Source organism: Haemorhous mexicanus, chromosome 2 (assembly GCF_027477595.1).
Source record: "Haemorhous mexicanus isolate bHaeMex1 chromosome 2, bHaeMex1.pri, whole genome shotgun sequence".
NCBI classification, from domain to species: Eukaryota; Metazoa; Chordata; class Aves; order Passeriformes; family Fringillidae; genus Haemorhous; species Haemorhous mexicanus.
Window position 1 is genome coordinate 58,539,768 of NC_082342.1, and position 286,192 is coordinate 58,825,959.

At 42.4% G+C, this 286,192-nt stretch overlaps 9 protein-coding genes and 1 long non-coding RNA gene across 19 annotated transcripts; 5 read left to right on the top strand and 5 right to left on the bottom strand.

The window, feature by feature from the left end:
- Window positions 1–472: 472 nt before the first annotated feature.
- Window positions 473–3,859, bottom strand: KCNRG (potassium channel regulator). The gene is made up of 2 exons (XM_059838995.1): window positions 3,218–3,859; window positions 473–1,372 (listed from the first exon to the last, which is right to left on the bottom strand). Exons 1-2 carry the CDS (start codon window positions 3,793–3,795, stop codon window positions 1,120–1,122), a joined length of 831 nt encoding a protein of 276 aa, XP_059694978.1. The 5' UTR covers window positions 3,796–3,859; the 3' UTR covers window positions 473–1,119.
- Window positions 3,860–4,010: 151 nt separating this feature from the next.
- Window positions 4,011–11,865, bottom strand: TRIM13 (tripartite motif containing 13). 2 transcript variants are annotated; one of them, XM_059838994.1, is made up of 2 exons: window positions 11,694–11,865; window positions 4,011–6,633 (listed from the first exon to the last, which is right to left on the bottom strand). In XM_059838994.1, the coding sequence occupies exon 2, from the start codon at window positions 6,628–6,630 to the stop codon at window positions 5,401–5,403; it is 1,230 nt and encodes a 409-aa protein (XP_059694977.1). In that variant the 5' UTR covers window positions 6,631–6,633; window positions 11,694–11,865; the 3' UTR covers window positions 4,011–5,400. The 2 variants fall into 2 exon arrangements, with proteins under 2 accessions (XP_059694977.1, XP_059694976.1); XM_059838993.1 differs by lacking the exon at window positions 11,694–11,865 and adding an exon at window positions 11,502–11,652.
- A 7,274-nt stretch (window positions 11,866–19,139) lies between these two features.
- On the top strand, window positions 19,140–29,108 carry SPRYD7 (SPRY domain containing 7). Its single transcript, XM_059838996.1, has 5 exons — window positions 19,140–19,278; window positions 20,529–20,645; window positions 23,553–23,719; window positions 25,357–25,459; window positions 27,940–29,108. The coding sequence occupies exons 1-5, from the start codon at window positions 19,173–19,175 to the stop codon at window positions 28,035–28,037; spliced, it is 591 nt and encodes a 196-aa protein (XP_059694979.1). The 5' UTR covers window positions 19,140–19,172; the 3' UTR covers window positions 28,038–29,108.
- A 31,177-nt stretch (window positions 29,109–60,285) lies between these two features.
- Window positions 60,286–108,691, top strand: KPNA3 (karyopherin subunit alpha 3). The gene is made up of 17 exons (XM_059838997.1): window positions 60,286–60,472; window positions 80,839–80,883; window positions 88,935–89,024; window positions 89,220–89,249; window positions 89,337–89,389; window positions 89,474–89,569; window positions 91,617–91,702; window positions 94,683–94,769; window positions 95,174–95,343; window positions 96,475–96,519; window positions 99,016–99,147; window positions 100,264–100,392; window positions 102,050–102,154; window positions 102,287–102,358; window positions 102,465–102,627; window positions 103,532–103,626; window positions 105,956–108,691. Exons 1-17 carry the CDS (start codon window positions 60,395–60,397, stop codon window positions 106,052–106,054), a joined length of 1,575 nt encoding a protein of 524 aa, XP_059694980.1. The 5' UTR covers window positions 60,286–60,394; the 3' UTR covers window positions 106,055–108,691.
- Window positions 108,692–115,279: 6,588 nt separating this feature from the next.
- LOC132323597 (uncharacterized) lies at window positions 115,280–121,588 on the top strand. The gene is made up of 2 exons (XR_009485380.1): window positions 115,280–115,515; window positions 119,944–121,588. It is a non-coding gene; the product is annotated as an uncharacterized LOC132323597 (long non-coding RNA).
- On the bottom strand, window positions 117,800–119,859 carry ARL11 (ADP ribosylation factor like GTPase 11). Its single transcript, XM_059839004.1, has one exon. The coding sequence runs from the start codon at window positions 119,616–119,618 to the stop codon at window positions 118,917–118,919; it is 702 nt and encodes a 233-aa protein (XP_059694987.1). The 5' UTR covers window positions 119,619–119,859; the 3' UTR covers window positions 117,800–118,916.
- A 6,191-nt stretch (window positions 121,589–127,779) lies between the features above and the next one.
- On the top strand, window positions 127,780–152,250 carry RCBTB1 (RCC1 and BTB domain containing protein 1). 5 transcript variants are annotated; one of them, XM_059839000.1, is made up of 12 exons: window positions 127,780–127,907; window positions 134,069–134,239; window positions 135,071–135,221; window positions 135,676–135,842; window positions 138,456–138,614; window positions 139,718–139,825; window positions 140,717–140,859; window positions 143,656–143,846; window positions 146,834–146,960; window positions 147,426–147,577; window positions 148,207–148,337; window positions 151,294–152,250. In XM_059839000.1, exons 2-12 carry the CDS (start codon window positions 134,096–134,098, stop codon window positions 151,432–151,434), a joined length of 1,614 nt encoding a protein of 537 aa, XP_059694983.1. In that variant the 5' UTR covers window positions 127,780–127,907; window positions 134,069–134,095; the 3' UTR covers window positions 151,435–152,250. The 5 variants fall into 5 exon arrangements, with proteins under 5 accessions (XP_059694983.1, XP_059694986.1, XP_059694984.1 ...); XM_059839003.1 differs by lacking the exon at window positions 127,780–127,907 and adding an exon at window positions 128,151–128,172; XM_059839001.1 differs by lacking the exon at window positions 127,780–127,907 and adding an exon at window positions 128,623–132,326.
- A 788-nt stretch (window positions 152,251–153,038) lies between these two features.
- SETDB2 (SET domain bifurcated histone lysine methyltransferase 2) lies at window positions 153,039–201,388 on the bottom strand. The gene is made up of 25 exons (XM_059840307.1): window positions 201,002–201,388; window positions 199,965–200,021; window positions 197,546–197,668; window positions 196,053–196,118; window positions 195,360–195,462; window positions 194,170–194,736; window positions 192,568–192,687; window positions 191,394–191,563; window positions 190,425–190,647; window positions 189,454–189,538; window positions 188,406–188,499; window positions 187,413–187,741; window positions 186,687–186,775; window positions 184,558–184,672; window positions 177,533–177,722; window positions 177,024–177,348; window positions 171,955–172,090; window positions 170,178–170,285; window positions 169,296–169,429; window positions 166,303–166,349; window positions 162,065–162,123; window positions 161,609–161,675; window positions 159,058–159,180; window positions 157,763–157,834; window positions 153,039–153,969 (listed from the first exon to the last, which is right to left on the bottom strand). Exons 1-25 carry the CDS (start codon window positions 201,015–201,017, stop codon window positions 153,830–153,832), a joined length of 3,558 nt encoding a protein of 1,185 aa, XP_059696290.1. The 5' UTR covers window positions 201,018–201,388; the 3' UTR covers window positions 153,039–153,829.
- Window positions 201,389–218,799: 17,411 nt separating this feature from the next.
- CAB39L (calcium binding protein 39 like) lies at window positions 218,800–262,707 on the top strand. 5 transcript variants are annotated; one of them, XM_059839007.1, is made up of 10 exons: window positions 218,800–218,959; window positions 219,173–219,397; window positions 228,310–228,458; window positions 238,726–238,890; window positions 243,144–243,262; window positions 247,661–247,829; window positions 251,339–251,398; window positions 252,959–253,024; window positions 253,513–253,656; window positions 260,859–262,707. In XM_059839007.1, the coding sequence occupies exons 3-10, from the start codon at window positions 228,357–228,359 to the stop codon at window positions 261,036–261,038; spliced, it is 1,005 nt and encodes a 334-aa protein (XP_059694990.1). In that variant the 5' UTR covers window positions 218,800–218,959; window positions 219,173–219,397; window positions 228,310–228,356; the 3' UTR covers window positions 261,039–262,707. The 5 variants fall into 5 exon arrangements, with proteins under 5 accessions (XP_059694990.1, XP_059694991.1, XP_059694989.1 ...); XM_059839008.1 differs by lacking the exon at window positions 218,800–218,959 and having other exon boundaries at window positions 219,021–219,397; window positions 228,314–228,458; XM_059839006.1 differs by lacking the exon at window positions 218,800–218,959 and having other exon boundaries at window positions 219,022–219,397.
- Window positions 262,708–270,253: 7,546 nt separating this feature from the next.
- On the bottom strand, window positions 270,254–285,588 carry CDADC1 (cytidine and dCMP deaminase domain containing 1). The gene is made up of 9 exons (XM_059839005.1): window positions 285,456–285,588; window positions 281,974–282,068; window positions 280,296–280,473; window positions 278,885–279,463; window positions 276,896–276,945; window positions 275,716–275,885; window positions 274,471–274,660; window positions 273,774–273,834; window positions 270,254–272,590 (listed from the first exon to the last, which is right to left on the bottom strand). The coding sequence occupies exons 1-9, from the start codon at window positions 285,526–285,528 to the stop codon at window positions 272,517–272,519; spliced, it is 1,470 nt and encodes a 489-aa protein (XP_059694988.1). The 5' UTR covers window positions 285,529–285,588; the 3' UTR covers window positions 270,254–272,516.
- Between the last annotated feature and the right edge of the window lie 604 nt (window positions 285,589–286,192).

The window sequence follows — 286,192 nt, forward strand, 5'->3', positions numbered from 1 at the left end:
TGGAGTCACCATCCCTGGATGTGTTTAAAAACAGACTGGATATGGCACTCAGTGCCATGGTTTAGTTGAGGTGTTGGAGCATGGGTTGGACTCGATGATCTTTAAGGTCTCTTCCAACCTAGTTATTCTGTGAATTCTGTGTTTTACCAACAACAAAACCGAGATGCAGCTAATGAATCCCTGAAGTTATTGCTATCTTCTTTTCCTGCCTTGATGGAAGGACAAAAGATTCTTAATTTATAAAGCTTCATTAACGTACCTCTCTCAGTACCTGAGCTAATTTTGACATCTTTACAAAGCTTTGTACAGGACTAACATTCCCAAGGCTCTTGAAGCCACTTCTGCTAAGCCTTCCAATTGTGTTGTACTTAACAAGTACTAAAAAATCCTTTGCACTATTTTGTTTGAGACTGTGTTCATCACATTTTCATCCTTTTTGTGGTGAAAGCACTAAAAATTAACTGACCCTCTGTTCACAAAGATCTTTATAATTTAATTCTCAGAACCAAAGAGCATCTCAATGCCACCAGAGTGTGAGGAGAGGACAAGAGACAGTCATACATTATTTCACAGACCTCAGCGATGGCTTTCACAAAGCCACAGAGCAGCACAGCTTGGGATGTTCCCCTTACACTGCTCCCAGCCAACTGCAAGAGTCAGTGAGTGGAAGCACTAATCAGTCATTGGGGTTTGCATTCCTCCCCCAGCCACTTCTCCTAACTGTTGGGATGACAGTTGCAGCATCTTCATGTATTACCGTGTTTTTAAAACCTACTTGCAGATTAGCACAGAACATAAAAACAATTTTCTGGAAGGGATAGCTGATGTTTTGTGACTCCTCGTGTAAATTTTAGCCACAGAGAAAAAACAAAAACAACTCTTGGAATTGCTGAAATCTGGTCCACAAACCCAGTATTGAATCTGGGCTTCTCTTACTTAAAGAGGGTAGAGCAGTAAAAGGCAAGAAAGTAATTTTTTCCCCTAAATACTTGAAAGAAAATGTGTTTGTTACTTCCCTCAATAGCTGCAGTTTCAAACAAGACAAAACAACAACAACAAAAAAGGCCAGTAGTGCTGACACATTCCTCTTCTACATTCAAAAGATGGAAGGAAAAGCCCTTATTTCCCTTTCTGTACTTGGCCTCTCCTTGCCTGAGCTACGCCAGAGCTCCCTGGGGTTTGGTTCAGCATGATGGCAAGGCCTGCTGCCCTCTTCATCCTTTCAAAAGTGTAGCATTCAACCTTCTCTTCACTGGCGACTGTCCTGGTGCTTATGAGGCGAAATCCATCTTTGAGTAAAGAGTCAAGCAGCAGGCCTAGCACATTAGTACCATTAATCAGCTTTCTCTTATCAGGCTTTATGGAAACATACCTAAAATCAGAGGGGGAAAAAAAAAGAAAAAAGCAGTTACAATACACTTTAACTACTTCTTTACAGCACACATCAGCACAGCTGCACTGTGTTTACAGCAACCAAGGCTCCAGATATCTTTTTCTTCCTTTAAGATGACTGGACTCTTTTCCTTCATGAAGAGTAATTCTCAGTTCATCCAGTTATGTGCTGGAGAAGAAGCACTTCCCTTTCACACCCTCCTCCACCACAAAACTTACTTTCTTAAGAAATATCTGTGAACACCCCCATCTTGTCTCAACAGAGGAGAAGTAAGCAGCAGGCTCTGCAATGCTGAGTTTTTCAGGTAAGAGTAAACAGTGGACAGCAGAGCCACATTCACCCCAAGAGCATCACTCTCCAACACACAGGATCTCTCTCTACAAACAGTGACATTTATTGCAAAGTTACCTTGTACAGTAGGTTGTGTGGTAACAAATATGAAAATCATTTTCACATGGCCTCCAGTGATTTTATTTGATATAAAGTACAGTGTAAGAATCTATCCAGACATTCTGAGGAGCAGAAGTCAGGTAAAAATACTATTACAAAATGTATAAACTGACAGGTGAAACTGTTCCACAGTTCACAGGCAAGTACACCAAACATTCATGGAAAGCACAAGAAAGGCAAAAAAGTCCATGTCACCACAAAGACTAAGGAAATAGAAATTCAGCAAGGCAACATAATCAAATTATACTTATTTCATTACTCAAGATCAGCTTTTCTATTGATCTGCAAAGGGAAATTTTTACCAATTCTGAAGAAATAAATGAAAAAATCAGAAATATTTTCCCCACTACTTAAGTTGCCATAACCTACTCAACCAATTGCTAGTCCATTAAAATTAGTAATATGTTACAAAGTTAAGGTTTGGCACACAAACATATATATTGCTTCACAAATGCAAAGTCGTTTTTATTCTAATTGCTTAGCCAAAGAAAGCTGGAAGAAAGATAAACTTTATTTTCTTTAAAAAATAATCAAAAGACTGCTGTGTTGGTTCATATATTCAAATAGAATATTTTTTGAAATATTTCAATGAAATTTCCATAGAATTCCAGATGTTCTAACAGCTACAGAGGACAAATTAGGTTAACATTTTCTTATACAGTAAGAACATGTCTCCATACAATAGAGACATCCAGCAAAAGATAGTTTAAAAAACCTAAGAAGTCATTAGAATACGATACTGCTATCACAAAAATTACTGATACACAGTTGTCTTAATAAAAACAGAACCTGGCTCTGAATTCAAAGAAAACCCACTGTGAAGCATATAGTTAATTATTTGTCTTTTCTCCCTCCCCCTAATAAAAAGCTCTACAAAAGCTTTCCAGTCCCTGAAATGTTGTCTCAGTTCCAATGGAGTTTTTAACCCTTCTTGCCATTCTCTGTTTCCTGTTTTTCATCTGAAAGCCTTTTGCACCATAAGCTAGTGGAGATTTTAGGTTTCCACCCAGTAATTTACTTTACTTTGTTTCCTTTGCTTCATTTTACTGTGTTTTTCATTTTCTGTGGAAGGCGATGCTGTGAAATTCTAAAGTGAGTGAGGAGGAAATTGCAGAAAGAGAGAAAAACCCAAGAGCACTCATAAACAAACACTAAGAACAGTACTTTAGGAAGCTGAAGAACAGGCAAATCAGTGTAACAAATTAAACTGGGTGTTTCAGAACTAGAAAAAGATAACATTGAACAGAAAGAAGGAAACATATTTATTTTCTTTCAGTTTCTTTAAAATGAGGTTTGCTAGCACGCAGTATGCACTTCATAAACTGCAAGTCTCAAAGACACGTCCATAATGAGAAGTCATTCTAGGGACAGTACCTGGCCACGAACTGGTCACCAGCAGAATACTCAGTGCCACACAGAAAAACAATATCGTGATGAGAGGGTCTTTCCAAAGGAAGTGGAACAAGTGGTTTCTGGGAAGGAAAAGGGCTGTTCCAGCCCTGTCCTGACTGCTGCCCTGTAAACACAGTGATCTGCTCAGCTAGTGCCTCAATGGTGGTACTGCAGGAACCAAAGATCCGGAAAAAGGCCTGCATTTCTTGGAGAGAAAAACGCACTTCCAAGATCTCCAGCCTCGGCTTCAGCAAATGTTCTTGGCTCAGGAGGTTGGCCAGGGGGTAGAGACCATAGAATTCTGCTTCTCTCTGCAGCTTCTGATAGTCTGAGAAATCAGGTGGTAAGGACACCTGGAGAGTCCTCAAGAAGTCCATGATGTAACTAAACAAAGCTCCATCTCTGTCCACAAAAAACTCTCCATTCACCAGTTTAAATTCCCGGTCATCGTCATTCACCATCCGTGCCAGCCTGGACTCAGGGAACTGCTGCAAGGTGGAAGCCCGGGTTACAAACCTCACACCTCCCACACTCAGAACGACCACCTCTCGACTACTCATGGCTGCCTCAGCCACTCAGGAATCGCAGCTCTCTGATCTACACCTATGTGGCTTGATCTTTCCTAAGCTGCAAGGCAGCTGCAAAAACCATTGCATGCTTTTAGCAAGTGTTTGGAGTGAGGTGTGGAGCAGCAACAGGATTCCCAGGCAACAAAGATGTAAATATCATGTACAATAGTTTTGTTTGCTGGGTTTGGTTGCTTGGAGACTGTGAATTCTTGGAATTTAATGTTTTATTTTTGAAATGAACAGCTTGCAAGGACTACCAGAATACAGTGAATTGACTGTCACAATTTATGAAACCTTGAGAGAGGCCAACGAATATTCCTGAAGGATGGCACACATTATGTTTGTTTTCTAGAAATGTCAATTCAACGTTTTCATTCCATACACTGCTGTTCGCACGACCACTGCAAAGAGGTTAAATGTGCTTCAGGCAAGACATTTCAGTACCGTATGCTGCGGAAGAATGGCACTTCAGAGAGCTCAAGCTTAAGGCTCCCTTTAAATCACTGTATCTAAGGCCAAGTCAATACAACCAGAAAATTCAATTAGCTCCTGAAACAAGAGACACAAAAATACAGCAACAGCAGAAGAACCTCTACAAGGTTCTTCAAACACCACCAACATCCACACACCTGCTGCATCACACAACCTGTTCCAGGAATCATCCAGTAATTTTTCCTGGCTTTTGGAACTGCAGTCTGGAGAGGCAGAGAGGGACAGGAGAGCAGCTGTTTTATCTGCCACCTCTGCAGGGCTAGAGCCCAGGCTGCCTTCCCGTGGCATACCCCTGCATGCCTTTCACTGCACTAAGTTCTTTATGTTAAGGCCAGCTTTTAGGAAATTGTGGCTTCAGAGAAACATGGATCAAACAAAACAGCCCAGCTACCCCAACAGTTTGATGCTGGAAAAGTAAACTGCAAAGTATGAACTATCTGCAAAGCACATACCATCCTGCAGCTTGTTCTTATCGTTACCTCTAGAATTTATGCTTGCCCCGAAGATACATTTTTGTATAGAACGTGTAATCTGAATGCACAGGGTAATTACAATATTTGGTTATACAAAAAGATACCCCACCAAACCAAACCAAAACATATAGCTATTTCAGAGAGAAGTAACATTGTCAGATAGAGGCTGGTTCCAGAACGTGAATGATGCACGCTGCATTTTGCAGTGGAAGGGCAGTCCTCAGCAAACCTGTCAGCACAGTGCTCACCTCAGTCACAACTCTTCTTTCTCTTTCCAAACAATCTCCCAGTTAGAATTTCTTTTTAAACTACAATCTTTTACCCTATTCTACAATTACATTAACATCAAACTAAAGATACAGTTTGGCCCTGTATTTTGGTAAGGAAAATGATTTCCAGTGAGCAGTATTCCCATAATCACCACTGAAAGAAGAATCCACAAAGTGTTTTTCAAAGCTCCATTTCATTTTCTGGTTTAGCAGCGCTCAAACTATGTGAACATTACGAATGTTTTGGAATCATTTTGAATTTTTGAATGCTTTCACTGGGAGTCTGAAAAGACCAATTAATTTAAGAAGTTCCATGTTTTCTTCCCCAGATCCCTCTTAGTTCTTATATTCCAGAAGACACTTCACAACAGTTTATATTTGCACACAAACTGTGCGACGTTATCCAGTACAACCAACGTATAGTTTTTACACTTTTCTCTTAACAGTGAAGCTCCATCTGTCATCTGTTCCCAGTAAAAGACTGCATGATCTGCTATCTCCACGGTATCTGCCAAATAGGACAAGCAAATTGTAAGGAACTGAGATTTCCAGCACTGGAGATTGTCAATGACTGACTCCACAAAGGACATTCTGGTGACAGCAAGAATGAGCAAGAAAATAAGAGAGTTCACTATAAATCTGCGTGAAAAGACCGAGGGAATCTTGAATTTGAAACTGTTGCTTTCCTGAGGCAAGGAAAGTTTGTCCACATCAACAAGCTTTATTCCATTCCACTGGCTGGTATCAAAGCTCTTCATTGTGGGACTGATGTCCACAGTGGAACAAGGTAAAGGGGTTTCTTTGAGCACCTTGATTTTTTCCCTGAACTCCTGCATCTGTTGCAGAAATATAATGGGCTCGGACACATCTTTGAAGGCCTCTGCAATGTTAAAAGCCATCCGCTGCTCTTGCAGAATCGTGTTCAGTTTATTGATTTCTGGATCGTAGGCCTGCATCACCGCAAGCTTCATGGTCTCAAAGTCAGACAGAATCTCATTTCGCTTCTGCTCCAGCGTGTGCTGCAGCTTCTCAAAGAACTCCTTCACTTTGTCAGAATCTTTCGTCAGCATCTGCAGAGCTTTCCTCTTGCTGGTCTCTAAGGTATCCAGCCGTGAGAGGGCATCTCCACAACGCCAAGTTTCAAAGCCCTGAAACAAGGTTTCAAAAGCCCGCTTCTCCTGGGAATAAGCTTCTTCAATGGAACAGAAAACATGCTTTGTGTGGTCACCACGGGTGGCACAAACTCCACAGATCAGCTGCATGTCTGTCCTGCAAAAAATGTTAAGGGGTTGCCCGCTGTGCACTTTGCACACAGGCATTTTTGGAGTTACTTTGATTTTGTTGTACTTCTCCACGATACCTTTCAGGGAATAGTTGACCTGCAAGCTGTTGACTCCAGTGACAGGAGTCTCCTTTCTGCATGTGGGGCACTTGAAAGGGGATGGCCTCCAAAGCACATTCCGCACATTTCCCTCAAGAATTCCTTCCAGACACTTTCTGCAGAAATTGTGTGAACAGGGAAGGACACGAGGATCGTCAAACAGGCTACAGCAAATGGGACAGGTCAGATCTTCCTCTAGGAGCTCCATCATGTCCTAGGAAAGAGAAAAAAGATGGTAACAGAACTTACAAAACTTAGTTCTCCCTCAAGGAGACCATACAAGAACCTATCTGAGACACGTCTCAGTGAGAAAAGGATGTATTTTTTCCTCCAGAATCTTTAAGACAGAGCCTCAGCTGGGTTTTTGCAGCCAGTCCCCCTTAGGTGTGGTGCCTGGCCAGCAAATGGCAGGCACAAGAATGGTGCAATGCCCAGGCAGAACCATTTTGTTGGACTCTCAACTAGAAATGCTGGAAAAGAACACTTGCCAATCCCAGCAAGGATTCTTAAAGAAAATAACTTGTGTACTCACAATAACAGTGCAAGACTTAGATCTTTCCTTGCTGATTCAATACACAGATATGGGATTTGCACAGAAGATACACAGTCAATACAGTTTGCTAAGATCTGATTACTTTCTACTTGCTCCACTCATCCAAAGCTTCCAGCTTCAACCCCACGCACTGGCACTGTAGACAATACTAAAAGTGACGGAAAAAGCCCAATTGCAGTGTTTCTGCTGCTACAGAATACATAATGTGTCTTTTTGCTCTACTTGCAAGGCCAAAGGAGAGTCACCAATCACTTTAAGAATTAGCTTTTCTCTTGCTCCTGCAGTATTTTTAAGTAAACAACTGCATGTGTTACTATTGGGCCATTCAGCACAAAGTTAAAATACTTCAAATAACTTCAAATAACAGCCACCCATAATCCTTGATAATTCATCACAAAACAAAACTGTTGAACATTTTTACTCATCTGCAAACTTTATTTCCAATTCCATTCTCACAGCATTCACACCCCAGTAATTTCTTTCAGTGGAGAGAACCTGCAGGAAGAATATTTATCATGTAATCCTTCCTACTGGAAAGTCTCAGTGAAGGGACCCAGCACACTGTCCTTCCCCTGCCTCTAACTAAAGCCAAATTCTCAGATGCAGACACCTTGTAATTTACAGCATGCTCCGAGAAAACAAATAACTAATAAAGACCAAAGAAGGTGACAGTCTGTATCCTCCAAAGCTCTCAAACACTTTGTTTTGAGCTATAATTAGAAAGATGCTTCCCTTGCATAAATTCCTTCCGTATTATACAACATATATTCATACATATGTAATAAAATTCCTTTTATAAATTGAAAGACATCACAGAAAAGTGCATCAAAGTACTTCTGTGACATCAAGGCATGTGAATGAGCTCTTAAGTAGTTTTGATGTAATTTCTAAGGTTTCTGTCCCCTCAAAGAAATATGAAGTGGAAAACATGGGAGCCAAGAATAGAGCTGCAAGGGAAGATCCACACTGCACAGGACAAGAAGAGCAATAAAAACAATACCACTGATCCAAGGAAAGTTAAGTTCACTATCAGGAAGAAAAGTGAGGTCACTCCCGACTTTCCTTCCTCAAAGTCCTTACAAAAGGATCAACAGTCCCAGTAAGACTTCACAGTAAAAGCTATTCTTGGGAAGTGTAAGCAAGCCTCCCATCCTTTCCAGGTAAGGAGGAGGGATTGTCATAACCCAAAAACTCAGTAGAATTTCTCAGTGGGCTGAACAAAGACAGCAATTCAGTGTCAGGGAACTCTTATCCTTCATTATATAGCCACCTTAACTCTGACAGCCATCCCACTATTTCGTTGTAGAAGTGTTGGCTAACAAGCTCTTGACTTTTACAATGAACTTTAACCAAGCTCCCGACTCTCCCAGCAAACTTCAGCACACGGTAAGGGGTAAAATCCGATTGCTGCACTTGCTGGGATGAACAAGAGAGGAGAGAGTAAAGATGGAAAATAGAGAAAGTCAAGGACAAAGACCACCAGTCCTTAGATCCCACATTGGTCCTGTCACTGTGTATGGTCCAGATCCAGGATCAACAAAAGCCTGGGTCCAATCCCCTCCCTTTTACAGTTTCCCTAGGGCACATCCCCTCATTTTTTGTGCCATTTGCTGCTGCTGGCACACACACAGTGAGCCCTTAGAGCCCTTCAGGAAATGAGTGGGGCGGCTGGGGGCCTGTGGTGGTCCAGGAGCCTGCTTTAGTGATGTGCCCAGGACTTGACCCTTCTCTTGCTGCAGGCACACTAAACATGAGCCTCCAGGCTGACTAACAAGCCCAGCAATGAAAGGAAAGCTGGCTCACAACAGCGCTTCCCTGCCACAGCGGGACCCTCCCTCCCGATCCCAACTTTCCTGTCACAGCACAACAGTCAGAATGCTTGAGACAACTATGCTTATGTGCTTATGCCCCTCCACATATTTTCTGTGCTTGCTGGAAAAAAGAGACTTTGGAAAAGTTGCTAGCTTTTCTACTCAGAACTAAAGTCAGGAGGCAGAAGAAGCCACCACTACAACTGGGGAAAAACTCCCAGAGAAAAGGTCTTATAACTCTAACTAATGGGTTTCCTGTAAGCCCACAGATCCCATTCAGAAACCTCACTTTCTGTGAGCAGAATGTAGTTTTGAAACACCTCTCATGCTCTCAAAGCACCGTTTCTCTTCCATCCTTTTCTTAGTGCTAAAAATGATGGGATGACAGGAAGGTGGTAATTTCATCCCTCCACTCTTGAATCTTCCTTTTTGTGAGCAGGTTTCTCTTTCCAACTTGTACTCATAGCTTTTAGCTACAGTAGCAGCACAAAGATCAGTTCTGCTCATGTGTTAAGAGGAAAATAACTACAAAACTAAAATGACAGTTTTCCATCTCTTAGTAAACGGAAATGCACAGAGCAGAATATTTGGTCTGGTCCATCACCTTTGCCAGGGAGGATTTTACTTCCCAGTTAGGGAGCTGGAAAAGCAGCTTTGCATGCCTGACAGCAAGAACTGCAAACCAATGCAGAAAATGCTTACTGTAACACTTTCCATCAAAATTGCAGGACAAACACTGAAGATTTTCACATTCCTAAAAATACAAAAAACATACACAAAAAGTCTTCATGATCCAACTAAAACTGTCCTGTTGCATTTCAACCCCACTTACCGAATTACATAATTATGCTTCATAAATATAACTGAATTTCAAAACCTTTACGCAACATCACTAAAAACACTGGATTTTTAAAAAATAAATGGGCAGGTCTACAAACTTCCCCCCTCCCCCTCTTACAACACCAGAAATGCCAAACCAAAAATACTGAAGACCTGTATAACTGGTTGGACAGATTAACTTCTGTCTTCTTTAGTTTCAGAAAGTACACTGTCTGTGGATTGAAACATCCCATAGCAACCTGGTATTTGTGTGATGATTTCAACTTTTCCACTGGGAATTTCTCTCTGTAACCTCTGACCCAGGTTTGGGTGGCCCTGGAATTCCCCACTTGGAGCACACAAACCAAAAGCATCTCTGGGTACAAACCCAATAGATGTCACCCATCAGAAATAGGAACTTGCATAGTTTTATCATTAGGAAGAAGAATGACAAGCAACATCAAACCATAAAAGCAAAAACAACCACAGTAGCTTTTTCCCACACTCCAGACAAAAATTCATTTTGCATGCTTCTCAGCACAGAAGTTGGGTTTATCAGCCAGCAGCATGCTGAAAGTGAAACTAGAATTTCACCAGGCTTCAAAAAAACCAAAAAGATAACAAATTACAAGTTTCCTGCAATGGCGTGTAACTGTTCTAAATGAGACTTGACCAAGTGAAGCTACATTTCTACAAACAGTTGAGCTAGTCAGGAGAGGTCACATCTCCCTTCCTTGGCAAGGACCCTGGTCTGTGTCAGGACCTCCTATGAGCAATTTCACCAGCCTTCTGACAGACCGGTGTGTTGAATCAGCTCTGAAAAGAGTCCCACATAGAGGGGAGAGGAGATGGAAGATCCTCCTGCCAGCAGCTATGATCTTAACCCTGTTCACTCCACTGAGAGAAACTGCAATCTAACAGAGGGTCACTGTATGCATTTTATTGGGGAACACCTGACCTCCATGAGCAGTAGGTAACATCGGATCATAGAATGTTAAGGGACTGAAAAGGACTTTGAAGATTATCTAGTCCCAAGTCTCTCTGCCATTGGCAGGGACACGAACCACTAGACCAGGTTGCCAAAGGCCTTACCCAACCTGGCCTTGAACACTGCCAGGACTGGGGCATTCACAACCTCCCTGGGCAATCTGTTCCAGCGTCACTGCCCCCACAGTAAATAATTTCTTCCCAATATCTAAACAAAATTTCCCCTCTTTCAGTTGCTACACATCACGCCTTGTTCTGTCACTATAGTTCCTGATGAAGAGCCCCTCTCCGGCTTCCCCGCAGACCCCTTTCAGCTACTGGAAGGTTGCTATCCAGACAGCCAAAAAGACCTGGGTAAATTGCCCATGCTTCAAACACGGTATTTCATGGCCAAAGGTTTTTCCAGGAGCACCAGGCAGATCCAACATGTCCAGACTCTCCAACGGCAGGAAGGCCGGAAGAAATAAGCGATCTGTGCTCAGTGCATTCACAAGCCCCATGAACACCGTTTCACCCTCAGGGCTGGACGGTCTGTCGAGCGCAGGGGCTGCCCCAACGCGGGCCCCATTGTCCCTCGACCTGGCACAGGTTCCCTTGCTGCTCCTGGCTACAACCCCCCTCCAATTCCAGCGGGGAATCGCCCCTAAACGACGGCACTGCAGCCAGCCGCCGGCCCTGGTCTCGGCGGAGGTCTCGGCGCTCCGCCGGGCTCCGCAGCCCGGGGCAGGGAGGCCCTGCTGGTCCTCCCGCGCCCCGCGAAGCGCAGCGGGGCTCAGGGGGGATGGCGGCTGCCAGCGCTACCGGCGGCTCCGGCCGCGGCCGCAGCGTCCCCCGCCGCCTCTCACAAAGCCGCGGCCTGCGCTCGCCCGGCCGCGACCGCCCGTCCTGCCGCCCCCGGGCCCCGCTACTCACCATGGCAGGCCGGGGCCGCGGGGCTCCGGGGCAGGCGGGGGTCCGGCCGCCTCAGTCACTCGCACGGCTCGCCGCGCTCCCGCCCCGGCCGCCGCCCGCCTTCCGGGCCCGCCGCTCCCGCCCCGCCGCTCGGCGCGGCCCCGGCCCGCCGGAGCGATCGGCCGGGAGCTCCTGCCCCGCCGTCCCACCCACCTTGGCCCGCGGCCGCCGATCCAGCCCCAGGGCAGGACCTGCTGCGGCTCTTCCCTTCCTCCGCTTGCCTGCGAGCGGCCGGGAAGGCCTCCGGAGCTGTCGGGAGAGGGCCGGCGGTGGATGCTGATTGCCTGAGGCGGCGGCCGAGGCTGCAGCCTGTGCCTCCGCCGAGATATATACGGGTTTCTGTTGTTTGTTAACTCTGTTAAATTACACTTGAGCCTGCAGCTCACAGGCGCACTTTGCACAGCCTAAGGAGGGGCGCTGCTGGGTGACAATCCTGCTGGGCATCTGCCACCTTACGAAAGCACTTATTAAAAGAAAACATAATTTGAGACAGATAGCCTTATGTGCTTCATAAAAGGAGAGCGACTCATTCTTATTTGTTCGAACACACTGGTTATACCGTTTCCAGCAGGTGAATCTCTTGGAGATTTAATGTGGCCTGTAAAACCAGCGCAGGTTTTCCACAAAACACTGACTAGTCCCAGGGAGATGGAGCAGAAGAGATCCCGTGTCCACTTGAAAGAACATTCTAGTTACAAGACTATGATACTGAGTCTGGAAGTGCTGAAATGTCAGAGGACCGTTGTGTTGGGTACGTCTTTTGCAGTTCTCTTAGTTCTCAGTCAACAGGATAGGTCTCACATCAAAGTCAAACTGAACTTATTTTCAGGTTAGACTCTGCGAAATACTACATCAAAAGCTGTTCTCAAATGTACATACTCTGCCTCCTGCATCTCTTCACTCCCGTACTCTGCACCCACTGCAGTCCTGTCACTCATCAGCACAGGGAAGACTCTTCACCTCCAGGACTACCCACATAAAGAACATCACAAATCAGACTGTATTTCTATCAAATGAAGCTCCCTTGCACATCTGACATATTTCTTCTCATTATTTAGGAATCTGGAGCTTAAAAGCCATTCAATAACGTGCCAAGGTTACCTTTTCCCAGTTCACTGCAGTTACTCCTCACCTTCTGTCCTTGCTGGCCTGCCTGCTCAGCTGAACTCAATGGGAACAGTTTGACCAAGGACAAGCATTTTTGAAAATCCGTTTCAGTGTGCCTACACACTGAGGCATTTCTTCCACTATCCACTACAGAACAGCCCCAGCAGGTAGAGTTGCTGCACAAAAGCAACAGAGACCTTCAGATGTATTTCAACATCCTGCTTGTTCTTCTTAATTGTCCAGCATCTTGTTTGCTGTTCACTAAAAACAAGTAATTCCAGGTAGTTTCCCTCAGCCACCTAAGCTGCTTTCAACTGATATCCCAATGCTTGTGCATTTACATTTGCTGAGTACTCCTTGTCTCCACTTTCCCAACAGTCACTTTTAGATCAATAATTTCTGTGTCCTATTAATCTTCTCTGTAATTTTATGGTTAAAGATTAACAATAACATGGCATTTTAGATTTCTTGCTCGTTATTTCCATCTATTTCTCGTATAACATTTTAATGTATTTTTAGAGTACATTTTATTCTCTATTAATTCTTTGGGCTGGTCCAACGCTGTCTCCTTATAAATAAAGAAGGAGCTGAATGGGTGGAAGAGTGGTTGCCTGCCCACCTGGGATAATGCCTCTTCATTAGGTCCACTTGAAAACGTTTTTGTTCCTCCTAGCCTTTGATTTCTTCTGTCAAAGAAGAAAGCTTAAACTTCTGGGCAAACACACAGTAGGATTTCTGTGCTTGGTGCATAGAAACACTGCCTAGCCAGCACCCTACTTAAGTGTCCCATGGCTGTCCTGAGCATAATCAAATAGAATCTGGTCACTCTTTCTACTTCTTATCTGACTGAGTGACACACAACCATTTTGCACACTTACAAGTCCATCTTTCTATACTTTTTAACCCTGCTTCAACAGCAGCACTTTCAGAAGCAGTTTGTTTATGAGCTTGCATTCCTGCATCCAAGAGCACAGCGTCTTCCCAAGGCAGCATCAAAGGCTGGTTGTGGAAGCTTCAGAGAAAAGCTCTGGCTGATGGAAAAGAACATTTGTAGATCTGTGGATATAAACAAAGCCAAGGGAAATCTAGGCTCAAAGGAGAGGCCCAGCTTGAAAGGAGATGTTAGTATAAAGGCCACTTAGTTATGGGAGGGTTGAAAATACAGGGGTAGAAATTTGGAAGGAATTATACGATAGTGGTAATTTCCAGATTTTCAAGATAAGCACAATTTTTTTTGTAAGACAAAGGGCATTCATCTACTGTCATCTTTAAACTACAAAGAGAACTCAGATCATGGCTCTTCTAATAAGCACTATACCAGATTTCTGAGACTGAAGCTCTGAGTTGTGGTTCAGTCAGTAATCTCAGAGCTGACAGCTACTACTCCCCTTGCCTGTCCCAGCTCTGCCAGCCTCTGCAGATGCTCTACTGAGCTGATTCCACCCACTCAGTAAGCAGAACACTCTTCCCTTTTCTTTGTTGAGCTGAGTTTTGTACTGATTCAACAAGTTAAATCAGTCCAATGCAAGATTAGACAATCACCGGATCCAACGTCAGAAGAGCAAGGAAAAGAGGAGTAAGATTTTCCTCATCCAGTGGAAGCAAGCCATTAACGTGACTCAAGTGGTAACAGGTAACTCTACCCTGACAGACAGATTCTCGGGGGGTTAAGCCAAGACAAGACTGTGCTACTGGCAAAAGTCATCACTCCATCCTTTCCCCTTTCCTTAGTCATGCTTTCCTGATGCCTCCTCTCTGCTGGCTATGACACTCATGCAGCCACATGTTAAGCCAGACCGGCTTGCCAACAGAGCTGAAAGCTAATCCAGTTTACCAAAAAAAGAAAAAAATAAAAAAAAGGGAAAAAAAAAAAAGAAAAACAAGAAGAAGAAGGAAAAAAAAGAAGTTTCCAGCAGGATCAATTTTGGCAGTCAGCTGATCCTGCAGCCGAACAAACACCAGTGCCAGGATGAGCCAGTGAGAGGGCCTGTTTTGGTGGCAGCCTGCATACACGTCAGCATAAACCAGAAGTGCCCCTACAGGCCATAATTTCACAAATGCTTCCAGCCAGCTATTGCCAACACTGCTGCCAAAAGTAACACAGCCTTGCCCTCGGCCACACCAGCTGCTCATTCCAGGCTCCAGGCACCCGCTGTGCTTTGCTGGAGGAGAAGTGATTGATAAATATAACTGGAGTTAAAAGCAGCATTTTTTGTCCTCCCAAATTTGTATTCCACATCAGTAAAGCATCTCTGAACCAAAGACCTGTTGGATTTTAATTGTCTCCTGGGGTAAAGCTCCAGAAAAAGAGGTGAGTTGAGGGCATTTTACAGTCTTATCCTTGGCTGCCAACCTGCCTTCCCACTAAGGCTAAGGCTTCACATCCCGTTACAGAGGTGTCAGAGAACACACAGAATACACTCCAGCTTCAGGACAGAGACTGGAGTCTTGAAGGACTCTGCTTTATTCAGCTGGGCTGGGGTGAGCGTACTCTCAATCTGAGGTGGCTAATGTAGTCACTGTGGCTACCAAAATATGGACATAAATCTGCAAGAGCTTAGAGCAGCTTGATAAGAAGATACCGTAAGATAACACAAATAAATAAATTATTCAAAACAGCTCCGTGTATCAAACACCTTACTGATGTATAAATGTTTCACAACTATATTGTATCTGACTACATTTCTTTTCAACAGATACATCTGGACTATATTAAACATTCCAAACAAGGGATCAGAGAAAGCAGTTTCTTGTTATTGTTCCATAAAAGCTACTTTTAATATAAATTGTAGAAATACCAGGCATTAAAAATCCATGAAGGATCATCAGCAACTGAAATGATCAACTGCTGTTCTGAGGTCTGAATTTCAGACACTGATTTGGTATCTGCAGGGTTTCTGCTGACTATTTTAGCAGTACTGAAAAACTCTGTAGCTTTGCATACAGAACTTTGACCTACAGAGTTAACTAATATCCAGCACTTTGCCAGATTTTTCTGCAGAGGGATGTGGGGGGGAAATCGATGATGAATTCAGTCAGCTCCTTAGCGAAATCCTATTTATTTACAAAGAATGTACAGCCACGTCCCATTTCCTTGCATGAAGGGGAAGCAAATGGGAGGGAGAACTGTGCATCAGTCCAAGTTTGCTGCTCCAGCCAGGATGCTTGCCCAGAAGAAGCTGTCCCTTGGCTTTTTCTCAGGGCCATACACCACTGCTTCTCCCACTGTCTGCTGGCTCTTGCGTGGTGTTTCCGGTCCTGGACATGCACACAGGCAAACACAGCTGCAACCAATCTGTGCTCTTGCTGCTGCACTCACAAGCAGTTCCTAGAAAAGTCTCCCTGACTTTCCCCAAATTAGTGCTTGCTCATTCAAGTTAGCTCATCTTAGCACTTGGCCACGCACCCCTGTGCCATGGGCAGCAGTTTCTCATTTTTAGCTATCTTATGCCATAAAAGAACTCAATTGCTCCTTCCTAAACCAAGCATGGCCAGTGTCCCTGTCAGTTTTAATGAGGTTTGGGATTGCCTATAGATCAAAGCTCTGCTCCAGTGGGTTTTGCTTGTATTGCATAAAGAGGAAAGGAGAAATTACCTCCAAAGCAAAGAGAACAACAAAGAATAAAATTAATTTCCATATGTAATTTCTTCTATGATTTGGCAAGCATCAGATTAACTGTGTAAAACAGAGGAGTTCCTACAGAATGTTAATCCTCACAAGAACTACATTATGGTGAAGATTTCAAAAGTACAAGCACAACCTGTTTTTCATCTGAGACCTTCCAAACCACAGGCCTGACCCTGGGAGTGGAAGGACTGCTTTCAATAAACAAACCTTGATTTTCCAGTCCTGCACCATCATTTACTTCTGTGCAAGCTGCATGGAGACATTACGAAATCCATTCCAACATACATAATAACTACTTTTTTACATTGGTTTTCACAGGTGTAAATGCCTCCACAAAGCAGGCGGCAGCAGAGAAGCAAGTCCGATTGGTTTTTACTTGCAGGACAAAGAGGAATTATTCCTCTGAGAACGGATTAGTCATGTATTACACTGTTGTAATGTGTGCTGCCACAATGGGAGAGAGCTGCCCTCTCCTGCAAATTTGGCATACCAGGGAACCTTTCTGAAACATATTTGTCTGAAGCCAGTAGATGTACTTTTCAGGGCTAATGAGAGACAGTTGTATTTTGTGAATGAAGCTCTAAGCCAGAGAATGAAGCAAATCAATGACCATCATTTTCCTGCAGCAGGTCCTCCAAATAAGTCTGCATTTGTGAAATGGATGGGAGTGGTTGTGTTCTACTAGCATGGTTCCCAGACAAAATGTTTCTGCTGCTACTGTTCAAGGAAAGAAAGTTAAAACACTGCAAGCAGCAAACATGTCTAGGCATGCTGAGCATAATTTTGCATCCAGTGTGGGAGGGCCCAAAATACTTGGCCACCCCAAGTGAAAGAAATGAACATTCAAGTAAGGCAGAAGCTGAATTAACCCTTAATTACCAAGCACAATTATACTTCTAAATATTGAAGGCAAGATCTTAATTTCTTTGGGGCAGTTCTTTGTGCACTGTAAAGCTTTTGGTGCTCACACACTCTATAAACAGCCTGACAAGCACATTTACAAAGACAGTGCTATCCTGCTGCAACTGTTCACCTCACCCTTCAAGAAAGTCATTTAAAGCTTAAATCTCTAGCTAAGTTTTCTTTTTCTTTTCTTTTTGTTTTCTTTTAAAAACTATATTAACATTTATCTTTTAGCATTTACTGTAACAAACCCACAGGCAATAAAAATCCCACAGTGACTTAAATGAGACTAAATTTGTGAACGACAAGCTACCAGTAAGAATCCCGATGCCCTCCATATGAAATAAATAAACATCAGTTTCCACCTAATATTTACTTATTGGAAGTTCAAGACTAATCCCATTTGGCATATTTTAAGGAAGTGAGCTCTTGACCCCAAATGTTTATGGGCTGTAACAGTAAGTCCAATAAAAAAAAAAAAAAAAAAGGAAGAACATTTTAAAGCTGCTCTTAAAAACAGATTGGTTTTAGGCACGATTTTGAGAAAGACAGCACTTCACCTCATGTTTCAAGTAAAAGGGGGCAAGTGTGACTGATACAGCCCATCCAGACCAGTAAGAGATTTGTGGCTATGAAAGTTTATTTTAACAAGGATTTCTGAACATCTGTATTAACCCCCTGGACCCCACAAGACAGATAACATAGTACCACATGGGTTACATTACTTACATCATACTTCATACTGTAATAAAATGTTAAGGGAGCCTTCTAGGTGAAATTCCACATAATAATATACTGAAATAATGACAAACAACAATTTCATCCCAAACTGGTTTGGAGATAAAGAAGCCTTCAGATAAAAGTAATCAAATTACCTGCTGTCTGCATGTAAAAACATTCTACATCAGCAGCTCGTGGCACATTTATTTGATATTTTTCTGTAGATAAATAAAAATGTGAAGTGGGCACAGGTAGGTTTCTATAGTCATATCAATATTTACTGTGTTTGTTGGAGCCCAGTTTGCGGGTCCTGCTCTGGATGCTGTGTGTGCTGTAGGAATGCAGAAATAGACATAGAAATGCATGTGTAACCCAGAGCCCACAAGTCATGTTACAGCTCTTTTATTAGGTGGTATTCTACCTCTGTGAGAGGGACACAAGGCTGGCTGCAAACTGTGCTTTGCAAAACAAAATAACTGCGATGATAGCACAGCGTAGCAGTTGTTGCAGTTGGATTTAAGTGAGTAAATCAGGAGAGGTTTTGAACACAGGAAGAAGTACTCTAGGAGCAAAGTGTACTTCTTCAAACACTGAGGGATGGAAGGTCAGAGGTCTGGAAAAGAAGGAGAAAGAGCAACTCACAGGTGCACCTGCAGGCCAGGTTGTGTGAACACTTCATTTCACTGAGCCACGTCTGACTTTTCCAAAAATTAAAAAAGAGAAAGGTGGAGGGGAAGAAAAAATGAAAAAGGAAATAAAATAAACGGGGTTCTTCCTGGCACCAGGAATAAGTGAGCAGTAAACTTCCATGAAGGAGTCCCTTCCCACGGATGAGGTTCGTTGATGCCATACCTACCATCTGCCCATCAAAATCAGTGTCCTCTTTTTTTATATACGTATATATGCGTATAAACATGAATTATCCTTTATATGCATGTACATACGTACAATACGTCCTTTAGGAGGCTGCGCCGGTCACCTCACGCCACGGCGACAAGTGCGTTAAAAGATCAGCAGGGGCTGCACTCATTGTCCACTAGATTTTAATTTCCAGAGGAAGGATAGGGCTTTAATGTTGTGGGGGTTTTGTTGTTTGGTTGCCTTTTTTTTTTTTTTTTTTTTTTTTTTTTTTTTTTTTTTTTCCTAATTTAATTTAATTTCACTTTAGCCCGCGCTCAGCGCGGCGCTGCCCGCCCGCCATGTCGCGGCGGGGCGGGCCGGGGCCGTGCGGCGGCGGCCGTTGCGCCTGCGCGGTGCGGGGGGTGCGGCCGGCCATGGCCGCCTCCGTGTTCTGCTGCTTCTCCTGGTGCCGGGATGGCGGCGCCGGGCACATCCCGCTCAAGGAGATGCCGGCCGTGCACCTGGACACGCAGCGCATGGGTGAGCGGGGCAGGGTCGCTGCCGCCGGCGGGCGGCTCCCTGGCGGGCAGGGCCGCAGCCCCGGAGCGCGGCACGGGGGGTAACCGCTGGGAAAGTCGCCTTGGGGCTACTTCTTTAGCAGGAATTGGCAGGTTTTTAAACCAAGGAGGCTTGGTTTAGAAGTGGTTTAAAGCAGTTTGCGTTCAACTGTTAAGTCGATGGGCGCAATGAGTGTGTGAGGTGCCCGAGGGCGGCCGGCTGCTCGGCGGGGGCTGCCGTGGTCAGGGTGGGCACGGGTGGTTCAGAGCCGAGGGGCTGAGTTCGCAGAACCACAGAATCTGTGAGGCTGGAAAAGACTTCTGAGGTCGTCGAGTCCAACCTGTGCCCCAACGCCACCGCGTCAGCCAGACCAGGGCGCTTAATGCTACGTCCAGCTTTTCCTTATACATCTCCAGGGACGGAGACTCCACCTCCAGTTACGGCGGTGGAGCGAAAAGGGAGCGAGGCCGTGCGGAGTCTGTCCGTGCTGCTCTTTTGCGGATTACCCTTAGCATGAGCTGTCCACAGAACCGTGCCCGGGCTTTGTTGAGGACAGAGGGGATGTGGGCCAGCAGCAGCAGAGCGGCGGAGAGAGCTGGGGAGGAATAGGTACGGTCCAGTACTCGAGCACAATTGTTAGCCGCAGCCTCCCATGTGCTTGGCCATGACAACAGAGCCTAAAGATGAAGTCCTCCAATGGAGAAGGAAAACTTAGCAAAGGATTTTTTTTCTCTCTGTATTGGCAGGCACATTTCTGATAGAAGGACTATTTCAGAGACTAACTAAAATCCTTGCAATTCCATCAATCATTTCTACCCGATATGCTTTTCCTTCTTGTTACAGAATGCTTTTTCTCGGATGTTAGAGAACAGAGTACAGGGCTTTGGTCTCACAGTGAACCCTTTCTGACTAAATTGTAAGTTATGCTTCTGATGTGGCTAAAGCAAAGGTTTTAATCAGTATGGTGCCATAAAGCCTGAGAGGTGAAAATTCGATCAGCTTATAGATTTTAAATAAATAAACCTTAGTGGAAAGATGAACTAGCCTGTAAGTAACCTTCCTTCTCTTACTTCAAAGCACAGCCCATCATCATATTTCTCACAGACTAATGAAGCTTTTACTTGGGGCAGAAATAACAAAACCTGGTCTCAATGTTTAGGGCATTTGAGGGCTGCTTTCAGGTTTCTAAAAATGTTTTGAAGTTCTGTGGGTTTTTTTTTTTCTACTTGCAGGAACAGATGTCGTCATTGTTAAAAATGGCAGAAGAATATGTGGCACGGGAGGATGCTTGGCCAATGCACCTTTGCATCAGAACAAGAGCTATTTTGAGTTTAAAATCCAGTCCACAGGTTAGTCAGCAAAAAATATACAACTTTAAACTTGGGAGATATGTTATGTTGCCTGCTGGTGGCAGTATCTCAAAGGCTTGGCACATGCATCTTTCTAATTGCTTCCTTGAACTTGTGAACGTTAGAGAGATTTATAAGTTACTGTGTGAAAGGAAATTTCTTTTTTTTCTTTTTTAATTCTGACTCTAAAACGTTAAAAATAATAGTAAGCATATTACTAGAGGAGTGCAAATACTAAGCCCCCACATTGTTCTGTATGCTGTTATAGGCATGTTTCCCAGGTGGCATTGTTTAGAAATTATTTTTCCTTAATAAATGCTTATGACCACATAAAGCACTGTAGCTATGAAGTATTTTTTTAAGGAGTGCAGCTTATCCAGTGATATTTGTATCTATTTGTCTACCTTCCTTTGCACTTAGTGGGCACTGTTTGCCCGAGCAAGGGTAACGCTCCTTGTGCTACCCTTTGCTCTTCAGATCAAGTGTGTAGCACTTACTCTGACACTGCCTTATCCCAAGGAGCCTCTCAGCACCTTGTTCCTTTATTTGCTCCTACAAATTTCACTATTACAGAGAGCACTCCAGGCTTGCCTGTATTCTGGCATGATAAGTCAGCCTGTATTTTTAAAAGCTGCTCGCAGACACTCTGAAAATGAAGCTGTGCTTTCCCTGTGTGTCTGGGGAGGGAAGAAGAAGAAGAGAAGTGTTAGTCCAGAGGCAGGCCTTATGTACCAGCTGGAGCTTGATGCTGAAACTTTTTGGGTGAGAATTGTTTGCCTTCAGGTGAGTGGGTCAGAGTGCAGGCAGCGTGAACACAGATCTGCCCACAACACCTTGCAGTCCAGGTAGCTGGTTAGTTTTGAGCTACATGTAAGCCCATATCCATCTTAACTCTGCAATTTCATTATCCTTTATTTTGGGAAGAATCCATTGCAGGTGTTGTTCATCTGTGGTCATTCTTCAGATGGTCTATCCACATTCTTAACACTTGAGAAACATAAGAGATAAACTCTCCTGGTTCCTGTGAGCCTTTTTGCCCTCTATTCCTGCCCTCAAGGCAGGAGAACTGCGGAAGACTTAGAGTAAATCTTAGATTTCCAGAAGTATCCCTGCACAGTCAATTAGAGGTTATCTGTGGGGTCACCCTGATTATTGTAAAGTTTTCTGAAGTCGAATCACACTCTTACCTTTTCATTCTTGCTGTTAGAATAAATTATTCTACAGTTTCATGTTCTGAAAATAAGTTTCTTACATATTGGCCTTATTTTAGTCTTCTTTAGACTAAAAAGTCCCATTTTGTTGGGGTTTTTTTCATTATCTCCTTGTAGATAAAATTTTTACACTTTTGATTTGTTTTGTTGTTTCTTCTACAATATCTTTAGTCAGCCTAATTTATCTTGAGGTACAGTGCTTAAAATGGATGTTCTGCTTCAGCTGCAGCAGCAGTAGATTACCTCATCTGTTTTACACATGCCACACATCCAGAAGTTTTCCACATCAGTAGAGCACACTCACATTCAGCAAGTGGTCTGTGAACTGGTTACCAAGCCACTACTGTATTTGTGCCACTTACTGTTCCTACTTTCCTGCTCTTCTTCACAATTAAGTAAAAACAGGTGCACTTTCTTTTTTTCTAACCCGTTAGTCAGCGTCACTTTAGACCTCTCAAGAGCTTGCAGTCCTGTCGGGCTGGGATTGGCAGCACGTTTAATCAACACATTGTCATGTTATGCAAGTAATTGATGATAATACAGAACAGTATCTGACCTTGTGCATTCAATGCAAAACCTCAAACCCCACTTGAGTCATCTTTTTTGATTTGACAGGGTGCTACTGATGAGTAATCCTGGAATAGTTTTCTAACCACTCATGCCTTCATATTGCTGTAACTGTCTAGACCATATTTTCATCATTTGACTATTTCAGTGTTGTGTGAGTTTCAAAAATATTATCAAATCTAGGTCTGTAATATTAGCTCTTTCTTTTTTTCTGTTAGACCAGTCTAACTGGCCGAAAAAGAAAAATTTGTTGTTTACAGAGCCATGCTAGTTGGATTTATTTTTTGTATCCACTTACAGTCTCAGAGTTTGTTTTCAATATTTTTCTGGGGATAAAAGTTGAGTGGTTACAATTCTCTTTCTCAGAGACCCTTCTTTTTCAAGATAGATGCTGTCTGTCTTCAGTCTCCTGTGACTACTTGTGCTGGGTCTGGTTAGGATGGAGTTAATTACCTTCATAGCAGCTCCTGTGGTTGTATGTTTTAGATTTGGGACCATAGCAATACTGATAACAAAACAATACCGATGACACACCAATACTTTAGCAATTGCTGGGCAGGGCTTGCACACCATCCTCTGTTTCTCACTCTGCCCCTCCAGTGAATGCGTTTAGGGTTGCATAAGAGCTTGTGAGGGGACAGAACTAGGTGGTTGACCCAAAATACAACGAGATATTCCATACCACATACCGCCTGTCTTGTTCAGGAATAAATGGGAGAGGAGGGGATTTAGGGAGATTAGCCATCTTTTACTTGGGAATTGTCTGGGCATCAGTCTACCCATGGGATGTGGTGAGTGGTTGCCATTGCATCACTTTGTCTTGTCTCTTTCACTTCTGCTTTACTAACTAAACAATTTTTATCTTTAGCCACAAGTTTTCTTGGTTTTACTCTTCCTTTCCTCTTCCTCCATTCCACGAGGGCCTGAGTGGGCAGGGGGAAGAGAATGACTGGCTGGATGGTGCCTACCTGCCAGAGCTACCAGAGATAACCCACATTAGTTCTGATGTTTCCAGGAGATATTTACTGGTAGTACTATCATGGCATTAGTTAAAAAACAAATTCTTTATGCTGTCCTGTTTTCAAAATAATTTTTTTTTTTTTTTAACTGTGTTAATATCACGTTTTAGGGATTTGGGGTATAGGAGTTGCAACCCAGAAAGCAAACTTGAATCAAATTCCACTTGGTCGAGATGTCCACAGCCTGGTTATAAGAAATGATGGAGCTCTCTACTATAACAATGAGGAGAAAAATAGGCTACCAGCAAACAGCCTTCCTCAGGAGGGCGATGTGGTGGTGAGTTTCTTAAGGCTTTCTTACTTCCTCACCCATTCCCAAATGCCTATTATTTACAGCTCTCTTTTAAGTCAATTTTAACTGTTTTAAGTCAAATTGTTCAGTTTGCATCTCCCAGTTTGGAAAGTGCTGGGATGTAGATTCCTGTTATCTTTGAATGAACCAGCAGCCTGGATATGGGTGGACTTCATTCTTGGTATTGATAGGTTCCTAATGAGGGATGGACTTGACCAGAGTTTCAGAAATAGTTTCTGGTGCTCTATTGCAGTATATACCTGACTGATAATTCCCATCACAAGGATCTTGCATTGTTTGAGATGGGACCTGCCTGAGCAAATAGTGTGCTGGAATGCATTACATGTCTATGCACCATGCCCAGCTGAACTCAAGAACCCTTAGCTAACTGGTTAATGATTAGAAGGACAGAGCGGGGCAGAGATGGGTCCGGGGTGATAAATTAATTGTATTTTTAGCCAAACTTTTGTAGTTTGTGGGGGATATTGAGTGAGGAGGGGGGTAACGTTCACTGGAAAAATGATAGAGGGAAAATTGTAATTTTTTGTACCTTACTATTTCAGGTTTCTCAAAACATCCTGAAGTGACTTTGTTCAAAGTGTTGGTTTTTTAGTACTGTCATTTTCTCCATGTCCTCTTATGTATTTTCAAAAGTACATGAGAGCAATGCAATGAAATTGAGACCATTTATCACCCCTATTTTTTCACGCTGTGTAACTTGCCTCTCTATAGCCATGGTTAGAAATGCCATCTTTAGAAGCTGCAAACAGCTAAGGGTGACATCTCCTCCCTTAACCTTCAGATACAATACTGTTTTTTTAATCCCCTTCTGAAATTGTTTTTTGAAGGGTTGCAGATTGTTTCAGGCTTTGGTGAACTAGTGTGATCTGAACAGCTTCAGCTAGTCACAAAAAACATAACTGATGTGTTACTGCTAACTTCCCCATTTCTATAAGTATCAAGTTATTTTGTTCTGTCATGAAAACAAATGTTTGGAGTCCTGTATGAGCGCACAAATTGTCACACTCAGACATACCAAAGCAGTGAGGAAAGTCCTTTAGCTAACAGATAAGTAAGTTACTATCTTGCTAGTGTTTGCTTTCTGCCCTGTGGTCAGCATATTTATAGGGTTGTGTGTGAAACCACGCTCTCTTGCTGCCAGCAGAGTAAATGAACTGAGAGAGGTTTCCATATGGAGGTAGGGAAGGATGAACTTGGTTCCTAGCATCATTATTTATTAAAGTTATTTCAGTCAGAAGATACAAACAAGAAGATTGCAAACCTTCTCATACTCAAAATCATTGAACATCTTGTGTTTCTTTAATGTGGTGAAGTTTGGAAATTTGTTCTGTTAACTCAGTAAGATGTGAAGTGTGTTGTGCAGTACTGTGCTGTGTCCCAGTTGGAACAGGCATTAAGGAATCCTGAGTATTTGAAAATACAGATGTTACTGGTCATTTATTAACTTCTAGTCCTTGGTGGGAATATGTCAAGTGAGATTTTCTAGGATGCTGTGGTTTGCATAATGGTGTTAAAATCTGCCTGAGAAAGCTAAATAGCAGTCTTATGCGTATAAACTTGTTGATGCTTTTTTTTTTTTGTTAATTTTCTGTACTTTGTAGGGCATTACATATGACCATGTAGAATTAAATGTATATTTAAACGGCAAGAACATGCATTGCCCTGCTTCAGGAATCAGGGGGACTGTCTATCCAGTAGTCTATGGTAAGTCAGAGATTTTCAAACTGTTTCACTTTATGAAAAATATTTTCATTCCAGTTCTGTTTTGTGAGCTGTGTATTCTTCTCACTTAAATGTAACACACATCAATCATCTATTCTTGACAACTACAACAATTAATTACATGAAGATGTAAACCTAGGAAATTACAAAAGAATATTTTTGCCTCATTTTTAATGCTGCTTAATAGAGAAAAAAACACTGCTTACTGACTGCTTATAGTGTCCATGTCCAGCAAGCTAGGAAGTTGCTGCACTCAGTCTAAAAGTTGCCAGGTAAAAAAAAAAATGAAGCAGATGGCAGACTTGTGGGTTAATCTGATTTATCTGTCAAGCTTGATATTTGTGCCTTTTAATTTCCCATTCTTCATAAAAGCCTTCAGTGTTCCATAGCAATAGAACTGTTGTTTGTGTTTTCTTGAACTTCCTGTGCAGTTTATGCCCTTTTCTGCTTGTCCTGTTGCTCTGCACCACCGAGCAGTGCCTGGATCCACCCTCTTGGCACCCTTCCTTCAGATACTCATAGATATTGGTGAGGTCCCTTCTGAGTCATCTCTTACTGAGACTGAACAGACCCAGCTCCCTCAGCCTTTTCTCCTAGGAGAAGTGCTCCAGTCCCTTCTTCATCTTTGTCATCATTCTCTGGAACTGCTCCAGGAGCTCCATCTTCAGTTTATCTGAACCTCTTCTAAGTAGTAGCCAAAATCATTTTGGTTGTAAGGATAACCCTTAGCTACACGATGGGGATAATTTTTAATTCAGGGTGCATTCCTAAAGAACTGTTGGCATGTTCCCATTTAGATCTTGATACATTTTGATTGATACAGAATTTTTTGAACAGGAAGAAAACACACCAGATGTGTGGTAGGGTCTTTGAAGTCTGTGGACGTGGCTGGTGAATCACTTGCTCCAAGCCCTAAGGGTGGAATCGTTTTACATGGTCAGGTTGTGATGTGTCCTTCAGCCACGTGATGGCGCCGCTGGAATGCTGTGGCGGCACCTCCGCGTGCAAAACCTTCACGGGCAGCAGCAGCTGCGGCGGAGTTACTGTGTGGCTGCATCGTCCCTGTCTTTTGGAAGGGGTCTTACACAGCATGAAGAATGAAGGCTGCTTTCAGAAACTACTCGGTGGCATGTTAGCCTGCTGTTAATCTTTTTTCTCTGACTAAGAAGTTCCATGCCTGGAGAATGCAGTGACCTTTTATTGCCAGGCTCTTTCGGTCTTCTTCCACAAGTGGGCATAATTTCATTATAATTATCATGTCTCCTACATATAGCTATGAACTTGAAGCCTGCAGGTTGTTTTGTACACTCCTTGCTTGGTATAAACTTAATGTGTCCTTAATTCAATGTGAACTTATAGTCCTGTGGAAGGATTTGGCTATACAGAAGAGAGTTTCTCAAACATTTACTCTATTCAGACTAGAACTATAGATATCTTTTTAAGAGGAACGTGATAGATCAGGCAAATACAGTGTCAAGCTTGAGAAGATAAAAAAAATGGACTTAAAGGTTATTCCCTACAGCAGCTGTACCTCAGGTACTTTAATGGAAGCAAGACATAAACACTGCGTAAGTACCAGAGAACTGTACAAACACACTGATAGGAGTTTTCACAAAGCCTAGGAGGGAAGAATTCCAACCTTGTCTCTGAGATAGCTAAGTTCCAAAATATGGAGATGAACCTTTTCTTGTTTGAACTAATGTTGATATTCTGCCAGGTTCATCTCAGAAGTTGTGTTTGAAAGAGACCTTGCTTTTCTGACTCGACTCGGTGGGTGTTTCAGTTTGCTAGTGAAGTACACAAAAGCCTTGCTCTGAAAATACTCATCAGTTTCTTTTTTATATTCTACATTGAAAGTACTGGTGTAGGTGGGTAGAATATGTAGGGGGTCAAAACCAGGGAGAAGTTCTGTGAAAAAAACACATTAGCTTCCAATTTCAAGAAGCAGTCAAAGCTCTCTTTGGATCATATGCTAAAACTGATGGTTTGATACCACTGCTGCAGACATGTGAAACCTTGTAAACCTCCAGAAAGCCACTGTAGACAGCTGAAACTCCAGCAGAATTAGGAACAGAAAAATATGCACATGAAGAGGTGACATCCCTGCAAGGTTTATCTGGTAGCATCCTTAATCTGTAAATTTCTGGAGAAACGGAGTAGAAAATTTGGAATCAGTAGCCTGAAGCTCTGCTCACACTCCTAGTGAAATTAGACATTCTCATTGACTTCACCAAGGAACCATTACCGAGTAAACAGCAGAAAAGAGAGATGGTTTGCTCTCCTGGCTTAAGGTCTTACCAAATTCATTGAAGAGATTTATTTTAATTGTGTATATGTAATGGATGTATTGAAGAAATTCCTTGTGGTTTCAGCACAGTCTACAGTTTATTAAGGTGGTATAAAAGAGGATCAAACTGTAAGTGTTCCTTCTCTAATTCCTTCTTTTTGGTTCTCCTCTACAGTTGATGACAGTGCCATTCTGGATTGTCAGTTCAGTGAATTTTATCATACACCTCCACCTGGGTTTGAAAAGATCCTCTTTGAGCAGCAAATCTTCTGAATGTCTTCATACTGAGAATTTGCACCCTGCACTGTTACAAAAGCTTTGTCATCTTGAAGCCTCACTTTTCTTTTAGGAAATATATCTGTATTTTTAGTAAGTACTTGTGACTGCTGTCTGCAGAATAAATATGTTAACTGCAAGACCAGGTAAATGTGTTGCTGTCCAAATAAGAGTTTTCTGGCATTCTTTTGTGGTTGAAAATGAGTGTTTTGAGGCAGGGTTTTTCTCTGATTTGTACTTGATGCATAAGGAGACTAAGGATATTGCTGTTTTCAGTATTACATTCAGTATTTTGAATAAACTGGAGCTCTGTAAGGCAAGTAGTTCTTACATGTATGATAGCTATGGAGATGGATAGTTCTCATATTTTTCCCCCAGCCTTTTTCTCACAGAAATTATGTAATTTCTTTAAAGGATGCACTGTGTTTGTAGTCTGTGATTTGGAGTTGTGATGTCCTCCCACATGTGCACAATGACTAGTAATACAATGGCATAACTAGCAGCTAGATGCTTTTTTTTTGGCAAGGTGTAGGTTAATCCATTTCCTCAATCTTAGACCAGCTAATACAACTTATCTGTTTCTTCTAGCTTTTAATTTGCTTTTATTGTGACTAAAAAAAAAAAAAGACTGTTTTCTAGTAATGTTTTTTTGTTGAACCTTAAAAAGTAAACCTGAACACTACCTGTGTGTTTGAGGACCACCATGCTCTGTTACTCTGGTAAGAGAGTAAGTACAGGTCACTCAACTTGGGTAAGCAAAGATCCAGGTGAAGGGTATGAGATGTTATGGTGAAGCCTTACATCTAAACTGTAAATTAGATTATTCTCTTATGGAATAGCATATTTAATTTCTTCATGAATCATTTCTAAACGGCTAAGACATTGTTCTAAAATGTGATGCCCTTGAATATACATTGTGAGATGCTATTTTTTTCTCCTCCTGTCATATTTAATATACTTCCTAGAAGAATTTTTATTGTAAAAAAAAAATCTTCATACTGAATGTTTGTGTTTTGGTTTTGGCTTTTCCTTGGTTAATGTGTTTGCATAAATGATTTTATTTAAATATTTTTAGAAATTATCTTATTCTGAAATTTTCAAATACAAACAGCTTTCTCAAAGTCTTTCACCTTAAGTTTTACTGCATCTGTCTTAACTCTGTGGCCCATGTTTTCCTTCATTTTAGCCTTGCTGTCACGTGACAGTATTGAATAGAACTTTTAAACTTTGTCAGCATTATGGTGTAAACCTCGGGAAATTAGAGTGCAGTTTTATCATTTCCCTTTGAAATCTCCTCAAATCAGAGTAGGATAATGAGAAATAAAACCTAAATCCTAAAACAGCTTCCCCCCACCCCTCCCTTCTTTCTGGGCTTAAATTTTTTCCCAATTTGCTCTATCTCATTCTCCCAGCAGCACAGTGGGACAAGGAATGGGGGCTGTGGTCAGTTCATCACATGTTGTCTCTGCTTTTTCTTTAGGGGAAGGACTCCTCACATTCTTTCCCTGCTCCAGTGTGGTTTCTTCCCTTGGGAGGCAGTTCTCCAGAACTTTTCCACTGTGAGTCCTTTCCATAGGATGCAGTTCTTCATGAACTGTTCCAGCATGGATCCCTTACACTGGGTGTAGTCCTTCAGGAACAGACAGCTCCAGGATGGGTCCTCTTGGGGCCTGTTCTGGGTCACAGCCTCCTTGGGGTATCCATGTGCTCTGGATGGGGTCCTTCACAGCCTGCAGGGAGATCTCTGCTCCCCCATGGATCCCCAAAGGCTGCAGGGGCACAGCTGCCTCACCATGGGCTGCACCAGGGACTGCAGGGGAATCTCTGCTCCTGTGCTAGGAGGACCTCCTGCCCACCCCCCCCTTGGTGTCTGTGGGGCTGTTTCTCTCATGTTCTCACCCCTCTCTCTGGCTGAAATGGTGCAGTTTTCAACCCCCCCACCTTTTTAATCTGTTATTCCAGGGCTTTGCCACTGTCTCTGCTGGGCTTAATCTTGGCCAGTTGTAAGTCCATCTTGGATCCAGCTGGCATTGGATCTGTCAGAAATGGAGGAAGCTTCTGGCATCTTCCCATGGAAGCCACTCCTGTGGCCCCCTGCTACCAGAACCTTGCCATGCAAACCCAATACAGCTTCTGCACAGCCTGGGCTTCAGATGTCTGATGCAGCTCTCCAAGTCCCAGGTTGCAGGGATTGCCTGTGACTTCTGTCTGAGGCCAAGAAAAATGGCCCTCTCTCCTTCCAGAGGTGTGCTGCCTCGGAGAAGCTGTGCTGCCAGCTGGATGAGTTCAGGAGGCAGTGAGCAGGTGGCACAGCAGAGAACATGAAAGGGAGATAGACAGGATCTTCTCTGAGTCTTAACAGCTTGAAGAGCCTCAGACCCCATCTGCAACAGGGAAGACAGCAGTGTCTGCCTTGCACTATCAAGGTAAGCAAAACCTCTGGAGAAAAGGATGGATGGAAGCTGATGACTTCTGGCACCAAGAGGAGTGTTCTTGCCACACCTGTGGGTTTACAGCTGCAAAACAGGTTCATTGCCCTCTTAGTTGAAGAGAAGCTAGAGAAGCATGGGGGCCCAGGTGGTGGATAATACCTTGCTGATGAGATGAAATGGAGTGAGAAGGAGAAGGCACTAATAGGACAAGTCAGTAATTAACTATAGATCTAGTGCTGGGGACATCATAAGATTCTAATAGGTTGTGGTAGAGCAGACAGTGAGGTGGACTGAAAAGTGGATGAATGGCTAGGCCCAGAGGGAGGTCAGTGGCACAAAGTTTAGTTGGAGACCAGTAACCAGCACTGTACTCCAGGGTCAGTACTGGCTCCAGTCCTCTTTAACATCCTCATTAACGTTCTGGATCATACAGAACAATGCAGAGTGCACCTTTAGGGAACTTGCAGCTGACACAAACTTGAAAGGATTGGCTGATATGCCAGAGGGTTGTGCTGGTATCCAGAGGGACCACAAGAAGCTGGAGAAATGGACTGATGGGAAACTTACGAAGTTCAACAAGGAGAAGTACAAAGTCCTACAGATGGGAAGAAACCCCATCTATCCCAACACGCTAAAGGCAATCCATCTAGGAAGCAGCTTGGCAGAAAGGAGCCTGCAGGTCCTGGTGGACAACAAGGTGAACTGAGTCAACAATGTGCCCTTGTAGCACAGAAAGTGAATGGTATCCATGGCTGCGTTAGCCAAAATATTGCCAGCAGGTTAATGGAGGTGGTTCTTTGCCTTTACTCAGCCCTGGTGAGGCCACACCTAGACTGCTGTGTCCAGTCCTGGACTCCTGGACTTGTACAAAAGAGGCAGAGACACACTGGAGAGAGACTGAAGAAGGGCCACAAAGGTTATTAAGGGTGAGGCATTTTCCCTATGGGGCTAGGCTGGGAAAGCTCAGACTGTTCAGCCTGGAGAAGAAAAGGCTCAGGAGGATTTGATCAGTGTGTATAAGACAGATGAAGGGAGGGTGGAGGGAATGCAGAGCCAGGCTCTTTGCAGTGGATCACAGGGACAGGACTAAAGGCAATGGGCAGAAACATATGCAGGACGCTCCCTCTGAACATCAGGAAACATTTTTTACTGTCAGGATGACAGAGCACTGGCATAGTTTAGCCAGACTGGTTGTGGAGTCATCATCCTTGGAATATTCAAAAGTCAACTGGACGTGGTTCTGGGTAACTGGGTCTAGGTGGCCCTGCATGAGCAGGAGGGTTGGACCAGATGACATCTGGAGATCCCTTCCCAGCTCATCCATTCTGTGTTCATTCAAATGCTTCACCTGGAGTTATATTTCTTATGTTCACAGGTAAAGAGGAAGTATTTAAAGAAATTCTAATCACTGTATCTAGCTGCATCCAGCAAACACATCTCTCTGAAGACTGCTGTGGTTAAGAATATTTAACAGTAGAAGCTGCTACCTTGAGCTTAATGCAGACTTGATTTAAAATAGAGAGGAGGCAGTCTTCATCAAAGCTGGTGTTTTAAATGGAAAACATTTTGGTAAATATAAAATACTCAAAATAGCTGCTACATTCACCAAAAATATGGAAAGAGCCTGCTTTTGTGGCTTAAATTTGCTCATTTCTCATCTTAAACAGAATGAGATGCATTTGTAATACTGCAGAATGTAATGGTATCTCTTCTGTAAAAGTCAGAAAACTTCTTGTTTTATAATCAGTGACACAGGAAAATTCTACAGGAAAAAAAAAAGAGGTGAATAAAATCTTATTATAATCTATTCATCAAAATGAAAAGCAAGACAAATTTTCACCTGAAAATAACTTTTGTGATGAGAGTTCTTAAAAGAAGCAAGGCTGGATTTAATTCCATTGGCTACAGAAATAGAATGTGAGTTAACCTGTGTCTCAGCCCATCATGTCAGCACCTGGCAATGAATCCAGCTATTTTCCCAGAATTCTTCCCAGTCCCAGCTTTGCCCAAAGAAATGGGGTGCAACACCCATTTCTAACAGTTGCATTTCAGTAAAAAGTAAATTTCAGTTAAGATTTAGCAATATATTTACTAGTAGCAAATTTATTTTAACAAGAATGAATCATACTTTCCAGTGAACTGGTTGAGGTATTTCCACTAATTGTTTACACCCAAAATGTTTTCTTAATCTTAGAATGTTACAATTTGACACCCTGTCTCTTTGAGTACAAAACTTTGTATTCACTAATGTTTCCTGAGTCCTTTTGACATTATACTGTGGCAGCAAGATATGAAGTCTGAAAAAGACTTCATTTTTGCATCCACAAATCAATAGAAATGACAGGACACATAATACAAGTTACATATAGATCAGAGGAGTTGTTATTTTTATAATACTGGGACTGCCTGTGGTGCTTTGGGGGGTAGATGAAATCATCTAGTACTATTCCAACAAGATTAAAATCCTAATTAGATACTAGAAGGCTAGAAACACCTGTCAAGGATTTCCTGAAAAGGTGCTCTTCCACAAAAAAATCAGGATCCAGTACCATGGATTCTCTGCAAAGAGAAACTTCATGCTGTGCATTGTGTCATTCAGCACAGTTCTAATCCCACACTAGAGAAAAGCATTCAGAGATGGCAGGACATGGTATTCAGGTGCAAATGTTCATGAGAATACAGACTTCCAATGAATATTCAGGATGTTTTTTCCTTTCCTCAGGCTTTCTTGGGAGTGCACTGACATTCATACAGCTGTGTGCAAAAACAACTGAAGGAACCAGGTTCTATAGTGGGAATTTCTTTACTTCATCTGAGTTCTTAGATTATTTTTGTGTACTCACTCATCTTTCTTATCAGTTTGTGTTGATGTTGCCTTGCATACTGGCAACCAGTCGAGCTCATGGCTGAGATAAGGTTCCACAAAGGTCCACAAAGGTCCACAAGTAAATCAGTAAAACATTGTTTCATACCTTTCTCTCTGAATCCAGGCTTTAAGGCCCAAGAATCCAGCCCCCCAAGGAACCTAAGGTGTTGAAAACCACTGTTGCTTCTGGAAATGGAATACTTCTTGCTTAGAGAAGAACTGCTTGCATAAATGTGTCCAAAGCAAAGTGGCTAAGGTACTTGCAGGAAGCCTGTTATGGAAGATTTGGAACAAATTTAAGTGCCTCTTCACTCCTCTTCACTGTTCCTTCCCTTGTCCAGTTCTGCAATAAAATAGTTTTCAGTATAAATATCTTGGACTTCATAGAAATATAGAAGCACTTATGTTGGAAGAGACTTCTAAGATACTCAAGCCAACCATTAACCCAGGACTGCCAAGTCCACCACTAAACCTTGTCCACATATGCTGCATCTATGTGTTCTATCTGCAGGAATGAGGACTCCGCCACTTCCCTAGGCAGCCCAATGCCTGGCAACCTTTTCAGGGAACAAATTTTTCCTAGTATCCAATATAAACCTCCCCTGGTAGAGCTGGAGGATGTTTCCTCTTCTCCTGTCACTTGTTACCTAGGAGAAGAGACTGACACCTATGTGGCTTCACTCTACTCTCAGGCTGTTGTAGAGAGTGACAAGGTCCCCCCTGAGCCTCCTTTTCTCAGCTGAACATCCCAAGATCCCTCAGACACTGTTCAAAGGATTGGTGCTCCAGACCCTTCAACAGCTATGTTGCCCTTCTCTGGATACACTCCAGCATTTCAACAATACAGATTTCCAGAAAAAAGTGCAAAGGATTAGGGAGAGCTCTCAGGTATACTTTGCTTTGTACCTTTGCCTCTTGAATGCTTCATTTATAAGCTCTCTGTTGAGGCAAATCTTGGTGGCTTGAATGTTGAATTTTAATTTGTTGAATATTTGTAAGAACAAAGAGTTGGAAGTACCATTTCCCACCTCACCTGGCTTGTGCAAGAGGCCTTTAATGTTGTCTTTATTTTAGTTTCCCCATCCAGACATTTCAGCTTTTCCTAGCTCCTTTTCTAGCTCTGTTGGAGCTAAGAAAGCTGACCTGATCTGGCTGCCAAAATGAGTCAGCAGAAGGGCTCTTTGTCCCTCTGCATAGTTCTAATGTCTGACACTTCCTGGGAAGAGGAATGATTTCTTAGACACTGGAATTTCCTTTGCTGTAATCAAGAGAGGTGGGCTGGGGATTAAATGAGATTGAAAGAACATTCTCATGGGGAGTCAACTGCAAAAATGCCAGAAATTCAGTGTGAAGTGAGTAAATAAAACTAAGGTCACTATTCCTTCATTCCAGAGCATGCCAAGAAAAGAGTGTATATCTTTGTGCATATGTATTTAGGTTGCATTGTGCCTGCAATTTAATTGAAGATAATACAGGGAGAGCAAAAATTGAAGCCTGGAAAACTCTGGCATGTTAGTAGACAAGACACTTCCTAGCTTCAAATGTGAAAACTTGGGTCATTTTTGTTGGATGTGCTCATTATATTGGCAAGCAGTACATGTTAAAATCCCCATTGTTGAGAAATCTAAATTCCCCTTTCCCTTGAAATATCTGTACTCAGTATAGGAGGGCTTGTGACCTTTTCATAAGTGAACAAATGTTATACTGAATAATGGCTGCAGTAGTTTGGTGAGGATTTTGTGTGGAAAAAGTGCTGCTCTTGGCCAAAGTAAATACTGGCAAAATCGAGATAAGCTGGTGGAAGAGACATTTTTCATGCAAGTTGGTAGCTTGCTCCAGACAAAGTCATCTTTTCCTGTGTGTAGGATGGAAATAGTGCTTCCCTCTTCAGAGGGATGTCAGAACACATCGAAGGAAGGTGAGGCAGCCAAGGCCATGTTCAGACTGCTTGTACCCTAATGCCTGTCACAACTCCATCGCTCCATTGTCTGAGGAATCAAGTCTGAGCAGTCTGAGTCACTCATGACTAATTTGAATGTAGTAGTTATAACTCCTAAATTAAGCTCCCTGAGTAGGGAGTGTGAACACACCTTCAGATGTTACAGTAAAGGGAGGGCCATCTAATTTTCTGAAGAGTCTGTACTTTCCCAGAGATTTCTTTAGGGAAGGATTGGGTTGCTTGTAGTCCACTTCTTCAGTTCTCTCTCAATTCATAATCTTTTTTTCCATTTGCTCTAAAAGCCCATTTTCCCACTACTGTTAAAATAAGTGATACAACAGCCATTTATTTGTTGCAGGCTGACAGTTCCCAAATTCTGGGAAAAAGCAATGGTCAACATAATCCTGTCAGCTAAAATCCCTGTAGGAGATGCATGTCACGCAGCAAAAGATCTCTGCCGAAGCTACTTGAATTATTTCCTCAGACAGAGTGAACAGTAGTGACAGATGGCCTTTTTTCCTATTCTCCATGTATTGCTGGAGGTTTGCCTTGCAGAGCCATGCTGGTTGGGATAAGAAAGCAAACAGAGCTGCCTTGAGGCTTCTCAACAGCATAAACACATTGAAAGTTGGGGCTCTGGGGAGAGGAGACAGAGCTGGACCAAATGGTGAGGACAAAACCAAAATCCTTTGCATTTTCTGTTTGCTGCTGCTGCTGCTGCTGTCACAGTGGGGTGGGAAAGAAGGAGGTGCTGACTGTAGCTGGTACAAAAGTACACATTGCCTATGTCAGCAAGGCTCTGGTAAAACTCAACCCTAAGTATTTTGTCCCAGGTCACACAGAAAGTCTCAATCAGGTGAAGCAGGCCGGCTATGTCAGTGAGGAGAGGGAAGGGCCGATATTCCCAGCTAACACAGCCGTGCAAGTGGGAAGGAGCTTCTGAGCTAGTGAGTGTTAAACTGTCAGAAACATTGCTTGTAGCTGCATCACTGCTCACTGCATTCAGGAGGGTGTTACACTGCTAAAAAAAAAAAAAAAACCACAAACCCCAGTTTTACTGAAATAGCTGTGTCCTCGCTAGACGTACTTTTAAGGATAGCACTCTGCTATTCCGGAGCTGATAAGGCTGCCCTGCCATGCAGATAGCCTTGACAATGCTGCTATTCGTTCTCCTCTGTGGAATGGCAATCATAATATTTCACCCTTTGTCTTCATCCTAAGAGCCAGGGATGTCAGATCCATCCCGGGGAAACAGCCAGATCCCCCAGGTTTGGCTGTCAACTCAGCTCTGCATCCGTCGCTCCACAATGAGCCTGCCACTGCGGGTGGTGGTGGGGGAAGGTAAACTGTGACCTTGTGTAGCAATGAGCTGCCTAGCTGTGCCTTATAGTCAGGGCCTGATTGTTGCTTTCAGGATTGGTCTATAAGAAAGTTCCCTTTTAGAGCTATCTCTGTTTCTGCCCTTTTTTTCTCTTCCTTTCTCATTTTCCTGTGTCTGAATTTAGCGACGCACGTGATTTATACCAGTGCAAACCCTGTTGCATTGATGTGGAAGGATCTGCAGCTGCTGGTGTTAGCTTGACTGGTGAATTGCTCAGTGGCTTGGACCCCTCCTAGAGCCTGGAGTCATTCTGCAACTCGACTAAGTTAAGCTTCAGCGATCGTTGCCCAGTTCCTCTCTTGGGCTGCATGATCTTGTCCTCATATGGAGTTGTGCTGGCCTGCAGCCAGACTGCCCTTCTTTGTGTCCTTGTGCTCCAGAAGACATAGCTAATACATTCCCTTAGTTAGCTGGATGCCCTACTGAGGTCCAGTGCTTGCTTTCACCTAGCTCTGTTTCCTTTATCCTCTGAGGAGAGGAATAAGCACAAATCCTGATCTCTCGCTAAGTTGCCTTGGCCATCTACTAAGACATCCAGACCAGTCCCAGTAAAATCATGGAAAAGATTATTCTGGGAGGTATTGAAAACACCTGGATGACACAGACATTGGTCATAGCCAGCATGGCTTCATGAGGGAGAAGTCCTGCTTATCAAACCTAACATCCTTCTACAACAGGGTAGCCCACCCAGCTGATCTTGAAAAGCCAGTAAATGTAATCTTGGACTGCAGCAAAGCTTTCAATACTGTCTCACAGTGTCCTTCTGGATAAAATACCCAGCACACAGCTGGATAAATGCACCATGGATTGGTGAGCAGCTGGCTCATGGGTCAGGTACACTTCAGGTTATAGTGAACGGGGTGACATCAGAGTGGTGACTGTCACTAGCGGGGTTCCACAGGGCTCCATCCTCAGCCCTGTGCTCTTCAACATCTTCATTAATTACTCTGATGCAGGACTGGAAGGGAGACTAAGTTTACTGACATCACTAAATTGGGAGGAACTGTTGACTTCCTTGAGGATTGAGAGGCCCAGCAGAGAGACCTTGACAAATCTGAGGTCTGGGCAGTCACCAATTGTGCCAGACTCTGCACCTGGGATGGGGCAACCCTGGATGTATGGACAGACTGGGGAATGAGGGGTTGGAGAGCAGCACTGAGGAAAGGGACCTGGGAGTCCTGGTCGATGGCAAGTGGAACACGAGTCAGCAGAGCCCTGGCAGCCAGGAGGGCCAACCCTGTCCCAGGGTGCATCATGCACAGCACTGCCGGCCGGGAAAGGGAGGGGATTGTCCCATTCTGTTCTGCACTGGGGCTGCCTCACCTCAAGTGCTATGGGCAGTTTTGGGTGCCACAGTATAAGACAGACATTAAGCTGTTAGAGTGTCCAAAAGAGGGCTATGAATGTAGTGAAGGTCCTTGAGAGGAAGCTGTATGAGGAGTGGCTGAGGTCACTTGGTGTGTTCAGCCTGGAGAAGAGGAGACTGAGGGGAGACCACAATGCTGTCTACAGCTTCCTCATGAGGGGAAGGGGAGGGGCAGGCACTGATCTCTTCACTCTCATGACCAGTGACAGAACCCAAGGCAATGGCCTGAGGTTGTGTCAGGGGAGGCTTGGGTTGGAGATTATAGAAAGATTCTTCACCCAGAGGGTGGTTGGGCACTAGAACAGGCTCTCCAGGGAAGTATTCACAGCAACAGCCTGACAGAGCTCAAGAAGCATTTGGACAATGCTCTCAGGCACATGGTGCGACTCTTGGGGTGTTCTCAGGGCTTGGTGATCCAACTCTATATTCTGTGATTCTATGATTCTATTATTAGTTGTAGGTAAAAGCTTGTTAAAACTTGGAACCAAAACTGATTATACATTTTTTCAGTACAATCTGAACACCTGGGCTGTGCAGGAAATTTGATGATTGGACCATCTTCAGTCCTGTATCTAGAAAGGAGCTGATCTTGGTAATGATTTTCAGACAGACATCACTGTACAATGACACCAAGCCCTTTGCCTGCAGTGCAGGCAGAGGCCAGCTTGGGAGTTATCTGGAAGTATGATTCTTCATGCCAGCTTCACAAGGGGATGGTGAGTGACAGCAACAAGCAGGGACTTGCTTCTTCTCTGACACTTTGCTACTACATGAGGCTGCAGCAGCCAAATAGCATAAGGCCCAAGGTTCATCTGTGCTCCAGGCAGTGCTCCTCCCAGGCACACCTTCCTCTGTGACATCTCCTTGTGGGGCCACAGCAACATGCCCTACCCATAATAAAGGCATTATTCTAAATAATATTTAACAGTCATAAGTGTTATTGCATATGGGTTCTTTGTGCCATTTGGATATATGTCACTTTTAAAATATTTTCTAATGCCCTTAATAGTATTAATGAAGAACAAGACCCTCTTTTGGTTTTTTTTTTTTTAATTGTAGAAAACAAATAGCAATCCTGCTGTTTTCAGGTAGGTTGTAAGATCTGCAAAATTAGCTACTAGAAACACTCTTTGCATTTGCAAAAGGCATTCCTGCTTTTCTTTCCCAGTATATCCTATTGAACTTTTTAAATAATTGTAACCCCTTTGTAAGTATCCCACAGCGTGGTAGTGGCATTTTAGTCAGCAAGCTTTTGTGGGAGGTATTCTGGAGAAGAGGATGTTTTGGAACAGGATGACCTTCACAGCCACATTTTAAGATGACCCTTGTGAAAACCGTTTTAAAACCCGTGTAAATTTAATGAGCTAATGCAGCAGTCTGCAGGAGAAGATGGACTCACAGTCAGATGGGAACAAAGGACACACGAGAGGAAATTCAACTTAGAGGATACTAATTCACACCTATAAACTACTGTGCACAAAACCAGCTGGGATTGAATTCCCTGCTCCTCTTTGGATGTTAATGACAAAAAATGTGTAGCAATAACGGTTAATCACCCTTCAAGAAAGACTCTTGGGGGAAACTGAATGGGGGGCAGAGGAGGAGAGTCAGGTTTAAGTTCAGCAGCAACAGCCAGAAATCTGGCTATAGATGCCCAGAAAGGTGCTACTGCATCTGCTTCTGCTTCCACCAGTGTTGTGGTGGTGTGGCAAAGTCTGCTTCTGCTCCAGCAATGAAATGGAACCTAATCAGTGAGGAATCTTGCTAAAATTCCAGATTATCGTTATTGTTATTGCTCTCTGATAAACCATAAGCATGTCAGGCTCTCCAGTGAGCAAGCCCAGTGAATGCAGTTGATGTTAATCTTAAATGATACATTCCTGGGTGTTCTTCAGCCTCCACAACAGCATTTTATTTGGAAAGGGGCAGGGTGCTTGAGAGAGGGTCAAGCTGCAGCCTGTCCCAAAGCTCAGACACTTGTGGTGCAGGGGTGCTTACCAGTGACCTGTAGGTTGTCTCAACAGCTCCTCATCCCTTCTAAAATCTCACCCATCCCATGCATCCTTTCCATTTTCCTTGAGAGATTCCCTGTAACTGCTTCAGAGCTTTGATGCAAACACCTTTGTATGAAATACGAAATGACAGCAGCAGATGCCTTCATAGACAGCAAAAGGCTTGGAGAAGGGCAGAGTAAATAAACAGCGAAAATTAAATATATAATATTGCCACACAGAGAGGAGCTTTCTGTTCAAAATGAAGCAATTAACATGTAGGGACTCATTCTGCCGGGCTGGGAGGAAGCTGGAGGCACGTTATTTAAACAAATTGCCATGTAGCCCGTGATTATCATTAGGATTCATTCAAACCCAGGCATTCAGTAAAGCTTCTGCTCTGCGGCTGGCTCTGTGCTGCCTCTCTATCAGTACCTATTGTTTCATAATCTCGCCATACTCGACGCTTTTTTTATCCCAACCAAGTCTGCCTTGTTTATTACGCTCCGCACTCACTAAGCCGGAGCACATTGACAATGCGGGGTTTCATTCGGCTCTTTTTCTCGGGTTAGCTGAAAGAGGGATGTCTTCTCCCCTAATTGCAGAGGATCTCTTCAGCTTTGCAATTTCTGCACTGAAGCTTTTTTAGGGGAAGGCGTGGGGCTATACATAAACCCGAGAACTCACTGGCAGGGCAGATAATTGCTCTTTCCCTCCAAGCACGGCAGAGCCCTCCTGAACAGCTCTGTACAGCCAAGCTTCTGCATGGCAGACGGAAACCTCACACGTGGCACAGCAGCCACAGGCTCTCTCCCTCCGTCCCAGCCAGACGGTTTCCCTCTGCTCACAGCAGCACAGCTCAGGTAGGCTATCTAGGATCAGATCTGGCCTTTCCTGGCCATGCTCTGCCCAGGGGCAGACCCCATCTGGGGTGTGAAGCTGAGTGGGACAAGGATGTGCTGCCAAGTGTGCCTCTTGCACAGGCACCACCACCACATGCTTCTCACTTGGAAGGGAATCACTTCCCTTCCAAGAACAGGGGGCTTGTCACAAATATTTCCTGGTTTTTAATTTTTTTCCTTCCTCTGTTCTGATCTAGAACAAAACCAACACCTTTTTGTTGCTTTAGGAGTATTGACCTGACTGAGGAGCAATCTTGCTTCCTAGATGCTGGGGGGAGCAGCCTGGTCCTCTCCAAGGAACCCCAAGCTTTGCATGGTCACTTTCCCCTTGGCACATCTGCCAAGTCCCCGGTGCCCACAGTGTCCTGTGGCAGATCAGAGCTGTAGCACCAGGAATCCATCCCTGCCCAAGCCTCGGCATGCTCAAACCTCCCCTGGAATCTTCCCTCACCCTTTCTCCTTTTCATGAGCATCTGTGCCTCCCCGTGTAGGTCAAGCACATCCAGCATCCAGGACCCCACTGCACGGACATGCAGACTCACCATCGCTCCCTTCTCTCCCTCTGCCAGGAGCACATTGCAAAAACACCCTTCCCTTCTGCAAGAAAGTGGCCTCCTCTTCACAAACCTCTGCCTCTCTCCTATCGAAACCTCCAAGTGATGTTTTTGGAGCATCTCTCAGGGTGGATTAATCCAATCAGAACTGGGCTGTGTTTCCCTTTCTGCATGCTGTGTTTCAAAGATGCACCCAGCACAGCGTCAAAGCCTCTCCACCCACAACGGAAGGGAAAGTGCAACACTAGGTACATTAAATGCAAAACTACTATAGTCAAATACATATTTTGCATATATTGTGTCCATGTAAACAAAGTTTATAAAGATAATATAAATCTATATATATATACCTGTAGAGCATTTATATATGAAACATATTAATATAATACAGATATTAATATAATGAACACATATTTATATTTCTATGCAATACGCATTTATTTACATTTATAAATATATATTGTGGCTATACAATGTACTTGAGCCACTGGTTTTAGCTTAAATAAGACATTTTCAGATAACATTTTCACATATGTCCAAGAAGAGAAGGCTGTGCCCAGAGGCAGATGCCTATGGTTCAGGTACCAGATAGGGATGGAGAGTGGGTCTTGGAGAAGCTTCAGTACAATGAGCCAGGACACCTTTAGCAAACACAGGCTCAGGGCTTTGCTTTAAATTGCATCTCTTATGTGAGGGGAGAAGGTGCTTCCTCGGCTCACGCCCCTGGCTGCTGTCTGAATCTGTTCCTCTGCTGTTTAGGGTAGCTCTCTGGTAGCCCAGGCCTGGCCATGACAGGAGGACGACCACGTTCCGTGGGACAAGAAGCTGTCTCCAGCAGCACCCCTGCAGGGTGGCCTTGGCTGGGCTGCAGTTTGCTGGCTCCTGATCCCTCTGCTTTCTAGGTGTGACATGCATTGAGGCCATGGCCCCAAGTCTGAAACCTCTCCAAGCTTCAGCAGCAGCTTGCACAGGATTTTGAGGTTCACATTTCTGGATTTAGGCTCAGGAGCTGTGGGCTGAGCTAACCATGGCCACTAAATCCCCTTCTGGATCAGGAACTTGGTGTGGTGCAGCCTAGAAAGTACCTTTGCACTGCAAAACAACCACTGGCTGCTATGGGATCCTGAAGGGACCTGGGACTGTGCGTGGCATGGCACCTGGAGAAGAGGAGGCTCAGGGGCACCTTATCACTCTCTACAACTGCCTGAAAGGAGGGTGTAGCCAGGTGGGGATGAGTCTCTTGTCCCAACAACTAGTGAAGGGCAAAGAGGAAATGGCCTCAGGTTGCATGAGGGGAGGTTTAGGCTGGATACTAGGAAAAATTTCTTTCCTGAAAAGGTTGTCAGGTGTTGGAACAGGCTGCCTAGGGAAGTGGTGGAGTCCCCATTCCTGGAGGTATTTAAAAGATTTGCAGATGTGGCAAGTGGGGACATGGTGTAGTGGTTTACTTGGTAGTACTGGATTAACAGTTGATCTTAGAGGCCTTTTCCAAGACAAACAATTCTGTGATTCTATGTGCTCACCTGTGCTAAATCAGCAAAAATGCTGAGCTGTAATAAGCATGACTAAATCCAGATTTTTAAGAAGGGTTTTTACCTTCAGTTTGAGCTTTGAGAGGGCAGGGAGCTGTGCCAACCTAACCTTCCTGTCCTAAGGCTGCTCGAGATAGTACAGGCAGATGAAGCCCCTAAATAGAGTGAGAAAGGAAAATGTAAGAATCAAACCAGAAATGTTTCTCAATTTCTGCTTTCTGAAGCGTGTAGGCATCTTAACAAGGACATCTAGAGTCTGTACTCTGTCCAGAATGGAAAGTCACTATAAAATACTAGCAAAGGTGTCTTATCCTCACCAAATGTTGATTTGCCCACTCCACATTTTCTTATATTTATCCCTTGTTAATTTTGAAGTTATTTTCCATATTTTCTAAAATTTTTGTGCATCATCTGCAACTGAATTTCATAGCAATTAACTCCTCAGGACCTATCAATTGGATAAGGGAAGCCTGAGAAATAGGCTCAGAGAATTCTTGAAGATGAACACTGAACTGCTAATGATTAATCATAATATGCACAATAATGAGGATGTTGATGGCCATTTGAAGACTAACATATGACAAATGATAGTGTAAATATTTTTCACTCTGCCTTTCTGTCTTGACACTTGTTTTGCTTCTTGGAATGTTAATATTGAGAAAGAATTATCTAACAGTTTAAATTCCATCAGCACAAAAGAATTGTGTTCCTGCAATTTGGATATGAAAAAGATACAAATAACTTCCTAGCTAGTTATTTTAAAATATTTAAAGTAAAATAGTAAGCAGGTATTAAATCAAACACTCCAGTACTGATTGATGCTAGGTTATCCAGGCTCAAAGAGATTTTTCTTCCTCGGATGAAATGAGCACTGCAGCGTGGTGTTGCTGCAATGAGGGCTGGCTACAGTTCCTTTGGCACCACTGACTCCATCTGAGTTTAGCTTTCAGCTTCCCAAATAACTTGTGCAATCTCAGCTCCCACAAGGGATTAACCTGCCACTCCACAGCTCAACATCTTGCTTGGAGCTGGCTCCTAGCATTAAACCCACAGCCCTACACGAGCAGTGATGCTCCTCATACCTGCACAAACCTGTCAGAGCTCACCCAACCCGATGTCTCGGGACCTGGCATGACCCATCACTTCAGGGATCCATGTTTTTACATGAGACTTGAACTCTGCCCATCATCTCCCTTTGCAGCAGGCCACAGCAGTGCTCTTTGGGGACGGCTGCGTGGCACCTTGCAGCCAACATGACACATCCCAGGCTACCATGTCGACCCAAAACTGGCTGCCCCAGAGGGTTGGCCCTCTTTCCTGGCACACTGGAGAGGACAAGACAGCACTGTAAATCCTTGGGTTGCCAGCTCTGGGGCAATGTTCCAGCAGATCCAAATAACTGTGACTGGGACAAGATTGGGGGATTGGCCATGGGAACAAGCAAGGCAGTGCAGGGCAGTAGCTGCCACCCCAGCAAGTACTGAGAGTCTGCTGTAAACATCAGCCAGGCAGGAGTTGCCCCAGGCTCCCTGTGATGGCAGAGGCTTTGGAAACCCTCCTCCAGTTTAAACCAGATTTGCCTTCTTCAGCAGAAGCCTAATGGGATTGTAAGCAGTTAAATCTCTGTGACTTTCTCAGACAGTGTAATTTTACACTGCCTTGCCCTCTTCTCCTCCTTTCTATACCACAGCCTTAAGATCAGACAGTTTTCTTTCATTTCAACTTGGATTTACTCAAAAGAAAAACATTTACTCTCTAACCAGTTTAAACAATTGTAAAATAACCTGCTGTGACCAGACAGAGAGAAAAAGTGTGAGGGAAAAATACCCTGCCTTCCCCTGCCAAGTCGCCCTCCAAAGCAGTATCTGCTCCTCCAGCCAATTACAGGTGTCAGGCTGCCTCAGGATCTCTTGGTGATTTTATAGTGATCTATCAAGGAAACACATTACACAACTCTGAGCTGCTAGGCTTATCCAGGCAGCTGAGAGATGCATCATGGCCTCCCTTCTGACTGCAGGGTGACTTTGCTGGGGACATGGGATGGGCTTCATGATCCATGTCCTGCCTGGTGACCTAGGCAGTTGGAGCCATTGCCTGGCAGAGGCATCAGTGCTCATGGGAAGAAAGCTTAGGAGAAGGCAATGCTTTCTAGGGCAGCATCTGAAGAAGGATGTTAATCCATGGCAGTGTGGAAACCTGGAGAAGATCCTTTTCTTCAGGATAAACCACAAGTTCTCAGCTTATTGAAGATAAGAAATAGCATATAGTTACCAAAATAAGGTAAACCGGTATGATTTCTGTATTACTTCGGGTTTTGTCACCCAAAGAAGAGGTGCAGACATACTGCAGCTTCTCCTGCTTTCTATCCCGGACATGCTTCCCAATGTCCCAGGAAACAAGACCTGCTTCCCAATGTCTTCCATGAGTTTAACTCAGGTTGTTGAAGAATGGCACTAATTACTCCAAGGTTGTGGGTTTGACCCAACTGATGGGTCACTCTCTTAAGAGCTGGACTTTATGATCCTTGTGGGCCCTTTCCAGCTCAGAATTTTCTGTGATTCTGGAGCTCTGTTTGCTGTGTCTGTCACCAGGAGAGCCTCGGGTGCCGGGGCAGCGGCGCTGCTGCGAAGCCGCCTTGGTGTGTAATCCTGCGAGCATCGCCGATCCTCTCACCCTTCCATTCTGTGTTGTGCCAAGAGCCATGGAGAATTTAAAGAGGATGACCTGCAGCCCTCAGCAATTTCCGAGGACACTTGTCTTTCAAATAATGGATTTGTGATTTATGGCCAATAATTTTGTGGTTTATGTGTGCTTTTCTGCTGGGTCAAGGATATTTAAAAAGTCTTTGACCACCGAGTGTGTGCGTCTGTGTTAAGAGGCTGAAGGTGATGGGTGCAGCTCATACCACCCATGCTCCTTGCTCAGGCAGGCTGGCAGTGGCTAGAGAGACCATTTAATCTTAAATCTTCCTACTTTCTCCCCAGTTCAAATCAATACCAAAAGCAGAGGAGATACTCTTGTGATTTGGCTTAAATCTGCTTCTGATCTGGGTAAACTGAGTTGAGATCAGGTGGTTTTATGCCAAAGCATGTGATTTCTTACATATCACCCCCATCATTTCAGGGAGAACTTGGAGAAAGGAAAGGTACACAAGGGAAAAGCAACAATCCAGTGGTGACAAAGCCAGTGGTGTATTTCCTGGGGAAAATTGTTTTTTATGGACCATCAGAGTGGTCCATAAAAAACCCCACCCAGCCAAACTCACCCTGAAAAGACCCAAGTTCAACTAAACTGGCTGCCCCTGCCCTTTACAAGGCCTGGTAAATCTAAAGACAAAAGAAGATGTTTGGAAAATTAATTACTTGTTCCCTAATTGGGTTCTTTGCACTTCCCTGTGTTGGCTCCCTGCTCCTCAAGAAGCAATTTGTAGGACCAGTGCATGAGTTTGCTGAATCCTGCAAAAAAACCCACTGTAGATGAGAATGGTGAGTGTGTGGGGTCTGCTAAGATGACAAAAAAAGGGTCCCTGGTGTCACTAAGTTCACAGCAGATCAAGGAGCAGAGCAGACATTGTGCCTTCAGAGACAAACTGTAATTAAACCCATGGGGCAGCGTTCAGAAAGGGACTGACAGCATTACCCATTATTTTGAAGGGTATGTAGGAAAGAAAAGGTGGCAGCCAATTCAGGTCTGAAGCAGTCCATCTTGTGGCCCCTGCTTTGTTAGCAGCTGGCATCTACTGTGGGTCTCCTCCCCATATTTTAGGTGAGTTAAAAAGCTGTTCCTTGGGCCATGGGCACGGCTGGCACTTTGAAAAATCACTGCTGCAATAGACTGGTTTGGACCTGTGCTTGTGACAGCTACCCAGGTTGCTGCTGGTGTCTCACGTGCCAATCACTGTGGCATCTTTCATCACCAAGACTGCCCTTTGCTGAGGTCTCCAGCCCATCTGCCAGAAATCCAACCTGGGTAGCAATTAAGGACACTCGATAAAAAGCATGTGCCCTCTAATTCATTGTTTTATTTCTTGGCATCCTTTTGTGGAGTGAACTGAAATATAGATGGTAAATAATACTCACTATGAGGGATTTATTAATTTTTAATGCTATAAGTAACATCCAAAAACTATAGCTCCAAATAGCATGTGTATTGTCAAATATGTTTAAGAGGTGAAGTTTTATTAGCTGCATTTGTTGTCCTGCCTTGCATTTCTACTAGATTTTAAAAATGTAGTCATGTTTTACTCTGGTCCCTACCAATACAGGTTTCTAATGGTCTGCACAGAAATCTTGAAGTTTCTGCCTTAACTGTTAAATGTAAAAGTTAAATGTAAAAGGAAGATAAAGAGTGAATCGTCTTCTTTCCTCCTCATAATCTGCAGGGATTTACCCTCCAGCTTTAGGACACAAATGTATCTCCCAATGTTTTATACTACTCAAAAATGTAACTGTAATTATTAGCAAGCCACCACCAGTACCTAGTGAGAGTCGGAACAGAACCCCAAATGTATTATCTACCAAACCAGGTATTTTACATCTGACTGCATCTCAGTCTTCTGAGGTCCTGTAGGAAGCAAAAGATGCTTATTCTGGCACTTTCCCCAAAGCAACCCACCAGGTTTCAGATATTACAGCCATCAGTCAATGCAGGTTGAGCATATTTGCAGCAGAGACCCCCTGCACTGCTGTCATGGCTGTAAGATTAAATTAAAAAGCACAGTTATCTTTTGTAGCCTGGAGCACCGTTATCTCTTCAAACACAAGGAAGCCCTGTTCCTTTTACACTGACAGAGCAATGGCTGGACTCACCAAGTATTTTCTATGCAACACTTTAAAAAAATTAAAATCTGTGGCACTGAGACAATTATCTGAACTCTCATTTATTATGTGGAAGAAATCTGGCAGGAATTTTGGTAGATCTGGCAATGATTTTCTGCCAGGGAAGGAATTCCCCATAGCCAGCAGGGAGGCTTTCAGTTTCTCATGCACTTGGCCTCCCTCTTGTTTTAATATGAGCTTGCTGAGTGCTGACAAGGGACACGGTGATGTGCAGCTCAGCATTTCCTAAAGCGAGCAGCGTTCCCACCGAGGGCAGGAGGGAGCACATGGGTCTGCCAAGGGGGTTTCTGAGGGGACCCACCCAGCATTCCCCCCAGACAGAGGCCCCTGTCACTGCCATTTTTCAAAGTGGATGAAGGAGGCTTGCAGGGTTTTGGGGTTTACCACTGTTGTTTTCCCTCACTGCTTGTATTTACCTTGGCAGCTGGGGAAATACTGATCCGTGTTGCTGAAGATTTGCTGGAGGGTTTCTGGGAGGCCTTGGTGGTTTCTTACTTAGTAGCTAACTGAGGGTAGGAAAAACAGCCTGGGAAAAGAAAAAAGACAACCACAATCCCCTCTCTCCCTTTTTCTCTTTTCCCATGGATCAGTTCTCTGACCTGATTCTCGGCAAGCCTGCCAAGCACCCATACTGGCACATGGCAGGGGCCTCGGGGAGCAGAACCAGCCCTTGTTCCTGGGGCTAGCAGGAGGGATGCCAGCCCAAAAGGCACCACCCCTCTCCTCACCTAAAACAATTGGTGTAAAATAACAATTTGAGCTAAATTTTAGTAGCCACAGCAGGCTGGCTAACAGCCAGTTCAACTGAGCCAGATTTTACTTCAACTGCATTGAATCATCGTAAAACTATCTGCAAACAATTGCTTACAAAAGGGTCCCTCCCCTCTCAAATAGTCCACACTCACATTTTTTGCTCCTGCTATGTTGTCATTGTCATGTTTTAGCTTAGATAGAGCATTGTCAACACTCACACCGCTTGAGGTTGCACTTTAAATCCACTGTTTGAGACAAGCAGTGAAGTAGGAACTACAGCACTCCTTATTAGTTTCCTTTTGCCCTCCCCTCCCCTTGCCTATTTTCCTGCCTTCTATTGCCTCTGCCCTCTTTTTCTTTTGCCTTGACTTTCATTCCTTGCTTGCTCCTTACTTGTCCCTTTTCCTTCCACTGCTGAAGAAAGCTTAAAAATCCCTCCTGGGCTCACCCTGAAGACAAAGGCAAACTCAGGACTGGCTTAGCTCAATCCCCACTGCTGGTAAACAGCAGCTGGCGAATCTGTTTCACCAGTGGCTTGGATGTCCCTGCCCAGGATGACAGCATCCATTGGTGGATGCTGGAGACAAGAATGACAGTCATCTGCAGTGATGTGTCCCCTGCCAAGCTTGGAGTTAATGGGCCCCAATCTCCTCCAGCAGGGGCCTGGCAAGTCCAGTGCAGCACCTGGCAGTGCCCCATGCTGGCCAGAGAGCCATGAGGCCTCAGTCACCTCATCCAAGTCCCATGGGATGCTTGGGAATGCCCTTGCTCCAGCTGGCCTGTGAGAGTCAAGCAGGGGGCTGAGGACACTTGCCTTTAAGCAAGCTCGCTCGCAGCTGGCGAGATGTCATCGTAGCAAGAAGTTGTCATCACCCGCTCTGCTGGTTGTGATAATAAAAAGAGACAATTTAGAGTTGCACAGCTCCAACTGAGAGTGTTTCCCAGCTGTGTGTGCTTCTCAGCCATGCCACAGCTTTGCTCTGGGTTGAGCAGAGCTTGAAGTGCCTCAGCCTGTGCGACATGAAAAGCTCCTGTCTGGAGCTCTGCAGGCTCCTCACTGCTCCCTGCCATGCTGCTGGGATCTCTTGGACTCCCATGCAACCCATGTTGGTTTTGTCTTATTGTCACAGCCCTGCACCTGCAAGCCCTGTCATGAAAGTCTGCTGTGAAAAGTAATGGTCACAGCGTGAGAATTGCCTTCCTTTTCCATCTCTCTTCCTATTCCTGGGCTCTTGCTCTCAGCTTACATTAGAGAAAACAACAAAATCATAGAATCATATGATGATTTATACAATCATAAAATCATTTAGAGCAGAAAAGACCTCATTGAATCCAACCAGCTGTAAGTTTGAGTGGGTCAAAAAACTCCCCCAAACCCCTATATACTTACTATGGGAGATTTGTCTGCAGAGAGGTGACAGATGTCAGTAGAGAGGATGCTTAGGGAGGGACTCTCCTCTGAAGGCCTCCTGTACCTTCTCCTCCCAGCTGGTTGTGGTGGTGAGCTTTCCTTTCCCTTCTGTTTCTCTCCTTTCATTTTTTTACCATTTCCGAAGAGCAGCTGTTATCTCTGAAGTCAATGCACATCACAGCTACAGACCCTGCGAATAAAGCTCTGTGTGGGTCCAGCTGTCTCAACATCCTCCACACAACAACCTAGGTGAGACTGCCAGCAGCTGAATACAAGCCAGCAGGTGAGCACCACTGGTAAATAATACCCAGCCTCCCGAGGGACTCTGTGCCTGCCAGCTCCTGGCATTCCTGCATGTGGATCACACAGGAGCCAGGCTCCAGAAGTGATGCAGAGTTGGGAAACCAGGAGAGAAAGTCCATGTGTTACCTGTTGGCCTGCAGGGAGAGATTACTTCAGTCACAGTCCTGCTGGACTACGCTCAAAGGACTAAATGAAGGTCCCTCGGGGTGGCAGAAAGCCATTCTTTACTCAGAGCGAGTAAAGAAACTTACTGTGTACTTGATTCTTCCTTCATCACACGTTATCTTCCAACACGTAAGGCAGCACCAAAGATGAAAACAGATTTCTATTCTTAACCAAAACAACTCACAAGGCTTCCCATTTTGATTAACAGCTCCAGTTCAAAGGGGGAACATATGGTCATCCAAAATTAAGCTAGAATATATTTTTCTCCCTCTGCCCTTCTGTGACACCATTCCAGTGGTTCTTCCCTGGGAAGAGTGATTCCTTGTGGGTTCCTGGTGCACGTATGCCACATCATTAGAAAGCCATTCAAAGGGGTGAATGCAGATCTGGTTTAAAAAGTGACAATATAAAAATGTCACTCCCTCACTTGACACATCTGACCAAGCAGAGCATATCTTCATGTGCACTTGGAAAATTGCTGTTTACTTTCATGACTGAAATGAAACCCTCACCCCACAAGCACACACTGTTACGCTTAGCTTTATGCATACGTGGCATCTGGTTTATTCAGTCAAAATAGCTGTGCACATTGTTATTTTCAGGCTTTGAGAAGCTATTGCCATGGGGACTGAAGATCCAAATAGATCCTGAGATCAGATCACAGAAGGTTTTAAAATAAAATTGCCACTTTTGCCAATAATCATGTGAAACCAGCTTCGATGTGTAAGCACAGAGACTCACCACCTTGGTGACTCCTTACAAATCATAGTTACTGAAACAAGAAGGATATTCTATATGGTTCATAGCAGCCTGGTACCAAATGCATTTCCAGGATTTAAATATACAGAATGTTTCCTCAAAGGAGAAGGAGATGGCAGTAGCCAGCTGTAGAGGGTTTGTCTTGGTACCATACCCATAACTCCAGCTGAATTTTTTTCCATCAAGGAACACAGGGGCAAGATCTTGTTCCAGATTCACATAAAACTGCACTTGTGACTTTCTTATCTCAGCAGGAAGACAAGCTATTACACAGAGAGAGAGAGAGAATATGTATACATATAAAACTATGTATAAAAATATTTATAAATATACATGTATTAACTTATAGCAGAGCAGAAACTAGAACTTGTTTTGCAGAACAGAAGTCACTGGAATCTGCCTCTACTTCTGTGTAATCTCTGCAGTGAAGCAATCTCAAGCTGTGCTATCAGCTCTGGTAAATGAAGCGATGTCAGGGCAGGTTAATACTGGGATATGAGAACGTGAAAGAAAATACGCCTTTCCAAGGATGCTGTAATCAGAGCTGCATTAACCAGGGACAGAGACAGCCTGCTCTGCCAGGCTGCAGGGAGGCACTGGTTGCACAACATGCACACAGTGTGCAAATGCATGTTGTGTTGCTGGGATTAAGAGAGGGGGGTGGGGTGGAACCAGAAGCCCCCCAGATCCACCTCAGTAAATCTTTGTGGTTTTTGTCGTAATTATTGTCATTAAATTGCCTTTGCTTACACACAAAGAAATTCTTAGTCTGAGTTAGTGAAATCGGATAAAATCCAAGTGAAGGCTTTGGTGTCACTGCAATTCCACTTTTGAGATACTTCTGGCTTTATTCTGCAGTGCAGATATAAGTCCTTCAGCTCTCAGGAACTGTGTTTAGGGGAAAGAGTGTATTGCTAACATGTACCAAAATCTGAAACAGGTCATCATGCTTTGTGATGGTGTGGTGGGTTGACCCTGGCTGGACTCCCAGTGCCCACCAAGTCACTTTATTACTCTCTCTTCTCAGCAGGATATGGGGAGAAAAACAGGACAAATGCTCATGAGTTGAATTAAGGACAGGGAGGGATCACTCACCAATTACTGTTGTGGGCAGCAACAGACTCAACTCAGAGAAATTAATTTATTGCAAATCAAATCAGAGCAGAGTAATGAAAAATAAAAACAAATATTTAAACACCTTCCCCCCACCCTGCCCTTGACAGCTGATTCCATCTTGGAGCCTCCTGGCATTGGCTCTGTAGGACATGGGGGAAGCTTCTGGCAGCTTCTCACAGCAGCCACACCTGTAGCCCCCCTGCTGCCGAAATCTTGCCACGGAAGCCCAGCACAGATGGTAATGTGCTGGCTCTTCACATCTGGGCTAGCTAAACACAATGACTTCGGTTGATCAAACCACTCTCTCCTATGCCTGTGTTAGCTATTGTGTATCACTCATCATATCTTCAAAGCATCAGTGTCCCAGCACCGTGGTGTTTAGGAAGCTGTCAGCATGGATTCTCATTATCGCTCTGGAGCTGATGAAGGTCACCCCACCTACAGAGCTCCAAACCTGCAGTTAGGTTATTTCAGAAGAGATCCTCCAGTGCCACCAAATCAGAGGCTATAAGAGCAAAACCATCCTTTTCCCTTGTGCTGCCAAAATACAAGACCTTGTCTGATATGCAGGGACAAGATGTGGACTTGATGATACTTGTGGGTCTGTTCCAACTCAGGATACTCCATGGTTCTATGAAACTTCTCATTGCTTGGGGTTGTCAGCATAAGAGAGTTTGCAAGCTGAGATCTGACCTCGCAGCACTCCAGAGACTTTATGTGTTCACTAAAATGAGATTGTCCTGTCTGGATCCTCTTTGAGAGACCAACCAGAGCCAACCAGGGCTCTCCTGTATTTAATGGTCGAACTGAAGCCCTGAGTTGGGTGTACAGGCTGGTTTGCAGAAGCTGCAATAGTTCTGGAGAGGACAGGCCACGGACATGCATCCTGCCAGCTGTCAGGAGTGGGCTGTGACAACAGAGCTGCCATCCCTGCTGAACCTCACCGACAGCAGGCCTGGGCAGCACACCCAGCTCTGACCTGTCCATCTTGTGAACACACTGTGACCACACAGACATGTGCAGCACCAGCACCCTGCTGCAAGTGATGCTGATGGTTGTCTCCATGATCCCAGTGGCCACCTCCTCTTAGATGGAGAGCAGTACCCTTTATCTGGCTCATGACTCTTGCAGGATGCAGTACAGGGGCTTTGGGTAGCTGATGTGAGTCCCACGGCTCCCAAGACAGGCTTTCCCTCAACCACTGTGACATTCTCCACTTGCCACAGTTTCCACAGCTTGCATGAAGACTTTGAGGAGTCCTCCTGCCTAGAAGATGCAGCGAGACAGGGAATAGGATGAGAGATGTCAAAAGATAGCGATTCTTACACTGGTGGCCATCATGGCTCATGGGAGAACATCATAGCAGGGCTTGCAGGTGCAAGGCCATGACAATAAGACAAAACTCCCAATTATGCCAATTGAATTATCCACCTTGAAATATAAATTAAGAGTCATCCTGCAGACAGTCACTCCCAGGTCCTCAGGGACCTTTCCTGTAAATTGCATTCCTTTAACATCTCCTTCAGCTACAACATTGCCTGTGCCAGAGATTTCCTGGCCCTTTTTGGCTCTGGAACTGGGCTTCAACCAGTGCATTTCCGGGCTGCCTGTGCCAAAGGCTCTGGGCCATGGGGAGGACCGCCCAGAGCCATTTCTACAAAATGTTTTTTATAGAAAAAACACTAGCCCATCAGGCTTTGCTGTTTGTGGCACAGCCCAGCCCAGCCTCCTGAGCACCTGCATCTCAAGGCCAAAGCCAAGAGGGTGGTGGATCCACGGTTCTGCAAAGAGTATCTCAGAAGCTCTGCTTGGATCCTCTGGGCAGGATGACATTCCGGCTCCTGATCATCATCTAACTTGAATTTGGAAAAGCTGGCATGAATATCCGTGACCCGTCAAGTTTTGGTGGCTGCCTGGAGCTCAGACGTCCGGAGAAAGGGATGTCTTCAGCTCTAGGTGGGTGCCCAGGCCCCCAGCACATCCCCCTCCTCCTGGGGCTTGGGCTGCCTGGGCCCAGGGCCAGCTCTGACAGTGCAGCTGCCTGGCCTTGAATCAAAGAGCTGTTTGAGAACAAGCTGTGAGGAGCCTTGGCAAGGACTCACTCCCCTTATCTCAGGCACTGTTTTTAAGTAGGTCTTTTGCCCTCGGTTTCTGCCTGAGCTACATTGCAGCTATCCCTGTACCTGGCCATATAACTCCCTGGTCTGGACCCGGACATGACGTGGCACCTGCCTCAGCTCTTCTTGCTTGGGTACCATAGCAGAAGATCCTTGCCCAGGAAGCCCCTTTTTCATGCCCACCTTGCTGTCCCCCCCAACAGCAGCTCACCAGCTCTTTTGTGGAGCTGCCTAAAAACAGGGAACAACCGAAGATGAGGAAATATTGCAGACTCTGGGATTTCCTCTGAGAATAGAAAAGAAGGAAAGTGATGCTCTGAACCAGAAGGAGCAGAACCTCTTCTCCCAGTTAAAGCATGGACAAAGATGCTGCGACAACAACTTGGCTCAGACAGAACACAGAGAACCTGTGAATAACCAGAGGTTTCACAGTTCCTCCTTCATTAACAATGTTCCCCAGATTCTGAAGATGCTGGCAGACTATCCAGCTGCTCCCTCAATGCTTCTGTTCCTCGTCTGCAGATAATGAGGCATTTGTTAATCCTGACCCTGGGCTGTTCACTGGTTCTCCCAAAGCCAGCCTCGTGCCAGCTCCCTCACCAGCTCTTTGTGTTGCCCCCAGAAGTGGCTTCCAGTAGAAAGGGCAGCTCTCTGGGACTGGTCCTGGCACAGAGATACCTAGGAGGGCCCTCATTTCCCTGAGCCCTTTACCAGTCTGCACAGCTCCTGAGAGCCGGCTGGAGCTGCTTGTTTGTGCAAGGTGCCATTGACCATGCTGCCCATGGGTAATGGGATAAGGTGCTCTGCTGCAGAGAAGTATTTCAGACTGCCAGGTCTACTGAGACATTGTTGAAAGACTGGGAAACAACATCAGAGAGCCAATTGAATGAGATGCATGCCCCACTGCAGCCAGAGAGTGTTTCCTTGCAGGCATCATCCAAACCTGTAGCTGGAGTTTTCTTCCAAAAAAACAGCTGTTTTCACCCCAGGCTAGAGTCTGGCACCAGGTAAGCTGTCTCCAGGGTGGGTGACCAGAGAAGGGACAAAAGCAGCAACAGGACAACCAGGTGACACCCATAACCACCTGGTTTAAAACTGGAGGACCACACTGTGCTCTGGGACTACTCCAGTATCAAATTCACACTGACATGGTTCACTGAGCACTAATTATCTGCTGTGAATATAAGAACTATTGTGGGTCAGACCAAAAGCATGTCTGAATAAGAATTCAGTAAGACTGTTGCATCTCCAACAGTCACCAGTAAATGGATGCACCAAAAAAAGCATAACAACAAGAAAAAAAAAGTGATGCTCCCCCCAGCACTTTCCCAGTGTTTCAACTGTTTTCAGCTTAGGGATTTCCTGACCTTGGGATTGTGGATCTTTCTACACAGCAGCTCACCATGGGCTTCTCTTCAGTGGATCTATCTCATGTCTCCTGGAGTGCGTGTTACTACCTCTTAGCTCACATGGCATTTGTTGGCAGCCTTTGACAAAGCTGGAATGTCTACCAGGATTTAGCTCACTGTCATTACTAAGCCACAGCTGCAATGAGGTGAGAACATAACTCTTTTCCTATGAAGACAAATTTTTTACCTCAGTGATGGAGAGAACTGCAACACGCATTAATGGTCTCACCAACACAATACGTGTACCTTAAGGGAAAATGAGTGTCAAAGGCACTGCTTACGTTTATTTCATGCGTTACTCATCCCTTTTTGTAAGAGAGCAACACCCAAAATGCTGCTCAGCCAGCTGCTGGAGAGCTGTTTGTACAGCAGGACAGCCACAGAGGGTCTGGGCAGGGACCCCGGCCATGCAAGGGTCTGAGCCTGCCCCAGTCACGCTGTCTCTAGAGGTACTAGAAGAAGGCAAGGCATGAAGGTTAATGTCTGCTGAGAGTCAGAGAGCACATGACCAGGGCAGATTTTATAGGGCAAAAAGGCTTTCTCTCACCCTGTCGTGCCTGTGGTAACATGTGGTGGCAGCTGTTGTGCATCCCAGGTCAGAGGTGCTTGGGTATCCCATTTTGAGGTGGGCAAGCAAGACCCATGGGTGCTTTAGGTAACAGCTTAAACTTCTGTGGCAATCCTTGTACCTTCCTGTGATTACAAGTTGCACAATTTTACAGACTGTTCTTGACATGTGGTTTGTAGCCAAGCGAGCAGCAGAGTTTCAAGATGATCCCACCTTGCCAGCCATCCTGCTCCTCTGCTGGGGAGGCATCCATACCTCCTCCACCCTAAGGTCTTGGCTTCAGCTGCTCACGGCTGTGAACTCAGACTGAGGAGCTGACACGTTTTATTTGTCTCTCCTGCCTCGCCTTCTAATATCCATTAGCAGGGTGGGACTGCATCTCAAAGCAGTGCACCTAAACCTCCCCAACCCTTCTCGAAGGGATTGCCAGTGAGAACATGACTCAGGTTCATTACATTTTTTTTACATGCTGCTTTCCTTGCAGCTCTATTGACTGGTGGATACAGACAAAATCGCTGACTGCAAAAGAACAAGTGACTGGCAAGCACAGGGTGAGTGGCCTCTGACTCTGACACTGCACTGAGCTGACCATGTGCTCTTCCCAAAATATAGCAATATTCATTGGGCTGATCCAGTTTTGCTGGAGCCAACAGGTCATCCCAGAAACAAGCACTACTCAACTTCGTTCAGTAATGGGACACCTGAAAAGTTATCGCCCTTATCTTTGGATTATGAAAGATCTTTCTTTCTCACAGCTCTTTAAGCTACAGAGTTTATGTTGTCAGGGTGCTGAAGGCACCCACAGACCTTGGTGGCCCTAACCACACTCTTTCGCTCCCCTTCACCCTCTCCCATTGCCCAGCCAGGACACCCAGCACCCACATTTGGGCCAGGGCAGCAATGGAGCTTGAGACTGGCACCACTGCAGCATCACTGGGGCAAGGGATGGAAACTGAGCTCAGGGAGGCTGCTCAGGGTCAGTGAATCCTTCAAATGTGCTCATGGCCCTGACATATATTTTGCAGGTCTTGACAACATGAACATATTGATGTGAAAGTCGTGGTGATGAAGAACAGCCACCCAGATCCACATGGCTTGTTCTGTTTTTAAAGTAGGAAACTACTCATTCCTATATTTTAGTACTGTCTGTTAATTACTGTGCCAAAAAGTAGTATTTGCTTAACTGCATCAAAATGTTTTCTCTAATGCAACTTCAATTACCAAATCAAGAGCTCCACCACAAAGCTTTATTCAGGCAGTAAAGCCAAGCAAACTTCCATGTAGCTCTGTCTAAGAGGTGTTCAACTCCCGAGTGTCTGCCAGGACTAATGAAATGCACAATAAAAACTCTGAAGGGCTTTTATCAAGGAAGAAACAGGAAAGAAAAAAACAGCGAATCTATAAATCCTATCTAGTGGAATGGGAATAGATTTATGGATTGGTAAATTGAGTTCTCCCAACCTGGAGACACCTGATATTTAGTTGCAAATTTTCCTTTTACCTCTCAGTTTACGCTGAGTGGTGCTGAACAATAATCCTTTGTTCATGGTAAAGGTGGCCAATTCCTCCAGAGGAGAACAGATCCTGCCTAGCAGGGATCATATCAGCATTGCTCTGCTGTCCTGCCAGGCCTGAGACTGCCACAGCCACTTTCCTCAGGGGGGTAAGACAAAGCTCTCAGCTGCTGAATCTGCTTTAGGAGCTCTCCTGAAGACACCTGGATAGCTGGAGCTAATTTTCCTTCAAACTTCCAGGTGACAGAGCCTAGAAGCCATCTCTGACAAATGCCGGCCACACTGGTTGTGCCTTTTTAGCTTTGCCTGCTTCTGACTCCATCTTGTCTTCCACTCCTAGCAACAATGGTGCAGCACGCCCAGATAAAGCTGTTGGAAAAAGGCACGGAGGAAAGTATGCTGGGAGTCAGAACTGCTTGGAAAGGAGAGGGATGGAAATGCGATATTGATCCGTCAGATAAGGACATTTGGCACACAGCTCAATGACGGTGAGGAAGAGCATTCCTCTTCCAGATTTTTACTCATCTCCATCAGGCTGCAAGCCTTGTTTTGCCAGAGCTGTGAGGTACAAGGTACAGTCACTTGAATGATCCAAAGAGGGGATGGGAGAAGGCAAACAAAAAGCTGAGCTGTCAATTAGAGACCTCTGAAGGAAAAATTTATATATAGCTATAAGGATCTGTTGCAGACCCCGATGTGGTGTAAGATGAGCTAAATTTGAATGTTACATGTTTTTATTTTGGGGTTTTGGTTTTCTTGGATACTACTCTGCTTTATGCAAGGTGTTAGATCACTGCTTACCACTGCCAACAACTACATCGCCCACACACATCCTCTTTTCTACCATGAAAATTCCAGGTGTGACTTCAGGGCGCTGTATTTGACCCCAACTGCTGCGCCCTGGCTACCATCAATCTGAGGGTGCTGGGTCTGCCTGCAGTCTGCCCAAAAGTTCCCAGAGCTGCATGTGGGCAGTGGTGCTGCAGCAATTTTGATGTTTTGGGGACAATTTGTTGGGCTGGCAGAGCCCCTTTGTGCCCTGCATTACAGTAGGTACGTGGCTCCAGGTGCCTCGTGCACGTGAGGTACGAAGGGCATGTTGGCAAAGCGTTCGATTTGCTTTTTCCAGGCAGGGCTTTCTTGCATGGCAGAGCCACCAAAGGGGACGCGAGGCTTCCCAAAACACCTGGATTTCTTAGGTGCAGCTCTTCCTAGACCGCATACAGCAATGTTAGTGCAGTCATGAGGAGCAGAGGGAGGTGCACAGTAGACCCACGACACAGCTTTGGCTGGAAGAGCTGCTTGAGGCCACTTTGTGCATGAGCACTTTGTGCCAGTGGGGTCACCCCAAAGTGCATTTGGGGGAAAAAACCCACAGCTAACAAGATCAGTGGAATCCTAGGATGCATTAGGAAGGGCATTGCCAGCAGGTCGAAAGAGGTGATCCTGCCCATCTACTCAGCCCTGCTGAGGCCACATCTGGAGTGCTGTGTCCAGTTCTGAGCTCCTCAGCACAAGAGAGACAGGGAGCTCCTGGAGCAGGTCCAGTGGAGGGCAACAAAGGTGAATAAGGGACTGGAGCATCTCTTGTGAGGAGAGGCTGAGGGAGCTGGGCCTGTTCAGCCTAGAGAAGAGACAGCTGAGAGCTCTCACCAGTCTATGAGTAAGTGAAGAGAGGGTGCCAAGAGGACGGAGCCAGGCTCTGCTTTGTTGCGCCAGCAATAGGACAAGAGGCAATGGGCAGAAACTGATGCACAGGAAGCTCCACCTGAACGTGACAAAAAATTTCTTTACAGTGTGAGTGACCACACACTGGAACAGTTTGCCCGGAGAGGAGACTGTAGAGTCTCCTTTACTGGAGATATCAGTAGATATCTCCAGTAAAGAGCCAAAGAACCATTTGGAAAAGACCCTGTGCCATGTGCTATCAGCTGGCCCTGCTTGAGCAGAGAGATCAGACCAAATGTCCCACCCTTCAAACCGGACCTGTTCTGCCGTTCTTTATGCCCAGTACCGTCAGGCCCTCGGTTCTCCCGGAGCCGCAGAGCGCCCGGCGTCGAGCCAGAACCGGGCGGCCGGGCCGCCGCTCCACGTGCGGAGCTGCCGGCACTACACGCCCCAGAATGCAACGCGAGGCGGGGACGGGGCCGGGTTGGTGAGGAGGCGCGGCCAGAGCCGCGAGGCCGCCCCGCGATTGGGCGGTGTCCGCCCGCCCTCCGCGTCACGAGCGCTCGCACCGCCCGCTCTCCGCCCTCCCACCCCTTCCCAGTCACTCAGCAACGGCGCGCGCGCGCGCCAGCGGCCCCCCCCTTCCCCCTCCCCGCCCGTTTTCCCCCCCGCGCGCTCGTCACGGAGCGCGTCCCGCTTCCCTCCGCCCCTCGCGCGAGCCGCCGCCGGGAGCCGCCGGAGCCGCCTCGCAGGAGCCGCCGGGAGCCGCCATGGCCGAGAACGCCGCCGCCACCGGCCTGGAGAGCCACCGCATCAAGAGCTTCAAGAACAAGGGCCGCGACGCGGAGGTGCGTGTGGGGCCGGCGGGGCCCCGGCCGGGCCCGGCCTCCGCCGGCGGCCGCCAGAGGAGGGGCCGGGCCGGGCTGGGCCGCGCTCGCGGCGGGAGGAGGCGGCGGGGGGAACGCCTGAGGGGGGGGTTTTCTTCGCAGTCATGCGGGCGGGCGCGGCCGGCGGGGGGCGGAGGCGGCGGCGGGGGAAGGGTTGGCGCGGCCGGGCCGCCCGCGGGCCCCTCCGTCGCCTGCCCGGCTCGCCGGGGCCCGGGCAGGACCGGCGGGATGCGGCACCTTCTCCTTCCGCGACAATCCCCGCTCCCACCCCGGCGGCCTCGCCGTCTTGCCGCCTTCCCCGTGCCCGGGGCTCGGATGGGGCCTCGGACAATGGTGCCGGCCGCCTTTTGTGCCGCCCCCCGGGGCGGTGGCGGCCCTTCCGCCGGGGCTCGGGGCTGCCCTGCCCTCGCCCCGCCGTGCCGGGGCTGTGCTGCCGCTCACGGAGGCCTGTGCTGGTGCCGGGGACCGCTCCCACGCTCTGGTGAGGCTGGTTATAGTGTGCTGTGCTGGCCCGTTTTGTTCCTTGTCCTACCGTGTATCAGCCCCTTTTTTCTTTTCAGTTTCTATGTTTTATTTTCAAATGCTGGCAGGCACATCAGTAATGGTTTGCTGGGCCTCTGCGTCTAAGTAGGGAAGGAGTGCGGTGCTCGGTAAGGCTAATGGGATAGTAGTTTACTCCCCCGAATTTGAGAGTTTCAGGGTTATTGGGAGTTTATTATTCCTCAGAGATGTTCCAGAGGTCTTCGAATCTGCGCGTCATTATCAGACACATCTTCAGTTCTACTCGCAATTGAAAGAGGAAATCCCAAATCTCGTGTTTAAGTTTCTGTAATAGGAAAGGAAGGGGGAGGGAGCTCTGAAATCAGGCTAGGATTGAAATCGGCTTAGGATTCGCTAGAGTGCAAACCTAAATATGTGTCAGATTACTTTGACTTCACCTGAGGGTGTTTTCCATGCTTCTGTCGATTTTATCACTTAACTTTTGTAATCAGTAGACTGGAATTTTAGTCCTCTGAAAGCACATTTTGTATTTTAGCAGAATTCACACTTCTGCTGCTATTGTTTGGGTGGAGACAATTTTATGCAGGTCAGGCTTAGCAGCAGCAGTGTCTTTAAGATGACATTCACAGTGTAAAGTAATCTTTAATTTTCATTTAAGTCTGCAACAGTGAATCTTTCTTACAGAAAATCTTGCATGTAAAGACTATGATAACTTCAACACTTCTGGCTAACATTAGTAAATGTTAGAAAGTAACTAAAAATTGCCCATCCTTCTGTTTAGCAGTTGCTTCTCAGGGTAAGGAGGGGGCGTGGTGCATTTCTTTTTTCCCCTTCTCATCCAGTGAGGCTCTCCCTGCTGCTCCTCATTCATTTTGTCCTTGTCTCATCTCTCCGTATTGGTTACCGGCTTTGTTGCTGCTTTCTCAGTCACTGGCCTGAATCCATCAGAGCTCTAAACAGGGAAAGGTTAGGTATGTTCATGCCTAGTGTGAACTGATCTGTCATCCACGCTTGCTTATATTATAGCATGCCCAAGACTAGGGGAATTGAATATCCACCTCCATGGGGAGGAAGGAGGGAGTCGACCGCCTCAGCTTTGCCGAGATTACTTCTGCCAGACCAGCTAAGGTGGCTTAGCTCTCATTTCCCCCTGAAGGGGAGTAATTATTTTGGAGCAGTGTATTTGCTCTTATGGAGAAGCATATCCCTAGGGTTGTCTTCCAGTGTGATGACTGATTTCCTTTCTGTGGCTGAGCCTAAGAGTGGTGCAGAGCTCCAGTAATGGTAACATAGTTAAAGCTGTCATATCTGCTTTTGAAAAGGGTTAAAATCTAGGTAACATAATTTTTTTTGCACTAACAAGTAGATAAAATGCAGAGGTATTTTTAAGTTGTATACCCGTGGAGATATGCTGAAATGATATTTAGGTTCATTTAAAGGACTTTTAAAAATTGGAAATGTTTGTGTCTTTCAAAACAGCTTATTAAATGTCTGAGATTTTCTACTAAACCTCCTTTTTGACTCTTTTCTGATCCGGGTATTTAAAAGTTCATGTTAGAAATACCCTTCTGGAGTAAACTTTATCTAACTTAAGCCTCTAAAAGTAAAACAATGTAAATTAAGTTTAGAGTGGAGAATAAATGAGCACAGCAGAGCTATATAATTGCCATTAGTTACTGTGCCTCTCTTGAGGACCTGGTACACAGACTGACCTGCTGATTGCACAGATTGTCTCTATGTAGTGAAAGTTATTGGCTCTTCACAAAGTGTTTGTTTTCTAAATCAAATATACCTAATTCCCAACTGTCGGCGATTAAATACACTTGGTTTGCTCCCTGTACTGCAATAAAGAGTTTGACATAGAGAGCCTGCCTCCAATTTTCTTTGCTCAGCTTTGGAAATCAGGAGGCATCAGTGCTTTCATTGGCATTGATCTACATCTTCTCATTTTGTCAAATTCCACCAAAGAGAAATTAAGCATTTAGAATGATGGCATACTAAATCATGGTCTGATATCTAGATTATATCCTCTGGATAATTTAAAATATTCAAAGCTGTACAGTCTCAGCTTCAGTTTAAAAACAGTGGCACTTGAGTCACCTTCTGCCTGGAAACAGTCATTGCCTTTGAACACATCAGGTTTGAACACATTCTTTAGTAATCTTCCTTTGACTGCTATTAAATACTTGAGAGTTACTATTGATCCCCTCTGGGTACAGACTCTTCTGGCAGACCAAAATACTTACTCCTTTAATTTGTACTTAACTCATATTTTATTACTGGGTTTGCTCTGACATATAATTGTCTTTGCTTTTTCCTACTGCAACTTTAAGGGAAACAAAAGATGACTGTGATTTTCTAAGAGCAGAGGAATAGATCTATTGATCAGAAATCAAAGGTTCTGAATCTTTGACCTGTACAGGTTCATTCTCCTTTTTCTAGTTTCAAGTTTGGGTGGAAGTTCCATAACTCTTTGTTGTCTTCCTCTTTTAGGGAGGTAAAGTTGTTGATACTGAACTGGAAATTTGATTTTAGGGTATTAATATTAAAAAAAAAAGCAGTATCAAATGCCGCATATTAAGTGTTCTTCACTTAATATGAGTTTCTGTTCTTTCTTTAATTAGTGAGATTTTTCTATTTTTATAGGTACTGACATGTGATTAGCAGCAGACAAGGTTAACCTCAACCTGCAGAGCTGATCAATAAGGAGCCAAGACACTTATGGCTTCATCTGGACAAACAGCTGCCAGTTCTCTCCTCACTGTCTTCTGAATTGTGTTCTCCTGAGATGTGAAAGAGGTTTTTGAATGGTTACACATAAAATGAGAAGGCTTCCTGTGTTGATTATGGACATGAGTCTTAAGTCTCAGTGATGTTTTTTTCCCTAAATATCCAGCACTAATTATTCCAGTACAGTTGAGGCTTCGCAGGACAAAATTAAACAGTTGCAATCACCTAATTTGTGACACTCATTGTAACTGTATTTATTTGTTTGTGTTGATATCTAAGCTAGCCTAGCTTTTAGAAAACCTAATTTGAACCTTCTGATTCTTGCAGTTCTTCAGCTTCATTCTTTGCTTAGTAATATCCTTCCTAGCATTATTTATTCCTTCAATGTTTTGGATTAGAAGTGTTGCTTTTTCTTTATTACAGTAGCAGGCACCCATTTGTTGACTCACAATTCTGATGTTTTAAGGGGATGGATCAAACAATCAGCCCATTTCTTTCTGTCAGGATTAGTCAGCATCCCTGACTAAAACTGAGGAAAAAGTCTTGATGAGCAGAGGTGTTATAATTTGTAGGAGTGTCTGCATGACTTGCTGGTGTTTTTTGTGTGTGATATAATGAGATTGTGTGGTCATGAAATTAGCAAAGTGCATACTAAATTGAAACTATGTGCTCTCATTTAAAAGAAAACCTAGGAGAGAAAGAAACCCAAAACATAGAAGGGAGTTAGTGTGTTCTCTCACTTCAATGACTGGGATTAATATTTCCTTTTTGTATACTTGTCATACCCCTAGTCATAAGTCAAAAGAAGATAAGTCCTTGATCTTCTGTTGGTTAGGCTGTAGGGTTATCCCTCCGAGATTTGCCGAGGGCCATTTACCAGAAGGAAATGTAGCTACTGTGTCATCTTTCACCTACTCCTGCTCTTATTTGATTTTTAGTTTCTGAAGTCCTGGTCACTGATGGTTTTTTCCCAGTTACAGGCAGTTGTGTGATCTTTAAGTCTGTATCACCTTTGGGCTCAGGAACTTTAAAGGATACATTTTTATTCTGTGCCTTCAGCATTCTCGCCCCAAATGAGGCAGAGAAAGAAAGTGGGCTTAGCCCAGATCTCTGTCATCAGCTCTGGCAGATTCAGTGTATTTACTGCTCCTGTGCTGCTAACAGCAAGGATCTAGTTTTTGAGGATGCTTGAATTCAGCCCCATTTTTCTGTCATGCCACCATCAATTTTTTGTAAGCGCAGGAATGTTGTTCTGGGGAGGCCAAATCAGTGCAGTCTCTGGGCATCTGGGAAAAGGTACAGGTTGGCTTAAAGCCAAGTTCCTGTCACATGTCAGGGACTTTTTGCAGTGGAGGCTTCATACCTGCACAGTGTTAGCGAATGAGTGGACATGATGTTGCCAGCTCATTTCTGGGCGCTATTCTGTGCACTAAGTAGAGTTTTTGCCGTCTCCCCATATTCCCCTCCAAGGCTTCATGAAACAAGTAAGCGTTGTAGCAGTCCCAGAAATCTTGTTACTCCCAGCTACTTTGTACCAATGCAGTTTCTTTCAAAATTTCACAGTACAGATTTGTCAGCTCTCTGCATTTCATTTGGACGCAGGAAACGATACCAGAAGGGAGTTAGGGATTAACAGCTGGTTTAGGTGGGTTTAAGGTGCTATGGACCTGGTGTAAGGTTCACTGGCTTGTTGAGTGTCAGTAGGTAAAGTGAAAACACAGGTGTCAGGTAACTTCCTGCTGGGAACTAGATGTAATACAAGTTCCAGTACTCTCATGTGGAGTTTTTTAACTCCAGCTGCTTCTTTATTGCCCTTTAAACCCAATATATATACTCTTGGGGGAACAAAAGTGTACATGTTTGTACCTTGGAAAGAATTACATGGGTAGGAAGTAAGGTACAGATGTGGGAAGCCTCTTTGGTTGCTATTGCTGCAGAATTTTCCAGGCTTTAGTGTGCAAGTAAATAGTTCAACACTGTGAAATGTTTGTGGCTCTAAGTCCATTTCGATGTACTGTGTAGTGTTTTCTGTGAGGTTCAAAATCAGTTGAATGCATTGCATTTTAAAAGATTTAAATACACAGATACGTTAGGAAATCATTGTTTATTTCCAAAATACCTGTGGAGAATGCAATTTGGAGATGGTATCGTGTGATGAACATAATCTTCATAAGCTGATTGGGATCTGTGCTTGCTGTATTGATGCCCAATTATTGCTGTTTGCTGTTGTGATACACCAAGCCTCTGGTAATCTTCCTGTAATTACAGAATTTGTTTTTCTTCATTTTTGTGTATTTCTAACACTATAGCAGTGGCACTGGTATCTCTGAAGCTTCTTTTATGAAAGGATTGATTTTTAATTTGTAGAATATTGAAGTCTGGTCACAGTTGGTAGCAGTGTAACAGTCAGACTAGTTTTAAAGGGCTCTTTAACTGTTTTTTACATAAGTTCTTTGAGGCTTTTATAACTGTACTGTTCCAGGACATATCTAAGCAGGATGTTTTGTGCTTTAGAACGCCGTTATGTGAAAAGACAGCAATTAGGAAGATGCAGCAGCTACAAGTAACTGATCAGATTGGTATTTTTTGGGGGATTAGAAGTGGAATGAGGCATCTAATTTATAACAGGCTGGAGGAGGCAATGAACTAGTAGATAATGGGTTGTGTCATCAAGTAGTAAATACAAATTATCAACTGACCTGATTTGAAAAAGAAATCAAAAAACCTGTATCTTTTCCAATAATATTCTGTAATTTGTTTCCAAAATACCTGCTGTGGGAAACTCTGATACTGAATTGACATTCCTGCTTACTAATATAATAGCAGAAACTGGGCTTTGTATTCCATTTCACAAAATTTGATGTGGATTGTCAAAAGCACTGGTATCTTCCAAAAAGTTAGTCCTGCATCAGAACTGTCTGTGCCTTGAAGTGAACTAGTTGCAAAGCTCTTCATGTTTCTTTAATTTTCTGCTCCCTTAGCTTCCTGAGCCAGCCCTTCACATCTGGAGAAGACCAGTGGTGGCTCAAAGAGGTCAGTGTGAAGGGGAGAAGGTATATCCTGTGTAGTGGTATTTAACTGTTGGATTGTTATCCCTTCACAATCAGATTAACACCATTAAATCTGCTGGGAAGGCTCCTTGGCTCACCTGACACTTGTCTCCCTTCTCATGCTAAGCAAATGTTGCAGTCAGCTTTGAACTTGATTTTGTGTGTATTTAAAAGTACAGCAAGTACAAAATAGGAATATATAATGTACTAGTGTCTGCAGAACAGGAGACAAATTTGTATCTTCTTCATTCAAACACCTGCTACTGAATTACTCATTTCCCTCATACTCTGTCATGTCTCATCAGCTGAGGACCTCTTCTTGAGCATTTTTAACCTTTGTCATTGTCAGATTCGGTAACAGGTGGACTTTGGAGGTGGTGATAGAGTAAGTGATTCGCAAAATCCATTTGGAGAAACAGCTTCCTTTCAAGACTTGCAAGCCTTGATGGAGATGTGTTTTACTGAGTGTTCAAGCCCCACTGCAAACTTGCTGGTGTGGAACATAGAGATCATCTGTGTGAGGAGAAGGTGGTCAGTCACACAGCGTGCTAGCGTGGCATGTGCCCAGGTTTCCAGAGGTGCTCTAGGGGATTCCTGACCAGGTACAGTGTCAGATTTCAGGTTTGCAGTTCTTGGAGTGCCAGTCCTTGCCTTTTCTTAGTCAGCTACAATGTAAGTCAGAAGGTTGATGAAATGCTGCAAGAGTTGTTGTGTCTTGCTGAGGTAACTGAAGTCACCCCTAACCAGCAGATACTCTTTGCATGCAGCTTTTTGGCATCAGGGCCTCACACTTCTTTTCATGCGCATGTAATGTTAGGTGCAAAGTCAGTGGTAGTGATTTCTCTGCAATAAAAATCTGACTTTCAGCCAGATACAGAAGGCTTTCCACATCAGGAGAGGGTCCTGAAATGAGAGCTATGCTGTGATTCATCAGGATCCTGTTAACCACTGTTTGCTAGGTGTGCAAGAATCTGTAGTCTTCATAGCACTGATCAAACAGCACTGAGGAGCAGCCTTCCAGAAAAGGAGAGGCATTAAAGGAACACTGACATGTGCAATCAGTGTGACAGCATCTTTTTTTTTTTTTTTTTTAATGGAAGGATGTATAAATTGGAATTTTAAGAAACAGATGGAATCCTCAAGGAGAGCAGTATGATACCCAAAATGTTCAAGTAATGTAAGCGCACTGATTCTATGTTTCTGTCACATTAAGAAGTGATGTAGAAGTGTCTAGAATTTAGGATACTGAAATGATTAAATCAAAAGGACATCTGACAAAGTTCATAAGATTGTGGGATGTTGCTAGAGTGTATTTTCTAATTCCTAATGCTCCATCTTCTTCCTGCATTGTCAGCTGGGTTTGTTGTTTGCATCTTGAGCAGAATGATCTCTTCATAGATTTAATTAGGCAGCTAGCACATGTTTAATCTTTTTTTTGCCTTTTGATTATATCTTTCAAAAAAACAGCAAATAAAATCTGATTTCATTTGAGCCATGTAATATTATACCAAAAAAGTCTGCTGTGGTTGAATACAGAATAGCTCTCTAGGGACTTGATTTATTGAATTATTTTTCATGGCACCCTTTGAATGTATGCAAATTGCAATTATTTTCCCATTTTATAGATGGAATAAAAAAACTTTTTTTCCCCACTTCACAGGGAGGTGTTTATAAATATATCATGGATTCATAGAATGATCATCACAGGTACTTTGGTATTACAGTTGAAGACTGTTTTAAGTATCTGAAAAGGGAGTGTCCTTATTCAAACACAGATTGCACAAGAAGGTATCTGGCTAGTATTTAGCTTTGTATGTTTTCTTTTTTTTTTTTTTTTTTTCTTGGCATGCCTAAGAATCTCTGGTTTTCTGGTGTTTGCCCCAGAAATCTGTGAAGTCTTTCTGACCAAACACTTAATTTTGTAATTAATTTCTTGAAAGTGGTTTTCTAGAATTTCATATGAGTTTTTACATTTGAAAGTATTTAAATCTTTGTTGATCCGAAGGTCAAAATTGTAGTCAGTAGTTTGCACCTAGTTACCATGAAAGGTCCTAATTTTGCTTTGCTACTTTGATGTCTTGTACACATGTGAATATGGTATTTTGTCTGTGAAATATGGCATTAGGTGGTAGGTTTGGTTTCTGGTAACATCTATTAGTAAAAAAGATGAAACTGTACCTGAGTTGGTCTCCTAGACTCTTCTTCAGACTCTTCTAGTCTTCTGGACTATGGAAGGGGAAAGGGCTTCCTTGTCTTTTGTGGAGGCAGTCAGGTTTTCCTACCTGACTTAGGTCTGCTGCTTTCCCTGCTCAAAAGGAATGGGAGGGATGCTTGCTTAGAAACTTCAGGAAGAGGATAGAAGGGGTGTCATGTCTTAGGCAAGACCAAGGAGTTATGTAGGAATTTAATTTGTTCTCTCTCAAGGACAGGTTAAGCTTCTCTTTGCAGGAAACTCTAAAGCATTTACTATACTGCTCATGCAATATAGTGAAACAACTAATTGCCTTTTTAGAAGTTTGTGTACTGGCAAAAGCAGATTGCTGTAACATAGAAGTACCAAATCTTATATCCTTGTGCCTATTTATTGTGTCAAGAAGCCTTGATCTTTTAACTTTCAAAAGTATGAATAGGAATCACTTGTAATTAGACTGTCTTGGTTTCCACTCTTCTTGGTGCTTATTTGGTGTATTACAGTATTCAGATAAGGCAGAGCTGGCATCTTTGTGAAATTCGGTATGCCCTTCTCTTTCCAAAAGATACAAGAGGAGAAGAAAAACTCGATGCAGGTATCCATCTGTTTCTTTTGGCTGCAGCATAAATGACCAAACACTGCAGTTAAGTTTTTCAAGGTAGATCTTGTGTCAAAATGGAGATGGCAAGTGACTGCATTGCCACGACTTTGTGTGACATTCTGTGGAGAGGTTCTTTGCTCACTTAGGACCACCAGTCAAAAGTAGTACTTGGAACTAGTTGGTGATCCTTTCTGCCTACCTGTTGGTTTGTGCAGACCAGCTGTTGCACAGTGGTGAGTTTATCTTGGGATGCTGTTGAATTACCTGGAAACTTGATTTTGCCTTCAGGTGGAGCCCAGATGGGTGCACTGTGGTCTGGTCTGATGTCAGTAGAAGTGTGATTAACACTATTAAGATCTACATCTGAATGGAAGTCCTGTAAAACTTTTGACAGTATATAATGTCCTTGATTCACACAACAGTAGTAACTGGAAATGGACTAGATTTTGTATTCCTTCCTTGAGTTTTGATGTTGAATAGAGAATTCCAGCTCTTTTATTCTATATCAAACCAGGAGATAACCTGTTCATTGTATTCCAGTATTGGTGCAATTTGTGTTGAATGCAGCCAACTTGCTTCGAGTCCAGTCTCCTGAGGGTTGCTTGATAGGTTTGTACTTGTAAACTGGATAATTGGTATATGGGAATGAAAACAGGAGCACTCACTTCTTGCTTCTTTGCTGGTAGTAGCTCAGTATGGAGGTTGGACAGTTGCAGAGAGGCTATCAGGACCTCAAAAAGAGGTCCTTACAAAAGAGCTGATAATAAATAAACATAGCAATTGCTTTTCTGCTAAGATCTTTTGGAGCAGTAGAAGCAGCCAATGTGGATGGGCAGCTCTGTCTGCTTCCACAAGGCTTTCAGGTGGGTCAGCATCATGAGCGGTAATAATTGGAGGTTTGTGGCTTTCCATATTGGCATGTAAATCTGACTTCAGTGAGTCATTACCCTCCACTAAGTAAAAGAGTTAAAGTAGATCTCTCATATTGCTGAGGCTAGCCTTGCTCAGATACTTGAATTATCTTGCCACAGACTAGTTAACAGAAGGCAGCTGGGCTTAATTTCAGAGGCCCCAAACTGGGGATAAAAAAAAGTGTGGCATCTCCTACTGCAAAAGAAATAGTTTTCTTTTAGTGGCTGTGCTGGGTTGACTATATGATGCTTTTATCCCCAGTCATCTTGTTCTGTTTATACTGAATAATAAGTTTTGCACCTTTAAGACTTTTTCCAGAGAGTGGAGGGGGGAGAGAAGAAGCGCACAGTTGGGTTTTCAGACACAGCACTCACTCCTCCACATTCCTGCTCCTGGACTGTGTCGTCTGCAGATGGACAGACAGCAGGGCAGAGCTCTCCTTTGCTTTCAGTTAGTTTAGCTAACTGAGGCAAAGAAGTTCCCTGGACTGTGGTTTCTGTTTTCTGTTTCCCTTTTCTTTGGACCTGTTCAAACCTGCTCTGGACTGAACACCCAGAAGAGCACCGGCAGCTCACACCTGTGACCGGCCGGGCTGGGCCTGGGCCGTGGCATTTCCAGCGCCAGAGGGACTGATAAGAGACTGAGTGAGCTGGGCTGCAACCTGGGGAGGGGACTTTCTGGGTTTGTTATCTCTTTTGGAGCAGCAAGGGGGTTTATTGTTTAATATTGTTGGGGTTTTATTGTTTAATAAACAGTTTTTTTCCACTTTTCTCCAAGGAGGTATTTTCTCCCGGACCGGTTGGGGGGAGGGGCCGATTGAATCTGCTTTCCTAGAGGAGCCCCTTTGGGGATTCTCTCCCAAATTGCCCTGAACCAGGACAGTGGCTTTTATTAACCCTGAGGAACATAGATCCCAGACAAATCATGGCATAATGTACAAGTAGCATAAACACTGCACTCTGCTCATTATGTACCTAGTACTGTGTTAAGTGTTACAAGCCAAAAGGAAGATTTAAAATATTATGGTCCTGCAGCAGACAGGGAATCTCAACTAAGTTTTAATACCTTCTGCAAAATAATAGAATGTTTACCTAAAAGAAGAGCAAATACCTTTTAGGTCAAATAGTTTTATTTCATTTGATTACTATCTTGGAGTATCAGATCAAGGTGCAGACAGATTTTAAGTTTGTTTGGCTGCTTTGTACTGTGGAATCTATGCCCCCTGCCTGCATTTTTAACTGGGTCAGCATAATTTAATGTGGAGCTATGATAACAAAGCCAGAAGTGAAGTTGTTCTGACTTTGTAGTCTATACAACTGGGAAAAAAAATCCCTTTTTTTTCTTAGAAGGACAATTTGGAACTTTATATAGGAGCACTTGGTAATTAGGCAAGTCTCAAAATTAGGCTTGGGGAAGAAGAGTCACTGGTTGGGGGAGAAAAGATGGGTAATAATCCATGATGCTGGTGGGTAAGGGAAGGGTTAATTTGGACTAGACATTTGGTTTACTTTGGCATGGATGTCAGATCTTTTTTTATGTCCAAAAGAACTAGATGGGATTGGTGTACAGAGCATCATTGTTTTTAATTCCTCCAATTATGATTAAGTAGTTGCATTCAAATCATCATGATGCAGTCCCAGAATTCTTCTCTTCTGTATTGTGAGATACTTGAAATTCTTGGAGTAAGGGATATACAATTTGAAGGTGTGAACAGGTAGAACAGCAGCGTCACCTCCTGTCAGTGTTCTTAGTCTTTGTTTTTATCTGAAGCCAGCTGTTAATCAGAACAAGTAGAATACCATCAGTTTAAGCCTCAACTTTACATGTACTAATTATATGCCTTTGCAAATTGGGAATATTTAGCTTCTGATGTTAACCAAGGATAGGCAGCTGACAATCTTAATCATCTTATCAATTGTATACAAATAAGCATTTTGATAGGGTTTTTTCCTGCCCCAAATCAGCCTGGCTCCTGAGGCTTTTGCATTTTCATGTGCATTGTGGTATTTTGTACTTTTGAAGAGGTATCAGGGAAGGAATAGGGAAAAAAGGCCAGTAAAGCAATTTCTAGGGAAGATTGGTGTTTACTTCATCTATACAAACATCACCTTTTATTGTCTTGCACCCACACCTATGTTGTGAAATATAAAAAATTGTACTCAAGGATATGCTCATATGCAAGAAGGATGGAATTAGCTACATCCAATCCAGGTTTTGGAAGTGGGCTAGATTTTTCTTTCAGTTAAGCAGGTAGAAGTAGTCTAGAATTTACTTGCAAATGCTAAGCTGATTGGGCTCCCTGTATGTTTAATCAAGCTGCTTTACTAACCCAGCTATGTGTTCAGGGTAGCTCTTTCCTCTAAGCATGTAACTTCTGATTTTCTGAGACCTGTTTCTGTAATGTTGAAAGACAAAAGCAGGAATAAAGAATTTAATGATGTTTGTAGATTCAGAGAAATTAGAATTTGTCAGTGAATTTGTTCTCTCAATTTAATAGCTGAATTTTCAAAGGAATTAAATGCACATCTTACTAAAGTTCCTGGAAACATAACTTGTGTATCCACAGGATAGCCAAAGCTGACATTGGGCTGTGGTCTTCATCTTGATGCCTTGTGAGGCTACCTGAAACAGAGGCTAGACAGTGTTAAAGGAATAAAGTAGGGATTTATTAAAAGGCCTTTAAAGGATACACCTTGGGCAGTGCAAGAGCCTGGCTGTGGCTCCACCCAAGGTGGACGCTGGGTCACGAGTTTTCACACTTTTATAAGTTTTGGTCCATTTACGTATTGGGGTTAATGGTCCAATCACAGCTCAAGAGTCTGAAGTCCCATCCTTCCAGATAGCTCTCCTCAGTTCACTGTTGTTTACACTTTTTGGGCCTGAAGCTGCAACGGTGTCCTTGGTTTGCAGGCTGCAAAAGGATGGTTTTGTCTGACTAAACTGTGAAGAGAACCTGCTAACACTTTATATGAAGTTCAGAGTTCTATACTAGTGCAGTACAGAACATGAAAAATATGAAAGCTAAAACTTAAGGCATGAGTCTTGTCAAGATGATGCTGGCTTTCCCTCTGCCGTGGGCTGGCTTGAGGCTGATATTGCTTGCTGGCCTGCAGAAGAGTGGGGATAGGCAGCTCTCTGGTTGTGGGGCAGCTGGAAGTATTGACATGCTGCCTGGGTAAAAACATCTGCTTCCTCCCTCTTAATTTCTGAGGGTTTGTGGACTTGCTTGCTCAAGTTATAATGGAAGGGGTCTAAATGTGTTGATTAAAAGTTGACCTGCTGAGGTATCCCACTTAATGAGGTGGATGCTCAGGACGAACACCACCCTGAGCTCCCTATGTTGTTGTTAAAATGGTAGATAGATTTTTAGTTGTAGATGCTGGTTATGCTTTAATCTTTCTTCTGACACAATTGGTATAGCTAAGAGTAGTTAAAATTATTAAAATTCATACCACTTACTGTTGCAGCATTTGATTATTTTTTCTGTGCAGCAAATCTACATTATTAAGCACTCTGTACATGACACTTAATTTTTGATTTTGTTTAAAGATTCTGTATCCCAGCATACAGCTAGTCAGAAGGTCAGGTCATTACATTTAATTTTGTATCACCCACATATTTAAATAGTTTTGGTTTGCTGATTTGTACTATATCTGGGGATGAAGTAATCTTACCATGTGTCCAAAATTCTGTGACTCCAAAAGTGATATACTTAAGGAACTTCAAAGTGTTTATAGTTAATTAAGATTGATTTTTAGATATGAAGTAGAAACTTAAAATTAACAGAAACCCTAAGACTAGTTTTTGTATTTAATTGTGGATGAGATTGAGTTGCTTAAAGTAGTAATATTGTTTTAAAACATTGTGTCGTAAATGGATAACTATTCTGACTGCTTTGTCTAAGGTGTGATTTTTATCCTTTTGGATTAGTTTTTTTTTTTTTTTTTTTTCCCTGCAACCTTGTATAACTATAGTGGTGTTTGGGCTTTTGTTCCTTCCCCATTCTGGTATAACACTTTATGTATTTGCTACAGAGGATTTTGAAAAATGTAATCTTGTTCTCATCCACAAGTACAGCTGATTGGTTTTGGGGTTCCTTGAAATTTTTTTTTTTTTTTTAGTCTACAGAAGGTATATGGGTTGCCTTTTCAAGTAGTTTAATGTATTATGCAGTTAAATGGTTTTATGTTAAACAAAGGCTCAAAAAGCTTGTGGTACTTAGCTCCATAGAATCTCTGTGTTATTCAACACTTGAAAATAATCCTTTTTTTTCCAGAAAGGTCTGCATGGCTCATGGTAAGGCACCAAGTGACAGTGTGATAGGAATGGTATTGGCTCTTTAACACATTATGAGCATGTACATCCTGTGCACCCTCGTATGCAGTTTCACGAATGGTACTTGTGCAGTGTGTGTGGTTCAGTAAAAGGCTTCCAAATATTTGAAAAATAATTCTTTGAATTGCTGGTGATATAGCTTATGCTAATAATTCAGTATTTCAGAGGCCATTGCTTTTTGATATCAAGTTTGATGCAGTTTTGTGTTCTGTCATAAAACAAGTATCAACTGAAAAATAAGGAAGACATTTCCCTTCGCCTCAGGTGGCTGAAACTGAACTTTTGAGTTTCTTGTCATCTTGTTGAGAGAGACGCCACCCTTGTTGAGAGATCTGAAACACTGATCTGATGAGTACAACTATATTCTGTGTTGTTTCTGCCTATTGAGTGTGTCAAAGGCAGTTTTACAGGGACTGTGGCATTCTTTTCCTCTTTTTTTTCCTCAAGGTCTAGTGTCTCTTAAATCTCTTGTCTTTTGTCAGCTTAGCATTTTTGTGTTTTGTATCACAGTGAAACGAAGTTCCCTTGCAGCCCTTAACACAGCAACCCTAATGTGTGCAGTGATTTTCTTCTTTGGCATATGAAATTAATTTCCGATTTGAGGGAACTAGGAATTATTTTTCCTTCAAGTGGAAGGTGATAAGGAGTGATTCTTCATAGGTAACTGTGTCTGACTTTGGAAGAATATTCAGAAATTCAGGGTAGAAGTGAAACGCTGATTTATCCAACAATATATAGCAGATTTTGGGGGGTTTTTTTATGCTTTATTTTAGAAAATAACAAAATGCCGAGGAATTTGAAATTAGAAATACTGCTCAACATCTACTTTGGACTTGTAACAAGACTTAGAGTACTTGGTGCTTTACTGTGGTCATGTCAGCCTGTCAAACATACTGGTAAATAATTGTTCCTTAGATATGGTGAAGTTGGGAGAAGAAATCTCTTGTTACAAAAGCCTTATGAATTTAAGTCTGCCTTGAGTCATGTATAACAACTGAGATGTAATGTTGTGCACAGCTTGTTAAGTGTTGTGTTCTTGTTTCTTAATGCTGACTGGCAGTTACTCATTTTTACTGCTTGCACTTAGTACATGGTGCATTAATACCTTGTGTTTAGGAGCGTCCTCATGGTTCAGATGCTGCAGCTGTCATCGTTTTGTGAATTGTAGGATTTTGCCTGTGCTGTGTTTTCCCTGTCTGAGATTTGGAGACTCATTTTTTTTATCCAGTGAAACAGTTCAGGCCTTAGCTTGGGGGTTAGTGTTGAGATGTGCTGTTTCAGTGTTCCATGAAGTTACTTATTTGAGCAGATTATGTTGAGATGCGATCAAAGTCAGAAGCTGTAGATGTCAAACCTGGTATGAGATCCATTGGTAACCTCTTGCTAGGCTTCAACTGGTATGATATCTATGACTTCAGCAGATGTCCTCCCAGCCTGGAACCTGGGAGTGAATCCTGGATTAAGTTGCAGAATGATTTCATCTCTTCTCTCTGTTTTATCTGTCCTGTATTAGCTGGGGAAAATGTTTAGCCTTTCTACTAGAGTATAAATCCCTTGTAAATACCTATCAGTCCTGTACATGCTGGGTCTTGTAGGTTGTGTAAAAGCGTGTTATTCTGCTTACAGTGGTAATGATTCCTTGAAAGGAGTCTAGCAGTGGTACTTAAGACTGCTTCTTTTATATGCTGTTGCATTATGTGTGTCTCTTCTGAGGCTGTAGGCAGGTGCTGATGATCTGCTGTATTTCTAACATGGTTCATCTGAAACACAGGCTTTAAATACTTTCAAGAAATGGCACATCAGGACAAAAAATTATCTGAATCATTTAGGTCTGTTTTTTGTGGAGTAAAATCTGGGCTTTGTCAATCTTCCTGTCCTATCCTGTCCCACTCTCCTCACCTCACCCCACCAGATAAGATTGGAAATTGCCCCTGTTGGTCTGCAAGTTTTAAAATAAAGCTTCCAAAAGTCCAGCAAGAGTATGCAGAATATGGTGCTATATGTGTACCTGCACTTCTTGTTAATTGGATGAAGCTGAAATATATTTTAGGTCTTTCATGGCAAGGATGACTAAATTGTGGACATTCAGAGTCTTACCATAGAGCAGTCTGTCACTAGTGTATCAGCTCCAATGGTAAAGAGGAGAAAATCAAGCTGGCCAACAGTCTGGAGAAATCCCCAGTCAGAAGCATGAATAAAATTAGGTAATCAAGCCAATGTGAAGTGCATTCATGTGTTTTTCATGTTTGTCTGTAATTGCCGTGATTGACAAGTGTGAATTAAGTGGAATCCATGGGATTAAACACATTGGTATGAAGTGGTCATGTCATGTGTCAGGGGCACAAAGTGTCGGGTTAGAAGTAGTGTCGGCAGACTTCAAGCAAGGAGCGCTTATCATGATCCAGCCAAGGCAACCAAGTTTAACTGCCAGAATGCACCACAGGTTCTTTGGGGGCTTCAGTCCCATGTGCTTGCAGGAAGCCTCTAGCCCCAACATTGTATCACTGATTCTTGGTGATCTTAATGACCCTGACAAACTGATTTTTTTTTTTAAAGATGCTGTGCCAGTGGGAGAGCCCTGGGAGCCCTTAGTTTAGTGGGGGGCACTAAACTGTTTAGTAACAGTCATTGGTTCCATGGAGTTAAAACTGATATCCCAGTTATCAACCTGTACTGCCATTAAAAGGAGGAAGGTAAAAAGAAAAAGTACCAGAGCAGCTTTAAAGAGAAAATACTCATAGTAAGTTTAAAATGAAATACAAAAGAACAGCTAAAACACTAAAACCCAGGTAATACAGAGACTGCCTAAAGAGTATTAGAGCTCAAAAAATCTGTGGTACTGGACAGCAAAAATGTCTGCAGAGGTCATAACTTTTTTTATGAATCTTTCTAAAGAGTGGTAGCTCTCTAAATGAGGAAAAGATGGGAGATTTTTGTACATTAAATGTGAAAACTGTGTGTAGTGGAGTAGTGAAATATTTTGTGAATCAATTTGATAAAAAAGGAGAGTAAAAAAATATTGAGACAGATTTGTAATAGGGTAGGATCAGACAGGCTGAAGTTATGGACGCATGAAACAAAGATAAAACCCTAATGGAAAATCTAAGTGAATTATTTGCCCTTAGAAAGAAGCTTGGAGTCTTCCCATTAGAGACTTTATGGATGGCTGACTCTTGAGTAACTGTCTTCAGTCAAAATATTGTTAGAGAAGATTTTAGAGTAAATTGATGAAATGAGTAGTAATGTCTTGCCTGGGACTGCTCTGTATTTGGTTTTTTTCTAAACCAGAAATATCAAACTGCTGAACTGCTGAGCACAGCATATAGTGTTCCTTAAATCTGCCCTACTTCCAGAAGAGTGGTAGGTGATAAATGCTACCATTGTCTGCTAAAGAACTTCAGATTTAGTCTAGTTTTTCTGTTCAGTATGTGTTCTAGAGTATTCTTGCATAGATAGATTGTACATAGGGAGCAAATCTAAAAGTGAATTGTGCCTTGCATCACTTAAATCACTGAGACTTCAAATTTGGCATGTACAATATGGAGAGGAACATTCTAGTGGACACTTGAGTTCACTGATTATGATAGGGTACACCTCAAAATTAAAGATAAGTGGAATAAAAGGTGAGATTTTAGGGGAAGGTGGGATGGTGTTGCTAGTGAAAAGTTCAGTAAAGAGTTTTGGTGTCTAGAACACAGAATGATCAAGAAAAGGAGACTTTACATTGTTTAGTTACATTTTTTTATTGAAATGCAGAGTTACAGAATCATAGAATGACATGAGTGAAAAGGAGCATTTGACATCCAGTTCCAACTCTCCCACCGTGGGCAAGGATACCTTCCACAGGACCAGCTTGTTCAAAGCCTCATCCCACTTGGTCTGGAACAATTCCAGGGTTGGAACATTCACAACTTTTCGTGCCACTGCCTTACCACCTCACAGTAAAGAATTTCTCCTAATGTCTAGTCTAAACCTGCCCTCTCAGTTGAAAGCCATTCCCCCTTGTCCTATCACTCCATGCTCTGGTAAAAAGTCCCTTTCCAGCTCTCTTGTATCTCCCTTTAGTACTGGGAGGCAGCTGTCACAGGGAAGAAGTGTTGAAAAACTTCAGATTATACAGTGTCTTTAAATTTGCCACAGTTATTAAGATTATTCAAATATAAAGTTCTAATAAAACATGAAATTTGAATGACTGGTCTTGCTAGTTGCATATGATGACTTCTTGGGTTCTTTGTTTGTTCAGACAAATGAACCTATGCAGTTCCCTCCCATTCCCCAGCTATCCAGTCCCTATCATACTGAGCTGTTGCAGCTGGCTCAGATGGTCACAAGTATCAAATAGTTTACCAAAATGATGAGAGGGGGAAATAACATGCAGTTCTGGTGGATGCTGTAGTGCTGGTGTCCTCTTACAGTAATGAGGACTTATTTTGTTTAAAGTAGTAGAGTTCAATCCTGTAGATGCAAAAGGAGAAGTTTGTCCATGTTTACATGAGTGAGCTGGTTAATCAAGCAGTAGGCAGGGAGACAAGCCTTTCTTACTCTCAAGTGAGCCCATGAATTGCATGGAGAATTTGATGAATTTCATAATGGAGATGAGACAGCTTCAGGGAGACCTCATTGCAGCCTTCCAGTACCTTAAGGGGGCTTACAGAAAAGGGGGGAGAGAGGGTGTTTATATGGCAGATAGTGAGAGGACAAGGGACAGTGTTTTTAGACTGAAAGAGAGTAGGTTTAGATTAGATGTCAGGAAGAAATTCTTTACTGAGGGAGTGGCAAGGCACAGGTTGTCCAGAGAAATTGCCGATGCCCCATCCCTGGCAGTGTTCAAGGCCAGGCTGGATGGGGCTCTGAGCAACCTGGTCTAGTGAGCAGCACCCCTGCCCATGGCGCTGCTATGCAAACTGGCTGAGAACAGTGAAGCTATTGTAGCTGTCTTGTATATACTCATGGTGTGAAATCCACTCATTTTTTCTAACTCTGCTTCATCTTTAGCATGTTTGGTGTTTTCTTAGGTGGCTAATGGGGAATGCTGGTGTTTACTGTTTATTGCTGGTCTTCACTGGTAACTTTTTTGCTCAGGGAGTTATTTGCCCTAACTCAAAGGGAACATGATAGTGGCAGTGAAGGTCAGTAGCAAGGATAGGACATAGAAAGTATTTTAAAAGGCTAATTTTAGTTAGTGTGGGTGATCTTGCTGGACTGCCAGCAGTCATCCGGTCCTGTTCCCCTTTGAATTCGATTCTGATGGTGGATGTCTTTTCCACTGATAGTTGAATGAACTCAAGGAGATTGCCTTCAGTAGGCTAAAGTTCTTTTTCAGTCTTCTGGTCTCTTATCTAAGAGGTGCAGCAGCATTGTCAGCAATACATTCTGAGTGCCCAGTATCTTTAAGGAGCTGAGATGCTTGTGGGCTGGTTTTCCTTTGCAGTGTTTTGTCTACAGATCCTAAGGAGACTCAGTACCACTGTACTACTTTGTTTCCTTTTTCTGCAAGCCTGATTGGTCTTGTTGCATAGAGCTCAGTCGTGACTGATTTTGGCCAGAGAACTGGTATAGGTTATGTGTTTAGGTTGTGAATGTGATTATATGGGAATATGAGATTGTCTGATATGATAATATGAGAACCTGGATTTACTGCTGCCTATGGTCTGCACATATAAAACCTGGAGAGTCATTTCAGTGAAAACACCTGGAGAATCATTCTAGTGAAACTCCATGGGGGAGTTGATATTTTGTACCTTTGGGATGCTTGTGGTTTATGACAAAGCTATCTGTAAGGTGTATGATTAAAAAAAGAGAGAACAAACCAACCAAACAAAAAAAGCCCAACCAAAGCAAAACATCACAAAAAACATGTGCATCCTACTAGAAAAGATTGAGTTATAAATTATGCACAGTTTTTTATGTCTTTTGATGAATAACTGTGCTTTTTTTTTACCTAGAAACAGCTGATTCCAAAATGGAATACTACTTTTTTGACATACTCTATTTTTTTTTTTAACAGACTATGAGAAGACACAGAAATGAAGTTACAATTGAATTGCGGAAGGTGAGTCTGCTTTTCTTTATCAACTGTGTTACTTTGCTAAAAGTGCCCTGGTGTCTTAAATAAATATTTTTCCATAAGCTGTGCTTTATAGCCCCAAACTTACATAGAAATGGTGTAAATTTGTTAAATACTAACTGTGGATTCTAATTTATTTTTCTTCTCCAATTTGTGAAGCTCAGTACCACAGAACAGTACTGCTTTACTCCAGTGTATCACTTGGAAATAATCCATATTCAGTTTCTGTACTGATTATTACAGTGGAGCTCTCAGCTGTTCAAATGTTTAAAATCTCTGAATGGAAAAAGGGAGAGTTTTAGCATTTAGAAAGTGAAGTTGTTCATTTGTCTTGTTTTCTGAAAATTATTGCTTCCATGCTGTAAAGGTAGTTAATTTGGGGGTCAGGTTTTGGCTGTATTGGGTAAATGTCAGTATGGTTGGGAAGATCATGAGTATGAGAGCTGATCTAGTTTACTGCTCTGCCTAATTGGAGCATTTGTTACAGCCTCATCTTTCATAACTCTTCCAACTGCCTTTCTCGGCACCTCAAAGAGAAAGGGTAAACTTTTATTTGCTTTGGGATACTTTCATTATATTTGAGGACTTCATACTGGCCCCTTTACCTTTATCCTATTGAGACACCTTCAGTTCTTCACCCTTTTCTTGAACATTCACTTTCCTAGATTTGCCTTCTTGCTGCTTCTTAGATCCAAAATGCCTGTATTTTTCTGGATGTGTGGAAATCTGAAAGGATGCAGGCTGCAGCTGAGTTTTAAATGGAATAGTGAAAGCCAGTTCCTGATACCGTATTCCTCTTTATACTAAGTATGTTGTTGACAGGCACACAGTCTGTGTATGCTTTGTACACTTCTTAGAGTACCACAAAGCAAGTGTAGTTATTTGTTTTGTTTGCATAGTTGAATAAATGCAGATTTTATTTTTACAATTGACTTCTGTCTTCTGAATTACATCTGCTTTTCCAGGCTTTTCCATTCTGTTCCCCAGTATGTTTCCAGGCTTCTCCAGCTTGGTATAACCTGTATTTTCTATTATTTTCATTAATGACCTGATAAGTATTTGGTTTGAATATTCTCAGTATAGCCCAAGCTCCTTTTGGTCTCCCATTTGATGCATATCTCCAGTTTGCCAGTTGAATCCTTGACAATTTGAGTAGTACTTGCTTAGAAGTGCATACCCATCAAATTCTGTCTTTTTTTCATTTTTTGCAAACTGAGAAGATAAAATCCTTGCTAAAATCAAAGTGAAGGGTTTGTAAATAGAAACTATGTTGATAAAAATTAGCTTGGCTTATTTTTGAGAAATTTTGTCTGCACTTATCACCTGATTGTGAAGGAGCAACCAAAATGTCTTGTGCTAGTATTTTCCTGGGATCCTTCTGTTCCTCTTGGAAAAAGGGACTTTGTTTTTTCAGATCCTACAGAAAAACTTCTCTATCTCATTGCAATATAAACTATAAATATTTCTAAGATTCATCCTGAGACTATAATAATTAGTTAAAGAAATCTAATTTGACCCAGAAGACTGGAAAGTGATCAGGAGTGGAAGTTTATGCTGACATGTTAGAGGTCCTCTTTGTTCAGAAATGGTGTAAAACTTGCTGTGTAACTGTGAAATCTGTACTGGGAAAAGTCATTCATAGCTCTTTGGCAGCCTGTGCCTGCTAGCAAAGCAAACCTGTAAAAGATGGCTTAACTAATGCAGCATATCCTTATACATCTTATTAAATTGAGATGGAATGTGAGCATTCCAGTGCAATCTTTGGAGAGAACTTTGCAGGGCAAAGTGAGAATTTTAATTTTAAATTAATTCTTATAATTGGTTTTTGTAACAGGTCACAATTTCAAGACCAGTTTATTACAGAAGCGTGGTGGGGAGCAGGTCAGACACTTAAGACAAGATATTATCCTGTGTGGAAGGAATCCAGCATGTGCCAGTAATATGTGAGTGAAAATGAGGAGGAAGCCTATGAGCTGCCAGTGACTTCTCACTGAAAGCTGCACATGCAAAGATCAGTTACACCATTTAGAGGAGAAGCCTGAGCACTGGATGTAGGTCAGATTGTTAATCAAGAGTGAACAGCAGCTGCAGCACTCTTAAATGCAGGAATTGGTGTTCTTGAGTGTTGGTTAAACATCTTCACTGCAGAGACCAGAAAAAAATCTGCCTTGATAATAAATTCAGTGTATGTCAACTCAGCTGGTATTGGTGGGCAACTGGTTTGCAGTGGGAATTCTGTGGCAGATGAGATTCTGTACCATTGCTTCTGGTACAGAATTGAGACTGAAATATTATGGGATATGTTTTCTCAAGTTCCAGCAGTGGAAAGCATGACTTGTAATATCACTGCTTCAGTCTTTACCGTTAACACTGCTGGTCTAGCATGAGTATGCCAAAATCAGAAAATTTTTGGTGTGACCTTAGTAATCCATCAGTGCCTCTTCAAAGGAAAGGGATGTGTTCTCTTCATCCCAGCTACCCAGATGCTGCATGTACACCTGGCTTTGAAGAAAAGAGACAAAATGAGTGTATTCTTGATCTGTACAGTTGAAGCACTACACCGTCATGGGTTTGTCTTTTGAATCAGTGTGGATATAAATATTAAATGAATGGATCTGATGAAATTGCTCACATCTCTGTTTAGTAAGATGGAATAAATAAAAAATCATGGCTTTGAACAGTAGTAAACAATTTCTGCATGCATCAGTGTGAGGTGTTTATTCTCTTGAAATTACAGCCATCAAGGTGCATTTGCAACACATTCTGTGTTTCAAGAATATATTATCTCTATTCACTGTCTTCACACCACAGCTCTTATTCAGGAAGAAAATATTTTTCCCCTGCTTTTTATTTCTCAATCACTTATTATTTGTTTAGGACTTTAATTGACAAACATTAACCAAGCTGTCTGACATAAAAAGGTAGCAGTAGTGTGGCAGATTCCAGGTTGAGGCATGAGTTGTCATCATGAGCCAGTCAGATGACACTCCTCATGATCAGGTGCCCTTTTGCTGATTCCATATTGGCTTTGTGTTCGATGCATTTTGAGAATGGATCTACTACATTTCTGGAAATATAGTCTTGGTCTCTGATTATATTGTTTGTACAGCAGCAGCTCTGAGAGTTTAAACAATAGCCATTTCCTTTCCTGACAAATAACAGTGTCAGTTTTGACACTGTAATCATCAGGTGATGGAGACTGCATCAGGATGCAGAATATCGAGCTCTTGAGTGCAGTGTCTTGGTGAAGTCTGATTTCGAGTGTTTATCACTTAGTTTCAGCATCCCAGAAACATGAAGGCTGCTCTGTTAGTAACAGAGATCCTGGAATTAATTGGCTTGGCCTGTTAGTCTCAGTCTAGAGGGGCATGGTGGATGAGCAATGGTTAGGATTCAGTTTAAGGTTCTATATCCAAATGAGTCCTGTAATTCCATTGCTCTGAGACATTCTTTGATTCTGGTTGCTTGGTTGCTCTGAAGATGAAGTTTGACTTGGGCCACTTGTGTGCCTAAAGAAAGGTAGTCCTTAGCCAGGTCAATGATACGGTCATTGAGTTAGATGTCACCCTTCAAAGGAAGCCTTAGCACTCCTGTCTTCAGCAGAAACACAGGATACTGTCCCACTAACTGGAATCCTAAGAACTTCCATGATCTCTCACAAGGTTTATTTTTGGCTTTCTTGGCAAACTCAGCTGCCGCTGAGAGCTCATAGACATGAGCACATGAAAGCTCTAATTGCCAATTAAGTTTGGTGCAAGGCAGAGCAATTATTTGCTAAATAAGTGGTGGATTAAAGAGTCATAGGCATATGTCTTTTTTTACCTCTTTCCTTGGTTTACTGTCTTTGTTTCTACTCTGATCTTTCTTAAATAAGATTGCTTATGTCCATGATAGCTCCTAAATGAAGTGGAAGACTCCTTGAAGAAAGGATCTGTCTTTTATGTTGCTGGGAGTGCTAGGGTAGAAAAAAATCTATTTCTGATTCTCAGTAAGTGTGAAAATCCAAATGAAAAAGAAAATACTTAGTTTCAGGATAGTAAAGCTTGTATCAGTTAAGTGTCTTTTCCAGTTCAGTGTGTATGTATAGCTTTTTGTTCGCTGTAAAGAACATATTTTAGTACATAATATAAGTCTACCAGTTTGAAGAATGACTACAATGACAGGGACACTGAAGCACTATTAGTATGTTCTTCTGGAGGCTTCCCTATCAAGTGTTAGTAGCACAAATTCTTGGAAAAGAATTTGCGTTTACCCTGCCTCAACTGATTCATTTTACAAAAAAATACCCTAAGAGGAAAATTACATTCCTAATGGATTCTTTTAGAGGCTTAGTTGAAAAGGGCTATGAAGAAATTCTTTGGAGATTTGCTTGAATCCATTTGGGTGAGATCTTGCTGTTCCCTGACTTAAGAGGTCTCGATCTTTGCAATCCATGCTTAGGCCATACGCTGCTGTCTACTTCTTTTTAGTCAATTTGCTCCTTTTCTGAGACAGATGAGCACTAACCAGATAGGAGCATTATGATGGCTCTGTGTTGTCACAAAGGTGAATTAGCAGAACTCAAATGTAGGGAAGTTGCCTACCTCTTTTAACTGCGTATCTGTAGCTAAATCTTTATCTGAAGAAGAATCTTGGAATCTGACTTGGACTCAGTGGTAGCTTAAAAGGGATATCTAGAAAACCTGAATCTACCTCCATCACTGGCTTGAACCCTTAGTCTCTCCTTGGATGTAATTGCAGGGGCAAGAGCTGCTTGTCATCATCTGTGAGTCTATCTAGTAGTGGCTAGCATTAGGAACTCGAGTTTCTAATGTTGAAATGTTCTTGAAGTTCTGCTTTTTGTCCTCAGAAGACTCAAACATAATTATGTTAACTTTTGTGCCTCAAGAACTTCTACTGGCTACTGAGCTCCTACTAAACTTTCCCCTGACATGAAGAAATGTTTTGTAATAGTATTTGTTACCTGCAGGCAAAGATTTTCCTGTTAATTTCTTTTTCCTTTTAATCTTGGAACCTCACTACAGCTGGCTGTCTTCACAGGGCTTTCCTGTGTGTCCAGTGCTGAAAAATATGTAGAAATTCATATTTGACACCTTTCCCAGTTCTGTTAGAGCATCCCATTGACTATGTCCCCTAGTACTAAGTTCAGTGTAGCACAGAGCTTTTAGGATGTTCCCTTTACCCACAAGGAGTCTTCTGTTAAATTGTGGTTTTGAACATTTGAAACTGCCTTGCATTAGTCTATATTTTTTTTAATCCTGTGGCCATCTTCCAAGAAGATAAACAAAAGAAGTACCAGTATCTGCAGGACTTGAATTCTTACTGTTCATGTAGCTTGATCATCCCACTGTCAGTGAAGCAAATGATTGGCATCTGTCATAAAAACTGGACAGGAAAGTGCACTCCTTGTATCATTACTGTTATCTATTCATTTGGCATGTTTACCAATGCCTTCTGTTTGTACAGTTTGTTTGTTGAAACCCTTGTAGGCTGCTGTAGTGGGATCTCTACCAGAATGGTGGCAGTACTTAAAACCAGCAGTCAGCACCTGTTTATAAGCTTCTGTACTTACAGTACATAGTATACATGGTTCAGGCAGTGTTTAGGATCTTCCCCTTAGAAGGAGACCTGCTGCATTTTGTTTGTGACAAGGTTTTACCCTTCATCAGAATTCTACTCTGATGCTTCTACCTTTGAAAGGACTCTCTCACCAGCCTTTGAACAGGACAGCTGTATCCAGGTATGTTCATTTGTCTTCATTTTCACCAGAGGAGCCTGCAGAAGAGGCTGGTGCTTTCATTTAGGCAAAACCTTTTTGAGTTTGCTACGATATGTCCAAATACAAGCATTTTAAAGCCATGGCAGGCTGCAAATCATCTTCTTCTACCTTCTGTAGCAGAGTGATTGGCCTGTCAAATTACTGGAGAGAGCATTTTAGCTGTCTAGGGATTGGACACTTTTGCAGATGGACAATGATATTTCAAATAGCCTTAGGGGCACTGTTTAGGGGGCACTGAAAGGTTTTGTGAACACTTTGACTTTATAAGAAATGGTAATTAGAATAGAAATTTCTAGTACTTCTCAGTAAGTACTAGCCTCTCTGTCTCAGGTTGCTGTGGAAACTCTTCTCTATTGGTCCTGACAGTTGTTTTCCACCCAGCCACCTGCAAACAGTGAGTAGCTACAGAAACATTGTTGCTCCTCCTTTCTTTCCTTGGCTGAGGTAATTTTTTCTGGAGCCTATCACACTGTATGACTGATGGCCTGCATACATTGCCTGCACTCACAGAAATTGTAGTGTTATTCTGTGGTCAGTTACACCCTGTGAAGTTTCTTTATCTTAAGGGGGTGTATCATCTTGGCCTTCGAATATGGACTGTTACTCATAGTTGTTTTGGTTAAGGTTAACAGTAGGAGGCATTCTGGGAGGTAAGCTTATGGTGCTGAAGGATTGGAGAGTTGGATAGTTGTGTGTGTAGGTATAGAAGGCTTACTGGAACAGGAGAGGCTCTTGTTCAGCTCAGTGTCTGGTGTGGGAAAATCAGGTGAATACATTACAGGTCTTTCTGGTGAGCCCATCAGTTAATGTGTTCCTGCCTGATGCACTTTGTCTGCATACACTGCTTTCTTGGTGCTCAGCTGTCTGCTCCTTCCCATCTTCCTTCTCTCCAGGTACACTTGCCAACAAACTGCCTGTGGTGCTGGTCGGTATTGATGTGCTCCATGTATCAGCCATTACTGCTCGGCTCTGGAGCCAGTCTAGGTGGTCTTGTGCACTCTGAGGATCTAACTTCCGTACTTACAACTTGACTAAAATTAAACTGTGCTATGTCTGTGGGATGTTGTCTTCTGCATTAAAGGGTTATTCTCGTGCTTGTTTGTAGTTCTAGCTTTGTTATATATGAAAAGAAAAATTGATTGGGAGGAAGTTATTTCTAAGATGTCTGAAAGGTGAACAAGTCCCAGAAATTTTGGACCTGGAATTGCTGTTTTTTATAACATAAAATAAAATATTGGGGACCCTTCAACACATCATTCTGCTTAGAGGCTTTTTTAGATATTACAAACCAGGTGTGGTATAATAAAATCTCTAATGAGTGCTGTGGTTATCAGATAAATGAAGACTGAAAAGCCTGCCTTTCCTTGCTAGTATACTAGATTTCTTCTATTTGTTAGAGCTAGCTCTTACTCTTTTTCAACATTTTGTATCATTAAAGAATTAAATCTTAATTAACTTATAGAAAAACCAAACATAAAAAGGTGTTCAGATATATATACTGTATCATCATCTTCCATTGGCCCTTCTGTCTTTGTACCTCTAGACATACCAAACAAAATATAAAGTCTAAAATTTAGGACACCATTTCATAGTTTTGGTATAATACTTTTAATACATTTTAAATTTGTAAAAATGTGTAAATAATTGATGATTTGTTTTCTTAATTTTTAAATTACTGTTTTGTGTCTTCAAATTCATTAAATTAGGAATGTTAAATGGGTATTTTACCACTGAAAAGATAATTTTATTCTTTTGTAATTTGTTAAAGGAACTGAGACTGTAGGGTGTCCTGTTTTTTTGTCAGAAATTAGGCTAATAGCATGAGTGGGAAATACTGCAAGTGCCAGTGTGCATGGAGCATGCTACTTTACACAGAAAATGCAAACAGATGTGACCAGGGAGCTTCAAAACAAGGTTTAGCTAAAAAATAATCTTATGCTGAAAAAGAATTTCTGTTACGTGTGGCTAAATGTTAATATCATGCAGAGCTATGAGTATTATGAATGCCTGTTAGAAAACTGATCCCCAGAGTGTGAGTTTTAATTAATTCAAATGTCATGGATTGTTGTAGATCTGTCTGATTAGCAAGCTGCCAGATTATTACAGCTAAAATACTGCAAATTCTATTTGCAGTTACAAATGCCTTTAAAAAAAAGGCAACCTTATCTATACTTAAATGTTGAAAGGGTCCGTTGTGCATCACCACCCTGTTCTAATAAGTATTAAAAGTGGCTTTATTTTTGTCTTTTCTTTACAGAACAAAAGAGATGAACATCTTTTGAAAAAAAGAAATGTTCCTCAAGAGGAAAGCTTAGAAGATTCTGATGTTGATGCTGACTTCAAAGCAGTAAGTTCCTTGATTCTGGAATTATTTTTAAAACTTTGGTGATGTCTCTATGAACAATATATTTTGTAATCTTGCAGTTATTTGAAAGTAAATATATGAACTGATATACTGTTAAAATAAGCTTTCGTTTATTAAATGTTTAAAAAGGTTATAATTTATCAGCAAAATTACTAAAACTTTTTTTTTCTTTTCAAGCAAAATGTAACACTAGAAGCTATACTGCAGGTATGTTACATTTAACTTTTTTTTTAACTTGAAGTGTGTGTTCTGTGCATTCTTAATTTTTACTGGTTTTTTAATTTTTTTTTTCAGAATGCTACAAGTGACAACCCAGTGATCCAACTGAGTGCTGTCCAAGCTGCAAGGTAAAAATAAATAAAGATAGAGAAGCATAATTTATAAACATTTTTTGTTATAAAAGTTACTTACTTTTGCTTTCAATTTCACAGAAAACTCCTATCCAGTGACAGAAATCCACCTATTGATGACTTAATAAAATCTGGAATTTTACCAATTCTGGTAAAATGCCTAGAAAGGGATGATAAGTAAGTATTCTTTTAAAAATCTTCACTGTTACTGGAAATTTGCATTTAAAAAAAATCATTATTTGAAACAAAACAGAGGATTCCAGCACCATATAATCTGACACAGTGGATCACACTCCTTCTTGATACCTCACAAGTTCTCCAGGAATATTTATTCTGCCACTGAAATGTCATTTAATTTTTTTGAGCATGTTTGAGCAGATCCAAGTAATGGAGAAAAGGTTACTACATTTCTCATTGGTTTTGAATATTTCTGCCTTTTACCAGCTTTTGTAAAGAAACCTGCTACAGACTTGTTGTGTGTGTTTGCATGAGGGCAGAGAGCACACCTGGTTGTGAACAGGGGATTTTTCCAGAATACATTTGTCTTTTCCATTAAGATTATTAGCTTAAGTTTCTGGTTTCTTCTCACTGCAAGGTGTGTTTCCATCTGGCTCTCTGCTGCTCTCTTATGTGATGGTAGAACACGCTGAGCATGCTCTCTGAGTCTATTGGAAAACAAAGAGCTTCAGTAAAGAATGTAGAGAACACTGAGCATATAGCTGCAGGCATTTAATGACATGTAAGAAACAAAACATGCCATATTCAACAAATCTTGAGCCCCTGATTCAGATAGATAGGGATTAACACAATTGAGGTAAATATTTTAGCCTGTCTTTGATCTCAGGCTGACATGAATGTATTTATAGTATTTCTATTTTCAATGTTATTTCTGCAGCTGTGAGAGCTAGGAACTTCAAAAATATGTTGTAGTATTTTTGGTATATTTTGATAGCTGCAAAACTACAAACTGTGAGTAGGGTTTTTTCCAAGCTTGTTTAACAAAACAGTTGCTTAGAAGGCAGCTGACAATATCATTCAAATCAGGAAAGAATTTTAAAATGGGTCATGAACGCTTGTCTGCTCTAGAAGTAGATGGTTCAGTGCTTTGAAAATTCTTTTTAATTTAAATCTTCTGCTAGATTTTGTATGATTTTCCCTTGTAAATATTTAACAAGTCTTTCAAAATTGAACTCAATATTTTTTTAAGCAGTCCTTTTAATTGTGATTGCAATATAATATTTAGCAGAGTTAAACTTTGAAAAGACTTTGCATAACAAATCATTAAAGCTGTTGTTCATGTTATACTTGAAAGCTTATCATGAGAGAAAGAAAAAAGGGACTAACCTAAAACTAGAGTTTTAATACACTTGATCCTAAAATTTAAAGGTTTATAGGTAGCTGCTGACAGGTGTGATTTGTTTTTACCTCCTGTTTAATTCTTTTGCAATCCCATCACAAATAAAACCTCAAATTGCTTTGGAAATTGATACACAAAAAAGTTTAAAAGAAGCAGGTATTTAAAACTATACATAAAACATGACTGATAAAGACAAAAAAACCCATGGAAATGAAACAGTCACCTTACAGTAAATAGTCTCTGTTCTTCCTAAATCCAGACACAGTTGTGCTAATGACCATGGGCTGTAAACTCTTTTGTAGCTTGTAGAACTCTTTTAGTATTTGCTTAAACATCAGTTTTCATGCAAACTGTTTTACTAAACTCCTATTGGCATAGACAGCAGTTGACAGACATCTTGGAAGAGATGTTGTCCCAGCTTTCATGACATTTTTAACTAATTTTATTTGTATTTAATAACGCATGTGTGATGCTGTCTTTTCATACTGATTCTAGATATTTTGCCTGTCAGTGATGGTGCAGAAAAATGTCTGTATCCAAGTATACCAGCTTGCACTTGATCTGGAATGTAATGGTGGAAGAATCAAGTTTAATTGGTTGTTTGATTGGGGTTTTTTGTTACAAATATTAATTCAGAGTGATGGATGGTTTACAGAAGGTCACAGAATGTAAGAGATCTCTTTTTTTCTTACAGCTTTTCCCCTGAAAAGTCCAGGCTTAGATGTTGGAGTTTTTTACATTTTAGCCCAGTGGTACTGCCTAAATGTAGAGTATTTCTTATGGATACGGCTAGCAATATTGAAATGAACCATAAAACAGTCTTCAGTTGATGTATCAACTTACTAATATAAAATTCTTTTATTACAGTCCTTCATTACAATTTGAAGCTGCATGGGCATTGACTAACATAGCATCAGGCACTTCTGCACAGACTCAAGCTGTTGTACAGTCGAGTAAGTATTACAACTTCGGTTTTTTTGGGGAGGAGACAGTGGGGGTGAATATTGTGGGAAAAAGAAAGCATTTGGATAATGAATGCCATTTCTTATCAATACCATTAAAGGAATAAATACATGATTGTCCTAAAGATATAACGAAGATTTCTGAAAGATTTATACATTTGCTCTTAAACGTAAATCTGCTTGTCACTAACAATTAATGTTAAGGATGCCAGACAGGATTTCCCATAAAGAAAGTAGAGAATGACAGATGTCACAATAACTATGACAAAACTCGAAGTCCTTTCTCGTTCTTGGTTTGATTTCTGAAATCATATACCATTAATTGCTCTGTGGCTAACAATAAAGTTAGGAATTAATTCTTTCTGCCTCAAAGGTGTGTTGATAAATCTTACTAAAATTATTAAATACATAGTTATGTAAGGTTGCACATTTAAATACATTGTTAAGAAAATTACCATCCTTTTCTTATCTGTATGATTAGTATCTCCTGTACACACAAATTTGTTGAGCTGCTTTCATTTCTTGTTTAACCAGACAGTGAGAAAGGAAAGAAACTCTAAAGTCAAATGAAGATAAATTAATAAAATAATTTTTTCAGGATTATATCTATGGCTTTTATGGATCAGCATACTTATCTTAAAACAATCACCTTTGTGCTAAATAGAATATGTTGTCATTAAACACTAGATTATAGATAAGCAAGTGTATAATAAGCTATCTTGATTTACTCATATTCTCATTTTTATATGGGAAAGTGGTGACTTGGTTGTTTGAATTTTTTTTAGTGTATGAACCTGATTTTCAAATTAAAATGCTGGTTTGTATGTTTTCATGGCTAATAAAATAACTAAGTAATTATTAGATTCTGTATATTTAAGATATTGGAGCAATATTATTGTTATTGTTGTTCTTATTACTATTATCCAAAATAAGACTTGGATAAAATTATCTTACAAAAATGAGCTTTGGATAAAAATCCAAAGGCTTTAAAACAAACAAAAAAAATCAATATCTTCAATTTGTTTCAAAAATTTCTGATGTGATTTGGGCACCTCTGTTTTTAGATTGTTTTTCTGGTGTCTAAGTACATTTGAAAATCTACTCCCAAGTTTTTTCTTCCTTCTCAACTTGTTCATTGGTTAGCCAGTGTTTTCTTTCTTTTTCATGTCCCACAATGTTGTCCTGTTTGAATGAAGCTAACAGAAAGGATGTTTATAGTATTAGCTTTGCAGGAAAAAATCTCAAAACAAAAATTAAAAGTAGAATAAAATTATGTACAGCACATCTAAAAGAATTATTGTTACCTGAACAATTACTACAAATTCAAGTTGGGACACGTTTCTCCCAAAATCTGTTTAGTTATTGCTTGTAAAGAAGAAAATGTGCTAAATGACTTCAGAGAATCAAAAAGCATTTTACTCATGAAGAGAAAATGGATGTAGTTTAGTCTGAATGTCTTGCTGCTTTGACTGGGAGATGACCAAGGGAAAACAGTCTCCCAGTTTTTCTCCCTTTAGCTAAGGAAGGGTTTGAGGAAACAAAGCAATAGACCCTTGCAGCTACAGAAGAGGCTGATGCAGCCTTAATACAAAAGAAGGCAGCCTCCTGCAGTGGGGTGGGACACATGGTACTTGGAAGGCCCAGAAAAAGAGGAGAAGTACTATATGCACAGAATAGCTCTTGGCAGAAGCCAGTTTGAGCAAGAATGATTAATTTTTTGAGAGTGGTAGGTCAGATAACTTCAATTCACGCTGCCTCAGGTTGTCCTCCTGCCTGAGTGCTATTATGAAATAACTTCATTCCTGGTTTTGAAAGCATACCAGGATTGCAGTGTAATATAAACTACATAGTTGACCCTCTTCTCCAAAAAATGTCGAATACATGTATGGCTGAATTGTAATCTCAGTAATTGCTGAGAAGGAAGCTAAAATATTCCACTTGAGCTAATGGAAATGGGGTGATTTTATTACAAGAGTGAGCGTTCTTAAGCAACAGTGTGTTGCTGTCCCTGCTTGTCAGTTATAGGCAATGGCTGAATCACTCCTCTGGGGGGGGGGGGGGGGGAAGGGGGGGGAAGGAATTTTGCGTTGTCTTTGTTCTTCATGGCTCTGTATTTTTCAGTAAAATGCATCAGTTTTTTGCTTCTTATCACTTTACATTATCAACACAATATTGATTCACAGTTGCTCACAAACTGTGTTGCATTTTTAAAAAATTTGTGAAGCTATTTCTGCAAGAAAAATACTCCTTAACGGTATATAAATTGATCTAGTTTATTCAGACTAGAGGATGAGTGTGATCATGAATAGATTTTAAAAATTGCTGCAAGAGTTACTGTCTTTCAAACAGTATGACTTGTCTGAAGGAAAACAGTGCATGGGGATAGTAGTGGGATGGTTACTTAGCTCTATCAAATGTATTTAATTCCACAGAGAATGATACCTAAAATCATTACCACTTCCTTAATTTGGTATGTTGCTGGCATTATATAAGAGCAAATTAAAACATGTCTTGGGGCTGGCAGATGGATGTAAACCTTCACTGCATATGGAAACTAACTGTAGCCACCTCTTGGGAGGAAGCTATTTTCTTAAAGTCAGGCTATGAAGCACGTTTGCACAAGTGGGCATGTCATTCTGCTTGGTATGTGTTGTGATCCTGGATAACTGGAAAATCTGAATTACTGGGACATGAAACCTCATGCCTGCATACTTGATGGTCTGCCTATCGCTTTGAGAAATATGGGGAAATGTTTAAATTTGGGGAGCATTGTTGATTAATAATTCTGTTCTTAAGTCTGTTTTTCCCTTCTCCAGATATATATAGAAATGTTCAACTTAGGTTTTGTGCACCCTTCATAATAGAAACATTTTTAAGGCATGGTGGAAAATGTGTTTTGTGTAAATTAGTGAACATGTTGCTCATATACCAAGATTCAGCATTAAACAAATCTAATCTTTGCATTCTGCAGATGCAGTACCCCTCTTCTTGAGACTACTTCATTCACCACACCAGAATGTTTGTGAGCAAGCTGTCTGGGCTCTCGGAAATATTATAGGTAATGTGTTGTTTTAATGATTTGAATTCAGGGAACATTTCATTTTAGAACTTGACTTTTTGAACATTGGCATTATCATAAGAGACTATGTTTCCTCTGAATTCTGTGTCTTGATACAATTTTTTTGAAAGTATATAATATGGCCAGAATTACATATGTACCTCCTGTTTTTTTTCTAAATAATAGTATCATTTGCTATGCAAAATATTAACAGGTTAAATTTTGTGTTTCCTAAAATATACATACATAATTTTACGTATGTATATTTAATTAAATATGACCTTTTAGTAGTAGATTATTGGTGAGGAAACATAGAATTTCAGTATCCCAACACATCATTGCATACATTTCAAGATTTTCCATTTTTAATGTAATTTATTTTGCAACAATTTTCATTTCTGTAGGTGATGGTCCTCAGTGTAGAGATTATGTCATATCACTGGGAGTTGTCAAACCTCTTCTGTCCTTCATCAATCCCTCCATTCCCATCACCTTCCTTCGGAACGTCACATGGGTCATTGTAAATCTCTGCAGGAATAAGGACCCCCCACCGCCTATGGAGACAGTTCAGGAGGTAAATAAAGAATTGTGAGACAGATATTTTATACTCTGGGCTGCAGGCCAAATGTTTTACATTGTCATACTATGAATTTTTGCATGTTTTTTGTCACCGCACATGTGTTGTGCTGCTCTGTCATATGTTAGATGAAATAATTTGACCAGTTTGGTGGTTCTTGTTACAGCTGTAATAAAGGTATTTGTAACGTCTGAAACTGAGTAAGATTAAAGTGATGAGCTATACAACAAAAAAATTAACACACTAGAAAGCATTAAAATACTCAGCATTACATGTTTCTACTAAAAAAAAAAAAAGGCTACAATATGATTTTTTACATAGAAGAATTCAGAAATAATTATTTTCAGCCAGAGGCAGCATAAGTACACAGTGACATGTAGTACGGTTTGTGTTTCAACTCAGTGTGCACATGCAGACAATGCCAAGTCCCAGCCTGAGCAGAAATCCTGAAAATCCTTTTAAACTGGTGAACAGAGCAAATTCTCAGTTCATAATGCTGGCACAGTTAGTAAAATGGAGCTATTTGACTAGAACTGTAATTTTAAGTAAAGTTCTTGATTTTAAGATAAATTCAAAAGTGTAGATATAGTTTTTGAAGTCATGTGAAGTATGTTACTGTTAACAGCTAAACTTTAATGACATTTTAAAAATTAAGCAGAGAAACAGGGAAACTTTTGCAAGTAATGCTTTACTAAATAAAACATTCTGTTCAAAGCAGTTTTATCACAGCCCAGTTTTATATTTTGTCCATTTGTGATTATAAAAAATTAAAATTTAATCCAAGAGGTTTATATATTGATATTAGGCTAATAATTTTTATTGTGTGTGATAATAAAGCTTTTAAAATAGCAGCAGGGTATCTTATCTCTGTTACTTGCTTGTTTTCCCTCAAAATACAGTCTACATACTGTGTCTGTAATCTAGTACTGTCTCATATTTTCACAAATCTGAAATACAGATAATACAGGTATTTTTATACATACTTTGAGGGAATAACTAACTGCTGGAAAGTGTGTGTCTACAATATACTAAAGCAGACTCAAGCTAAGCTTTGTGATTGCAGTACTTGGATTCATAATTTTACCACCAATTATGTTCTACTGTAATGATTGATGAACTTCTTTTCAGATTTTGCCAGCATTGTGTGTTCTCATTTACCATACAGATATAAACGTAAGTAATTTCTAAAGTTCTAGATACTTAAATTCTTTGTTTTCTGTAGAAAGATAATGCTGCAGAATTTTGTTAAAGTAGTAAACTTGGGTTTGTGTGGTAATTTATGTATAATTAAGTCATAAATGCATAATTAAATATGAAGACTAATGTGATTGTAGCCATTCAGAGCATGAAAAAGAAGGTGCAAATACCATTTCTGAAATACCTTTAGTAGAAGATGGCATTTTTTATCCTGTACATTTGAAATAACTTTAAAAAATCCTATCTTGAATTGAGAACTAGAAAATTAAAGGGTCAGCTTTACCATCAGCTGCACTTTAATTCTGCCCCAGTTTATAATTTTGCATAGATGATATGTAATAGCCATAAAAAAATTGGATGTAATTCTGTATATCAGTCCAGTAAAATATTGTGATCATAAGGGTAAACCTGACTTCTGTAACTTGTTGGGTGCCTGACTTTGCAACGTTTAATTAAAGAAATCACATAGGAAAATATATTTAAACAAACAGCAATAAACTATTGTTTTGTGGCACCTTTGACAACCTTCATGTTTTTAATACTAAACCTTCAGTACTTCCCACATTCCTGAATCATGAGTTTACCTGTGCTTTTCCAAGTAATGTCCTAGGGAGTGGATTTACCTCACGAAGCCGTATATATTTGGACTTCAGAACAGAGATCTGTGTAACTGATGGATATTGAGCTGTTTTTCTCCTCCTTCTATCAGAACTTTGTAATCCCTGTAGTGATCCTTTAGTTTAGGGAAGAAGGAATTGAACCCTTGTGTTGGGTTTGGGGATAAAATAAAGCATGAGATCAGTGGGACTGTCATTTGTTAGTTCAACGCTGTAGTAGCAGTGTTTCTGCTGCCTTTTTAATGGTGAAGTGGGCTTGCCTCCACAAAATATTTGTACAGTTTAAGCTGGGATTTTGCCAGGGTTTTCCCAGTGTAATGTGAGTGGGAGACAGCATGTGGTGACTTTTCAATGAGTAATTTGGACAAAGCTGAACAGAATTCATTGCAAAACCAAATATACTTCTAACCTGTAGGCTCTTTTTCTCTGCCAAATTTTAAAGCTTTTTCAAGCAATGATTGTATGAGAGCTTATTGATGTAGGTATGAGACTGTGATGCCAGGTTTTGACTGATCTCAATTAGGGTGTCCGTCATTTTGATCCAGAGAGTCAGGTGCTAGTTTGGAGGTACCAGTCTGGTCCCAGCCTCTCCGTACTGGAGCAGCAAACCTATCTTTGGAGATGAGTCAGTGATGCAGGTAGGTCAGCCCACAGTCCCGTGAGCGCTTCTGGCGGCTGCTGCTCTCGTCACCAGCAGGGCTGTGGGGCAGCAAACTGGTGAGGCACCATCTCTCACTGCTTCTGCTGCCATAGTGGCTCCACTGCAGCACAGGAGGTGAGGGCAGCAGCAAGCTGTGGCAGGAAAGCCTTTGGGCTGTGCTGGCTGGCATCTGGAGCTGGGTGGCTGCAGCTGGGTCAGGATTGTGAAGTCCTTCCTGTGCTCTAGTACTGCAGTATTCAGCTGTTCTCATAGCTGGAAATTTTAAATGGCTATCTGTTTTAAAAGTAAGCTAGATCTAGGTACCTCAACAGATTATGTCCTTAGTAGGGTCCAGATTTCTTTTCCTGCAGTTCCTAACATCATCTCTGTGTGATGTGATATCCCTCTCTGCTGGCTTTATTTCTGCTTCAGGTACTAGATTCAGTGACTAACTTTTGTACCTGTCTATTTTTGAGGGCTTTCTAATCATCCTTATCAAGTCATCAGTGACTTTTTTTCTTTTAAGATTCTCAGATAGCCCTGCATGATAGGCTTTTCTCTGTGGGTTTTGCTTTGCTTGAACACTTCAACAGTTGCCACATTACAATAGTTGCCAGTCCTTTAGTTGGTATGAGAATTCCTTTCCTTTGCTGCTTTTTATTCTTAATATGAAGACAGGAAAAGGCTTACATCCAGACTTGTTGGCAGTTTCACTTCAGAACTGCACTATGGATCAGAAATGCTAAGATGTCCGATGGATTAGAGACTTAAGGGAATTTATGTATTCTGTAATCATAAGATAGCACAGCTGACAAATTACAGCTATGCTAAGGAAGCTGTATTGGTATTTTCTTCAGAAAGTTACTAGCACAACTACTTACCTGAGCTGGTTGTCTATCTTGGAAATGCAAATCAAGCCCAACAGTTTACCTTGTGAGATGATGTATGCTGTCACTTTATGCACCAAAATGTGGACATACAGGACATACAGAAATTACTCTGATGGAACAAATGGCCCTGGTTTTCATAGTTGTACATAATAATCTAACATATTACTGATTAGGTCTCATCACAATCATGTTTAAGTTTTTCCTATAACTAAATTGCATGTTTTCCCCTCTCCACCCCAGACAGTAGAATGTTGTTCACTAAATTAAGCCTTCATTATACAGATTTTTCTGTTCAATGTTTAACCATATTCTCTCCAATTTGTAGATTCTTGTGGACACTGTTTGGGCTTTGTCCTACTTAACAGATGGTGGAAATGAACAGATACAAATGGTGATTGATTCTGGAGTTGTACCTTTTCTAGTTCCCCTTCTGAGTCATCAGGAGGTTAAAGTTCAAGTAAGTCTGATTCAGTTGTGTTTGAATAGTCCTTTGTATGGTGTTTGCTAAAAAAATATGCCTTACAGTATTTATTAGTGGAGTTAGTGAGATGAACGTTTATAGCTACATTTTGCGTAGGTAAAATGAAGAAAAGTATTACCAACACTGGGGAAAAAAATGTTAAAAAGAAAGAAAACTCAAGCAAAACAGTACTAACACAGTTTTAAGTAGTGACAGATTAAACATTAACTTCCGTTATGTGGTTACCAGGGGTGTCTTGCTTTTGTAGTCCTAAAATATTTAATGACAATAGATTTTATTTTCCAGAATTCAAGTAATATGCACTTTTTCTGGTGCTGCATACATGGTTGTGCATGTTCTATCTGAGTAGTTCATGGAAATCAGTATTTCGGTGAATGTGGAGTCCTTTTAGTAAAGTAAATTTGTCATTAGCTGTGAAAGGTTAACTGAGCTTACTTGATTTATTTTAAAGACAATAGGAAACTAAAAGCTAGTTAATGGGTACTGGGTTTTTTATGACCCATCTACTGTCATACAGAGATTTTCTGTATATCTGTGCATTTGACACATTTGTTTAGTTTGTACTTTGGATGCATTTGGCTGTCTTGAAATTTGTCAGACTAGTTCACTTGATGAAAGAAGTCTTTCCAGTATTCTGTCACTTGTAAAGCATTTACTGACCAATACATAAAAGATGTAAAGTCTATTTCTGAAATCACCCAAGACTCAGTAAGTAGTTGTGAGGTTTTGAATGCCCTAGTGGGGAGCTGAATGGAAAAGTGAGCAACTGCAGCAGACATAGAGCCTAGAAGCTGTTGTTGGAATTGTAACACAGATCAGGTACATGATGACTAATCTTCTAAGGTTTTAATATTTTAATTTCTAATCTTTGCACTTTTTGAGTTGAGCTGCAGTGCATTTATTTTGTGATGTACTGTGTCTTTTGATGAACCAGTATCCATTTTTCTGATGTAGCTCAGAGGATGAAGTGCTAAATTGTATTTTGCAAAGTGTTTTTATAAAGAGATATGTTAAAATGCTCTTTGTTATAGCGTAAGTAACAGCAATGTCTTTAACATGCAATTTTTTTTCCTTCCCACTTTGGATATTCAGACAGCAGCACTGAGAGCAGTAGGCAACATAGTAACTGGTACTGATGAGCAGACACAAGTTGTTCTCAATTGTGATGTTTTGTCTTATTTCCCACATCTCCTGACGCATCCAAAAGAGAAGATAAACAAGGTATGATTTGCTTCTTCCTAACTTAGTATTTTTTTTTTAAAAATAAAACAGTAGCCTGTGGAATATTACAGAAGAATTTCCTACAGCTGTTATTTCCAGGATGTGAGCAATTTTGTATAAAGATGCAGCCTTTGAGGCTGGTGCTTAATTAGGACTGAAACCAAACAGCCATAGTGAGTATCCATGCATTGGTGTTGATGCCTCTTGCTTTCTGGGAGCACTGAAGGGTTTTGCTTTGGAGTGAGATACTTTTTCTTTTCATTTACAAAGTGAATAACTGGCTAACTTCAGTTACAGTTTTTCATCATTTTAGTTGAGTCCAGTGAGTTGCATAAGACCGATGCAGTTTTCCCACTTCACCTTTTCATAGTGAAGTCTGTTCACTTCATCTTCAAGGAAGGAGGGTGTATCACTGTCCTTTCCTGAAAATTGTCTCTGCATTTCATCTTCTTCCTTTTGGCAGAAATGACTTCATTGCTGCAAGAATTGGGTGGAATAGGGAGAGTTTGATGAAAGTGATCAGTGCCTCCTTTTCCAGAGCTGTATTTCATGTTATTTGGGTTTTGTTAGTCATTGTGCCATCTTCCATTGCAGAGATGGTCTGGCTGAGGAGTAGGCTTTTTTGTTTAGATTATGTAATTCCCCCATATAGTGTATCATTGAGAAGAAGACTATTTGTGAGTAATCTCTGTTACTTCAGGCCCTTTCAGCTGTGAAGATCTCTGAAGAAGTTAGCTTTGACAGTCAAACTGATGTGATTTATTTTTGCCTGCCCTCTTAACTCTCACAAAAGAGTGATGAAGAGCTCTTTTGAAGGCCAGGGAATTATTTTTGTACCAAAAAAAAAAAAAAGTCCAGAAATGCTTTGAGTTTTGTTTCAAGTCTATATTGTGAGAGGCAAATAGAAATAAAATACTCATCCCTAAAAAAGTGGAAACCCATGGGTTTTTTCCCTGCAGTGCTTCGTAATTGTCTTCTTGCCACATCTTTTACTTAAGATTGGAACTTTTTTAAGATGTTCTGGATTGTCATGACAAGTATCCCCCTTTGTAACTGGGAATTTATAGCTGCCATCAGATAGGTGGTAGCTAGGTGGATGAACCTCCTGAAGGAGTAACTGCTGAGCAAAGTCACAGGACAGTGTCATGTGTGATTCTTAAATGAGATTTGTGGACACCACTTCATGTTACACAAAGAAAATGGGAGCTGGAGTCTTCCTTTTATCATAGCAGAAAGGTACTACTGAGCTGTCAGTAGTAGGAGTACAGGGCAAGTCCTTTTTTTTTCTGATGCTTTACCAGTTTTCCTGTTTTCCTCATAAAACTGATTGAAAGTTTAAAGCCTGTCTGTGAGTCCAGCAGTGCAAAGTGGATATAAGTAAGGCATACATCTCCTGATGCATGGAGACACTTCTTGTGTGAGATAGAATCTGGCCCTGTGGATCAATTATATTAATTTTACATTGATTCCCTGTTATCTTTCACAGTGAAATAAAAGTTGATGTGCTAGAAGTGCTACTGAGGACGAGGAGGCCTGTTTAGTGATTGCTCATTGTATGATTTTAGGTTTTGAGGTGGTCAGGTTTGGTTAAGTTCTTTTTTTCATCTGCTGACTAGTTTTTAAAAGTGCTTTGCTTTTTTGCTTTATCCCGTTGTAGGAAGCAGTTTGGTTCCTTTCCAATATCACAGCAGGAAACCAGCAACAAGTTCAGGCTGTAATAGATGCTGGGCTAATCCCCATGATCATACACCAGCTGGCTAAGGTCAGTCAAGCTATCAGCTATGCAAGTTGTCATCCTCTTTTTATAAATCTGACATGAGGAGTTTGTGATTTTTAATAAGTTTGACAGATGTTTCCATGCTGATTTTAATGAGCTATTAATTTTATTTTTCAGGGGGACTTCGGGACACAAAAGGAAGCTGCTTGGGCAATTAGCAATTTGACAATAAGTGGGAGAAAAGATCAGGTATGTGTAGCGGGATTTCAAGCTGTCACTAAAATGTTGCATATGCAGCCAATTATGTAAGAAGCACAGTGTTGAGTTTTTTTGTTTTTTGTTTTTAATTATTTAGGTTGAATACCTTGTACAACAAAATGTAATCCCACCTTTCTGCAATCTACTCTCAGTAAAGGATTCTCAAGTGGTGCAGGTGGTGCTGGATGGCCTGAAAAACATCCTGATAATGGCTGGTGATGAGGCTAGCACAATAGCTGAAATTATAGAAGAGTGTGGAGGTAAGAGCTTCCTAGGCTTTTAAAAAATTTAATTGGCTGGTTGTTATTCTGTCCTTCCCTTGCTGCTGTTGATGTTTACTGTAGTGTTATTTAATATGGGCTATTTGAGTAAACAAGGGAGACTTTTTAATGAGAGACATTACCTTTTTTTTTCTGTTTATTTCAGTTTGGAGATGGCTGTGTAGTAGCAATTGTTGAAGGAGCTTTCTGTAGCATAAGTATTTTTTTTTTTCATTGAGAATTGTAGTTCTTTTAATTTGATAAATGCACATACTTTGTCCTGTGGTAAAACACACAATTTTTGCTCTAGTTCGTTGCCCTGGAAGCAGTTTTAGGATCATAACTTCATTAGAGAGCAAAGAAGGATGAGGAGTCTTTTCAATATCACAATCCAAGTTGTAATGTATGCTAACTAATGTATTATAATAAAGAGATACTGAAGAACATAATGCACTAGAAGCTTTTCCTTTGTGTTATTCCATATCCAGTTTGAAAATGGGACTAGTCTTTTGGCTGCTTTATCACCTTGCTGTTTTAAACTTACAGCCAACACACAAATGTAGCCACTTCTTTTTGGGGATACATAGAAAGCACAGCAACTAAACCAAAGGTTATGTAGTGGACAGAAGTTTTAAAAACTAAAGAGTTTTATCTAAACAAAGAGAAGACTCCATTATCCATTGATCATAAAATGGAACATTCCCTAGCATATAAAGTTCACAAACTACTTCTTTTTCCTCTTAGAGACAAAGATAGTTGCTGTGTAGACCATATTTTCCAGCTGAGCTACATCTTTTCTAGTGTGTTTCAGTAGTAATGTTTAATTATTTTTCTTACTTTTTTAAAGTAGTCAGTAACTCTTGGTTTAATCTTACAAAACTCTTCTCAATTTTCTTTTATTCAGGATTAGAGAAAATCGAAGCCTTGCAACAGCACGAGAATGAAGACATTTATAAACTAGCATTTGAAATTATAGATCAGTATTTCTCTGGTGATGATGTAAGTATGCTAAAGATGGAAAAGTATGTGCATTGTGCTCTTATCTCAGTGAATACATTGTCACTGTTTCGCAGCTCCACTGGTCACGAACATACATTATCTCCTAAGTCAGTTTTCCCGCTCCTTGTTCAGTACCGTTTCTCTCAATTTAAAGTCTTTGAAGAGTTTCTCAATACCAGGACTTTTCTTCAGGAAAATCTAGAGGACTGCTCTAGTTTTGCCTAACAAATTGATCAATGCTGCCTTAATTTTGTCAGATTGACATGTAATTACTTGTGATTAGAATCTAAACAGTTCTCTGGCTCTCCTTTTTATTTTCTCATACATCAGTCTTTGAAAGGGGCCGTGGATACTTACTTTCAGAAAAATGTTTGTATTTCAACTCTGTATTTGCTCAGTCTGGATTCTGCAGTGAGAAGAGTCATCAGAACTATTAACACTTTCTGCAGCTGTTTGATCTAGATCATCCAGTATTTTGTTGCACCCGGGTTAGGTGTTTTGACCCTCTGGTGCTAGCTCCTCCTGCTACTGGCTGCTTGTGAGTTCCTGAGGAGCACTTCAACATGCAGTTCGAAGACAAATTACCTTTTCTAGGCTTTGCAGGATGTCTGTAGTTATACAGCCTAGTAGAACTATGTTTTCAGTACTTCTCTTAAATTGAACTCTCTAAATGCCAGCTCTAACTTCAGGACTCAATAATTTTCAATTTATGGGCCCATTATATGATTGGGAAGTTAGTCACCAGAGGTTGATATGTGAGAAGTTCCCTATGCCTGTAGTGATTCTGTGAGTAGTGTCCTAGAGTCTCCACAGAGACTCTAAAACTTCTGTATCTAACTGAAGAGCACAGTCTGGTTGATGTGGGTGGAAAATATCCCTGTTGAGGTTAGTACTCCCTTTTGTGCATTTACTTTTTACATTAATACAATTTATTCTATGCCTGATGGGCTGAATATGCCTGCTTTACTCAAGAGCAGGACTTTCCTTCAGATTATTATGTTGTTACTATGTTTTCTGGAGCTTTTGAAACTCAGAATTGTAGGAATTCCATAATTGCTCCAGGGAGACAAGATATTGGTTATGGTAGCCTGACTGGCAGTGTTACGATGGGACTGTCCAGGAGTGTTCTTGCCTTCTGTCACTTCAGGAGCTTATGTATTCTCATGAGATGTTGCTGGCTGCTTGATGTCCCTTCATTGCTAATCCCATCTGTTCCTTTGCTGAGCCCTGTAAAGTGCACGGCCTATACTTTATGACCAGCACTAACAGCTTCCTGTCTTCAGTTTTGTGTGTTAACGGCAGGTGAGCTTAGGTGGGGTTACTTTGTAGTAGCCCTGCAGAAGGCAGAAGTGCTAATTTATCAAGACAAAAATGTTTTGTGAAACATTCTGAAACCAGACTCAGTCTTCATGTGGGCATGATGTGCAGATTGTCGTGGTCACAAAAGGCTTCAACATCTTCCCCCCGATTTAGACAGTGTCACCCGAAGCAAAGAGAAAGATTTTAGATGACTCAGTTCTGATGTGTGCACTACTGCAAGGCCAGGTCTCAGAAGGCTGTTCAGACCCCCCACACCAGGGCTCTTTGCTGCTTCAGAATGATGCATGATCTCAAATGAGGCTCAGAGAGCAGTGCAGCTGGTGATTTGCAGGACGATGGGTAGGGTTTGAAGTTGTGCATTTTGTTGCTACTGACCATGTTAATTGCTATTCCTTGAGACTGTAAATACCAAATTCTAACACCTCAGAGGAAGCTGGGTGAAGTTGGCTGCTGATGCCTTTCACTCTGTATCCACAGAGCAATGAAGTACTGTTGATGTAAAACCAAATTCAGATTGTGCTTATGAGACTGCTCTGAAATGAGTTCTAAATCCTTCAAATTCTGATAGGAGATACTAAGTCTTTTAAGCTTTATGTAAGTATTTCTATCAGCTGCTGATAAAAATATATTTTCCTGTTGAAAGAAAATGGGAGAAAATACAAAACTAATTTTGGAATCTGCAACTAGTGATTAGCCAACTCCAGAAGTACTAAAAATTGGCACTGAAAATTTAACTGCATAGCTAAAATAGCAACTGCTTTGACCAAACAGAAGCACTGTCCCTAAATTACCATTACAATTTTCTGTTTCCCTAATAGTATTAGAACAGAGTCGATGTGTTGTTCTTTTTAAATATATTTCGAGAATTTAATTGGAAAAACTGATCTAATTTTACTGCGTTAATACTTTAATAAAAAAAGAAAACATGAATGTTTGTGAATTTCTTCTCTGTGTACCCAGTCATGCAGGGAATCAGCCTCTCACGTGTTTCTGCTTTTGTGTTTTGTAGATTGATGAAGACCCCAGTCTCATTCCTGAAGCCACTCAAGGAGGTACTTACAACTTTGACCCAACGGCCAACCTTCAAACAAAAGAATTTAATTTTTAAGTTCAGAAAAAGTGCAGCTTCTCTTGTCCCACACCAGTACGAAGCACCACCAGATGGCTACCAAGTGAAGAAACAAAAGGCTCCAAGACACACATGCCTCTTCGTTTTGATGCTTCTAAAGCAAGCCATGTATTGGTCACTTTGCAGTTGCCAAACATCACTATCACATGGACTGTAAATGCATATGCATGATCTCTTAAACTGTTTCAGAATTCTTTTTAACAGTCCCAACTACCTTTTTTTGCCTTTTTCCTGGTGCCACATGCTGACAACCGCAATCTGCAGTTTTGTTAAGAATATTCCATAGTGGTGGCACATTGGCTTTCCACGGAAAAGTAGCTTCTTTGGAAAAATGGTGCGCTGTGGATCAAGACACTTTGGTATGATGCATACATTTTGGAAGACTTTACAGGGGCCCAGTTTGCTCTGGGCCTCCATCATTGTCCTCCACAAACATATTTTCATAAACTTTATGTGGAAGAATAGATTAAAAAACACAAGCCAAATGAATTTCATTGGTGAAACTGAAATAAAAGTAACTTATAGAAACACAACACTTGGCAATTGATTAAACACTTAAGTTTAAAAGAAACAAAAAAACTACTTCAGCTATCAGTAATTGATGTGTGTTCATTAACTGCCTCAGAAACCAGGGTTGGAGAATGAACTGTAGATTTGGACTGGTAAAGCTTTTGCCATTATACCTAATTTTTGAGAACAGCGAGCCCTATTTGACCACTCACTTCAGCCTGTGTGTTCCTGCTGTTTTGAAGTAATCAAATGCTGTGCATGGTATTTTACCTGAGCTACAACCTGTTATGGACTTGAACTTCTGTTTAAGCTGAAAGCAAGAGTCCCAGACTGTAGAAAAAAATTCTGTCCAAAAAAATGTATTAGTTAAAAAGAATCTTGCTTTCAACTTTCAGTAGTCAATATCTTCTGTTTTAAATTGATAATTGGATATGGTTGATTTATATTGGGTTTAAACTGTGGAGCTTTCATGTTTACTGTAATTTAGTCTTAAACTATTTTTTACTTAGTAACCAGTGCTTATGATGATGTGGTTGGCAACAAACCAGCAACTACTTAGAAGCGTCATAAAAGCTTCATTCTTGGAGTATTGGAAGAATAATTCACAAGTTAGTCTCAAATCTTATTCATGTGATTAAAAACATACAAACTGGTTGATGTGTGAGGCTGTATCGAAGCTGCCGTTACTCAGCGTAAACCTGATGTGCAGCGCACATTAAATAACTTTCTATAGGGTATGTGAAGTCATTGCTTTTGGAAAATCGCCTGACCCAGTCACTTTCAAAGGGATTTTGGTATTGCTGGGGCAAAGATGGGTAATTTTGAAATTCTGTAAGCTATCACACAAACTGGTTTTGTTGCTGTTGTTTACTGGGTGTAATTTCCCAATGCATTGATGTGAAGGGATAGAAAAATCTAAACTAATTTAGTTATTGGATGTGGGTTGTATTTACTGTGATGAAGATAAGGACAGATGCCATCAGAGCTTTGTGGATCAGCTGTTTTTCCACTGATGAACAACACATAGCAGGTGTGCATTCATTAAATATATATCTGCCAAGGTGGAGCCACTTTAAAGAGTGAGTTGTCTTGTATCTCAGCTGGATACAAGCGTATGTTTAAACTGCAAGATTTTTACTTGCTAGATAATCTGTTTTAATATAGTGGTTTGGCCTCTGATTATTTATAGGTTTTATAAATTTTAGAATCAATTTCTCTTTAAGGTGGCTCAGATTTTTCAACTCTTGTGCACATAAAATTGAGTTGAAGTTCATTGTGCCTTTTTTCTTTTCCCAGAAGTTGAGTTGAAGCTTCATATGGTAACTGCATCCTATTCACACACTATAGTCTAAAATCTTGAAACTGTGTGGTGTTCGCTAAAAAACTAAACAATAAAAAGTCAAAGTTAGGTAAGGTCACAAAGTTTTTGTGAAATTAGAGTTCCAGCAGATGTTATTGTGAACAAATATTTCCCCCTTCTAATTCAGTCTAGTCTCCTGTACGCCGTATAGACTGATGCATACCCGGTTCAGCCTACGCTCACTGTTGTTCTAGAGATGACATACAAATTGATGCTGAAACAACAGTTTTCCTCTACTGTCAAGATTCGATCCTTTTCTTGCACTCAATGCATTACAATAAAAGTGAACATCGGAGAACTGGGTAAGGCAGGTCAAAGTGCTTGCTCAGTTCTTTCTGCTGTGACCTTATCAGCTTTTGATTGGGATTGCACCATTTCATAGTTAATAAAGGAAACAAAGTATATTGCTGCACTTTTACGTTTTCAGAACAGTGTTTAAAATTGCATTGTTTTTATTATTTTTTTAAACTATCAGTTAAAATAGACTAAAACGTTCTTTCAAAGAGGCATCTAAATGTGTTCCTAATTTTGTATATGGGCTTAGGTTTTGTAACCAATAAAAAGCTGCTATCAAATACTATAAAACATTCAAGAACTTATTTTGAAGGTTATGGAACTGCTTAGTCTTCATGGATTGACTTAGGGGTTTTTGTCTTTGACTAGATATTAGTTAGCAGAACTCCGCATCAAAGTTTGAAGTATGTTACAAGTATGAATAAAGCAAGCTAATGCAGTCATCTCTGAAACTTTGGATACGGAGTTTTATACTTTGTATGGAGGTGTGTACAGGGGACTGTGGTAAGTGGGCTGCAGCTGTTCCATGTAATTATTGAAATAGTGACTTCAGTTCAAGGGCTTGAAGGATGACCAAGAATGTCAAGGAACTTCCACAGTCAACTTCTACCTCCAGAAGCATCCTTTGAGGCTCCTGGAGCAAGGCTGATTGCTGATCCAGCATTAATTTAAGCTCAGGATGCTGCACAAGGGGGGCCCAACTCCTGCCCAGTGTGGGTTGGGAGGGAGTGTGCGTGCACCAAAACTGGCCTTGGGCTGGACAGCCTCTCGTGGCCAGAGGTATCCCTCCCCCTGGCACAAGTGACCCCATCGGGATGCTGCTTGGGAACAGCTTGGAAGTGTCAGAGACTTGCATTGTCCAGCAGCCTCCCAATTAGTACAGTCCTGCTTTAATTACAGGACAGCACCAGTGGAAGGGGAGACCACTTGAAAGGTGCCTGTGACTGCAGCTGTGGCTTTGCCATCCTTTCTCTGTGTCAGTTGGCTGAGCCACCTGGAGAAACCTGTCTCCATGGGTGGGAGATGGAGAAGAGCTTCCAGTGCTGTATTCAAGTCTTTACAAATGTTCATCCATGGGGATATAAAGGCAGAAGATTTCATAAGAACCTAATTCCCATTTTCAAAAGTTGTTTAATCCCTTTGGTTCTTTCAGCTTTCAGTTGACAAACTGAACTGTGTTGGGTTTTTGCAACCTGATAATCATTCTCTAGATCCTACCTGGAGGACTTGAAAGTCACTACATTGGAATAAATAATGCATTATTTTAAGACGTCTTGTTTAGAAAAAGTAAAACGCAGATGATATCTTAATGTTACCCATACTTGTAAAAGTACAGACACTTCCATTTTGTTTGCTTGATCTGCTAAACAGAGAAATGAGTAAGAATAGCCACAGCCAGGCAGATGTTTAATTGATTTTTTTTTTTTTAATTTCAGTGCGCTCAGTGATAGTTGAGGCCCACTTTGTTATTTTGCTCTTCTCTAATGCCCTCTAGATTCTGAATGTCATTCAAGCTAGTCCTTTCCACCAAATGCAGTGTGTTGTGTTCCTTCTATTTTGTTGCATAAAATGTATTCCTTTTTGTGGCATAATTATACTTCTATTCAAACATATGTAGGACAACAAATTATGCCAAGCCATTAGGAAGCCCTTTTCAGGAAGAAAAGGATAAAAACCCAATCAGTAGAAAACTGTGGGCTCCAGCAGGCAAAGCCTTGGGAGATTTTGCTGCAGGGGTTTGTTATGATTGTCACTGTCACCTTGACAGCAGCATGAGCCGGAGCTGCCTGAGATGCACAGGTCAGCTTCAGGCTGGGACATTACTTGAGGCTGCTCAGGAAAACTGCCTCGTGTCAAGATGCAGAGTTAGGAGCTAGAGCAGCTTTCTGCTTCCCTGATCACGGTGTGTGCATCATCCTGCCACAGAAACAGTAATGGGCAGGTCTGCTCCGTGCTGCTGGCTTGGCCTGGAGCTCTCCAGCTGCTGCTGCAGGCACATGAGCAGCTTTGTGTTCAAATGCCTTCATGATATAGCTTTCTTGAGCAGCAGCCCAGTTGGTAAAGGAACTAAAAAGCTGATTTTTTTCCAACCTTACTTGTAAGGTTTTAATGTTGGAGAGATCGCAGCCTTGTGTATCACACCTAAGAATGTTAATAAGGTGATTCTTTTATTTTAAAATGAAGGTTGGAGCTTTTGGGCTGCTCTCTGCCTTCATTTGTAGCAGTAGAATAGGTAAATGTCACCACACAACCTCAGAGGAAGAATGGCAAGTTCTGTGAAGGATTTAGATACCCTGCAGGGAGACTTCCCTGGATGTGTTAGGGGAGCTGTGGGAAGAAGTTGGTTCTCCATTTGCTCTGTCCCCTAAACAGGCTCCAGAGACACACAAAGGTGTGGAACATGGATTAATCATCCTCTTTCCTAAGTAGGGTCCTGTGGAAGACTGGTGGTTGGATTTTTTTAATGTGCTGAAATGAAGTGTAAGGGAGCTCATGTCTGCACCTGCTATTTGCAGGCTGATTATCTTTAGTGGCTGTATTTGCTTGTTTTTAATCCTGATTCATGGAGCCAGATGATCGCCCAGACAAAATTGTTTGTACACAAAGAGGGAGGATGAAATTGAAATATTTTGCCAGTGGGCTTCAGCAAGGTCAGTTCAAGTAAGTTTGTGCAGAGAAATGCTCAGGAGAAGCTGCAGCTCTTGCCCTGAGATTAGACACATCACTGTTCCATCTGTTTGATGCAGTTTGCAGCTGGTTTCCCCTGCATTTCGTACATTTACATCATGGTAGAGCTCCCTGAAATCTGCATAATGCCTGCATGTTATAACATTGAAAATAAGGGATAAATTCCTTCTCTTCTTGCCATGATGATCCCAGTTTGCAGGAGGTCTGGCCCAGTAATTGTGAGAGTATTTATTTGACATTGGTTCTCTAGGTGTGGTTTGCCTGGTCATAGGTTTTGTCATGTTAAGCACAGCAGCACATAAATCTCAAGAGGTGATGGGTGTAGAGGGAGAATTTGGACTTGTCAAATTCTCATGTTTAAATCACATATATAGAAAAATGTGTTGCTTTTTCAAAAGCAAAGTGCTCTTTCAGTTGTTTCAGATCTCTCAGTCACTGCCTTTACCAGTTTAGAACAAATATAAAAAATTTTAGAAAGAGAAAGTGGCTAAACCTCCCACCTTTTTAATATGTGTTTGTTTCAATTGCTGCTAAAATGTTGCATCTCACATGGAATAACTTCTGTCCAAAAGGCTCATTTGTGAACACTTACAGGGAGCTGGATGTGCTGGATACTTAGCAACAATACTTCGTGCTCTGTAATATCAGTCTCAAATTCTCACATTTCAGGGCTCTTTGCTAAAATATTTAACCCTTTGGTGAGAAAAGGGCCGAGTCCAAGGGGAGTAATTACCAAGGTGGCACCTTGCTCCTGCAGCAGCAGCCTGCCTTTCTCCCTGCCATCGAACTGCTGGGGTTTTATGCAACCTCATTGTCAGCAGCACAGAGCCAAGAGATTGCACTGAGCTTTGTGTGGCTATTGTTATCCAGGGAGGTGTTTTTATGTGAACTCAACCAGAGGTCTGTTCTTGAAATATTAATAACTGATGGAAAGGGAAAAAAAAATCACTTCTTGTAAAGGTCACAGTTTTCTCTGTATTTGATATTTTAGTCAACATCTAAACTCCTGAATTTTTCCAGGAGTTTTACTCACCTCAGTTGTATATTAGTTTAAATTTAATAGAAGAAAGACTTGGTCCCTAAAGATGGGAAAGAAAATTTGCAAATGTGAGTCCTGCATGTCTAGAAATGGAAGTTTACTGAGGTCCATTATTTTTCTTGATGTAACCTGGAGGCTGCTTCAGTTGCAAGAATACAAAAAGTATTCCTCAGGGCCTTTGTTTGCTCTTACCCCAGTCCCAGTCACCTACTCAAAGAGAAGCACTGCAAGCACTAAAGTGTTTCCACTGAGGATTGGGGGCTCTCTTCTCCCCCCGTTGGGAATCATCAGACAACAGGCTGCTGAACTGCTTCCATATTCCTTCCAACCCAAGAGAGTGTGAGAGCTAAAAGCAGTGGCAGAGAAGCAAAAGCTCCTTGCTAGGTGAGTGTCAGTGCCAGCTGCAGGCTCTGTGCCTGGGGACTGACTGCCCAAGTCAGGCTGTCCCCCTCCATTACACCAAGGCAAGCTGATGTGGACATAATTTGCTCCTTACTCAGTGTGTAGTTGCTCAGGCTCATAAAGCGGATGGCTAGAACTGAACCACTGACTTGAGGCTGCCTAGCTTTTGTTTTCCAGCTGAAATTTCCTGCACGGTCCCTGTTTTTTAGGGTTTGGGTGTTTGTTTTGGCAGGGGTTTTTTGTTTGTAACAAAACAGCTGTATTATTTAGATTGCTATTCTATTCATGCAACACGCATTCTCAAAACTCACAGCAGGCATGTCATCTAAAGCTCTTTCCTGGGGTATTACCTTCAAGAAAATGGCAAGGAGATCCATGAAGTTCCAGCACCAAAGAGACTGAAATAATTCAATGAAGATGCATCTCCTGGGAGGAAGATGGCAGAGACTGTGAGATGCTCCTGTGTGGCCTGGACTGGGTGGTCAGGGGCCGCATTTCCACAGGCTGCTGATCCAAGTGACAGGCAAGAGCAGGGTGAGCCAGGGCCAGCCCTGAGGGTATAGGAAGGCACAGCCTGTAGAAGCCATTCTGAGGCATTTTCAGCCTCTCTGGTCAAGGCCCTTATTTTTCCCAGAGAATGAATTCTTTAAGGATCTGTTTTCCAGCAATTTTCCTGCCTCCAGCAGCACTTGAGCTCCCATGCAGTGGTGGAGGCAGCCAACGGGGTCTTCAGCTCTGCCAGGGGAGGGTACAACAAGGTCATTTGTTACCTCTGCTGAGGGTGCTGGGGGAACAGATAGCAATGTGAGTGTTTTTGTGGTGTGGAAGAAAGGTTGGGTGCAGAAAAAAAAAAAACCAAGTCTGTTTTTTTTTTTTTATTTAAGACAGAGTGGCATCTCATTGAAGTAAATCATGAGTGCTTCTTCCCAGGATGGAAATATAGGAGAATAAAGGTCTCTCCAAGGGAGAAAGCCTGGGGGGACCAAGGGGTCTAATCAGCACCTTCCTGCCAAGCTGAGGTGCCTGTATCACCCAAAGGCTTGGGGTTGCCTGCAGCCATCTCCAGCAGGACATGTCCCCCACCCTCCCAGTCATTCCCAGGCACTGTCCTTGCAGAGCTGCTTTTTCTCAGAAGCACAACAAACATCATGCCCATTTTTCCCAGGGCAGCTCTGGAGACTCAGGATTATTTCCCCATGTTTGCAGTCCAAAACCTGCTCTTCTTGGCTGAGCTTTCCTTGCTTTGCTAGTGATGGGTCCACCCCATCGTGCAGAAATGGAGCATCCTCAGGAATGGTCTGTCATGTTTTGGCCCCTCTGTATTGGCCTTCCCCAAGGAACAGGGAGAAGCTACTTCTCCATCCTTGTGCAAGCTCCATCCTGAGGCACACTGTGCAGACTCCTTACAGCTGGTGCAGTGCTGAACCCCTGCTCCAGCCCCGTACTGACCCAAACCTCACGTCTCTGAAAATACTGCCTTGCTTTTAGCACTGGTCTTCATTTACACCATTATTAAACAAAAGGACTACTGTTAAGTGCTGTAAAAAGCCAGAAAATCATGAGGTGTAAATTTTGTGTCTTTATAAGCAGAGCAGACTGTCCCCTGTTCCCCCAGGAAATGAAGGTCACAACTCTCCTCCCAGCTGCTATTTTTCTTCCTCAGGAAACCCCCAGTCTGGTCTTTCCAAAGTCCTTTCCCACCATTATCAAACCTCACATGAGCCCATGTGACTTTGTTGTCTCTGTGCAGAAACCAGTGGCTTAGTAACCCCACCACTGTTCAATTAAAAAGCAAATATTTCTCTTATGCCCAAGGCAAAGTGTTGCTGCAGAGCCACCATGCACCAAGCAGGGTTTTTGTGCAAGTGGTTGTGGTCTGTTGGGAAAAAACCCCCATTGCCACATCCAAATGTGTTCAGCCAGCATAGGCCAAAAAAAAACCTAATAAAAATCTGAGGTGTAAGGGAGAATTAGAGAAGAGTGTTTCAGCTCTAGGAGCTCCAGGGAGATTGTTTCTCACAGCAATTAGCACACAAGTGCTGGTCTGGCTTAAAGCATTAGAACTTTGGAGAGGAGAAGTGTCCAGGTTGGGTTGGAGCAGGGGTTTGTGCTTTGGAGCACAGGCAGAGGGGTACACATTTGTCAGGTCTGGGACACAGCAATTGGTTAAATTATCTTTTTTTTCTTTTCTCCTTTGGCAGGAATTTTATGCAAGTCACACTGTGTGAGGTATGATATGTGGGGATGATGCACTCCTGGCTATGGATGCATCCCTGAGTTCCTAACCCAAATCCCAGCCTTCACCTGGCATTTTTAACAATATCCAGATGGCCGGCTCAGGGCTTTGACTCAAGCAAATGCATCATGAAAAAAATCAAGTGTGGGAAAGCTTAGATGAAGGCCATTTAATTAACCCTTTGAAGCCTGTGATGTATTGAACAGTAGTTTGTCATTTGTCTTAATCAATTATTGCATGACTGGCTTTTAATACCATTTAGCACCGGTTTTGACTTTTTAAGAGATGGCATCACACGTGGTTTTGCTTCTTGTTTTTTGTTGGTGAATTATCTGTGCAGAATCTTTATAGGTGGCATTTCAGGGTTTCTTCAAGAGGAAAAAATTACAGCTGTTAGGTGTATTAAGCAAAAGTTAAGACATTTCACTGCATTATACAGCCTGTCTCCTAATAAAAAAAAAAATGGTGTTGGAATATTTTTTTCCATATTGTATTTGAAAAGAAAGCTCTTCTTACCCTTTAAAAAACTTCTTATTGACCTTTCTTCCCCCAAGCATTTTCCAGGTCTCTGGCTGCTGCCCACAAACTCTCCTCCCAGTGTTACATCCGGTCACAGATCCCTCTCATGCACCCTGTGCCTGCCTGTTCCTTCTTGAAATACTTTTGGCAGCTGTCCATGCCCTCACCCTGCAGCCCTGGGATCTCATGGTTCCCCTCTGGTCTCAGGCCCTTCAGCAATACTGAAACTCATCAGAGAAGCTCCACCAGGAACTGCAGGACAAATGGCACGTAGCTCCATCTGAAAATAAAGCAACAATGCCAGCAGCAGAAATCAGCTGCTGTGCAAGTAGAAACTGTTTTGTGTCATGGACTGGCTGAAAAATCCAAGTTGTGAAGAGAGCAGGGAAAAGGTGAGTCACCCTTCCTGTGCTGGTGAAGAGGGAAATATGAATCGTCCTTCCTGGTTTTAAGGTTGGTTCTTTGGGTTGTTTTTTTTTTTTCCCAGTTTGCTGCTTTCCTGCTCTCTGGAGTAGGATGGAAAACTTCTTGATAAGAATTAAAAAATAAATCTGTGTTGGGTTCATACTCAGGAAGGGGCTTAAAAACCAGTCCCACAGAAAAGTTAGTAAATCAGTGAGGAATAAGCTATGTCCTTTCATAAAGAGTGTGAAAGAGCAATGAAGTGTCTTGGTGTCCTTGAAAAAACAGCAAGACATGGTGGTAACTCCCACTGTAGTGATCCCTGCAAAACAGAGAAGGGATGGGAGGCCCCGGGGCTGGAATTGCTGATAGGCCTGGGCAGGGAGGCTGCTGTGACAGCTCCAAGCAAGGCTGGATGATTGTATGGCTCATCTCAGTGGAGGGGTGGCTGGGAAGATTAATGCACAATTATGGATTCTGGTTATGTCCCTGTAAAGGTTAATGCAAACCAGAGTGCATCCAGCAAAAGGATCTTGAGCAACCAGAGTGGGCTCTGGGATAAATAACTTGAAGGATGCTTCAAATTTGTGAGGAACCTGAGGCAAAGTTCTAAGGATTTTTCTTTTACCTGCTATCCAGAGAGAAGCTATGTTATTTTTAGAAATCAGTGCTGAGACTGTGATATCTATTACATGCCCATGGAGATGGAAAATAAGTTTGAGGGTGCTCTCCTGGCTGAAATCCACGAGGAGAGATGTTTTAGGGATTAATATCGCTCCATGTGGCCAGGGCTCTCCTGCAGAATTGCCAGGAAAGAGGTAACAAACTTCCTTCCCTAGAGCTGGCTGCTTCCTGCAGTCTGCCTTTGAACCAGGCAGGAGTTTTGACACCAAAACATTTAAGTGCTGTTGGGTGAGTGTCCTGCAAGCCTTTGATTAGAGCAGTGCAGTGCTCATTAGACTGACTTGTTTTAGCAGCTGTCTGACACAGGAGAAAAGAGAAATCATTAGAAGTAAACTCTGTGTTGCTGTTTCAAATATTTTGACCCATCATTGCTCTGACAGTCTCTGAACAATGGCATAAATGGGCTGAGTAATGTGACCGAGTGTCCAGAAAAGCCTTATTCCAGAAAACAAGGATGGTAAATCACATGATGCCCCATGAGATGGGGTGTTTTGCCAAATTACTGCTTCAGGGGAAGTGAGAACAATTTCAGTAACTGGAATGTTGCTTCATCAGTTTCAGACCCTCAGGATTCCCATCACCCTTTCTTCCCCACCTCCCACCTTGCTGTTTGCATTTTTAATCGGTGATGTCTGCCAAAGGCTGGTGGTTACCTCTATTTGCTGCCAGAAAAGCTAATTTTTGATCTTTTTAAAGAGCTTAGAAAATGCTCAGATGAAAAATGGGAAGGTTTAAGTGTCTCTTTTTTCTACCAGCAGACAATCCAGTAGGGCCAAATGCAGGCATCAAGGGGCACTTAGGAGTAAGACATCACCACAACAGCCTTTCAGTCTCTGTTGAGTTTTCCTTGATGCACAATTCTCTGTTTTGTGCCATGTGAGACACAAGACCAAAACACCAGCAAACTCGACTAGGACAATTTTTTTTTTGGCATGACAATGCAGCATGGAGCCTTTTATGTTGTGCCTCTAGAACTAATGTCCAAAATGGCCAAGAGATGTGTTGGAGCCTTGCATGCTAGAGACAAAAAATTACCACCTGCAACAAACTGGAGGTAGATCAACCAGCTTATGTCACCTGCAAAGATTTGAAGACGTGATTTTGTCCTCCTCACCATGCACAGAGGTCATGGAATTAATTACATGGTTCAGTGCTGTTTAAATACTCTCATAACTGTGATTGCTTAGGCCACATTGTCACTGCAGCACTGTTCTATAGCACGTGGTAGTTCTACATTAACGCAGCTAAAACAGTTGGAAGGATTCTTTTATTGAGACTTTCCTAAAAATGTCTGATTCTGTTTCTTTGTGACTGTTTGAGCTGTCTATTCCAGCTGCTGCCTTCTATGAAATGCAGCTAATAACAGCACCAGGAGCAGCTGGACAATTAATCTCCCTTAACAACTCTAAAATGCTCTGGTATGAACAGAGGGGGATTTTGCTGCGTATTTCTCCTTGATGTTTCTAGGCTGAGTATTCTGTTCCTTGAAAGCAGCTAATTTCTGAATAGAAACAGAAATGGAAAATAGAAATAAAAACGTTGCATCCTATTCCTCCCCTTCCCCCATTCATCTCACAATGAAGCAGGGACTACTATGAAATATTTTAATTTTAACTCTGGATCACAGAATCTTGGATACACATTTTATAGGTCTTTCTAATGATGGGTTGAGCAGGGTTGGACAAAGACCATCACTGCCACATGGATCCTGGTCCTGTTGTGAGCTGCCACAAGTGCTTTCATTTGCCCTGAACACAGCTGAGTGTGGAGAGACCTTTGGTCACCAACCTGCCTGTGCCCAGAGGTGCCCATGGTCACCAACCAGTGCACGTGCAGTGGTCTCATGCAGTTTCAAAAGTCTGAGAGACAGGGTTTTGTCTTGGCTGGTCAGGCCACCATGAGGATATTCAGAGGTTGACTGGCCATGGCGATGTACTTCCAAGCATCCTAAAAGTCACATCTGATTCCTTTATATTTAAACATGATCCAAGGAAAATGAGGGACCATTTCCATGAAATAATTCTTTGATAAAAATGGTGAATGGAGAAAGAAAGAACCATTACAAGAAATGCATAAATTAATATACACACATCCTCAAACTGCATTACACCATCAAATCCCAGCTTGTTTCCATGGCTTGAAGATTATTATACCTGGAGATGCCACACTACAACCAATTAGTTGCTTGGCCATTTGATGTCCTGAGCTTACACTGCTCCCATTCAGCCATTCCTTTTGGTGCTTTCCTGCGTTCCCAGCCAATGAACATGTGATCCATGCTGAGAGAGGAGCAGCATGGGGCACATCCAAGCTCTCTGTGAGGATCATCCCATCTGGATAGATGTATCTGGGCTGAGAGCTGCAGAATGAAGAAAACTCCTGTTCCTTGCACACACCTCTTAAAATTCTTAGATATGAAAAAGCATCCTTGCTGAACCTCTGGACACACAAGTGCAGTGGATAAGTGGAACATGGTGACAGTGGGACAAGCTGCAGCCAGAGATGAGAGTCCAAGAGATGGGGCCAAAACTGTTCCATGATGGGAGTTTTGCTCAGAGATCCTCCGGGAGGGTTTTGGTGGTGAGGAGCTGGGTGTTTCTCACAGTGTGCCAGCTGCAGCGCTGCTGCTTGTAGGGGGTGCCTGGAGGCTGGAATGCCCCGTGACAAACCTGCTGGCAGCCGTGAGAGGGAGGGGTCCGTGCGAGGATCAGGTTTGCTCCGGAGCTTGCCTCCTCTCTGCCAGCTCCGTGATGGGCTGCTCCTGGGATAGGGAGCTCTGCCCTGAGCCCCGCAGCAGCATTCCCAGGATGGCCAGCACTTCCTGCAGGCCCTGGCCAGTGTGGGCACTGCACCCCCGCAGCATCCAGCGGTGCCTCGCCAGCCCCCCCAGCCGCAGCATCTCCCCCAGCTCGGCAGGAGCCAGCGCTCCCGGCACGTCCTGCTTGTTGGCCAGGAGGAGCACAGGGATGCCAGCCATGCCGGGGTGGCTCAGGGCCTCCTCCAGTGCTGCCATTGCTTCGGCCAGCCGGGCCGTGTCTGCGCTGTCGAGCACGAAGATGAGGGTGTTGATGTCCTCCAGGTAGTTAGGCCAGCTGGCCCGCAGGCTTTCTTGTCCGCCCACATCCCAGAGGGTGAAGGATATGCCACAGGGTGTTCTCAGGGACTCCACGTTGAATCCCACCGTGGGGCAGGTCTCCACAGCCTGGCCGCTCTTCAGTTTGTACAGAAGGGTGGATTTGCCAGCAAAGTCGAGCCCCAGCACGATAACTCGAGCATCTCTTTTCCTCCAGCCTTTGGAGAGCAGCTTCCCCATCAAGATACTGCCGGGAATGGGGGTGTGTGTGGGGGGGTGGGGAATGCAGCCAAAAAAACCAGCAAGTAAGCGTATTTCCTTGATGAGGTCAGTCATTAACAGAGGGCTCAGTCCTGCCTCTCCGAAAGAGCACCGCAGGTTTGCTGAAGAAAGATGGGGGCAGCCGCCTTTTGCTTCTCTCTGTAGCTCACATGAGGTGAGAGCGATTGTTTACGAGTGTGCAGCAGAGCCAGGGAGTGATGTTCACAACAACAGTTCCTACAGCCCGGCTCCGCGGCTGATCACTCCTTTCCATTCAGGACCCGAAGTGATCGGAGCGAAAGAGCGAACATTTCGCAGGAAGAGGTGGGGAGACTGTGCAGTAAGTTTCCTCCTCACCACATGCATAAATAAATGAGCTTCTGTTCATTGGCTTGTCTAGGAGAAATCCACCCCCGGCAGGACAGGACAAGGAGGAACCCGGGCTTCAGACCAGGATTACTCCAGGAATGTGCTGAATCACAGCTCAAGGGTGGGGATTTAAAGCCTCTTGAGCAACAAGACGATTTTTCTGCCAGTCTTATGGTTAAAAGTACAAAACAAATCACTGTATCATCAGCTTTTACTACCTTTTGTGCAAATGGTAACAACAGCAATTTTTGAAAATGCACACAAGCATGTTTTTTTAGAGTCTTACTGAAACACAGTGAGTCAAAATGCCATTCCTGGGGCAAAAATCCATAATATTCTTTACATCAAAGTATTTACGACATTTTAGCTTTTTCAAGTGAAGCAAAGTCATGTGGCTGAGGGGGTACAAAAATCCCCTAAAAGAACAGAAAACTGTTTAACAAGACAGCACCCCTTGCACTTTACATGCCAGAAGCAAAAATGTGCTGCTGCAACAACTCCCAGCCTCGCTTGTGCAAGAGCAGCCAGCAGAGTCCCAGCAAAGCCAGTTTTTATTTCCCTTCTTTATTGGTTGGGTTTGGCTCCTAAGAGGCTGCTCAGAGGTCTGCAGAGCTCATCTCACAGCAGTAAGGCAGAGCTGCTCTCTAGCCACCTTTATCTGAGAAAGAAATGGGATTCACCTCTGCTTCCCTGGGCCCACAGGGGAATTTTTAACGCACCTGTGGGAGATGCAGTTTCCTCAGCAACAATCTCCACATGACAGCTCCATGTCACAAGCATTACTGGGGATGAAGTTCAGCACAGCATGTGGAAGGGACTATCTGGTCAGCTGGTCACTGAGAGGCATATTTCTTCCTCTGAGGGCAAGATCCTTCAGTTTTCCATCTTTACAGAAAGGAAGATGCATGAGAAAAAAAAGAGTACAAGGAGGCGGCATGGGATTGCAAGGGGTGCAAAACAGAACACGTTTTGCAAGATAGCTCTGTGACAAATGTCTCTCCCATTGTTAACCCACAGAGCTGGTTGGCACCAGAGCCTCCACAAGATTTATGCAGCTTGTGGATGTGTAAGATGGGTTTTAACAGCTGTGGAATACCAGGTTGGAAGGACCTCGAGGATTATTTGGTCCAACCAAACTTTCAAGGAAAAAGCATGGTCTAAAAGAAGCTCAGCACCCTCTCCAGCCAAATCTTAAGTGTCCCCAGGTGCTGGGGAATACACTGCTTCCCTGGGGAGATTATTCCAATGGTGGATTGTTTTTATTGTGAAAAGTTATCCTCTTGTGTGCAATCAGAATCTCCCCAGGAGTAAATTGTACCCATAAGTGCTCATTTTTTTCCCATAGACCCCTTATAAAAAGGGATTCTCTATCTTGTTTGTAACCACCCTTTGAACAGTGGAACACAGTGATCAGAACTTTCATAAGCTTTTTTCCTCAAGATTCAACAATAAAATTGTGCAGTTCACATGTGATCTTTTCTAAAACCAGTCTGTAAGTGCAAAATTGGCAGAAAGCTCCCTAGGTGTGGGTAAGAAAAGAGAACTGTAATGCACAGTGGATCCTGGCCCTTCAGGGCACTGCTTGCACACCCTGAAGTGTGTGTTGCTGCCTGAGGGTTATCCTTTTGTCCATGTTCTTCACTTTTAAAATAAATCCTTCATCTGCTTGTTAACCATTTTGGAATAACCTTCCCATATTTCATTGTCCTTTAAGATCAGTATAGTTGGTATTTTTAGACAAAACAGTGGGTCAAGTGAATTGTGTCTTGATCTTTTCATGTTTGTCCTGCCTTTGCTGCTGCTCATCCTCTCTGAGACTTGGCAGGCAGTGGTGACACACATCTCTTTCATCTGACCAGACACTCAGAGTACCATAATTTCTTTCAAGTAAATTAAAATACAGGTACTGGAAGCAGGGGTGGAGACTCTACCATTCAGTGAATAATTGAGCATTGGAAATATGATGTGTTGGAGTCTTTGATTGCATCAGTCCCTCACAGGCAACAGAAGACGGCTGCTTAAAAAAAAAAAAAAAAAAAAAAAAAAAAAAAAAAAAAAAAAAAAAAGGAAAAGGGAAAGGGAAAGGGGAAAAAGGGAAAAGGAAAAAGAAGAAATAAAGCCAGAATAAAGGATGCAACTAAGCACAGTTTTACTGATGATTCAGTAAAATTCTGACAACTCTTCAGGTTTTCTATAGCACAGAATACAGTAATTTATGGGTAAATAGAGGAAACCCTATGTTATTTTCCTTTTTTTTTTTTTTACATGCTTATACCCTATGTATTGAACCTATTTTCTTTCTTCCTGACAATTATTCCAAATACAGGGTGCAAACTGTGCCTACAGAGCCTGTTCCGCCCACAGCTATGTTACAAAAGCATAGTATTTCCAATAAATAATACATAGGAGCAATTACAAGTCTGTTTAAGAAAGAATGAAAGAAAAGAAAGTAAAAGCAGACAAGATGAGTTCTGAGTGCATCTATTGCTGGAACAGAAAGGCCAGGTACTAAATAATCCAGACATTGTGTTCAGAGACAAGGACAGCCCCTATTCAAGCCCCTATTCAAGCTGTGTCTTCTGTGGACAATATAAATGCTCTTGTCTTTCATGTCATGTCCCCGAATTCTCAGAAGCAATGATAATTCCATTTATAGTTTCACAGAATTTCAGTCTATTTGTTTCCTGTTTTTTTTAGGCATGCATTTCTCTGCTTCCTAAATATTCATCCCCAAAAAATCAGTACTAGCAATATAGAAGAGAATCCCCACTCCTTCCCATGCCCCAAATATTCCCATTACAGGGATTTTGTCCTGATCACTATATTAACTCACATTTGTTCCAACCTGTGCCACCTCTTTGGAAGGCAGCTCCAGGGAGACAACTCTTCACAGAGCCAGGAATAGCAGCTGTAGTTCTGGTCCTTGTTGTGAGTGTGCATCCAGATGGCATCTGCTTGGAACAACAAGCACATCTCAGTCCAGCAAAGGCAGAGTGTGCTTCCTCATCCAGACATGAGAAAGGCCACCAAAGCCACTGTGCCCCAGCCCTGCCTGTGTTTCCTGCAGGACTTCCTCACTAGCCCATACATGGAAGGACCACCCATGGAGGGCATGTTCAGCGCAGCAGCTGGTGAGAAAGCCTGCTGGGAGCTGAAGGAGGCCTGGACACAGGTGGATGTCTTGACCTGCAGAGGCCATCTGTCCACTGCTGGCAGTCACCTTGAAGGGGACTTCTCTGTGTTTGGCCTGTGAGAGTTCCTTGTGGAGCTACTGGGATCACTGGATTTGAGCTAGCTAGGGCCCCAAGCTAAAACCACAGCAAAGCCAAATGCGACAGTTCAGACTTAGAGAAGTTTGGCCTTTTTCTTTCCTGCATCCTGCTCCATTCCTCTTGCTCTGGCCCCGATTTCTGGTGTGCCCGCAGGAAACTCAGTCCTGCTGACAGACTCGTGCCAGTTCACTTGGCACATGCCCAGGAAGCTGCCTGTTCCATCAGGGTCAGTGGGTAGCTGTGAGAGCTGGCAGCTGAAGGCAAGCTGCTTCCTCCTGAGACAAATTCCCAGAGGCTTGAAACATGGCTTAGCATAGTCTGAAAGTTACACAAGAGAGCCACAGGCTACAACTGCCCTAGAAAAGCCTGCCTGCAGTGATCTTGAAAAGACGTGATCGCTTGAAGTTGAATCAACACCCTGAAGTTCAGAATGACAAGACTCACCCAACAAAAGACACAGCAGATGTTAAGCACTTGTCCTTTGGGTACCCATCAAGGACTCTGAGAGGTGTTGGTATCTCCAGGGCCTTCCTGCTGGGGTTGGAAATAGGGCATTGTTGTCACCATCCAGCTCATCTTGTGGTCCCTGTTATCCTCATAACATCCCATCATTTCCTGGGACAAACATTTGGTGAAGGAAAATGGTTTTTGGTAGCATAACTGGCAGCAGATAGGCTATCAGCTTTGTGCTTTCCAGTTAACTCTTTCTAGAAGGAAATGACTCTAGCTGGAAAGCACAAAAACTCACCTGCTACACCCTCACTGATGCCATGTCACAGCTCCCAGAGGTCCTTGTCTCTTCTCAGTCCCCACCTGTCTGGCCTGCTGGCTGGGACTCATCCCTGTACTAGAGGATGGCAGCCACTAGGACACAAACATGCCCACAGGTGTGAGATGCTGCTCAGCACAGATGCCTGATGGCCAGGGCTGGTGATGCCTCTGCATGTGCCCCAATCCTGCCTGCTCCCTGGCTGGGGACAGTGGGACAGGTCCTGACCATCAGACCCTGCCTTAACTCCCTGCATTGCACCCTGACAACAAGGTGAATGTGGGGAAAATGGCACAGAACAAAGACTTTTTTCCCTCATGTTCTCATCCCTTAGCTGGCAGGTGCTTCAACAGCAGGACGACATGGAAAGGAAAATTATTTGCCTTGCTTTGATTTCTGTTTGAATTACTATGTTCTTTGTATATGACTGTAGAATATTTTTCATAAATATTATTACTCTAGTCTCTGAAATTATAATTTCCAAAGCTGTTTGGAATTTTATCAGGATGCAGAATTTTATCAGTGCTGAGAGGACTCTTTAGACATACTTATTCAAGTGCTACCCAAACTGTTTTAGTTTTTCCCACATAAATTGGCAGTGCTCTGTATTCTTTTATGTCACTGAAACTCTCATTCCAGGTCCTTCTTTGTATGTCTTAAATTCACAGATCTCTTCCTCCTTGACCCCTAACATCTTAGCTTTGTCTCCTCAGGACAACTTAAAACTAAGCTTCTTTGGCACCCTTACCTACAGTATGTGCCACATACGGCACACAAGCCATTTTCACCTTAGAAACTAATTAAAATACAGCTCTGACTATTGTGAGAGGCCTTAAGCTCAATTCTTTATTATTATTATTAATGTTTCTAGTTGAAGAGAAAATTTTAAAAGAGCAAAAAATGTGTATGCTTACAAAAACATCGGTGTTACATGTGCCAAAAAAAGGCTCCTGCATCCTAATATTTGCTTCTCCATCTGTTGAATGTAAAAGCCAGGAAGCAAGGACTGGCTTTTTGAGGGCTTTTTTTTTAGTATTCCTTTGGTTTCTATCGATAGGAAGCCCTAAAGAGACTATCTAATGATGCTCAACCCTACTCCCTACCTGCACTAAATATAATATAGGTAATATCATACCTGTTACTTCTATGGGAAGTAAAAAATTATACTTTGGAGGTATGCTCTCCAGATTAGTCTGGAGGAAATCCTTCTTTGCAATACACAAATTCAGTTCCCTTTTTGGTGGCCTTCCCTTGTTCCAGTTCCATCGGAAGAAAATGGGATTAAAATGACAGTGCAGGCATGGACCTGACAACGTACTTTGTACAACTTGACAGGCTCCAGAGCAACAGCAGTCTCACTCTCAGTGCTCCTAAATTCAGGGGGTTTGGATGCAAAGTTTTGTTTAATCGTTTATTTTTAATATTTGTCGTAGCTTGCCTGTTTATGCCATTTTATACCAATGAACAAAATTCACTGAAAAGATACTGGAAATTATCAACAAGGAAAAAACCCTACAAACTGTTCTTTACTACATTCCTGTTTGGTAAAATGGAAGAAAGTGACAAAAACCCATGAAATTTCACAAGTTGCATTTTATCTGTCTGGCCACAGAGTGTCAATGTTTTCCCACACATTTCTCAATGGAGAGCCTCTCTCCAGCGGAATCAGCTGCTGCCAAACAGCAGATGTCAGAGTTCCTGCTTTGATTTAGGAGGAGGCCCTCGACACCCTTTTGCAGGTGGATCACTTTGAAACGGGTTTTGCTGAACAGCAGCTGTAGGCTTGTTTTGTGTGCCACAGGAAGCTGATGGTGAGCACTGCAGGACAGAACTGAAGGGAGATGTCAGCTCCAGGCAGGCAACATTTAGCTCCAGATTGTTTTCACATCAGATTTAGCTGGCATCATATCCTAGGAGTCCACAGTCTGAGTGAAAGCAGTTAACCTACTGATGGAAAAAAATTATGCTTAATGAGGAGAAATACAAGAAACACTTTGAAGAATTATCTTCCTTGAATATCCTTTAACAGGTCACTGACAGTTGCCATCACAACTCTTCACTGTTTGTGGTCACTTACAGAGCTGCAGATACAGAACAAGCATTTAAATCCACAATTATCAAGATCATAAATTCCTGTAAACTTGGGTTTATCTATGACTCTGCACGCCTTTATGATCTCCAGGTTTGACAATACATCATTAGGAATGGAATTACAGAATCAGGTTGCTTTAGGGTTTGGGGTATAATTCCATGCCAAGCTATTACCCATGTTGAATTTCTAGTGTCCCCACTTTGGTCACTTCACAGACACCTGCTACTGCTACCAAGAGATGCAAACTGAGGCTGTTGGTGTAAGAGAAAGGGATCAGCACCTGAGCTGACCCACCAAGGCCAGCAACACACATTATCTGTGTGGTGTCTTGGGAAACAATTCTTTTTGTTCTACAAAACTCTCTGAATAGCCTTGCTTTGCCTGCTTGGCCTATTTAATGCTTTCGTAACACTTCCAGTCGGTCATAACTTTTCCAAGATGGATATCAGGTTTCATAACCCTTTTCCTCGTAGAAAAAGAAATGTTAGAGGAAGGTTGCTTTTTGTTATTGCTCGCTTTTGCAAAAAGCCATGCTGAGAGAAAAAGAACTGAAACTAGTTGTTTGCAAAATAATAAAATTATTTCTGCTCCACACAGAACACTTTTGTAGCTGTTTCAGCTGCTCATAAAGCTCAGACACAATATAAACTGCCTGCAACTGCTGTTTAAAAACTTATTGAGTGATATAATTAGTGTGAAAACTGACTACTGATAACTGACAAGAAGAAAAATAAATCCATGTGAATTAAAAAAACCACCTGACTTGGAGCTTGTGTTCTGATGCTTGTTAAAACAACTGGGTTTCTGCATATGGTAACTAAGCAGGGCTGTCCTGCAGAACTAAAATCACAGTTTTGTTTATGCAGCTCCACCTTTACACCATTTCCCAACAATGTCAGGAAAGGCAGCTGTTCTTGACAGACAGCTCCTTTGCAAAGCCACAAACACAACCTGAAAACAAATGTTGTGTATGTTCCCTTTCTGGCTCTTTTGGGCCTCCCATGGAGGCACTGATGACACTTTTCCATGTATCTTATTTATGCCATTTCTTTCTGTTGCTCCAGAATTCCCACAATGTATTCAGCAATACTTTCCTGATGCTGGAAAGCGTCTGAGGGAGTTTGGGGTTGAGGGGATCGCTCAGCCTGGAGAAGAGGCGGCTCGGGGGAACCTCATCGATCCCTGCGGCTCCCTGACAGGAGGGTGGAGCCAGGTGGGGGTCGGCCTCTTCTCCCAGGCAATTTAGCGGCCCGACAACAAAGCCTCAAGCTGTGCCAGGGAATTTCTTGTCAGAAAGTGACTGGGCGTTGGAATGGGCTGCCCTGGGAGGTGGCGGAGTCACCGTCCCTGGAGGTGGGCAAGGAAAGGCTGCACGTGGCACTCAGTGCCATGACCTGGTTGACACGGTGGCGCTCAGCCGGAGGTTGGGCTCGGGGTGACGCCGGGGTCGCTGCCAGCCGCCCTGGGCCGGGCGGGGCGGGGCCGGGCCGGGGGTGGGGGGGAATAGCGGACAAGGGGACGCGTCACGCGCACCCGCGGCGCCCAATAGGGAGCGAGGAGCCGCCCACGTGATGGAGCGCGCGCGAACGGTCAAGAGAGAGGGGGGGCTCCCCCCCGCCCCGCGCTCCCGCGTCCCTCCGGCGAGTCACGTGATGCGGCGCAACTCTGCCCCCCCCGCTCCCCTCCCGCCCTGGTCACGTGCGCTGGCGCCGGCGGCGCGCGCGGCCCCGACGGCCGTGAGGGGCAGCGCGAGCGGCGGCGCGAGCGGCGGCGGCGGCGGGCGGGGCGCGCGGGGGCCGCGCCGGGCGGAGCGGGCGCAGGGAGCCCCCCGGGAGCCCGCCGGGAACCGCCGCGGGCACCGGGTGAGGAGCGGCGCCCGCCCCGCGCCGTCCCGTTAGCGCGCCGCGGGCAGCGGGCGGGCACCGCGGCTGTGAGGGTGGCGGTGCCCGTGCGGAGCGGGAGAGCGGGGAGAGGAGAGAGCGGCGGAGGGAGGGAGAGAGAGAGAGAGAGGGGGTCCTCGTCGCCGCAGCGGGGCTGGGGTGGGGACCCTCACCCGCGCTGTGTCTCGCCGCCAGCCGGTTTCCCCCAGAGCCCTCTGGAAGGCTCCTACTGCACGTCCTTAACACTGTGTGTTCTTACTGATTTTTTCTCTTTTATTTTCCTGGTTTGTGGTGTTGCGGTTTATCCTTCCCTTTTGTCGCCGGCTTCCTGGAGCCTGACTGAGGTACCCGGCTGGTCGGGAAAAAAAAAAAACAAACAAAACCAAAGGCAGGAAAAACTCAATGCTTTTTGTTTTTCCTCGCTCGGCTTTCTATGAATATTTACAGCGTTTTTTCGGGTTTTTAACGCGCTTCTTCTAAACTGAAGGGGTATTTGCTTTGTTTTGTTTTTAAAGGAATTTGCAGAGTTCCAATATAGAAAACTCTTGTAAATTAACACTAAAGGAATATTTAGCTGTTTTATAAGGAACTTGCAGGGCTCTGATTTAGAAAGTTCAAGTGACCCGTTTGTGCTGTCCTCTGCTGACGGAAGGTAAAATGGGTTTAAATCGTTCCGACTGGGTGGGATTAAGAGAAAAGGGTACAAGGCATCATAGATGGAAATGTGCTTGGAGCACAGAGTATTTTAGGAAAAACTTTAGAAGCTGTTTGGAAAGATGCATTCGTTCTTTAGTGCCTTAATATGAATGTTTCCCCTTGAATGCTTATCTCTCTATACGTCAGATTGGAAGACAGGCATTGCTTTAGAAAATGTCTTGTCCTCGGTGAATGGATTTGAAAAGTTATACTAATTGTTTAGCGTAGGGAAAAGAAAATAAGGCGAAGTGTGGTTGTAGTTATGGTTTTGTATTGGAGGCTTGTTATGGTGGGTGGATGACAGTCATCCTCATAAAGGTGGTTTGTGGCTAAACCAGTCATGTTCAGTAGCGTTCACGTGTATGATGCTGCTTTTTGCTTGCTTATCTCTCTCAGCTGGTTGCTCAAAGCAAACAAGAGGTCTAGTTGTCAGCCCTTGGATTAATAGTTCGTTCCTCCCCTGTGTGGCTCATTAAGAGTATCTGAAAATAAATTGTGTAGAGGTTTGGAACATAGGAGTTTTGCCGTAGAAATTTTGCTTCCTGTAAGTTCAAGGAAAGTAAGTTAAGGTATGCTTTTCAGGGAGTGCAAGTCTCTTCATTGGCAGGGTGATTGCCTCAGTAACGTCTCTTGGTTCATACATCTACTTAACATCAATAGTATTGTTAATATAATGATAGTACATGGTTTCTCTGTTCCTTCTCAGTGCCAAGATATGAAATCAAAAAAAGCAAATGTAGACTGGGGGAAGATCGGTGTGATGTGAAGGATTTGAGTCTTCCTTGGTTAAGATGTACTTCAAATTAAAAAGGGATAAAGTGTGCCAGTCACTCTGTGTTATTCTAAAGCCAGATATTCCAGCTTTTGTGTTCTCACTGCTGTTCATAATTCCCAAAGACAATTAGGAGAAATGAAGGCCTGAGCCTGCAGTTTTTCTGTGCGGGAGTAGGTCTGCCTAGCTGGAATAAGCTGCAACATTGAAGCCTAAGGAGGGAATGAAACAAACAATTGTGCGATTGTGTTCCAACAGCCTTTGCAAATAAGGGGATAATCTTTGAGGAGTTAACTGTAGTTTTTTTGTTGTGAGGACAATTGGTACTGTTTTCCCGGTAGGATGTTGTGTTAGGCTATTGTTCTTTTCAGTGTGGATTTATTTAGCTGAACTATAAACTCTGTAGAGCAGTATCTAAAATAATTTTAACAAAGCATTTTGTAAACTCTGCCTTTTTTTTTAAGGCAGCATTCATGTTTGTCTTTCATGTGCCACTGTGAATTGGTTTGCAGGCTTTTTATTTAGTAAGCAAATTACTGAGGAGATGAATGTGTAGGCAGCAGATTAGCACAGAATTTTTGAGGTGCCTATGACTCCAAAAGTGTGTGGCTTTTTAAAATTGTGAGCAGATGTAGATGTTTTTCCCCTAACGTTGGTGCCTACCCTAAAGTCAATTTCTTTTTCATCACAATATGTGGCCAGTTCATTTTCCTTTCTTTTGCAAGTTGCCTTTTCTTGCTTATTTTTAGCCGAAGTGAAATTCAAGGAGTGATCTCTGTTCTGTTCCAGTTTGGATACTGAGGTTGTTGGATCATTTTGGAGATGTCAGAGCCGTGAGAAGAGGTGCTGTTGATGTAAACTCCCTCTGCTGGTTCATTTTGCAGCAGAAGTAAAGCTTTGTGTTGTATAATTGTGTATCTCTGCATCATGCAGCAGAAATTAACAGTTGAGAGGTGGCATGCAGTGTTTCCAAAAGCAACTCGGGCAACCAGTTTAAGCTCAGAGGTTTTGTACTCATAAGGTTTTTAATTACATTTAGCTTAAGATCTGGGTGTTGATACATGACGGATACTCCTCAGAGCTGCTGCTGCCTTGTTACACACAGAATCTGAGCAATAGCCTGAAGCTAATATATTGAGAGAGCTATTAGCATGCAGATTAAAATACCTCGACCGCTTGGGGCTCCATCTGGTACATTTGCTCTTACAAACGTCTCAGCTGAGGTGCAGCCCTTGTCCAGTGTGTGATGTAGCAGAGTCCTATCAAGAAAAGTAAATAACCTTAGGTGTGTGGGACTGACACACTGCAGGAAGGGTGAGGGAAGGACGCTGGCTTTCTTTGTGGCCTGCTTGCGGTGCCACGTCTGGAGTCTCCTGGATCATCAGCCTTTCGTGGCAAGGATTTGCCCAGAAGAAACTTCCCACATGCCTGTGCCCCCCAGATTCAGGCAAATGTTGCGTAGGAATGAAGCGTGAGTGTGGTTAGTGTGAGGGGTCAGTCACAGTATCAGAGAGCATCTGCTCTTCTGGGAAGTGTGCAGTATGTCTTACAGGATCCTACAGTCAATTTGGTTTCAGTTTTGTAACACTGAGTGACTTTACTGATACCTCCGTTTACAGTCCTATGTTTAAAAATAGATTTCTCAAATACTTTTTTCCTCACTTGTAGTTTGTTTTTTTTTCCTTCCTGTGACTGCCAGAACTTTTATTGGACAGCTGGGAAATTGACTGGGGTTGTTAAGGAATCTTGTTTTAGAGAGAAAAAGGTGGTGCTTCTACCTAGGTGGAGCATTTGTTTTCTGTGGAAAATGAAGAATAAATAGTTAAATCAGCTTTCTATGCACAATTACAGTTAAGAAACAGTAGTCAGTATATAAGGCCCAGAGCTTTCAGGTTTGTATGTAATTTCTCTCTCTTTGACAAAAGGATAAGGGAAAACAGCTGCTGTTGCTGCCATAGAAATGTTGAAAGCCAGTGATGATAGGTACTCCAGCAAATAGCAGAATCTAAGAACAGTAGTTAACATTTGAAGAGTGGGGAAAAAAGCATCTTTGAGGGGAAACAGTGCATATTACGTAGAAGGCAAGAGACTGTTTTCTGTTGTTTGTTTGGTTTAAGGATTTTTGTGAACCTTCATTTGTTGCTAAATCCTGGATAGAGTTTAGGATTGAGATTTAATAAAGAAGCAAACTTGCCAGTGGCAGGTGAGTTGTCCTTAAGAACCTTTTGAGGAAAATCCCTGAGATAACTGTAGAACTGTAGTAGCAGTTGAAATGGCTGAAAATATACAGTGTGGTTTTGGGAAAAGCAATGTTAACACCTGTTAACAATTGTAAGGATCTTCACCTGTGGATGGAGGTAATTGCTTGTATCTCCAATTTGGGAAGTCTTGTGTGCTTGAAAGCTTTTATCTGTCAGTATTAGTTTGACAAGATGTCAGGTTGAGCTGTGAGGTGTGGGAAGTGCAGCATAACTTGCATAAGTTTTGGAAGTGCTTGGAAAGGTTTTGTCAAAGAGCAGTGATTAACTGAGTCATACAGAGCCGAAGAGAAAGCAGTCAAATGGATTAGAGACCTAGTGCACAGATCAGGAAGGGAGAGAAAAGGCAGCACATGTTACCCTTACTACTTTTAGAGTAGAATAGGTTCTCTGGGTGCTGTAAAGCTTGTCAGTTGGCTAGGATATTCTCTGGCAAAATAACACGTTGTCTTCCTGTCTTCACAGGTTATGTTGAAAATTACTTCAGTGGAGAAAATAATTTTCTTAAAATCCAGGTTGACTCGTTTGTGCTTTGGCAGTTGTATATTACATGAGGCAAGTTAAATAGGTGAAGTCAGAAGGGACACTTCCTTGGTCTGCTCAAAAGAACAAGTAATTGCTGCCTTGTTTTAATTGATTGATAGTGTCATATGTTAAAAGACTTGCCAAGATGAGGTGAGAAATCTTAGCAGCTAACTAGCCTGTGCTTGTAACTGGACTAGAAATTATGGAGGCTTAAATGCATCCAAACCTGTTTAGCTGTGTAGAATGTGCTATGCCTTGTCATCAGGTAGACTTCAAAAAAAAAAAAGCTATTCTACAAATAAATATATTACACATTTGCTCTCTGGAGATTTCAGGTGTTTTCAAGACCTGCTTCAAATGTGAAATGGAGAGTTAAGTCAAGGCATCTCTCTTACTAAGAGTTAAGGCTCTTAGTAAGAGAGGTGCCTGTAGAGCAGAGGGGGGTTTATTGGATCAAAGTTAAGAAATCTGATAAGGAAGCAACACTGCCTGGATTTTGTGTTAGGTTTTTTTTTTTAATGGACACAAGTGGCCTCTGTATTTCTCAAACTTCATTTTTTTATTGTTATTATTGCTACTTTTTAACAACTCCCTTCTTCCAAGAAATATCTGCCTGAATTAACAGTTGACTGCTGTTGTTAAATGGCTTTCTGAAGCCCCGACTTGGTTGTCAGCACAGTTTTGAGAACCAAGCATCAGAAGAAGAGCAGAGAGGCTGTCTTGTGTTCTCTCTGTTATCCATATCTGGTACCCAGGCACCATCAAGAGGTAGCCTGACTTGAAAGCAGCGCAGCAAAGAATAGGAGGATTGGGTTGCACTGAAGCAAACAAATGAAAAGGAGAGAACTAAGCGTTGATGTGAGGATGGCATCTGGGTAGAGACTGCAATTCTTACCCACAGAACCATTCCCTGCCTTCTTGGTTTTTACTGTTTTATGGTGACTTATCTTGTCACCAACATTCTGTGGAGTTTTTCATCTAATGCTCTCCACATTTCACAAAACTCGCTGATAGCCCTGAGCATGGATCATAGATTGTAAGCAGCAGAGTCCCTTCAGGGTGTGAGCAATGTTGTGTGCAGGGTTGAATGCCTCAATAAGCTCTGGATGTTTGTGCTGTCAGCTTTGCTCCTGAGCTGCTGCAGTCATCCTGAGCAAACTGGGAAGAGGGAGCACTGGAGAAGAATGGGTTCTGTACATTTGTGTTCATTGGCAAACATCTCTATACCCTGTCATGTTTCCAGCTGTTAATGTGATCCACCTGGTTTCTAGGTAACAGATTATGGCAATTTTACTTAATTGCTGTTCTCTGATGTGTTTCACTGCCTAATTGCACAAGCTCATGCTTTCCTGCTCTCACAAATATTTTTTGACCATAACAGCTTTTGATTACACAAGAGATGGCAGATTTGGGTCATGTTCACAACAGCTCCAGCCTTATTTTTATTTGCATGTTTCACATATATATCAACTGCTTGCTTACATGGCACTTGTAACTTGTAGGATTACAAAAAAAATTCACAAGTGAACATTTCATAAATTGGAATTGCAGCTGAAATCCCCTTTGAAAATTCCCTCAGAATTCCACTCTGCCACCAGTAGATATTTGCTAGATCACAAATTTTTAACAAGTTTGCTTGTTAAAGAGCAGATGTTAAGCTGCATTGAATGTAGTTTACTTAAATACCCTGTTAAGGAAACAATTTGTTCTTCCAGTGACTAGCTCTTTGTTCACCTAAATATATGGAAATACAATTACATATTTCATACAGAATAGAATATTTACTTTCAGAGCTACGTGTCTTTTCTCCACTTAAAGGAATTTACTTACTGTCTGTTAATGAAAGCGCAAAATACTCTTTTTAATAAGCTTTTGGGTTTTTTTTGTTGTAGCAATGTCCTCTTGCTTGTAGAGGCGTCATGACACACAGCAGCATCATGGTGGACGTAGGCAAGTGGCCAATATTCACCTTACTTTCCCCCCAAGAAATCGCTTCCATTCGGAAGGCGTGTGTGTTCGGGACGTCGGCCAATGAAGCCATTTACATCACGCACAACGACGAGGTGAGCTGCCATCGAGCTGGGCTGCTGCCCCACAATTAGCTGGTTTCAGAATGGCTGTAGATTAATAGCTGCTCAAAAGCATTATGTGAAATCTAAAATGTGGTGAATATAACTTTTTTTTTTTTTTTTAAGTTTTGTGTCGGGACAATATAAATGGACTGTTTAGAAAACTTTTGCATGGCAAAGGCCAGGATGGATTATATGCACTTTGGAAGACAGGCAGAGTTTAAAAGAAGGTGTGGTAGCTTGAAGTTAAGTGCAAACAGGTATGAAGATAGAGAATGAGGTTATGGCTTGCTAAGTAAAAAATACCATGAAAGATTAGCTGTAGATTTTAATGATTCAGAAACTCATTATGAGTTAGCATGGTGCTGCTGAAAGAAAATGAGACAGGTGTTCTGGGATGTATTAACAGGAAGGTTTCTTATAAGACTGGGTAGAGAAGGATTTTTTTCCCAAAAGTCCTATCAATAGTGCCTGTGGGATGAGCCTCCCACAGTATGGCTCTTTACATGCTTATGCTTTATTTACTATTTACAAACTGCTTTTAAAAGAAGGTGGTGTCTTCCACTTTTCACAATTTCAGACTTCTTATGGTGCAGTTCCTGAAAATAAAAAGCCTAAATTCCAGGACTGTACAAATCTGAATAATTCAGTTAACATCCAAAGTGCCCTTGAGCTTCTTGAGGTTGTTAATTTCCATGTGGGATGTCCCTGGCCCCTGGAGGTCCAAGCTGAAACCCTGTCCCCAGTTTATAAAGACCCGAGTATTGCACATCTGTGCATATCTGAGTATAAAACATTTGAAGTGAGTATTCTTTTGTTTTTCAGGTATTTGTTTTTGGACTGAATTGCAGTAATTGTTTGGGAACTGGAGATAATCAGAGCACAATAGTACCAAAGAAGTTGGAAGCCTTATGTGGAAAGAAGATCTCCAGTCTCAGTTATGGAAGTGGGCCCCATGTTGTTCTTTGTACTGAAGGTAGAAAATTAACATTTTGTACAGAAGCATAAGTTAGAGATTTTAAATTAAACTTGCATTTAACAGGAATGGATTATAGTGTAATTGTATTAACTTGTTAACTGGCTAACATACACTAAGAGGTTCTTGTTGGTCTTAAGTGGAAGTAAATGGATTTTGTAATTGCTAAAGTTTCCATTTCCACTATGTTGAGGTTTTAGCACTTTACACTGTCACTTATTATGTACTTTGTCTTACCTGTGCACTTCCATGTATTTCCACAATCTAGAGGATATGCTGTGACAGATAAATATAAAACAAAGTATATAATTTTCTAGCATACAGATGATTCTTGTAATAGTTTCACTTTTTGTTAATATCCTTTCAATTTCCTGTTGGTATTTGCTAATTTCTTAAAATTCTGTCTTAATCTCCCTGGAATTTTTAATGTTTTATATCACAAATATTTTTGCAGATGGCGAAGTGTATGCTTGGGGACATAATGGTTACAGCCAACTTGGAAATGGCACAACCAATCAGGGCATTACTCCTGTTCAAGTTTGCACAAATCTCTTAATAAAGAAAGTGGTGGAAGTAGCTTGTGGCTCTCATCATTCCATGGCTCTCTCATTGGATGGGGATGTAAGTTGAAACCTGTTCAAATCTCTTAATCTCCTTGTTAAAGTGAATAGTGGAGGTGACCTTGCAGTTTGAACTTCTGTCTGTTTCTACAGTGTAATTATAAATATAACCTTTTCTCTTGCTATCTCAAAATAGGATGTCCTTTTCTTCAGAGCAAACTTGAAAACAACAACAACAACAAAAAAAAACAAACCCAAAACTGAATTGCTAACCCCCCCCCCCGCCAAAAAAAAAAAAAAGGCAACCCCAGAACCTTGTTCCCAGAACAACAGAACAAGGGAAATACAACTTAGTTAACTTTTGTCTCTCTCACAGGGGTGAGACTAGAAAGTTGTGCCACTTAGAGGTGAAATAATGGTTTGTGAGGTGCAAAATGTAATTTATTTGCTTGTAGTTCTCTTAGGGGGTGTGTTGAATTTGTACTTACTGGGTTAGAATTCAGTTTTTTTCTTGTAGAAATGACTTGCATTTCCACACTGGTACTGCGGAAGAATGTTGCTCTGCACACCTCTGAATACCTTGGTGTGTAGCTAATGAAAGAGCACTTGGTTTATATCCAGGTCTGCTTCATGCTGTTTGTTTCAGGCTTCTGGCTATGTGTTGTGGGAAACACATCCAATTAGTTTCCAGTTATGAAGATTTGACCAATGTATGCACAGTGGAAAATCTGTTTCAGCTGTGCACTAACAAAAGAAAAGCTCAAATTTTAAAACCTTTTGACAGTGAAAAGGGAAACTACAGCTCTTCTCATCCTGGTAATCTGAGCATGTCTGTTTTGTGGCCCAGTATGGACTAATAGTGTTACAGTAATACCAAGTATTTTAAGGGTAGGAAAGAGATTGGGTTAAGTGGTCTGTGTTTTTGTCTGAAAGAAGAGCCTACGCTTAAGAGAGATTTCTGGAAAAAAAAGCAAAGTGCTGTCATGTTTGACTTGGTTAAGCTGTAAAACTTGGTGAGCATGCAGGAAGGAGAGGCCATTCATGCATTACTTACACTAGAGGTGCCAGCTACTGTGTGGTAGCTGCCTGTGCAGGCCATGCTGTTTCTTGTCATAAATGTGACATGCTAGAAATCTCAGTGGAAGCAGGGAAATTTCTTTGTGTTGACCATGGAGCTGGTGCTTGCAGCTGGCTTGCCAGTGTGGCTCATTAATGTACTTTAAATCCATCCCTGGTGTACCTTGCAGTAACTTGGTTTGTGCTCTGACCTTTTACCAGAACTCAGTGCACTGAAAGCAGCAAAATGTGTTAAGCAGCCTTATAGAAAGATTTGGCTGCCAGCCCCCTTGTGTCCTAATAAACCTGAAGCCTCAGGGAGATGAGGTTGGAAGTATTTGTGGAAATACCTGATATAATTGGTTGGTATGGTGCAGTTTTAATGCAGTGCAAATTTTAAAAAAAGGTAGTATTTTAATGATAGAATTAAAGGAATGCAGACATTCATCTTCTCTGGCGTGTCCTTTGGCAGTTTGATCTACCTTCTGAGATTCTCTACCTAAATATTTGCTGTTATTGAAATTAAAGTATTTTGTAAGGCATCTTCAGATTTTCAGTAGGAATCAAAGATCCAGCATTTAGAAGTAACAAAAAGCAAAGGACGGATTCTTTCTTTTGTTCATGTTATTCATTATAAATGAGTTGTGTTGGTGGGGGGTCTTTTGATCTTGTCTTTGGTGGGTTGGGTTTTTTTTTTTTTTTTGGTGCTGATGGAGGTGTTAGTTTCTAGTGACTTTTAATGACTCTTGGTTTGGTGTTGCAGTAAACAGATAGCTTCTGGCACCAAAGGATGTGTAGGCTTCTCATGAGGGTACCTGTCAGTGTGCTTGTACTGCCAAGGATGTCTGTGGAAGGTGTTTCCAAGAGGCCAGACTTTTGAGCTGGTTGAGGCATCAGAGAATGAACCCTCAGAAACAGTTTTACTCCATGCTGTGGGCATGTATACATGTGATAAAAATTGGAGGTATCAAAACCACAGAGTTGTAATTTTTTTTATACCAAACTTCTTCCCTGTCTTCTTGACTTTCAGATAAAGGGAACTCATATTTTTGCTTGTATTAGTACTAGTTTGCCACAAGAAACTTTAAACTGACAGAATTTGTGGATTGTTTTTTGTTAATGCCACTGTGAAACACGAACTGACAAAACCTGCTCTTTCACAGCTCTTGAAAGATGCAGAAGAGGCATGATGAGTGTTGAGCAATAAACCTGGTTTAGAGTTCTTTGAAGAAAACTACATAGCTCTAAACTGGGGAGTTAAAGTGTGTCTGGGAAACAAATTATGTTCTGGCTTGCATTCCTTTTTCAACATAATGAAATTATAAAGACAATCGCTATGCTCTTTGGCTACGGAAAGATGTTCCTTTTGTTTTCTGTTTTAGTCAGATGCTATCATTCTTTTGCAATAAGCTGGAAAAAGTGCTATATTCCTATTTGCTAAATGAGTCCTAATGCTGTTTATAATTTTCATTCATGAAAATGAACTTTAAACATTTTAGCTTGTTAAGTAGGATAGTTTACCCAATCTGGTGCTGCCTGTGGGAAGATTATCTATTGCTATCATTACTATTATTAAGCTTTCAAGTGTGTGGCTTTGTTTGTTTGTTTTTATGGACAGCTGTACGCTTGGGGCTACAATAACTGTGGTCAAGTTGGATCTGGATCTACAGCCAACCAGCCAACTCCTCGCAGAGTTTCCAACTGCTTGCAGGGTAAAATTGTAGTTGGCATCGCTTGTGGCCAGACCTCCTCCATGGCTGTAGTAAACAATGGTGAGGTAAGCGCTGCTGCTGCATTCCCTCCTCCTCTGTCACCTGAATCCACCAAGCTGGTGTCTGAATATGGAGAAATGCTGACGGGGAGTGCTCAGGTTAGGGCTGTTATTGACAGAGTTATCCTGACAACTTCTGTGAGCCAGCTGCAGGAAAACACTGCAAGTAACTGGAGATGCAGTCTTTCAATATTCCTTCTTATGGCAAAGACTGTATTGGAACACAATTCTTACCGAGTCTGCAACTGCAAGAATTTGAACAGTTGTATTACCCATGTCTGTCTCCATGTTGCAATAGATTACTTAACATAAATTATGTTAAATTCTTTTAATTAATTAAATTAGTCTCAGGTTATTTCTTTAAAGCGTGCACAATTAAACAGTTAATTTTTCTGCAAGGCTACTTTGGCTGATCCTGGTTTTTAAACACATTGCTTAATTACCGGCAGCAAACCCAAAGCATTATTTTGAATATTGCCCTCCCATTGTGCAACTGTTCCATTTGACATAAGTTTATGGTGTTGTCTTGCCTTTAGGTATGAACTGTGACTTCTTATTTTACTTCATTTCACCAAACAGAGGGTAGTATCTCCTTGTGAATGGAAGGACTGCAAAGTCCCTGGGGCTGAGATGGGTTTTCATTGTCCTTATGTATGTCGTGGTGTGTCCACTGTAACAAAACTAAAGGAAAAATTAGAGATAAACTGGGGACTTCCATATAAGCTTATCAGTTCATCAGAATAACTAACTTAATGTTCTCCTTAAAAAAAAAAAAAAGGAAAAGTAATAAGGGAAAGGATGCCATAAAAGTCAAAGTGTTGATGCTATGGGAGAGATTTTGGTGTAGTGTAAGTTTATTGCCAAATTCCTAGTACTTCAAGGGCATGTTTTTAGCTTCTTTAAAAGGTAAATGCCGGGTAGAGAAGTTGAGTGCATTAAGTCCATTGCAGTTTACTTATTATCTTTCAGCCTTCTCTGTATTGCTCTTCAAATAGCGCACAATTTTTTAGTAATGAGTACTTTACTTGGCTTGTGCTTGAATAGTAAGCCTTAAGTGCGCCGTACTCCTGGTGAACAGTGGCTTAATTTTGTTTTCCCTGTGCACTCAGGTTTATGGCTGGGGTTACAATGGCAATGGGCAGCTCGGCCTGGGGAACAACGGGAACCAGCTGACACCGTGCAGAGTGGCAGCACTGCACAGCGTCTGTGTGCTCCAGGTATGCCCAGCGTGGAAGTGAAAGTGCATTCCTGCTGCTAGCTTCTGCTGGAAACCTCTCTTTGGAGTATCACACCTGCTTCTAGATTTTGCTACTCCCAATGCTAATTTTTTTTTAAGCTACAATGAATTATATTTTGCTTGTATGACATGCAAGTAAGCTGTGAAATACTTGTTTTGGTAAATGCTTGGAAAGGTTTAAAGTTAGCTACTGTATCTACTCAAAAATTATGCAGTGGATACAAATTGCATATTTGTTACAAAGTTAAATGAAAGGTGCTAGTTAAAGAAAAGGCAAATCAGATGTTCAAATTTGTTCTTAGTATTCTAAATAGCCCTTTAGAAGCAAGGGGAGAGGAAAGACGAGACATGGGGGTGGGTTTGATTGTTTGGTGATTGGGTTTCATTTGGATTGTTTGGTTTTGGGTTGGTTTTTTTTTCCTAGCTAGAGAATCAAACTGGAATTTGAGATTTCCTGAGTTTTTTGGGAGGTTCTGTAGAGTTGAATGTGGTAAGTTGGGTTGAAGGGTTGTTGGCTGTTGAACTGCAGCTCTGCTCATTACAGAGTGCTCATACTGTATGGTATTAAGATGTGATGAAAAAGTTCTGTGTTCCTCATGTGAAAAGAAAGCAGGTAGCATCTAGGGAGACTTGTCTAGTGTGCAGTAAGTTACTTGGGAGCAGCCAATGAAATTAATGAAGTGGGGACTTTTGCAGTACCTACAGCAAACATACCGTGTGTTAGCTGCAAGTACTGAGAAGCATCACCTTGTGGTGCTGAGTGCAGAGTGCCTGAGATACTTACCAAGAGCTAGCCGAAGGTAATGTGTGCGATATTTTGTTTCTCATCTGTGTTTGGTTCAGGAGTAACGCTGTGTACATTTACTTACAGATTGCCTGTGGCTATGCGCACACTCTAGCACTAACAGATGAGGGCTTGCTCTATGCCTGGGGAGCTAACACTTACGGGCAGCTGGGGACTGGCAATAAAAGTAACCAGCTCAGCCCTGTGCAGATCATGATGGAAAAAGAAAGGTAATCTTGCTCAAGCTGTTTCTGGATTGATAAAGTCTGAGCTTGTGTTGTGCAGTCTCTAGCAATGGAAGCATGCATATGTAGGGCTTGGTGGATGGTTTTTCTGTTGCTGCTGTTAAAAATATGGGAAAGGATGGTAACTTATTGTTTACTATGAGCACTGAGTGCTTTTTGCTGTCTGTAATGGTTATTGAACAGAAACACACTTTGCATTTATCTGATACTGAAAGATAATGAATGAATAAGTGTTATGCTATTCTGTATATATATTCTGTATATCCTTTGCTTAAAACTGGAGCTATGAAATCAGTGAACCAAGCCATGAATTGAGGCCTACATTAAAAAAGAGTAAGTGGGGAGAAAAGAAACACCACCTTTGTTAGAAGTGACGTGTGAAGAAAAACAATTTTTGAAAGGTTTAAAATGGTCCACCATGGAAACAGAACTCAAATTGCAAGGTTGCTTGAGCTGAGGACAGTTAGCACCCATTTTTATTACTTGTACCAGTTAGTAGTTTGTAGTTTTTTAGTTTCCTGGACTCATAAAAGAATGAAATTAACCTTTGTCAATCCTCTTTCATCACCCTTTCATCATCCTCATATTTGGGGATAGCTCATTTGCTGCTCACCTACAAATGTGGACCTCAGTCCCATTCTCTGGGCCCTTTTGGGTTCTCTGGGCACATTAATGTACCTTGTCTTGGTCTATAGATCTCTTAATTTGCAGTCTCCTCTTACCTAGGAAACACTTCTGCTTTGTTTTTCTCCTCCATTTGGGAAGTTATTCCTTTTTTTTTTTTGTTTTGTTTTTGTTTTTTTGTTTCTCCCACTTAGCATTAAATTTAAAGCTTCACAGTATTGAGAATGTTTAAGAGCTTAAAAAATGGGGGTCAGAGAAAGATGAAAGGAACTATCACAATAAAAAACACTTAAGTGGGGCTGGTTTGTCTGTGAAGGAACTGACACTAGTGAAGGGAAATGAAATATTCTTTAAAAAGCAGTGAAAGAGAAATGTGTACATTTGCAGATAGATCAGCTTTGTTTTGTTAGTGATTTTTTTTAATGAGTAAACTAAGGGGAACTGTATGTGAACTCAAGCATGGGGATATAATAAAGCTGGCATTCGTTCCATGGATGAAGGAGGGGGAAAATACCATAGAACTTCTGCTTGGAATCTAAGGGAGAGAAAAGTCACTTGAACTTACTCATCTTGCTTGACTTGGCTCCCTTGGAAACAGTGCTAAAAGTAGGTGAGCTGTCATTTCCCATGAAGCACATTACTGCTGCTCCTGATCTTTTAGTTAATGTAATTCTTTTGTCATTTATATTTAATGCTGGCAGCAGTTACTTAGGAGGTTTCATTTGGTGCTGTCTTGAAAAATATTGTGCATACAGCTTGTAAGGAATATTTAGATTTCATTTTGTGTTAGCTCAGAGGAACAGCTGTGAAGGTCATCTTCCTGAATTTTGGTGTTAAGTGCATGTTTAACATGTTACCCTGCACATGTACTGTAAGAATGTGTACCATAGGTGTGCTATAGTACATGTTCTGCTGTACTGCTGAAGTGTAGTATAGTCTGTAAAAAGAATAATTTGTTCTGCTAAGAAAAGAAAGTTTGGAGGGGGAAGTAGTTTAGCTTGATAGCTGTGATAAAAAGTAAGTTGTCCCTAAAATAAATACTCTGATGTGTCTTGCAGAGATGTTGCATAGAGGTTCATAAGTTGACAGTAGTGTAAAACAACCAATCAGTTTTCTTTCTGCCAGAAATTGATACATATACTGAAAGTGATGTAGGTTCTTTGTGTTTCATCTTGAAATAATTTTTGCACTTAAAATATGAATGTTGTGCTAAATTTTTTTTTTTTTTTGCCTAGAAATCTAACTCTTCATGGGCATTGTTCTGTAAAGGAACACACATTTTTGTGTGTGTATTCTTAGATTGCTTGGAAGATATTTGTTTGTCCTGGTTGATGTGCTTCTGGCACAAAAGCACGAAATCCTCTAATGTGTTTTTTACCACAGAGAAAAAACAGGGAAGCATAGCTTTTTTTTTGAACTTGGTAACCCTCCCTGTTTTACTTACCACATGCACAGAAACTTTGGCAATGTCTTTGTGGTGTTTTAATTGGAATTGTGTTCCTTCTCAGTTCTTGCAATGTTTCAGATAAGAATCTAGGGATTGCCTGAGCAGCGGGAGAACAGGATAGATAAGTGAGCATCAGCAGCTTTAGTATTTTAAAAAACTGTGTGAGGTGGGTGAAAAGACTATGCAGACTTTATTTAAAAACAACCATAGCTCTTAAAGAATTCATTCCCCTCAAATGAAGCACTGTGTTTCATGTTGAATTCAGTGTTGAGGAAAGTAAGCTTGACAGCAAAATAAGAAGTCTGAAGTACAGGCAGTGGGTCAGATCTCTGTCAACCTACAAAAATCAAATTAAAAGGAGGTAGAAGAAATTTCTTCTTGAGAATAAGTTTCTGATGTGTGTTGGTTTTAAGGGGGAAAAACAAAGCTTGTTTTTTCTTCATCCCCTTTTCCATGGTTATGAAAAAATGGGAGGAAAGTCAGTTGATAAGAATGACATAGTTAGAGCAGTATCTGATTACAGTAAAATCTACAAGCAATCTGAAAATGTAATTGTGGGATATTTCTAATACCTGTTCAAGCAGTATCACATTTTTGCGGGACAAAAACCCAGGTTACAGGAATGTTGCTGCATAGTTTGATTGGCTGTTATTTTGGTGAGGCCTTTGGGAAGTGCTGCGAGTGCCTCACGGTGTTCCTTGTGCCCGCAGGGTGGTGGAGATCGCCGCCTGCCACTCGGCGCACACGTCGGCGGCCAAGACGCAGAGCGGCCAGGTGTACATGTGGGGGCAGTGCCGGGGCCAGTCCGTCACCTTCCCCCACCTCACCCACTTCGCCTGCACGGACGATGTGTTCGCCTGCTTCGCCACCCCTGCCGTCATGTGGCGCCTGCTCTCCGTAGGTGAGCTCCAGCTCCCGCAGTCCCTGCGTCCCTTCCTGATTGGTACAACATACTGCTTCCCTGGCAGGCTCCTGTTTCAAGGAGGGAAGCTTGGCAACTCTGTGGCTAGTTGTTGCTTCCTTCTGCCATTTCGGCAGCTGGGGATCCAGGGTAAGGGTAACAAGATTGTTTGCCAGTGTACATCCAAAGCTAACCCTGTTTTACCGTTGCACAATGAATATTGTGTATTTCTTACGTTTGTGTTGTTTGAACTCCAGTTCAGGTCCAGGAAGGAATCCTGAGTCATTCAACAGAACTTTGGGGATTTTTTCCTCTTAAAACTATTCCTTCTTGGAAGACTACTCCTGAGGCTTGTTTTTTTGGTATCTAACAACTTTGGATTTTAAGTGTCGTCTGTAGCTTTCCCCTCATTAGTATTTGCCCTTCTAGGAGCAAATCTCTCCCCTGTGTTTTCTTGTTTTGAAAGTAACAGAATTCCAAGTTTTCATGAGATGAGATGGTTTGTCTCAAGTATATTTAGTGTGACTATCCTTAAAGATGGGCAGGCTTGTAAATAATAGTCCCTGTGAAACATGACTTATATAATTGCTTTTTTTGTTGGAACTCTCTTCTTATACTGCCTTGGATTACTCTGTGGGCTGCTGTCTCTGTGTCCAACAAATAAGCTCAAACCTTTTTTATTTTCTTTGATCCACATGCTGCTAATTCTTATTTGACCCCAATTAGGATATAAAGGGCTTAGCTTGCACTTCCTGGCAAACATGAAGGTATTTCATGTTCAAAAAAATAAGGATGTTTCATGTTACATCTGCTGCCTCAGTTCTCAAGATCTCTTAGGACATCTAATCTATTTTCATACTGACAACAGACTCTAATTTTGTTAGTCCCTGCATGGAATTGTTGTTGGGGAGCCATGGATCACATCCCAAGTAACCTCTCTCCAGTTAAGTCTCTCAGACTTGACTGTTGCATTTGGCTTGTCCTAACCCAGCTTCTCTGTGGTAACTTCTCATTTAGCACGTTTCCATATTTGTAGAGGTCCAGGTAACAGCAGTAACCTGTAGGGGAGAACTGAGTAGAGTTACTAAAGAGAGAGAAGATTAACTTTGAGCAGTCTGCTCCTGTGTAAATCTAAGTCTGCTTTTATCCCATTTGTCACTTTCTCCATTCTCTAATCCTCTGCAATATGTGCTGGTCTTGCTCTCTCTTGCCTCCACACTTGTGGAGGTCTCATGGTTGTCCAGTCTGTTGCCTTCTGCTAATAGCAAGAGCTGTTTAAATGACGTCTCTCCCTGGTTTCAAGTCCCTTGTTTTTATGAGGTTTGCCCAGACTGAGTATAGCCAGGTGTCTGACCTCTATTACCTGCACTTTAATTCCTCTTAGCCTTTGGGGATTCTTCCCCACTTATTCTGGCAATCTTACTGAATATTTAAATCAAAATAATTAGTTCTGTGAGCATTTTTAAATCTCCATTTTCCATGTGTGTTTTCCTTTCCCATCTGTTTTAATCACATAAGAGTAAACCCTTCTTTTTTCTTATAGTTTTTTTTTTGTTTGTTTGGGGTTTTTGGTGTTGTTTTGTTTTCTTAGGGAGAGCTAACTCTGTGTAAAGGTTATTGTTCTACTTACAGTTACAGTATCCCTGCCAAAAAATGAATCAGCTGCTCAGGATTGGCTATGGTGAAATACAAATTTGCAGGACTGAAAGTATTTGGAGTGAAAGTTGATCTGCATAGCTTAAGCTAAGCTCATGACCTAGCAAAAAAAGATCACATGAGCAAATGGAGAGGGATTGGAGCATGGTTTAGTTAGGCCAGAGGAGATGCAGTTTCTGTGGGTGGTTCATGTAAGTCAGAGGAGTGCAAGGTCTTCTGCGGCACAGGCATGGCTTGCCAGTTCTGAGTAGTTTGTTCCAGCAGTATTTCTTCTTAAATGCATAATAATTTAGTGTCCCTAATGGTGAAGAGTGGTGTGCAGATTGTATGTGGGTGAGTGCTATACAGTCCTGTGGGACACAGGAGACAGATTGCATTCCATTTAGTAGAAATCCATTTGTTTTTCTTTTCTATGATTCACTTCTTAGAAGCCACGTGCTTTGAAACACACTTCTAAGATGCACCAAAATAATGGGTTGAATTAGGTTTTCTGAAATTTCAGAGGCCTTGCTTTACCAAAAGGCTCAGACAACTTGTGCTGCAACTCCTGTATGATTTCTAGAGACACACAGAGTGGGACCTCAGTGGGACCAGTGCCACAGGCCTCAGTAGAGGAAGCTGGTATCTCTGCTTTAATCCACTTCCAGAGTTGCTGAGGTTCTGTGCCCTTGGTTGTACCTTCACCAGCACTGCTGCTGGATTTTGTGTTGTTATAACTGGCTCATAAACTGAGTAATTGGTGTCAGTGATAGTTCATGTTAATGAGCCCCGGCAAAGACCTCATCATTGGTCCCTGCAGGCTGTATCCAATCTGCCAGCACAGAAGGGTGACCGTGTGGTGACCTGTTTTCTTTTTAGGCCCAGCCCACGCTGTGTCAGTGTGGCTGGAGTGCTGCAGGCCCCTTCCCCAGGGATTTCAGGAGTGTTGCAGACTCCCATTAGAAGCACTCTTCGGGTCAGGGGGCAGAGCTGAGCCAGCACCAGCACTGAGCTGTCTGGAGGCTGGGAATCTCGTGGGTAGTGCCCACATGGAGACAGAGTTCTCCAGGTACTTCCCTTAGTGCTGTGCTGCCTCTCTGTAATGGGATGAAATGGGAATTGCTGACCACGTTGCCTGTAGCTGTTGTGGAGCAGCCCTTCCCAACAGGAAATGCTATTGGATTAATTAATCCTTCCCATTTTGTTGCTTAACCCAGTGGATCCCTGACACAGATCTGTTTTCTTTGATAACTCTTAGCTGAGTTGCTAGCTTTAGTTAGTGATGTGTATGTTCCATTTAGGATGCTCTTAACATCTCGATTTGTTTGTTTGTTTTGAAATTGTTTTTGTAGAACATGAAGACTTTTTAACAGTAGCAGAGTCTCTGAAGAAAGAGTTTGACAGCCCAGAAACCTCAGACCTGAAGTTCCGTGTGGATGGAAAGTACATCCATGTCCACAAAGCTGTTCTGAAAATCAGGTAGTGGCTGTGTTTCACAGCTCTTATTTGCACAGAACAAACTTAGGATATCATCAAAGGGGCAAAAAAAAGTAAGAGGGAAGGAGGGACCCCAAAACCTGTACTAGATAGTATCCATGTATCCATAATAGTTTTAAATGAAATAATTGTAAAAGGGGGGTCCACATTAATTTTTCACTGAGCCTGCTTTTCCTGGGATAATAAATTCTGTTAAGTTGGTCTGATTGCAGTGTATACACAGATCTTTCTGTAGCATGGGCAAAATACGAGTTTTATTTAAATGCATGATGAAGTCTGCAGTTTTAGGAACCAAAATGTGGACTGCTGGCCCTGATGGGGCATGGTGTAATATTTGTCAGTATTGCAGAGTGCACCAAATATGAGTTTCAAGGGGGACTGTAATGTAACATTTGTGTGTGCGTGCGTGTGTATAATAGTGTTCCAGATGATGTCTCTGTCTCCTAGGTGTGAACACTTCAGAACCATGTTCCAGTCGTACTGGAACGAGGATATGAAGGAGGTGATAGAAATAGACCAGTTTTCCTACCCTGTGTATCGTGCCTTCCTCGAGTACTTGTACACGGACAGTGTCGACCTCCCGCCTGAAGATGCAATAGGTACTGCTGATGGGTCAGAAAGCCACATCCAGAAAAACTGGGGCAGGGCTTGCAGTGTAAGGGACTAAATACAGGCTTCTAGTCTAGCCTAGAATGTGTTTTGCTGGTGATTAATTAAGCTGTCTTTAAAATGCTGTTGTAGCAAACTTAACTACAGCAAAAGTGGTGTGTATTTAGAAATAAACTATAAGCACTTCGGTCAAGGTTGGGAGAGAAACTATTTCTCTGGGTGAAAATACTTGCATGTTTTACTAATTTGAGTCAGTTACTGTTTGGCATACTGTCAAAGAATCTCAGTAGATCTAATGGGGAGGAAACTTGGACAGCAGAGCAATTACAGCAAGCTGTAATTCAAGCCCATTTATTGATAATAGTATTTTTTTGCTCGTGTTGTGGTGCCTGCCACTAGGTATGCAAGTTAGTAGGACAGCCTTCATATTTACAGAGATTAACAGGAGTGCAGAATGAGGTAATAAAAAGCCCTTCTTTGCCTTTAATCTGCATTTTCTGAAAAGTAGTCTTCTTGGAAAAAGCACATTATAGAGATACAGAGCTTTGCAGGAGCGGAAATAGATGTTGAAAAAGCAGAGAAAATTTTACAACTGACTGATACGATGTTTTAATTGCAGGGCTCTTGGATTTGGCTACTTCATACTGTGAAAACAGACTGAAAAAACTGTGTCAGCACATTATCAAGAGAGGAATTACTGTGGAAAATGCATTTTCATTGCTCTCTGCTGCTGTCAGATATGATGCAGAGGTAAACTTCTAAAGTTCAATCTCTTAAGTGGGGTGGCTGCTTCCTGACTTAAACTACAGAGAAAAGCAGCTGGTTACGTTTTCATATAAGCTCTCTTTCATTTAATTCTATTTGCCATTTTCAGAATTTGAGAATGTTGGACTTAGATCTCATGGCAAATACAGTTTTTCTATCTCATTTTTTATTTCATTTTCCCCTATAAATCAGTACTGGGAAGGTGAACTAGTATGCAGATATTTCTGAGGATGGAAACACTAACTCTGAAACAAGGGGAGGGTTTAAACAAAATGAAGTAATGCAAAGCAGGCCTTTAAGCCTTAAGTTACTTTATTTGTAAGGCTGTGTGTTGTGTGTGATGACATGGTGGTAGGTTGGGGATTGAGTGCATTTGGGATTTTTTTGGGGTTGGTGGTGGGGTAGGGTATTTTTGGCTTTTTTGTTTTGTTAGGTACAAATACACTTCCAGTTTTCAGAGTGCTGCCTCTCTGTAATGGGATGAAATGGCAATTTCTGATGAAGTGTCAGGATAGGAACTGCTTCAGGGGCCTTATAAATGTTGAAAACAGAGCAACAGTGTGTGAAGAGGGGAGTGAAACCTCCTCACTGTGGCATGTCTGACTTCACTACTAGATCCCTAACATGCTGCTTTAGGAACTAATCAGGAAGTATTCCTGGGCTTGCTTTGGCTGCTTGTGTTCAGTGGTATCTGTGCATTGTCTTGGCAGCTTTACAATTGCTTGGTTTTGAACTTGATGCTTATGCTTACAAAGCACTTTTTGGTACTCAGTAAATCAACTTAGTTCTTTTTCTTGTACTTAATTTCCAGCAGCTGGCATGCAGGTTGCCCTAACTTATTTCAGAGCCTTGAGGTGTGAAGCTTGTTTGACAGCCCTTACCCAAAGGCTGTGTTAGTGTCAGTTGTGGTTTCTGATCTACTGTGAATAGTGATGTCTTTGATAGAAGTTCATCAAAAATAGGAAGAGTGCCATGTTTTACCCTCCAGAGATGGCTTGCAGGATGGGTCTTTGGTGTGTGATTGATGCTGCTTGTAAGGGCTGTAAGAAATCCGGTTACTCTGCCACACCTGTAGCTCCCTAGCTAAGTAAAGTTCGAACCATAGACTTCAATGCTGCTTCCAGGAGAGAATGAGTGATGGTGAGGTGTTGGGCTTCAACAAAAATTTGGTTTACATGCTGCAGTGCTGGCAGGGGGCTTGGAATTGCTTGGCTGATGTAGTTCTTTCAGGGGGGTGTGTGCCTGGAAGACAGCACTTAGAAGAAGCTGCTTCACTAATTTAAAATACCTCCATGACATGAAACTCCTGCAGTTTCTTTTGGTGACTGACTGAAGTGGCTAAAATTAGGTCAGGGCTAGCTTCTCATTGTAGCTTTCAAAATAACCCTTAGCTGTACCTTGTGCCTTTATTCACCTAAGTCTATATTAAGCAGTTTGCTGGGAGCTCATCCATCTGCAAATGAAACTCAGCCTTTCTTTTTATACAGAACTCTAGATTTTCCAGAGTTACTAATACTACAATAATTCTGTTTATTGTATGCTTCTGTTGCATTGACTTGGAATATGAAGTTTTTAATAAAGCAGTGCAAAATATTGTAATGTGTATGATGTAATTTTCTTTAAATGCTAGTTAATTCTGTTATTAAAAAATACCACAACTGTCAGTGTTCAGTTCTAATAAGCGTGTCTTTTTTTGTTGCACAGATGCCACACAAGTCAAGATCTGCAGCTTCAGAATGCCTGGTTTTAGGCCAGGATATATTTTTATATTACTGTTGTGTCAAGAACTGGCACTGGCACAGTTGCTCTAGTTTCAGTATTGACCTTAAGAGAAAACATGAATATTATTCAGTCTTTCCTACCTCATGGGGCTTATAGAGATTCTGCAAGTTTGTTATGCTTTCCTGCAGTGCCCAGTCTGCTGAGCAGCCAAGGAAGGGTGTGTTCTCACATGCAGAGAGTCCTACAAACATCCAATAAAGGAACTAGAACAGTGTGGGCAGTTGTCCTTTTGTCAGGGCTGCAGCATCCTCCTTAGAGCAGCTGAGATCTGCGCCACAGAGTAGATTTCCTCCTCAAAGGAGGAGTTGGAAATAATCTGAGTGGGAAGTGTTCTGTGGGGAAGCTTTACACTGACAAGGACTCTGCCTTTTTTTGGGGGCTCTTTAAGGCATTCTCTCTGTCTGACATTGCCTGGGTGCAATGAGAGTTGTGAGGTTTTTCTTATTATTACATGGGAGGCACTTCCAAGTAAACTCAAATATCCAGAGCCCACTTTCTGCAAGGATTGCTGTGCTGCCCTGTGCTCCAGTACTGCATTTGAATCACATTCAGGAGCCCTGTGAAGTACTTTGTAGCAGAGTCTGTTTCTAATGCACAAAGACCTTCTGCCTAATCTTTGCTGTACAAACTATCCAGTCAGGATACGCTGAGCCTGGGGATGTGGAATTTGAAGGCTCTAGCTAAGCCCTTCAAGAAGCAGGAAGGAAGTCAAGCAACCTTACAAATAGATTTGTTCATATTGTTAAAGGAAAGAGCTGAATTTTCTTTATCCAGTCTTGGTTATACATCATTACCCCAAGATCTCCTATTTACATTGGAGTTTCAAAGTTGTCAAAGAATGCAGATGAAACAAAAAGTGTGAGAACTTAAAATATATATTGCTCAGAACAGTTGTTTTTTGTGACTGATGCTATATAGTGAGAAACAAATTTTGGTTACTTCCTCTTGTAGCTGCATTTACATAGTGACATATGTGGGTAGAATCATTACTCTGTTGCATTTACATAGTGACTGTTGGGGGGAAACTCTGAGAGCCACTGGGTGTGTTTGTCCATTCGCTGAAAAAATAAAGCATAAACAGGCATTTGTGCCTCAATATTTTTTGTGATTGAAAGCAAAGATAACATTTTTTCTTTTTTGTTTTTTCCCACTTCTTTAGGACTTAGAGGAATTCTGCTTTAAGTTTTGTGTCAATCATTTGACAGAAGTGACACAAACTACAGCATTTTGGCAAATGGATGGTCCCCTGCTAAAGGAATTTATTGCTAAAGCCAGTAAATGTGGAGCCTTTAAGAACTGAAAAAATGAGGCCGTAAGTCAAGGTGTCTGTGGGGTTCTTTTTCCAGCTACAAGGTAACTGTGTGGGTCCAGGCAAGTGTTATGTGGTCTCTTCCACCACAGAAACTGAAAGGCCACAGTGAAAACAAACGTTTTCAGTGCTCAAGAGTGAACCGTTGTAAAAATGTCAAGCAAAATACTCACTTGCATTTAACAAACCTGGATGGTCGATCCAGCTCAAGATTTCAGGCAGAGAGGAAACGCTGCAATGTGCAAAGGATTCCGGCCGGTGTTCCGGACTTGCCTTTCCAGCCTAGGAAATCTCCGTTCTAGCACCGCCTGCTCGTATCTGCAATTTACTGTTTGGGGTTGGAAAATAGTCTGACCTGAGCCACTGAATGATGTCACTTAAATCATTAACTCCCTGGGATTATAGAGAAGCAAATGGCATGGTTATCTCTTGCTGCATTTGCATGATTGTGAATGAATTGGCCATTTGCTGTGTGTAGTAATTAACCAAGTGTATCCAGTGCTTCAAGTGTGCAAAAATAACGTATCTTCAAAGCCTACGCAAGTGACTTCGAAGGAAGGAGTTACTAGGAAAATTAATTTGAAGTAAATCTCTATATTTGGGTATATTTTAATATAAGTTGTACCGTGTACTTTGTGGAATCTGTTCAAGCAATATTTATAATGCTTAATGGAAATAATTCCACTCTTCAGTGACTTCAGATTACGTTGGTTCCCTCAGAGGGAGAAGGGAAAGCTGGGTGGGATTTTGCTTTTAATTATTGTCTAAATTTAAACTACATGTAATAAAATTACTTTTTTGTACCTCTTCAGTAGCAAACTTTGGATTTTGAAGAACATTGCAAGCTTTTTGTGTTACATACAACATTTAAGTTGTTTCATGTAAAAAAACTTCATCAAAACAACAACGGAAAACCCAAATAAATAACAAAGCCAAAACCCAACTTACCCTATACAACGGATCTTGCTCATTTCACTGTGCCTGACAAAATACCTTTGATCCTGATTTCAGAAGTTCACAAATTTCTTTGTAGGCACTTATGTTAGACCTCCATGGTTCACTCTATGGATCTGACTTTTTTATACTAAGTCTTCCTTAAGTGGCTGTAGCCCTTCAGAAGGTATGTGTGGACCATCCTTATCCTTCTTACTCTGTTTAATAACAGAGCTTGTTAATGCATTTTTGGTTTAGGTGGGTTTTTTTCAGGCTGAGTGGCCCTCAAGTTCTGGCCTTGGCCAGTAAATTGGTGATGTTTCTAGGCCCAGAAAGGCAGCAGACTTGAACTCGGTAAGCAATTAAAATTACTATTATTTTGTTGAATCAGGCACACCTTCTAGTTGAAGAGCTCAATTTGAATGCTGTTTTTCTGTGCTTATCAATCCCTACCTTCCTACAGAACGAGCTCAAGTGAGGAATTCCAAGTGGTCATGGAGGTAGTACAGCTGTTGTAACAGGATCTCACATGTGTCACACCAAGTGGTGTTTGCCAGTGCTCTGCTTGTCCCTCAGCAAAAGCATGGCCTGACAGCATTCCCCCTTCTTGGCTGTGTCCTGTGCAGCAGCTTAGGGATGGGGAGCACAACTCCACACACAGCTCCTTTAAAAAATGTTTTATTAACTTAGCCTGTTGTGGCTAAACAATGCTTTTCTGTATTCAAACAATATTTTAAAGACAAAACACATGAAAGTTGAATCCTTTCTTAACAGAGAAAGGAAGATCCAGTCACTGTTTTGCTCCATTTGATATTGTACTTGTTCTGAGTATAATGCCCAACCCTTTCTCGTCTGCCTGCAACCACTGCTCTACCCCTGCCATTACAGCAGGAACAGTGCACCTTGGCCGGTCAACAAAGAATAATTTGGCTTTTTTAATTAAACTCCTGTTTGTAATCCAGAAGGCTTCTTTGAGTGCAAGTCCTGCTCATTTATCTTTTTTGGGAAAGCCAAAGCAGCACTATGATCCTTCAAACATCACTGTCAAGACGCAGACAGCGAGGCAGCAACTGCCCAGCCAGGAGAGGGCTCCCACAGTTTAAGTGAATTTAGCAAGTGTTCTGTGGCAGCTGAACACTCCCCTGGCTTTGAGAAAAAAGTCTTCCCTAGAGGGTTCTGTTGAGTTTTTACAAAAGCTAAATTTAGTTAATAATGCTCATTTATATTGCACAATGGAATATAAGTGAAAATTTATAGTGGAACCAAGGAAAAATCTGAAGAGGAAAATTTGAAAACTTGAAGGACTTTACTGCAACAGTGAGGTATAAAAATAACACCACATTCTTGCACCCATTCAGCCCTCATCTTGGGGCTGGGGAACTGGACACTGACCAGACTGGTCTATGGTTTTTATCATTAAAAATCCTAACAATTGCACCATCACAGAGAGGGGTTATTCAGACACTGTACTGGATGTACTGGCCATGTTCTCTGCAGTAGGAAGGATGACTTCTTTTAAGTCCTGCAGTAGCTCAATCTTGTGATCCAGTCTTTTTCTGTTTTCCAGAAGTTTCTGGATTTTTTCTTCTGTTCCTATTATAAAAAAGGGATGAAAAGCTTTATTATTAAGGAATACAAATATTTTATTATTATACATAAATATTACTAATATAAAACACATTAGATATGCATTAACCTACAATAAAACCTTTGCCTTTCTGCAGCAATGCCTGTAAGTCACAACTCTGCACACCTGGTGTCTTCACAAAGAGCTGAACTCTGTGTCTGCTGAGAGCCTGGCTGGTGTGTCAGAGAAAGCACAGAGCAGGAGTCATGTCCTCTGCCACCCATCTATAACAGAGCTAGTTTTGAGATTAAATTTAAAACATCTCAGCATATGTAAAAATTACTAGTTTAGCTATTACTCCTCTGTGTTAACTGGCATATGAGTTTAAAGGTTTTGTTTTCAGAGCTTGTTTGTGTGAGAACTCCCCCAACAATGATGTATTTTAAATCTTTAAAGATACCATCTCTAAATTACACTCCTAAAGCAAATTTACAAGCCTAATGGATTTTAGCCAACAACAAAATTAAACCTAAAAACAGATGGTTTGGACAACTGCATTCAACAACTCGATTCTCAAAACCACAATTCAATAGCATTTATTCTCCTGCTTCTGGCAAAGTCATTATTGACGGTATCCTGATGGGATTACCCGAGTTGTTTACCTTATTTGCAAAGCCCTGCTTGACTGCATTTCTGCTTCCCTGTGCTGCTTCCATTTCCCTAATGTTAAAGATTATTGAAGTTAGTGAGAGCTCTGTAAAGAACCTGGCCAGTATTCAAAGCATTACCTTAACCTTACAGGGTTAATTCCGAGTTTTAAATGAAGCACCTGCTTTGTTCAGTTAGCAAGACACACAGAGGTGTTGGTGACCTCTGAGCAGCAAGGCTGGTCTGTGAACAACAAATGACTTTCTCAGTGTATGAGAATGTTGAGAGTTCAGATCCTAGTAAGAAGAAGACATTTTGTACAAACTGAATGTATTTTCCTTCTTTTGGTAGAGAAGATGTTGAAGAATGTCTCCAAAGTTCCAGGGAGAAGAGTGCAGAAATTCTCTTCGGATGCTTACCCTATGCCATTCAAAATAAAAAAGCCTTAACTGATTTGAAAAAAAAAAAAAATAGGAAATGAAAGCACTTTGGCCTTTTGCCTCCCTGCTGCTTCTTCCTCTGTAGTGAGAAAACAGAAAACACAGCCCCTGCTGCCTGTGGGTGGATGTGGAAGGTGATGGACATGTACATGTTTTTAAATACATTACCCAGAGTTGGGTGTGGCTGTTGAACACGGGCAGCCAGAGCACTGTTGGTGCCTGCTGCCCAGGGGAAATTCTGGTAGCCTTCACTGAAGAGGGACCTGGTGCCCCAGCCTAGCTCTGACTGGAGAGAAGGAGATGCCCCTTCCCTCTGCACTCAGGTGACACATACCTGAAGAAGTTTGACATATGCAAGTGGAAACAGGGAAAAAAAAACCCTCTTAAGAGAGTATCTGGATATGAATTAATTATCAGAAATGAACAAAGCAGCTCATCTGGTTAGAACATGGTGCCAATAATGCCAATGGTTATGAGTTCAATCCCCATTATCCCCCTATGGGCCACTTGAGTTGGTCTCAGTGATCCTTGTGGGTCCCTTCCAACTCAGAACACTCTGTGAGCTTGTTGATTCAGCATCTGGGAGAGCTACAGATGGAACACACACAACTCAGTTTCTCTCCTGTCAAAAGGATGTGGCAGAAATAGAAGTAGCCCAGAGAAAGATGCCAGTGCTGGGAATGACTGGCCTACAGAAATGTCTCCACAGGAAAGGAAGACAGGTAACAGATTGGGAACCTTCCACCTCATAGAGGAAATGAGCTGAAGGGAAAGAAAATGTATTTCTGTAAAATCAGGACTGGACTGAGGGACGTGGACCTGGAATGACTGCCTCGAGTGCTATGGGGCTCTAAGTGAAGGAAATGCACAACAGTTTTAAAATTAAATCTCATGGCCTTTGTCTCCACAACCTTTATCTGAATTGCAGAATTTGCTGCTACAAACCCCCTGAAAACAAATGCTGTCAAGGAGCTCAAAAGCTTCTGGCCAGGCTGCTGACCAGCACAGAGGAGAGAGAATCTGATGGAGGCATCCTGCCCAAGCAGGATGCACAACAGAACTGAAAACAAAACTAAAAGAAGTCACTTTCCCTTGGAGGAGGGGAACCTCCAACCTAGAAATCTGAAACTGCTGCTGAGGCAACAGCATATCCTGTGTGGAAAGTTTTACATGCAGTGGAGCTTGCAGTAAAGCTGCACACTGCAAAAGGAGTGTGGATCCTTGTAGATAAAAAGGGATTTTAAAAAGCCTTTTCACCAGTTACAGTTCAGAGTAGCCTTGCTGTGCTGGCATGTAAGGCTTTAGAACAGGATTTGCATGATGATTCAAGAAGTGACAAAAAGATTGAATTCAAAGCATGGCAGATGACCCAAAATCATCAGCTTGAAACACAGAATTTATACCAGTCCTACTTTATGTAGTCCTTGACTTAGTATGTCACCACAAAGCTAGCTAGAGATTATAAAAGATTATGGCAACAGTAACAATAAACAAAAAAAGAAGAAAAAATAGCAGCTGGTGATTTGCTTTCCCCTCTACAGTTTCACTTGTAATTAGCAAGGTTTTAATTTCTTTCTCACTGCTTCATTTTAAGAGCTCCTCTTGGATCAGTTGTGGAACCAACCTCATTATTATTGACCTTGAAATGAAAAGGTCTCAGAAAAGAAGATTGTGTGGTACAGGAAGAATTGAGCTGCTTGAGTTGGGGATTTGGAGAGGGGACAGCTAGTACCCATGAGAATCACATGGTTGTGTGCAGGGAGGTGCCAATATCTAGAGATTTTACAGTAAGCTGAGAAGAGGATAAAATAATTGATGCAGCAGTGAAAGAAACAAGTGTGATCCAAGGTTGTGTCACATGAGGAATTCCGAGCAGAGATGTTTTAATGTCCTCAGATGAGGCAGTGGTGGAACCTTGTGTCAGACAACTGCAACATTGGACACTCCAACTGCTGAAAAAGGAATTTAAGTGCAAGAAATGGGAGACTGAAGGGAGGAGCCTGGCTTTTTCAGTCAAGTGAAGGGGAAACAGCAAACATCATCTTCACATACTGAACCTCAACATTAGCTAATTAAAACCCTTTTCACCAGAATAAATTAAAGCAAAAGTTAGAACTGTTGGAAAGAGAAATGGGAAGCATGAGACTTGCCTGTCTAAAAACCAGCTTCAGCCTTGTTGCCTCAAACAGCTGAGAATCCAAGCCCCACAGTTTCCTTCCACACCAGTGCTCCCAAGTAACTGTTCCTGCCTTTGTTTGCATTTCACTCTGAGCATTCCCATCTTGTTTTTCAAAACACAACTGCCCCCCAGTCCAAGTGAGTTCTGCTGGCCTTTGCCTGCTGTGTTTCAGTGGAAAGCACTACTCTGACCAGCACTTGCCAGCCAGCAGCAGAGCTGTAACACTGGCATACTGCTGAAGGGAGGCTGTGGAGAAGGAACACAAATAAGCTGCAGGAGAGCGGAGCTCCCCTGGGGCGGAGACCCTTTGGCCTTTTAAAGCTGTGGAGCTGTGAGTGGATCCCTCCTTCAGGTCAGCCAGCCCTATCTGATATGCTGTATTTCTAAAGATTCAGCTAGCCATAGCTTTTATTCAACTGTTTATATAACACTGAGAAAAAAAGTTCCTTGGAATTTTCATTTTAAATGATTGTTCTATCAAAATTCTCATTAGAGTAACTTCAATGCCAAATCCCAGACCAGCTGCTCCTCTGAAAGCTTTTCTGCACATACCTGAATAAATATTTGTCAGTATATTTTCAAAGAGTCCACAGTCAAACAGTGCCATCACTGTCTCTTCATACTCTGGGGAAAGAGATAATTTGATGTAATACTACTGAGTAAAGGTTTACAGAGCCCTACATTAGAAGCACCACAAAACAGTAATTACTTTTTTTCCATCATACTGACTGCTCAAGGTTTTAAGGTATCTTCCTTCTCATATAATCTATATTGAGAAAAAAGGATCAAGTTGTCAATTCTTTCTTCTTAGTTTCATACCGAAGGTGATTCCTTTTTTGTGTCTGCACCACATGAACAGTGCATTTAAAGAAGAGCAATATACTTAAGTCATATTTCTTCAGTGTGCCAGGACTGCGTGATGGCAGAGCTGACTGTACCAACTCCTCCTGACACATCAGGTGAGGGGCTGAGCTATCCCTGTTTGCTGTTAAGAAATATCCAAGAATTACACCTCGATTTCACACCCAAGGCTTCTGCTGAAGCAAAATACAAAACACTCGCAGAGTTCAACTGGCACACAAGCTGCTCACGAAGGAAGACTTTCCAGGTGGAACATTTCACTTTCCATGCATGGGCTTCAGTTACTTTGCATAAAATAACCTTCTTTATGCAAAAGTATTACTCCTAACCTTGCAAAACTGGGAGGGCAGTTGGAGAGGAAAGGTCGAAATTTTCTTTAACTGCGTTATGGACAAAGCAATATTAGATTGGAATTCTTTAAAAACAAAGTATCTCACACAAGGTGATAAACCCATAAAACTCCCAAACAGACACTAACAGCTGACAGTACACTTGTAACAAATCATCCAAAGCCTTAAAATGAACATACTTAGGGATTTTCACTCAGAAGAGAGTGCTGATATTAACAGACAGCTGGTACCTCTGTGAAGCTGCCAGAGCAACAGAGACTTATGACCTAAATGAAACCTGGTCTCTTCAGGACCTCTCTGTTCCCCAGTTCCTGGGAGGAGAGGTTGGACTGAACCTTCCTATGCTTATGCCAACATGTAAAAGGTGGCTTCAAAAATTCAAGTCAGAAGGTCTCACTAGAGATGCTGAGTTGGCAGCTCCTATGTAATTTTGAGAAATAAGTTTCTTGGAACTTTCACTGTAAGTGGTCATTCAAAAGGGGAGGTAATTTACCTGCACAGCTGCAGAAATAAGGACTGAGTTATTTAGCACCATGCTATTCTCAGGAAGGTGGCCCAGGGCCAGGTGCCTGGGATTCAGATCTGCACCTCTACTCTGACAGCAGAGTCCCTGCTATGGGTCCCCTTGAAACATACCTGTTTCTGAAGTGTTGTCATCCATCAGTTTTTCCTGAGCCAGATGAAGTGTGTCCAGCATTTCTTCAAATATGTCATCCAGAAGCCCAGCTTGTTTGCACTTCTTAACAAAGTCTATCCGAACTGTTAAAACACAAAAGCATTCTCATACAGAAGTGATCTGTGAAGTGGGCTTTGCTCCCTCTCTTCAGAAACTAAAATTTAAGCCAAAGCCCTTCCACCAGTAACAAATAGTTTTGCAGATCTCTGGCTCCTCCAGCCACCCACACAGCCCTTTTCAGTAGGAACAAAAAGTAGCCAGGCAAACATAAGCACTGTGCTGGGTGTAAAATTCCCTAAGCTCTGGATTTGGCTTCGCTCATCACAAGCAAACAGCTCCACAGCTCTAAATGTTCCATTCCTAAAGCTCATGATACCCCCTAGTGATTTGTCTTGCTTGCAGTTTCACCAATCCTTAGGACCACACCATGGATTGAGCAGGCTAAAGCACAGAAAACAGTGCAATAAATGAACCAGGATTAGATTTGGTAAAAATTGAGGATACTTTTACTCCAAGTGATCTAGGCAACTAAACTTTTTTATTACAGCCCATTTTATATACCTACTTTGTCAGATTTGGATTGATAGAGAAATAAGCATTTTTTCTTTATCTCTGAGCAGCAGGTCAGCGACAAGTTTTAGTAAGATCAATGCAATGGGCTGCTCAAAAGCAAAGAGCCACTGCATGGCTCACAAAAGTCTGCCAGTCTGTTAAAAACAATGTCACATTTTACTGGAGACATTTGTGAGGAAAGAAATGCCTTCTCGCTTACACGAGATGCTCCACAAGTATTCTAGGATTCTTTATAAGTTTCCTGTTCTTTACAGAGGTAATGAAATTCAGAAAAGACCACTAGGCAGCCTCTTGCAATACCATGCCCACACATTAAGCATATCCATAGTGAGGTGAACAATCACCACTAGCACATTCCAAACTTCCAAGTGCTAGCAGAATCCCAACAAGCAACTGCAGCAGGAGCTTCAGGGTAACAAGAAAACTGCAGCACTGAAGGACAGCTCCTGTGATCCATCTCACTGTTGTAATACCATATGTATGCAGTGAAAGCCTATATTGTGTTAGGCACCCTGTGTACACCCAGGCTTCCAAAGGCAAGAAGTGCAGCCCCCTCCTCAGAGCACCTCCTCTGTTGATGCCTTCCTGGGTTCCCACTCCAGATTTAACTGTTCTGATACATATGGTGTCGGCTGTCTGTCTCTGCCCCCACACATGCTCAGGATGGCTCTTGCACGCTGGGCTTCAAAGGATGAGACTGGACGCTAGGTTTTTTCGGTCTTCAGAATTGTTTATTATTTCTTATCTATAAAGTCCTTTCTCTGCCCGAAGGATCTGACCAGCACGGCAGCCAAAGGCACTCTGCCCACCCCCAAGGCGGCCGCATCTTTTATAACAAAAACTACGTATATCATATTTACCTTTTGTCCCCAATACCTATCATCTTCGTCACTAACTACACTCTCATCCCAGACCAATCCCCAAATGCCAACACCACTCCAGAAGATGGAAGACAGGAAGAAGAAAGAAGAGCCTGGTGGCACACCCTGATTCCTCCATCTTGTCTCTACAACCCCCCTGTACCAAACCCCCAAAATTTGTGATTCACCCTATAATGATATCTTCTCTTCACCATTTACACCCGAGTGATTCTCGCAGGTTCCATTTCCTCATACATCGGTGGCACATCTCTAGATGGATCAAAATCAAGCCACCAAGTGCTTTTGGCAACATTCCAGGACTCCCGAGCCCCCCAAGGGTTCTCTCGGTAGCTCTGGACATCAAGAGTGATGTGCTGAGCTCCCACAATACAGAGGAGCAGCATCTGGCAGAGGCACCCCTGTCTGCAGGAGACAGAGCTGAACACAGCAGCCAGCCAGAGTGGGGCATTCCCATCTGAATCAACAGCTCACATCACACAGCAAGTCTCACCACAGGCATTTGTTTGCTGCACAGTTATTCTGCAAATCAGACTTCTGCTGCAACACCAGAGCACAGAGAACCACTTATCTCAGAAGAATCATAAAAATACATTTGCAGCACAGAATTTGCTACCAGCCATCTCCAAGCTCTGCACTTGAACATAACAGATCACAGTACCTCCTAGTTGCTCCATAAAGTTATTACCAAATGTCCAAAATATCAGAATAAGGCTCCTTAAGACTGAAGTTAAAGAGAGCATCCTTTCATCAGGCCCAAGGTCCTGCAGGGAATACTGCTAACCTTACATGGACACTGTGGTTCCACGTTAAGTGTGTTGCTTATATACACTCCCTACATACATATTACAATTTATCCATTATCATAAATCCCACCCCAGGTTCCCGGATAATAAGTCCTTTGTTCCATCTATCACTGCATTCTTGAGCCACATATCTTCTTCTTGTCTTCCCACTGTCCTTTCTGGAGGAGCAGTGTTTGCATGCCTTGTTTCTCTGCTAAGTTTCATAGAAACAGTAAAAACTGAATTAACCCTTCTGGTATCAAAGTGAGTCTCACCTTTATGCCTGTTGTTTTTTCTTTTTAGTATTTGTAAACTGTTTTCTTCTGCTGTCTCTTCTGTACTCTGTAAGAAAATCAAAACAATGTATTTTTACATCATGCTGGCATTTACTGTTGCTGTCATTACCATTCTTGTGTCTTAGCAGAAAGCAGTCCACATGTCTGTGAATACAGTCAGCTTCTCTGAATGGCTAACAACATTCCTCTGCAGACATTCTATTTTGAAAATGGAAGCAAAAACTGCTTCAAAGCAAAAATGCTTTAAGAAAAGCTAAACACCTGGGACACCACCTTCCTTAACCACTGCATTTACAAATAGCAGAGAAGTTAACAAATGCCTACTGGGAACTCCCAAAGCTCTTTCTGAACACTGTCAGAGTACTTTGGTAAGGAAGTCCTTTGCCGTAGCAGGTGTGGGTCCCCTGTTTTAGTACGACTGAAATTCAGAATTACCATTTCTTCTGTGATGGTGGGAGGTGTCAATGTACGTCTTCTTTTCTTATTAGCTGCATCTAGGAATCAAGAAACAACAAACTAACAAAAGTGACAACCTCAGACTGACCATCACACATCGTTTAAATTCCTTCTTTTCCCAAAAAGCTAAGGAAGTAAGGCCCTTTGAGTGGCAAGGCAGAAATATGTTTCAGCTTCCCCAAAAACCTGTCATTTCAGCAAAATTCACACTGTTTCCATTAAGGAAAATTGCAAGCATCAGCCAACCATTAGGAAAAAAAGCAAATCATTATAGCATTAGGATATCACTTAACCTTTTCAACTCAGTAGATTTTTAATTGTGGCAGAGTGAACTTATTCCTCCTGGCAGCAGCACCACCTCTAGGTGGTAAAAAAACTGTGTGGTTTCTTTTCCAAACAATTCTTACATATGTTAATACAACCTCAAAACTAAGACCACATAAGGAATTACTTAGGTGTGTCAAAGACATACAAATGGCATTAGTGTTTTCATCAACATAAGGACTCTCCCAGAGAACTTCCGGAAGCCATTTGACTTGTCAGTTTAATATCATTTATGCTACAAAGTGTTTGTAGTGATGTGCTATGAGATCTCTGAAAAATTATCTCTGCTTTCACTGAATCCTTTCCATCAACATGCACCAAACTCTTGCCAACATCACAACTAGCAGCTTTTGGAAACTGCTACAGTATCACGAGCAAAGAAGGACACCTCTGGCAAGGAAGACATGGCAGGAGCAGAGAAAGGCAGAGAAGAGTAAAACCACCCACCAAAACCTGAATGTTTGGTGTACAGTGGTGTTTGGTACACAGTGGGGTTATACCTCCCCTTCTCTGTTTAATTCCAGAACCTCTGGGCAGTACTTAGTAAGGCCCTTCTGTTGGGGAAGATGAAACAAGAAAGCCTTACAAATATGATTGCCTGGCAAAAGATTTTGAGAATATAGAAACTATAAGCGAGATTGAAATGAAAGCAAGCTTTGACATCTCTTAGTTACTGAACAAGAGGAAAACAATGGTGTGGCCGGCTGAAGGTAATCTCCTTTTGATGATACAAGACCCTCTGCAAGCAGGCAGGTCCAAGGGTCTGAGCAGATCCTGCCAGCTTGGCAGAAGGGGTCCGAAGAGTAGTTTTTAGAGTTTAAAATGTAGCACAATATGGTAATGTAGTGATTCTTATAGGCTGTATGTAAATGCTATAGGATTTGTATGCTGTACTAGATTGGTTAGTGAGAATTAGAATATTCAACACAGAAGATGATATATTGTATTGTAACGAGAACTTTGCTCTCTTATGCTCTTGCTTTTGCTCTTGTTCTCTTGCTTTTACTCTTGCGCTCTTACTTTTCTATGCTCTTAGCTCTTGCCTTTTTACGTTATTACCCTCTCATCCTTTCTCTTCTCTCAGGCCTGCTCCGAGCTGCAGCTGGCAGCTCCCAGCAGGGCCCTGTACCCACGCCCTTTGCAATAAACCGCAAGTTCCACGACTTGGCTTCAGAGATCACTCGTCTCCATCCGTCCCGACCGTGCTACCCCCAGTCTCGCCTACACCCTTCCTGTTAGAAATCATCCTATCAAGAGGAATGAGGAGGCACTGTTGTACATGGAGGCTGTGGAAACAAGTTTGGGCTTTGGGTGCTGTACATTTGCATTTCTCACGGGCTGAAAGGAAACTGGTCTCTCACTTCATCCAAACCAAACCTGTAAGGCCAAATTTGGGACAGTGTGGGAGATACTGCTGTAGGTACAAGTGTTCCTTGCTGTCCAGCATGGTATTTTTGACACATGATGGGATTTTCTGAGCTCTCCCTGATATCTGCTGTAAGGATATACAAGAGAAGCACAGTCTGAAGAGCAGCCCAGCTCCTCCTTCCCTGCACAGTGCTGGCTGCTCTCCTGCATTTGTCAGTCTTTACTCTGTCCACATCCAACTCTTCCAGTTAAACAGAGGTTGGAGCCTGTTTCCAAGTCCAGGCTGCTCTCACATCCATGCTGCACAGAGCTGCAAGGAGAATTCTCGGCCCATAAGACACCTTATCCCTTTCCAATCACACAACAGAGCTCTGACATTCCAGCATAAGAATATTGTATGAACCAAGAATAAGGGGATCTTCCTTGACCCCCTTTTCTCCAAACTATGAAGCAGGAGACACTGGGCTTGGGGAACCAAGTGTCTTCTACTCAGCCCTTCCACTTGCTCCCCACTTCCCAGGGTACAGCTACCCTCAGAGGTAGAGAAGCTCATTCAGGAGGCAAGGTAGACACTGCTAGCAGAATCCATTTATCCCTCATATACAGAAGGTCTCTAAATTAAGTGCCTCTGGAAGAATTCCTCTAGGAAAAAACTCTCCTCTCAGGGAACAATACATATGCAGCATTTGAAGACACAAAACCCATCCAGGATCTAAAGGAGGGGCTACAAGAAAGCCAGAAAATGACTTTGTACCAAAGCATATAGTGACAGGACAAAGGGAGATGGCTTCTGACTGAAAGACAGCAGGCTTAGGTTAGATATAAAGAAATGCCATACTGTGAGGGTAGTGACACTCTAGAACAGTTTGTCCAGAGAAGTTATGGATGCCCTGTCTCTGGAAATGTTCAAGGCCAGGCTGGATGGGGCTTTGAGAACCTGGTCTAGTGGAAGGTGTGCCTGCCCAAGGCAAGTAGTCTGGAACTACATAATCTTGAAAGTTTCTTCCAACCCAAATCATTCTGTGATTCAACCTTGTAAGACTTAAGTACTCCTGATGAACAAGGTCTAGAGGGCTGGACCTAATGCCTGAATATTATCTGATACTGGAAACAAAGCAGTCCTGGGCCTGTCCAGTACTTGCACCTGGGACCCTGGGCAGCCCAACAGACACTGACAATCATTAGACCACAGAAATCAAAATCATTTTGAAAAGGGAAGAAAGGTCAGGATTCAGAACTATGGATAAGTAAAAAGCAAAGCTACTAAGTAAACTAAGAGGATGCATTTGGTTAGTGAAGCACAGCAATTTCAGACACTAAACAGACTGTATGTCTGGCTAAGAAGTGAGCCAGGGGGGTTGGAAATTAATTTAGGGTAGAAATTAATTTTGGAGTTAGGATAGCTGTTTTAGATTATGTATGTTGCTTAACCTGCTCAGCTTGTAACTTGCTGTGCTTGCAAAGGCCTGCGAACATGGAAAAAGGAGCGCAGGGATCCTGATAAGAAGAGCTCATTACCCATAAGAAGGTAAAGGAATGTGAGGCCTGCTGGAGATAAGAGAGGCTCCTCAGAGCTTGCAGCTAGCTTCAGAGACATCCCGCATGTGCCCAGCACTGAATAAATACATACCTACCTTACGACTTTTACAAGTTGTGGAGTCTTTCCACAAAGCCCCAGCCCTCATAAATAAAAGCTTAAATAATAATCACCTAACCCATCTCTTAAGTGTCATCAGGGTGGAGCAAGACTGTCAAGAAGATTGGCCAAAATTTGCTAGACTTTGGTGGGAGCACACCACTGTCAGCACAAGTGCTTAGAGATTGATTGAGTTAAAATTCAAAGTGAAGGCCAGTTTAGGAGCCACTTTACTGTGAGCAGAATTCTCTGCATTAGGCTAACAAGGTCCAGCTTTGGTTGGGATTTCCAAATACCTCCGAATCAGGAAGGGCCAGGACTGCCAAACGAAGCTGCATTTCTGCAGCACGGGAAGCAATCCTTAAACAGGGATTGTACAATCCTTCTGTTACACTTAAAAAGCTCTTTGGGATCCTTCAGAATGAAAGGCCCTATTTTAAAAACTACTGCAGTAAATACAGAAGATGCAAATGGGAATGTCTGCACGACCACAGATAAAATCCCAAGGTGACCTCTCCTGTAACAGCCTTTTCCTTGCTAATCTAGTGCAAACTTGTGTGTGGCTCTCCTGCCTTATATAGATTTTACAAGCTGCTTGGGCCTACTTGCCCAAAAAAAAGTAAGAATGATGCCATTAAGGATTGGGTCCATCGTGGTTTAAGTCAGTTTTCAAGGAGATTCGGGAGGATTAAATTTTAACTTTTCCCACTTCAAAAAAACCTTGATTTTTGTGCATTCATGTGGATCTTAACCAAACCACTCTTGCAAGATTAAAAATCCACCACCCGATATGAAGGTGGTAATACTTATCTTGTTATTATGAATTACTGATTGTAGGATGCAAACTTTTAAAACAAATGAAATCAATGAAGTTATTAAAGAAACTCACCATGGCGATTGGTCCTATTCCCCGGGTCATGTTTTGGGCAGAACACTCTAAAAATGAAGTTCAGTTTTGAGAAAAAGAGAAGAAGTATAAATAAATATGCAAACAGAGTTATGTTAACCTCTTTTAACAGGTATTTCCCCTCTTTCCACCGAACATAAACTGAAAGACAGTCCAAAAAAACCAGAATTTTTGTTTAGCATTACCCACCTCAAAAATCACCTGCTTTAAAGTCCCGTGCATGCACAACCTTGTATCTGTACTCCTAGAGCCACAGTGGAGTCTCAGCACTGAAGCTCTGAATGATCAGCTCCATCAGCCCACCCTGTCCAGGCCTGCCCACTGTTCAGGCCCTGAGTCAGACACATTTCATGCGTGTGGCAATCACTGTGTCAGAGACACTGAAATGAGATTAACGCTCCCAAGGTGAAACGCCACAGTCCTGACACTGCTCCATCACAGCAGCTCTGCCCCACACGGGCCAGGAGCCTCCTCAGACACATCTGCCCAGCATCACCTTCCATTCCTTAGCCCTGCAGGGCTGGCAGTGCCACATGGCACCACCACGCACTCACTCGCCTGGAGATCTCTGTGCCCCTCCCTCCCGCTGCCCTGTGCTCATGGAATGGCCCCCAAATCCTGAGTATGTGGGGCACTCCCATGTGAGATCCACTAGCTTAAAGCTGCTCAGACCATTTGTTACTTAAAGACTTCAGGAATACATGAAATGGGAATATTTTCAGTGGTTCTAAGAGAGCAATGTGAATTCCTTGGAAGAGGCAAAATGAAACAAATTTATCTGAAAATATTCCTTATCTTTTTGGATACAATAATGTGCAGAGAACATGAACCAGCTTTTATAACATGCATTTCTTAGAGAAGGATCCCAAGTCACTTTTCAAGTAAAAATGCCTTGTCAGGAGCATGGCTTAGTTTATCTCTTCCTTACAAATCTACTTGCCAAGACTGCTGCAATTTTTAAAGGGAACTGCATTTACTAGGGCATTTTCTAATTATTGTCATTCTTTTAACAAAAACAGAAGCACTGGCCTTAGAAATGCAGACTGCTGGCTTGATGAGGAACTTATTTGCATGAATGCATCTTGAAGCACAACGAATCAGATTTAGGTATGCCTAACAATGCAATCAGAAAGGTATATACAGGACACACCTTATTTACCTCTCTGAATTTCTAATACTGCCCTTTGGAGAATGGTTTTTATTCCTCCCCTGCCTTTGGTTCTAGTCTTTCACAGTAAAAACAACCCATCCTTACAAAGTACAGACAGTATATTTTACTACTCAGGCCACTTTATTTGGAAGCACTCCCCTACTATCATTTTTGCAAGACAGCAGTGCAAATTGCACTGATTTCTCCACCTCTGCTCTTACTGGCCACTTCCACAGCACCATATGCTTTCTCTTTTTATTCTGCTCCATTTGTTTTGATGATCACTACCCATCATCACAACGACGGCAACTCAGAATTTAAAGCCACCAGCTCTGCTTCTCTCAAAGTAATTCTTCTTTTCAGTATATTTCACCATGAAAATGTGCAGGGGCTGTCAATCCACATCCACTGTTTTTCAAGTGTACTCTCCAATAATTTCAGCTAGCTACAATTTTTGTACTTTATTTACACCACTGCTACTGTGTAAAAGTCTTTAGGTTCAAATCCTTGAAAGCTGTCCTAGTATCCTTCTCTAATCCAGTCCTTTTCCAGCTTCTCAATACAGGCTGCTATAGCCTAGTTTCCTAGGCTGTCAGTGTCCCACAGTGACTTCAAACAAGACATTTTTAAGGGTCCCTCTTACAAACCTCCAAGGTCACCAGCTCCAAAATGACACCAAACCAAACTGTATATGCAAGCACTATGTATCTAGACTGCTGTCAGTCCCACTTGTTTTTCAACATCTTGAGTTCAGTCTTCTTGAGCCTGAGTTATCCTTTCTAAAGCTATAAGATGAAAGCCATTTATACAGTGATCATAGAAAGTTTCCATCTTCCCAGTTATACTCTTTCATGAGCTTTGAAGATTCACAAAGATTTTACAGTTCCTATCCTCCCTGCACAGCTGGGCTTACAGCCTTGCACAGATGCATTCATTTTAGACAGAGTGCTGTGAACCAGCCAGGAGTGCAAGTCACTTGACACAAAAGGACCCATCTTCCACCGCTACCAAGGACTGCACTAGTCTACCCCTTTCTGAAACAAGTAGCAATTAGATGATCCACAAGTTAATCTAACACAACCTGTGACTTCTCTGGCCTTGCACAGAAATGAGCATCAGGGCTTTTATGCATCTCAGACTTTATTATAACTTCAGCATTTCAAAAGGTCCCTGAAGCCCCAATTTTTCAACTCCTTCATCTGCATCCTCCAAACAATTTGTTTCATCTGTCAACGGCAATGCAGGCAGCCCAAAGGCAGTGGACACCAGGACTAGCATGATCAGGACAGAAAATTGACTTAGCATGCACTCAATCATGTTATTGCTAGCAACATATTTGACATACAAGGCCTTCCCATACAAGGTGGGAAACAAAGTTCTTTGCTAGCATGGGAAGGGAAAATTACCTGAATGTGACTAACGTGAGCAGACCTAGAAGTGCTATAACCTGCTCTTTGCTCAGACCATGTTTACTGGCGCTTCTGAACCAACAAAAAAATTAGAATCTGAGTGAGATTAATAAAAGTCTTTATTCTTGAAGATTGGCTAAGAGTCAGTAAAGACTGACTTTCTCAGTTTTTGCCTTGTTATCTTTCAGTGATGTTATAGGCTCAAGCACTAAACAGATTCCCTCCCACTGCAGTAAAGTTTTTCTGTGAAATGAAAACATTTCTCCCGCAGTTTGCAAACAGAGGATCAAGCATCGCTTTAGGAGAGGGGAACTTCCTTCCTTCCCTAAAAACCCTTTAAGCCCCACCCAATGAAGTCCCTCTTGCTGACACCCCAGAGGCTGGCAGTGACAGTGGGAGGACACTGGCTGAGGTACCTGTAGATGCCGTTGACCTCGTCGGTCTCCACGGCTGCATCGTCGCAGAGCGCGCAGAAGAAGTGGTAGCTCCTGCGGCACGTGCGCTTCTCGCAGCCCACCGTGGCCCCCTTCTTGTGGCAGAAGTTGCACGCCTGCAACAGGAGGGGGTTCACCAGGTAAATGTCACAGGCAGCTACTCCAAATCCCACCAGACAGGGCAAATGCCGTTCACTGTGGGAAAATCCAGTATTCCAAATCCAGTATTCCATTGCAAGTCACCTCTGTGTAATTCACTCCTGCAAACACCTACCCTGGTCATTACTGCAGCCACCTTTTTGCTATCTTACCTCTATTTCATACTGATAAATTTGTAAAATGAGCCAAAGAGCCACGTGAAGGCACTGAGCAATTTTCCCAAGTTATTTCAACATTAATTGGTGTTAATGTTTGTATTCATGTTTTCTAGGCTAACTTCATAATGAAAAGAGTTCCTCTCAGGACATGGGGGAGGAGGGCAGCTGAAGACAAAGGCAATTAAAAAACCCCTCATTTAAATCATCGTATTTCTGCTAAACTCAGAATGTGTTCCTCTTTACAATTGTGGATTGCATTATTTTGTTTCAGATGCTGGCTTAGGTCTTTACCAAAGTCTCAGGAAACTTTGACTAAGGACATAAAAGCCAGGAAAAAATCCACCTGCATTTTAATACAGAATGAACTAAATTCCACCAAACCAAATGTTAAATCAATGAGTCCAATGCTGAAACCTGTAATTTCCCTAATCTTAATAGATCAGAAGGATCAGTTATTTGAATGGGGTTTTTTAAAGCACAGAACAGGCCAGACAACCTTTGACAGTATGAGACAGGACTAACTGCAGACTCAGAAACATTTCCTTACCAGCCGCTTTCCTCTCCTGAGCTCCTTTAACACCGATGACACATCAAACCTTATTTCCAGATTTTCTGGGTTCTGATCTTCAGATTCCACAAATCCTGAGGAAAATAACTAAAGACAAAAGAGATAGTTTTAAGAAGTAAGAATGATTCAGTCACCAGTGCTGAAAAGAGACAAGGAGTACATCTTTTCTTCTTGCACTTGCCCTACCTAAGAAGGCTGATTTTTCTCTGTGTTAACAAGAGGTTTCACCTACACTGAACAAGGAGCTAAGCTTAAACATTTCTGCAGCCAAAAGAAGTTCCTCCTTCCACACAGGAGATTTCACATAATCTGAACGCAAACTAAGAAAAGATAATAAGGTGAGAAAGTTAACTTATTAAAAACAGGAACAAAGAAAATGTGAAATTCCAGGGTGCCCAGAGTAAGGATGAGAAGATCTTCAGGCAAAGATCTCCACACCTTAGACATCGTATTATGTGCTCAGCTGTTCAGACCTATAGCTGGATGCAACATTTCTCTGTAATAAGATTTCCATGCAGCTCAACGCTGACAACAGCTGACTGCAGGAAAAAACCAGAAACATTATACACATCCTGGGAGAAACACACTAAAAATGCACACATGCACACTCAGGCCACTTTAATTCCCATTGAACTGCTGAGCCATGACAGTGAATGAGGAAGGGGAAGTTCTTGGCAAATATTTCCTAAGCATTACATGTAGCTAAGTCCAAACAAAAGGGAGCTACCATTTCATCAACTAGCAGGCACAGTCTGTCTGCTCAGAAGGTGATAGCTGACTGCAAAAAAACCCAAACAGTGCAAACAAGCCCAAGGCAGAGAAATGAGTAAAGCTGCGGGGAGGAGAAAGAAAGTAGAAAAAAGAAAAAACAGAGAGAGGGAGAGAGAGAGAAGTTTTAACATTGGAGAAACATTAAAGCCATAATAAAACCTGTTTCAAACAAAACATTCAAGTGCCATAAAACAATGCTGTTGTGAAGCATTCTGATAAAAGTAACCAACCAAAAAAGAAATCAGAAAAATAAAGATGTAGACATAACAATTGTGGGAATAAGAAGGCTGGGACAGTGACAGCCAGAAAGCTGCTCTAGCAGCAATCTCCTGCATGAAATGGCCCTCAGCTATATTCTCCCTCTGCTGAAGGGAGAATACAGCAGCTGTAATTGATTCTGCACTCCAAGAACCAGCTCCACCAACATTCCAGAATAAAGGGGAAGCAAGAAGAGTAGAAGGATCACAACACACTTAAGAGATTCACAGATATTTTTATGTAATGAGCTTCTGATATTTTTATTCCTTATTTTAAATAAGGGACACACTGGAAAGTTTTTTAACCATTAAGTGATACGGATGTTTTCCTGCAAAGGTTTAAGTATATAACTTTGTGTGGTCTGAGAATCCTCATCCAAGAGGATGAGTCTCAACACTGCCTCAGGAAGACCTATTCCTGTTGCTAGACCATATGTGGTCTTTGTGGTGTTTTCATGTGGGTCTGGGACCACTGCTCAGCAACAGACACACATGAAAACACCACAAATCAACAGCTCCAGCTGTGCAGACACATCCTCTCCTGCTCCAAAATCCTGGCCGAGCCCTGTTGCTTTTTAAGGTTTTCAGTCTAATATAAACTTGCTAGTTTGAGAAACCAGCCTTTCAATCCAGACATCATTGCACAACCAAAAACAGATAAGCAGTGGAAACTTCCCCCTTATCCCTTCTCCACTTCTCTTCAGTACTGACCAGCTAAAGGCACTCACCAGACAATCCTGATGAGCTGCAATATTTCTCTCTGTGGCGATATACATCACAGAGCCAGCCTCCCCTTCCGAACAAAACGCACATGTTGTTCTCACCATCTTCGCCATTATCCAGAAAGCACCTAGAGCAGGAAAACTGGGACAAAACACAAAGCAATTGACAACTTCCACAGGCCAAGCAGGACAGAGGAAAGCAGAGCCTGCCAAAACCTGCCCTCTAACTGCTCCTTCACCTACATCCCCTGACCCTGGGTGCTTTGCTTCTCCAGGAACAACTACCAGTAGAACAGGAAAAGCCTGCACTTAGCACAGCAGCGGGATGGAAACCAGATCCCAGGAGCTCCAGCAATTAGAGCGGGAGAAAGAGTGGTTCATCTCCTCTTGGAAAGTCACTACCAAGTCATAAGGGGTAATACAAGAGTTTTCAAGCTTGCTTGAAATATCTGGTCCAAAAACAGATCCAAGAGCAGCCTGGCAAGTCACGCTCTAAGGTATGAAACTCCTTTTATTTGGAGGAGGGCAATCACTCATAGTGTTTTCTTAACCTGCTGCCATGTGTGGGTCTGCGTGTCAACAAAGGACAGAAGAACAGATGTCCCCAAGCTCTGGGAGTTCACAGGAAACAAGGAAGAAATACTAATTTATTGCTGTAAGAAGGATGCAGCAAAGTAGTGTGGAGAGGTCTACAAGTAAATTGGGGAACAAGAAAAAATCTTAAGTGAGAGATTCAAACATTCTCTCTCAACAAGGCGAAATACTAACAGGAGTGACAGAATTTTCCCTGAGCCCTGGGAATTGCCCCATGGACACTTGTTATCTTTTCTTGGCCATATACACTCAAGTCATAACTGTTCTTCACAAAGCCTTTCTCCATCAGCTGCAAAATTCTGAGGCCATCTACATACTTCACAAAAGCAGTCTAAGTGTTTCTGGACAAGCCTTTACACATCCCCCATCAGCAGGTGAGAGCATCACCCCACAAAATTTGCAGCAGAAATTTTACTTTTTCTGTGTTTGTTGTGCAAGTCCACCACAGAAATCTTCAACAACTTCCCACTCCTACAAGGTGTGATACTCCAAACTATTCTCTGCTGGAGATGTCACCTCTGAGAGCACAAACTCCTGTCCGACAAGGGGGAAGAAAAATCCGTGTTTACTTTCAAAAAATAGGAAGATCTGAAGTTAAATTATTCTAGTGAGAGGTAGTAAGGCCCAAGCACAAAACAGGCAGGAAATCTCATAATCCAAAAAATCCTGCAACCTTTTTCTGAGTTTCAACAGACAAACTGTTTTCATTAGCTCCCATTCCCCTTGCATAAAGCAGACTGGGTAGCCCCAAGTGAAAGCACCACTAGAAGATAATTTTTTATGTTTTTTCCCCTTTGGCTTACACAATTTACTTGTAATCACAAGTCACTTTGCCTTTACACACAGCTGGGAGTTTTTTTTCTCTCTGTCCTTCTATATCTTGTAAACAAGGCAGGGTAGAAACTGACTTCCAGTACCCATCTATACACTGACCATCATAACACTTTCAGAACCTGAGCAATCAATAAATACAATAGAGACAAACAGAAACACAAGGACATATTAGGACTAGAATAGGAAGAAAGTCAAAAGAATGAGCTAGAGTTTGAATGGCCTGTAATACAGCAAAAGCTCTCTGCAGCAAACCAATAGCTGGAATCAATGCAGACACATAGCGCCTGCTCAGGTCCAGTCAGAGGATCCAGCTCTAGAAATTTTTTAAGGAAGGGGCTAAACATGGACTTTACAATCTCTGGTGTTCTTACAGGCTCCAGAGAAATCCTGGTGCTGATGGAGGACAGAAGACACTTGATCATGATCAGCCTTGGGCTTACTCCAGCACTTTTCTAGGAATCCTGAAGCAGTGGAAGCCCAGCTCTTGGCCATTCCTCTGTGCAGACACAGCCAGCCTGCACCTAGGGCCCTGTTTAGCCCTGTATCCTGTCCCCCTGCGGTGGGTTGGCCCTGGCTGGATGCCAGGCACTCCCTTGAGCCACTCTATCACTCCCCTCCACCCTATCTCTCCCCCTTCTAGGAAGAGAAAATATAACAAAGGGTTCATGGGCTAAGGACAGGGAGAGATCCCTCACCAAATGCCATCACAGGCAAAGCAGACTCAGCTTGGGGATAATTAACTGAATTTATTACTAACAAAATCAGAGCAGGATAATAAGAAATAAAATAAATTTTAAAACCACCTTGCCCTCACCCCTCCCTTCTTTCCAAACTCTACCTCCAACCCCCAAGAGGCACCAGGAGATGGAGAATGGGGGTTATGGTCAGTCCATCACACATTGGTCCTGCCACACTCAAGGAGAGTCCTTCCCCTGCTCCAGTGTGGGGTCCCTCTCAATGGAGACAGTCCTCCACAAACATCTCTCTGTGAGTCCATCCCATGAATAACAGTTCTGCATGAACTGCTCCAACGCAGATCACTCTGCCATGAGGTGAAGTCCTTCAGGCACAAACTGCTCCAGTGTGGGTTCCCTCAAGGGTCACAAGTCCTACTGGGAAACCTGCTCCAGTGCGGGCTCCCTCTCCATGGGTCTGCAAGTCCCTGCCAGGACCCTGCTCCAGCATGGGCCTCCCACAGGGTCACAACCTCTCTCAGGCACCCACCTCTTCCACAGGCTGTGGGTGGATCTCTGAATCCCCATGGACCTCCCTGGGCTGCAGGGGACATCCTGCATCACCATGGTCTGCACCAGGGGCTGCAGGGGAATCCCAGCTCTGGCACCTGAAGCACCTCCTGCGCCTCCTTCTCCACTGACCTTGGTGTCTGCAGAGCTGCTCCTTTCACATACTCCCACTCCACTCTTCTCTGCCCACAATTACATCTGCCCGGTAACTTTTTTTCTTTCCTTCTTAAATATGTTGCCGCAGAAGTGTTACTATCATTCCTGCTGGGCTCAGCCTTAGGAGCAGAGGGTCAGTCCTGGAGCTGGTTGGCATTGGCTTTGCTGCACATGGGGGAAGTTTCCAGCAGCTTTTCACAGAAAGCTCCCCTGTAGGTCCCCTGCGACCCAAACCTGGCCATGCAAACCCATAATACCCCCACAGGAGCCTGGGCTCTTCATGAGCTTTCTGCTACAGAGTACTACCAGGAAGAGATATGGAGCTAAACGGGGCAATGGAGCTGCCTGGCTGCTCCTACGCAAGAAGGGAGAGGCTAAGGGCAGGTTTCCAGTTTCACAGTTTAGTTACATTTCATCTGAACAACGCCTTGCTTTTGCAGGGCTTAAGCCTGCCACTCAGGGATTCCAGTTGAAACACTGGGATCTGTCTGAAAAGGCAAGAAATCCTTGCTCCTTGCTCCACTCTTTCAGTAGCACTCATGATAGCATTGCTGTTACTATTTCTCCTGATGTCTCTTCTTAAAGTCAAGGAATCTGAAATTATTTAGCTCTTCTTTGCACAGAAGCTGGTCTGCAGTTTTTTCCACCTCTGTCACTTCTATACTCTACTGGCTACACTCGAAGAGGAGCACACCACCTCCAAAAGGATGGGCTACCATTTACACTACAAAGCCACAACATCACTCTGTATTTTCCTTCTTTCCTTAATAATTCTCACTATTTCAATCACATTTTAGCCTGCTTCTGAGCGCAGAGCTGACACTTCCAGAGAACCACTGCAGGAAGCACAAAGCACTGAAAAAACCATGAAGTCCAACAAGCAAGAGGGCCCACGGTGATCAGAGCAGACAAAAATGGGTGGAGGGCTGGTGGTTTGTGCTGCCACAGGTCTGGAGAGGAATGTGAGGCAGCATGGGAGCTGTGTGGCCTTGTTCTTTCCCTTGCTTGCCAGGAAATGTTCTGCACCAACTGCACCTCCACGGTATTCTATACAATGTGACCACAAACAATGGAAGGTACAAAAGTACCCTGATTTGACCTAACTGGAGGGGGAGAATTCAAGGCACAAATCAGAGGGACAGATCCACAGGTTTGTCCTCTTGGCTCTCCCAAAAGGGACATCTTTCAGTGAAAGTCACATACTCGTCTGTCGGTTGGGTTAAGTTAGGTAGGGAAAGACCACTGAGATCATCAAATCCAAACAGTGACCCAACACCACCCTGTCAACCCCAGACCAGTATTACAGTTCCCCAGATTACCCTCTTAAGTGGCATCAGATTAAGTAGAATCAGTGGGCATCAGTGTCATGGTTGTTTCTCTGCCACATCCATCGTCTTCCACTTATCAACGCTGGATTTTCACCTGCTGTTTTACAGTCAATCCCTTGCTATCCCAAAGTCCTTCTGCAACCCTTTGCTTCCACTGTCAACACCCCAGGGAACCCAATTCAGCTGTAAGATCTGGGGGGCTTCTGCTGCCCTCCGCTCATGACAGGACAAGTGACACTGCAAAACAGAAGGCAGAGCAGCAGCAGCTGAGAGAACAGTCACACCTGGACACTCCTCCTGTTCCTGTGCCATATCCTAGGAGGGCTGCTGGTTTCGGTTCTTTATTTTTTCACAACAGTGACTCAAGGGAAGAAGATGGGAAAGGAAACAGAAAGTAAAAAAGGAGAAGAACAGTGCTGGCAAGAGGCCAGGGCTTGTACTACATTCATATTGAGCAATCCTGCTGAAACATTACCAGTTTGTCTAAGTATTTGCTCTCCAGACCCAGTTCTAAAAGCATTCTTGTATGTAAATATCCATCTTTTACACAGGAGGAGGCTAAGGCACAGAATCTCTTAGTACATCCATAGGGGAGTAAGGAAAAGAACCCAAGTCCCCTGAATTCCAGCGCGCTATTGAAACCCACTGCCCCAGCTCCTGCTCTGCACTCCTCTTCCTTCCAGCGCGGTGCAGGACTGGATCTAAGGAAGTAGGAAGAAAGAAAGGAATCACACACCCGTTACCCCACACTCACTGTGTCCCTCATTTGTGCTTTGTGGGGAAAGAAGCACGGCTGGAGATTTCATAGCTAAACACGACTGACACGCACCTCCCCGTTTTCCCCACGTCAGTACAGAGCAAACACATAAAGATTTCGCAAGGAAGAAGGAGGAACAAATAAAGCTGTCTTTCTAATCACCTCTCACTTGAGAGCATTTCGTTCCAATCTCCCGCCGTGGACAGGGCAGCCTTCGCTGGACTGGGCAGCTCAGAGCTCCATCCAGCCCGGCCCTGAACACCACCAGAGACCACATACCCACAGCTTTTCTGAGGAACCCGTGACGGTGCCTCACCACTCCCACCAGCAAAGAACTTCCTTCTGATACCTCCCGGGTCCCCCGGGCCGCCCTCACGGAGGTCCCGGTGCCGCCTCACGGCGCCCCCGCCCAGCCCGAGCCCCAGCAGGGTCCACTCGCTGGCACTGCGGGGAGAGCGGGGCCCTGGGACCGCCGCTGAGGAGGCTCAGCGCTCCCCCCGCCCCGCGCGCCCGCGGTGGCACTTACCGCCCGCTCGCCTCCCGGCTCGCGCAAGCCGTCACTCCCACCGCCGCCCCCTCCCCCGCCCCAACTCTCCCGCGCGGAAGTGAGCGCGCCCGGCTGGGGCACGGAGCATGCGCGGTGGCGCCCGCCGACGCTCCGCCCTGCATACCTGCGAGGCGCTGATTGGCTACGGCGCTCGCGTGGCTGGCGGGAAGGCGCGCCGCTGAGGCGCCGGTCACATAATAAGGAAGGCGTATCCGGAACACCGCGGGCGCGCCGAGATCACCGCCCGGTACCCTGGTTCGATACCCGTGCCCGGCACTGCCGCGGGTCGCCGTCGGGCAGCCATTTCCCGAGGGCTTCACCGTGGGAAAGGCGATATCCTGCATCCCTCCCTAGCCCCGTGCTCTCTTTTCACAGAATCACAGAACTACTGTTCAACCCGAGCCTCCCCGGGTGCAGCTTCCCGTCACTTGTTGCCAGGGGGAAGACCCCGCGCTGGCTACGCCTTCGTTTCACGCAGTTCTATAGGGGGGTAGTGTGAAAAGTGCATATTATCTGGCTCTACGCCGATATTTACTATATGTATTATGTCGTATTTATTAGTAGTGCTGTATTAACATTTTAATTCTATGGTCAACGTAGTTTTGTAGTTAAAACGTAACTTTTGTAGTTAAAATAGAAACTATGTATGTGAGATATTTTTTTAAAGAAAAGAATGAGGTACTCGCACCGAGACAGCAGGCACAGGACACCTAAATTTTTCAGAGAAAAAGAATTTATTGCTCTCTTATCAGAAGAAACGAACTTCTTCCTGTCTCGCTCAGTCCTGAAGACGGCGTCAGGATTAAGAGGAAGAAGTTGGCACTGACCAGACAGAATCCTTTGTTTGAATGGAATTTATGAGTCATGTATGAGATGCATGAACATGTAACAGATTATTGCTTATAAGGGTTAATCCTCTGTTAATGTGTGTCCTTTTTTGGGGCTCATTTTGCCCAGAAAAAGGTACCTGGACCATCCATAACTCTTTGTTTTTATTGTCTTGGATCACCCTAATCCTAATTGTCCAAATTTTTATTACTCTAATTTTATTACTATTTTTATAACCATTTTATTACTATTAAGCTTTTAAAAAATTAAAAACAAGTGATTAGCGTTTTTCACAGGTAGGGTCACCCAGGAGCCTCCTTTCTCCAGACTAAACTTCCTCAGTTTCCTCAGCAGCTCCGCACAGGACGTGTGCTCCTAAGCTTTCCCCAGCTCTGCTGCCCTTCTCTGGACACACTCCAGCCCCTCCACGTCCTTCCTGATGTGATAAATGAATATGTTTAATGCTAAAAATTGTAACTATATCAATATTTTAGAAAATATTTGTTAAAAAGTAATAGAGGAAAAGGATATGTAATTAGTGTCACAAAACAAATGTTTTCAGATGTTCATGAGAAAATAGGATACAAGATAGAGTACTGAGATAAGCAATATCCCAAAATGGATCCCAGCCTTGGGATAATTAAGGGGTCAGCCTTGAAATGGACAAAATTGGGATTATTCCAGGTATCTATGAAATAATAAGGCTTATTTTTGGAATATAATTCTGGCTTCTATAACACAAGACTTGGGGCGCATGTGCAACCTGTGGGGTTGTTTAAAGGACAGTGATGATGATGAGAAGCCTTCGTCGGAAGCAATCACCAAAGAGCCAAGAAGACTCCTTAGAAACAAGCGGAGCAGGTGCTGTGCAGTATGTGATGTAGATTTCAAGAATCAAAAATAGGAGATTTACAGGAAAATATTGATGAATATCTATTAGCATACAGTATATAAGTTGTGTTTGGATTCCTTTGTTTTGGTACGGGAGGCAGGGTGAGAACCACTCCCTACCCCTGTACCCCGGTCAGGTTTGTACCCCGGTCTGTTTTGCTTATGCCTTATCAGAACCTTAATCAGACTTAAATAATCACTGCCAAATTTACTTTGTACATACTTACGTGACTGTATTCATTTTATATAAAATTGCTGCAAAATTCTAACTCTGTGGTTTATTAAATTAGACATATAGGACCTCATTCATAACACTGATTTTAGGGCTCAAAACTGAACACAGGATTTGAGGTGTGGCATCACCAGGGTCAAGTACAGGTTCAAGTACAATCACTGCCCTGGTCCTGCTGGCCACACTTGCTGATACAGGTGTGAGAAATTAACCCCACTTTTCAAAATTTTTAAGAGCTTAATAAGGGATAAAAGGGACAAATCAATAACAGCACTGGGTGCTTGGCTACAGCCAGAGGCACATCAGCTAACCACAGTAACTCTTCTTATGCTTTTTCTATTGTATTGACCAAATACATATTCATAAAGATTATACATGTTCAAACATTTCTTTGAACTCGTTTACATGTTCTGGGGATTCTTTAGCTTGGTTTGACCCCTGACCCACCTTTTTAGCGTACATGCAGTAATCATGGATGGGGTTTGAGTGTTGTGTGTCACTTCCTCACAACAGCCCTGTCGCCCTGATTTTCTAGGATTTTCTAAGCCTTCTGATGTTTACATTCGTGTGGAGAACTTTCTCACACACTGTCTGTAGATAACACATTGTTTTGCATTCCTTTATGGAGGAGGAGAGACTTGATGGACTGTTGGTTTGCCCAGTGGCATTGGAGAGGTGGCACTGTCACCCTCCAATCCACTGTCACTTTTGGAAAACTATAAGTGTTGGAGTCAGGAAATAAACTTCCCTCTTGTTCTTCACCTTGGAGCAGTGGTGTGCATCTGGTTCTTTTGTGTTCCATAGTGACACAGCTCCTGTTCTGTGGTTTCAGTAGGTGAGAGTTATTGATAGGGAAGGGTCAGTAGCAGGGATCCTATCCCATCCATTCCTTAAATGTTATCTGACCATGCAGAGGGTTTCAGCTATTTCCACAAGTACTTTAAATCAACATCAGCTATTTCACAAATATATCTGAGTTATTCTCATTACTGTCATTGCTTCTGCAAAAGTTAGCACTGTAATGCATAACACAGTATCCACTTTAATAATTTGCAAAAGCCAATACATAATTAGTGAAAGCCAACAACTGCATGGTTATTTAACACCAAGATAGCAAAGGCAGAGAACAAAATACCATAAAAGGAGAATACCTTTACAGTATTCTCCACAAGTTCTCTAAGTGGCATCAGAAGGCCACCCTGGACCGCCTTCCCTGATGGACCCTTGGAGACTGTAGCTGTGGACTTATGCAGTGCTGTGACAACCCACAGCAGAGCTGTAAACAGGCCCTGAGAAATGTGCACAGTCATTTGACGGGAGTAAAGCAACTGCAACAGTATAAAGGACTGCTTGCTAAAGAACTGGGTGTGCTTTTGGCTGTTGCCACACACACAGCGCTGTTACTTCTGCTTTGTTGATCTGTCCCCTATTATCCCTTATTAAACTCTTAACATTTGGATGAGTGGGCTTCATTTCTCACACAGGCCAGGATGCCATTGGCCACCTGGGCACACTCATGTTTACCTGCTGTTGACCAATACACCCAGATCCTTTTCTGCTGGGCATCTTCCACTCTTCCCCCAGCCTGTAGGGCTGCCTGGGGTTGTTGTGACCCAAGTGCAGGACCTGGCACTTGGTCTTGTTGAACCTGCCCCAGCAAGCTCATCAGCCACATTAATAGGCATATTCTGGCTCATCAAGAGGCTACCCCAAACACAATAAGGAGCTTTTAAGATCAGTTCCCTTTACCAGCTAGATCAGCTTTGGCTGTTCAGCACTGCTGGCATCATTCCAGTTGGTTTCCCAAATTCCTTTGCAGCTGCCCAGATGCAGCATATCAGAGCTAAGATCAACCCCTGTGTCCAGGCTTGCAATTAGATTATATCTATTAGCCAAATACTGCTACACAATTCCAATTCCCAGATCTATTACCTAGATTATACTCAAATGAGTCAACATGATTCAAGCACCCACAGGTGCATAAATCTTAAACTAGTAAAATCTTCCTAACAGATGTCTGTTCTTCAACACAGGAAAAATTCTCTGTGGAGAATTTCCAAAGAAAGTCCAAAACCCTTGTGAGTTCTTCCTCCAAACTGTTGTGCTATCAAGCCATATAGTTCTGTGAAAGAGCTGGAAATTAATGGTCAGTTCTTTTTTTGCAAAAAAAAAAAAAAAAAAAAAAAAAAAGAAGAAGAAAAAGAAATCATTTAATAAGCTCCAGTCCAGTTTCTGTCATACTTACACTGTAAGTGATCTTCAGCTGTCTTTGTATTTGTATGCTCATCTTGGGTACTAATACTTATTACCATGGAGCCCTTATCCTCACATCCCTATTGTCCCTCTATAGGGACCATCTTGCTCACTGTAAGAGCTGTTATTCACATCTCAATGCAACTAATTCCCATCAGGCACTCTTCATTTATGATGCCCCCGACAGGCTGATGAGGAATCCCAAATGTGTCATTTCACAGGTGCTTTGAGTACTTCACTTGGAATATCTTCACCTGTTTTTCCATCAGTGCTTGTGCTCGGTGCTTCTACACACTTCTCTGCTAAAGCACAGGTGACATGAAGGGCTGTGCTCAGAAATATCCTCATCTGTGAGCTGTGACAACAGAGGACCGGTCAGCAGAGCAGAGAGCGAGCTCAGGTGGACATTCCTGTGGTCATTACCTGCCGAGGATACTTGCAGGACACTCTCAGCAGAACACGTTCTAGCAATATTACAGAAGCAGGCAGAAATCATACCTTGTAAGGTGATTTTGCTCATGGATAGTTATGATCTCTGGTTTGGAGGAGGAAAATTAAGAAGCACCAGCCAGGAGACAGACCTGATAAACCCAGCTAGCCAAAAAGCCCTGTCTCATACACACGCCTTCTGTGACATCTACATTCGCAGCAGGCTCTCCCATAGTTTTAGACCACATGGAGCAAGTAAGTGCTGCCTCTTTTGAAACATCAGGTCTGTTTTCCTGCATTAAGAAACAGGGCTCTTCCTCACCAGCCCAATATCAATAATTCCTACCACTGATCTGGAATATATCATCAACAGCAGTAAAATGTACCTTCTTTTCCCCTCCTCCTGATGCTTTAACAATATTCCCATCTTCCTTTCCACATTCAAGTCAAGCATAGACACAAATGTTTTCTGCATTTTCATTTGCTTAAAAGGCTAATACCACTCCTGGGTTACCTGTGGGTTTTGTCATACACGTTGGCATGTCTCTGGTTAATACTGAAAGACAATACCCCAAGGCATATTCCCTCTGAGTAGAGACAGATCTTCAATGAAGCAAAAAGCAATTCAGCTGAGTGCTGTCTTCAGCTCACACAGGGGCAGCAGTGACAGAGGGACTGATCAAGGCAAGAGTGGGTGGCTCTGACCTTCTGAAGAGGTATTGTACCAACACTGGGGTAACTCTGCTCTTCTACATGTATCCCTGAAGACGGGTGGTGAAAGCCCACACAAACCCAGAGTGTGATGACAGGGATCAAAGCTGAGGAGAGGTTTGCTTGGTGGATGTGTCAAACTCTCAAACAGAGCTGAGAGAGAGAAGATCTGAGGTTTCACTGTAAGCAGAATGGTTCACAGGTCTGTTATCTCTGCGAAAGGTCCACTTTTAACAGGCTGAAATTCCTTATGCATGATGAAACTTGAAAAATCCAAGAGCATCGTGTGTTGCAACACAACCCCATGACTTTTAAGCTTGAAGCATACAAAACAAACAAAAAAACCCCACTTAGGGCCACAGATACCATGTTTGTCCACAGTTACACAGCACAGATACAACCCAATTAAAACAGAACCCCAAGCCATGTGTGCATTAGACATCCACTTCCTCTTGGCCTCAGGGCTGAGAACTGGCTCCAGCTTATCTTTCATTTTGCAGTATAGGCTTGGACATAACCAGGCCATGACCTTCATTTGTTCCAACCGTTTCTCTGAAAACCCCCACAGGAGCAGAGTGACATGGTGAGCACTGAGGCATATGGACTTGGAATCTAGGATATCAACCATGCAATTAACACATGAATACTGGGCGGTTCTTCCAAGACTCATTTAATCAAGGAACAAAGAAAGGTGCAGGTACAAGACTCTCATGTTTACCTTATCCAACAAAGGTAATTTGACTTCAAGCCAATCACTTTATTCCATAAATGACAGCCTGAGTGAACCTTTTTTTAGCTCTCATGCTAATCAGCTGGCTGTATGGCAGTGATTTCCCTGTGAGCTAGGATGCTCTCAGTGTTACTCCTCCAGGCTGAGACACACCTGATCAGCTGCAGGTTTCTGGTAAGTGACCAATGTCACACACAGAATCTAAATTGCTCACCTGCGCCACCTCCTTGCTTGCCCAAGGCTCTAACACATTCAAAATCCACACACCTGCACAGCCATCCCTTGCTCCATTTCAGAGACACCTCCTGCATATGCACTCCATGTCTCCTAATGTAGCTTGTTTCTCTCTTACCAAAAAACCATGTGGTAAGCAATTCTGGGGCCCACCTGTCCCAGACACAATATGGCACTGAGATGAGGTACACTGGATTTCTCAAGGATTTCTCTGTGTGTCACAAATGTGGAGAGGGGTGCAATCCAACAAAACCCAGTCATTTCTCTCCTGCTGCAGCAGGACTTGTCCAGCTCATTTGTAGCACAAACACAGCTCTGCAGAACTGTTCTGTTTAATTCTCTGTTCAGGACAATCTGTCCCACCGGGTGCAACTGGCTTAGGTGTATTTGAACAATTCCTAGTGACCAGACAGGTAGTCTTGCTTTCATTATGAATTTCAGAAACCTGAGTTTTGCTAGCTCAGCACTGTGGAGGGGCACAGAAAGCACCAAGGAACTGTTTCTCTCATCAGTCGTGTTTCTGCTGCAGATGGCATGGAGCAGGAATTCTTCCAGTGCACTATGAACTTTGCTCGTGGATTAGAAGCAGGGAGGAGGAAGACCAGGAGAACAGAAATTACCTAGGAAAGGTTTGATGCCTGTTCTTAGGACAAACAGTTCCATTTCTGTAAACTACAAAAGGGACATTTAAATGTAAATTTAAAAAATCATCAGGTGAAAGGCATTTTAGTTGAATGCAATTAGCACCATGGACTTGAGGGCTGTTTGCTGAGTAGTCATCCCTTCCAGCATATAAATTCCCAGGTAAAAGATGTGTTGACAGTAGGAAAGCTTTTGCCTATAAGGTTTTTTTCCTGCACTTCTGAACTCCACAGTGACAGGAAATCTCTGTCTCTGGCATGCTTCCAGCTTCATAACCATAATCCCAGGTGAGTTCAGTTCCAGCTTTCACATGTCTAAGGAATAAAATAGTTCATTTGCTTGAACTAATTGAAACAGTACTGTGCTAACAATTTGTTACCAACAACACACATGCAAACCCAAAAATTGTAGGGGGCAGGGAGCATCACACAGGCAGCTTGTTGGGAAGGAAACAAGGCATACAAGGAGTTGCTGGCACACTCATGCTCCTTTGGCTATGGAAATTGCAAATAGGGTTGGAGTCTAAACAATGTGCTCTAACTTAGAGGGAAATTCTGGGAAACAAAAATCAAAAAAAAAAAAAAAACCACTACAAAACCAAAGCCAACCAAACAAAAAACCAAAACAACAACCAAACAAAAAACACCAAAAGAAAAACCCAAAACCCCTTAAAACAAAACAGGAAATCCACGTAAGTGATACATCTAAATGAATAAGACAGTTTTGTTATTTTTCCTATGTACAATGCATCACTGAAGTTTAGACAGATCTTCAGCTATATAGTTGAAGACTGTCATCTTTGGTCTAGCAGGCTACTTTTTAATGCAATTGCACTATGTGCACCAAGCCCAAAACTCAGAATTAACACGTGCTCTTTATGAATCAGCTGCTCTGGTAGTAAAATAGAAGAAATGTCTAAGGCAGGAAATTCATTGTCCAAAATGAATGCCAAACTAAATACCTGAGATTATGATGCTGAGAAACAACTGATGGAAAATTTAAGAAAATATGAATATTGTGATGAAGAGAGTAATTCTCTGATGTGTCTAACTGGATATGGTATAGGGGACATCCAGTGAATTCCAAGGCAGCTATCTTAGAACAAACAATGAGGACTTTTCATACAGCACATAATAGCAGCCTGCGACTTGCTGACTTGAGATGGTCTAGAGGCCAGACATGTAAAACAAATAAAAAGGTAACTGGGCAAGTTCATGGAAGGCACACAATTAAGCTCAATGATCCAGAGGAAGTCCTTAATTTAGAAAAGTTGTAAAAGGGTGATGCCCAGAAAACGAAGAGCCAGCGAGGTGAACTCTCCTTCAACAATCTTCTTCCCTAAGTGTCTTTGCTGGTCACTATTATCTCTCTCCAATGGCCTCAGTCCTCACTACACTTCTTTACCAAGTACTTGAGCAAGAAAGACACCAGCTAAAACAAAATCCTGTTTTGGATGTATTTGAAAACCTTGTCCTCACAGTTCCTGGAGACCTCCCAGTGCATTCCACAGCATCTGTGTCAGTATGGAGCAGAGTTGCTAGACTCCACAGAAGATCAGTGTTCGGTGGAACTGGTTTGTTGGCACAAATTCTCCCCTCTCTGTTCTGTTCTCACCTAGTTCTACTGCTGACATTCATGTCAGCCAACTTCATTCATACAATTCATCTGTTGTCTCCTTGGTTGAGCTGCTGCCATACTGTGTCTTGCTGGCACCAGCTCTATGTACCTCTCCTTCTGATAGACACTAAGGAAATATCTGCATCTCTTACTTTCAGAACAAATTTTCATCCCTGCGTACCCTATTGTCACATTCTCAGGACGTGCTGGGCTACACAAAGTCCTTCTTGTCTTGACAGCTGTGAGGAAACGGACTGAAGCCAGCTTGTTTGCCCCACAAAGTGTCTCAACCTTAATATCCTGTGGGGCTCAATCCTGCCCTATGTGAGGCAGATCTGGTGGCCATTCCTTGAGACACTACAGTGGGATGGGTGGATCTTGGCTTTCCAAATGACCATGCTGAGTAAAACCTATTTCTCCACTGAAGATTATCACTATCACTAATTTTAATGTGTCCACAAGTGGACACATTAAAATTAACATTCCTTAGTTTACATTTCAGTGCAAAACTGAAGCAAAACTCATTGGTGATAACCACTCACTGTACATCTGCTTTTAGTTACCAATAGAAGTCACCTATAAGACAGTTTTGTGCTTTTATGATCTAAACATCTGCCCCACCCCTCAGTGTAATTATGCTCCAATAAGTGAGCAGTGATTTTTTTTCCTCCTAGTGCCTTGAACGAAAACATTAAACTTCCAGAAATTCACCTGTTTGTGAAGAATGCCACCCATGGAAAACTTCTGTTGTGAGTTTCTACAAACACACTTTGTGCAAAGAGATTTGGGCAGCAGCTGTGCTGTAAAACAGAAAATCTGAATTAGAAACAGTCCAACACCACATCATTGGCTGAAAAACTATGTCAGATATCATTTTGTGTCAGATATCTGTCACCAGTAAAGATAGTTTCTTCCTTTCCTTCTTGAGCCCACATGGAAAGTTTATCACCCAATTGCCAGGGCAGCAGTGCTAGGGAGCAAGACATGGATTACATGACTGTGTATTGGCCAAGTACAGGATGTGAAAGGTCACTCAGGTGAGCTCATGGGAGCAGAAGGAAGGTTTCTGCAAGAAGCACTACTAATATTAACACCATATTACCTCTGCAAGGAAAGCTTAAAAACAGCTTAAACATATACAAGGTCTTTGCTGTAAGACATTCACACCAATGAAAAGAAATAAATTATTTGCAGTGTATCTGCAGATGAATCTATGAACTATTTGTCTCAGCTGGAGGTACTTGGCAATTGAACAGCCAGTGTGATCCAACCTACTGTCCTGTCACCTGTGATGGCAGGGAGCACCACGTATGCCTCTCTTGTCATGCACCCACCACCCACACTGTTTATCTGTAAAAACATTCTAGTCTAAGCTTAAATAAGTAAATGATGTATTTGCAGAGGCAATGAAGAGAACCCATGCAATTTAGTACTTACATTTAGAAAACGACCCACATTTCCTTCTTTTGTGGCATCCAGTACATAAATATTTTCTTCACTAATGTTCTTGGGAAACATCCCGTCATCCTCAGACTCTTCACAAAGTGCATCTTGTTTTGGCTGCCTGCTATTTTCTTTGCAGTCAGTTTTTAGGGGTGCATTGCTGGATGGCCTCACAACACACGTGTCATCCAGCAAACTGGACTTGCCACACTCAACACCCTGCAGTGACAGACTCTTTCTTTCACTTCCCACACTCTCTACACTAGCAGAGTCAGTCTGTCCAATGTCCATCAGATGTTCTTCCTTCTGCTGCTGGGTGGATTCTGTCAATGGACATGTATGTTATTTCTCAACACCAGCTTAAGGCCAAAGCCTTCCCCTTGTTTGGCCCCAAACTCTTATCTACCCACTTTTCCCACATCCTCCAAAATCTAAGCAGCTTCCTTGCTATCTACCAGTCCATAACACTATTTTTCCATGTCTCTCATCAATCCTCCCACAAATGACTGCTTCCTGCTGTGATGCCTAAAGCACTTGCTCAAGGTGCTTCTGAGTGACCTAGTATCTCTCTCTTCTCAAATCCCATTCCAGACTGACTTTTCCCACTTTTTAATCATTCTCCACCTTAATTCCCAAAAGAATCACAAACTGTAATTAAGACAGAAGCAAGATGCATGTGCAAATAGCAACAGTTTAACACTGCCTCTCCAGCATGACGTCCCCCCATCCCAGTATTATATCCTGTTCAAATTTTGTTGGCTGGAACAGGTACTGGGTGTGACACAGCAAGATCTGCATGGCTGACTTTCCCACAACTGCACAGTATTTGAGAAGCTGCTGTCTGGACAGTTCGACATGTCTCAACATCTACAGACAACACTGTTCTACTCTAAGAACTGGCCTGCCCACACTGTCTACATTAAAGTCTATCCCCTGATGGGACACCACTGTACAAAGCATGCAGTATAGAAAGCTCTCCAAACCTACTTTCTTTTCCTTTCTTTGTTCCACTGGTTAGTTTTGTTTTGCTTGGCTGATGAATCTGAGAACTATCATCTTCATCTGAGCTGGCACTGTGCACCTGTGTATCAAATGAAAAGGCTGTGATGTGCTGCATGCAATTCTGGGCCAAAACGGCACAGCAAGTGGCTTTTAAAACTCCAAGGCTGAAGTTTCAAAGCTATTGTAATGCATAGCTGTGGCTGAATTTGAGAAGTTAATACATTTACTGCAATTAAACATTTATATAAATTTCAAATTCTCTTTCAGAAAACCAGGAAAGAGTCCCCCAGTCATTAAGACATGTAAGTGTTTAAGTCCCAATAATTTCACTAGAATTTTAAGTTGCTTAGCCAAATCCCAAACATGCTTTTTACAGTTTCAATGAAATTACCAGATGTGGCAGAATTTCTCCTCTCCCATCACAAAAAGGCAATTAGTTATGGGACTTCTAGAATGGACAGCACTGCAAAATGTTTGCATGAAAATTCCACGTGCATTTCTTAAGAGCAATGAATCCAGTAAAACCTACAGCATAAGTCTACACCAGTTTTCCTCCTTTGCACATGTTTGCAGGCAACACTTCACACTCATGAAGGTCAGGAGTCACACTCAGGTCAGTTCTCCCAACTCTACCACGGTGTGAGAAAACTGCATAGACATTGTGAAATTCCCTTCTCTCCCTGCTGTGCCATTCTTTGGGGAGACATCACAAAAATATTATCACTCTGACCCCCTAACCCTGTACACAAGGGGTGCAGGGGGGGAATAATTACTTCAGGCTCTTGAGGAATGTAAGTGAAGGGGGGAGAAGGGAAGGCTATGAGAGTAGATAGTGCTGGTCAGGGGGAACATGCTGAAGGACTGATAATAGAGAGGGGATGGGATGCAGCTTCCAGCATGACAGCCTAGCTCAAAGTGTGACCCAGTCTCATGAAGAAAGGTCATTAGAACTATCTACATATATAAGATGAAAATGTCAAAGTTAACATACATATTCAACACAGTGAAAATGAATTTGTTAAAGCCACATTACCATTTTTAGCTGGTGATTGCAAAAAACAAGTGTTCTAGTTCCAGGCCTTCTCACAGCTGCACTACTTGTGTTCTTTTGATGAACCCTGCAAAGAAAGGTCAAAATAAAATGATAAAAGACAAACAGACCCATAAGTAACTCTCACAACACACATTTCTCTAACAGTCTCTAGTTCCAGTCTCATCTCTAGAGAGAACTACAGCAGAGCCTGCGGTCTGGCCTCACCCCATGTTCTGTGAGTATTCTGTTTTTATGAATTGAGAACCTAGGGTAGGTTCTTTATTGCATTTGTAAGAAAGCAGTTGCTCAAACTTTTCTGAGAGATCAGCAGCTGCTTTTATATTCTTTTCTAGTTGTCATGCTGAGAACCAAATTGTCTGTTGCTTTACTATTATTATATCAGATTATCTCAAAATAGAGCACCTACAGAGTTTTGCCTTTTCCTGCTACTACTTTCAACAGTTTTGACAGTACAGCTTTCAACTAGGAAAACATATTCACTGCAAAAGTGAGGTGTTGTCAGACTCTTAACAGGAGAGGTTAAGGTTTCTGGCAGGAAAGGCTATGTTACAAATAACAAAAAGTTTAGAGACTGGGAGCAAAGGGCAGAACAGCAGGTGGCTGATGTATTATCTAACCCTTCAGTGTCATCAAGTGTCTTTAAACAATTTATTTCAAGTATACTTAATGAATTCTTTCAAATTAGCATTCCCATTAATGCCCTGAACAGATCAAGTACACCCAAGAGATGAACTGAATTTCTAGAAAATGCCAAGCGGTACACATAAGTAAAATTAATATAGAGGGAAAACTCTGTCCCACTAGAAGAAATAATTGGGAATTTAAAAAGAAGTTCAGAAAGAAAAAAACCACCACCCTCATATGAGGACATACTCTAAGTGATACAAATGAATTCCTAAATTAGAAGAATATTAGTTTTGTTATGCTTAAGCTTACTTTGATAAACTTACAGGGTTGATTTATTTTCATTATCCACAGTCTGAGACAAAGAATCCTGATTCTCAAGAATGTCATTTTTGTCAGTCTGCACTAGTTCAATCACTGAGTCTGAACGACCAAGGTCAAGTTTTCTTTTTTTGGAAGAAAAGTCATGGCCTCTATCATTCACTGCACTTTTCTCCTTCAGTTCTTGCTCAGCATCTCCCAAAACTTCAGCTCTGCTCATTAATCTGCCTGAAAGAAAAAGAAGTTTTCTTGGTATTTTTTTTTAAATAACTTGTTTGCTGAGTCACACTCACTAGCACAGATCAAACTTACATTAACAAATAGAAGAGCATTACTTGGGAAAGCAAAATATGAATGCTGTCTGTAATTCTATGATGTCAATAGAGGCTGAAATACAAACTGAATTAGAGAAGGGCATATAGTAATAAGACAAAGGACAATGGCTTTAAACTAATGGAGAGCACATCTAGATTAAATATTAGTAAGAACTTCTTCACTGTGAAGGTGGGAGGCACTGGCACAAGTAGCCCAGAGAAGCTGTGAGAGCCCCATCTTTGGAAGTGTTCAAGGTCACTCTGGGTGGGGTCCTGAGCCACCTGGTCTAGTGAAAACTGTCCCTGCCCATGGCAGGAATGCAACTAGATGTTTTTAAGGTCCCTTGCAATCCAAACTGCTCTATGATTTTATGATTTTTACTGAAGGAAAATTAGCCCTGGCATAGGATGCACGGATTTGTGAGGGAAAAAGTCAGCAGTCTGAGATAGCTTTTGTTCCACTTGTTTGTCTGCCACCATCTCATAGCAGAGCTTTTCAAGGTTCTTATTCATATTGATCATACTGCAAATTAAGATTACATTGACACACTTCTCTTCCAACCCTGTATTTCCCTGCTCTCAAAAAAAAAAAAATCCAGGACACACACCATAGGAGAGGAAGAATTATGCTACATATCTTCACAGGTCCCCTCCTGCTACCTGAGTAAGTACAAACAAATGTCCCCTTGTCGATGTCATCCAGGCAGCGGACACCCCAGCCCTTCTTCTCTGTGTTGAACACTTGCAGCCTGACTTGAATGCCATGCTGTACAACTCTGTTCTGACACATCAGCTTGTCACACCTGCACAACACACTACACTCATAAATCCTGTCAAGAGAAGAAAAACAAAGCACAACATAAATGGATGCATTAGCATAACAAAGTTCCTGTTATTAATTCCCCTTCCAAGAATCAACAAGGCAGTGGACTGAAATATAAAAACGCTGGCTAAAACTGGTTGTGCAGCAATGCTCTGAAGCTTGTGACTTTATTGACTGCTGGTTCATTAATTTTAAGAGTCTGTCTGCCAGATTTTGGCATAAGTATACATAAGATTACATACATTTTGGCATAAGAAAAACAAATGCTATATTTTTGTTTTATAGGAGTAAATCACACAGAAACAGAAATTCATAAGAAGCACCTAATTCTATACTGGAACTGATTTTAGCAAGACAGCATATGCCTGGACTTCACTGTAGCTGTCCTTGCTAATGAAGCATTTCCAAAAGGACTCATAATTGTGGGGGTTTTTTGCATCTGCTTCTGGGTTCTTTGACACCTTTAATTCTGTATGTCAGCCAAAACCTAACAACACACAGAAGACTGAAAGGAGCTCCTCAAGCCTGTAGATCCAAGCCTTTGGCTATTGCAGAAAGCTACCTTGCATAATTCCTCTCCTAGACACCTGAAATAACTGGCATCTTCTCCAGGCCACCTATTCATCCACAGGAGCTGAATAAGAGAAAGGGCAAACACTTGAAGCATTGGATGGCTTTTGGACAGTCTTGGAAGAGTCACCCATAACCAAGTCTGGCAAAAGCAGCTGGCTGATACATCTTTAGGATTCTAGTTACTCTTCACATTTCTCCTGGACCTTGACCTAAGCTATGAAAACTGTAGGATCTGCAATACAAAAGTTTTTTTCCTCCTTTTATTCAAGTCACATTAATTATTTTTTATCATCTTGATCTGTCACTAAAATTGTGACAAAAATAGAAGGTTTCAGTAATCCAAAAACTCCAGATATTTTAATCCTGTGTCACTTAGACTGAACTATTAACTGCTGTTTTATTTGTATGCTCTTATTTTACTCCTGTAGTCTTTCTTACCCACTAGGAACAGGTCCCTCCAGTCTTTTGTAACGGTACCCACGGGATCTTTTACTGCTTGGAGACAGAGAAATTTTACTACACCCTCTTGCTGTTAGCTGTAGGCATGCACATTTTGACCTAAAAATAAGAGTAAAACATCTCAGAATGGATTTGAAGCAGTATAAATCAATCATAAATCCAGGTAATTTGAAATGCACTTGACTATACACACACGTCCATATATACACCTGTATTCCCCCTCCCTGCTCCATTTACTCCACAAGGCTGTTTCAGGCACCTTTTTCCTTAGTCTCTTGGCTGGTTAGCTGTACTTTAAAATAACCATGTTCTCTCCACCCCAACCCCATTCTTCTGCCAAGCTACTTAAATGGCACATGCAAACAGCTGAAGTACAACAGAAACTTATTATAGGCAGGACGCTGTCAAATGGATCGAATGAATAAAAATCACCTCTTCTGGTACAGCATCCCAGCCCGTTTGCCACTTCTCGGTTATCTTCCTCCCTCCTTAGCCCCCAAGAAAAGAAGAACTTTACACTGTGGAAAATTCAAGCAACAGTGCTTGTCTTCACCATTTTGTCATGACAATTTCAAAGAGTCACAGTGACTGTGCAAATCCTAAACCCCAAAACTGCACATGAAAAGCATCTCAATTCTCATGGGACCTTAGTGCAAAGAAGTGGCATGCTGTGTGCTTGCTGTTTCTCACCATTCAGCTGAAACTAAATTACTAAAATTAAGTTTCACTGTACCAGGCTGTGATTTCAAGTTTTTGTTGGGTCATGAGCAACTATGTTGCACAGCAGCATGTGCAACTGCCCTAGCTGTCAGTAATACAAAATGGATGCAACATCAAATAATGCCTACAGAGAGATCAGATAAACATCCTTCAAGAAAGTAAACAAAAATACCACCAAACTTGCATATGGTAACTGTGGCAGGTTTCCACAGTGTCTGTAGCTCAGAATTACTGGGATTTAGAAAAAGATGACAATGAGCAAGAGTATTGGAACTGCTCAGACCACAAATGTATTCTGTAACCACTGAGTTTTGTAGTTGCTGTTTAGACAAAGGGAAGGATGACATATAGAGGTTGGGAACGGGGATGTTTCTTCGTCTGCCCTCAGTAACCCTCTAAGTTCCAAATGATCTGATCCTTCAAGGCTGTTCCACCCTACCTACAAGATGCCATTTAACAGTAGGAATTGCAGCAGAAATTGTCAGGCAGGATCCTTCCCTGCCTGCCATGAAAACAGGCCTGCCTCTGCTGGCACAAGACTCCCTTCCCTACTCTTTTTCCAAAGCCAAGATATCTGCTTGCCAGCTCCACCTGGAGAGGAAGCACTGCCAGTTTGTAAGAAAGGAAAAGGAACACAATAATCCACCTGTTGATCGCTTCCTTCCCTACAACAGAGGGTGGACCAGTGGGAGCACCCAAGCTCTGGAGAAGAGAAAGACACAATGGTGTCAGTCAACACAAAGCATGGCACAAGATATTCCAGCAGCGCTGGTCCTGTTTGGTACTGCGCCTTCACACTCCACCACTATTGCTATTGAGGCATCATGTGTCACTGGCCCGAGATGAGATCTTTCTACCTACCTATCGATGCAGCCATCTGTGCAGTCACAGGAATCAACAAACAGGCTGGAGAGATTGTTGAGATAATATCCACGAGGCCATGACGACTTCCGATACTTGAAATAAGGCAATCTTGCGTGGTCGAGATTGTTACAGAAGGAGATGGGCACAGACTCGGCTCCGTTGCTAATATCGAACTCAAACACCAGGGGCTCGGGATTCATGGTGTTCCTGCCCAACAGCACATAGGTGTTGAAGGAGAAGTGATCAACAAATAAGAAATTGCACTCTGTTTCAAACAAGTAGTTTCGCACATCTCGAAAGCTTCTCAGACTCCGACCACAAGGAGCTTTGTAATTCACATCCAGTGGCTTCGAAAGGCAGTCTGCTTTTGCATGGCGTCTTTGGAAGTCAAACAGGATTGGGATCTTCAGAGGATTTTCACCTTTGTAGGAACCCACTGCTCTGTTAGCAAGACATGCACTAGAGCACTTGTGGTTCTGATACTGTACATTTAAAGGTAAACCTTGAATTTTGCTAGATGCTTCCTTATTCCCTGAGCAGGTTCTTTCCATGTCCTCTCTTTCGCTATTTGAAGTAAAAGAGGGAAAAAAAAAAAGGAAGAACAGCAGCATCTTAGACAACCAGTGCTGTGTTCAGTTTTTTAGCAGTTCAATATTTTTAGCCCCATTGCTAGAAGGCCTAAGGTTTCCCATGGTGTAGTTTTCCTGACAACATATAAAGACATATTTAGTTGCATAAAAAAAAAAAAAAAAAAAGCTTCTTCCCACAACTTACATGCTAAAACACAGCAAGGAAATTAAAGAAGAAAGGAACAACAGAACAACATATCTACCCCTGTCTTTCAAATCAGTACCTGAGGCTAAATATTACACACAGAAAGACTAAGTTACACAGCTGACAATCTGCACACTAAGGAAAGGCTGAGAACTGATGCTGAAGTCCTAACCCTGATAACACTCATGAACCTTTATTCACGCCCTATTCTGCAATGTTCTCATGTGGGAAATTAGACAAGTCTATCCAAAACCTCAGGTTTTCCACACAGGTCAAGTTAAAAACATTTTCACTTTGAAAACTCACAGGACTCAAATTGGGTTTAAAACACTCACTTTGGAAATACAAATTTTAGAATTCTCTCAATTGCACTAGAGAATATGTCAAATAAGGAACTGAAAGAAGGCACTGACCTGTCTGAAGCTTTTACAGTGTCTGCAGCATTGTCATCTGGAAGAAGAGGCTGCAGTTTGGATTTGGTTTCCTGTGCACCATCTCCATTCAACTCATCACTTACTGAAAAAAATTGAATGTGAGCAAACTCTTAATCAAACCAGATTTCAATTTATGACTGAATTTACTTTAGTTACTAAAGAGATAATTAACAAAACACATTACAAACAAGGCATTGCTATGAACTACAGCTAACAAAAAGCTTGTTAGCAAGTGTCCTACTGAAAAATCTTCCATGTGGTTTTCAAAGTCACCAGAAAGAACACGCACATGAAACACATTTACAGATCTCCTTTCATTGTTAGTGATAAAAGGATGCCAAGCTATTACAGCCAGTGGAGCCATGCAGAGGAAAACTGCTCACAGACAGCTCAGGTTCATAAGGGCTCACTAGTTCAAATTCTCTTCCCGTAGTACAAGTATTATACGTGTACACACAAACCACAAAAATACAAACCCAGGTGAGAGTTCACAGTTCAGTACTTGAGGAAATTAATAATTAGGCTTTCCTAGTTGTAATGCTAATGGCCTTCTCAGATCTATTTTATTGATTTCTATTTTATTGATTTCAAAGAAGGGAATTGAGCTTCTAGTGAGTAAAACAAGACAAATTAAATCCACGTACCAAACAAACACAATGGAAATGCACATACCATTTGCCAAAGTTAAGAGATCACCTAGATTAGCTTCATTCACCAGTGCCCAAGCCTGCCAGCATTCTGAGCAAAAAAAACCAAACCAGAACAGATGCTAAGTTGGATTTAAGTGATGACAATAGGCAAAACAAGTGTTAAATTCTCCATAGACACTTGTTTCTCCTCACTTGCTCATCTAGAGCATCTCAAGACTGATACTACTAGAAACGTGCTGCACCACAGACCTGAGCAGACACATCTAGGAATTACAAAATTGTTACAGCTCACAGCACTGTGAATTGTTGTGAATTGGCACTGAATATCCATCAGCTTTTGGAAAGCCAATGGAATGTTTCCAAACACACAAACTGGAGGCCTACGGTGGCAGCAATATACATCAAGACAATCTAGTGTAAGCTTCTTCCTTGGTCATCAGACTGATCATCTTCAGGCTAGGAAGTGCTGGAACTTGGCAGACTGAATTAATGGTACTTCTAAATTGGTGGAAATGGCCTTCAGATAGAAGAGTGCAACACACCCATTCTGCATCAACCTCTTACCCCATGCAATAAATATTACAAGCTGGCAGACAACTCTCAGCAAAATCCACCTTAATATTGAAAGCTTGAAACCTTTACAGAAAAAAGCACAGAAAAATTCAAACTGAACTTTATCACAGATTCATTGCATCATCTGGGAATTCAAGTTCAACTTATCTCTGTACTGCTTTGATATTTTGTTGTAACAGTCAAGATGTGGGAGCTCAAGAACACAAAAAATTGCACTTCCAGTTTAAAGGAAGTGTTATATATAATATGTGTGTGGCTATATTAGTTTAAAAGCATCTTACACCACTGTACATTTTCTTGCACAAAAAAACCCCAATAAGGTCCACAGATTACATTTATATGGGTGACTTAAAGAAAGAAGAAATTTTACTCAATTAAATAAACCAGTAAAAAGAAATCTGGACTGCTCCAAGCTGATCAGAATTATGATTTGAGTGTATTTTGATGTAGATAGAGGAAGCTTATTTCCTTGAAAATCAGAAAAATTCTGAATTGCATTAGTGTCACATTTTTCTACTATTGTTTCATGTTATAATGGTGTCTCTGACAAAAAAATAATACTGAGGTGATTATTATCCTACCCCAAAACCACTCAATCCACTGACAACAGCTTGAAAGGCTAAAACTTCTGATGATAAATGAAACACAAGGCACTGCAGATATTTCATTACTTCTCAAAAATGAGTATTTCAGTTCCATGTGCTTAAGAGCCATTTATCGTTGAAAAAGTATACAGGCAAAACAAGAAAATAGCCAATTGTACCTGAAATTACTTTTCTTTTTTAAAAGAGAAAAGACATTTTTTTAAAGTTCTTAAAATCACCAACAGCTAAGTTATTAAAATTCAGAGATATCTGGATTATGGCAGATATCACACAGAGCTACACAATGCAGGCAGCAGCTACTCTGCAGTCCAGTTTAACCACCACAAGGATTTCAAACCTTGGTTTGTTGCAGTTCCATTCTTGATCTTTTCCTTCAGCAAGGACAGCACATTTTGCAGCTGCTCAAATATGACATCCACTCTTCTACCTCCCAATTGTGTCCAAAATGTCTTCACATCACCTGAAATACAAATTACCATTTACGGCTCCTGAGAAGTCTAAAAACATGCATAACTCCTAGTGGACTATTCAAAGGCTCCCACTCATTTAATTTGGAGTCACTTCTGAAAAAACAATCAGTACAGGAGAATTCATTAAACCTCCAGAAGTTTATTCCTAAACCTAATCAAGAAAGTGAAACAGAAGTCAAGTGATGAACTGGAGTGGCTTCCAATGGCGCACAATGCTCCTTCAAGCAACTTTTTAAGCAGGTCAAAAAGGGAGCTATGGAAGCCTTTCTTCAAAGAGCAGCAAATGAGTCACACTAAAAATTAATCACTGAAACTCACAAAAGTGACACAGGAGAATATTTTCAACTGAATGAACTGAATATTTTATTGACAAAAGACACTGGGATGTTTTTTAATAGCTGTAACCTCTCTTAGCTGCATAGACTGACTATCCTGTCCCATCATTCATTTTGGTATGTTTTGTCAGGGAAAAAACTTTCAAAATATTTTCAGATAAAAACAGTTTGATGAATTGGGCTCAACAAGGGGTATCAGTTGAAATAACTAACACATCCCATATATCAGGCTTCCTTCCTCTACTAGAAATATTTATAAGGAAAATTTTGTTTAAAGAAATGTTTTTTAAGCTACTGGTTTAGAACCTCTTCTCTCTCAAAGGTATGCACCTTAGAGGTGCTAAGCCCATGCATGAAGGCTCTTGTTAAAACTGCAGCTGTGCATCTTTGTCAAGGACTGTGAAAAGGAAGTATGTTTCAGTGTGTCAAAAGATGACGGCAGAAGAAAGAACCAGCTCTTTCTCAGTTAATGTTGCTCTTCTTCAATGACCAAGCACAAAAGCATAAGCAAATCTGCTTTCCTACTCAAATTTCTAGAGGTGGAGTCCACTGTCACCACACTAGGCTTTACATTTCACTTTCAGACAGCCAATCTCTGTTGGCAAATGTCCTGGGATGACACCTGCCCTGTAGTCAAGAAATACTGCATTCCTGTCAGGCTCATGAAAAAATATTCCTTCATTTTTTGACTTAGTAGAGAATGACTTCTGTTGCCCAGGGTACTGGAAGCCCAGTGATGTTATGGCAGTGTGGTTACTCTCAAAAGCACCATGACAGCAGTGAAAGAAGTAACAATCTTTTGTCACAACAACCTCTGCTGCTCATGTCACCAGCAGCTACAGGCGTAATACTTAACATCAACAGGCAATGATAAAAGTACTTTTCTCTTGTGAAATAGCTTGATTTGGCACTAACTCTCAACAAAATTTAATGACCTCTTATATTAACAGAACTTTTTTTTAAACACGTGGAAAGCTTAAAGTCCAATTACAGAAAAAGTCACAACAATTTTTGGAAACCTACACTACTGGTCCAAGGGACACCACCTGCCCTGTGCCATTCCCACCCTTTTGCTGTGCATGACAGTATCACAAATTTAAAATAACAAAAAACTATATTTAATATTTGTGTTTAAAATAAAATTTTAAAAATACATTCAGTTAAAAATATGCATTTTGAACTTCTAGTAATAAGTTTTCTTCACTGCAGATTAAAACCGCTGTCCTTATTCATTACATGTTTTCAGCTATTTCCATACATTGACTAAATCTGGATAGCACTGGTGGATGGATTAATTCAGAGAACGGGTGACAGAACAGTTTCTTGTTTCTGGGTCCTCAGCTATAATAATGTGTAGGCCATAGGGAAATAAAACACTCACCTTGGAAATGCTTCTCCAGTTCTCATGCTGCAGTGCCCCAAAACTCTGGCAGCAAAAGCTTTGTTTTGCACGGAGAAGCAAAGACGGCATTTTTGTTCATAGTATAATTTTAATTTCAAAAAAGACAGATGCCCACAGCACTAATCTCTCCAGTGCTAATGCTGCTATCACCAACCACAGCCAGAAGGACAGGGAATGAGCAGACATCAGATACATCTACCTTGTAAGCATTCAGAACCATCTCTTCAGCTGATGGATTGGTGTGCACTGGCATCTGGCTGGAGGGATTTTCTTTTTCCTTTATAGAATCTTTGTGACCACATATCTCTTTTCTTCCCAGCATTGTGCAGGGGAATGATGCTAGAGCAAGCAACAAGCAGCCAAAGTCAGGGCTACTTACTCCAGCCACCAGATAAATAACCTGGGTGCCTGTTTCCTGTAGCGCAGCTTACAAATTTCTTACATCATAAAAGGCAAAACTGTTGTCTTCCAGTAGTAATTTTCATATCAGAAGCAGTGCCAAATATACATTCCTTTCCTCTTTCCCTCCATAAATCCAAATAATACTACCTTCAGTGCTCTCCTCCCTGGAACTGGTAAGGTTCTCCTCTTCAAAGTCACACAGCACTGCAAGAGATGCAGAATGGACAAGTGAGTAAGAGATCAGGTGAGAAATTAAAAATAGTTGTACTTAGCTTTTCAAAATTTATACTAGTAAATACTGCAGTGGGCATCAGTGGAGGAGCACTGTGTGAGAATGCGTTGTGTTGAAATAGTCAATCCCCTTTCAAACAGTCATCCCACGCCTTGTCAAGATCTAGCTGAGGAGCACTCAAACAAGCAATGTGAGGAATTTTTTTTACTTAAGTCATTTCTTTCTGTCCTTCAAGCATGAAGCTGTCACAAGATGACCCAAACTTTCCAGCACATTGAGATGAGCCCACGCAACCGCCCTGCCCATTAACTCACTGTTTTTTTTTTTTTTCCTAAATTGATGTGCTCAGTACAGAAGTACTATAACTAAACCAATTTCTTTAGGGGGAAAAAAGGGAAAGCTGTTTTTAGATAAATAAATTACTGAATCTGTTTCTTGACAAATGCAAGATACCCTTCACTGCAAGAACACTAAACAGCACTCTTCAACCACATTGAAGATTCCAAATTTTTATCTCCGTGAATCACAGAAAATAGGTTGGAAAAGACCTCTGAGATCATCCAGTCCAACCTATGACCGAGCTGCAGGGAGCCAACTGGACCATGGCACTGAGTGCTACAACCAGTCTTCCCTTAAACACCTGCAGGGACGGTGACTCCACCACCTCGGTGGGCAGCCCATAATGACACAGACAGCATAAAACATGCCTTATTTACATTAGCTGCTTCATCTTTTCTATGCTGTAACTGAAAAAAGAAATCAACCCCAAACCTTGCCATTCCTCCTGGATACTTCATTTAGTTGAACGGGAAAATAGGTTAAGACAGTTGACTCCTAAAAATGTTTCTTACAAGACTAATGGCTGCCTAAAATCTGCATATATATATATATATATATATATATATATATATATATATATATATATATATATATAATTTTTTAAAAGGCTTACTGCTTTTTTCTTCCATCCTCCGGGGGTGCTGCTCGGAGAGCTGTCACCCGCGCTGAGGCGGCGCCGAGGCCGGCTCAGGTCGGGGTCTCGCTGCGCTCGGCCACGGCTGCAGGGCCCGCGCCGAGGGCCGGCGGGCAGGGGCCGGGGTGCCGCTCGGGCTGGGAGGCTGGCATGGGGCGTGCCTGCAGCCAGGGCTCGGGCCCCAGGTCACTCCCGCACCCCTCGGGGCCTCGTCCAGGGCCCCGCCGGCTCCTTCTTCTGCTGCTGCTTCTTCACTTCTTCTCCGCCTCCTTCTCCTCCAACGCTCCACCCGCGGTGCCACCGCCCGGGGGCGCAACCCCACCGGGGAGCTCGAGCGCCTGGATGTGGGCAGGCCCACATGTGGCGGTGTCGCGCGCGCACCTCCTTTCCCTATTTTTCTATTGGTTGAGACGGCAGGAGGGGCGGCGGCACCGACCAATGGAAGAGCAGGGAGGGCGGGGAAGGGGCGGGGCTGCGCTGCAGCGGAGAGGCGGTGCAGGCGGGGCGGGGGCACGGCCGAGGGACTGGAGGTGCGTCCGCCATGTTGGAGGGGGCGGGCCGGGGGGCGGGCTGTCCGCGGGGCTGTGGGGGCGCGGCCGCCATCTTGGGGCCGGGAGCAGAGCGGGGAGTCGTTCGGTCTGCTCATTAATGTTTCTTAAATTAAAGAGTTCGGTACGTGAGCGAGTTGCGTAACATCGCTGCTGGGCTCTGCTCTTCTTCCTTGCTAGCTGCCCTATGGAGCTCTAAATTGTCGCTGCCCTTTTCTGTTCGAAATGCGGAAATAAAGTTTTATATCTCCCATTAAAATTTTCAGCTGCGTTGCCTTTGGGAGTGTTGGTGTTGTGGTTATGTAAAGATGTTTTTCACAAGGGCAAAAATATAGTCTGTTCTTAAAAAGCAGGGAGGGTGCTTTTTTGTCGCTTCTTTTTTGCCACCACCTTAAAACTGTAGAGATAAACATGCTTAAATAATTGCGAAAATATTTCCCATGTTGTAGATATTGCCAATCTCGTGGCGGGGGGTAGAATGTGATTATTGTGGGGACAGGAATGCTGTGTTTACGTGACGTGGAGCTCTCATCTGACCCAAGATCGTCCAGAAGATTTTGATGTCCAGCATCTGCTTTGTACTTGTATAAAACCTTTTAAATGTTTACACAGACGTGCCTACATCTGTGCCTGAAGTTCAGCCCATGAGAGCTGCCTAGTTCCCCAGGCAGGAATGAGACAACTCACAGTAACATTGCTGGGAAGAGGGTGGCTCAGCACTCCTGATATGCTGGCAAGACTCTCAGTAAAATACTAGTGTATTATGTTTTGAAAAAGTGGCTTCTCCCTTGTAATTGTTCATTTTAAAATTAAACACAAGCTTTTCTTGCTCCTGGAATATTCTGCATTATGAGATGCTGCTTGCAGATTAATCTCGCTTTGCTGAATTATTAATACATGTGCTCGTGAATGCTGAATGTTAGGGAGCACTTGTGGCATTAAAATTGTATAGACGGAATAACCCAAATGCAGAGAAGATGCAGCCCTGTGCTGGAAGAATCTGAAAGAACACGACTGCCTGCCTTGGTCAAATTTTGAATTTTATTAATATATTAGACAGTACTAATAGATTTTGCTTGCTATTTGAAGCAAAAAGAATGGTAACTACATCTTTCTTAAAACTAAATTCAAGACTTAGGACAAAATTAATGAGGCACTTTGAAACATGCCTGAGTTTCCTTCATTTTGCTTTTAGCCTGGAACTGTAAGATAGGCTTTCTGCAACATAGCAGCAAATTCTGCCAGTGAACCAGTTCTTCCCAAACTTGTTAGGTGGCAGAAGCTCACAAGCGATGCTCAGCTGACATCCCAGCAACCTGCCTGAAGCTCTCCTCCAGCAGCAGTGTGAGCTTCCTGGGGCTCTGCAGTCTGGACCTGGACTGACTACCTGTACCCAGAGGTGAGGGCAGTGCTCCCACGGGGTGGCAGCGAAAGGACCGACTGTCCTGGAGAATGGTGCTGTTGACTGAGTTGCTGAATTAAGCTTTCATTACATAGGTCTGGTCATTTGTTGAGAGTTAAAATGAGCAATTGCATAGACAGGCAGAGTGAAAGTAGCTCTTTGGAGTGGGAGGAGGTGAATCTGGTCTCAAAGGAATTAATCTAGTTCTCTTCTCCAGGGATGGTTTTTCCACTGTGAATGCAGTGGGGATTTGGGTTTTTCCTTGTATGACCAGATAGCCTTGGGCGAGGTAGAGATACACCAGTCAAACTCCAGCAAACAGCAAAGCACTCAAAGCCATAGACTTTGGAAAGCCATGGGCATTCAGAAAATGTGTTTTTGTTTTTTGTATTTTTCATTCTGATAGAGCTTTCTGTTCTTTTCTGATTGGCTTGGCTCTTTGTTTTATTGACTTCTTAAAGTGTCATCATATCCATTGAATACTTCTGCCAGCTCCTGCTCTGTCACATTCTCCCTGTTATCCTTGGTGATTTAACTTGCTCCCTTATAGATGAATGTCTGCACTTCATCCTTTAAAAAATGCAACTCTAATATAATCTTCTCTTTTATTACATTGATTAGTTTCTGTGGTTTATATGTAGTCTCTTGTTTTTGACAAGTTTGTCTTCAGTAAGGTAACAGAACAGGGACCAGGCAATTCACTGCAAATCATAGATCATTCCTACTTTACAAATTGATTACCAACAAAATGGTTTGAGTGAGGCTGCCTTTGGTTTATCTTAGAAATTTTGCTGCAACACATCATTATCTATGAAGACACAGGCTAATATTCCCTAAAGGTATGTTGCTCACTAATTGGACTCAGAGTATTTACAGGTCCTCAGTATGTTTTGTTACTATGTTTTGTAATTCTTTTGCTATTGTAGATATGGTAGAAGGTTATTCAGATAATTTTTTTTCCCCAGGTATTAAATGAAAGAAAGGGGAGATTATGGGCCTCTGAGAAGCCTGTAAATTAATTTTGTTCTACCTCTGGTGTAAGCATGTTTGCATTCTTGGCAACTAAAAGTCTAACAAATTGTCTCTTTGAGAAGTGGAGGTTCTAAAATCCTAGGCTGTTGTAGTCCTAAGGGAATCTTAAAACACAGGCAGAGACTGGCTAGGAAAAGGAAAGGAAAAATTTGTGTCACTGTTTTAACAATAGACTTCTTTCATGTGGAGGACCTAGATGTCTGTTAATTACTAACTGGCTTGAGGGTTTTGGAATCTGGCCCAAAGTGTTGAAACTCTTAACCATCCACTGGCTGGCATTTTCTCCAAGGTCTACATTTGGAAACTGGTAGTGCAATGAATTTCATCTGTTTATGTAGTAGAGGCGTTTTCAGTTTCAGCCATATTTCTGTCTTCCAGTCTCGGTGATCATTGCCAGCAAAGACTCCAGGCAGCTGTGTGAGCACAGAGAGCAAGGACTGCTTTGGATGTTAGGTTGTGTCAGACCAAGCTGAGCAGCATGTGTTGCCTTTGCTGTGCCACAGCCCCACCACACTGATCAAGACCTAAAACTCTGCCCTCTAATTTTGGGTGATGTGAGTGAATTAGCAAGATCTGAAAGCCTGTGATTATAAGTGCATTTGAAAGGCCCTGAGATTTCTGGAAACCAGGCAGTAGATGTATATGATGAAAGGAATCCAAAATAAATGGATGCCTAAAACCCTTTTTGTCTTCATTTTTCCATGTGAACACAGCAATATATTTATCTGAAATAAATTTTCACTGGTTCTTTCTGAAGTAAGGCTTGTGGCTGTAAAGTATTCTGACCCTTCTGATGGCTCTTTGTGGGTTTGCCTGCAGGGTAAAGTATGCACACAAGCTATTTTCATTACATGAACACGTAGGAGACATTAAGCAATCTGCAAGAATTAATGAATTTGTGGTGTTCCCACTCTAAAGAGATGATCTCTGGGGACCCCTACAACTTCATTTTGACTTTTAAATCCAAGTGTGGAGGCAGCTGCCCTTGTGGTGCCAGCTGATAGAAGGTTGATGAGCTGGTGCTGGTGCTGGTAGCTGTTGTGCAAAGGCAAGAGAGGCAGTGCCTGGTGTAGACTTGGACTTGAACTAATAAAAGCCATCTAAAGGAGGCATAGGGCAACAACCTGAAGTCATTATTGTGTGTGGTGAAACAACCACCTTCAAATAAAACTGAAACACAAAGGTTTCAAATGTACTAAAGGGAATTTGACTAAAACCTTAGAAAACAGGGTAGATGTGTGTTGTGGGGTAGAAGCTCAACAATAGAGCTCTTAATGAGAATATTCGGGACTAAACAGTACTTAGTCACAGTTTCCTGTGGGGAAATTAATTTATTTGAAGAAAATTGTAATTTTTTTAGTTGATTTTTTTCCTTAATCCAGTTCAATGTGCTGCATCAGTGCTTGGTTTGGCTTAACTTTGTAGAGGTGTGAAACCAGCAGTAAGGTGTGAGGAACAGGAGCAGTAAGAATGGGAGGGAGTATTGTCCTATTAATATTTATTTCATTTGGGTTTGTTTATAAGTGTTTTGAAGGGTCAGGGAAGCCTAAGTCCCCTGAACATTTAAAATTGGCACTGTCAAAGGAAGAAACAGTCCAGACGTTCCTGGACTTCTTGGACTGCCCTGTTCCTTTGTGTCATTACTCATGGGACTGGTTAGGATTAAAAAAAAATACAAAAACCCCCAATCAAACAAAACAAACAAACAAACAAAACCCAACGAACCAAAATAAAAACCTAAAAGAAAAACCAAACCGAACAACAACAAAAAACAAACAAACAAACAAACAAACAAACAAACAAACCAAAACCCAAAAACTCCACCAAAACACCAAAACAAACAGACAAACCCCAAAACCCAACCAAATAAAAAACCCAAACAAAACAAAAAAAAAAAAAAACCCAAAAGAACCCACAAAAACTTATTTGGCTCAGCTGTATTTAACTGAATAATTTTTCCCATTTCATTTGCTGTGCAGCCATTTGGTATTTGTGCTTTACTCAGGGAATTGGAGGTGGTCTAGGTGCAAAATGAGCATCTGGAAATCAATGGATTGCTTTCTAATTTTATTGTTGGTGTCATTTATCTCAATTTAAAATGTTTGAGCCAGCTACTTCTACAGTGTGAGGAAAGTGGTAGTATGGACAGAATACTTACCATATCTAGGTTATTTCGGATGGTCTTACCACACAGCAGAGCCTGGACCTCTCTGTGTTCTCCGTTCTGCTGGATCAAAATCTCCTCCTGCCTTTTTGTAGACAATGGAGGCAAATGGGTTTCTCTTGTAAGTGCTTGGCTTTTACTTTGTTGTTACCTTTTTTCCTCGTAAAATTCTTGAACGACTGGAACCAAAGAAGCTGTGTTAAAAATACGTTTGTCATTCTTTCACTAAGTGAATTGTGGGCCCAAATCTTTGTAACCATTTCTTCTTAAGAAAAAAAAAAAAGCCCTTTTTCTGAAGACATTTTCCTCAAGTGACTCCAGTGTATGGATTTGGCATTCCTCTCACAGTAGTGGATACATATGCTATTTGTTACAAAGTAATCACAATTTAGATTACATTTAGGCTGGTATAAAATTTAAAAAAAGCTTTGATAAGATAAAATGCTTCTTGACACATAAATTTAATATGAATTAAAAAAAATAAGCCCACCAAACACTGCTGTTTATCATAGTAAAATGTGTGGAATTGGTTTCTGTCCCATTTGTGTTGAACTGGGTATTTGAGAAGTTGTTTGGTAGCATAATTGCATAATTTGCCTTCACTTAAAGTGAAGAATTGTTTTTAAGAATGAAATTATTTTGTTAACAAATTCATAGCAAGGTGTTACAACCCTTGCATTAACAGGTCAGGATGTGTGGTTGCAACCTGGGTGTAGAAATCAGCAGAAAGGGACAGGATTTTTTTAAAACTCTTATTCCTGCCACATACTGTAGAAATATTTTAAAATTGCACACCCCTACTAAAACGTTTGTGACCAGATGGATTTTTGCCTTTTGTTCTTTTAATATTGTCTGTCTTGATAGAGGTAGTTCTGAAAATTTCACACAATCTACATTTAGTAAGTCCTCCACACTTCTTCTCACTTCTCCAAAAGCTGCACTTTTAGAGGAGGTAAGAGGGGTTTGTTTTTTCTCTGGCTGTTAAATTTTCATGGTGCCCAGCAGGCTGATCCGCCTCCCTCTGCAGTCATGTCATTCCTAGAACTGATGCAAGGGAGGTGATGGCAGTAAGGGCTAGAATTCTCATTTTGAGAGCAATGTGTCCTTAGAGCAACTCGGTAAACTGTGAAACAACATTTTAAGATTATTTTACAGCATAAGTTAAAAACACCCTTTCTGATATCACAGTAATGTTTGTATCTTGCTTTTCCTGCTGCAAGAGACAATAATTAAGATGAAAGAAAGTACTGCTGCATAACTGGATTTTGAAATGTGCAACAGCATATCTTTGGGTGGTCTCTCTTAAAGATCCTGTGTCAATGTGGCACAAAGACACTTGTACAAATTTATACGTACAAATTTATTGTGGCAAAAATACAGTTTGTTTGCTCTTGAGTGTGGGAAGGAAGTTGTGTGCAGCTTTGTAAGTCAAGGCACTGGATACTGGTGAATATGGAGAGGTTAATATGTGGGAAGGGTTCATGTCCAGCAGCTGTAGTGTCCTGAGCATTCAGCTCTTTGTTTTTCCTATTTTCATATGTCAGCAGGGAGGCATGGCTGTATCAGCTTTCCCTCTTCAAGTGTACCTTTTAATTGTGTACTCTCACTTTCTGCAGTCAGACAGCTCTCTTTCACTTCTGCAAATAAGCAAAACTTATTTTCATGGTGGTCATTCACTACCTGTTGCTTTTGGCTACAAGAGAAGCTGTCTGCAATATATGATTTATTTGTTGTTAGAAATAAGCACCAAATTGAACCTTGTAGAGTGGGTGCAGGACTGCATGCTGGTTATAGTCCTCTGTCACAGCAAATATTGTTTATATCATATAGTCCCTGGGAAAAATCTGTGGGGGGTGGGGGGAGGGGTAATTTTTTTTTTTTTTTTTACAAATTAGTTTAAGTAAGTGAGCCAAAAAAGGCTGAATCTTCTAAATAAAAGCTTATTACTTAGAATTTGTGTTGACCTTTGGTCCTACTTATCTGCAGACCATTAATAGGTCTTGTCTTTTACATTACAATCCATGTTTAGGTCTGTATCTGCTGGCAACATCTGTACTGCTCTGTTTGCAAGCATCACACACGGCCTTGGGCAAAATATGGAAGTAAAAGATAAAGTGCTCTAGGTTGAAGGCAGTTTGAATGAGGACAGGTTTGAATGTACTCTGAGGTCAAGCTGGCTTGGTGGTCTTTAGGTTGTGTGTTGGTTGGAAAAGTTTTTCCCTTCAAGAAAGCAACATTAACGTGAGGAGATACACTCCCCTACAATTCTTCAGTGTTCCACCCTTTTGTCAGGGAAGGGAAGATGCTAGCAGAGGATTTGCTGAGATATTCTTAGCTATTTTGGTTGCTTGGGCAGCAGTTAAGTGCTAGTTAAAAATGCACAGCGATGTTATCCATTGTTTTTCCTGCCTTGCTGAACTCCCTCCATGCTGTAAACTGTCTCCTCACCAGGGTTCCTAAAGTTCAGCACAGGTCATCAGGCCATGGGAGAAGACTGCTGCAGACACTTGAGAGACTCAGCAAATCTCCTCTGTGTGTTGTGATGTGCTGCTACATCACTGATACACTTCTAGCTCTACCTACAAGTGTCCCCCGAAGCTGGGGAGTGGCTGGGGATGTGGGAACACGTGGCTGTCTGGAATAGATACAAATACAAAAAGAGGGTTTCAGCAAAGGGAGAGTCACCTCTTGATTTAGAAATGGTTCCAAGGCAGCAGCCAGTACATAGGAATTAGTACAAGTAAGTTTTATAGAGATGATTACAGAAAACTCACTGGATTTTCTTCAGGATTTAAGGCTAATAAGAAGTATAAAACTACCAGGAGCAAAAAGAACAGTGACATTTGTCTGATGGCTGTGCTAAAGTTGTCAACAATAATGCTGAAAATACAGAACTGTTCCATATTTCTGTAGTGAGAATGAAGATGAATATTACAAATAATCACATAACTGTGAACAAATCCATCGTATTACAGCAGTAAATAAAGACTGAAAGAACACTTGAAAATGTATGGAGACTGAGATTTTTTTTTTTTTTTTTATGTCTAATGTAAAACTCCAAAATTTTAAGGGTTGTCATGAAGCAAAATATTCAACATGATTAATAGGAAACAAATTATAAAATGCCTAGTATTTCAGATTATGGGTTTGATGTATTCTGGCTAAGAAACTCAATCTTGAAAATACTACTGTCAATAAGAATATTTTAATTTATATATAATTTTTTGATGTTCAGTCATTGGATGTTTGTTTGCAAAAAAAAAATCCCCAAATGAACACACAGCTGAAAGGAAATGCACAATCCTTTCTGACAGTTTTATCTAGGCCAGGCAGAGTAGAAAGAGGACAAATGATGGCATAGCCTCATGTATTTGATTGAATCAAAGAGCATCTTGGCTGACTCTTTCAAAAGATGGACTCAAAGCTTTGTGAAGTTAATAACCATGGGAAGAGTCTGAGTATGCCTTCAAAGATGAAGACCAGTATCTGAAAATACTTCAAGGTGTCAAAACTCATGGGCAACAGGCAGTGGACAAGACACTCCCAGTAGATAAATGGTAGCCAAGAGATGACAGGGGTTGAAAACACTGAATGCAGAGTGGGAGATTTCTTTTGCAGTATTAATGATCTCACTTCCATAACACAATCAGGTTTAATTTGAAGACGTTTTTTAATTGAAGTCAGTACTGGTTGTAGGTGTCAGAAAACTGTATATGTACACTTCATGTAGGTGGTGGTGAAGAAGTAAATTCTGAGTTTGTTGAAGTGATTTAATCACATACCTATGCATGAATAAAATGAAGAGTCTTCAGAAAGCACATGTTTGCAAATGCAGGAATCACAGATTCAGAGAGCAGAAAGTAAAAGAGAATATGAAGTTTCAGAAAAGAAAAAAACCCCATAACATTGAAAGTGGTAACCAATTAACTGTTGCATTATGTTATTAATGGGTTTCACAGATTCTCCAGCACTTGAAATTAGTGTCAAGATACAAAATCTTTTAAAAAGCTGCTCTTGTTCAAGAATCTGTTAAGCTTTGGGGAACCAGAGTAAATATTTGAATTTTTAAAACTCCTTTGCTGATAATAACAACATTCATTTATTGTTTTGAGAAGAACAAAAAAATCTATTTCAAACTTATTTTAAATCCAAATAAGGTCTTATTTCGTAAGTGTAGGAATCATTCAAACTTTCTTTAGTTTTGAAAGAAAAGCCAGTCTGTGTAAACTGTCACAGTGTCATACAGTTTATTACTTTTGAACTTCTGTGTCATCTGTTTTTAGGGTTTTTTTAAATTGAAAAACATAAAAATAGGTAATGTTGTTGTTGGCTAAAGGACAAGGTATTAAATAGCTTAGGTTCACATCTTTGGTTACCTGGCTGCCATGCAGCTCTCTGGATACGGGCCTTTGTGTGCTGGAATATTTCAATGGAAGTTCTTATGCTTGTGAAAGTAATTTCATCCCATGATGACAGCTAAGGGAGACTGTCTTGCTGTGGTCATGGAAAGTTGAACTGATACGACTCTTGCTGGGTGACCTTCTCACGGGGTTCTGCCTGCTCTCAGAAAACAAGCCATTTCTTTTCAGTGGTACTTGGGTGGAAACTCCAAAATTTGCAACAATGCCAGACATAATTTTGTGTCCTTATGAGCACTGCAGTTCTGAAAGAAACAGTTTTCAGACTTTTCTGTCTGAATTCTGCTATTGGGCCTACAGCTCTCATAAATTCAAGGTGCTGCATGCAAATATATTAGAAAACATGTTCTGCAGGTGATCAGGCTCAGATAGCATCTAGCTAAAAATATTTTTTTGCAAAGATAATAGATAACTTCTTATGTCTGGGCTGCTACAGCTTGAGACTTTTTTCATTTGAGAGGCATAGACCTTGTTTATTTTCAGTGCTAAGCATGACTTTTATAAATGGACAGTAGCAGCCTTTTACCCTTCAGAGGTGTAGATTTTGATGGCAGATAAATTTATTTTGCAAATGCACACTGCCAAAGCACATGCAGAGAAGAAAATTATCAATTGCTTCTGTGGGAAGGGAGCAGGTATGTGACAAAGCCCGAGGAAGCTGGTTTCTTACACTGTTTTCAGAGGGTGTGACAAAGTTTGTGAGTTTAGATCTGTGTGCTGTGTGATGTTGAAGCTGTCAGATTTCTTTAGGAGATGTCTTGAGGAATGATGTTTGCCAAGAAGATTTCCATGAGTATATTTGACCTGTTACAACCTATATATCTAGAGCTTGCCATTTATGTCATGTGGTGAGTGGTTTTCTTCCAGGTATCCAGAGCCTGTCAGGGATCTCCGCTGTTGAGCCTACACAGAAATGGAGTTGAATCAAAGCACACCCAGGTGCCAGAGCTGCTCTCCCTCCAAAACAGAAATTGTCTAGAAGATGAATACACTGCTCATGTTGGTCCTTGTTCAGAACAGTCTTGGCTAAAAGATGCCAGTCTGCAGCATGCCTGCTGCCATTTAAGGACTGCAAGGCATAACCCTGGTTTATTAATTAAAACAAAAGGAACTCAACCCTTAATTGGACACTTTGTAGTTGTATGTGTCTGACATAATAATTAATTTGTAATGTCAGTTGTTGGGCAACACGGATGGGGGGAACAGCAGATGGCTTTTTAGTTGTGTGGGAATGTGCATGGACACATTTTCCCCATTGGGGACTTCAAAGAATACCCTACAGGTTAATTTGCTCAATATAGTCAACTTTTGGCCAGAATGGACTGCAGAGGTCTTTAAGAAGGCACTGGAGGTTCCTTCCTGGGACCAGAAAAATATGTGAGACAGGGGCTAAATGTGACTACAGGAACTGTTCACTGCCTAACAGGAAGATAAAACTGAAGTGATGGTAAAATACTTACTGTGGGACAGAGAAGTGGAAACATCCTGTGTTACATCAACTGGCCATGTATCTGTTTGCAATCTGACAAGTGATGAATATACTTAATTGTTTGTCAGGAGGAATGACTTTGGGGTACTTGTGAAGACAATCTCTCCTTGTGCAGCTTGAGCTTGATGAGTTCTCAAGGTTCCCTATCCTTTTTCAATATGTTAAACCAATGCCATTGCAAGACAAAACTGGTAAAGAGCAAAATGTGGGAAGATGTGGGTTTTCTTTCTCAAGGGGAGCAGTATTGGCACCAGAGATTTTCTTGTGTGACTTTAGGCAAGTCAATTTAGGGCAACACTTGCTTAAGTATAACAGCTGTTTTTCAAGAATTATAGTAATGCTTGGGTTTCATTATTTGACACTGGGAAAAACTGTAGTTCTTCATCTAAAAGCAGCAGTTTAGACTCTTAGCCTAGTATTACTCTGGTTTTGTTTCGACTGTTCTGCTTTAGTAGAATTCTTAACCTTTATGAGAAGAGACTCAGAAGTTTGTTGTGTCTGTGGGCATGGTTTCTGGAGACCTGCATCACACAAACTTCCAGACTGTGATCCCAGTCTGCAGGAAAAGGACACAAGTAAGCTGGGTTTTGCCTGCTGTGTTTGTTTGGGTTCCATCACTGTAGTGTCAAAGCACCTTATGGTGCTTTGAATGCATAAATTTTTCAGTGGGGAGACTAAGTGGCTTTTCCAAGACCACATAGTGTGACATAAATAGGAGCTGACACTTCTTATATCTGAACTCATCTTCATGGGTATAACACCATGCCTCTGTATGGGACTTTCTGGTAGTACTTGTTCTTTTGTCTTGGGGTGACTACTTGAAAAACACAATGGTTCTGCAGGTAAATCCTGGCTTTGCTGCCCTGAAGAAGGAACTAACTGGAATGCAATAAATTGATGCTGGAGATTGTCTTGTTTGGTCCCTCATCCGCAGGAAATAACAGTCTCTGAGCTGTCTTGGCTGCTCAGTCTTGAAAGTCAGAAGCAATCTAGAGCAATCTGTTGTATCTGAGTATGCAGAAGTGATTTAAGAATCCCCCTGGAAGGGGAATAGTGCTCCTTTGGGATCTTTAAAGTGAAAGGTGTGTAACTATTCTTCATGGTGATTTTGGATGATGCTTCAGGAAACCTCAAAGGTGCTGATTGCCAGAAGCAGAAGAAGAGCAGAGTAGTCCTTCCTATGGCGTATGTTTCTTTTTCTACTTTGCTCTTGGTGTCAGCCCCTCTTAGAGATGGGATTTTATGGAGCCTTGTCTGATCCAGAATGATGATTCCTATCTCCTGGTATTCTTTAACAGTATATTTTGGAGTGCACACCTTTGGGTGTTTGCTTGGTGTCACCTCACTTTCCTCATACTAAATTGGGTGTTACAGTGAGTGCCTCACAGGAGCATTTAACTTGTGTTTTAAATTTAACTTAATTTTGTTTGTCTGCAAGTCATCTGGAAAGTATCTAATGAAAAATGCTGTAGCCTTCTGTAGTAGTGGTCAGTAGAGGAAAAGTCTTGAATCCCAAAGTGCCTTCCAGCTTGTCAGAAACAGTCACACATTGTGTTTCAAGAAATTATAGGCATCAAAGGGCAGTGTATCTGCCCAACATTTTCACAGCATATCACCATTGCTGAAGTGAATATGCAATAACTTTCAGCTTTCAGCTTCAAGCACTCTGAGGAGATTTAAAGCTCTGTTGTCTTTGACCAGCAAGGAAGTTGTAGGGAACATCAATAGAGCTTTTTGGTTAGTGAGCCTGGTGGAAGGGGATGTCTTAACCTGCAGTACCCTGTTCTGCTTAACATTAAGAAAAGTGCTTGATGAAGTTGTATGGAGATCAGTAATTCAATACTTTCAAGGAGACTAAACACTATTAATATTGTTTGACTGTTTCAGAAATGGGAGATCACAGATTAATTCTTTTATACACTTAAAATTCAATTCCATGAAGAAAAGTGTTTTTAATGTGCTGCTATGGAAACTGCAAGATTGGCACACGTGATGAGCGGTTTTAGGTCTTCAGCGAAGCCCTTTTTGTTGCACCTCTTGAAATGATCTTTCCTCTTCCTATTTTTAATTCTGTGAATGGACCTTAAAGAAACAAACAAACATGCATGGCCACTGAGGTGATTGACTGTACAGAACTGGGATAGAAGCAGTTTGGAGAGGTGAAAGCTTTAATTTTTATTAAAAAATACCTGCTTGGCTCTTCAGGCAGTCACAGATTTTGGGGGGCTAGTTTCTCTTTGCATGAGTCTGCAGGTAAAAAGCCTGATGTGGTCATCAGGCTGTGTTCCTCCACTCATAAAAGTGGGAGTGCAGGTGTAGTTCTTATTTGTGTTTTATGTTGGGACACAGTAGATAAGGGGCACAATTAACATTTTATAAGTCACTTTAGGGCAGACATAAAATTTTAATGTGTTATATTTTTCAGCTGTTGGGCTGTAGTAACCTTCTGTTTAGACACAATGCACTTGGGAGTGGGAATGCTCAAGGAAAGGGATTAATTTTAGTTGACTTTCTCTAATGATGGAGCTGGATGCCTTTAAAATGAGTTAACTTTTAAATACACTGGCCTGTACACAAAGTATTAATATACAAAAGTTTCTTGTAGAAAGGCCAGTGCTTGGTTTCTGTAGTGATTGTACATATGAATAACACATTCAGTAAAATTTCATTAGCAGTTTATAAGAGCTATTGCAGATCTTAAAAACCCCCAAAACCCCAACGAAACCAAACATCATCTTAGCAACTGTATTTGCATTAAATAAATCAGGAGGGAAAAGGCCGTATGTCCTGAAAAGCGCTAGAGGGAGCTAGGAGGAAGAAGAGGGGAACATAATCGTTGAAGACATGTCTGCATTTTTAGGAGTAGCTTATATAAAGCATCCATTTAAATCCTTCCACTCACTTCAGCTAAAATGCAGCTACAGGTCAGCCACTGCATCTTGCTGCTCTCTGTTTTCCACACTTCACTGAAGGAATATCAATTTTCTAGTCCCGAGAGAGGCCAGAAGCTTTGCTGCTTTTTACATGGCTGTGGGGAAAACCACCTGCCCCTCCGTAGACTGTACCCCCTTTTTTTGGCCTTTTTTTGTATTTGGATGAGCAGCCAAATGTTAATTTGCATTTTGGTGCTGGTAGCTGTTTCGGGGGGACTGGTATACAGGCTCAGTTCCAAGCTTGTGTCCCTTTGAGATTACACAGAGAGAAAGTGTGTGTGTTGTGTGTCTGTGTTTGGGATCTGCTCCACGAAGAAGATTTCATTTGCATTAATCTGAAGTGGCGACAGTGCTCTTGCAGGGATCTGAAGAAACTGAGTGTCTGTGGACTCACAGAATAACACAGAAATATGAAGTTACTGTAAAGCATCCTATTTTTGAGGTTTTAGAAGTGTTGTTGGGCACTTTTTATATTGCTCTACCGTAAAGCTAAATGCTTTGAGTTACAGTGTAACAGCTTTACTCTGTAGATTATATAAGTTACTTGTTTTTAGTTCCTCTCCACCCCAATAAACTGCCAAACTATCAAAATGTTGATATCTTGGGATTTGTAAGAATAGCATGAAATCCTGTGGGGGATGTTCTTTGTTCCAGGTTTTGGAGGGTGGGGGAATCTTTTTAGTATGCTAAAGCTTCTCCTCTTGATATTCAGCATTACACAACTAAACCTGTTGCTGTGGAGAACTGAGTATTGATGGCCTGGGGCATTGAGCAATTTGGGGGGAAGGAAGGATGTTGTTGTTGTTATTATTATTAGAGGCTGCTTAGGGCTTTGGAATGCTGGAAGTAATCTGAGAGGAGGTAGACAGACTTGAATGGATGATTAAATAAGGAGAATTAATATATATATGTGGTGTGTTTTTCATCTGCTGCTGCCATTTATTGCAATTTCACTCACTGTTGAAGTTCCCTAATTTCTCTTTTCCACATTAGAAGATGAATGGTAAGGGCAGGAAAAATCAACTGGGGTTTTCTTCCTTTGGTCTTTATTAGATGGAATGATTTTAAGTTATGAAAGCGAGGACAAACATTTCTCAAAAGTACTTTAACCATGCCTTAGCCTGAGGACTCTGCCCTCTTTAAAGGAAACAAATATAATGAAATTTAAATATGTGGAAGCTGGAGTACTTTAGCAGTGCAAATTTTTTTTCCATGTACTTTAGGACTGTAAAGATCTTTTGTCTATTTATAATTACATCATTTGAGATTTTAAATGGCTACAAATTAAGAATTGAAGAAAACATATTTTGGAAATATTTAATAACCTCTTGGCAACAAAAACCCCCAACAAACAGATAAGAGCACCGAGTAATTATGGCTTAATTCCTATTGAATGGTTCAGGGCCTTTTCCTGTCATCTGAGAATTAACTCTACTTAAGATGAAACAGAGTATTGGAATAGCAGAGAATCTTTTTTTCCCCTGCCCCTTTAGCTACCTTGTTTTGTGCAGTTTCTTCTGCTGCAATGCAGGAATGGAGGCAGGTGGGTTTCTTGCTCTCCAGCTCTCCAGAGGGCTCCTATTAAAGCCCTAGAAGATTTCCTCAGGTAGAAGATGGGAAAAGTTGAACTGTAATTGAGTTCAAATTCAATTTATTGCTCTGAATCAGGAAAACAGGCATATTTAGTCTGAAACAAAGGATAGTTACTTTGTAGATAAATTTCTTATGCTTCCAAAAAGCTGGGATACACAGAATGGTCTGTGAATATTTTATGGAGCACAGTGATACACAAATTACCCCCACTGGGTCTCCTTATGTGCAACTAAAACACATTTGTTGTGATATTTCAATCTTTTTTTGCGATAGTTTGATTTTCAGGGTAACACCTACCACTGTTGAACTCCATGGTACAACAAAAAGTTGTACCCGTTGAAGGGATGGTGGATTTATGATAGAAAAGATAAAATTTTTCTTGGGACAGGTCGAGGAAATAAGTTTCTCTCTTAAAAACACACAGGGTTTTTAAACAGTGATGCACTTGGATTGTTGTGCTGCCTCAGGAAAAGCCAGTGCTGTCAGCAGAAGCCCAAGGGTAGAGTGTTTATTGTTTGACTTTCACAGTTTATCCAAAGGCTGAGGTATCCGATAAAAAAGAAAGGGCCAATGCCAGAGTGGGGGTAAGGTCTCACAAGGCTCAGCTCCCCTTCCCTTCCCCACCCAGCTGGGACAGAGCAGGGCACCCACATAGAGGTGCCCAGTGCCAGTTTTTCTCCCCAAGTCCTTCTTGCCGCAACATATCTGTGCAGGTTGTTCGTGTGCCTCCTGAGCTTGGTGGGTGGCTCATCCTATTCAGGGCTTGGTGTCCACAGTGTCCCTTGCTGAGCTCTCTGTGGAGGTGTCCTGGAGAGGAAACCTGGTCAGTGGTGGCTAATGTGAAGGCTTTTATTCGGTGTTGGAAGACTATTTCACAAGGGGTTTGGAGCAGAAATTGCCACTTGGTGTCACTTGTTGCAGTTCTTTCTGGTGCAGTGGGAGCAGCACTAATTAATGCCTGTTCCCAGTGCTGTTCAGGGCAGTCCGAAAACACAGGGCTGCCGTATCTTGATGATCTGGTAGGTAAAGTGTGAGCAGAAATGGTGACGTGCTTTACTGGTAAGCACGTTGAGAGTGCAAATCTGCTGATCTAAGGTTGGCTTGGTGCCTCCTGTGCAAAGGCAGGAGCAAATGCAGGGAGGTTAAGGGAGCAGAGGTGGCTTCTGCCTCTGAGCCCAGGAGTGACAGGTGAGTGGCTCTTCAAAGTGAGGATTTGGGATATTCCTGTGTGTTTCAGTTCGGAGCTGGCATTGCAAACAAAGGCTGGTAGCCCTTTAAAAGGTGCCTGTTTCATCTGTATTCCTCAGAAATTAGGTTTCTCATGCACTTTTGGCTGCCTGTAATGTAGAGCCATGAATAGGTACTGCAGGTGAGCCTTAAATCAAGGTCTGATGCAACTGTAGCGCTGCTAACTCTGAGATCAGCTCCCCAAGCAAATGTAGCAGAGCAAATGATTTTTAATAATGTAGGACTTCAGCTAGGCTATGCCCTGAGGAAGAAGTGATGGGAGGTAAAGTTTTCCCCCCAAGCTGGAGAGCTTGGCAGAAAGACATGCTGGGCACACATCCCAGCTGGGACTCAGCCAAGATCCAGATGAAGATACATTTTGAATCCCACCTTGAAGAACCTATAGTAAAGCATCCTTCTTTCCCTGCTCTTAACAGCTGGGGGCAGAGGGGACAGCACTTGCCATTCCTTTTGGGAATGTGTGGCGCTTGCCAAACAATAGTTGCCGAGAGAGAAAAGTGAATCACTAAAAATTCCTTTAATTACATTTTCCTGTATTTGTACGCTTGATAATAGCTGGTAGTACTTGTTTCAGAATACTTTATGATTTTTTCCCCATCACATTAGCCTTTGAAAAAATACTTTGGGCTAATGTTTTTCTTCATCAGGATTTAAATTTTGCTCAAAGTATACTACAGATGTGTGGGTTTTTTATCCCCTCAAGTATTATTGTGGAAAAGTATTTGGATCTTTGTGTGTAATATGTAGTCAGGCAGGAAGCAGCTTATGTGCAGCTTTTCTGGACAGGACTTTGCCGAAAGATGTGGTGTGTGAGCATGTTGATTTTTTTATTATCTTGTAACAACAACCCGCTGTTGGGCTCCCTTATTTGCATTCCTAGGAGGACGGCAAGGTGAATAATTTAATTCCAGCAGCCTACGCCACGTGATGGTGCGAGGACCCGTCAGCGATGCCTCCCCCGGCACCGACAGACTTTGGAGAGGAATGGAAACTTACAGAAGTGATGCGAAATTGTCGCATGTCCTCCCTTAACCCTGGGGAAATCTCTCGGCGGAGTGATCACTTCATCCTTTGCTTTTCCACGCGTTCCTCTGACGTGGAGTTTGGGGGGTGTGTGTGTGTGAGCCTGTGAGCAAGACGAGCGAGGGAGTGGGAAGCGGGGAGGGCAGTGGGGGGAAAACGCACACCCAGGCACAGAGCTCGTCGGAGCAGGAACAGCGAGGAGCCGGGAGTCCAGCCGCAGGCAGCGGGGAGTGGAAATTTACAGCTGCTTGTGAGCGCCTGTGCATGTCCAAGTGATCCTTTCTGCTCACGCTTTTCCAGAGGCTGACGGCCGCCCGGCAGGAGAGGAGCGGGAGGCCGAATCGCGGGATCCCCGGGCTCTGCCACTTGTCCGCGACCGGCGGGGGGAATAAAGCGGAATTAAATGGAAGATCACTGAAGGCGGCTGCTGGCGGCGCGGGCTGCAGGGAGGCGGCAGAGCTGTCTTCAGCACCTGGCCATGGGGCTGCGCTCGGCTGCCTAGGAGCCCCCAGCTTCCCACTCACGGTAAGTGTCAGCCGAGGTGATGTCCTCCGAGCCACGGAAAGTTGAGGGATTTAATGAAACTTTCCTTTTTTTCCAGCTAGCACCAGCCATTTGGTAACAAACCGCTTGCCTGCTTGTTCCCGATAGTTAGGCTGGTAGCTTTTTATAGCTTTGTAAACTGTGTTACCAGGAGTGGCTCTTTAACGCAGGCAACCCTAAACAATGCTCCTCCTGTTACATAAGGCGCTGGCTCTGCGACCAAGCACTCCGTGTCCATGGAATATCTCTGGAAATGGCTTTATTTACAGTGTGGTTTCCAAAAATAAAATATCTGCAATATATCATTTCTCCTGCTCCTCTCCGCGGGCTGCCTGCAGCTGCGGACTGGCTCTTGAGATGCAGAGGAATGAGAGCGTGGCCACTTGCATAAGGCAGGGGGAAGGAAGGCGATGAAGGGAAGATGAGCGCGCGTGTGAATTGCCCCAAGGAACAGCCGATGTAGATGTCCCAGCTCCTCGTTTGCAGCCGATAGGTCCTGTCCACTTGAATTACTTACTCTGTGCCGTGGGCGATTCATAAAGTCTTTATCAGGCAGAACTAGAATGGAGCTTAAGGGAAGTTGGGGTCTTTCTTAAGAGCAAAGGCTCTTTCTTGGGCTAATATTATGAGTGAAGTGAAATTACTGCTATAGAGAATTATTTTAATCCATTACAAAGCTATTGAAAGTAACACAGCAGACTTGCTACGGACTTGATCAAGTGAATGCTGTGTAGAGAGGTAAGTTTTGTAATATTGGACCAAATACAAAAATAGTATCCATCTTCCTCACTAATGAATTTAGAGGAAGTCCTATTCCCTCTTGGCTGCTGCTTGTGTTATTTAAATTATGTTACCAGTTTCCATTATTTCTACAGATACTATTCCTACTAGAAATGGATATTTAACTTGGTTTTCCTTTTACTTAAGTAAATGAAAGGCTGTTAAGGGCTCTTCTGTTAGAATTGTGTGTACTTCAGAGACGTTTGTTAAGAGAGCTCTTTCTGCATGACTGAGTTTGTGGGAGTTTTGCTATGGACTACAGTTAGGCATGGAATTGAATTCTTAATCTTTTAGGCTTTAAAGGTCTCTGTGGTAGCAAATGCAAATTGGGATTCCAAATATTCTTGACTCATCAATCCTGCAAATTTGGTGGCTGTAAAACCTCTGGTATATATCTAGTTTTATTGAATGTGAAGTAATAACCTACCACTTCTAGCTAGTTCATTAGCATGATTGGGAGAACCTATGTAATCCTGTGATACAGATAAATGATGGTGGTGTGAGTGGGGTGCCACAGGATGCCATTTCTGCATGGGTGAGAGTCTGAATGTTACCTGGCATGGCAGTGTGCAAATGCTGTTTTGTAAAACAACAATAACAACAACAACAACAGCAACAATAGTAATAGTAATGATGATGATGATGATGATGATGATGATGATGATGATGTATGTGAAAACATAAGACTTCCAATAGAAGGACACAAGGTAGCATAATGTCCTTAACTTCAATTCTGTTCTCTGTACCCTACTCATGATAGATTTAGATTAGGTATTAAAAAGGAATTTTTTATGGTGAGGGTGGTGAGACTGGGACAGGATGCTGAGAGAAGTTGTGAACGCTCCATCCCTGGAAATGTTCAAGGCCAGGTTGGATGGGGCTCTCTGCAGCCTGGTCTAGTGGAAGGTGTCTTTGCCCATGGCAGGGGGCTTTGAACCAGATGATCGTTATGGTTCCTTCCAACACAAACTATAGTATGATTAGTGTTTTGTTTGTATTGCCACACATTTATACCCCCTTTATGGTCATCACTGCCTCATTCTGGGTATGATTGGTGAACATCTGAGCTGTAGCATCTGGTCCAGCAGCCCTACCCTTCTCCCATGCCCTTCTTTCCCTCTTGTGCTGGTACAGCCCTAGACTGTATCTGGGCAGAACTGGACTGGAAACCAGTGTGACCTTTTTTTTCCCCCAGCAGGCTATTTCCTGTTAACCTGGGTCACTTCCCTGACCTTGCTCTCCATGTGGCCCTGCAACAGCTGAATGGCTCCCACAGAGGCTGTAGGGATGTGAATACATGTGGAGCATGTCACCATCATAGAACAAAGCATCTCTCAAAATAGATTGCCTCAGTGACCAGATTGCTTTTTGGTGTTTCATTTTATCCCCTGTGTTTGCTGAAAGACTGTACATATAGGGTTTTTTTTTTCCTTGTTTTTTTACTAAAGTGGCATTCAAGCACTCAGTTAAAAAGAGTGAATAATTTTTTTAAGTGCTTCCATTGAGCTGCACCATAGCACTTGAGTGGAGCATCACTGTGAGTGCCTTCAGTTTCGTAACAGTATTGAGCAATGGTGTGATATTATTATTCTCATTCCGTAGAGGTGATCAGATTAAGGGCAGAGCTGCATACTTCTTTTCCATGTCTGATCTTCAGGATGCTTACCATCTGCTAAAAAAGTGACATTTGTGGTGATGGTAGGCATTACTGTGATGTTTTGTGTGTTCAGGTGAAGTTTCAGCTAATATCCATCTGCATTTCAGGTAATGCAACAAGTAGGCAACATCAAGGCTTATGATGAGTAAGTTCTTGAGTTTTTGGAAAAATCAAGTTGTGAAGCAGAGATGGCATCCATTCACCCTAACCATAAAACTGTCCCATCTTCTGTTAATCTTTTGTCTCATTTGCAGTGCACCTTCCAAAATCTGCAACTCGTTGAGAATTTGCAGAGTAGTTGCTTGTTCCATAGCCTGGATTCCTTCTGCATATCAAGTAAAACATGGATTGTGTGAGGGGACTGCACTGGGGAGGGTGAAAGGACAAACTGGGCTTCTCTGGGTGCTCACCACACAGGGGGGCTTCCATCTCCTGGTTTGAGGACATTGCTCTGTCATTGCAACAGCTTTCTCAAATATGGCAGGAGGGAGAAATGAGGACCTCTTCCATTATGTGGAGACTGAATTAGACAAAATGATGAAGAAAGTGTGCTAACTCGGGACCAGGACTATGTGGGTCATAGGCATGCTGCAGTGACTGGGAAATGAAGATCTTTCCATTCCACAAACTCTCACACAATATGAGTTATTGAAATGGATTGATTCTCTTCAATAACTTGGTGAAGGTTGGGAGCTAAGGCAAGACAAATGTCTGATACTCCATGGGAAGGAAAAATTTTTTTCTCATTTATTTTTGAAGACCAAATGTTTTGTCCAGAGGAGCATCTGCAAAGAGTGCACAGATGGGCTCACGTGCTCTCTTCCATTCTTGCTTTTGTGGTCAGGAAGAAGCCTTTGTTACTGAGCTGCTTCACTGAGTCACTTCATAGTGGGATGGGCTGCTGAGCAGAGTGGTGTTGCTGTGTGCATTTTTCATTGTGCTTACAAGTTCAGTTGCACTATAATATTTTGAGGAAGTATTTGACTTAAAAGCAGAGAAATTGTGGAGAGTGCCTACAATCAGAACTAGATCTCTTTCTGTACTTCATAGCTGTGCTAAATTTTTTTTAGTACATTCTCTTTATGAGCAGATAAACTGGCAGAAGAGATATTTTGAAGTCTGATAAAGTGTCGGCTTTGTTGTCACATGATCTAGGTTGCATTCCTGACACAGCCACTGTTTTTTTTTTTTGTATGTGGCCTTGGGTAAGTCTTGTCATCTCTCTGTGTTTCATCTTCTCCCTTTGCAGAGGAGACAGGATAAAAGCAGGTAGATAGGTTTTCTGAAATTGTGTTTTCTATCTTTGTTGAATGTGTGTAGAGTTGGAGACCTCTGAGAGACTGTGTGCCCTGAATATGAAGGGATGTTAACTTTGACAAGCTACTGAACACCCTAAAAGTCATGTCTTGTAAACCACATCCAGCTCTGGATTCAATTCACTGCTTTGGTCTGTGTGGGTTTTTTTTCCCTTTTTTCCTGACTTGAATAGAAACAGGCTGACATTTAGAAAGTGGTTCATTATTGTTTCCTTTTGGTGTTTCTATGGCTTATCTAACATAAAATCAGTGGCATTTTTTTCTCCCAAACAAAGATGGAATGGTATTCCGTGAAAGTATTTTTGTAAAAGTAGAGTTTCTAAAATGTGCTGGACACTCCAACTCTGGTGTCTGAAATGTCATGTTCGCACTGATGGAAACAGCAGGCTTAGGAAACTTCATTTCCTCCTACAGCACTGCCAAGGCATTTTCCTCATGACTGGGAGAGACAGTCTCTGAGACCAGGAGAGTTGGTCTGGTAAGATACAGCTGTTTCTTTCCTTGGTCTCATAAGCTTCTCTCAAGAGCACTGGTGAAATAACATCATCAAAACTAAATGTTTCACAAGTTGGCTAGTTCTCCATTATGAGTTCAGGAGTGTCCACAATCCATTTTTGATGGTATGAAAACATATGTTGAATAACCATTAGATGGAAAAAATTTTCCTAGAAAGTGGGAAAGAAAGGGGTTCATTCAGTCCTGTCCCTTGCTGCCAGACAGCAGTGTCAAAAATTTATGAACAGATGCTCTGTAGTGTGCCTGGTAGATTAGGTCATTTCAAAACCTCAAAGCTCCAATGGGTGGAAACCTTTACATTTCCAGCTGAGGTTTATACATCAGCAGTTTTTAGCCATTTGCTTCTGCATAAATAAAGTTTGTTGTTATTTAAGCTGAAATAACTTTTTCAGCTTTCCTGTATTTTTATTCTAAACTTATGAAGGTGAGCACTTTTAGCCTCCAAGACATACTGGTCTTCCCATTTTTCTGGCCATCCAGTGTGCTTCTCTCCACCCACTCTAACCTCTGTTGATTCTACTTGACTCTGGTCTGCAGTGTTCTGTATGAAGGTCTATCAACACTGTGTACAAAGGCATAGATGCCCTTGGATTTCTACTGACCATTATTTTTGTGATTCATCACAGATTTGCATCTGTCTTTCTCACATCTGTAAAATACTTGTGTGTTTGAATATGTCACCAGCTGCTTGTTTTCATCATTTCTCATGGTAAGTCGTCAGCTTGGAGCAGATATTCTTAGAATGGTTTGGGTTGGAAGGAACCTTTAAAGGTCGTCTAATCCAATTCCCTCTATCATGGAAGTCTTCAACTAGATCAGGTTACTCAGAGTCCTGTCCAATCTGATCTTGAATGTTTCTGGGGATCTGGAACATCTACCAAATGTGTCTCACCTACCATTCAGCAATATCTGATACTTTCTGCTCTTAACTTTTATCCCGTTTTTATTACCTTTGTTCTTGACTCCATCCAGTTTTCCAGGTAATGATATTCCAGTCCTGTTATGTGTTGATAATATCTTTCTGTTTTCAGTCACCACAATTTTTGGATAGGCTCTTAATTCCTATGCCTCTCTAAATATGATCCCATCTACAGATTGCTCTTGCCTTCTCAGTCAGATGACACAATAATTTTCTTCTTCAGCTAATTTTTTGGTACTATATTCAAATTGGTGCATTTCCATGGATTCTGCTCTGTTTTCTCTGTTTAAAATATATTTATAAGGGATTGTAGTATGAGCTAACTTTGGTGAGCCTGTGTTGCATTTTTTTGGTTGTCATTCTTCTTAGTTTTTCAGTTATTTTTAGACTGAAGTTATGTGTTCACACTGTCCATTTCTCATCCCAATTCTCTTCTCATGGTAACTTTTGAATTTACTGTGAAATTTCAAGCAAACTTGACAGAGGACTAGATAGATGCCTGGGAAAAAAAAAAAAAACCAAAAAACCAAGTTCCAAAAAACATACTGAAAATAAGTGATGTAAATAATAGGGCCTCTAAACCAAATTAGTTCCTCTACTGAACAGAAGACCTTCTAAGAAAAAGCTTAGAGAGCTGGTACAAAGAGGAGGACAGGACAGAAATGCCCAGCTGTGATAAAAGCTTCTTTAATAAGAGCTTGTGCTTTCTTTGATTCTGGAAACTCCAGTCATGGGGAGAAAAGCTGGAGGAGAGGAGTCCTTGTTTTGCCACTTGCCTTTTTGGATAGCCAGCCATAAGGCTAAGGAATACAACTCCCAAATCTCAGCAGAGTGACTTTACCCCCACGTGCTTCTGCCTGTAGTTGTAAACAGCACATATACTCCTAGAAGAGTCCTGCATGGGCAACCAAAAGGTTCTGCAGCTGCCAGTATGTATTTTCTGGAGTTGATGGAGTCTTTTGCCGGGTTAAAAACTGTATCCTGAGAAGGGATAAATCCAAAAGTGTTATTTCATGCACATCTGTGGCTCTTCCCCCTTTGTTTTGTATCTAAAACTTTGTATCTTATGAAGTAATGCAGAGACTTGGCTCTGTTCAACAGAGCAATGAATTAAACAGTTTCTTGAGTCTCTTCCTGCCCTATTATTGGTGTTTTTGCTGTTGTGATTAAGCTGCTGGTAGGGTATGTAGTGGGAAAAAATGGTGTTTTATCACAGAGCAATGCTCTGGTGACTTGCTGGTGATACTGGAGCTATGCAGTGGAAAAGTGCTGGTTCTATGGCAAAATTAGTGATTATTTGAAATACAGACACATTACTCTAGACAGCCATGTAAGTTACTTTTTGAGAGGAAATAATAGTTTATTGTCAGCATTTCTGTTAGAAATGTGAACTTCATTTTTAAAAAATCTCAGAACCTCCAGCTCATGAGTACTTAATTTAAAAAATCAATTCATCTCCCCCCTTTCTTTTCGTTGTGTGAAGACTTCTGAGAGGAAAAGATGAAGGGATGACTTTAGCAATCTGAATATACCTACCCCAGCCTGGATGAAAAGAATTTTTTTCTGAAATACAACTTGCCTGTTAAGCTCCTGATTTCAGACTCTCTGTCTCTTGCACCATCACATCCTCATACCATGCCTTCAGGATAATAAAAACATGCAGAATCAGGTCCTTCTCAAAGAGTATTGTGAATTATTAATCTTCTATTCGCACCACATTTGGGATTACGGAGTGCTTGGTGCTTGCTAGCAGCATCTAAACAACTGGATTATGTAATACTGGCTTCACAGTCTTTGCCAGTGCTTGTGTGTGCCCAAAGGGTGACTTGTTAGTGCACCTTGCACCTTGTCAGGCTGAGGTGGGACTCTGCTCTGGTGACTGGTGCTGCCAAAACTGGCACCTCTGAGCTGCATGGGAGCAGGACTCTGCAGCTGGGAGCTCAGCTGAGGAGTGAAGGTCTTGTAGCAAAAACTGGAGAAATAAAAATGAGTTTGAACAGGACTGTGAGGAGCTTGAAAATGGGAACTCAAAAGTGGTGAGGTTTCAGGCACTGAATGTGAAAATATCCCTGTAAAACTGACCTAGCAACAAATGAGAAGCTATATACAAATTCACCTATTTTGGACACTGTAAAAGAACTTTTGGTTTAAATAAGACATTAAAAAATATTTCCTGTGTGTCATAGAAACTCTTCTTGTAAAGATACTCTGCAGAAGTGTTTTGAAATGATTTTAAATAAGATATTAGGACAAAGTCTGTATAGATTTTCCTTCTAAAGTTTGAATTCATTTTGTACTTGGCTGTTTTATATGGTTACTATTTATAGTTCCAATAGAATGTATGCCTAATCTGGGTATTAATTCCATAGGTTATTTGGGGATTAGTAACACATGGATGTATGGCTCAAATGGGATCGTATTTCCTGATGGACTCTGGTGTGCCCGTAGTAACAATGAAGCATGAGAGGAGTTGGTTCTTTGGCACCACTGGGTTTTCTTTACACTGTGTGCATTGTGCTTCTTTAGTTCTCTCATTTGAAACCTCTCATATAAAGCTTTTTTTAACAGCAAATGTTGGAGAATAATGGGATTGAAGTGGTTTCTGTGTGTATTTGTGTTTTCACAACTAATTTTACAAATGTGTGTGTGGAGGAATTGTGATGTTTTTCTTTTGTTGTGGAAGGAGATGAAAGTTTGAGATTATTTTTTGCTTTTTTGTTATTTTTTTTCTCCCCTTTTTATCTCCTTTTTATTGTACAAACTGGAATGCAGTCCAGAACAGTGCTGAACTTCTAACCAGAACATATTCCCATCTGTTGTCAGTCATTGACTTCAATAGATCTTTGTATTGGACCCTCAGCAAAACCCATAAAAATTCACAGCCTAAGTAGAAACTGAGCTACTTGGTTTCTTTCATATATAAATACAGTGATGTAGTATTTGCCTTTCTCACTGTACAGAAGAAGGTTTCAAATTAAACAAACAATCCATTTTCATTAAAATGCTCAGTCTGTCATTTAACTGTAATGAATATGTTTGTGTTTTTATTGTGTGATCCTCGGTTCTTTATTTAACTCAGGCAATGTTCTACACAAGTGAGATCTGACCCACAGATTCTTGAAGTCTGTCAGACTTAGGGGATAGCTTAAACCATTTCCTCTCAAGGTCCCCTAGGCTGACAAAGCAAAGCAACAGAAGAAGATGGAGAGGTGGCAGAGAAGCTGGGACTCCATTTTGCAATGCTTTGAACAAAAGGTGCTTTTGGTGTGCTGGCACCTGCAGTTGATTTTTCTGCACTGTGATGGAGCAGGTGAAGTCTGACAGAAACCCAAATGTGAAATCTAGTGGAGCCTGCCAGATGTGCAGTGTCCAAAATACATGGACACTGCACATCTGGCAGTGTACATGTATTGGACATGGGCATGGACTTGCTGGGGTGCTGACTTGTAGGTCAGAGCTTCCTGCAGGAAGCATCCAGCTCCTGTGCAGGTGCTGAGTAGTTGCTTTTCGTGCTCTAACAGTGGCTTGTGAATCCTCAATGAACTTGCAAGAACTACACATGAGAACTTTCACTGCTCCCCTGGGTGGCTGAAGGAAAATGTAGTGCCTGAGGTGCAACCTTTTCTTGTTCATAGTGTCTGTGTGTGTTTTTATTGCGTTTTGGTATAAACCCTAAAAGCTGTTTTTGCTTGTTGTTTGATTTAAGGCAGTCCTCTTCTATCCTGAAGGAAGAAATCCAGGTGAAGGAAGACCATGCCTTTGTTTAGTAAATCGCACAAAAATCCTGCTGAGATTGTGAAAGTTCTGAAAGAAAACATGGCCATATTGGAGAAACAAGAAAAAAAGACAGACAAGGTATGCGGTAATTTTATAGAAGACCAATAAGGTTTTTATGCTGGGAGAACAGCAGAATAAAGGGAATAACATTGTGTTTGGTCACTGCCCTGATTCTGCGAGTGCTTGCCTGTGGATGTAGCTGTGTGTTTGAATGGTTCTGCTGAAATCAGGGGGCTTTTGCATAAATAAAATACATAAAATCTGGGGCTCAGACAGAAAATGCTGAGATCCAGGAGCCTCAGCCAAAACAAAGGGTGATCTCCCACTACTTTAAACAGTGATGAATCTAGCAAAACAGCTTGGAAGGCTGTGTGAAAACTATTGTACTGTTAATGGTGTTAACAGGATAACCTCTGTGTAGGTACCCACAGAGAAAAACTCTGCTTCTGATGCACGCTGTTTCCAGAAACCAGGAAAGCTGTATGTGTCCAGATGTGTATGAAAGAGATCTCACTCTGTTCATCCTTTCTAATGTTCTGGGTGCCAGTGCTTCTTAAAAGAGCTGTGCTACTCATTTGCTATTTATAGTGCTAAGCTTTTGCTAATATTACTGCTCTCTTCTAATTCCATGACACAGCCTCGAGTTACTTTTGCTGCTTTTCCAGGGACTACTTGATAGGTACAACACAACAAACAAGATCCTCCCAGTTAGGAATTTGAGCTTGTATAAATTTTTTAAATTTTTTTTTAAATTTTTTATTTTTTGCATCTGAGACTCTGGCCCTCTACACTATAGCTGTAGTAGAAATATATGGTTTTAGTTGACAGACTAACTTTAAGCTAGACAACATACTAACTTTAAGTTAAAAGTGATTGTCAGTGGAAACAGAAATAGCTGCTAAGGAACACTGATCTATTTTCCATGGAGCTGATGTCTGCATGCGTGCATGTTGTGCTTCCCCCACCTTGTGCAGGAAGTTGTATGAAAACAAACCCAACCCAGAAAGTAGGCATGGAGCCCTTTGCACCCTTAGTAAAATCCTCTTGAAACTTTTTGGTTCAAAGCAAGTAGCTCAGAGTGTGTTAATTACGTAAGGTAAGTCACATGGATTTCTGGGAGGTCTCTGGTATCTGATGTTTCATTCTGAAATACCTTCAGTAACCTGAGGACAGAGAGAATTTGACTCTGAACTAAAACATAAAATAAGTAACTAAATAAATCAACAGAATGTGTTCTGCCCTGCTGAATTCATCCTTTGGAGCCTGATTAAAGAAGACTTTCAAAGCAGAAGTTCCATACTTGGATTTCTTTTTGATCTGCTTTGCTGAGTGACTCCTCAGGGTTGTGGTTTTGAGAATTTTTGGCCTTGAGCTGGTTTGTATATTTGGGTGTCAGTGACAAGGAGAAATTCAGACTTCTTAGAAAACTGAGTGCTCAATGTAAATTTTTCGTGAAAGTCAGAACAGCTGGTGTGTGTTTTCCTCACAGAGCAAAAGATACTGAATGTTTCCCTGGCATATTAGAATGGAAACATCTCATGAACTCAGTGGTGCCTATTTTACAGGAAGAGACTGATTTTCACTTAGTTTTGTGTACTTCATTGCTATGGGGTAGAGGCTGTTCCTGGGCTGAATGGGGGTGATCGAGGGAGAGGAGAGAGAGGGACAAGGCAGTCCCTTAACAGCAATGCAGGAGGTGAGGAAAGCCTTTTTTGCATTGGTTTAAGCTTATGTGGCCTGTTTACTCAGGGCTTTGTACTGTAATGTCAAGGAAGCACATAATGTCCTTTTCCTTGCAGAAGGAAAGGTTAGAGACTCCTTGGCAGTTCTGCCTTTCATCTAAAGTGTTCCACTGAGCTGTCCTGAAATAAATACTTGTTAATGAAAATAGCTAAATTTATTCTCCTGAGTTTATGGAAGTAAATCATAAGGACTGTCTTTACTACTGAGATGGTGATAAACTTTAAAAACTGGCAGGAAAAATAGCTCTTGCAAAACCACCCAGCCCAATCACACCTGCTGCTATCCATTCAGGTTTGTGAACTTAGTGATGCCATTTCTAAGAGTTGTTTGCAGTTTGAGTTGGAGAAGAAAAGACAATGGGAAGACTTTTAGTGGCTGACAGGTTTTCAAAATATACTCAGTAATGCTAATGAGTAATGTCTTTTCATGAGAATGATTGGAGAAATGGAACTGAAAACAAAAGCAAAGAGAAACAAAGCACAGTGCTGAACTCTGTGCTCTTGAAAACCTAGCAAGGTTTTTAACTTTATCTCCAGTTTGATTTCTGGAGGGAGAAGAAATTTGCAAACTTTCATGATAGGGCCTAGAGATTTATCTGCTGCAAGAGCCAGAGACCCTGGATGTCTCGGAGCTGGGTTTGGACCCTGTAGCCCTGTGACCTGAGAAGTTTGTGACTCAGGGCTGTCCAATTTTTCAGATTTCTAGCTCCTAGTCTGCTGTAAGAAGTAAAAGAATATTGTTATGCCTCACCATAAAACCAAGGTTCCCAGCACTTCCAGGGTACAACTCCAGAGCATCCCTGATTTTGCGTGCAGAGTTGTTTCCAACTAGGACTTGCTTCAGATGCTTAAACAAGAAGATTTATCCTGTGACAATTAAGCTGTTATTGTGGTACAGCCAATGTGGTATGTGGGTTGAGACAGCTAAAAGCTGCTAATACAGGCAGAATTGGCAGAGAAGTGGGACAAAGCCTGAATTAACTGCAGGGCTGGCAGAGAACCTCCTTTCCTTTCCAGCTGAGAAATCGTATGAGGTGAAGATGCTGTGGGCAGCCAGGAGGGCACAAGGTCATACAGAGAGGGGTTTGATGCTTCTAATACAACTTTGTGCAACTTTCAGCAGGAGACATCTGTGTCTTAGAGGGGATGCTTTTAAATAATGTAGAAAGGATCATTCTTGCCAAGCTATGCAGTGCACAGGTAGAGGGAACTTTGCAGCAGAGCAGTTATGACTTCCCAGGTAATGGGAAGAGGGTGGAGGATATAACTTGCTAGACAGGATGCAGAGAAGCCAGTTGTAAGTGTAAAGGAAATTATACATCTTTTCTGATGCATTTACATATGCACACATAATATGCAGAGGTTTGCACTCTTCCTTCATGGTGCTTTTTGTTACTCATGGAATAGTACCCATTCAAGCTTTAACTAAACTCGAGTGACTGCACTAGCATCTGTCTCCTTAGATAAGGATTGAATCTGACCCACTTTCTCCACGTGTCTAATTTTTTTTTAAACTATTAATGTGTGTTGTGTTGCCATAGTGCTTTCTGATGCTTATTAATCACTCCCAACGAAAAAGCAGGCCAAGTTTTTATGTTTGGTTCTTACTTTTTTATGTGGGCTTTCTTGTTTGTTTGCTTGCATGGATATATGCGTGCTTAAACCTTTGCCATCTTCTCAGCTACATTTTGATGGTTGATAGACCACAGATTAAGAAGGCAGCACATCTGGCTCCTTTTCTTCCAAAGTGCTCTTTCTAACACCTTGCTTCTACAAATTTTTTAAAAATAATCTCTATTTTGAAGGGATTTCAGCACTGGCAAATTTAATGCAATAATTGGGAGATTAAGTAGGGTAAGACAGAGCTGATAAAGTGGACTAAAATGTTCTTTATCAACAATCCTCCTCTTTTCCAACATCTGAAATGAAATAAGGTGTTCTTTGAACATATACAATTGCTGATGTTCTCTTTGGGCTTTGATGTGGTGAAGAACAATTAATTAAGTTTTATTGCAGTATTGTATAAATGTCATTACAATTTCTCTCAGTTATATAGAACCAATCAGTCATTGAATTTAATGAGAAATGTCCACTCTGGAACTACCTAGAAAAGCAGGAAAGTATTTAAATATGTAGGAAGGAAAGCCTTCAGAGCTTAGGCTCTCTTCCTTCTTTCTGAGACAAACTCAATGGCATTTGGAGGATGCATGTAAATAGGGATGAAGAGAAGAGTTGATACCAAGAGGTCATAGCTGTTGAACCTGAGGAAGAGTGGACAGCATGTGACACCCTGGTCACACTGCTTCATTTATTACTGGTGTGTCACCGTGTCTTTGTGGATGAATATTGTAAAGGAACATTGATAGAAAGGGTGCCTGACCAACCTCAGAAAAAACGGGGTGTGACATCCTGACTTCTCCAAGCCTTGTGTTCAGCTGCTGAGCTCAGTCAGCACAAAGCAGTGCGGGTGGCATCCAGTTTGTCACTGAAGGACGTCCTTGAGCACATCGCCCTTCTGCTGCTAACCAAACACCTTGGGGTGCGGCAGCCTGACTCAGTGCCATCTGTGGTGCCTACAGGTTTGGTAACATTTTCTGAACCTGCCCTGCAGCAAAAGCCTTCCAAGTGTCACAGGCTTTTAATTTAGTGCAGCAAACGGATCTGAGGTTGGTTGAGACTTGGTCTAATCTTTGCATGTGGTCTAGATGGGCTGAAAAATTTGCAGTTTCTGGTATAGCTGATCCAAGGCAAGGGTTTATTGTGGAAGATGAACCCAAATGCGTTAGAGCAGGTTGAGAGCACTGTGCTGAGTGCTTTCCTGTCAGGGCAGAACTGCAGGCTGCAGTGCCTTTAGTCAGTGCTCAGAAGCATAGTGAAGCGAGATGTAAAAATAACCTGAAGTGTCGCGCTCCTGCCCCTTCCACTTAAATCTCTCTAACAAGACTGCTCCTTCAGGTAGGTCACTGCAATCTGTCCTCTCTTTCATCTCCAGGTGCTGTAACAAATTTGGTGCTATTCAGAAGGGTCAGGAGAGCAGCATTTTATTAAGGTTACAATTAAAAGACTTCAAGATAACTGGAACAAATACTCCTATCAATAAATCCTGCTTTTTTACATAGCAACAAGGAAGCCATTCCTGGCTGCTGTTCACCTTGCTGGCTGCTGCGTTGGTAGAGCTCTGGGGACTGGTGTGTGAGATGAGGTGCATGTGGAGGGCTCTGTGTGCATTTGTGTGGAAGAACAGTTGCGTGACTGCTGGGAATGCGAATACCCAAGGATGCGATTCTGCAGCTGCCAGAGCCAGTTGCAAAATTGCTTTCCATTTCATTGCTGCACACTGAAACCAAGGGAATGAGATAAGAAGGGTTTGGCACCACTTCCCCCTAGCTCTGTGTGTCTTGGGGTTTTGTGGAGCGTTTCATGTTTCAGCTTCCCTGTTCTGCTAAGGCCTGTTATTGCTTTAGAGGTGGGAGAAACTCCAGATACTATCAGGTTCTAGTGCCAAGAGTTTAAACCTGTCTCTTCTGGTTGCTTTTATTTTTTAAGGACCTTCAGAACCTTTAGTTCTGTCTTAAGTGCAGCCTTAACAGTGGGAAAGGTGTCGGGCAAACCTGTTTTGTCCATTTGATCATACATCCTTTTAAAAGGCGTTTCCCTGCTGTGCTTGCTTGCCCAAATTGTCTTTGCCAGCTTCCTTGAGTACAGGTCTATAATGTTTTGCTAAATGACAGGTGTCAGGCCTCCTGATCCAAAATACCCACAGTTTGTTCCTGTAGATCCATTCAGCATGAAATTGCATCAAGAATAAGTCAGCTGGGGTGATCCTGAAGTTACGTGGTTGATTCAGATTCTGCTAATGGCTTTTCTTGGGAATCCTTACAGTCACATGTAGAGAGAGCTGCATTGGCACTGCTTTTTGGGAGAAAAATTGGTTTGAATCACACAGTGAGAATATTTTTAAACCAGATAAGACCGAATCAAGGAGCTTTATGCTTTCAGTTGCAATATATAGCATGGAGTACTGGCAGATCACTGAATCACACATTGGAGTATTTAACATTGCACTGGCAGGCATCTCTGTGTGTTACTGTCTGCTGCTGTGCAAGAGAGAAACAGTTTATGGAGAGATTTTGGACCTGGAAATGTGCTAGGTACACAAACAGAACCTGCATGTGTCTATTTGCCATATTCTTGTGGCTCTCCCCTCCACAGCCTATCCCACTCTTGAAGATCAATCAGTCTTTCAGGGAAGATTTTTTCATATAGAATTTCAGGGAATCAGTTTTCCCTAAGCTCCTTTCTTTGTGTTATGTTCCCGTTATGTCAACAGTGACAAAACTTTGATCTGTGAGGAAAATAAAGTGAGACAACAATCTTCAACTTTTAAAATTTCTAGCTCTGGTTGAGGCTGTTGGTAGGTTTAGAAAGACACATAAATACTGACAAAAAATCATCTTTACAAGGAGGTGATGTTGAACGTGTTTATAATTTAACACAGAGAAGTTATGCAGGCTTGTCTAAACTGTCTGTTTTCCATCTCCAAGGCTGTTGTAGATCACCTAGTCCAGCAGGGTTGGCAGAGTAACCCAAGGATTGTTAGATTTCAACATTTACACAAACTCCGGTCTTTCAAAATGCACCCAAAAACCTCTTGTGGGTTGATGGCCATTATAAACTACACTCTGTGGTTGCAGAGTCAGTTCTTGTTGGAAAGAGATTCATTGGAAAGACCAGAAACTTGGCTCAGGAGGTTGACATCCTGACATCTGTGTAGGGACAGCAATGCAAACACTAAACTCATGAGTGTGTTGGGAATCAGCTTGCATTTCATTCTCACTTTTTTGTCCCTACCTGCCACTTTTGACTATCCCACTTTAGACATTAGTATGTCTATGTATAAGCTGTTCTGTTTAGGATTGTGTGTTTAGTTTTCTCCTTTCCTCCTTTTTTCCTCTCTATTCACAAGAGCCTGTCTAAATATAATGGCATAAATTCAGTCATGATGGAAAGGACTCGTACCTAAGGGATTAAAGGAAAATCTGCTGGAAGTAAGATTGTGCCTAATTGCAAGAGTGAGGCAAATGGCTGAAATGCTTTGCTATTTCATGAAATTGTTTCTCTTGCACTGTAACTTCTGCTGGAGTGATGGTTGCAGCACTTTGCTATTGTTGCTCTTGCCACTGATGGAAAATAAAAAGTAGCATAGAAGTCAGAATTAGGGGTTTCTAGCGAATCCTTTTTTTTTTTTTTTTTTTTTTTTTTTTGTCACTGAAATTCTGTTTGTGACACAGCTGGGGGGAGGATGTCTTGCTGAAGCTTTTTGTTGGTTTTTGCAATTTTTCCTAAAGAGGCTCAGGACTGGTTTGACTTCTTATGCAGATATGTTTCTGTCATCCTGTATTTTCCATGTATTTGAGTGAATAAATGTGCTTTGTTGTTTGTTTTGGACAGATGTTGGGTCTTTGGATCTTGAAATGTCTTTTTTCTCTGAGTACTAAGAAAGTTTCCATCCCAGAAACAGTGCTTATGTACTTAAAGTATTATTCTAAAATTGCTGTGAGATTAGGTGGAAATGTCAAAACAGAGGCTGTTAATTTAAGAATCTGTGTTTGGGATTATGGTTTTCCTCCAGATATACTGTGAGGGATATCCACTGAGGAGCAGTCCTTAGATTTGACCGTGAATAACTTTTGGTGGAGAGTTGCACATCGAAACACAAACCATGGAGAGGCTGTGAAGGGGGAGGAAATGACACATGAAATGTAAATTGCATGAGGAAAAGCTGAGGAGATGAGGAGCGGATGGGATGGCAGGTGATTAGAGAAACGCAGCTGTGGTGGCCACTTCTGCCCACCAGCACCAGTACTCTGTGTTTCATTTTCTCACATTACACTTTTTGGTCTCTTTTTTGAGAATGAAACCTAAAGCTGAGTCCTGCAGGCATTTTTTCTACATATCAGAAATGACTACTTACACTTGAAAGCAAAGTTATTAATGTTTTTTTAACGGCAGAATGCCAGAGATATTCACACCCAGCCCAGCAGAAAGGGTGGAAAGACAAAAATGTATAGACTTCACCTTTGAAATGAAAATATTTCCCTAGCTCTTATAAAGATTTAGAGCTTTAGTTTCTAAGATAGAGCCCCTGTTGTTAATCCCATCTGTACTCTGTGGGATATCTCAAGTGACACACGACTAGCATTTGAGGTAAAAATAGGCTCTTTTGCTGAGTGATGGTAAAGGAACATCAAGATTTCTGCTGTTAGAAGTTATCACACAGTCATGATCATTTACCCACTGCTCATGCTGACCTATCTCAACCAGCAGAAAACTGCACCTAGGTACAAAGAGGTTGGGGGAGAGCAGTCCTTTATGCTGTGCAAAATCAATGCTTAAATCTTCCAGGTAGCTGCAATGTAAAAGTGGCTTTTTACTGTGGTTGGTTTGGGGTTTGGGTTTTTTTGGGACATCTAGGTTTTTGTATAATTTTTATTCACTCATGTGAATAAAATCTGTAATTGAAAATGTTGGGAGATCAGCAGCAGGTGGGAGATGTCTCTTGAGAGCACTGTGGGGTTATGTTATGCAGATTTATGGGGTGATATTTGAAAGCATGATGTTTTTCCTTTCAATGTATGTGAGAGATATATAGAAATTATTGATGTGGCTTTGAACATCCATTAATTTCCAGTCAGCTTTTACAAATCACTCTTGGGTTTTCTGTGTTTGTCTTGATTTTTTTTTTTTTTTTCTTGCTATGCTAACAAAAGGCTAACTTCAAGTCAAGGTTTTTCAAAGACGTGAAGTGCTGTCTTCAGCATCCTGCCTGGCAGTTTGCTGTCATTCTCAGCTTTGCTTTCAGACCTGTTCCTTACTTCCTTCCCACTCCCTGCCAAAGAATCCAATCAGCCTTGCTGCAGGCCATGTGTGTATTAAACATAACCCGACCCAGAAGGAGCCATTGCCTCTGTAGCCCCGTGGCTGGAGCAGGTGGGATTTACAGCACACACATCCACATGAAAAAAAATGACTCCTTTCCTCCACAGAGTCTTTATTTGTTCAAAGTGGAGCATAGCTGTGAGGGGAGTGTGAGCCAGAGCTGCCACACTGTAGCCAGTGGCCCTTTTCCTTGGGAATGGGCATCATCATTCACATCTGATTTTAACCTGCTGACTGCATGAATGCTGAGATGTTCCCTGTTTACAGGCATGTCTCTTTCCTTTCCCTGTTGTAATCCTGCTGGTCAAGGCTCTCTGTAAGGTAATTCTGATTCATCCTCCACATTAGGTACCTGAAACATTGCACAGGATTAGTATACTCTAGGTGGGAGCAAAAGAAGTGAAAGATCTATTTTACTTTTCTTGGTGGAAGCTGTGGAGCTTTACTGAAGCAAGTTGTTTAATTTAAATTCCTCAGCCTGGGACTGAAGTGCCTGTGTGCTCAGTGAGCAAATCCCTTGTGGAAGATGCAGGCTCAAAGCACACCTGATGAGGAGAAATAGGGGGTGGCAATGCAAAGCTGTCAAGCTTGGCTGGGATAACGTTAATTTTTTTTCCTGGTAGCTGGTAAAGTTCTGTGTTTGGAATTTGGGATAAGAATGAAGTTGATAACACTCTGATGCTTTAGTTGTTTCTGAGTAGTGCTTACACTAAGTCAGGGCCTTTTCTGCTCTTCAGCCCACCCCACCAGCGAGTGGGCTGGGGGCACAAGGAGCTGGGAGGGGACACAGCTGGGACAGCTGACCCCAGTGGGCCAAAGGGATATTCCATATCACATGGCATCATGCTCAGTACCTAATGCTGGGGGGAAGGCTGGCCAGGGCTGCTGCTCAGGAGCTGGCTGGACATGGGGTGCTGAGCAATTGCATGGTGCATCACTCAGTGTTTGTTGCTGTTATTGTTGTTATTGCTACTATTTCTTTCTCCCTTTTCTATCCTATTAAGCTATCTTTATCTCAACCTAAAAATTTATTTCTTCCCCCCAGTTCCTTTCCCCATCCTACTGAGAGGGAGAGAGCAAGTGGCTGTGTGGTGTTCAGCTGCCTGCTGGGTTAAGCGGCGCCACAGGGCTGTGAGGATTTATTTGGGTTCCCAGCAGAGGGGCTGGGACAGCCCATCAGGAAGCAGTGGATGGGGAGGCAGCCCAGCAGCCACCCCTCTGGTGGGAGCAGCTCCTTGGCTTGGCACCTTCATCTGGCACCTCTTGCCCCACGTGTGCCATGGAGCCCACTGGGGAGGACAGGGGGAGCAACAGTGAAATTGCTGCTGCCTCTGCAGGGCTGTGCCTGCCTCCCAGCCTGTTAAAGGATCTCACTGCTGCTGGTTGGTAATTGATCTCTTGGCCCTATTTTGTACCCGTGGTCTGTTAATGGTGGGATGCCATGTATAAATTGAATTTATCTTGTGTAAGGCCTGCAGGGTACAGTATGGATGCTCCAGCCTCCATGATTACCTAAAATTATGATATCATTTTGCAATAGATAATGATCATTGTAAGTACATGTAGAAACATTTGTTTTAAAATGCATGCCTTTTAAAAGAACACCCTTTCTTTTTTTCCTGTTTCACTTTTTAAAACAATACCCATTATCTGCTGGCGAAAAGGCATCGGAGGAAGTGTCAAAATCTCTGCAAGCCATGAAAGAAATTCTGTGTGGGACCACAGACAAAGAGCCACCCACAGAAATCGTGGCCCAGCTGGCACAAGAGCTCTACAACAGTGGCCTTCTAGTGACACTCATTGCCAACCTGCAGCTGATAGATTTTGAGGTAGGTCAGCATCCATAAACTTTTTTCAACTCCTTGGTCTTGGTGCTGTCAGTGACCAGAGCCATATTTTTCTGAAGTCTAAATAATTTCATTGCATTCAAAACTGTTTTCCACAGGCTGAAGAAAGTTGCTGCTCTAGATTGGTTGGTGTCCTGAAAGACACTGGCAGTAAATTTGATTTTTTAAATTAAAACAAAAAATAGAAAGAAATATTTCCATGTGTATCCAAACTAGATAGGACATGGTGCTGGGAATACTGTCTAGGACCAACCTTGTAAACTGCAGGGATGATCTTTGGGATAGTGCTACTAGAGCTACCTGCTGTCACTGAAGAGTGTCCAAGTTAGAAAAGGTTCAGGGATATGGAATAAAAATAATTGGAAGCATGGAGAATTTCATGTGACAAAGACTGAAAGAATTAAAATGGTTTAGTTGAGAGGAAAGGAGTTGAAAAACATGTTAAAAACAGCCAGCAGGTCACGGGGCAATTTGGGTATCCCCCACTTAACTGTTTCAATGAAAAGAATAAAGGAATATAATTTTTTGTCACAGTAGAAAGATTAATATGAATGTATATGTATATATATTATTTAATTCTATATATTTAAATATGAAATTATATATTCTGTGGAATTTCTTGCCAGCTTTGTTGTTAAACCAAAAACCTAGTAAACAACTGCTATGACAACTAAACTTGCTTGTGAGGAGAAGAAGGGTTATTGTAGCAAAGATTGCAGTAATTCAGGATAAATATCAATCCTGTTAATTTGCTGTTGACTTGTAGGGATGAGAATAAACTCTGTCACTGTCAGGTCATTGTCATTCTTGTGGTTTGCAGTCAGCTGGGATAGTGCCCCAGGGACTGCTGCTATGAGTTCCATGATTTCTTGGCTCCTGGTGCTGGTGATTCCTCACAAGTGTCCGACCACCAGCGGGAAATCCCCAACGCCCAGGAGCCAAACCTCCACCTCTGAGGTCTGGAACAGGAGCAGTACCCAATGTACAGGCAGCTGCTGGAGAGAAAAATCAGTTTCTCCAAGAGATCTGATGCTCTCAGAGACACCTTTTGTGGGAGTCATGTGTAAAAGTTATTTTCTTTCCATTTTGTAAATGAATGAAAGGGAGAAAAATGGGTGATTTCATTTTTCCCACTCTACCCCCTACCACCAGTAAATCCAGGATCAAGGACCGATTTATTTATTTTGTGTTAATTTTTGAAAATGGAATGTATCAGTTTTTGAAAATTTTTAGTGGAATTCTCTCACTCTGGCTTGGGTCTTAAGTTCAGGAGGTTTTTTTTAATGCTTTGTCTTCTCTGTGCCTCCTCTGGTTACTGTTAAATGTCTAATTACAAAAATACTCAAAACCTAACAACCCAAGCCCTTGAAATACCTTTTAAGATAAATGGAGAAGAGGGGAGGAGAAGATACTGTAAGCACAGAAGGGAGACTTCTGCATTTTTTTACTTACATGACAGTCTGTATTGCTTTTGCCAGAAAAAAGTTCTGTATCAACATATTGAACATACAGTCTTTAAAAGCAAGCACTGGATGAAAGACCTAATCTGTTGTTGAATTGCTGTTATTACAAACAATTATCAGAATTCTTATTGCAAAATATAGTTTTTATTAATTGCGAAAGCTTTCCAATCATTTAGCCAAGCTGTTATACTTGTTCCTTGGACAAAACACTAGAAACCAAATGTCACTGAACAAGAGGACAGTAAGAGCATGTGCTGCTTTGTCTTCGTGTCTTCCCACTGACTTTTCCAGTTTATCAACTTTTCTGTTTCCATTTTGTTATACTGGTGGCTACAGCTGGTATTTAAGTTTCTGCACTGAACAAGCAATTTCATCGCACTATAACATGCAAGTTAATTTTTGATCCATAATGTAATGGTGAAAAGCAAATCATAAACTACTGAAAATCTGATTTCTGAAGGCAATAATAATGTTACTTTGCTTTGTCCTGACTCCCTGTGTCCTCCTCACCAACCCTGCTGCCCACTTTGATCCCAGTTTTTCACAGCTGAACTTCCCTTTGAAGATGTGTTTTCAAAGACTGTGTAGGGGAGACTTCCATCACACATCCATCACACATCCACAGAAGACACAGGTTTATTGCTTCTGCCACTCAACAAACAAGATATAATTTCAGTGATGATATTGTTTTGAAGCATTAAAGTCAGGTTTGGGCAGGAGCCCAGAATCAAGATCTGAGCTTTTCAGAAATTTAAAATATGAAATTTGTTTTTGAACTTTAAAGAACTGAGGCGAATGTGCAAACAGAAGAAGTCAACTAAAAATGTAGATGTTACTGTGTGTAAGCCTAAAGGTTCACAAACTGTAAAGCCCCTAAAATAGGCAGTAAATAACTACAAGCATAGGACTGGTGATTTTATAATCTTTTCCCTACTTTGCCTTGAATCAGGGGCTAAATTACAGTATAGGTATTATAGAATTTTTTATTTATATGATGCATCATTGGCAAGTTTTTTTTGTTCTTGTCTAGCCACTTTCTTTTCATGCCTCCTTATCTTGTGCTTCAGTGGCCAAATGTATTTCATTATAAGGTAAAATTCAATTGCAGATCCAAGTAAGGAGTGTTTCAAAAGTGCTCCTACAATTTTAATGTATGTCAGGTGGTGAGGGAAATCTGCCATGGTTCCCTTCTATTTGCCTTCATTCCCTCCTGGAGAACCCATGGAGACCAATTCTGGCTTTCCCTATCACAGGTCTCTAGAAAATCAGCTATAATTGGATACACATATCTATATATCCATACATCTGTATCTACCTCCTCTCTGCTCATGGATATTATGCTGCAATGCACTCAGTATTAAGTAACTAATATAAAATTTGGCATAGCAGAGAGGATCACCTAATTCTGGCCATCTTTCCTTCACCCTTTCAACAGCTCTTCTCTGTCTGAATTGTTTTCATCTTGGAGTAACAGCTGAAGCCCGTGGGGATCACAGGATTCCAGGCATATGATATGGGTGTTGTAAAGATAAGGGAGAATGGGATGACTTTATACAGAATTAGCCTATTTGAAATTGTGTCCAAGGGTCAAAAAAAGTGTTGCAGATAAAGGCAGATGGACTGGCCTGCACTGATTTGATTCTTCTGTTTAATTTCCAGAGTCTCCAAGTCTCCAAGCCAGCTGGGCTGGAACAAGTAGGAAGGCAGAATATTTTGTGTTCCTCAGCACTGATTTATTTGTAGAGGTGAAACCAGGGAATTTTCCTCCGTGTGAAACTATCTGCTCCTTGGCTTCAAACATTCAATAATTTCCCTGCCAAGGAATGTTTGTCCTCCCAAGACAGATCAATCAGCATGTACAGATTATAAGTGACCTTTTGCTTTAGCTTGCCCTGTGCATAGTGATCTGCTGTTGACTCAGTGCCTTGGTTACTGGTCCTTAGTGCAGCCATCTCCCACCTCCCTTAACTTCACATCAATTTGTCTGCTGTGCCAGGGGAGAAGGTGGTGGGGGAGCATTTGGATTTCTAATGCAAGATGTATTGGTGAACCCTCTGACTGAACACAACATGATTTGGAAAGACCTTCTGGAAAGCTGTTTGCACAGGGAAGCATTTGAAGACAAACTGTGACTGTGTACATTGGTGCATACAGCACAGCACCAGGACAAAGAGAAGGACTTTAGTTTTGATTAAAGCAGAGACACGTACATGATGCAGCTGTTTTATTGGTAGTAGCTATTTCATTTTCCATGATAAATAATGGGCACAGTTTAAATTTAACCCTGATTTTCAGAAATGTAATCACACTTGGAGCTGTTTGCACTGGACTGATAAAAAGCTTTAGTTTCTGAAGTGCAGGCAGTGTGGCAGTGGTTTGGTACCAGCTCTGTTACTCACATGTGGAGGCTGAGGGAGTACCAGCACACAGGGCAGCAGCCGGCTTGGCTCAGGGTAGGGGCTTGCTTTTATGGTGCTTTAGTGCTGCTATTTGAAATAGCCAGGGACTTGGGTGGCAGTGTAAGAGGAATGCACATCTTCATTTAGGGGAAAAAGGTGCAAATGGGAGTGGGGAAGTCGGGAGCCTACAGAGCCGCCCGAAGGAGGAAGCCTTCTTGTGGCATCAGAGAAACAGCAAGAGGCAGGGACTGGAGGAAAGAAAAAGGCTGACCTGTTCTAATTTCAGTTTCATTTGTACTTTAAATCAGTGTTATAGCAAGTGGTCGTTTGCTTATGTTTTTCTAAGCAAAGATATATTTTGCTTCTTTAACAGGGCAAAAAGGATGTTTCCCAGATATTCAACAACATCTTGAGAAGACAAATTGGCACACGCAGCCCTACTGTGGAATACATTAGTGCCCATCCACATATCCTATTCATGCTTCTAAAAGGGTAGGTGCTTTAATCTGAGTTTCAATAAAGAGCATTGCCTGGAACACGCTGGCATTGCAGTTGATCTACTTTCTCACTTTTAGTTTAAAAAAAAAAAAAGGATTTTCAGATTTTGTTCCAGCTTTCTTACTTTATTTTTTGCCTATGGACTTTCTTTCTATGGAACTCTATACTTTTTAATGATTAGATTATTTCACTTGGCTGTTATTTTTTCACCAAACTTCATGTTGAAATAATTATGTGCTGGTTGTTTTTGACTGCACCCCATGTGATGTGTACTTCATTTCTCACCATGAACTCTTGTGTAGCATTGTTGGTGACTGCTCTGGTTCATTTAGACCTTTTTGCATTGCAGGAGTGACCATCAATGGTGTCTGTAAATAACTGGAGTCAAACTGGAGCATTGAGTGGTAGAACAGAGAGAAGCAAAAATGCATTAAAAGAGTAGTTGTGCCTGTGGGACAGACTTCTCCAATGCTTGTAGCCACAAGTGAACTTCAACTTTAAATTCTTTCTGTAATTAACTCCACAACTTTCAGCATTAAATTTTTTTTTTGGTCTTTTAAACCTCAGGACAGTAATGATAATTTCCTCCATCATTATTACAAACTGTTTTTAATTTCCTATGTATATACAATAATTTTCTTCCCTTTTCTCTGTCTTTGCTTTTTCAGTTTTTCACTCATTTTGATCTTGCACATTGAGCATGTATCACTACCATATGTCTGGGCTTTATTTAAAGGTAGAAAATATTTTTGGATTATGTCCCAGATTTTCTTTGGCATCTGTAGCAACCAAGAATATTAAGAAGATAGTAAAGTTTTTATGCATATATGCTTCTGACAGACATTTTACAGTAAGCTGGTGGATGAATTTAAATGGCATCACTTAGATGCTTTTTCTTGACAATCTTGCTGCATGCAGCAGCGTGCCTGCAGTCCTCGGGCTCCTTGTTCATGATGTCTTGCCAAGCCCTCTGCAGCACTGCACTGGCTCAGAATTGCCATTCCTGGAATTTCTTGTTAAAAAGTGCAGTTGAACCCATCAGTAGAAGCCCAGAGTCAGTCCTGCCCAGCCTGAGCAGCTGCTGCAGAACAGTGTAATGATGTCAGACATGATGATGCCTTCCCTGCATGTGTCCTGCTGCTGGGACTGTCTAAAAATGAGACCCAAAATCTGTGCCTGCAGCCAGGGCAGGGCCCTGAACACACAGATTGCTGCGTGCCCACAGCATGGGCAGTGTGTGCAGTCAGCTGCAGGGCTGGGAAACAAGCACCTCATGTTAAACACCACCACATGAAAATGTGACTTGAGGACATGTCTTCTTATTTATTTAATGCTGAATTAATTATATTTTTATACTATATAGATATATATTTATATAATGCTATAGGAGATATAGGAAATCAAACTCTGCTAAGGGAAGGTGGGTTTGGCTGATTTGTGCCATTCTGTGTTTGCTACATGACTTCATGACATTACCTGGAGAGAAAAAACCCAACAAAACACCTCTACCATGACTATAAAAGAAATGGCCCAAGACTATTGTGACTGTTGTGCTTCCATTGGATGCAAAATTTCCTCTGCCCTGTGTCAGTCCCCAAAAGCAAGAAGTTGCTTTTTGGTGGCTTAATGTGAGCTCTGTTGGGTGGGAAGGATCTTCAATCAGAGCTCCCGCCCAGCGTTTCCTGTCTCATACTCCAGTGGAACTGCCAACTTGAGATAACAGTTCCTACCTTTTAGGCTTCATTTCAGTTGCTGCCTGCTTCCTTCCAGCTTCTCAGCTTCAGAAAACACACAGCACATAGTTCACTTTTTTTTTTCTTTCTTTCATTTTTATTTGACTTTGCTGCTGCACTTGCTTTAAGGATTGCTTTGCACTTGCTTTAATAGCATCTTATTTTCTGAGTGCAGGCTTTGTGTGTAGGATTTCAGATGAGTACAGTACTTGGTGTACATAGAGAACCAGTCGTATCTGGGCCAATTTTTTGCTCTGGTGTCAGCCTTTTCCATTAGCCCAGAAATCACTTTGGTCCTTTGTAATTGAAAATATTTTCCCTCTAGGACAGTGACTGTTGAGGACTTAGTTTATGGCACTTGTATTGTTTCTCTCAAGTGACACATTTAGAAGCTTCTTTATGAATTTATATCTATATTTCTGTATCTCATGTCACATGCTATCTCTACCCTAGACACTGCCTCAGCCTGTGTTGTGATGACCTCTTCACATCACAGCTCAGTTCAAGCTTTAATGGTATATTGGCCGAGGTTGTAGAATTCCCCTTGAGTTTGTCCAAGGATAAACTCAGGCCATACAAGTAATGTAAAGTCAGATCAGAATACATCTTGTGTCTCCCAGGTCTGATGCCTTCCAAATCTCCTCCTGTGCTCCTCACCTTGTACCATCTTCTGCACTAACCATGGCAGAATGATTCCCTTTACACAGAAATGCATTTCTGCTCTCAATCTTGCCTCTTTCAAACTTCACAATAAGTGATTTGAAATATACTTCAGATCCATTGTTTCATTTTCTAGTTCTCTCCAGTATTCGCTGTGTGGGGGTTTCTTTAGGTTGCAAGTTCATCCAAACAGAGAAGAACTCAGTATTTTTTTTTTTCTGATGTGGAAATACACCAACATAGAGCGCTAATTGCTCATTAGAAGTGATTTTGAATCACATTTCTATCATTCCTGCCTGATGTCTTTGCATGTAAGTGTGGGTGCAAAGGACATGCTAGCTATGACTGGGCAGCTGTAAACTTCTTCCAGGCTTATTCCAGACACCAAACCAAACTTCCCTCGCTTGTGTGAACAGCCAAAGGTCCATAACCCACTTCCAGATAATGGAGCATTTGACTAAGAATGATTCTGTTGATACTTAATGTTTTTAAAAGTTATTGTGCTGGAAACAATGTAATTTGCTTTTATTCCAACCAAAATATTCATTAGCCAACTATTAAATATTTTCCTGGCTGCACTCCTAGGAGCAGCTCTGCCTCATTTTCCTTAAAAATTAGTATTCCTGTTAATGGAGTTGATGCCTCAATGGGAAACATCCGTGAATTTTTGCTCTCTGAAGAGTTAGAAATTCAAGTTTGCAAATGCTTCCCCAAACCAAAACAAACAGGGGCTTGAGTGCCTGCATTTCCTTGAGGGTGGGAAGCTTCATTTGCCTGTTTGGAATAGCAATCCATTTTCATTAAGCCAGCTATTGTTGACAGCAGGTTGAAGTATGCAGCTCTGGTATGCTTGCAGAACACAACTGTTCTTTTAAACTGTGTGCTAGGGGTAAATCTGAGGGCCCACTCACTTACAGCACAGATGGCATTTTGTGTTTTTCTTCCTTTTTTTAAAAAAAAGTATTTCTTTTGGCCTAGTGATAGGAATTAATTGTGCAAAGGAAAAATGATGCTGATAAGCTCTGGGTGATAATACACAGTTCTGATATAGTATAACCAGTTTATTGAAACAGAGAGTGCTTTCTGTCCCCTTGGACTTCACCACTTTCACATGATTTCTGGCAGACTGCTGGAAAAAAATTCATTTTAAATCCTTCTTGACTGTTGAATTTCATCCTTTTTGTTTTTCAATGTGTTTCTAACGGTTTTGTTTCAGATTAATTTCAGCTTTAAAGAAATCAAGACTTTATAGAATTTGAAGGTGATCTGAATTTCCTTCCCCCTCCCTCCCTTCCTTCCTCTCCAAGGGTGAGACGTGTGCTGGCTCCTGGCTGTTGCAGTGCCTCATGTGCCATAGCAGGATTGTAATTTGAGGAATGGGTGCTTGTGTCCTATCACAGCCAGAGCCTCGATAGGAGAGGCATTGAGCAGAACTCCTCCTAAACTGAAGGAAAAAAAAAAAATTTAGAGCTACAGAAAGCTTAATCCTGTGTAGACTGCCTGGAGAGACTCTTCCTGCCTTCCTCATTAATACTGCAGAGTGATGTCCTCTAGAAGAGGAGTGGGAGGTGATGGATGGTCATGAGGTGTTACAGTTTTCTTGGATAAAGTGAGGAGCTCAGAATTGAATCTGAAAAGGGAGGTTATTACATTGTACAGGCTGTGCTTTCTCACAAATCCAAAAGGGTGAAGGATTTCTGTTGAAATGTTGCACACTCCCCACGGTCTTTCCACAGAGAGGGGGTGTAGTGCAAATTTACACCGAAATGTGTTTTGGCTTGGGAAGAGAGAGGTTTGGCAGCCTTGTCTGTGTCTGCTCCTGAGCTTTGGGATGAGGTCCTGCAGCTGGGTACAGCACCGTGGCTGGGAGCTGCCCTCAGTGTGTGCTGTCCCACCTGGCAGGTGTTCCTGCGCTACAAAGTTCCCTGTTGCTAGAAAGGTGCCTGTTTATCTTCTTTCTCCTATGTTTTGATGTTTTCTGTTTCTCTTCATTCTCCAGATATGAATCCCCAAATATTGCCTTACGTTGTGGAATTATGCTGAGAGAGTGTATCCGCCATGAACCCTTGGCCAAAATCATACTGTTTTCAGAGCAGTTCAGAGACTTTTTTAAATATGTGGAAATGTCAACATTTGATATTGCTTCTGATGCCTTTGCTACATTCAAGGTAAATTATTCAGTACATGCATCGTAGTTTGTGTCAAAAGCAGCACTCCATCACTGAGCACTGTGCTGCTTTGAGCTGGGTGGCTTTTTTATTGTTCAGTAAAGGATGTAATTAATTAACCCTTGGTCTGATTGTAGCAGGATTCACAATGGCAATCAACTCTGCAAAGAATCTTTAGAGAAATGTAAACCTGTATTTAATAAACACTCTTCACCTTGATAACTCACAGTCTTTCATGCTACCATTTAAAACTCAAATTAATCATGTATTATCTACAGTTCCTGTAAAATGCAAACCTTCTTCTCTCCCTGCCTTCCCCCACGACAAACCCACTGCCCATCATGACCACACGAGTGAACAGAAGGCATCATTTAAAACTAACATTTGAAATAATTGTAATTTTTGCTGTCCCTTCTGAGCTCAGCAGTCAAGTATAGATTAATGCCAGGCCTGCTGATTATTTTACAGTGTATTCATAGTCTTGTTTTTGTGACCCATGGTTCAGTGTAAGGACTGTAGTGCTAAAAGCTAAGCAAGTGGAAGCTCTGCATAGGCTCTGTAGAGGGTAGAGTGTACTGTGTAGAGTTTGTGTTGTATTGAAAATGAGGTTGGGTGAAGATGCCAAATGACTTGGAGTTTGTATGTGACCATCATCCTTCCCACCAGGTGCTAGTACAGTCTCTGAGCAAAAAAAAAAAAAACCAAAATAAATTTGATGCCTGTGAACTTCACATACAGGGAAGATTAATTTATTTCTGAAAAACAGTTTAAGAAAGCTGAGGGAAAATCTTTTTAGTTAAAGACTCTTCTAAATATAGATCCAACTCCTTTTTTTCTTCTATGGCTGAGCTCCCTGCTGTCATAGAAACACATTGTTTATTCTTTCCTTTCAAAGCTAATTAGAAACATGATTAGATAGACCTCAGGAGTAATTGTAAGGAATGTTAGAGCTCAGCTCAGTGATTTTCTACATACACTGAAGCCTGGCTTTTTACTGGTGTTTACTAACCTACTGAATGGGATAAAGATTTGCATAATGGAGATAACATGGCATTCTTCAGTAATGACTTGAGCAGGATTAGCAATTCAAATCACCCCTTAATCAATTGCAGCATCTTTCCATTATTTTAGGTTTCACTGTTGTGGTGTCCATTAGGCAAAGGTTATGAAATTCAAAGTAGCACAGAAACACAGAGAAGGTATGAAAATGCAACATAACTGAGGTATTTAAATCTTCTGTTCCTGGCATGAAACATTTTACCCTATGCTCAGAAGAATATTTGTTCTGGTCAGAAAAAGTGCTCATGGACTCAGTTCCCAGCTTGACAGAAGAGAATTGCATCTTCTCCCCAGGTCCTGCTGAAGCAGGACAGCAGTGTGTTGGTGGTGGTGGACAGTCTTCACCCCAGCCAGGAGGCAGGATGGGGATAAGGGTCAGTTAAGCTGTGGCAAGGACTGTAGACTGCTACAACCCTCCCAAAAAGAAGAGAGATTGATGTTGTTCATAGATCTACAGCTGTAGAATGTACTTCTGTCCCCTGTGAACTGAGTGTATTTTTAGCAGGATTTAAAAATAGGATTCTACATCCTCACATGCACTGGAAAGAGAGGAGTATGAGGGCAGTTCATCCTCAGACAAAGGACAGAATTCACCTTTTAAAATGCTTGGGGGAAAATGTATAAACAGCATTTTTAGGTTTTTTTGAAATTGCCTCTTAGCACCTGATACATGGTCAGTTCTGGAAAGAAGCCAGCTGCTCATTTAATCTCCTGTTTGTCTGTTACTCTGAATAGCTGCAACAGCAAGAGGTGATCTGGAAGTGACTGAAATATGGAGCTACCTCATTTCTAATACTGGGAAAAGAAGTGCTGTGATTGTTTGCTGGATTACTGAACTCACGTTTTCATTTCTGGTGTCTCCATGTCGGGTTTGCAGTTGCCACCGGGGTGTCTGGTTCAGAGCTGAAAGCCTTGGGTAGTCTGTGCACCAGAGGAGAGCTCAATTAAATGTGCATTAAAGTCTGAGGATATTTATAGCAGGGAAGCACTGGAATTATGATCTGGAGATGTACTTCTTAATTAAAGTTATCCAGGTGCACTGCAGAGAGGAAACAGAGCTGTTAAAAATGCAGAGGAAGAGGGCTGGTATTTCAAGGTATAAGTTGTCTGTGGAGGGTGCAAGCAGCAGTTGGAATGTGCTGGCTGAATGCTGCTGCTCCATGCTTCCTCATTTCCTGTGAAAAACTCATTTTGGATTATGTTTCGTTTGTGCCCCCTATTGAAGGACTTGTACTTGCCTCCAAGTGCCCTGCATAAAAGCTCCTGAATCATGTGTTTCACTCAGCCTTTAAAACTGCTGTCACTGCAGTCCTGCTAAATGAAGGGATGTATTTAAAACAGGCACTGGATTTTGTAGTGCTCTGCTTTCCTCTTATAATTGATGGTAAAAATAAATTAAAGGATTAGTATGTAAAGGATTTCTTTTATTTGTGAGGATGTGTCTGTGCATCTGCTTGAGCCCCTCATCAGCTTCAGCCTCTGCCTGGGCAGGGATACCAAGAAAAAGATTATAAAAAAGAGCAGAAAAATACGAACTTGATTCACTGAAAAATACCAATTTGAATGGACTTCATCAGGCATTTATTGCGATCAATGTTTTATTTTAAAAGATGCAGTAAGATAAAAATCATACTTAGCTGCCTCACACTGGCCACTCATTTCATAGCTATTCATCCAGTAAAAAGACACAGTTTCTTCTGGAGCTGAACATTTGCATCTCTGTCACTGAGCACCAGCATCACCATTCTGTGGGAGAGGTTCTTTTAATTTCAATTTGAATTAGTTAGCCTTCTGGAATGGGAGATAGTCTGTCCAGCTGTCTGGAAGCTCTGCTGCTGCTTTGTGTCAGAAAGCCATCCCTGGGCAGAAAAAGCTCCACAGAAGAGACTCATCCCACTTACCTGAGACTCCTTCCAGGGAAGGGAGTGGAGGTGGAGGGAGCCTGGATGGCTTAGCTTAAGTTGGTGCCTAGCTTTCATTATTAAATAGCTATGTGTATATACAGTGCTTGAATTCCAATTTTCCTTGTATTCTTGGAGACTAGCAGTAGTAGTTCAGGCTTAGCATCATCCCCAGCTCTGGGGTAGCATGTGGGTCACTTTGGCTTGGAGACCACAGCTCATCCTCCATAAAGGGCTAATTTTCTTTCTTCCTTTTCCCCATCCCTGTTTAATGTGAGTACTGTGCACTATGATCTATCAACAACAAGAAAAGGTGGGAAGGAAACAGCAATAAAAAGTATTAGAATAGGTCCATCTTGATTCTGTTAGCATTAACTGAGTTCTCCCTAAAGTCCTACTAACCCTACTAACCACTTAATGAATGCAGTGTTGTCTATAGAAATCGTGTTGTAAATGCTTTCTGGTCAAAACTGCAGAAATACATTTGAGAATCAAGGGACAATCACAGGCACTTGGTCTCTCAGGTAACCTTTCTCTGTTCTTCCCCAGGACCTGCTAACGCGACACAAATTGTTGGTGGCAGAATTTCTGGAACAAAATTATGATGTAGTAAGTATCAGTGCTGAAAGGTTTTTAAGAAAATCTATTTATGCTTGGCTGCAAAAAAAAAAAAAAAAATGTACAGAGGGTTTCGTGCTCTGCATAAACTCCTCACATAGAGCTGCAAAACCAAACACTGCAAACACTGCTTTGTGCTGGAGCAGGATCCACACCTGGCATGTGAAAGGCAGATACCCCCTCTGCACACAGCTGGGGACACAGCCAAGGTCTCAGGAGAACTCAGAGGTTAAGAGCAAGTTTTATTCCTTGCCGTGTGCATCAGATCTCTTCAAGTGTGAATGGAACTGAAACTTGCAAACAGATAATGGGAGAAATCTTGTGCATGGTTTTAACCAGTTTTGTGATACCCCAGCCCCAACAGGGCCATAGGGGTGTTATTTACTCTTTTTTGGGACAGAAGAGAAGAGTTACTGAAACAAGTTTTAGCATTTCTGGAAATCACATGTACCTGAATAAGAGACTGAGGTCTGAATATTCCTATTATCTTCCTAAGGCAATTAGTCCCTTGGTTAGCAGCTATTTTTCACTTTGATTTTTGGCTCCCTTTTGGACCAAATGTGGGTCAGAAAAATTCCATTGGATTCAACTAGAATTGGATTGATACAGGTCACGGAATTAAATTGTGGGTCATGTTTTTTGTGTTACCTGAGGTATTCTTTATTTCACTGCCAAAATGAAAAGACAAATTTCTTTCATTCTGGTTACCATGAAGGTTAAATAAAGAGCAGGCTTATTATTGCTGAGTCACTAATGCAGCTTAGCTGGAGTAAAAGAAGTGTCTCTGCTAATCTTTTCTCTTAATACTGGAGCACTGCCCTGGAACAGTCCCCATCCTACATTTATTTGACGTTTTACATTTTTAAGTATCAATTGCCTACGTGAGTTGGTTTTTGGTTTTGGGGTTTTTTTGTGACTATTGGACAGCAATGTTGATTTTTTTCCTGCTTGTTTGGTCGGTAGTCTGAACATATTGCAGCCTTGTCTCTCAGTCTTCCTGACCACGAGATCCCCTTGATCCATCCCTGCAAAATCCAGCACACACTTTGCTCCTAGTGACCCTTGCTGGGCACAGAGCTGTAACAGGTGATGGTGCTGAAGGCAGGCGAGGTGGCACCTCACAAAAGGAGCTTCTGGGAATCCCCGTCACCATTTTGGGGTGTTGCATTGAGTCACACAGCCAGGCGTGACCACGACATGAGTGAGTGGACGTTATGTGCTGGACCCACATGTCCTGGCAGCAGTCACCCTTCTGTAAGAGAAGGCTGTCCAGGCACTGGCTTACTTCTGTCCCAGTTGGCTCGCACCAGCCCCCTGTTCCATCCAGTCCATATGTGGTATTCCCCCTCTGCAGCACTTGGAAGAGGAGTGTTCCTGGGCATTAGTTAATTCACTGTGTGATAGATAACCAGCCAAGAGAAAAGGCCACAAGAGCTGGGCCTGGCATTGCAGTGAAGTGTTAGAGGGTGGCACTGCTACGGAAGTGAGAAGGACCAAGAGAAATAAGGATGGACATTAATCTGATGCATTTGTGTTTTCTTGTTACTCTAGATCTTTGAGGACTATGAAAAACTCCTTCATTCTGAGAATTATGTAACAAAGAGACAATCTTTGAAGGTAAAGTCTCTCAGCACTTTCCTCCTAAATTTGTACTCTGTGTTATGCAAAATATCAAGGTGCATGTATGGCAATGGAGCAGCCATTTTTCTATCAGCAGAAGAACTAAGGGCTTGTGGTGCTCTTCCTGAAAAGCACAGGAGCTCACTGTGCCTTTTCTTTCCTGGTCTTCTGGGGAAGCACTGGGCCATTTCTATGGAACAAGTCCTGTCACTCCTCTGAGCTCAGATCTGTGTTTTGGTTCAGAACATGGTTACAGTGAGCTTGGCAGTAATGTGGCAGTCTCTGTCTGGGGCACCAAGACATGGCCTGCACATGGAAGCAGAGGGGAGAGCGAATGTAACATGGCAATTAAATGAAAATGTCTTTATCTACGCTTGCTTTTGTCCCAGCTACTCACACCAGCCCCTATTACACCCAGCCCATATGCAGGATCTCCATCTGTAGCATTTAGAAGATGAGCATTATTTTTCTAATTTTGCTTACAGCTTCTGGGTGAACTGATTCTGGACCGACACAACTTCGCCATCATGACGAAATACATCAGCAAACCAGAAAACCTGAAGCTGATGATGAACTTGCTGCGAGATAAAAGCCCCAACATTCAGTTCGAAGCATTCCATGTGTTCAAGGTGAGCCAGAATGAGTTGTAGAGGTGGCAGACTTTCTCTTCTCCTCATAAAAATGTCTTTCAAGGTGGACCAGAAGAAGTCCAGAAAAATTAGGCAAAGGTTGAGATTTACAGTCACTTGCAGTATTTGAGAGTGTCTCAGTTGAAAAGGTCTTTCAGGTGAGACCTAAAGCAGCATCATTTTGGTTTGAGCTGGGGGTAGTCAGTCGAGTAGCCATGAGCTACAGGTAACAAAATACACAACTTCTAGGTAGTGCCCAGGGGACCTTCTCCCCACTCTTGGATCATTTTACCATGTGATTCTAGGTAAAGATAAAAAAAAAGATCTTAAAACTCTACCTTGGATTAAGAGTAGGTGGTGCTGGTGCTGGGCATCAGTGCAAGCACAATATGCTTTTAAAGGTATTTAAAAGGTTTGGTAAATCTGAGCTTGAAATTAGTTTTGTCCTCCCATCATTTTGCAGTGACATTAATTCAGTGTTAGAAAATTACCAGACCCAACCAATGTCCCTTTTTTCATGATGGTCAATGTTAATAAGTTAGAAGTTTAACATTTTCCTATCAAAAGAGTTCTCTGCTCTGGAACAGAGGGTAAGTCAGATTGTTATTCAAAACTAACTCTAATTTGGAATGAACGTGTTAATTTCAAGCTATAAATAGAATTGTTATTGATTATCAGAAGAGGAATTTTGGGCCTCTAAGGATACCCCTTCCCTAAGGTGGCTAAGAAAGATACTAGATAACACCAAATGTCTGTGGAAAGAGGTTACAATAGCCTCCACAAATTCAGGGTGACTTGTTAAATTTTGTACTTTTTCCATTGGGAAAAAAGCTTTCAGAACTTCAGTGTGGAGACTTAGAGAATGTGCAGCTTCTCCAAAAACCTTTAATTTTGTAAAAAAAAAAGAAAAGAAAAAAAAAAGCTTCAAGGAGGATTAAAAGAAAATTCCTTTCGTGAAATAAGCAGCTTGGTAAGCTGTTCTCTTGCTGACTTCCTCCACTCAACTGAACCACTGTGAGTAACTTGTACTCCTCCTCCTTATCAGGAGGTGTGTGGCTCCAAGATAAGCAAGCAGTCTGGCTCCAGACACTTGCAGCCTTTGAGATGCCAGTGGAGAGAAGGTATCAGAGGATTTGGGTTTCTTAGCCACTCTGTGAATAAATGCAAGATTTTTATTTATGAAAGACATGAGTTGCTGTTCCTGAATTCCTGAATTAATGATAGGCATGGACCAGGCCTTGGGAATGGCTGATTTCACTTATTTTAGGAGACATTTAAAAGGACTTGGAATAATGTAAAAGGATCCCAGTGTGCAACCCTGTCACACATTGCTGTTCCTCCCATTCTGCCTTCCCATTCCTCCCTTCCAGTATGTTGCATCCCATTTCCAGTTAGAGTGGGGATATTGCTGGCTCATCCTTGCTTGACCACTTGCAGTTGCTGCCATGTGGACATAATGCTTGGACCTTGGAGTGCCAGCAGAACAAACCATGACCAACAGTGGTGCTGTGTCTCTTCAGTTTGAAGGGCCACACTCTGTCCTCAGGCACCTCCGTGGGTCTTTTCCAGCGATGCCAGTCAGCAGCACTTCAGCAGGGCCAAGGCATTCCCATGGCATTCCTCACACTGCCTCACACGCACAGGGCTCGTGGTGGGGGAGCCGCAGACTCAGAGCAGAGCCTGAGCAGCTGGAAATTGCTTGTTCACAACCTCCAACAGCACACTATAGAGTAACTGTAGAGGTGCAGCAGCTCCCGTTTTGGGATCCTCCTCACTGAGGATCTGAGTTCCCTGGGTGTAGCAGCATCCAACTCCTCCCCAGGGGGAAGGGTCTTTATAGGGTTTGTTACAGGAAATTGCATTGTGAATTAGCTTTGTAGAGAGGGTCAGAGAAGCTATTTTCCCTCTGATTTCACTTGTTAAATTGAGTTCTAAATTCTTGAGAATTAAAAAATTAGAATTCTAAATTCTACTGAAATCCTTATGTATTTAAGGCTGGCTTTGTCTTTAAGTTTGTGCCCAGTTCTGCAGTGTTCCGGCCTCCTGTTTCTGGGTTTGAGTCCCTCAGCCCAGTTCTTTTCAGCTGTAATATTCCATGTTAATGTAACTGGGAGAGGAATCTTGTCCTCAGCTTCTAATCTCATAAATTTTGAACTGTGCCTGCATTTTTAAATTATGCTTGCAAAATACCTATGCAGTCCTGGCTGAAATTACAGAAGACTAACCACAGTGATTTGCAATCAAAGGTCTGCTGAGAAGTGGATACTTGCTGCTCTGTCTGAGCTGCCAAAAGATTTGGGTTTAAATTACCTGATTTAGATATTTTACCAGTTAGACACAGCTGAACTGAAAAAGTGTTTGTTTTGTAAGCATCCAGATTCCGACGCTCCCGTGCCCCAGCTGACCCAAAAAAAGGCTTATGACTCTTAGTGCCTGAGGCAATTTCCAATTATTGGAGATTTGAAACTGTAAGGTAGAGATGAAAGTGATGTGCACTTCTAGTGCAAACTTATTTTGGAGGAACATTTTGTGATTGAAAATGTCAATACCCTCAAGCTTGGAGAATATTTAATTCACCCGACTTACTGTGAGTGGGAAAATGAAGACAGAGTGCCCTCTTGCAGTGCCTTTTTCCATTCTCCTTTAAGGAGATGATTGATCTTCCTCCTAACTCCAGCCCCTTCTCTTCCTTTGCCTGAAAAAAAAATGGACCTTCTGCCTTGCAGCACCATCCTAAAGGTCTGCAGCTGCTTTGTAATACTGGATGTCCCAGGCAATGTATGCATAAAGATTACCCAGTATTTAAGCATGAGGAAAAGCTAACAGACCTCATCCCTTCCCTCCTCCTTCATAAATAATCTGAGGGGATCACTTGGAGATGTGGGCTTTGAGAGTCACTGGCACTTCTCTGCAGTGATTTCAGTGGAGAGTCTCAAGTGCATGCACTTTGGGGATCAAATACTGGCAGGGGCTCTCCAGCTCCTCTGGTGGGTTTGTGATGTGTTCCATTAGAGGAGCCTCCTTCAACTTTGCCTGTCTGTAGGGCTGGCTGTATCTTTCAGACCTATGTGAACGTGGTGCAGGGATTCCTCTGACCTCACATATTCAAAAACAAAGGATAGGAACAGCTCTCCTGGATTTCACATGAACAATTTGCTGATTTTGAGGAAAACACCCTGTAGCAGTGAGCTGGGATTATGTGACTTTCTTGTTCTTAAGGGGACGTTTAGCAAGATATATTTTACTGTTTAAATCTAAAAATAGAATGGGTACACTGTGTTTTGTGACCTCAGTTTCATTTTTCCATTCTCTTTTATGCACGTTACGAGCTACCTCCTGCAGCTTGCTCTGCAAACAGCCTCACATAATTTGACCATACCGACAGTTTGCTCTTGGTATGAAGCTGAGGCCGTGTTTGTGGGGATGTGGCCTCTCTGTTTCTCAGCTGGATAATCTAAAGGACAAGGGTTATTATGTGAAGCATTGTGCTATAAGCAGCATGAACCGTGTGTGTTCTGTGTGTGCAGTGTCCTGACAGTGACATTGTGCATTGACCCCAGAGCAAGACCTAAAATACTCTGTCCAGGGCATCCTGTAATTGCTCTTGCTCTGCTCTTGCCCCAGAAGGTTGTAATGCCTGGTTATTAATTGTAAGGAAATAAGGCCAAATTCTCTAATCAAGTAATTTTGATGTTTGTTTGAAGAAATACATTAAGACTTTCAATGGAGAAGGTAACAACTATTCCACTTTGGATAACTTTAAAAAATTTAGAGTTGATTTTCATTCCAGGTCTTTTGCAAATACTCACGAAATGGAGCTTTCTCTGTTTTGAGACAGCTATATTTAGAGTTGGAATTTTTATATGGGTACTGTCTTTATTTGGGTTCTCTGTCTCTCTCGTCTATCTGAATTTAGTGCTCTAGAGCATATATCTTTTCATAATAAAACCACAGGTGAAACCAAGTTCTCTGTGGTTTGGTGCAACTTCATTTTAGTTGAAACATTCCAGATAGCTTTAATAAAGTTTCTGGTTTTAGGGACTGATCTCCTCCTCTATGCCCATACAGAGTTCTGAATGAGGGGGACCCTTTCTAACATAAAGTCTCGTGGTGGTCCTGCTCCTGGGCTCTGTGAAACTGGTCAGTTGATACTGGCAGAATTGATTTTGTTTGCTTAGTCAAAGTATTGAATAACATTTCAGGAATTTTCTGGTCCTTGAACATTCTCTCTTTATGAGTCCCTATTGACACTGAGCAAGACTGGCAGTTGAGATGATCTTTGTTTGAATGTTCACTTTGCCAGTTTTGCAAGGGGAAGATTGTAATCTATAAATAGTTGAGCAGGAAGATAAACAGGATGTGATGGCTTCTATGAAACTAAGTTCTTTATTATTTGCTATGGTAATACCGGTGGTAGGTCCAATATGAAATGCTATTTACTAGGTTTACCACCAACCTTCCAGTTCTGTTTGCAGAGCAGAGAGCTTTTACAGCAAGAATTACTTAGATTTCTTCATTTTGAGAGTCACCCTTCAGATAAATATTGGGGATGCCTAATATTCATTGAAGGAAGGTGCTCAGCACTTCAAGGTCTGGCCTTCTTTGATGGCTTCCATTTGCATTGTCATCAGATGATTTCTGAACATGTGGGTCTTGCCAGTGTATCTGATGGCTTCTTGTCCTCATCACCAAGGGTGGACTGAACTCCAAAATAAAAAATTCTTATGAAGGTCTGTAAATCCCGGCCTGTAGGCTTACATCCTGCTTTTCCCCACAGCAGCTCCTCCAGATGATTGGGGGCTTCTCATAGTCCAAACCCTGGAAGTATCCAGCTTCCATCAGCATGATCACCTGCTGTAGGTCAGCACAGAGGGAGCTGCATCCTGGGGCTGCTCCAGCTGAGAGCATGAAGTGCTGCAGCCTCATCCAGAGCCGCATGTCCACACTCAGGAGATCTCGAGATTCGTGTAGATAAAGCACAGAGTGGAAAGCTGTAAAGCACGCTCATATTTACATCCCCAAACCCTTCTTCTCCCAGTCTGAGGGGAACCAATGCATCAACAGCAGTGTACCAAAGTTATTTGCAAAGGAGGAGATGCTGCTTTCACGTGCTGCAGCTGTTGAGAGTGCCTCGGGTGTAGTGAGAGCTGTGAACTGGCCATCCCACCCCCAGGCAGGTGTGTCCCTGGTGGGAGGCTGCCCTGCGAGTACTTTGGGCATCATGCAGGAAAGGGGCTGCTCAAAAGGGATCCTTGGGGGCTGTTAGTGCTGCACTTGAGAAGTTTTAGGTGGCAAGTGGGAATAAAAAGGAATCATTTAAGATGATAGCTCAGGGTAATTAGAGGAGGGCAAGGTGGAGGCCTTTGTGAATAACTGTAGATAATGTATTGTCTCTGGGACCATGGCCTGGATACCAGATCAAGGGAAACTTTCTAATACACTTGGGAAGTGTTCACCCAGCATGGCAGAGGTTGCAGCTCTTCCTTCACAGCAGAGGGCAAAGTACCTTGCAGCAGGGACTTCTAGGAGAAGCCTGAGGAGGAGAGATCCAAAGGAGACAAAAGCATAGACACAGATTAAGACTATTCTAGCACCAGGATGCCAGGGTTTAAGAGCAGAGACTTTGTCTCACCTTTGTGAAACGTACTTCTAGCTTCCTGCTTGGGCAGAAGTGCTCAGTGGGGTACTGTTGGTGTGTGTTCAACCCCATTCCTTCCACATGTTCCATTGATGTGGCACTTTCTCCACCACTTGCATAACATCCTCTGATTTTGGAGTATGAAGCCTAATGGAGGGTACAGTCTGAGCCCTACCCCAGCCTGAGCCCTGCCCTAGCCTTTACCAGGTGTTGTCTTAGGGACAAGAGGCTGTAGCACAGCTCCCCAGGACAGAGTGTGTGTGATTCTCGTCAGGTAGCACAGCTCCTCCCGGAGCAGCTGGACATGGCCCAGGTTTTCCTGTGGGCACAACCTCAGGGGAGACAAAAGGACCTGCAGAAGAGCCCCAGACCGGGAGCCAGCGGTGGTGCTGCCGGTGCTCGGCAGGACAACATGCCATTCTGTACTGTCAGCAGATGTTTGTTTTCATTCTGCTTTGGGACAGGCTTGGAGGGAAACTGGACGCTTTCCAGCTCTGTCCATCCTTAATTTCTTCTCATGGGGTAGAGAATAACTGGAGTTATTTCTGTCGTTGCACAAGCGCTCGGGCGGTGTTTGTTGCCCAGCCATGGTAACCTCGGTGCCAGCCAGATGTGGGAGCTGCTCCCGGGGTGGCCGGGGTGTGCTGCACATGTGCTCCCACTGCGAGCCCCGCGCCCATCTGCCACTCCTGACCGACATCCAGGAAACAGAGCCCCATCTCTGTGGCATCCCGAGATCCCTGAAAGAGCCTTTCACCGCTGGCCTTTGCAGCCAGCCTTAGATTTGCACTTAACTCAGAGCAAATGTTAAAGGAACAGCGCTGTGGCATGAGGGGTCACGTTCAGAGCTGGAAAACTGCAGCTTTAGTGATTACAGGAGGAAAAATCAGAGCATTGAAGAAGGCCAGAAAGCCCAGGGTGCTGGGCTGGCTGTGCCAGGTGAGTATCTGTGTCTCACCTCACCTTCCTGCATTGCCATCCTCCTCTGGTCAGCAAGGGCTGCAAAGGTGCTGGGCACACCACAATCCTCCTGCTCCTGTTGCAGTAAGTTTCCATGCTCCCATGAATGGATTAGGCAGAGGGAAGTGAGGCCTCTGACATATTTTTCCAAACCAAAACAAAGCTGGCAAGTCTAATTTTAGGCCTGGTTTAATACGGAAATGATATCAATACTGACACAAAGCCTTTCCATTCTCCTGATAATTAATTTCTGTGTATTTGTCTTGTGGGTGGGAAGAGGCTGAGAATTGATAGCTCCCTCTCAACAGCTGGATTTACAGTCAAAAGTTTTTATCACCAAAGAGCAAAGTGAAAGGGAAGCGATACAAGCAATACTACAAACAGGCATAGTTTTCCTTCAGTTTGCTGTCGAGCCAACATGTTTGAACTCCTGTCTGACTGCCCTGGGACAGGGTGTGTAGCAGTAGAGTACCTGCCTGCCAGCCTTCAGCCGACTTGTTAGAAAGTAACTTGTGGGGATGTTGTGACTGATGTTCCTCCATCTCTTTCTCTCTGTCCCCACCCCCTTGCTGTCTCTCTGTGCCTGATTTTGTTTGCATGTTAGGTTTTTGTGGCCAGTCCAAACAAAACACAGCCTATTGTGGAGATCCTGTTGAAAAACCAACCCAAGCTAATTGAGTTTCTGAGCAATTTCCAGAAAGAAAGGACGGACGACGAACAATTCACTGATGAGAAGAACTACCTGATTAAGCAAATCCGAGACTTGAAAAAGCCAACAGCATGAAGAACACCTCTTGTTTTCCACTGTAGGCATTAATCTCAGTTGTTAAGTTCCTCTGTGTCCCTTAAACACCACAATAGTGCTTGAGAAGGCACAGCAAGTGCCTGGTTTTTATTTTGTCTTTGTTCCTAGATGTCAAGAGTATAGGGGTTTTACATGAGAACTAAAAAACCAAAAATCTAGAATAATATATTATTTTTAATCAAGATTATAATTATTTATGTCAGTTTAGAATCTCTCTGTAATAGAAGCTGGTTTGACAGATTTTTTGTGCTCAAGAAGAATGAACCTCTTTGCTTAACTCTATCAGCAAACTCAAGCACTGGCAAGTGCACAGAGCAGGTCTTCTGAGGACTGTGACATTGTTCCTTCACACCTGTAGTTGTGACTTGGTTCTAGCGCTGCACACACACAAGACTGTGAAAGAGTACATTGGTCTCTGGAGTTAGCTGCACTTATAGGTCAGGTTCTTTAGTCAAAACTGTGGAAGATGAAAAAGCAGTAAAGGTCATGTTTTTGCTTTGTTTTGTGTTCTTTCATCCTTTCCACCCCCCCGCCATAGATCAGGGGTTTTCTATTCAGTGCTCGGGAACGGATGGATATATCAGCCATCGAAGCTGTTTCCCTTTCCCTGTGTGTGATCTATCTCGTGCTAGAGCACAGGCTTTTCCTACCAGCTCCCTGCAGTCTCTTGAGGAGCAGCCCCATGGACACGGTGCTCACGTGCCCCAGAATGGGAAAAGGCAAGAGCAACGCCCCTCCATCAAAGGCCATGCTGTATTGCTGATAAAGTGATCCTACACCTACAGAAACCATCCATGGTCAAGAATACTGGGTGGTAGCCAGAGCTGCTTTGCTGAATTGTGACAAGAGCTGAGCCTGAGCACCAGAGTGAGAGGAGGGTCCCTAGGATGTTTCCATATGAATTCCAGTCCTGGCTGTGCGAGGCAGGGTTGAGCTAAGTTCAGCAAAGGAATCATGAAAAGGCCTCAGCCGGATCTGCTGCGTGGGCTGAGGTCCCTGTGCCTGCAGGTGCTGTCACAGCTGAGAGCATTTATTGGATGCTGAGCCTGGGAGGCCACTGAGCAGCAACAGGCACCAAAGGCCACCTGTAGTTTGGCATTTTCTGCCCTTGTTCATCCTGACCTGAATTCAGGTTCTGTGCTAAAGTTGTGGAAGAGGAGGTTGTTGCACCATAAATGTTTTGAGTTTAATAAGCTCTATGGTACAGACAGTGTTTCCCTGGTGTGTTTGAAGAGTTTTGGGGGTCTTTTGTTTTCTAACAGGAAAATGTTATTCTGATGCTTTAGTAGGAAGCAGAGTTTGAGAGCAGGGAGGGGAAATTTCTTGAATTTTTCTGGACAGCCGAAATTCTGAGTTTTCCTATTTGCTGTAAGAAAGTTCTCTAGCTAAAACTCTATCTAATGCTTCAGGTAACAGGTGACACTGAATTGTAAAAACAGAACAAGCCCTTTTCTTTCATTAAACTGTTGTATATTGAGGTGACTGATACTCTAATTTATGTGCTTTAGAAAAGGGAAGAAACAGAACTGATTGTGGTCTTGCTTTTGTTCAGATGTCAGATACACACAACAAATGTACTTCTTAGTTGCCTGGAATTAAAAAAAAAAAATTACAAGCTATTAAAGGCATGTTTACTGATCACTCTTTATTTCTGTCTCTGGGTTTTTTTCTCTCTTGCCTTTCTGGATAGCCAGACTCCAAATAGTGCTAAATTCCTTCTCTCCTTTGCCAGCTTGTTTCAGCAGATGAAGAGGGATGAGCACTGCCTTCGAAGCCAATGCTCTCTGAAGCATCACGTCTGCAGCCCTGGCTGGCAGGGGTCTGGCAACTCCAGCCCCAGCCCAGCCTAGCCTGGCCATGAGCCTCACCCCCACCCTGCAGGTGGTGTTTACTGGCAGCGGTCACTTGCAGGTCGATAAGGGAGCGTCTCCGGAATCTCAGTCCTCAGAGCCAGTCATTTCAGTCTGATCCTCTGAGATTTGGAGCCTGAATCCAAAGGGTGCTTGGCTGTGTTCTGAACTCCTGGGGTGGGGCTGGTCTCCAGGGCTGGATTAACACAGAGACACGTGTCCATTGCCTCAGCCTCTGGAGTCACATGAGAACTTTGGGCTTCCAGCCCGTGCTAGGAAAAAGTGTCTCATGGTGCGTTGCTGGGGAATGCCTGCCCTTGACGAAGTGAGCGTGACCCACACAGAGGTGCCCAGAGAGGCCGTGAGGGGTCACACTGGGAATGCTTTGTCTGCATGCTCTGCACACAGAGGAGCACTTGAAGAGATCCAAACCAGGTGGTAACACAAGGAGCGAGGTTCCACCCTGGTGTCTGCATGGGCAGAGAGGTGTCAGGCCAACAGGGAACAGGGATGGGCCTTGGCCCTGTAAAGGAAGCCTTTTCCAGGGCAAGGAGTCTTTGGACCACATGAGAAAGTAAGTGGTAAGGAGGGTTTGTGAAAAAGGGGATCTGTGTGTGTGTCTGCAATGGGGAGGGGAAGAAGAGGTCTTACAGGTAAAATGACACATGCCAGGGCCCTTGCAGCTTGTCTTACCAGAAGATGGTCTTGTAGTAAATCACACAACACATCTCAAAGTAGAGTCTTCCCCAAGCTCAACCTGCTTAGATCTTTGAAAGAATAAAAAGCATAAAAATTGGTGAAGATGAAATTAAGCACCATAGTAATATTTCACAGCAGGTGAAAGTAACATCCCTAAGTAAATGAAAATGAGGTCTTTTCTAATGTGACTTTGAAATAATGACAGAACTCCCAATTTCCTTTGGTGAATTCAGTCAAGGTGGTTCTTCTGCTATAGGGAGTGCTCCCACCAGGAACTCACAATTTATCTGAAATTACTGTCTGAGGGAGCTGTGTGATTGCAGGACGTGGTTCACCAGAGTGAAGGCAGAAAAGAAGATTGTAAACTGGATAGATAAAGAAGCTGGAGGAAGCCTCTCCATTCCATTCTGCACACAGCATTCGGGGGTTTGGATAGCATGAATAAATCTCTGCCAACATACGATGTAGGATGCTGCAATGTCAAACCTTTTTTAATACAGCAGTGTGCCAGGAATCTTTGAACCATAATCTTCTGTCATGGGATTTGGGTAGCTTGTGCTGAAATCAGGAAAATCTGATTAGAAGCATCCACAGGCTCCCCAGAGTGTCCTGGTGTGTACAGCAGCAGGTGTGAACCTGGGAGAGGCCAAGGACTCTGGCCTTCCACAAATGTGGGCGTTAAGACCACTTGAGCCTCTTAATCTGCATTCTCCAGAGACAAGATCAGATGAGAAGGAAAGAATGACTTGGGCCTCTGCTGTTATCTAGTGATAACAGCGCTCACGAGAGGGAGAGGAGATCCAGATCCCATTTCTTCTCTAGCATGTGCTTTGCTCTTGCTTGTGAAATTGGAGCAGGGCTAAGAAAACCCAGGCCGCTTTCCAAGGGGTGCAGTGGTGTTTGGTCAGTAGAGAAGCTTTTTCGCTGGGCCAACAAATGCTTCATTTCTCTTTCTGAAGTAGAAGGACTTCAACATTTTGGCAGAAAGCACCTTCCTGCAGAACATCTTATGCCTGGCAGTGAAAGTTGAGGCAGAGAGGATACAGGTTTTGGTCTCTGTGACATAAAAGGATTTGTATGTAACTCTCCCACTCCTTGACTAAGTGTTCTTGCATAAAGATGCAGGTCTCCATGGACTGAGTATAAGGTGTCCCAGAGCCTCCAGTGGGAGTTTCAGACCCATGATGAGAGGCAATCCTGCGAGCAAGAGCTGCTGTGGCCTGGGGAAGAGAAAGAGCTAAAGTCCCTGCCATCCCTGCCCATGCTGAAGGGAAGCCTTGCCTCCAGCAAAGCCTCCGGTGCCTCAGGGTCTGATGTGTAAGGCCACAAGGTATCAGCAGCCCAAGCCAGCTCTGAGCACAGCTGGTTCTGGGCAGGCAACGTGGGATCAGGCTAAGGAGAAACCCAAAACAAGGTTAGCAGTTTTGGCCATGCAGTTCAGCTCTAAGCCAAGCGTCTCACAAGGCTGTGACTTGGCCCAGCTCCCCCAGGAGCCCCAGGGAGAGGCAGGCGGTGAGCCCAACCCTCCTGACTCGTGGTCCTGCTCCACAGTGCCTGCCTTGAGCTGGCCTCTCTTTCCAGGAATGTGAGAAGAGGAAAAACAACCAAACAACCCACCCCCTTCCTATGGCATTGCTTGAGAGGGGCTTTCCAAAGCCACGGTAAAAATTACCTTTCCCACCTCAGTCTGCATTGAGCAGCATTGAGCAGGCTACATTGAGCAGCAGCACAGGGACAGCCTGTGCCAGGTGTGCAGTTCCAGCCATGGCCCAGCCATAGCCAGCACGCCTCAGTAATGACGGAGCACTGGGGACAGGGACAGGTGGGGTGCCAGCACATCCTGTGAGACATTGGTGTGCCTTGCACTGTCACCACTGCTACAAGAGCCCCATGGCTGCTTCCATTGCCCTACGGGCACTGGCTGCTGCTGGGAGGGCTTTGCTGCTGAGCATTGGCCCAGAAAGCCCCGTGCTGCCCTTGCTGTCTGTGAGACTGCAGAGCCCTGCTGTGGCATGGCACATCAGGCATGGCCAGGCATCCCACACTGTCTCAACCTCCTCCCTCCCTTGGTGTACCAATTTTGCAAGTGATGGTAGTGATGCCCACAGGGCATGGGATATGGTGTGCTTTTCTTCAGACTCTCTCCCCCAAGCACAGATTTGGGAATGGAATTTCCAAATGTTATTGTCCCATGGCCAAAAATGTAACCTGTGTATTTTAACTGCCACATGGTACCAGCAGACACCTCCAGCATGTTGAGCTTTGACAAGTAGTTGGACACAACCAGCACCTACCTAACTACCAAGGTGACAGGCAGGAGCAGTTTTTTGGTTGCCTGACAGACACCAGCCCAGCCATGGCATCATAGCCCAGCTCCTTACAGTTAAAGAAACAAAACCCACCCAAATCCCCAAAGCAGCTCTCCAGGGAAGAGCTACCAGTATGCCAGTGAATAGAGTTACTTCTTCTGAGTGCACAGAGAAGACAGCACCTTGTCTTTGGGGCCATGAAGTGCCTTACTCAACTCTTATGAATAGAGGCCCTTTATTTCCAAATTGCTGGGTACGTTGTCTCGGCTGGCGCTCAGCTTTGGCAATGCCCTTCAACTCCCTTATAGAACAGCTGGCTTGACAAGCGTTTGGAGCAGATTTAAAAATACCCTTGTCAAAGCAGAGCCCGCTGCATCTGTTTGTGCAAACATGCAGTCAGGGCTGGCTTTTTGGCACAGACCGGCACAGCCCTGCCCCGGCAGCCAGCAGGGAGCAAACAAACCCAGCCTTTGCTCAGGCAGATGGTCAGACGCCCAACAGGCTCTGTGTGCCTGGGACAAGCGGGAGCCTGCTAGGAGCAGGGCTCTCAAAATCCCATGGGGGAAGTGGAGAAAGGCATCTCCTCCCCATTTTAAAGCTGGGTGTGGGGGAAAATTTATATTCCCAGATGAACTCGCCTTGTGCCCCAAGGAACGTCAAGGGCAGAGCCACAATTAGCGCATAGCACAGAGCAGGTTCTTGCTGTGGGATGACAGCCTTCCTGTCAAAGGCTCAAAGGAAAGTGACACTAGCAGGCAAGAAAGCAGGGCATCCCAGGGGACAGCAGGCATTGCAGAGGGAGGAGAGACATATGTTCATTCCAACAAAAGACCCAGCTCTCCTGCTAATACATACCACTTCTAGCCATGCAGTTAAGCTCCTCTGCTTCCTGCTGGCTTTTGTTTTCTCTAGCTAAATCTGTCCTGCCCCACAATAGGAATGAAAGACTAAGTGAAGGTGAACGCACTGGCATTCACACTATCTTACATAGGTCTTTCAGGTAATTCTGAAATAACATTGGGGAGGAAGAAATGTGTCTGTGCTGGCATTTGTGTGACATGTCCCAGAAGCCTGGCTCTTGTTGAAGTCATTGTCCAAGTGCTTCATGATTTCCCCACATTTCTTCAACCCCTTGTTTTTCCTCCAAGTTAGAAATTTAGCTGCCCTGGTGGAAAATTTACTAGCAAAGCAGTGAAGTGACCTCACTGGAGCCAAAGTACAGATAGCTGAGCAACAAGGGTGAAGGAGGAAAAAGCCAGGCTTAGTTTTAGTATATCTGTCTTGTGCCACTGAGGAACAGGGTGAAGCTGGAACAGACCCCATCCCTCCAACAATGATCCTGTAGTTACAGGAAGCCACCCAGTCCTGAGGCAGAGCCTGGCTTCCTGGGAAATCAAAGTGGAAAATTTCCTGTACAAACAGCTGATACTTGGGGTGCAGAAGATAAACGTCACACTGCAAAATACCCCAGGGAAAAAACCATGCTCAGCATTTTCCTCTGCATGTCTGTTCCCAGCCCAAGCATGGTGAAGCCTGTGCTGCTGCACGTCAAGCAAGAAGGCCCTTTATCTACACACCAGATGTGCCAGCCACGATTTTCCCTCTTCCCATTTATGAGCTTTGAGCTGCCTCGAGTGTTCTGATATTTATAATGACCGTCAGCGCACCTTTGTCTTCTTCTGTCTGCAGCAGCAGGACTCTCTGGGTACTGGTCACAATCACAGAATCATGGAGTGGTTGGTGTTGGAAGGGACCTCTGGAGACCACCCTGTCCAACCCCTCTGCTAAAGCAGAAACAGGTTGCAGAGGATTGCACCAAGGTGGGTTTTGAGTGTCTCCAGGGAAGTAGACTCCACAGCCTATCTGGGCAGTCTGTTCCAATGCTCTGTGACTCATGCAATAGAGTATCTTTTGCTCATATTCAGATGGAACTCCCTGTGCTTCACGTGTACCCGTTGCTCCTGTCACTGGGATCCAATAGAAAGACAGTGGCCTCACTATCTTTACACATCCAGCCCTAAGACATTTGTTGCACAAATATAATATATGTAAATAATACAAAGCAAATTTTGTGTACAGACGAGAGCTGGAGCGGCTCTTGAGCGGCACCGGCACGCCGCGAGTGCCAGCATCCCTGTGGAGCCTGGCACTCCCTGCGTCCCGCTCCCCGGGCGGCCTCCCTAGGCATTTCCCTGCCACCAGCGCCCTCTCCCGGCCTTCCTTCGCCGGCTGGGGAAATTAATTTAATTTCTTGCCAGTTAAATCTGAGCAGAGTTATGAGAAATAAACACATCTTAGAACAACTTCCCCTTACTCTTCTCTTCTTCTGGGCTCAACTTCACTCCCGAATTTTCTACCTTCTCCCCTACAGCAGCACAGGGGGAAGAGGGAACTGTGGTCAGTCACCACACATTTGCCTCTGCCGCTCCTTTGTCCTCAGGGAAGAGACTCCTCACACTCTTCCCCTGTTCCACCGTGGGGTCCCTCCCACGGGCGAGAGTCCTCCATGAACTTCAACATGCATCCTTCCCTCGGGCTGCAGTTCTTCATGAACTGCTCCATTGTGGGTCACAAGTCCTGCCAGCAAACCTGCTCCAGAGGGGCTCCTCTCTCCTCTGACTTCCCACAGATGCTGCCAGGAGCCCCCTCCAGCACGGGCTTCCCATGGGGTCACAGCCTCCTTTGGCATGCACCTGCTCCAGCGTGGAGTTCTCCCTGGGCTGCAGGGGGACACAGGCTCTCCCATGGACCTCCCTGGGCTGCAGGGGGACACAGGCTCCCCTATGGACCTCCCTGGGCTGCAGGGGAACACAGGCTCCCCTATGGACCTCCCTGGGCTGCAGGGGGATACAGGCTCCCCTATGGACCTCCCTGGGCTGCAGGGGAACACAGGCTCCCCTATGGACCTCCCTGGGCTGCAGGGGGACACAGGCTGCCCTATGGACCTCCCTGGGCTGCAAGGGGACACAGGCTCCCCTATGGACCTCCCTGGGCTGCAGGGGCTCAGCTGCCTCCCCATGGTCTGCACCAGGGGCTGCAGAGCAATCTCTGCTCGTGTGCCCAGAGCACCTCCTGCCCCTCCTTCTCGACACTGACCTCAGTGTCTACAGAGTTGCTCCTCTCACATATTCCCACTCCTCTCTCTGGCTGCAATGCTGCAGCTTTTCCCCACTTCTTAAATCTATTATCCCACTGGCACCATCAAGGGTAGCTGCTGGGCTTGGCCTTGGCCAAAGTTTCATCCATCCTCGAGCTGGCCAGCATTGGATCTGTCAGATATGGGCAAAACTTCTGGAAGCATCTCATAGAACCAACCCCAGAAGCCACCCACTACCAAAACCTTGCCACACTAACCCAACACAAGAGTAACCCAGATCTATTTGAAATCAGCACATACCATCAGCCTTCTTTGCTTTCCTATTCTCCAAGCAATGTCACTTACTGGATCCATGAAACTAAAGCCAGACATTTGGAGTCTGGTTTGCAGGCACAATGGCTGAAACAAAAAACCTATTTAGAGGACTACAAAGCTTTTCAGAGTGGTCCCCACATTAAACATGGCCCTGGGAAGTCTGTCCCTTTGCCAGCCTGACTGTGTCCCACTGACTGCTCACTGTGGTCTACAATGACATTTCAGTTCAAGAGCACTTCTGAAAGGCATCTCCCATCTGTCCCCACACACTGTATGTGGCTCTGCAACATGAGCCATTCTTGGAGGGCATTGAGTGTATTCCTTTCAGCTTAACAGAAAAACTAACAGCAGGAATAGCCGTAATACACTCCACTGGCTATTGGGCCTTCAGTCCAAATGCCTGGGCTGGAACCGGGTGGGCCAGAGCCCCAGCATCACCCACTTGATGGTTCAGCCCCGCTGCCCTGCAGCTGCACCGCACTGGGGACGGGCACCGTCCTCGGCCCCCATCACCACAGCAATCCCTCTCTGCTCTGCTCTGTGGGGACTGGGAACTGGGGCCCCTGGGTATGCCCATACAGGCAATCCACGGCAGCAAGGCAGGAGGCAAGGCAGGGACCAGCTTTACTGTTGGATGGTCAAAGCTTCATCCACTGATCCTCTCCAACCACAGAACAGGCCGTGGAGGTGGCAGCTTGCAGTGCTCCCTAATGCAGTTCCCATTCTCCTGAGGAAGAGGAAATTAATCCTCACGGGCCAAAGAAGGGGATCCCAGCCCTTTCCTGGGGCTGGCAGGAGGCACAGTCTCATGTTGAGACAAATTCTTCAGGCAGAGCAGAGGGAGGCCTGTAAGGAGTGTGAGCATTCCAAAGCACACTGTAATGTTCCGAATAACCCAAAGCACTTAAAAATACACTTCAGTACTTACTGTCAGATTAATTTATTAGCAGGAAGCGTGTTTTGCTGTAAGGCAGACAGTTAACAGAGAATTTCTGTAATTCTCAGTCAAAAGATCAAATTATTACTGATAGTTAATACCTGCAATTAAAATGATCATTCTGAAATGAATGAGCCTTAAAATGCATATGGAAATTTCATACAATGTATAAAATATATAACTTTTACATTTATTGAGTAAATACTTTGCAGCTTTTATGTAAGAAAGAAACACCCTAGAGTTGATTTGCAAAATAAGCACTGAAGGAGATGTCTAGTATTCTGTGGCTCTCCCTGGTAAGCAGACAAGCAGAGCAGCACCTACAGAGTCCAGAGGCTAAGAAAGGAATCCCACGTGCATTGCTCCTGTTGGTCAAGATAAAGTCCCTACTTCGTAATTCCAGTAAAAATTAAGGTAGGGTTATACTGACAATCAGAGCCTACAGAAATTTTTGAGCTTCTAGAAGAATCTGTAGAATGCAGTAAGACAGAAATAAAGCCAGGCTTCCAAGCCTTCAGCCTTACAAGGGATTCCAAGTTTCACAGAAAGTTTTGTAAAAAATCTTCTTTTCAAAAAAAGTAATTAAAAGTAAAGGTAGAATCTTAACTCCTCCTGAAGCAGAGACTAGCAGCAGCATTCACTGCAGTGTAGTTATTTCATGTGTTTTGTAGTTGTTTCATGTGATATTTGACTTAATTTACTTCTCTGTGTACCCAGGCCACCTATGATGTTTAAGGGACTTTTCAATTTCAGCTGTTCCTACAAAGATACAGATTTTACTGATTTTGATACCAGCAACCTGATCACTATAAAACATGAAGGGGCCTTAAATCTGGCCCTGTTTTTTTCCTTGCTTCTACTTCAAGTAGATGAGCATTGCCAATGGATTATGGAAACAAGGTTTCAGTGGGTGGACTATGGCACACTTTTTATTCTAATTTGGACACTATCCAGTCATAGCCCTGCTATCCAGTTCCAAGCTTCTCCAAAACCTAAAAGAAACAAAAAGAACCTACAGATGCATCTTAAGACATGATTCCCCTTCCAGGACTTTAAGAAGGGCAGCAAAGACAAGATGCATGAAAAAACTGGGAAAGGGCTGTTTACATATCCTACCAGCAAGAACAGAAAAAGATTTAAGGCATTTGCACTGGAGAGCTCAGCAGAGGGAGTGAACAGAAAGTCTTGGGACATCTGCTAAAACAAACAGTTAGAGGTCAGATTCAAAGCAGGAAACAGATGGGAATCAAAGATTCTGGGTACAACTCTAGATTCTGGTTATGCATTACTTGGCCCTTCAAAACTAGCAACACTGGACTGCAGTGGCTGTTTCAATGTCACCCTTGTAGTGTCATCCAAGAGACAGGCACCTTAAAAGACGGGCCATTCCACTGGTACAGATCATCCTGTCTCAGAAACAACAGGACACTTGTGGTTTATTAGCTTCTGTAGTCCTAGGAGCCTGTCAGTGAAGATTAACAAAACCTCAACCCTAGCAATCTTCACAGGCATGTAGGTGCCAGTGAGATGCATACAGCGAAATGCTTTTGTGCCTGCCTCCAGAAACTGAGAAAAAAGCAAAGCTAATCTTTGTCTTCATTAATTCAGATGGACTGCATGTGAGGAAGCATACAGAGCAGCAAGGCAAGTACCACAAAACTAAACAGCCCTGCTGCTATGGTAGGAGTGTGTATGAGAGACAAGATTGGTCTCCAAACCATTTAGCTAGCAATGACTGCTATCCCAGTGGTTTGTGTCCATTATACTGAGAAGCAGACTGAGAAGCAAAAGCCACTTTCAAGAACAGAGATAGTTGCTGGTGATTATTTACCTACCATTTCCTAGAAGATTCCCTTGACGATTGTATTTAAAGAAATATGGCTTATTTCTGCCATTTTCTAGCCCAGAACTTATAAATCCATTCCCTCAATCCATACCACAAGCAAATAAGACACCATTTTATTATTACTCTGATCTACCAATAATGAACTTTCAGTATATTTTTTTAATGCGTTAAAAATGATCAGCCACCCAGTTACTTTCACAGAAAATACAAGCAGCATTTTTTCGCCAGGAGCTTCTAAATTAAAAAGACCTTCAGGAAACGCTGTAAAACATTTAAGACATCATAAATAAACTTATTCTAATATTCACTTTCCAAACAATAAATAAAACTCTTCCTTATCTGAAAGTGCAAACAGGCTGTATTATAAAAAGTACGAAGCAAGACTGCAGGAAGTGCTTAACTATTCAGTAATGACCAAGACACAGTTTCTTGCTTTGGTGCTGCTGGTCATCCAGCGATTTTGTTTTCTGGACCCCATCTAAAGAAAAAAACATGCATGGAGCATTAATACAACAGCAAGAATAGCCTAATACTCAACATGGACAGGGACACTGGAATAACACTGGGGGTGGGGAACAGGGTGGAGATTGTCTTCTTCCCCTTACAGAGGAACATGCAATAATCATAGCTAACAGGAATACACCAAGGAAAGAGAGGAACTTAAACCAATGCAGTATTGAAAATGCAGGCACAGCACATTAAAGAAAACTGTTAGAGAAATGAGCCCTGTTAAAAGTTGTCAAACAAAGTACCCCAGGATTAATCTTTCTCCAGCTGGGTCTAAAAACCATTAAGAGAGAGAGGGACAAACAAGCCCTAACATTTTGCAGTGATCACTAATGCCATAAACACTACTCTGAGCCCTTCGCTCCCCCCCTTCCCCCAGTCCACAAGGAGTAGCTAACAACTTTTTCACTAATCTATCTCAATACATGTAGGAATTTGCTCAGAGTATGTGGCTATTTGTGTGCCACAAAACTACCTTCTGTCTGTCTTATGCTCCTAACATGCTACTCAATGCATCTTTACACTGTGTCTTCATGCTTGAAGCACAAAAATTATTTAGCTGCCATTTTCCATGTTGTTTTCCCCTCTGGATGAGTAACATTTTAAGGCTTGGTAGCTGACAGTAGATGCCTATGATTGATCTCTTTTGTAGCACAAAAAGGCTTCAAAGTAAGAGTTACCTAAACTCTGTTTTGAAAAGATGACAGCTCCCTTGCTACAGGGGTGTGTGTCAACAAGGATTTTGTGACTCAAAGGAGTCCAGTCCAATTTATCTTGAAAAATAATAGTACTCTTTATAGAATACAATCTAAAAAGTCTTTCTAGAACAAAATTTAAAACAAGATAAAGCAGTCTAAAATTATCTTCGTATCAAACAGTGTGTTGCTGACCTCCACAGTAGCATTGCTAAATTTTGCAATGTGTGTCAATGCCAAGCATTTTGTTACAAGTTAGTTCACCTATTACAGTTAGTTATTGCTGTAACAGATAGCTCATCTATTCAAAAACCTCAGAAAACGTTACATAGCAAAATTTAACTCACTGAAATCAAGACTAATTAAGACGAAACAATCTCAGAGGGAATCAGGTTGGTTTAAAATGTGATCTCACTTATTGATTGCAGTCATAAAATGAATTAATGAAAAAATACTTACTTTCCCTGGTTGTAGGGTCATGGAATTCAAGTGCATTAGTGTGCAATGGACTTAACTGCCACTGGTAAAAGAAGAAGAAAAAGTTTACTTATTCCAGAAGACAGAATAAGGAGCTAAGTGAGACAGGAAAGTACCCTAGAGGCCTTCACTGAGAGGCATGACTTGTGAGGTGGGGAATCAAGGACTCCCTCTTGATCACTCTCGCTTTGAGGACAAATAACTATTACAGGCATGCAGGCAATAACTCCCTAGAAGCTGCTCCCTACAGAGCTGCAGTTTGTCATGGAGAGTGCCCTGACTGCAGGTGCACTTGGCCGCATTTGAAACCCAGCGCAGCTCTTTCGGGAGCTGCTGGAAGGGCCAACAAAAATCACACAGTGACCTCCGAAATCAGCTCTCATGCTGTGACAGGGGAGGCTTGGACAGAACTTCACCATGTGAAGAGACCACCTCCAACAATGCCGAATTAGAGGGAAGTCCTCCATGTAGATAAGAGAAAACAGAGGGTCTTGGCCCCATCCTCTGGCACATGGCACAGCACTGCTTTCCAGAACTGTGACAGAGCAATCTCTCAATTCCACTCACTCACTGACTAAACAGCACAGCACTCCTCTACGCTGGCTACAGATGACTGCTCACTCTACTCTCCCATCAATGCTGCCCCAATTTTTAGAATACAGTACATTTAGACACTTACTGTAAATTTGCTCACACCCTCAAGTTCACTGAACTTCATATAAGATATATCTGCTTTCTTTTTTCCAGCGTCATCATCACCTGCATAGATCTGCTTGATACCAGCTCCTTTAATTAAAGGGACACATTCATCACATGGACATTTTGTTACAAATATCATGCTTCTCTCATCTGGCTTTATCTCTCGACACCTACAAGCAGTCAGAAAACAGAATTTCAGAGTTTTTATCTTGGTAGTTTTCAATTGTTACAAATTGGGATACCTCAAAAAGCAAGCAAAGAAGTGCTATTTACTTTCAGGAGAAACTTACTCCTAATCAAGTGCACAAGTACACAATGGAATCTGGTTTGCTATCACTATCTATGAACAACACCCATCCCATGTCCCCACACCTATTATTGTTGGAAGCTTCACCAACTGCCACACTTCCTCATTTTGGGTAATAGCATGGTCTAGCAAGAACCAGAGCCAGTGGCTTGTATCTGAAGGATAACTGAAGGAGCCAATATCCTTTAAAACCCAATTTCATATAAGAAATCTCAAGAAACCCCAGGAGCTGACTGTGCCAATATACATCCAACTTCTACACCATAGGTATAAAAAAGACTGTGATTGCAATCTACAGTTCATCACAGTGACATCATACATTGTCCTAGTTTGGGCTGGAATACAGTGAATTTCTTCTCAGCAGCTGGTGCAGTGCTGTCCTTTGGATTTAGTATGAGAATAATATTGAAAACAGACTGATGTTTTAGTTGCTGCTAAGTAATGCTTACTCTGAATCAAGTGCTTTGATTCATATTCTGGCAGTGAGGAGCTGCACAAGAAGCAGGAACGGTGACCCAAACTGGACCAAAGGATATTCCATGATAGTGTCATTCCCAGTATATCAACTGGGGAAATTACCTAGAAGGGACATTGATCAGAGTTTGGTGATAGGGTAGGACACTGACCAGTGGATGGTGAGCAACTGTATTGTGCATTACTTGTTTTTACCGTGGGTTTTATTTTTATTTTCATCTACTATTATTAATAAATTTTAATTTGTTTCAATTATTAAACTGTTCTTGTCTCAACCTACAAGTTTTACTTTTGATTCTTCTCCCCATTCCACAGGGGCAGGAGGGTGAGCAAGAGGCTGCCTGGTGTGTATCTTCTGCACTGGGCTTAAACCACAACATTAATTTATCATGGAACTGTTTCCAAACCATCTCATTCTTCTCTGTGGTAAAAAAAACCCATTACCTGAATGTCAGGGCGTTCTGCTCTGCATGGATAATGTATCTGAACTTTCTGATTTCCCGATCTTTCTGCTTATCATCCATGTGTGGAAAATCAGCATATTCAGATCCAACAGGAAAGGCATTGTAACCACAGCCTACAAAATACATTGCTCCTGTTCCATCACAGCCTCTCTGCAACAGTAAACAAAGCATCAAATTTGGATGGTATTTTAACTGAGTTCTAAGTCAAAGTACAGTGGAATGTATACTTTTGCATTATCAGACAGCTCAGCTCTCGCCAACTGCTCTGTGACTGTCTGAAGCTTTTCCACTGAGCCCTGTAGGAGCTGCACAGGTACAGTGTAACACCTCTGTTACCTGCACCAGGCTTTTGAGGCTTTCCTTTTGGCAAGTAATACTGACAGCAGGGACAAGAAGTCTGAAGGATTTACTCCTTAACAATGTACATGATTAAATACAGCTGGAGTTTATCCCTGATGTGCCAGAGATGGTGTTTTGCCTGTCTTTTAACAGACTCAGTGACTAGGGGGCTGATAAGAGGCAATTGGTGATTGAAAAAAGAAAAAGAAGCAAAATAGCTATAAGCAGCTGATGACTGAAGTGTTAAAAACAAATTAAGAATATGTTGCAGCTGCATGAAGAATGAGGCCTCCTGGGATTGGTAACATGCATAAGCAGAGATACAAACAACAAAAAACTTCTGTTTGGATGGGAAAAAGCACTGTAACAATATTCATAGAAAAATGCAGCTTTGATCTAAAAAGGAATGTGCTAAAGCCCATACAGCATTTATCTGCAACACATATCCTCAGGAGACTGTCAGGCTATAATTGCACTGAGACCTCTCCTAAAAAGAGCTGCAAAGAGGGGCTGTGCAGGGCACATGCTGCCTGATCAGCAGCTGTGGCAGCACCTTGTAGCCAGGATACCTGGAATAACTGACAATGATTAGCGAAGCAGGCACACTGAAAATCCAGGAAGAGACACTGCTGTAGTTACTAAAATAATTTATAGTTCTCCTTCATCTTAAAGCATAAGAATGAACCAGTCATTAACTTAGTTACTAAAGTTGTGTGTGTGTGCATGAAAAACAGAAGTGTATAAACTTCAAGGAAAATAACAAGTGCAAAGGCAGTGTATGAATTGTGAGTGCAAGCAAAAGTAACTTTTTCAATACTTACTGATTTTTCCTCTGCCCAAATAATAGCTCCAACTCCCGTTTTATGATCCTCTAAAATACATAACATTTTAGGAGTAAATAACAAATAAAGCACTTCTGAGTTACCTATACACTAACATATGACATCCTAGAGTAAGGAATAACATTTATTGTTGCTTTGTGAACAGGAGGAAAGAAATGCAGAAAGATTAAAAGCTTGCAAATCATACGAGTCTACTGTAAAAGCTGGGTGTGCTCTTACTGCAAGGCAGTCATTCTAAGATTTTGCTGTGTACATTTGTTCACAAGTGAAATGAAGCAACCAACACATGGATAAGAAAATGCATGCCAAGAATTTGTGTGGACAGGTCTACCAATGTGAGACAGCTAACTGATAGAAACCTTCTTGTTTACTACTTAATTTAATGACTTAATTTCTGCTATTCTTGAAGTTTACGCTTCTGTGATCTGAAGTAGTATAAAAATTAGTCCTACTTTATACCAAATTCAGAGACAAAATATTAACAATTGGATTTTGGGGGTGTAGTCTATCACAACCATAGGAAAACTGGTACAGAGCTTTCCTTATGTGACTTGGATGGTTTTTACGGCACTTGTAAATCCTCCCCAGTAGCTACTGATGAGAATCTTGAGCATATCAAGGATAAAAACATTTCAGGCTTCCACTGATTAATATTGCAGAACACACTGTTTCCATGAATCATTTCCATTATCCTTAGTATCACTACCATATGCAATAACTCAAAGAGGGTCTTTCCTGCCAAAGATGTACTTTATCAAAGCTGTCTTCATCTATATTCTGCATATTTATTAGACACTGATGAAGGAATGATGATAATGACTGATTAAATCAGCATAGAAAACATCCTATGTCCTTGCTCCCTTTATATCCACCTATGTAATAGTGTAAAGCACACAACTATGTGTGTGAGCTGCTGTTTATTTTAATTTCATTGCAGTGCAGCAAAAGTTGGCTCAAACCCCAGACCTGAGTCCAGGCTGAATACTACAGCTAAACCTGAATTTTGCTGCCCCAAGAGTACTCAAGCTTGGTCATTCCATCTTGTTTTGTATAACGGAAGCTGTACAAAGAACTCATAACTGGCTCCATGAAACTTCTGAATTACATCTAAAAAATGTCCTTTCTGCAATTTTTGGAGACAAAATTTGCTGAGGGTACCGGACTAAATAAGCTGGGTTTGGATGGGTGTGTTGGGGGATTAGTTTTGGTTTAAGCTTTGTACATGTACTATTTGTTTGTTTACAACGGTTTAAAAAAAGCAACTATCATATCTAGAGTACAAAAACATCTCTGTGGAGTACCATCAAGTTTTAAGTTTTCTGTTCTCTGGAAGAACTTATCACTTTCCTGCATTGGTAACCAGAGATAATAAAGAAACTAACAGAAGTCATCTCTATCAAGAGAGAATCAATAACTATCTTTCCTCCTCAGAAGCCTGGACATAAAACTCCAGCATCTGTGCAAAGAAAACCCCCACCAGACATATAAGCACTTCCACTAACAACATTAGGACTTGGAGACTTAATATGATGGTACTTAATGTCCTACTGAAGGATATTATTTCACTGTTTTTTTCTGAAGTGTACATAATCTGCTTGAAATATTGACATTTATTTGATAACAGAAGCATCTTGTGAGACTTCAGTACAAAGAGCCTCAGAGCAGCTTGAAGAATTTAAATGTCATTCTGTTCTATTTTCAGTTGGGCGTTGGACACACTGGCAGGGCAGGGTTTGCCAGCACTGTATGTGAAACACCTGCACTGATTTCCTCATGGAAAGCTTTCACACACAATACCGTGTGCCCCTGTGGAGTCTTTGCTCTTATTGTTGCACTCACTTCACACGTGCAGGAATGGCACTGAGCAGCTTGCTCAAGGAAGTATTTGGAAGAATAAGACTGAAATTAGGAACTTGCTCTACTGATGAGACGCCTACTGATTGCTCCTGTGCTCCGGTAATGACTCACCTGTCCGATAGGCAAGCAGCCTGGCTTGTATCATACAGTGCCTTGCCACGTCCTGGGGCAAACACTGATCGTCTGCTTCATTTGTTCGTTGGGATCCACTCCTGTAAAACCCAAAGCATCCAAAGACAGGCACGCTGGCAGCCACTGACGCCAAGACCAAGACAAGATCTTTCATATTCTGTCTAAGGTTGCTGAAGTATGGGTTTTCACAGAGGTTCTCCAGTCCCATTGTCATCAATATTTGCTTGTGCATTTCCTCATTTGAAATTAGAAATAAACTCTCATACTCTTTTATTCTCTCTTGCCTACAGGCAGTATAAAAGTCAGTGTTATAGTCAGGCTGTGATTTTGCTATTTTCTGAATAAAATCAAAGCTAGTGGAAGTTTCTTCAATAAACTGCACCATGTAGCACACCAAAGGCTGAAGCAACACACACACACGAGCACGGCTGTTTGACTTCAGTCTTTCCACTGCTTTGGCATCCAGCTTTGCATCCTCAGTGCTCATTGGATTGGATACCTCATTCTGCAAGCTGATTTCAGGATCTCCAGGCCAGTAAGAAATCCTGTTGACCCCGGCTGGAAGAGAAGATAATGCAGCAGAAGGAACCATGCAAGTGCAGTGGAACATAAAGCTCATATTCAACACACCATTGTCTAATCCTGGTTTTGCTTCTTTAAGGCCCCAAGTCCTCCCTAAGGGGTGTCTAGACAACAAAAATGCTGGTAGATACAAGTATCAAGGGTTATCCAACTTGATAATCAGACTACAGATAAAAATTTGAGTTACCCAAGTTCTCAGATCTTTGTGACTGCTTAATTTTGCATCTTACATCCAACACATAAATTAGCAACACACAAAAATAGTTAGCACTGATAGACATTGCTGCTGAGATTAAAAATCAATATTTGCAGAAGGGCTGTACCAGCAGATCCCATTTCTGGAAGTGAATGATCTGGTTTGTCTTCCTATCTCATGGGGAAAGGACACCCTTAAGTACTCCCTGTGGTTTCTGCAGAAAAACCCACTCTTCCCTGGTGTCAGTGACAAGCAAAGGGAAAGCAAGGAAAAATACATCCATCTAGGCCTTGTCATCAGGCTTAGGGTTGCTCTGGCAGAGTGCAAAAGGACAGTCAGAACCTCAGCAGTGCATCCCAGCCAAGAGACAAGCACCACCAGTAATAATGGTTGCACATTACAGAGAAACAGGGTCTTGGCAGCAAACCCCAGTTTCTTCACCATCAGCTCCAAGAAACATACATTCATTTTTTCCTTATGGAAAACATCAATGCAGGCTACACAAATGAGGGATTGGCATTCACAACTGGGACAGTCCAAAGAGAAAACAGGCTTTCTGTTTTCAATCACAAGTGTAACATTTACTCCTACTCTACTACAGTCATTGCTTACCATTTACAATCATTTTTAAACAAGTTGAACATGGTTTTCTGGAAAAATAAAGATCGCAATTTTTAAGTCTTGATCCATGTTTAATGAGTGCAATCTGGCCAGCATGCAAGTCTGTACTGGAGCAATGAAGACCAATAATCTTCATATTTTTCACCACAACGAGACCACTCTTCTTCACCTACAGAAAAAGGCATTATTATTATTATTATTTTACTTTTTTTCAACATTGATTCCATAAAGACGTTACACCTCTTCCTTGGATAACAGTAACCAACCAGCAGTAGAGCACAGAGCTCTTCAGTACAAATGAATCATTAAACAACCTGCACTTTCCTGAGCATTTTTTCTTGTTGTTTTTTTTTCACATGTGCCTGTTAATATCAGAGTGCCGTGTCCCCGTCAAACTCCAAAGAGGGACTTGTCACAAATTCCTGATTTTTTCTGATTTTTCTTTGCCCGTAACAGAATCCAGAAGCAGCATAGAAAATTCTGTCAATTATAGCTGAAACCTTCTCTGAATCAGCCAGCATCTGGAAATGCTCAATTATTTAATTTCTGTCTTAAGCCTGGCCATTCTGGGAGCCAATAGCTTCTCTAGTGTTATTTCTGTCTCTTCATTTATGTAATGAATCCTGGTTCTACAGAATCTTCCATGGAAGAAGCCTGCATACCACAGACAAGAGCTGTTACATCTGGATTCCCATATATTGTGAAAAAACTGGATACAAACTAGTTTGATGAAGCTGGTGAAACAGATCTCTATGCAATCCAGTTGCTACTGAACATTGTTGCCTTAGATCTGTAAATTATTCAACTGCTTGTGGTTACAGAAATGAGACTTCACTAAAGCCCTACGTACAAGCCAAGTGCCATTTCTAACTGAATTACTAAATTTCAAACTGCTTTTAAAGGCTGTAGGTGCTGCTCATCTATCCCTCCTTCAGATCTAGCCTGGGACATACCCAGCTCTGAAAATTAGGCCTAGTCTCTCAGATTATTTTCCTATCTTTTCTTGCCCTGGCTGATACATGTGCTGTGGATCTTAGCACATGGGTATGCTCTGCACAATGCAGTTATCATTTAAAGAGCCCAGTAACAACTCTGATCACAACAGGAAACATCCTGCTCCAGATCATTCTGAAAATGCCTCTTGACTTTGAAGAGTAACTGGTTACAGTTTAGAAGACCCACTCTCAAGGACAGTTTCTTTTCCTTGTCACTAAAGTCCTTACCTACAAGTTCTTGACCAGCAAACATTTCAAGTACTTGTGTACACCTTCACTGTATAAAAGAACTGTTCATCTACAGTCATGAACATTGTAACTCTAAGAGTCTCTCTACACCAACAACCACATTGACAGGGTACATACCACACCTTCTTTGTTGTGCTCTTGAAAACACCTGCCACTTTTTAGTGCTTGCTTCACCTCTTGGGGTATGTATCTTGCCATTCAAAGTTTTTCAGAAAGAGCATGCTATTTAGCCATTTTGCTATTTTTCTACCACTACTGGATTTTTTTCTACTTCTAAGAAATATTTGAAAAAAGTTTATTACATTTGTTTGTTTGTTTGTTTGTTTTTTCAGTCTGGACTATGAGTCATCTAAAGAGCAGTTGGGTTAAATTCACTAAAGGAGCCCTTCAGAAAGACCAATTAACAATAAGCACAGACATTTTACCTGGGATTTTTTCTGCTGCTCAGCTGAGGGAAAGAGCTCCATCCAGAGACTTAATAAAGTAAAAAGATTGACCTTAGAAAGTCTTGGCATTTGACCTGTTTTGAAGAAAAACAGAGAAATATTTATTAGAGAATATTTATAAAGAAACTCCATATTGCTGAACATTATTTTTCAAGTCTTTTATACCACAGCTGCTACAGAAGCTGGTTCTGCTCTTTCAGCAGCTACATCCACACTATGCTTTTCAGGGCAGTCATTGCCAACTCAGGATGCTCACATCTAGATGCAGAGATCAGAGTTGCACAACAAGAGGAACTGGTGAAACTTTCACTGAAATTCAGTGAGTTAGTTCGACTCAGAGGTGTAGAGCAGAAATCACAGATCAGACCATCAGACCCCACACAACTTAATGTGCTCAAATGATTCACAGATGCTTAGAGAAAGCTGAGCTTCTAATTCAGCTTCAGGCTCATCACAAAAGAGGGCAAAAATATCCAGGCACACACATCATGATCTTACACTGATGCCCGAGCAAGACTGGACCAGCCATTGTGAAACCTTCCAGTTACATCAGTTCTGGAGATCCTGCTTCTGGATTCTTACAGTCTGCTTAGATTTTGGCTAGGTTTTTCACAAAAAATTAAACCTTTTGCTCAGGCTGTCACTTCTGACAAAATATCCAAACGCAAAAATCCATTCTGAGAGCACCACCTAGTGCTGTGCTTCTACTCAAAATCTGGAAGTTGTCCTGTGAGGACCAGTACAACTCAGCATTACTAAGTGCCCCACAAAGGAAAAAGGAGGAAGCACTGTGCTGCTCTGTAAAGCTTGCACTGTTCCAGATGTAAAGCTATCTTGCCTCACACTTGGCAAGAAGTTTGTTAAGTCTTGGAAATATCTCCAGTCCCCATTTCAGGGGGGCTTACATTTCTGCAGGTCTCACACGTGCGGTCTGACAATAGTATTATTTCTATCTTTTCCCACAAATTTTACAGTTTTTGCAAAGGAGGTAATGGCAGTGGCAAGAATGGAACAGAATAGAGAAAAACATTATTTAAGTAGGTCTAACAGCTTGGAAGAGATATAATCAGATATTAAGATTACCTAGCTGAGGGAGAGGTTGGTTTAATAGCATGTCTGTGAACCCAAACAATTAGGACAACAGATAAACATATGCAATCCATGACTGAAACACCCTTTTCAGACAGTATTTTAGCAGGTTTTTTTACATGTAAGTGTGGTTTGGAAAGCAAATATGGGCCTGTCAGCAGCACAATCTGATGCCACATTGTCCACTGTTCCTTAGGCTGTCCAGCTCGGCTACCCCACTTGGCACAAGCACTGCAAGGGGCACCTGTTTAGCACAGTCAGGTATGTGTGCTAGAAATGGCAAGGAGCACACACCAAGATCTGTTGTCACTTGTACTAAAAGCAAACAGGAAAATAAAGTCTACAAGCCACACCTAAAGAAGGAGAGTCTGTTTTGTTAAATGGGCACTTGAGTTCATTCTCATTACAGCCCATTTACTCCTGTCATAGCACACAGTTCCCAAGTGGCAAGTTAAAACAAACAGAGCAATTTACACCAATGCACACACCTTTGTGTTTTCTAAAATGGCCTACAATGTGGCACACAGAGTAGACTTAAAACTACATGCACCACAAAAAAGTTTTAATTACTCTTTGTTTTCTTGCACCTAACCCAAATGTGACCTGTCAAATGCATGGGAAACAAACTGAAGAACATCCTGACATGAATTTATAATGAAAAGCAGGACAATATTCTGAAGAAGGAAAGATCTTTAGTAACAGTTATCATCTATGTGTTTGCATCTTCACTCACTTAGACAGTTAAACACTCCCTTAGGTTCATCAGGGTGAAGAATCGGCTGGTTAAAATGGACTGGAAAAAAGGCAGAAGATGCCTTACAGAATTAAAAGCAACGACAGAAGACTGGGGAAATAAAGGAATCAGGCTCTCTGCTACTGAGAGCAAAGCCACATATAAAAGGAGTGCTGTTTCCAGGTGCATCAGGCCCACTTCTCCCAAAGGTATGATTTTATTCCTCCTAGTTACGGATCTTGCTTCAGTGAGGCGAGGCATGCTCCAGGGAAAGTATGTGTGGAGGCTGGTGCCAAAAACCCTGCTGCACCTGGAAGCAAACAGGAGCAGAGCATTGCCTACCCAGACATGGCTCAGATCCAGGATTATGTCCTGCCTATAATGCACGAGTTCCTAGTCCAAAGTTTGAAAGGCTTCTAACAAGTGCTTGACACCAAGGAAGAAGCCACCAGTGACCTTACTCTGTTGCCTGGGAAAAGGAAACTAAAACCCATTTTCAGATTTAATAAATTTTGCTTGCTTGGAAGCTGGATTTCCACAAAACTAGGATGAAACAAAACTCATATACCCACCCAGGAGAGCTGGCTGCCCTGCCAGGGTGCTCAGTCTGAGAACCATATATACATCACATCTATAGTCACACACCACTCCCTTGGGACACAGAGTGGCATCTGTGGAATCTACCAGCATCTGTTTCTCCTAGGCACCCCCAGCCCTGTGAGAAAGTTGCTCTCTACCAAACCCATACCACAGGCCTGTTGTGGGGTTAGTTAGAACACCCCTCAGAAGGCAAGCAATTTCCTCACATTGCATTGTATGCACATTAAATATACCTGGTATAGGGCAAGAAATCGCTGTAACGGGGTGGAAGGGGGGAACAAAATACAAGCTTATGTTATCAAAAGGCCCTCATGGAGAAGGGTGTTGGCAAGCAGGAGTGGGGGAGGATAGAGGAGATTTTTTTTTTTTTTTAAATTTATTTAGATAGATGCTTAAAGATACTACAGAGAGGAGTAGAGATTCTTTATATATATATACACAGACTGTATATATAGCATATATGTACACACACACACTATATATGTAGTATCAATTGTGTATATAAATATTAAAGTATCTTGTGTACTAGAGATATGCTACCTATATTTATATTTATATACGAAAGTATAGGTACATATAAGTATACAGATACTTTATAGATACACACACTTACATATACGCATATATATATATATAGATATATATATGCGCGTATATGTAAGTGTGTGTATCTATAGATACACACATATGTAGATATACGTATGTTTATGTATATATACACCTTATTGCACTGTTTGTGACGGTCAGGAGCACTCTGTGAAGCATCACCGGCAGAGGGGGAAGGCGCGGCTCTGAACAGCCCCGGGATGAGGCGGAAAGCGTCCCCTAAATAGAGGACAAGACCAGGCGGCCCCTGGAAGGGACCCGGTGGGTGAGGCGAGACCCGCGAGGGGCCGATCAGCGCACACCTCCCTCACACCTGTCCTGTCCGGCCCGGCCCGGCCCGGCCCGGCGTCAGCGCCGCGCGGCCGCGGCTCCCTCACAGCGGGCCAGGCCCCGGCCCGCCCTCCCTCCGTTCCTTCCCCGTAGCCCGGCTCACCGGTCATGCTGTCGGTCTGCGTGCTCGCCGCTTTCACCCGCGGCCCCGCCGCCGCCTCCTCCGCGCCGTGCATGGGTGCCGGTGCCGTGCCCGCGCCGTGCCGGAGCCCCCCCGCCGCCGGCCCCGCACCTCCCCCAGGGCGGCACCGCCCCCATGGCCGCCCCAGGGGCGGGGCCGGTCGCAAGGCAACGGCCGGTGACGGGCGGGCGCCTCGGCCAATGAAAAGCCTGAATGGCCCGGAGGGCGGGGCTCAGAGGGGCGGGGCGGTGGCTCCCAGCGGGATCCGCGCTCCGTAGCGGGAAGTTAACGGGGACACGGGGACACGGGGACACGGGGTGAGCAGCGTTGGAAACGACCCGCAAGGATCAACCAGTCAGCTTCTGGCTCGGCACAGGACCACCCCCAAGAGTGACACCATGCGCCCGAGAGCACTGTCCAAACGCTTCTCGAGCTCTGTCGGGTTCCAGTGCCCAACCGCCGTGTGGGTGAAGAACCTTTTCCTGATATCCAACCTAAACCTCCCCTGACACAGCTTCAGGCCATTCCCTCGGGTCCTGTCACCGATCACCGCAGAGAAGAGATCAGTGCCTGCCTCTTCTGTTCCCCTCATGAGGAAGCTGTAACTGCAGTGAGGGCTCCGCTCAGTCTCCTCCAGGCTGAACAGACCAAGTGACCTCAGCCACTCCTCACACGGCTTCCCCTCAAGGCCCCTCACCGCATTCTTTGCTCTCTTTTGG

Excerpts from the sequence above, each read along its gene's own strand:
- SPRYD7 (XM_059838996.1), top strand. The coding sequence starts at position 19,173 with ATGGCCGCCTCCGTGTTCTGCTGCTTCTCCTGGTGCCGGGATGGCGGC. Across the intron at positions 20,646-23,552 it reads GTTTAAAATCCAGTCCACAG|GGATTTGGGGTATAGGAGTT; the intron begins GTTAGTCAGCAA and ends ATCACGTTTTAG. Across the intron at positions 25,460-27,939 it reads TGTCTATCCAGTAGTCTATG|TTGATGACAGTGCCATTCTG; the intron begins GTAAGTCAGAGA and ends TCTCCTCTACAG.
- KPNA3 (XM_059838997.1), top strand. The coding sequence starts at position 60,395 with ATGGCCGAGAACGCCGCCGCCACCGGCCTGGAGAGCCACCGCATCAAG. Across the intron at positions 94,770-95,173 it reads GGCTCTCGGAAATATTATAG|GTGATGGTCCTCAGTGTAGA; the intron begins GTAATGTGTTGT and ends TCATTTCTGTAG. Across the intron at positions 96,520-99,015 it reads TTTACCATACAGATATAAAC|ATTCTTGTGGACACTGTTTG; the intron begins GTAAGTAATTTC and ends TCCAATTTGTAG.
- KCNRG (XM_059838995.1), bottom strand. The coding sequence starts at position 3,795 with ATGAGTAGTCGAGAGGTGGTCGTTCTGAGTGTGGGAGGTGTGAGGTTT. Across the intron at positions 1,373-3,217 it reads GGTGACCAGTTCGTGGCCAG|GTATGTTTCCATAAAGCCTG; the intron begins GTACTGTCCCTA and ends CTCTGATTTTAG.
- ARL11 (XM_059839004.1), bottom strand. The coding sequence starts at position 119,618 with ATGACTGACCTCATCAAGGAAATACGCTTACTTGCTGGTTTTTTTGGC.
- CAB39L (XM_059839007.1), top strand. The coding sequence starts at position 228,357 with ATGCCTTTGTTTAGTAAATCGCACAAAAATCCTGCTGAGATTGTGAAA. Across the intron at positions 243,263-247,660 it reads CTATTCATGCTTCTAAAAGG|ATATGAATCCCCAAATATTG; the intron begins GTAGGTGCTTTA and ends TTCATTCTCCAG. Across the intron at positions 251,399-252,958 it reads TGGAACAAAATTATGATGTA|ATCTTTGAGGACTATGAAAA; the intron begins GTAAGTATCAGT and ends TTGTTACTCTAG.
- SETDB2 (XM_059840307.1), bottom strand. Across the intron at positions 196,119-197,545 it reads TGGAACTGCAACAAACCAAG|AATGCTGGCAGGCTTGGGCA; the intron begins GTTTGAAATCCT and ends TTTTTTGCTCAG. Across the intron at positions 191,564-192,567 it reads GAGGGACCTGTTCCTAGTGG|GATTTATGAGTGTAGTGTGT; the intron begins GTAAGAAAGACT and ends TTCTCTTGACAG.
- RCBTB1 (XM_059838999.1), top strand. The coding sequence starts at position 132,120 with ATGTTGAAAATTACTTCAGTGGAGAAAATAATTTTCTTAAAATCCAGG. Across the intron at positions 143,847-146,833 it reads GTGGCGCCTGCTCTCCGTAG|AACATGAAGACTTTTTAACA; the intron begins GTGAGCTCCAGC and ends TTGTTTTTGTAG. Across the intron at positions 147,578-148,206 it reads CCCGCCTGAAGATGCAATAG|GGCTCTTGGATTTGGCTACT; the intron begins GTACTGCTGATG and ends TTTTAATTGCAG.
- CDADC1 (XM_059839005.1), bottom strand. The coding sequence starts at position 285,528 with ATGCACGGCGCGGAGGAGGCGGCGGCGGGGCCGCGGGTGAAAGCGGCG. Across the intron at positions 276,946-278,884 it reads GCTGCTTGCCTATCGGACAG|AGGATCATAAAACGGGAGTT; the intron begins GTGAGTCATTAC and ends TATGTATTTTAG. Across the intron at positions 274,661-275,715 it reads CAGAACGCCCTGACATTCAG|GTGTCGAGAGATAAAGCCAG; the intron begins GTAATGGGTTTT and ends GACTGCTTGTAG.